We start from the raw sequence: 260,566 nt of genomic DNA on the forward strand, positions 1-260,566 counted from the left end.
TTTTACCAAGACAACTATGAACTATTTGGTTCTGTTTGTTTCGTAAAAAATAAATGATTTAGGAAATATTTTCTTAAAAAAGATTGCTTATATCCCTTAAAATAATTAGCCAATAAAAGGTTTTTTAAGTACCAATAACAATTTATGTCGAAATATTTTCATGGACGATGAACGTGCTTTTCGTTCATTCATTTTAGTAAACGATACAAGGAATCATTTTTAGGAAAATATCTTTCAAATACTTCATTTATCACAAAATAAACGGAGCCTTTATTTGAGGCACAACGTCCAACTTTCAAGTGAACAACTTCGATGAAATAATAGAAATTGATTTTTAAGTTTTTCATTGATTAAATTATACATAACGACTCTTCATAAATAGCTGAATTCTATTGTTTTGTGCCAAATAATACACATTGTTTTCCAATGCTGGTAAGACAAAATAAATTTACCAAAAATAAAAATTGCTCCATAAAGGCTAAACTTCAAGACCACCACGCCTGATATTATCTTGTTAAACTTAGTGTCAATAAATAAAAAGAGAAAAGAAAAAAAAACATAGCCCAACATAAATATGTCTATCATGCCAATGGGTATTGCATAAATTTTAATGACGGTCTTGATTCATCAATTGACGAACAATGGACTAAGGGTGGACATAAGGGTCGAGTTAAAGGCAGCAATTAGGGACGTCCATGTCATCTCGCTGGTCTAAACGATTTCTTCTTGAAGGCGGATTTATAGTTTGATAAAAATTATAAACCATGAAAACGAAGATGAAGAAGTAGACATTGTTGTGGTTATGATTAGGTTTTTTTTTTTTTGTTGTCAAATACATACTGAAGTCAACAACTCTTTGTCATAAGTTGATTTTTTTAGAAAAGAGCAGAGAAATAAATGATAAGAAGAAAGTAGCATAAAGAACAAAAGAAAAGCAAATAAAAGCGTGGGGATTAATATGTCAAAACAATGTACTAAGGAGTGTTTTAACCTAGTGAGAGGAAAAAGACCCAATAAAAATTGCTCCATAAATGGCTAAACTTCAAAACTACTCTGTTATTGAAAAAAAAAAAATAAATAACATACTCAAAAGTAGAAAAATAAAATTATGCATCACAAAGTATTAAAAGCGCATTTAACATGATATTTCTTCTAATTCCATAAGTTGATTGTCACTACCAAACAAAATTTTATTTTAGAAGTATTGTCATGCACGCCTAAGCTTTTAAATATCTTCATTAAGGAATTATTACGTTTGATTTGCCAAAGAAAAAGTCATTATGGACCTCTAACACGGAATCTGCACTTTTGACGTGCTTCGATCAGTCAAATTTAGCAGCTCGTGCTTAATTTAACTGCTCAAAAGCGAAAGCTTTTGTACCCTCCTGTGAATAATTGATAGTACGTCGAAGCTGAATTAAAGCCATGTTCAATTAATTTTTTCAAAAGCACTAATTAATTAAAACCACACGAATCGCGGGTCTTAATTCCAGTACTTTTGTTTTATATGTTACGTCCAATAATTTTTTTTTATAGGTTGCGTACAGAGAACAATGACACGTGCCATTGATTTTTCAGTGAAAAAATGATTAAATTATGCCGAATATGTGTCCAGATTTTATTCATATGTCATGGATCGGAAGATCATGTTTTGGAAAAGTTTGTGTGTGTGTGTGTCTATATATATTATATATAGTGCATTTCGGCTGCTTTAGAGAAATCATTGATCACAATAATCGGAAATAGGGCTAGGGAAAAGTTGGTCTAGCCAATGAGTAGTCAATTGCTGCATGATTTTGACCGAGGAAAAGTTTATAATGTGGCCCCGAACCGCTCGACTCAACTGGATGGTATATGCTAAATAGATCCAAATCGATTCAAATCAAAAGTTCGTTTGTTTCGCGAAAAGCGAATGATTTGAATTTTTTTTTTTGGAATAAACGACCGCTTATATAGCTTACAAAAGCAAACGAACGAATATGTTTTTTATCGTTCACGAAAATATTCTCCGTTTGTTTCGCCGAAAGTGAACGATATAGAAATTATTTTCCTGAAAATGATTGGTCGTATCGCTTGAAATAACTGGGTAAGTGAAAGATATTTTTTTTATTATCGACGACAATCATATCTCAATTTTTTCATAAGCAATAAAAATATTTTATTTTGGTTCATTTTTTGTAAGAGAAATAAATAATTATTTTTAAATATATATTTCAAATCATTTATTTTTTATGAAATAAACCTAAGTCGATGTATTTTTCGTGAATTGTGGTGCGAAGAACCACTTCAAGGCAAAACCCTTGTGCAAGCAATCCTTTCCTTGATAGCTCCTCCAACCCCTTCTCTCTCTCCCTTTTTTTCAACTTCTTTTGTTTATTTCTAGGACATTATTATCTTTTTTTATTATAATAATAGTTATGTGGATGATGATCTAATCTTCCCGTCTTTTGAGGTTAATGGCCTCATTAGCTTTTCTCCTTTCGGCACTAAAAGGGGTGTGTGTTCCCACCTGCGTGCGTATGTATAATTAAGGTGAAAAGACAGATCACGCTATATTTAATTTGTATACTTTATTATAACAATTAATTGTCACTTTTCTATAAATAAAAAAAAATCGCATGGATCGCAGCTACTGTGGAAAGCTAAATCCATGCAAATCAAAATGAAGCAAATAGAGAAGTAACTCTCTTCACCTGATCAAGGAACTCCTTTAATAGGTCTTACATATGTTTTTTTCTCGTATTTTCCATGTCATCGCCATGTCATCATGCATGACCGCTAATCATGATCGGTGTTAGAGCTCTACGTCGGAGCTTACACAAGTGAGGCTCGCCATTTGCAACCCTAGCTTTTAACTCATCAAACCGACTCCGATTATCACGTTTATATTAGCTAGGTTAGATGTTTGGCCATTTTAGTGAGAATTTTATGTATCATGATAAATATATGTTGCCATCATTGTGTCGGTGCCCAAAAATAAACAAATTTCACGACATGCAGGCTTGGCAAATAATGATAAACAGAATTGGCAAGGAAAAAAAGAGAGACTAATTCGCCTCATATGGCTCCTCCCTTATGTGCATAATGAGAATAATTCATGGAATAGGAAAAGATTGAAATATTATCATTATTGACTGAGTGGGGGGCTTGTGTTTTTACAAGAAATCTTTAGCCAACTTTCCTGCAAAAGATTTTTTTAATATCAAATGGGTTGATACTAGATTTAAAAAAAAAATGGTAACTTCAATAATTTCTTTATCCCCAACGCTCCTTAAATTCTAGGAATTCGTCACTCGAACCGTCTTCGATGGTTATATGGGTATCCAATATACAAACAAGATGGATATTTGTTGGCCCAACCATTCTTCTTAGTTCTTGTCTCGATACGGAAGGAGTATAATTTATAACACAACAAAGTTTTCGTGTTGTTGATTTCTAGGCGTAAAATGAATAATGGGGAATACCAAAAATCGCTTTGTTCTTCAAAAGCACAAAAAATAAAGTAAAGGGGAAAATGGCGGTTGACTTTCGAGGAGGCAAGCTTTGGGCGTGGACCTCGGTATTCCAAGCGAATAGAACAATGTTAGTGGTCAAATTATAATCCCCAAAAAAAAAATTAACCACAGATTCTATCGCTATCATGCATGTGGAAAGAGCATCTAAGGTTAACTTGTAGCAGCTGTTCAACTTGTGTTTGAAGAGATGGTAGGAATCAAACCTAAGTCAGCAGCTAATTAAATCTCGTAATGTGTTGAGAATCTTGTCTTATGATGTGGTGATTGGTCTTGAATCTGTCTTAAGCAAGCACATGAAGAGCTCCTTGGAGTTTGAGAGACCCTCGTTCATTGAACATGCAAGAAGAGTTGTTAATTAGGGAGCGATCTCTATCTTTCCTTGCTTCCTGGATGATCTCCTACAATGATTGTCCGGGGGGTTTGTGCCTTCTTGAACTTCCCACCTCTTTCTACACTAGTTTAAGGAACGCGAGAAGGGACCGTCTTTTAGAACTAATTGGTTAATGAAATGGGGACAGGCGACTAATTCTAGCGAACCCTTTTAATGTCGCTACGAAAGTCTCGCACTCGCTATAAAATGTTTGTATTTGAGCTGTAACTATTCCGTACCACCGGCGACCTCGAAAATTTGAGGTTGGTGATCCCGTTCTCCACAGTCTCCCCGAAGATGATACCAATCAATCGAGATGTTCGTCAACACGAGATATGATGCAATTGGAAACACGGCGTGGGTCCTCTAGAGGTTCACTCATGACATAAATCAAATTCATGATTTCATGGAAGACGCGAGATCCTTTTGCGAGTAGGCTAGCCATCGTTAGAACATATTGTCAATAGTATCATTAAATGAATCATCTTAACGAATTCCTCCATAATGTTTGTTAAATATATCTTATTAGAAACAATAGATTCAAATTTCAAGATACTGACTATGCGAAACACGAGGGTAATTGTTGCAGTTGAAATTGCAAAAATTCGTTAATTAGTTGATTAACAAGTATGTCCGGGTTACTCGTTGACATGACCCTAATTAAACCTTATGTCTCATTCATTGGTTTCCCTTTGTTGCTCTCCTCCGGTGGAAACTTAGAATTCTAAATTTTTTTCCCCACAAGTGGAGTTATAAAGACAAATGCATAAGTATATCTCATGTTTTTGGGCCCAATATTAAAAAAAAAAAACCTCCTCAAACTTTAACATTTATGATAATTATATCCAAAACTTTTTTTTGGATCATACAAAACCTTCAACTTTTAATTTTGTCCCAATTCTACATGCCTAATACCAAAAAAACCTTCAACTTCATCATATGTCCCAATTATATCCAAAACTTTTTTTTTTGGTCAACTTTTACTTTTGTCTCAATTCTTCTACCATTAGCATTTCGTTCATAATCATCAATAGTTAATTCTACGTGGCATTTTCATGTAATTAATTAATTACACCGCAGCAAAGTTGACATGAAAAAACTCTAAACTTCTCTTCTTTTGTTTGCTTCGGCTAGAAATTGTCGGGAGATACAGAGTCACTCAAGAAAGCCCATTTCGTATTCTCTTCGGCATTTAATAGCCCAAAAAATGGTTAGACATAGAGATATTTGGACAAACGATCTAAAGTCTCGCAATCCTTGAAGCTTATTGTTTCTAAATTTCAAAAATTCATTGGTAAGTTCGGTGAGAAAATTCGAGTTACGTAAGATTAACTAATGGTGATTATGGACGAAAGGGTGATGGGGATGGAATTGGGATAAAGGTAAAAGTTAAGAGTTTTTTATGAGACAAAAGAAAGTTTTTAATATAATTAAGACATATGCTAAGTTCAAGATTTTTTTTATTAGATTGGTACAATTAGGACAAAAGTAAAAGTTGGGGTTTTTTATGAAAAAAAAAAAAAAGTTTGGATATGATTGTCACAAATGCTATAAAGTTGGAGGTTTTTTTAGGCATTAGACCCATTTTTTTTTATTCTTACATAATTGTGTTCATTCCATAGGATTAGAAGAGATATGATAAGGATTCGTAGAATTTCTCATATATAATATACTATTAGGTAACTTATTAGATATAGCACTGTGCGGGATAACGATAGTAATTATTTGGTGTGATCATAATAGACTTTTCAGATTTGATAAAAGAAAAAAGAAAAAGAAAAAGAAAAAAAGGTGGCCGAAGGCGATATCGGGAGGTGGACCTTCATCGGGCCAGGCCATTTATATTGGATGCATATCCATTTTCACGACACTAGACAAAAAACAATTGTAAAGAGAAAAATCCGAATATGACAGGACATGATATGGTCCGACCTCAAGCAATATTCGACCAAAAAAAAAAAAATCTCATACAGTATAACAACAACAAAAAATACGTATCAATCGATACCGTTTCGTCGTCGTTAGAGTATTTGACTTGTGGAATCAAAGTTACCATGTTTTATGCAAACGTGAATCGAAACGAATGATAAAATATGATCCTAAGTAGAGATGGCCGGTTGCGTGGAACCGCCGGTTCCGGTTCCAGGCCGGTTCCGGTTCGGAACCACCGATTCTTAGGTCCAATGGTTATTTTTCCCCGGGCCTCCTCCCTTTAAAAAAAAAAAATCGGGTTGGAACCGGAATCGGCCCTTGAGAGCCGGTTCCTATTCCGATTCCGGGTTGGAACCGTGGGCCCGGTCAAAGGGCCAGTTCCGGGCCCACGGTTCATTTTGGCCATGTCTAATCCTAAGTGTTACCGCCCCCTTACTTTTCTCACTCCTCGGAAGCGACTCGAGTGCTGGGCCGAAGCAGCTGGGCCTACTTAGCATACCATGGCCGGCCCAAATTTTAATCGCCCGAGTCCATCTAAAGAAGCCCGACCGGCCCACTAGATTCTTTTGTTGGCCCCGTAAACTAGATTACGAGTTTTTTTCTTCTCAGAGAATTAGATTAAGGCTTAAGCAGAGGTTAAAAAAGGAGAATATTCGAAATGTCAATATATAAGTAGTGAAATAAACTCTATGTGGCTAAGGAAATGTTTCTAAGAAAAGTTCGATAGTTATAAATCCCCACATGTAATGTTACAAATTTCATATTCTTGTTAAATGCGACTTTGTATTATTGGTGTTAATTGATTCTTGAAAGATACTAATGGTGCTTTTATTTCACTGAAAAATTCACGATAAAGGAAAATGGTTAATTTTCATTTATTTGATGGCTTAGGGAAAGTGATTCCTTTCTTGCTAAAGGGGAAAGTTGTTCTCGCTCAATATGAGCTTGTTATCTTCAATCCGTGGAAAACATTTTTCGTATACCCGATTAGTTTTTTGTCATCCAAACACTGGAAAGCTGGAAAATAATTTCCCGTTTCCTCCGAACAAACGGGTTCTAAATCTAATTCAAAATTTTGTTCGATGAGTTTATCAACCGTACTATACATATATTCAGATTGGGCTGCTACTCAACCTTCCTCGTATGAATTCTTTGTTCAACCAGCTAATGGCTCCACACGTTATGCACACCAACGAACAAGAAACAGCTGTGAGCCACGAAAATAGCACACCCTATGATTGCCATAACCCGAATAAAAAACGCTACATAACAACCGAAAATGGATTGGCGCACCTAGTTTGGAATCGATTGAGCTTGATGTGGAACGACAATGATTCGGAATCCAAGTGCTTCCCCTCTAATCCTCTAACGCACAAATTATCTCACATCGAGGAATAACGCACCCATTACGCCTTTCGGCTGCAGGCCCTCTCATCACAGGCTTGGTCAAATTCAATCCACATTAGTTAGGCCCATATTTGATCGGTTAAGAATCTTTATATCTTATCTTGTTAAACCAATTTCGTTAAACGATACATATCAATCTCAATTAAGGTAAACCCACATTAGAAAAACTCTTATAAAAGCCCCTACGAAGGTGAAGGTGGGTTTTTTTTGGGACCCACGAGCCTTAGAGAATATACTTGACAAAATAATGACTACTGTCAGCAAAAAAAATCTCCTACTTTATATAGCTTTTTGTTTTTTTTTTTTTTGCGTCAAAATTTACTTTAGATAGTTGATTTTGAGTTATTTATACTTTAGTTAATGAAGCAGCCTTCCTAACTTCATCCTTTCAAATCGCCCTAGCTCGGAATTCTTACATGTGTTCTGGCTCAGATTTCTTTAAATCCAAAAGACACGTCCATTTTCGGATGTTCTCAACAGCAAACTTTCTCCAACTTAAATTCGAAAGTTCGGGGAAATTCGAAATATGAGCTTAAAGTAGAGTTTTTTCAAGAAAAGAAAAAAAAAAAAAGGGTCGACAGTAAATCTAAGTGACCAAACCACTCTCAAATATGGTCACGCGGGCATATTTTAAATTTTAATCCATGGTCGAGGGCATTTTCGTCCAAGATAATTTATTTTTTCTCTTTTTTCTTTCCTTTTGTTTTCCCCCTTTCTTCTGCTAATCATCTCCTTCGTTTTTTCTTTTTCTTTTTCTCACTTTCGACATCCGATCACACTCGACATCGCGAATTTGTCGACGAGCCTCTATATCGGCATCACTTATGATTGCTCCTCCATCCAACGGTAGCTCGACGAGCCGACAGCCGTTCTCTTTTCTCACTCTCGGATTTGACCACCGTATCTCCAAGCTCTCTCAATCATGGCCATAATCACCGTCTTCGAGCTGGTAGCTGCCATGGCCACTCTAGCTTCGAACTCGTGACGATGGCCATTCTCACTCTCTCTTCTCCTCAATTATAAAAAGTGAGCTCCATGTTTAAAGGTGAAATTAAAATGCTTTATGCAATTCATATATCCTTAAATTTCACGTGCTTCTGGATTTCAATTAGGGATAAGCAAAAGTACTAGACCGAACTAGCCGGTTCTCGCAGGAAGTAATCCGGTTCTCGATTTCTAAAAATTGATACCTATAAATATTGATTCGGATATCGATTCCAGGCATGGACCCACCCACTCGGACCGTAGGGGCCGTACCAATACCATTTAATATTACAAAACGAGAACCATAATTACTAATTGCTTATTTTTCACGGTTTACTCTCAATCTCGTTGTAAAGTGAAAACTCTAACAGCCCCTTCCTTCACTCACGCCTTTCTCTCGCCCGCGACACTCACTCTCAAACTCTTAGTCACGCTTCTCGCAGCCTCACTCACTCTCGCTCATGTCTCTCGAATCGATCCGGATAGTTCGGCCCATTTCACAAACCGGGAACCGACCCTTTTGATCCGGTTCCCAATTTCGTGGTGGGAATCCATTCACCTTGAAACGGTTCACCCTTGCTTCCAACTAGTAATACTGAACTTCAAATCATGTCAATTGATATCACAAGGATTTCAAATTAAGTTCTAGCAACCCAAAAAAAAAAGCGACTCCAAATTAACAAATTAACCGAATTAAATCGGCGTCTCCCGCGTACGTCTCATTAATCCAAGATCTCAAACGAGTCCAGTGAAAAACTTCTTGCCACAGCTTCACGAGCTCGAAGCTAGAGTGGCCATATGGTCACAAGGTCGGAAACCCGGTGGCCATGGTCATGACCTCAGAGCTCAAGCAGGCATTGCCATGGTCGAGACTTCGGAGATGTCGGGTCAAGGCTTCGAGTGAGAAGAGAGAGAGAGAGAGAGAGAGAGAGAGAGAGAGAGAGATGGCTATCAGCGTCATTGAGCCAACACCGAACGGAGGTGCAGTTGTACGACTTCATGACGCCGAGCAAGATCGAACATCGGAAGTGGGAAAAAAAAGGAAAAAGACCAAAGAAGAAGATCAACAGAAGACAGAAAATGCCTCCTGGCGATGCATCTTTCTTTCCAGAGCTTTTCACCCATCGATCCCCTTTCTTCTTCGTTTCACGGAAAGCTCCATACTGGTTTGCCAGACAAATTCGGACAGTCGAGAACTGGGTCAAAAGTAGAAGGTGACCCAGTTCTCGAACATTTTTAACGGAATATACTTTCAAGTTATTGATATCAGCAGACAGACGGTGTTAGGTTGGGTTTTCAATAGCTATTATAGACGATAATTTAACGGACTATACTTTAAAGTTATCGGTATCAGCAGACTGACGACGTTATATCGGATTTTCAATGGACATTATAGACGATACTCTTAACGGAATAAACTTTTGGGTTACCAGTGCGAGTTTAAACCCAAGCCTAATGGATTATATGGTGACGTGAAAAATGGATTAACGCAGGGGGCATGGAATTTTAGGATTTTCAGGGGATCATGCCCGGTGTAGACGGTGGGGTAAAGCACCCACCTTCAAAAGTGAATTGAAAATTCTCCTAGGGTTTTCTCTCCCCCAATTCCATGGCTTCTAACCATCTCGACGAGGTAAGTCGCTTCCGTTCCTCGCACGGGCACGTACGTAATGCAGATTCACCGGCGCAAACATTCTCATGGTTCGTTTCTCTCTGCAGGACGACGATTTCGGTGGAGATATTCCTGTAACTCATGATGCTAGGCGTTCAGGTTTTCTTACCCCCGCATTGATTATGTCTTTCTGATGTTTACGCGACTTCGGTGGCGATTTATCTTGGCGATGCTGTTTCAGGCAATAAGAGGAGTTTCGGGGACATTGAGGACGATGAAGACGATATCTTTGGATCCAAGAAGGTACCTCTCTGTGTTTGGTGTACCCGAGCGTCGAGCACACACTCCATTTCCGTCCAATTTTAGCCTGGTTGTAGAAATGCGTGCTCATAATTTGTATGGCCGAGAGTGCCAGGCATAAATTTCAGTTCTTGGAGGCCTGTGTGTCTGCTGGTGGTCGGACAGTTTCGACACTTTAAGTTGTTGGCCAAATACAAGTACTTTAGTTTACACTGGTCCAATTTGATCCTCTCAAAAAGAATGAAAGCAGGCGTGCTTGCATGAGCATGGGCATTGGGTCATGTGTTGTTTGTCAACTGTTGCTCCTTGCAAAAAATTTATCTTTGCAGTCTACTAGCTCTCTGGTTTGTTGGTTCTGTTCTGGGATACAGCCATTGAGACTTTTCCCATTGTTTCCTCACTCGAATAGTTAACTTAAAGGCCGTGTTATGGTTTTATTGCGGGTTATGTTATCTTCAAAATGTAGATTCTCAGCATCTTAAGCTATTTGACATAATTTGTGGAAGTTTACATTTCCCCTGTTTTTTACTTGCAAATGATTTTTGAGTTTCATTTGCACTCAGGCCTTCGATTTTCAAAGTGCCCCTCTGTTTAACCATCACCTTTCTGCATCAAAATTTAATTTCTTTTTCTCGTTACAGGGTAAAACAAAAGCAGAAGAAAATGCTCCTGGTGCGGCTACGGGAATGATCTTGTCACTTCGTGAGAGGTAAATAAGCACTTTAATTCTTCTGTTTTTGTTTGGTGGTTTTGTACTTTTGGCATGCTTCCAACATGTATCTCAACCTATCTAGCTTGAGAATCTCATAAATTTCATATTTTCTTTTTTCAGTCTTCAGAACTGCAAGGAAACTCTTACAACATGCCAAGTATGTAATCTGCATTAGGTCTTCATCATCTCATCCTTTGCTGCATTTTTTTTTTCTAATTGTTGGTTCAACAATTGTCGTTGCAAGAATCATGTTTATTGTGAAGCTTTAACATTGATGAGGGCCGTGCTAGAGATGCTAAAATAAATTGAGGATTGTCTTTTCAATTGTAGGTTGCTCAATGTTCAAACTTGCTACACTTCCATGTGTGACATAATTTTCGCGAATAATCCCCATCTTCACGGCATCATCTTGGTTGCTGAGAATTTAGATGCTCTCTTTTCGGTTTGACCTCTTTCATTGTTTGAAGGCACTTGTTTGTGCCGTTGTGATGGTATATTAAAAGAGTTATGGCATTTTCACTTGCCTGAGATATGACGGATTCTGCTTTTCTTGTATCTCAAGTTCCCATTATGGCTTAATGGTTGATGTCAATAGAGATCTGGTCTTACTTAGCAGAATGTGAATGTTGCATGCGATTCAATCTATGACCTATTTATTTGTCTATTTGTTCATATCTGAAACTTTTTTGGTTGTTAATACGGTTGGGTTTCCAGACAGAACTTGAAGCTGCAAAGTCTGAGATTGAGAAGTGGAATTCTTCATTCCGAAATGAGTCCTTCGTACCGTCTGGGACATCTCCTGGTTAGTTTCGTATTAATTCGGGTATTAATCTTTGGATTTGAACGTATGACACGAGCATGAGAGGGTTAGTTGACACTTATTCCTGTATATATTCTGATAGACTGACTTCTTCCTTGCAGAGCCCAAGATGATAATCAACTGTCTTCAGACGCTTAGATCTTCAGAAGAGGGATTGAGAGAGCAGGTTGGTTCTCAGTATGCTTCTCTTTCCCTTTCTTCGATTTGGCACTCAAAAAGTTGCTTGTTATTTACTGATTCAATTTTTCTTTATTAGCTGGAAAAGGCTAAGAAAAAGGAGGCTGCTTTCATAGTAACATTCGCAAAACGGGAGCAGGAGATAGCTGAGTTAAAGGTGAATCTTTTATTGTGGATGTGGAGATTGTTAGAACAGTTTGTACGTGTGGTGCTGTTTTATCCTATGTCACTTTGTTTGGTGTTTCATCGACTATATAGGCACTTAATTGATGAGGAGATGAAAACAAAATGCATATGATTCTGACTGCATTGATACTCCAGTTACCAAGATCGATTGTTTTGATTATCTTTTGCCTCCTTGGTTGTTCTGAGTGCGGATTCTGTAGTAATTATTTTAATCTATCAAGGGATATTTCTCATAATTTCTCTTAAGGTACTTTAGGGCATAGCAAAAGGTACTAGACTTTTGGCAGCAAAAAAAGAGAGTTTTTCCACAAAAGGAATAGAAAGAATAAACAGGAACAATACACTGATAGAAGAAAAAGGATAATCACTTCTGGGATAGTATATAATGGCCACCTTCACAATAGTCAGCTGGGATCTTTTGATGTTTGCTCATCACCTGCTAGCTGTTTAAAATTGCTTCCCATGTGTAATATTTATCCTGCATTTTTTCCAACTCAAAATTTCCCTTTTATTTCAGTCTGCTGTTCGAGACTTAAAAGCACAACTCAAGCCACCATCTATGCAGGTAAAGCAGGATATATCTTGCTTCTTGAAATATGTTTCTATTGTATGGTAACAACTGAATGCATATGAAACCTCAATTACCGTGTATCTTGTGTATGATTTTTCTGAGAGTGAAGTCTATCCTTTTGAAGATAATGCTTTAATTATTGCCCTTTTGAGTTTTGACATGAATGGCTTGCGGAGGTTTACTTTAAGTGTTCCATTTTTAAGTTTTGACATGAATGGCCTGTGGTCGTTTACAGTCTGCTCTTTCATAGTGACAACTGACAAACCATACATTTCTGATTGTTTATAGGACCATATACGACTTTCAGCATGTATGTGCCATGTGTGCAACTTTTTGTCCTTTTTAAATAGAACAACTGTGTGGATATATCAGAAGGTGGTTGTCCTCCTGGCTTTGATTTACTCCTGACATTTACACACGTTCTATAAAAATCTTTGAACATGAAGACAAGGAATAATAGATGTGTTCTTTTGAATGCTAGTCTGAACTATATTAGTTTCGTGTTGCTTTTAATTCAGAAGCTAATAGGCATAGGGCTATTTTTTACTGCTACTCTATTTGGTAAATCTGCTTGAATACTGATTCTTGGTTTAGAACGGGAAAGCTCAACACTGTGAGCACTGTGTTTTGATATTTAAGAGATTCAGTTGATGATCCTACTTGATTGTTAGTATCTTGGTGATGTTATAGCTTGGCCAGTTTAACTCTTGCTTTTGCACGCCAGGGTAGATTACCTAAGTGCGTGTCCTCCTAGGATTTTTCTGGGTGATGATGGGGATGAGACCTATCTTTTGGTTAAAAAGAATTAGGATTGGCTGGCTGTTGCTGTGCAAAAGATTTTCGTAATTTTCTTGATGGCTCGGAGGGAACAACTTTTGGTAACATAGACTGTTTCAGTTGGGGTAATCCTTAGGAATGGCCAATTTTGGAGCCACTAATTTGTGTGCAAGTTATCGCTATGGTGTTGGCATCTTAATTTTTGGCTTATTCGTATTTGTTTTGTTGACAGACAAGGCGGTTATTATTAGATCCGGCAATTCACGAAGAGTTCACCCGTCTAAAGGTCTGTGGCAGAACTTTTGAATTGAACATTCGTTGGATATTGAACTTAGGTTTTCCATTTTCTTTGCTATATGGACATGGTATTAGTCAGATTGTCTTGTTTGCAAGCGTCTTAGGGAAAAAGACACTCGTTGTGAAACTTGGCGATGTATGTAATTGGACAAGTACACAGCACAAGAAAAGGGAGTTTACATTTCCACGGCACATTTGCCTGAAGCCGCTTCTCATTATCTTTCTTGATAGAAGAATCCCTTTTTCTGGTGCAATGTTGACTAAAGTTAAGACTTTGTTTAGAATATATATTTTTTTTTTTTGTGGATATGTGTTTCCTGCTGAAATCTTTGCTAAAAATCTTCCGACTTTCCCAAAAATTTTACCTGAGATTTGGTTTTCGTGGTTCTAGGATCTCCTCAGAGTAGGATCTACCTTCTATAAAGCCACAAGTAAATTTAATGATTTCGTGTGCAAGTTCTTAATGGCCGCTTGTCTTTTCTTGTTAATATATGTCAAAATAAAAGAAATTACGTGACATTGCTGTTATCAAGACTCAGTTTTCATGGTCTCGAACTATCTGATTTCACGGCATCAAGGTTTTTTGCTTTCCTAGCTCTACTGTTCCTGCATTCCACCATATGTTATATGAATATACTTTTTTACCCCAAATATGCGTCTGATAATTCTGTCCTCGGTTAAGGATCTCGGGAAAGATACCTATTCATTGCTGATGCTTCTTAAATTTGAATGTTTGTTCTAATGCTAGAGCTTGCTAGAGGAGAAGGACAAGAAGGTGAAGGAGTTGCAGGATCATATTGCTGCTGTTACTTTCACTCCACAGAGCAAGATGGGTAAGATGCTCATGGCTAAATGCAGGACCCTGCAAGAGGAAAATGAGGAGATTGGGAATCAAGCAGCTGAGGGAAAGGTTCTGTATCTTTATCTTGATATCCTGCAAATTTGAATTACTGATTAATGTATTTTCCTGCTTGAGTCAAAGATCATAGTAACAGTTCTGTAGTAAACTGAGGCGCAGTGTTTTCAGAAAACTTGTTTAAGCTTCAATGCACCTTGTTTTAATCTGAATCACATAATTGAGTCTTGGCAAGGCATCAGAAGTACGGTTGCTTTGCTTGGTAATATCCCATTGTGAAACACTTATCATGAGGAACCAGAGCATTTGAGTTTAGATGTGATATGATTACTTTTGAACCATGTTGAAGATTCGAAGAGTTGTGACAAACAGAGAGAGGATTCAGGAGCGCATGTTCTTAATTCATATGCTTTTATCACACCCTTTCCATTACTATCTCTAGTCTTATGAATATAGTTAAAAACAGCACTCGTCTGTGAATGTATGGGTTCTGTCTTAACTACTTTGAGAATAAGATGTCCAGGCTTGTTTACTTGTTTGTCCACTGTTTCCGGCTTGTAGATGCATGAACTTTCGATGAAACTGGCTTTACAAAAGTCGCAGAACGCAGAGCTGCGGAGTCAATTCGAAGGTCTGAATGCGCATTTTACTCCATATGCACTTATCCTTAGTCTTTCAATTTCGTACAGCTCTTTTTGTAGCTATTAGTTCAAGAGAACTCTACATGTCTGATGTCAGTTGCAACCTTTTTGTCTTGTAAATTGTTTTTCTGTGGGATTCTTGGATTCCGAATCATCTGAGAGACAGTGCTTGCATGAACAGTTTCGCTTGTCTTTGAAGGAAATTAAGGATTTTGAGGTCGACCATGCATACAGTTTCAAATGTGTATTATCACTGCATAGAGATACAATGGTTTCTCTCTTCATGTTCCTGCAAGGCTCTTATATTCGCTACTAAATCGCCAAGTACGCCGGTGGTTGTTGCATGCAGAACTGTATGAACACATGGAAGGACTCACAAATGACGTTGAGAAGTCAAATGAAATGGTCTCTCTCTCTCTCTCTCTCTCTCTCTCTCTCTCTCTGTGTGCATAGTTCATGGGATCTGCCTTAAGTTTGAGAGCCAAGGCAGAGAGAGATTGACAGTCTTGCTCTCGTCAATGTAGGTGGTCATCCTGCAAGAGAAGGTGGAAGAGAAGAATGAGGAGCTGAGAAGATTAAAGAACGAGCAGTCGCAGCAGCAGAAAGCTACGCCTGATGCGACGAGCGTTAGAGTTTCTACTCTTGAGGACAAAAAAGAAGCAATGATGGTAGAGAGTTGATTTAAAAAATGAAACTTCTTTTTTTTTTTTTTAAGGACCGTCATAATTCCTTGGAGGGTTTATCCTCAGTCTTGTTTTTTGCTTGTACATTAGAATTTTTTTTTTATTGTCGTTTTGCCTTTTTTTGGCGCTCTAAAAACAGAAAAGAACATGGAAGTATGATTGGCTGCATGTAGGGGGTGCCAAATGGACCCGTGGCCCGGAACCGGCCCGTTGACCGGGCCCACAGTTCCAACCCGGAACCGGAACCGGCCCTCAAGGGCCGGTTCCGGTTCAGAATTGTTGGAACCGGCCCGGAACCGGCGGTTCCGGGCCGGTTCCAACCCGGTTTTTTTTAAAAAAAGAGGAGTAGGTTTGATAAAAAGAGTAATTGGGCTTTGGAACCGGCGGTTCCGAACCGAAACCGGAACCGGCGGTTCCAAACCCGGAACCGGAACCAGCTCTTCAAGGGCCGGTTCCGGTTCCACCTTTTTTTGGAACCGGAACCGCCGGGTCCTGAACCGGAACCGGCGGTTCCGTTGAACCGGCCCCCTCTAGCTGCATGTTCACGTCATTGGGTTCCATGCAAAAGCTCGACGTGGTGCGTCTCGACCAAGTCCAGGTGGCGCGATCTGCCGATAGCCGAGTGGAAAGCTCGGGTCTCCTTGCTTCCGCCACGTCACCCTCTGCCTGTCCACGACACCGGGTCCTTTGTGCCTGGGAGTAAAATTGCAGATTTGAACCGGTAGTATCGGTTGGATGGACGCAGGAGGCGACCCGTAGGGCATGTGTTGTCCAGAAGGCGCCGATCAGCTATTTTCCGGTTTCTGCAGCTTAAGATGCGTCATGATACGACCGTGTAGGATCGACTCCCTCCTTATCTCGAAACAATTGTCGGTCTTGACGGTCGGGAACTTTACATTCCCTGAGAACCGACGACTTAACGTAACCCACTAACCGGGAGTTCACAAGGAAGTCCCTACTTTGTTCATTCTCGGTCGAATCGAACATTGTCCCTTTTCTGAGTTGTTTAACTTACGACCATTCGAACTTCCATTTGCCATCATTAGGGTTGAGCGGTTTTAGTGTCGGTCCAGTTTCACCATTAACCTATCTATTAGAAGCTATCCTAGAACTTATTCCGTCCGTTATGGTTCTAGGTTTCATCTGTATTTTTAATAGAACGATCGATCAATAAGTGAATCATTATTTCTAACATCATCATTTGCTGTTACAATTCATTAACCACGACGAATGTGAGAAATTAACAAAGTAAGAGCTTTAGTCATGGATATCGCTGGGAATGGAAGTTCGGACTGGCGGTTTCAAATTACACTCTCATCATTGGATGTTGTGGAATATCGTAGAATCATGTGACGACATAGAACAATAAAAATACGAGAACTTGTTCCAAGTTCCGAGCTTGAAACCTACTCGACAGAATGGTTCTTCAATTTTGGGAATATGAACTGATCTGATTTCCGATTCTATCCTGAAATTGCCCTAGCCCATCATGCAGGAAGTGAATAAGCTCGCCAGGAACGAATCTGTTCGGTGAACGAGATGAATGCGAACCTCAATGACTTCACTGATATTCATACACTAGAATATTCTGAAGAACCCCGTTTTGCACAGCAGTTCATTAATCCAACTTTGTTCTTAAGCACATGTATATGTGTACATATACAGGACCTCGGACCTTCAGAAAATGTCGACACCATAGTAACCGTGTCTACAATCTCAAAGGAGTAAGCCACAATTCTTCCCCCTGCTCCTCCGATCTCTGCGTAACTGCAAGACCATAACCTGTCGATATATCCTGCCGGTCTTCCCTAGTAAACAGCTCCGATTTTCATGGCTCCTCCGAGCCTGACCAAGAACGCCGTGGAAGTAACGCCGCTCGTTGCTTCCGAAACGAAACCGTGGATTGCCCTCGAAGGCTCGACCTTCGTTGCGAATGGCCACCCGATACTCACCCAAGTCCCCTGCAACATAGTGGCCACCGGACCTGAGAAAGCCGCGGCGGCGGCATGCTTCGTGGGGTTCGACGCTGCCGAGCCGAGGTGCCACCACGTGGCTCCGGTGGGAAGGCTGAGGGGCGTAAGGTTCATGAGCATCTTCAGGTTCAAGGTGTGGTGGACCACCCACTGGCTCGGGACGACGGGGGGAGACGTGGAGCACGAGACGCAGATGATGGTGCTGGACAAAAACGACGTCGGTCGTCCCTACGTTCTGCTACTTCCGCTCATCGACGGAGCCTTCAGGGCCTCTCTCCAGCCTGGGGTTGACGACTACGTGGATGTTTGCGTGGAAAGTGGCTCCTCCAAGGTGACAATTCACATATGTTCATTAAACTCGACATTTTGACAGCTATAGTTAGAGATTATTCCTCAGCTGTTCAAGTTATGAAGCCTGATAATTTTCTGTGTCCTTGCAGGTGTGCAGTTCAAGCTTCAGGACGTGCTTGTACATGCATGTCGGGGATGACCCTTATGTTCTAATCAAGGAAGCAATGAGAGAAATCAGGATCCACCTAGGGACCTTCAAGCTCCTGGAAGAGAAAGACCCGCCGGGTATCGTGGACAAGTTCGGTTGGTGCACTTGGGATGGGTTCTATCTCAAGGTCCACCCGAGCGGTGTGCGCAAAGGGGTCAAGTCCCTCGTGGAGGGTGGGTGCCCGCCGGGCCTGGTCCTCATAGACGACGGCTGGCAGTCGATCTGTCATGATGATGACCCGATCACAGATCAGGAAGGCGTCAATAGGACGGCCGCCGGCGAGCAAATGCCGTGCAGGCTCATAAGGTTCGAGGAAAATTACAAGTTCAGGGACTACCGAAGCTCCAAGGCAGTGCATGAGAAGGGCATGGGCGCTTTTGTGAGGGACCTTAAGGAGGAGTTTGGGACTGTAGAGCATGTGTATGTGTGGCACGCATTGTGCGGGTATTGGGGCGGGGTCCGACCTGATACCCCGGGTATGCCTGAATCACAGGTCGTGACTCCGGAGTTGTCGCCAGGCTTGAAGATGACGATGGAGGATTTGGCTGTCGATAAGATTGTGAACAACGGGATTGGATTGGTGCCGCCCGAGATGGTGCACGAGATGTACGATGGGCTCCATTCGCACCTTCGATCGGCGGGGATAGACGGCGTCAAGATTGATGTGATTCATGTATGTTAAAGAAGTATTTCTGTGTTTACTCATATGATTGATTAGCTTATTGCATTCAAATAGGTTGTTCCCTTCATTCAGGTTACGAACATGAAATTTTTAGAACTTGGAAGGCTGTATTCCTTGCTACTTCATGTCTGTTTCAGTTCTAGGACATTTTAGAGATTCTAAAGGACAATGCCAAACGTTTATACGGAAAAGATTGAGGAGACTCAATTGAGCATCGACTTGAATTGTGAATTCGTGGGACTCGTTCTTCATGGACTTACCAAAGCACTAAACAAGAGGATCATCCTTGTGTGCAGTTACTTGAGATGTTAGCTGAGGATTTTGGTGGTCGGGTGGAGCTCGGGAAAGCTTATTACAAAGCGCTGACCGCTTCCGTAAGGAAGAATTTCAAAGGGAACAGCGTCATTGCGAGCATGGAGCATTGCAATGACTTCATGTTCTTGGGGACAGAGACGATCTCTCTCGGACGTGTTGGTACGTTGCTCACATTGAACTCAACCACGTTCTGAATATCCTCGTTCCGGAAAATTTTGGAGGGGTTTCAATTCAGAGTTTCTGATGTTCCTCTGTTCTGCTATTGGTTTCAGTAAGTTGTTTGTTTGTTGCAGGCGACGATTTCTGGTGCACCGGCCCTTCTGGCGATCCGATAGCATCCTTTTGGCTCCAAGGGTGCCATATGGTGCATTGCGCCTACAATAGCCTGTGGATAGGGAACTTCATACACCCTGACTGGGACATGTTCCAATCCACTCACCCTTGTGCCGATTTCCATGCCGCTTCTCGGGCCATCTCTGGAGGACCCGTATACGTGAGTGATCATGTGGGACAGCACAACTTCAAGTTGCTGAGAAGCCTGGTTTTGCCTGATGGGTCCATCTTGAGATGCCAGTACCATGCGCTTCCAACCCGAGACCGCCTCTTCGATGACCCGGTGCACGACGGGAAGACCATGCTCAAGGTTTGGAATGTTAACAAAGTAAGTTAGTTGGGCAGCCGATCCCTGAATCTTGTCCTGTTGTACCAGCTGATGTAACGATGAATAGCAACTGAATCAAATTCGCTTCTGCTGTGAATAGTATTCAGGTGTTGTAGGACTCTTCAACTGTCAAGGAGGGGGATGGTGCCGCCGAGCACGGACCAATAAGTCTCACTCGGAGTTCTCAAAGAAGATAACTTGCACCGCAAGTCCCAAGGATGTAGAATGGAAGAATGCAAATCCGCCAATGTCAGTCCAAGACGTGGATGTCTTCGCCATGTTCTTGTTCCAGCAAAAGAGGCTTGAGCTCCTAAAGCCCTCAGGGAAGCTGGAGTTCACTCTCCAGCCATTCGACTATGAGCTCCTAACGGTTTCTCCGGTGACCGTCCTCCCTACGAAACCCATCCAATTTGCACCCATCGGGCTGGTGGACATGTTCAACACCGGCGGGGCTGTTCAGTCAATGGAGTTCTCCAGAGGAGAGAGCTCGGTGAGAGTCGGAGTGAGAGGGTGCGGCGAGATGAGGGTGTTTGCATCAGAAAGGCCAAAGGCTTGCAAGATGGATGGTGTGGATGTGAAGTTTTGCTATGGACTGGACATGATGGTCTCCATTCAAGTCCCATGGCCAGGTTCTTCCAAATTGACTCTGATTGAGTACTCATTTTGACTCTCCTAGTGCTTTTCTAGTCCCCTGAGCTTTCTTTACCTAATCAAGTTAATGTAATCAATGAAGGTGAAGAAATTCTGGGGCCCCTTAGGTGCTGAAGAAGTAAGCCGTATGAAAAACTTGGTGAAAATGTGAAGGTCCTATATTTCATATAACCTGTCCGCTGGTCAGTCAAGAGCTTCATAGAGGCAGCTTCACCCCAAAAATAAGCTAAGATTAGCATGTTGCCTTTCATGCTGTGCGCGATTAAACGTCTATTTTTTTTTTTTTCCATCTTTCGAGAGTCGAATATAGAGAGATTTTAAGTCAGAACTCTTCATAATTCTGTTCGGGACTTTGCGTTTATCGTGAGACGTGCGCCTCGAGAGAACACGAGCATTGATGTTGGATGTTTCCAGCCATGTTCTTGTGCCGACAAACGAGGCTGGAGCTGGTGAAGCCTTCCCTTAGAGAAGCTAGAACATCACGCTCCAGCCATTTTGCCTATGAGCTCCTGCCAGTTTTTTGCTGTGACCGCGCCCGCAAGATTGACCAGTGTGCTGTTAAATGTCAAGTTTGGCTATTGGATTAGCAGACGTAATGGCCTCCATTAAGGCTCGGTTCTTCCATGATTGAGTACTCGCATGACTTCAGAGATCCTTGGTCCGCTCTCGCATCAATCTTCACATAAAATATCGTTTTGCAATTGATGGGGGTGAAGAAATTTGGGTCCTTCCTCTGTCCTTAACGTCCCCTTCCTTCTTCTGGTCAAAAAGAAACAGAAGATTCCAAGATGAGGGAGGGTGAAAAACGTGGTGAAATGAGAGTTGTTTGTGGAATTCGCAGGCCAAATTAGAAGCTCTAGTTCATCAACAGACAACCTTGTCAAAAGAAAAGAGCAAGTTGCTGATGATGTTTTCTTGGCAGCGTTGATTTCGTGGGTTGACGTAGATGTCCAAAGTGTTCTCTGACAGCAAAATGGGCTTCCTGAGCCAGCTTCCATCATGGAGATCCGCTCTTTGGAGCACTAGACTAGACTCTTGACTGCTCAACCCGAAGATCGGCTAGATCTGGCTTGCCAGCAGCTAGATTTAGCCTCGTCGGAGTTTTGCCGGAGGCTTCGCAGCCGCCCACCGGCCACCGAGTCTTGCTGGCCTCCCGCCGGCTGCTAAATCTCGCCGGATTTTTTTTTTTTTTTTCAAGTGTGATTTTAGCAAACACTATTTAAGCCAAAATTGTTTCTCAATGCACTTTAAAATTACAATTTACCAAACACTATCTGTATTTCGGAAAACCCCTTTAACCCAAAAGCATTTGTATTTTTTGAAAGACATTTTTCCAAAGTCGGAATCAAACGGGCTCGTTTATGAGCCTTCGAATGTTGGAATCCATGGACCATGATGGCCACAAATCATGTGACTTTTGGCCTAGTAGGGGACCTTCCCTTGCCATTGAATGATCCACGCTATTTCACTATTACCCACAACTTGAACTGATGATAACTGAGAAAGGACCATGTTTCATTATTGGGATGTGGATTTCAACACATACCCACCATGACCCTTTTATTCCTAGACTTTAGTTATACAAGGACCATTCTAGCTCGACGATGGCGACTGGCGGCGGCCACGACATCGACCCGCCTTAACTGCACCTGCCCCATTCGTGGATTCCCATCAAGCAGAGCTTGTACTACTCGAAGTCTCTGCGTGATATACATATACATATTTAGGTCGGATTCAAATTCGAATCGATTGAGTGTGGCAATCAAGTTCAGCTGTAAAGAAAAAGTTCGTCGTCGGATCGAGAGCTAGATCGAGCGGTACAACGGTCGAGCTCGATCCGAGCACCGAGTATTCAACTTTCGGTCGGGTCGAGTCGAGTTGGGCTTCGCCGGGTATGGATGTTAAAGGATGACTCGGAGTGAACTACGTAGTTGACTGTGATGCTGGTTTAGAATGTTTTTGTCTTTTTTTTTCGGAGATGACGACGACTGAACAGTCGATGGTGGTCCCGGAGTGCGGTGGTGGGCCTTACCTCAGCCTTTTTCAGAGTGCAGAGTGCAGATTTTGTGGACCAGTCACACCACCCTCTGATTTGAGCTAGTGTCCGGTCACCTTCCTTGTATGGGACAATTGGAATTTTCCAACATCTTTCATATTATATACAAACCCCCACCCCCACGCCCCCCCACACGTGCCTGGCACGTGGACCCCCCACCAAAGGTGGCGACCTATGGAATGGACTGGGACTAATGTCAAGGTGGGCCCCCAGCTTGAAGAACAAATTGGGGTTTTAGTCGACATTCGTCACATTATGCCCTCGTGCACTAGTAATTGTTAAATTAAGACAGCTAATCATAGTTTAGTAGTCACAAAGTAATCATTAGTACCCGGTATCTGTTCTTTTGCACTCACTAAGTCAACCCATTAATCTAATCGAATTTAGTAAGTTCGTAGCCGAGGATTCAAAGCCCCGCTTGACTTTTTCCACTTTCATCCGCCGAAACGAAAGCGAGAAGATGCTAATCATCGTGACACGTCTCGGTTAGCATTTGGAGATCGAGGGAACCCCCACTATTATGATGCTCCACTATTATGATGCTCCAATAACCGAATATTGTTGGTGGGCCCAATAGACTGTTGATTGTGTTGCCCATCGCTACTTTAGAAATATTTATTATCATTGAAGATATATGAAAATAAAGGTTTTGATTTTTCGATACAATATTAATATGTGCATATGAGAATAAATCATGAGGTGTGATTATAGAAATAATGTCGCGCCCCCATGTCCCACTACCCTATTCTTGTGAAAGTTTGAATGAACGAAATTTAAAAGTTAAATGACTTAAACGAGCTTAGTATTTCACGTTAGAAATAACGGTCGCCTCGTCATGTCCGAATACCTTAATCGTCGTGAAAATTCAAATGATCGTAATTTAAAACTTAATTAACTTAAACGGGGGATCGAAAAATTTGAAAAAAAATCATCCCCATTAATTTTTATGTGAATTTTAATGCGAAAAAAAGTAGAAAAAGAAGAAAAAATAAAAAAAAAATTTTTGGGGGGTAGTGAAAAGCGATGTAAACCCACCAGCTGAGAGTGGCACAGTGGCAGCGACTTGCAATAAATCTTTCCTTTAATTGCTTTGAAAGTGAGAGAGAGAGAGAGAGAGGAGAAGAGAAGGCGAAGATTTCACTTTGTTTTTAGCGGCAATTCCAAAAGGCGTAAACTTTCTTCTTCCCCATGACCAACTTTTGATCTCCGCGTTCCGTACAACAATGGCTGCTTCCGCTGCATTCCCCTTCCCGCCCACCTCCTCTGCTTCTCCCGCTCACGCTCCGTCTCCGTCCCTGCAGGTTCCCCGCCCCGAAGCATTTGTTGCAGTCGCCGATTCTTGAAGCGACGACGAAATCTGGTTTCTTTGTCTCGCTTTCCCTTCGCCAACAAGCTTGCCAGCCAGAACCCAGCGCGGTGGCCGCGCCGCGGGAACGGTGAAGGGGGGGCCCTTGACCGGGCTGAGCTGAGCTGAGCTGAGCTTTCCCCTTCCCTTTCTTCCTTGTCGTGAGCACTCGATGAACGAACGGCTTCGCTCGGCGTCTTGGCGTTTCTCGTCGAGCATTTCCTTCTCAGCTTGAGGGATATCCTCTGCTCTCGCGTGCGCTGCGAGGTGGGTACTTTTTGTTTGAATCGACGGCTTGTGCGTGGTTTTTCTCTGTCGGGCTGTCGAGGTCTTTACTTCGGCGAGCGTGTGCTTTTGCTTTTGCTTTGATTTTTGCGGCGGTAGAACACTACATGCAAGTATGATGGAGTGAGCGACTACTGGTGGTGTTTTTTTGTCTTTCCTTGCGTCGTTTTCATGTATGGTTGGCTGGTGGTAGAAGGAATTTGTTGCGATAGAGATCGTTTAGCTCGGGCGCTGGTAATGACATGAGTAAAGCATGACGACGACTGGGTGGATGAGTTGCCTTGCGTGTGTGGATTCTTTTAGGTGCCTTTATGGAAAAGCTTTTGCATACGCACTGTTCACGAACAATTTTCTCAAAAAGTTGAAATTTTCGTGAGACGTAGTAGCTTTTCTCCAATGTTCGACATGAGTAGAACCGAATCAATTGAACAATTGGAGAGCAGGAGCATAGTGATAGAAGAAACATGGCCATTAGAGAAAAAAGGAGAAATTTTGGGAGTTAAAACTTGCACCCGAGCTCTCAGATGATGTGAAGTGACTTAACGATCTCTGCAGAAGCATAAGTGTTAGGAAATGGATTGACTTTGGCAATCAACGATAATATTTGCACAACAGTTACCTTTTGGTACTAAATATGGATAATCTCTTCAGTCTCTCCTTCTCTCGCTCGATTGTCCTATTTGTGACAAAGAAGCTGGCTTGAGTAGCTTGATTATTGATTCTCAGTTTGGTAAATGGAAGTTTTTGTGAACTTTCAGATGAGTCCTGGTTCCTAGTTCTATGGTAGATTTTTACATAAAATGGTATGAGTGTATGCTCTAATTTTAAAGTTGCATTGTACCGGTGGTACTTCGTTTTATGGCCCTCATAACCAACAAGGATACACAAGTTCACTGAAGTGCAAGATGGCACAATTTTAGATATGTGGCCTGTTTTTTCCAAATCTGTTCTACCACTCTTCAGTCATATGACAAGTCCCGCCTCTCTCCATATAAAGTGCCATGACCTTTTGTCGACACCATTCCTGAATTTTTTGTCTTTGGTCAAGTCATTGCCAAGGGGCTATCTCATCGGAAGCTCACTTTACTGTTTCTATGTATAAGGTGGAAGTGCAGCATCCTTGGCTCAGCATTTAAGTGCTTGGGGCTCGGTCCCATACTAGAGCTTTGCTAAGTTAAGGTGCCTCACCTTGAGAACGTAATTTTTGCTAATCCCTGGCCGTTTTTATCATGTTGTTGAGTGCCAAACTAGTTTTTGGAATACGCTTTTTAAGATAATTTTAAGCAGTGCATATTTATATCCCAGTATGTTTGGAAATGTTAATGTAGAATCGCTTTATAAGCATAAAGCTGTTTGACTCCTTTGAATTTCTTAAGACAAACTGTGAATCCTATGCCCTTGCTCCTTATTTCATCAGATAAGACTGCATCCACTAACTGATTCTTTTATTCTTTGCTAGCATCCACTATATGTCAAGCAGCCTGAACTGCCAGCCTCTATGACTTTTTGAATAATTTGATGAAGATTGCATCCATAAACTTCTTCCTTTTTCCCAGCATCTATTTACTGTTTCTTTTTTGCCACATTTCCTTATTTGTATGAATAGTTGATATTGCATTTTCTGCTTATTTTAGTTAGTAATACTCTCATTTCCATATTCTTGGTTTTAGATCTCGTCTCTCGAGCGAAATGGTAAATCTTCGGTCTCTGTTTTCACCAAGACACATGTTAGTGCTTTCCGCTGCACTTAATGTGAGCTTAGTGCTCAAAATTATTCGACAAAGAAGAGAGAAAGTAAGCAGAATTTCCATGGAGAAGCCAAAAGATGCTCAGATTGCTGAAGAGTCCAAAACTGAAGCCAGTTCCATTCAAAACATGCACCCAACACCTTCACCATTGGCTGTAAATGGGGGAGATGCAGATGACGGGAGAAATGTGATCAATCTTGACCAGTAAGCCTAAACTATTCTTTTTCTAGACATACTGAGATGTGCTAGTGATGATCCGTCAATGCTTAGTACATACCTCTGCAAACCACTCTTAACATTTAATGTATTCGGTTCCTTTAACTAGTGTTCTAGGGGCACTTGTTAGAGATATTTTACAAGAAAATATTCGATTCTCAAAGCACAAATTGCAAGTATTAGGAGAAAAGTCTGTTCTTTGGCAACCGTAAAATGTCCTCGTTTAGTTGCTTGACATGTGTAACAAAATCCTAATAAAGTTTGTGGTTAGCATGTTCTTGACATGTTAAGTATAAGGTCATTCCATTTATGGCTTTTGTAAAGAATTATATTGATAAAAATTAAAATTGAATGCAGCGCTGATCCCATAAAAAATGAAAGAGGTTAGCAACAAATGGGTGCCAAAACCACAACAACGGTCTCTTTTGTTGCAAATTGACACAGAGTCATATCAACAATTCATGGCATCATATCAATGAGAGTTGGTAATATAGCTATGAGCACAAAAAATTATCACACAGATAGGACTGCCACTTCAAAAGACACAAAATAGATGAATAAGAATGTGAAAACAGCTGAAATGAAATGAGTATATACTGCAATGTTGTGAGCTGCAGACATGGCAATAATAGGATTCAAGAGAATGACTTAGGTATGGAGTATAGAGTAAATAAAGTCCCTTGAAAAGCTGCGAAGGAAAATTTAGATACAAGGTAGTGACCTTGGTAATCTAATTTCTGCCTGCTTGGAATTGACAAGGAAGATTTCCTTGTTAACTCCATGTCGTTTTGAGTAGAGAGAAATAATTCTGAAATTGCTAGTTAGGGCCTGGGATTGTGATTTTGTCACCCATTTGTTGCCATCTGACATGTCATTTAGTGTGTTGTAGGGCTGCCATGCATGCCGTCAAGTGACTGATATAAGCATAGTGTTGAGCATAGTATGAGTGTCATATCAATCATAATGATTTTTAGAAGATGAAGATAACTGGATGATTATCTCCAACATATCCTCTTCTGAAAAGAAATTAGAGGATGTGTAAAGTGTATGCTAGTAAGATGGCGAAAGATTGTGCGGGAACAAGTACTTTTGTCACGTGACAACATAGGATAAAACTGTTGTAATATAGAATTGGAATGCCGTTCATGCATCATGAGGTTTGCTACTCTGATATATGATGTAAGCCCTGAGATATATCTTACTTGAATACAGATACCACCATGGGATACAAATTTTGCATCCGTTCTTCACACTTGCTCATGTAAGGAAATCTTACTAGGATTACCATGACCTTCTTGTCTGACTGTAAATAAATATTTTTTTGAACCGGACAAGACTAATATTGTCAGGCCAATCTTTTCTTTTGTTAGTCTGATGGACGAAATGATAGGCAGAGGCAGAAATATCAACGAGGTAGAATAATTTTATGGACCAAAAATTTACTGCTTGTCACAAATTGTTAGCCTTTGCTATAGAGCTCTTGCGTCATTCCTCTTCTAGTTGTCTTTGTTCTATATCCTCATAAGTTAAAAAGGCAAGCCATTGTTTGTGGACATATTACATAAAAGCACATGCCACGGGTCTGATGCTTCTAAGTTCAACATTCCTTCATGCAGCGGCGATCCTACAATGTATGAGAGATATTGGCAAGAAATGGGTGACAAAACCACAGTGGTGATACCAGGCTGGCAGTTCACCAGTTACTTCTCAGACGCCGGGAACCTCTGCTGGTTTTTGGAGCCTGAGCTTGCCAAGGAGATTGCTCAGCTCCATAAAGTGGTTGGTAATGCAATAACAGAGGGTCGTCACATTGTAGTTGGAACGGGTTCTTCACAGCTGTTTCAAGCTGCTTTATATGCTTTCACGGCAAATGATGCATCTGAACCCTTTAGCGTGGTGTCAGCGGCTCCATACTACTCAGTAAGTGTCACATCAGTAGTTTATGATAAAGAATTATTTACCCATAGATATACAATGAAGCCATTTCTAAGTACAATATGTTCTTTGCAAAATTATTGCAATGTGAGTAAATTTTATGTGATGTGTGAGTGATTGGGATGGTAAAAGTGGTGCTCTTGACATTATTATTGGCCATAGTAGCTTGATTTCTGATCAATGCCCATAAGTTCATAAAATTTAGTTTTTAAGTGTGTCAGTTTTCATAGTATGAAATTATTTAGAAATTTACTCCATGTTGCTTATTATTCAAATGCCAATACTTGCAGTCATACCCAGCTGCAACTGACTGCCTGAAGTCAGGCCTGTATAAATGGGGTGGGGATGCACGCAACTTCACCAAGACAGGCCCCTACATTGAGCTGGTCACTTCTCCGAATAATCCAGATGGCTTTGTCAGGCAGTCAGTGGTCAATCGAAGTGGGGGAATATTAGTGCATGACCTTGCTTACTACTGGCCACAATATACTCCCATAACATCGGCTGCAGATTATGAGCTGATGTTGTTCACTGTCTCAAAATCAACAGGCCATGCTGGGATGCGCATCGGGTAAGCTAATCAGAATGTGGCAATCGCCATCTTGTCTACACTGGTAATTAGTCACAGCCCTGGGTTCCTGGGGTTGGCCTCAAGGAATTGCTTTGATGTTGAATCAAACTCAAAATCTCTTGCTTCATTAGATGTGGAAGGCACAAGCACTTTATGATGCAACAAACTACAAGGGGTTCACAATATCTTCAAGCAATATATTGTTTCTACTTCAAAATTAATTTTATATAGTCATTATTGTACACCGGTTATGATTATTCATCGTCGTTATCATCATGTCAAGTTCCTCTTTGGTCCAGTACAACTGTAGCTATACAGTACTTAATGGGCACATAACAGCATAACTGTGACAGTTACTGGAATTCCATATTCTCAAATTATCAGAAAGATTCTCTGCTAAAAGCTGCTTTTGCAATTGGGGAGTAGTTATTCACTCTACATATGACAGAAAGTAATCTAACAGACTAAAGCTAGACTGATGGTTTAACACTAAGGTACTTGGTCATACTTTAAACACACAAAGTGTGGTATTTACCTGGAGCTGCCACAGTTTGTATCTAGGTCCATTTTACCAGACTTTCAACAGCTGAGGAAGTGGAAATGTAGGCGAACACTGAACAAGATGTCTTGACCTTTTTGTGTCTCTAATTATGCCAACTTCAACATTTTGCAGTTGGGCCCTTGTGAAGGATCAATCAATTGCCAAAAAGATGGTCAAATACATAGAGCTCAGCACTATAGGTGTGTCCAAGGATTCACAGCTTCGGGCAGCAAAGGTGATGAAAGTTGTTTCTGATAGTTGTGGAGCATCAGCCAGACCCAGAGAAAACTTCTTTGGGTATTGCCACCACCTCATGGCAGAGAGATGGAAGCTACTGAGAGAGGCAGTTAAACAAAGCGGAACCTTTAGTCTGCCTGAATTTGAACCGGGATTCTGCAACTTTTTCCAGTGTCTCTTCGAGCCTCTACCAGGTACAAAAAATGTTGAAGCTGTATGGGGAGTCACTGTGCCATTTATAATGAATTCTCGGTATATTTTCTTGTGGCTTGATATCTTATGCCCCATGTGCAGCTTTTGCATGGTTGAAAGGTGAAGGCGGTGTAGAAGATTGTGAAAGCTTTCTTAAAAGCCATAACATCTGGACGAGGAGCGGGAGGCATTTTGGGGTTAGCCCTTCATATGTCCGAGTAAGCATGTTGGACCGTGATATAACTTTTGTTTGTTTCGTGAAAAGGTTATCACAGATCCATCTGGGATAATTATTAGTAGGAGCAAAATCTTTTGTACATCAAATTGCTCAACCCCAGGTCTGCAGCTAGGTTTCTTGTCCATTTATTCCAATTTTATTTAGATCCACTCGTGCCAAGTACGAGAGGGCACTGATTCTATTTGATTTATCCCTAAAACCCATCCTAGGCATGCAATACTATCGGTACCAAGATCCATCTGTGCTAGTTCTGAGTATGGGCAACCACTCATGCACACTAGATCCATCTGCATTGTGAGGAACCTTTAATCAAATCCATTGTACATGCAAGCTTGTTTCTTTCTGGAATATCTTTGGTTCAATCAAATGAAGGGATGAACTCCATGTTGTGGATAGTGGATAGTGGCAGCACTGGGCCATTCACAAATCAAGTGTTCTCTGACTGTGCATATTTAACCTTTAGCTCCTCTCATCCAGATCTGACATTCTCTAGCATGCTGGTTTTGAGAATTGTTGCTTTCCGAATATGAAGGAGTGACATTCTAATATATCTGCAAATACCACAAGAAAACCTCGCTTGCTGCTTGACGACAAAGGGTGGCAGGACAAGGAAATCATCGTGGCACATGGAATCTTGTCATGCATCTCGTCATGTGATCTTATTTGCAGTTTCATGCCTAGTTCGAAAGGGAAAAAAAGAGATGGCATAACATATTCGTTATCCGTCGGGTGTGTACGTCCGCCTCCACGGAATTCGTGAAAGCCAAACTGTGTAAAAGCTCAGTTTCGCTGAAATGGGCACCAAGCGTGACGCGACAAAGGCCTTTAGAGTCGATTCCCGGCCATTGCCTGGAGTGTTCTTGTTCATCTTCCATTTATCAACCCGCTGAAGACTCGGCCATTCCCTCCAGGTGATTCTTCCCACTCCCATTGAGGACGTTAAAATGTGGGATGGTTCCTGACCAATTTCTCTCATTTCTGGTTTGTTGATAGCATCCTCATTCAGACATGGCCTGGCTAAATCCGACATCTGTGAGACAAAATCAGAAATACCAAGAACATCAGCTTATCGTTTGTTTTTCTGGGCTTGGTGGCAGGAACACCAGATCGAATCTTCGGTTCGTCTCCTGTTACTTTATCAATTTTAAGCTTTTTGAACGGATAAAATGCGGAGAACAGTTTTGTATCGAAGGAATGTTACTGTTTGGTGTTCTAAGATACAGGCCAATCAGTACATATGGATGGACCTGTCCTGATATGGTAGACATGCTAATCACTTTAGAACTCATCACAAGGACATGGAACATAATGAATCAAGCATAATGATGCAATTCCACTGACCTTAAAAACCTCCTCAGAGGGGTAACTCCCTCTCAAGTTACAGTCTATGATTGCTTCCAAAGCATTATGTGGTTCTTGGCCTTCGAAAATTGTTGTCATCTGAAAAAGGTAAAGTAAGCGCTGAATCCGGAGATGGGATGTCGGCAACAATTTCATGCAAATGGTTTGCTCGTATGGCAACCGTTTCTGACTAACGATGTATGCGCCTTATGTTTGATTTCCCGCGGTAATAGCTTTTTGGGTCCTTACGGTTACACAGTAATGGGGAGATTTGAAGGTGGTATTGCCGTATGTCATGTGTGGAAATTCGAAAGTGCATGTAGCTTGCACTCTCCCATATGATGGCTGCACACAAAACCAGTTCAGATCACAAAATGCTGACTTACAGTTGATACTACCGTCGTAAGCTTAGTTGGGTCACTGCCATCACGAGCAAGTGCGCGCCGACCAGTGACTATTTCTGCCAAAACCACTCCAAAAGCATAAGCATCTCCTTTCGATGTCATTTGCAGCTCGTGGACGGACCTGCAGGGAAGCCAGTAAGCTGGAGAGTCACATCTGAAATGAAATGCATGATGTCCAAAAGAGTTTGCACCATCAGTGAGCGTGTTCTCTCTGTTTCCCTTGTCATAGGAAAAGAGCAAAGCACCTACTCAGGAGGAATATAACCAGGTGTGCCGACAAGACGTGTTGCGAATACTTCTTGTTCATTCGATTGTTCCACCAGTGTTGCCAGTCCAAAATCAGCTACCTGCCGATGCAGCCTTTAGCCATTAAATCAACGTCGGACTAGGAGTTATTTATCCTAGTAGGTAAAGGCGAAAGCAGAAAACTAGGAAGGCAACTACTTCCATCAAACTCACATCACTAAGAAGCGTTTGCTTAAACCAGTTATCCATTACCTTTGCTCTGAGCCCCTGATAAAGTAAAATGTTACTTGTCTTGATGTCAAGATGCACGTAGCGCGCCTTGGTATGATCATGAATGTATTCGATTCCTCTTGCCGCATCAAGTGCTATATTTGCTCTTGCCGTCCAGGAGAGAGGTTGGTGACCTGCAAGAACTATGAATTGAGTACCTTTCTACTACTATTGTAACCTTTCAGCAAAGGATAATGAAGGTGGTCGTTCAGTGAGCCATGTGGAACATACTCATATGCCAAGTATAAATGGTTGTCACTCCTTGAATATCCAAGAAGCTCCACCTACAGAGCGATAGAGATCAGTGAGACAGTAGCATGAACCTTCGCTCTTTCTCGATTGCTGTTTTGCATGAGACATCTAAATCTTACCAAACTGTTATTTTTCTTTGGCCAGCAGAAGCTTACCACATTAATGTGATGTATCTTGCACAGAACTTTAAGCTCTGCAAAGAACTCCTTCGACTGGCTGCCTTTCATCTTCTTAACAGCAACTTCCTGAAATTGAGATAACACGTGTTCGGTCTGAGGATAGAAAAGCAGATCATTGTTCTGGATTGAGCTCGAAGGAAAGAAAAAGGTGGAGAAGAAGTAAAATCCCGACATGTGTATCATACCCGGTCACCTAATATGCCAAAATACACACTCCCACACCCTCCCTCTCCGATTCTCCGTGCGTCGTCAAAGTCCTTTGTAGCCTCGTACATATCCTCCAAGCTGTACATAACTGGTTTATCTGATTCAAATTTCACATTTGGGACAAGATTCATGTAAGTATATCAGATGCTATGCATGCCTTCACTTGCCTTTCCTTGGACAAACTCATGAAAGTATCGCACTTCACTTGTCAGAGAAATAAAATTCAAAGTGGTTCTCTGAGGAAAGACAAGCCTCTCAGTTTCTTCAGCTTGTATATAAGCCTCATGCTTTCCTGTTTAAATCAAAATTCTATCTCTAGTGCCATATCATGTCCAGTAAATCTCACTTGAACTCAGGCCACCATGAGAAATTCCAGATTTTTCAGTCACCTAACTGACCTTCAAAGTCCTTTTTGTGGAAGAGTTGTTTCAGTGGGGCGGTCCTCTGGGCATCTGAGTTCTTAGTCGTCGCCTCGAAATCTAATTTTCTGCCTTTGCCCCTTCTGTTCTCCTTTGATATAACAAAATCAGTATGCTCATCGACGCAACAGTTACTACCGACAGGATCACTGCTATCTCAATCCACTTCTTCATTTTCCTTAAAACATGACAACATCTGTAAGTGGAAGTACGGCCTTTGAATGGAAAAAATGTTAATACACCACTCATGATTCCATATATGTCTAATGTACAATGTCCCAGACTTGATCCGCTTTATTTCGGCCTTAAAATACCTACAATCATTTCACTTTGCAAATGAAAATTTTAGGCCTTGCCAAATCTTAAAATGATAACCGAAGATCACTACTTAAACATAAAGAGAAAGATCAGCTTACCTTGCTCTTGTCCTTGAGTTGCTCTACTTTCCATAGGTATATACAGCACCCACCCGACATCTATATAACCCGGATCCCGAGTCAACCTCGCATTTAGTTTCTCGGCCTCACTCAAATTTGAGGACAGCATATGTGCAATCTCTGATAGAGTGTCGTGCTCTCGAACCGTGTAAGTCACAATTGCTTGAGATCCTTCTTGCACACATCCACACAAGAGATGCATAGTTACCGTATTTCCAGCGATCAATGCCTCCTCACCAGTGACATTATAAGCCTGTCCACCGTACAACTCAATGTTGACTCTGGCAAATGAATTCGTCCGGTTGGACTCTGTAAGGAACATCATAGGAGTATCCGTCGGTGCTGTTCAGGTACATACAAGTGCAAGGCACAGATACCAGATAATCTTGCTTAGCGCCGTGGTTTATCCGTTTGATTTCCGACATGTTGACAAGTAGGAGGAGGCTATCTCTTCCGCATGATGTCCTCTAGAGATACGGTACAAGTAAGAACTGCATGATTGCCGCGCTTCTGAAAATGGGAAAGGTTGCGTAAGGCTTGTCTTGCTGAACACGCCTAGGGAGAGGGCGGTTCGGGAGATAAAAACCTGCGAGGTGAGAGACAGGAAGAATTTGCTGATCAAACAAGCCACTCTTCGATGAGGGAACCGATCGGCACATAAACAAAATGCACATTCGAGCCTAGAGCTGTCTCATGACCAATCCTTTTAAACCTCTTGAAGTATAGACACAACAAATATTCAGCTGCGCGTTCAGCCGGATCCTCGTCTTTTCCACCAGGTCAGTACCTTTCTGTCTTATAAAATCTGTCTGTGACAAGTGCATCTTCTCTCTTAGCAACAGAACTGTTAGAAACGTTAATAATTGAGTTTATTACTAGCAAGGGTAGTTTGGTCTTCTTCTCTATTAGTGAGCCCTAATGCTCACTTTATATATTGATGTACTGTGCAATTATTACAATAACAATTTTCTTCTCTACTTCGTTTTACGCTTTCATGGTATCAAAGCCTTCTTAAAACCTAAACCTTAAAATAACCTCTCGCCACCGCGAATCTCGTTGGAATCCTTAGATCTGACCGGGGACCGTTGTTCGACGGCGGATGGCGTCGCCCGAAGACGTCTAGGTCGGTGACCCGTCATCCGACAGCAGCTAGGTCGGCTAGCCTAGATCCGATGTCATTCAACGTCTCCGTTCCGAAGTTTCTCTGTGAATCTCTTTCATGATAGTCTTTCTGTGATCTTGATTTATCGTTGATTTCTTAGGATGCTATATACAAGGTATTGATATTGTTGCCCTCGTTCTCACTATCATCTTTGTGTTCTTCGATTGCTAGTTTTGGAGTATTTCTGCCAATCCGATGGTGCAATGGTACGTCCAAATGGTGATTTGGAGAAAACTATGCCACTAAAACTGAGTCAGAACAATATTTAATTGGTTTTAGAGGAGAGAGCAGAACCTTTGAATCGGTGGATGCTTTTTTTTTTTGTTATTTTTACGTGCGAAGGAACAGTACATGAACTTGGAAGTGATTATGCACCACATTCTGAACCCAACAGTCAACGTGTTGAGATGATTCACCCCATTCTGGACTCAGAGAGAAAAATCGGGATTGGGAATTTTAGCCGTTAGCTTGTGGGTTTCCGACCAATCTAGTTATGGTCTTTTGATTGATGATTTGTTGCGTCGTGGGAACTTTTTTTTTTTTTTTTTTTGTGGTGATATATTTCGATCGTGTTGGATTACTAAACTGTTGAGATTAGGTTCTCTGTTTATTATTGAGTTATGGCTGGAAACTCTACTAATGAGCCTGTTGTGAGCATGGATACCGGTCTTACTAATCTGAAGTTGAGCTCTATCAAGTTAGATGGAACCAATTATCCTTCTTGGTCGGTGGCGGTAGAGACATATCTTTTGGCCACCAAATAGCTGAGTTATCTGACTTCACTTGCACCTTCGGATAAAATGAAGGTGGATGATTGGCGTTACAGCGATGCTGCCATTCGGACGTTGTTGTGGAATACCATGGACTCCAAGATTAGTCCTCGGTTTATGCGATGTACATCAGCCAAAGCAATTTGGGACAAGTGTGCTCTTATGTTTTCGGGTCGAGATAACATGACCCGTGTTTGTGATGTTTGGGAGGAGCTATTTGATCTACGCGTAGGAGACATATCTATATCCGATTACTATTCTAAGTTCACCACTCTTTGTGAGAGACTGGACACTTATTTGCTTGCCACTAATGATCTTAGAGAGTTGGTCAAGCGTCGGAAGGATATGAGAGTTATGTTATTTCTCCGAGGGCTTGGTCATGCTCATTCTTCTCTTCGACAACAAATTACTTCTCATGGTACTCTTCCATCAGTTGATGAAGTTTTCTCTCGGGTCCTTCGGTGGATGTCTGACTCATCATCTGCACTCACTTCCTTACCTGTAGCAAGTGCTATAGTTTCTCGGTCATTTAATGGTCGTGGAGGATGGGGGCGTGGTCCCCGTGGTCGTGGCGGATGTGGTTTCTCTCATGGTTGTGGTCGTGATGGCGGTAGGAGTGCTGGAAGTTCTCGTTATTGCCACCACTGTCAACGAGCTGGCCATACTGAGGCTTATTGAAATACACTACATCTCAAGCTTCATCCACAGGCTGCTTATGCTGATATTGTTGAGTCTCCAGTGCATAAGGTTCCCGACTAGTCACGGGAGCCGCCTAGCACCATCATGCTGTCTCGCGCCGAATATGAGTCCTTAGTGCGTCCTAACCAGGTGGTGAATTCCTCCGCTCCTACGGCTACTTTGGCACATATTTCTTTAGGTTATCCGTCTTGTTTACTCTCTGCTACGCCTACTTCCTAGGTTGTAAACTCGGGTGCCACCAACCATATGACCGGTAATTCTAACTTATTGTCTAATATTACCTCTATGTCTCCTAGTTACGTTACACTTGCCGACGGTTCACAGTCCCATATTATTGGTCAAGGGGATGTAACTTTGGGTCCCTCTCTTTCTCTTTCATCTGTTTACCATTTACCAGCTTTCCCATATAACTTACTTTCTGTTAGTTCTCTTACTAGAGATTTGAATTGTTACGTGACATTTACCTCTACTAGTTGTGTCTTTCAAGATCCGAGGACCGGAAAGATGATTGGTGGAGGGCATGAGTCCAATGGGCTGTACTACCTAAACAAAGATCTTATTGTTGTTGTTGTTTAGAAGAGCACCGCCTCCGACTTCTTTGGGATGCATTGTCGCATGGGTTATCCACCCCCCGACATACTTCGCCATTTCTCTCCCGTTTCGGCGTCTATAAGTCCTATCCAATGCGATGCTTGCCAATTTGGCAAACATCATCGGGTATCTTTTCCTTCTCGTGTCCAAAGTCGTGTGTCAAGTCCTTTTGAGTTGGTCCATTCTGATGTTTGGGGACCATGTTACATCAAAGATATTTCTGGTTACGAGTATTTTGTTACATTTGTGGATGATTATTCTCGCACAACATGATTATATTTAATAAAAGATCGAACCGAAATTTTTGCCTATTTACGTATGTTTTAGTTTGAAATTCTCAATCGGTATCATGTTTTTGTCAAATGCCCGTGCTACGATAATGCCAAAGAATATATGGCTATTTCCTCTGGATTTCAATCATTTCTTATGTCTCATGGGATTTTGCATCGGACCTCTTGTCCTTATACCCTCCAGTGAGAATGGGGTGATGAACGAAAAAACCGCCATCTCTTGGATGTTGTTCGCTATCTACTTTTTCATATGAATCTCCCTAAAATGTTATGGGGTCATGCTATTCTTACTGCATGTTATCTCATAAATCGCCTCCCATCCTCTGTGCTTTGTGGGGGCATACCTTTCTCTACTCTCCATCTTATGAGTCCACTTTCTTCTTTACCATTGCGTGTGTTTGGATGTGTTTGTTTTGTACATCGTCTTACTCTCGGTCATGATAAGCTCGATCCACGGGCTGACAAGCGTATGTTTCTTGGATACTCTCACACTCGGAAGGGGTACAAGTGTTATAGTCCAATTAGTCGGCGGATGTATGTCTCGGCAGATGTCACCTTTTTCGAGGACCGGTCATATTACTCTTCCCGATTAGTGACTCCTTTCGAAGATGTTCTATCTTCGGCTACGGCTCCACTACCACCTATCCCATTGACGAGTGTGCCCAAGCCGTTATCCGATTTTCAATTCTTCAACTGGACCTATTAACGACGCCATCATGTTCAACGCGAGGTAATACTGTCACCACATGCATTGGACTCGCATGATTCTCCACCAGTTAATGCCCCAACCTGTGATTCACCTATTTCTTCCGAGCCCGATCCTACTGCTGATATTCCCATTGCATTGCGCAAAGGTACGCGTTCTTGCGCCGGTCAACCCAATTCACGATTTGCTCCCTATATTGGTTTGTCTTGTCACACATGTACCCGTCACCCTCTTTCTTAGTTTTTATCTTACGATCATCTCTCTCCTACATATTTTTCATTTGTTGCTTCTTTATCTGCTGTATACGTGCCCGGTACCATTGCAGAGGCTCTTGCTCATCCAGGTTGGCGGCGGGCTACGAAGGATGAAATGCGGGCGTTACGGGATAATGGGACATGACGACTTACATTGTTACTCTTTGGTAAACAGGCTGTGGGGTGCCATTGGGTTTTTACAATGAAGTTTCAACCAGATGGTTCCGTTGAACATCTAAAGGCGCGCTTGGTTGCTAAAGGTTATACTCAAACCTATGGAGTTGATTATGATGATACATTCTTCCCTGTCGCAAAGATACCTTCCGTTCGTGTTTTCATTTCTATTGCTATCGGATATGGTTGGACTCTCCATCAGCTTGATATCAAGAATGCTTTTCTTCATGGCGACTTGGTAGAGGAGGTATATATGGAGCAACCTCCGGGGTTTGTTGCTCAGGGGGAGCCTACGGGTGTTTGTCACATACGCAAGGCATTATATGGGCTGAAATAGTCTCCTCGTGCCTGGTTTGGCTGTTTCAATGATACAATTATTCGGTTTGGTTTGCAACGTTATACCGTGGACCATTCCGTGTTTAGCTCTACTTCTCCTAGGGGATGTGTGTAACACCCCGTAAATAGTTTTAAATAAACAGAAATTGGACGAAACGGGTTGGAAAGGCGACTCATGCGATGAGAAGCGAGAAATTTGAGTATAATTATCGAAGAAACTAACGGGCCGAGTAGAGGGCGATGACTGAATGAGGAATTATGGAAAATTTGGCCCAAATGTACGTGGGCTGCAGAAATCTTTGGTGTAGAACTCCCAACCCGTGATACGCCGCCATGCACTACATCCACGCGAGAGCAACTCACCCAATTGATAGGCCCTTTCCTCCACCAGCTTTGTAGACTTTTGGCGTTAACTTAGATATTGGGCTGTTGTTTTTTTTTTCTAAAGGGCAAGGCCACCAAAGCCTTTGAAGCCCAACTCACCAACCTTCAACCTTCCTCGTGCCAACCCACAAACCCAGAAATTTCTTTGGCCCACTTGCAGCAAAGAAATTAGGATCGTGAACCCAAATTGAGTTAGCTTGCAGACTTTCTTTTTACCGGTTTCTTGCGACGCTTCTCGACTTTTTCACCAACGCGACAACACTTCACCTCCCGACTTCGACTTCTCCGTCCGCCGGGCGTTTCGCAGCTCCCCACCAACTAACGACCCCAACGCAGCCAAAAGCAAAACCTCGGGCAAGTAATTTTTTCTAACTCATCCACTAGTCTTAGCAATGCGAGATGAGAACGAGCAAAGAGTCGAGTGGATGCTCTATCAAGGTCTGGTTGTTGCTGCATGTCGGCGAGTATAGTGGAGGCGAGGTCTATGTAGTGCGGGAACGCTAAACGTATGGTTGGGCTATGGATGTCGGTAAGATAGTGGTGCGGCGGTGACGGATGGAAATCGAGAAGGGGGAGGGGGTATGTCCACGAAGGATTGAACTAATGAAGCTCATTTTTTGTACAAATTATGATAAATGAATGCTGAATGGAGGTTTTTAATTGCTTGACTTATGTGGCGGAATGAAGTGGTCGGGAATGGTGGGTAAACCCATTCAGGTGTGCAGCAACCTGGGTGTTCTGTGGGTGTTCTGTATTTTATCTACATGTGTAAACGAAAAAAAAAAAAAAAGAGAAGGAGAAGAAGGGAAATGTCGAGTGAGCTGTGCACTAATCGGCCGAGTGGGTTGGGTTCTCTTGGGAAATATTGAGGATTATAATAGTAAAAAAAAAAAAAAAATTTCTCAGTCCACAACCGAGAAAGGAGACTACGTGTGAATGAGCAAAGTGGTAGAAATTGATGACTAGATGGATAAAGTGATTAAGTGGTTGGTCCGAGTGGTTTTAAGCAATAATTCGTGAGAGAGGATGGAGTAATTCAAGACTCTGGGGGATGGGTTTTCTGAAGAAAAAAAAAAAAGAATTGCAACTTGAGGATTGAACTACTTCGTGAAAGGAAAAGCCCAGACAGGTTGGTTTCTAGTGAAAAATTAGTTAGGGTCCATACAATTACTATACCCTTCGGTGTGAAACTCGATTATCCATTAAGGATTTAGGCTATTTTGGTAATGACTTGAATCCTGAGCTGTTTCGGAAGAACAAATAGATAGTTAGAGCATGTGCCGCAATGCTATTATGCATCATGGGTCTTAACATGTGAATAATCAAAACATGTTGCATATTACATATGTTTGTGCATTATCATAAAACCTTAATAATATTGTGCACGTGTCACGTTTGAACCAGTGAGGTTCGTGTTAATGAGCTTAGTGCTCGGTTGTATACCCCATGGAGTGTATGGGAGGACCCCGTTGTGTGACTGGGTGGCCTTGCTGTGTGATCCGGGCCGGCCTTTGAGGCGGTACGATGCAACATATATTTTATTATAAAACAATTGAATAAATTTTTCCATATTGAATGTTCACATACAATGATCACGAATTTGCATATTGCATAAAAGGACATTACGGGATGACCGACATGCTTACGTTAATGACGGTAGTAGTATAGAATGTAACTGTTCCTCAAGTTTCTTTACTCATTTCATCCATTGGTTAGATTAGTCGATGGCTTAGAAAAAAATTTACTTGCTGAGTTTCTCACTCCTTTATTGTTGACATTTTTAGGTAATGGATAGCCCTCGGATGATATTCTATGGCTTGCCCACGGAGGTTTTCATTAGCGTGGAGCCTTATATAAGTCCGAGACTTCCCGGGTTTGACTTGGTTCGGGTTACGATTACCGTTCAAGTGAACGGTGGGTTGGACGTGGGGGATTACCTCCACGTCTATGTGACGGTTTATGGAGTCCCGGAGGACGGGCTAGGTTACGTGGGCCCACGTCCATTTGACTATGTGGCCCCGTAGAAGCAACGTGGAGGGTACCAATTAATAGCACAGTACACGTCGACCCGTGGATTTACGATCCAACCGTCTGTTAGATGGGGAGTTTTGGGGAAACAGGTGTTTCTATCGGTTTGTTTTTTGTGTCTTGGATAGAGGCGACGGGCAACTTTTTGAAGGCCTCCCTATGTGGTTCTCCCTAGCATGTAGTAAAAAAACTTGACCTGACGTTGTCGGCTCTTTAATAAATAAAATCTTGTGTTTTTGGGTTGCTTATATGTGCATTTGTCTTTAATTACTCAATTATATATTACCCGTTAGCTGATGTGGCGAGCCTGGGACGCTACAATGTGTGCTCCCGATTGTGTATGTGGAAAATATTATCATCCTTGGTAGTGATTACGTGGGCATACAAAAGTTGAAACAATTCTTACAAACAGAGTTCAGCACAAAATATATGGGTTGTCTACGGTATTTATTGGGCATTGAGGTAGCCTACTCAAGTAATGGTATCTCATTATCACAGCGGAAATATGTTTTAGATATTCTCGGTGAGGTTGGTTTTCTTGGAGCGAAGCCTGTCGATACCCCAATGGATCCTAATGTGAAGCTTGATGCAGAACATGACGACTTACTTCATGATCCAAGTAAGTATCGAAGGCTAGTGGGTAAGCTCAACTATTAAACCGTCACTTGATCAGATATTTCTTTTGCTGTTAGCGTGGTTAGTCGGTTTATGAGTGCTCCTCGGACTACACATTGGGAGGCAGTGCTACGTGTTGTTAAGTATTTGAAGGGAGTACCGGGTAAAGGACTTATGTTCAAGAATCATGGGTATCTTAGTGTCATTGGCTACTCTAATGTTGATTGGGCTGGGTGTCCTATTGATAGGAGATCGACTTCTCGCTCTTGTGTGTTCTTGGGAGGCAATCTTGTGAGTTGGAAAAGTAAAAAGCAACAAGTTGTGTCTCGATCGAGTGCAGAGGCTGAATATCGGGCCATGGCTCATGTGACTAGCGAGTTGCTTTGGTTGAGGATCTTATTATTCGAACTCAACATGTCATCTTCAGCTCCCTCACTTTTGTGTTGTGATAACCCGTCCGCTATGCATATTGCTTCAAATTCATTTTTTCATGAGCGCACAAAGCATATTGAAGTAGATTACAATTTTGTGCGAGAAAAGATTCAAAACAAGAAAATAACACTTCAATACACACGGACTGAAGACCAACTTGCTGATCTTTTCACTAAGTCCTTGCGGGGTAGTAGAATGATTATTTTGTGTAACAAGTTGGGACTTTTTGATATTTATGCCCCAACTTGAGAGGGAGTATTGAAACGTTAATAATTGAGTTTATTACTAGCAATGGTAGTTTGGTCTTCTTCTTTATTAGTGAGCCCTAATGCTCACTTTATATATTGATGTACTATACAATTATTACAATAACAATTTTCTTCTCTCTTTCGTTTTACGCTTTCAAGAACAAATTGCTACATGTGTTTGAAGGTAGTACGGAAGAAAGGGACATGCCCTTTGGTTGGACCTCTGTTCGGGCAATTGTGGAAGGCCAAGGATGTCAAGGGAGTGAGTGTGAGCACAAAAGTCCAGCTCCTTGATTTCAAATTAGTCGGAATTGGTGGCGATTTGATATCGCGGAACGTGATTAGGCAGTCCGAAGTCGGAGGTGGAGGTCTAATTCCGCTTGGTACTAGCGGCCATTTCTCTATATTAGCCGGAACAATTTGAGGTAGTGGCAAGCGCTCCCCTCCATGAACATCTTTTTCCGCCTATGCCACGCTTTCTGGAAGATGATTTCATGTATTGACATTAAAAGATTTGAGCATCTGTGTCTTCATTGCCATGTCTTTAAGCGGTGTGGAAGCTAGCCGCGTCTCGATGTTCATGGAAGTTTACGAGCAAAATGAGGCTTTCTCGGCCTAATTTATTGTCGCAAATTGCCAACGAGGGCGGCTGATTTTAAATATCAAAGCTGAAGTTTTACTTAGGTTTACGGGCAGAATGAGACTTCCGTCGCAGAGTCAAATTGTTTGACTTCGAGTTGATTGTTTAGTAGGCCATGTATATTTCTTATTGCCTCAAGTTTCTTAGGGTGGCTACCCAATTGCCAAGAGTCCTAACCATTTAAACTTATCAATTCAGTCCTAAACCTTTTCACTTTATACTAATTCAGTTTTATTGGCTGGAAATTGCTGACATGGCATGACCGATCTTGACATGGACAATTTTTAATAATATTTTAATATATCTTATGATTATTTTTTTTATCTTAATATTTTCCTTTTTCCTTTTGATTTTTTAGTTTAGGCGACGGCCGGGATCATGGGTAGACATGGCCACGGGCCGGTTTGGGCCTGGAACCGACCCATAGAATAACCCGAACCGGCCCATTGATCGGTATCGGCCCGGCCCCTCACGGGCCAATTAAGGTTTAAAAAAATTTGGAACGGTTCCGGGCGAGTTCCGAACTGCCCAAAAAAACAAAAAAGGGAAAGAGCCAACGACTCTTTCCCCCTTATGGCCGTTGTATATATGCCTCTCCCTTTTTTTTTCCTTCTTAAATTTTTTATAAATACCATTCCTCCCCTTTTATTTTTTCTCATAATTTCTATCAAATTCTCTCAATCCTAACTCAATTCTGTCAATTTTCTGAATTGGCTTTCCGCTCAATTTTTTGACAAAAATGGCAAGTGGAAGCGGAGTTGGCGATAGGGGAAAGAGCCCAATACCGATAGGGATGGGAGAATCCGATTATCCTCAATCTCATTATTAATATGATCTTCGCGAGCTCACATGTTGGGTAGACGATGATGATAATATCAATCATGTTCCCAATGTCGAGCACGTCCTAACGCAAGAAAGTCTTCATCCTCTTACCGGCGTCGAAGAAACGTCGACTGCAAAGGAGCCGGAAAGGCAAGCCCGGGAGTGTACATTTAACTTATGACAATACTTCGACAAGGTACATGTAAGTGGAGATAAGTACAAGATAAACAATAAATATTGTATGAAATCATACAATTTTAATAAAGGAGACGGCTATGGAACATACAGTCGGCATCTGACGTAAAAACATGCAATGCAAGCTAGGATCGACACCAGGCAACAACAAATTTTCGGGTACACCAATCTTAACACTTCTCATTTATTTCGTTACGGTGATGAACTTTATAAAAAAACATTAGCTCAATATGTTGCCATTGAACATTTACCTTTTACTACTACTGAAAAATTTGGTTCGAATTTTTTTATCAACATTGTATGTACTCTACAAGCAAAACATGTTCCGAGAACTACGGTTAAAAGGGAACTTTTTAGGATTTATAAAAAACAAAAAAAAAGCTTTGTAAAACTTTTTTACGGATTTCAATGGACGTATGCATATAGCTAGCGACATTTAAATTAATCCTTGGCAAATTCATTCTTATATGGATATCACATGTCATTGGATAGGTGATAATTGGAACATTCAAAAAAGAGTACTTGCATTTCGAGTGTTTGATGAAAGGCATACGACCAATAATATTTATAAAATAATTAGGCAAGTTTTAGAAGAATATAATTTGATTAATAAATTTTTGTTAGTTGGTTTTGATAATGCTGCGTCAAATCTTGCTTTCATTCCCGATTTAGAAAATATTTGTGAACCCTTTTTTGGCGGACAATTTTTTCACATTAGATGTGTTTGCCATGTTTTAAATTTATGTGTACTAGATGATTTATGAACTCTTGAGGCTTTTCTCACCCCAATAAAGAGAGCAATTAAATTTTTATGGAGTTGTTCTCAAGTTATGAAAGAATGGGGTAGATTTTGTAAATCACATGGACAAAAACTAAAAAGATTTCCAAAAGATGTTCCGACTCGTTGGAATTCTACCTACGAGTTGTTTCATCAATCTTTTGCTTATAAAGATATGTTATATACGTTTATTTCGAATAATGTTTCCGAAATTAGTTTACTCTCGCAAGATTGGGTTGTTTACAAAAAAAATTTAGATTTTTAATAGAGTATGTTAATATTGCTAGTATTTTTTGTGAATATGAAAAAGATACTCAATTAGCTCCGATTATTATGGCAATGAAAGCAAAATGGCCGCATTATTATGCCTGCATTCCTCTTATTTATTATCCTACTACGCATTTATTTTTAATAGAGTATGTTAATATTGCTAGTATTTTTTGTGAATATGAAAAAGATTCTCAATTAGCTCCGATTATTATGGCAATGAAAGCAAAATGGCCGCATTATTATGCCTGCATTCCTCTTATTTATTTGGTTGCTATTGTTTTCGACCCATGTACTAAATTAGATGGTTTGTATGATTATCTGCAGAATTATTATTATGATTGTTTACATTTGAATTAAACAATAGATATTAAAACTATACAAGTAGAGGTTAAAGATACTATAGTAACATTATATAATGAATTTTGTAATAGATATGGTTTAGGTAATAGTGGATCTTCTCAACCTAGAGCCTCACAAAAGAAGGAGAGTGGTAGACTTAGTAGATGGTACAATCTGCTCATTAGTAGGCAAAAAAGATAAAAAAGAGCAACATGCAATATTTCCAAATTAGAAAATTATTTAACCATTGCTTTTGAATTCCGTGATTCCGAACACAGTACTGATTTCAAAATTATTCGGTGGTGGAAAACTCATTCAACCCAATTCACGGTCCTCACTTTCATCGCAAGACGGATGTTGGCAATCCCTTCTTGCAATTGAACAAGCATTTAGTGTTGAAGGCTTAATTTTGAACGACCACCGTTCAAGATTAAATTCGGATGCTGTGGAGGCTCAAGCTTGTGTCCATGATTAGACAAAAGCTAAATTTCGATAACAAGAGTTGGATCGAGACGACGAATTCTTCAATGATGATAGTGAAGATACCACCGCCACGGGTACTACAATGGGTAGCAACGATTGACGATGAGGTAAGTTGGAGTTATCATAAGTAAAAGAACTACATGGGCTTTGATTCTTCTATCCCCAAGAAGATATGTAGGTGCTTAATGATAATTCATTAAGTTCAAGCCCATTCCATTTCCCTTTTTTTTCCTCTCAAATTTGATTACAATGTACAATTTGATTATAATTCATAATTGATTATTTTTTTTTATTTCATAATTTATTATTTTAAATTAAATTTTAAATTCGACCCTTGAACCGACTCGGAACCGGCGGTTCATGGCCTGTGGCCATGTCTAGTCGTCGGGCTCTCGCTAGCTACGGGTAAGGGCCGCGATGCCTTCGCCAGCCACTAGCAAGGGTTATGACGCCTGGCTAATCAAAACGAGGGTCATGGCCCTCGCTTGGCCTCACTCGGAGCTAGGCAAGGCTTCCTCGCTCACGTCCGAGGGCGAAACCATCTTCAACCATGGTTGCATTGGCCTCACCTACGGTCGGTGAGGGCGTCACGGCCCTCACCCACAGCCAGCAAGGCCCGGGCGACCTTCACCGGCGATGAAGTAAAAAACGAGAAGAAAAAAAGGAGAAAAAATAAAATTAAAAAATTCAAAAATAAATTAAAAATTATTCACATCGGCGTCGATCGCACTACGTCGTCAAACTTAAAATGTTTAGGATTTAATTAAAAAAATGCACAAGATTTAAGATTTTTTGGACAATTTTCTCCACTTGCGTAAAACTAGAAGTGAGCAAAAAGAACCGACCGGACTTAATATCGCCCGAACCATATCTCGATTTCGGGGGTGGAACCGCCCACTAGGACTACCTAGATGGGATTGACTATTTTCTATTTATTTAATTTTTAAAAACCTACTCTTAATTATTAGGGGTACTTTTACACATTTAAAATGTGTGAATATGTATTTCAAGTACGTGCGATTGGTTTCATTGGACCGCTTGGAAACCGAACCGGAACAGATCGGTAAAACTGATAACAAGCAGCAAGCCTAACGGGACAATTTTAAGATCAATTAGCTGCATTTATCTTTTCTTTTTGGGCTCGTGAATGTTGGCTTTTGGAAATATTCTGGCGAGCCTAGAGGTTGTACGGGCCTCTCTCTCAAAGCCGCTAGATCAATATCATTTGGTGTAAGATTGACCTACATGCCCAAGTGTTATCCATCTATTATGGGCCAACGCGTCATCATCTTCTCGAAAATCAGCTTTTACTTCGATTTCCGGAAAAAAGATATCGCAAGTACCATAACTCTCTAATGGTGCTCACTTCAATATCATAAGTCTTTTTTTTTTCTCTATTTCAATCACTTGAGCACCACATCATCGGAAAACCAATCCACCATGATGAGTAGACATGCCGCTATTGCTATCGCCACGCACTTTCTCTTGCTCACCTTCTCCACCATCATCACTAGACCTGTCAAAATGGTTTTACTTTGCATGAGGTAAAAGTAATAGTTTATGATATCTCTAAACTTAGTTTATGTGAAGAATCGGGAACCGGCCTAGAACTGATCGAATTAGTTCTACGCCAGTTTCAAGGGAACCCTGTTTAGTACGCGGTTCCAATTTTCCAAAATCAAGACTTATAGAGTTGGTTCTAGGTTTCAGCCTTAGAACCGATCACCTCTAGTAGAGCAAATTATATCATTATATCAGGAATTGTTGCTCCAATTGGGCCAAGATAAGCAAAGTGGACCCTCCGACGCGAAGAGAGTTTTGGGTTCGAAATGAAATTTGAATGTGGAAGCTGGACCTCAGTTTGCAAACCAAGATCCAGGCCCAAATTTGGGGCAATTATGTTTGATTTGGGCTTGACCCACCAACAACAATTTAACGCAATCTGATCCTGAGATAGTAAAAAGTTTGATGTTTACATCACATGGCTATTGGCTAAGACAACATGATATAATTGACCAATCACCATAGCCCACGCGTTATGAATCAAATCATAGTCGGTGTCATGCAATTTTACTTTTGGTTAACTTAGTATACTACGTGTCACTGCCTTTTGGTTTGATCGTCACATGACTTACTTCCTTCGGAGGTAGGGAGACTAACCAATGCGGTCTCTAACATGTGATTTTCTCAACAACAAAAAAAAAAGGGCGTATCTTAATGCCATGCTATATCCTTCTGGTTTGCCAGAAGGGTTCGTTGATGAAATAGCTTTCATCGAAATTAGTTCTTCGATTTTTATTAAGAGTATACGGGTTTTGTGGCGATTTTACACAGGAGTCCTAATAGATCATAAGGAACGGATATGCTTTGTCGGAACTTAATTGACGGCGAAGCATGGAACACTTTGTCAGAATTTAATCTATGACAAAGTATGATGATAGAAAGATACAACGTCGGAATTTAATCGACGACGAAGTACCCAAAACTATAACTAAAGTATGGGAATTGAAAGATGTGGGAATGTAAAGTTGCGAAAAAGATAAATTGCGGAAAGTAAAGATAAAAGTAAATAATGTTGAGTTTTGTCATTCATTGAAAAAAGACCTTTACAATGAGTACACTTGAGGTATTTATAAATGACTTCATTGGCGAGTTACCAAATTAAAAAGAACAAATACCTCCATTTTCGATGGTTGCCGGAAGTTACAGCACGAACGAATAAAATATAACCAATCGACAATTAACTTTGAATAACTACCTTTTGGTAGTTATCGAAAGTTATTTCACGAACGTATAAGACACAACTAATCAACGATTATCTTCGCTTCGGTCACTTACCGTCGATACCGATGACTTTACGAGAAACTTCAAGACTCTTGTCTATAACTTCATGCTTGTAATGTCAATGACTTCACCAACGAGTTACTGATTCCTTCCAAGTTGTTGGTAACTCTATTCATTATTGACCAACCTCTGCTCTTATCGGCTAACTCTAATACTTGCCGATAACAATCAAAAGTTGGTCATTTTTTGCTGTGAACATTCTTGAACTTACCATTTTTATTTCCTTAAGGTAGTTATAAAACTAGTCAAACACATCTCATTATTGGGTGAAACCCACTTTAAAAAGATACCATTACGTGTAGAGAAAGGAAGCTGCTAGTTTAACAATATGATAATATTGTAAGTTATTTATGACAATATAATTTCTCAATTAATGAGTGTTTTATGCAAAATACTCTGTGATAGTATATGGATCTACGGCTGAAATGTACCATTGTCGGGAAAGCATTTCTCATAGAGAAATCATCCCTTAGTTTTGGTGACATGTGGTGAGAATTCCAAACATTAAATTAAATGACTTCTCTTATGAAATTCTGAAAGTGGGCAGTCGTGAATTTGATCAGTTCCTGTTGGAGATGAATGAGCTTTGAACTTGAACTGATGTTAATATAGAGTACCGAAAAAAGAAGAGCTTTCGAGACGAGTTATGTCTTGTCTAAACTCAAACATGGATGTTGCTTAATGCCTCCACGTACTGAACTTGGTAGCTGCTAGCTTGGCACTTGACGTACAAGTCGGCGTAAAAGTACTTAGATCCACGTCATTTGAAGTAAAATTGAAGCGGTGGAACACAATATATCTCGGAGGGATCAACAAGCAAAGAAAGGGAAATTGCACGGTCGACATGGATGTCAAGTCATTAGATGAGGAGAGGAGGAGGGGCGCGAGAACCGTAGGAGGTCCGCTGATTGCGGAGCGGCGAGGGCGGAGACACGGCCGAAGTCCCCCTCAGGCTCCGCGACTCCACCGCTTCCCGCTTCTTGTTCTTCCCGAAACTGACGTAGGAATCAAGACCGGTCGCCCCCTCGAGTTTGAACCCACCACCGAGCGCTCTTCGTGGGGATCCGGTCTCACCTTCTCCGCTTCCCCCTGCATCCCACAGTTCAGATAGAGCGTAGAGTGAGTCGATCGAGCCAGGGGGAAAATCCAATCTTCTTCATCATCTGTATAAGGAAAACAAGACAGAGAGGAAGAAGAATCATGGTCAGATGGATCACCAGGGGCACCAGGAAGCTGTTGAGAAGAAAGCAAAGTGGAGCTAGCTGGGGAAGGCGATAGGGCCACCGTGACGAGCAGAAATGCCGCTGCCGCGGCTATCACCACCCGCTTTCTCTCGAACCTCTTCTTCATCGTCGTCATCTTCGCTCTCGGACCAATCACGCAGCAGCGACGAAGCCAACCATGAGCGAAGCTCGAAAGTGAAAGGACTGGACGACTTGGATAATCTTCTATAGCGAGGTTTCTCGATCCCCGCGTGAGACTTTGGGAGGCTTCCTCGTACTTGCCCTCGAGAAATTACAGTCAGTCTCTGAAGCCGACCAACCATTTCGTGGACTTTGACTTTCTCCATCCCATCGTTGACTTCATCTCCCTCGCTTGAACTGCCGACTCTTCTGAGTCTACTCCAAGAGGGATTCAGCTGAAACTCTTGAACAAACAAAGGGGCAAAGAAATTTTTTTGAGTGCTACAGCCTGGCTGTGTCCCTCGGAAGTCAAACTTCTCTCTCCAAGTTGGTGTTCAAAAAGGTTTCTTGTGAATGGATGATGACTCCCAGACAAGCGTGCAAAAAGATGGCTTTGACTTTTGACTCGTGGGCCATGGGCGACTTTTTGACGACAGACTTGGCCTACCGATAAATTATGGAGTCGCTAATCTTTTGGCCCGTTCGAAATATGTCAAGGTGGAACCGAAAAGGCACTAGACCTGTTAAACGGATGGATCGGGTAGCAGTCCACCCCAAATTGACACATTCAATCCATTTCCATGCAATGTTAGCAACAAAAAAAAAAATCATTTCTATGCAATACAAATCTAGTGACTTGCCCTTTCCAAACCCATATTGCTAAAGCACTTCCGAATGTACCTAATCTAGAAAAATTCATACCCAAACCGAAATGATAGTGTGGAATGAGGAAGTGCGAGATCCGGTTAGGATAAGAGAAAGTGAAGAAGAGAGTCATAGAAGCGGGTTAGGTTTAAGTAAGTTGTGAACTCATACAATACCCTTATTATTTTGAGTTTTACCATTCTAAAGTCATTTATGACCTATTTACTAAATAACTAACTCATATAATAACTTTCATTATCAAATATTAGTTAAGATATGAGTTTATGACATATTTTAACGGGTCTAATAGGCACTTGATTGAGTTCATGGATCCGATTCATCATAACCAAGGCTTACGGGGTAGGTTCCAAGTTCTGGCTAGAAACCGGTTACCTTTGGCAGGGGAGATTATATCATTTTATCGGGGAAATGTTACTCTAATTGGGCCGAGATGAGCAAAATGGGGCCCACTGACCCGAAAGGAGATTAGGTTTCTAAGTGGGAGATTGCATGTGGAAGCTGGACCCCAATATGTAAAGCAAGATCTAGGCCCATCATTGGGCCCATCATGTTTGATTTGGGCTTAACCCACCAACGGCAATTGAATTACTGCTCTAGCTCTGAAAAGGTCTCACCCTCTCAGGTAGGAAAAAGTATAATGTGCACACCACATGTTTGTGGCTGCATACTTTGACCGACCAATCACCGTTACCCACTTGACACCACATGTGACACGTGTCTTACTTTAATTGGCTTGTTACACCGAGCATCGCTGCCACATGACGTAATCATCGTGTGAATTACTTGCTCCGGAGGCAAGGAGATCAACGAATGCGGATCTCATTAACATGCCACTTCCTTTGCCTTTAATACCATTATTTTCTTGCAAACTTTTCACCGCCACGAATTACTCGAATTTGCCTTAATTTAAGGACACGATCGATTATAATGGACTAGATGTATAAAAATACACCATTACGTATAGAAAAATCACCCTTAGTTTTGGCGTCACGTGGTGGAAAAACCAAATATTTGGCTAGCCTATCCCGAAACAAGCGATTTCATTTCTCTATATAACATGATATTATAGTTTCTAAAATTTCATTGGTCTTCCTTAGATGTCACTTGTATAGATCCGGCTGCCGTACCATCGAAATTAGTTCTCTTTAATGAAATGAGGATGGAATTATGAAAATTTAATCAATTCTCTTGGAGATGAATGAGCTTTGAACTTCAAGCGATGTAAACGTAATGTACCAAAAAGGAAGAGCGAACGATCTTGCGCTGCTCGTCAAACAAAGTTGGCAATTAAACCAGTTTTGTTTTTTTAAATCGCAGAGGTCGAATTTTGACTTGATAATCGTAGCATCAATCTCTAGCCCTCGTGGAGGACCCTACGCAATCAAGTTTGCTGAAAATAAAGAATAAGCTTGATAAGTGCTAAAGCTAACTTCATAACTATCGGATTATGCACCGAAGTTCCCTTTGCTCGATAAATCTTATCTCGTTCGTGAGATTAGTAAAATTTTCGATGAATTTGGGACTTTCGTATCATCTATCAAAGGGGTGAGCGGCTTTAGGGTCGATCCAGATTCCACCTAATAGCTAGAATCTAATCATCAGAATCGGCTCCCTAATTTTCAGAACCTAGAATGTACCCGCATACCTTGAAACCTCCCCTAACACAAGTATCGGGATCTATCCAAGTTCCACATGAATTATTAACTAAATGATTGCAGCGAATCATTACCTCCGATGACTACTATTTGCTATTATAATTCACTAATCATAACTCATATGCAAAATATATGAAGTATACATAATATTAACAAAGTAAAAGTATCAGTCAAGGACACCGCAGGAAATGGAAGCACGTGTTAATGGTTTTGGATTATACACTCATCACTAAATGCCATGGAATACCGCGGGACCGGAAGAAGATATAGAACAAGAAAAATACAATGACTTATTTTAGGTTCAAAGTTACACATAAAGTTTGGAGCCTACTCGATAGAATCGGTATCTCAATTTTTAAAACTCGAAACTTATCATGCATATATTGAAGCTTGAAATCGGACCAATTTTTTGGTTTTCGATTTTACCTTGAATTTTTGCGCTTCCCTTATCTTTTGGTCCGTTGAATATGCTTTGCAATGGCTGAGAATTCATTAGAAACGGCAGAAATGATGGTGTCCACGAAACGCTCGCATCAAAATCACTGTCGGCAATGTACTGCGGACATCGATTCGTGCAACCACTATCGTGCTGGTCCTGTCGTCCGCTTTACTATTTACCACGTTACATTCACACATTTTTCTCGTCGCTTTTGCTTTTGAGCACACGTCAAATTGTACGGCACATGTAATCATTCACATAAATGTGAACAGAAATGGATCTAAAAGAGGGCAGATGCGCACCTTTTATATACCTAAGTCTTGAGCTATTAAAAGGGTTTTTACTCCTGTTGATGTCAAATCAAAATTCAAAATAGACATCAATTTCAAGGCCATAATGAGCCTTTAATCAAAGAGAGGGATCTCCTTTAGGGTTTGTGATTGGACATGTGAGGGGGGGTTTTGTCTTCTCAAGGGCACTCTAATTGCCTACTTTTGACTTGGAAAGGGCTTGGAGTGGTTTTGGTGCATGGATGAATTCATGGGGACCATGGGGGAATCTTGAAACTCAATTGCACCCCCATCTTAATGAAGGTGTTGAAACTGGTTAATAGCCTAGTTTACAAGTTAACCGTGTAATCATTTGATTAGATGGAACTCCATTGACTCCATTTTGCCAAGTGAGTTTATGATAAAAGTAACCCAATCTTAGCAATTTTTAGAGAGCAGGACAAACTATCGTACCCATGATTTTTTTTGTTTGGTCAATATCGTACCCATGATTTGAAGTAGTATTTTTTTCATATGTTTTTATCGATATGATAATTGATATGTGAGTCCACTAAATAATGATGATATTCTTCATAAATCAGTTACTCGATACTATCATCGCACTTCTCCTTTGTTCTATTTTGTCAGTGCTCTAATCACTAATGGCCTTTCATCATTTGTTGCCAATAGCGAGTAATTTGGATCGAAATACGATCCAAATAAGCCTAATACTCTAAAAAACATCTTCAACTTTAACTATTGTCCAAATTTTACCTTTTGTCTCATAAAAAATCCCCAACTTTAAGTCCGGTCTCAATTCTACCATAAAATTTTTGTCCCACAAAAAATCCTCAACTTTAGGTCATGTACCAATAGTATTCTAAACTTCCTTATCCTATGAAAAATTCCCAACTTTAGGTTTTACTATACAGTCTCAATTTTGCCCTAAAATTTTTACAATCTCATAAAAAATCAACAACTTTTATTTGAATCAAAAATCTATCCTCATTAACCATTCATCCAAAATTTCTTGTTGACAACTAAGAAATGAAAAACTCCCAAGCACAAGCTATTCTAGCATCTAGCATTTCGAGCGCGAGCTTTCTAATAGTGAGAAATGGAATATTCCCAAACACGAGAGATTGAAAAATCAAGCAAAAATTCACTAAGGCCTATTATGATAGAGGTTTAATGGAGACAGATTTAGGACTCAAGTAAAAATTAGTGATTTTCATGAGACTAAAAAAATTAGAGTAAAATTGAAACTGGACCTAAAGTTGGGATTCTTTTTATGAGATAAAAAAAAGTTTATAGTAGAGTTGGCAATGGACCTACAGTTGAGGATTTTTTATGAGACCAAAAAAATTTTTGACTAGAATTGTGGCTTGAACCTAAAGTTGATGGTTTTTTATGCGATAGAAAAAATTTAAGGTAGAATTGTGATTGTACCTAAAGTTGAAGTTTTTACGAGATAAAAAGTAAAATTGGAACAAAAGTTAAAGTTACAGGTTTTTTTAAGGTATTAGACCAATTCAAATAAGCTTTCCATAATCAATACTTGGGCAATTCTTCTTGTTGCTTTTTTGTTTTTATACTGAGATACATGGAGGTGGCACAGAAGAGAAATCGCGCATTCTCGAGGGCCAGTTTAGTATTTACGCCCTCGACAAGAATTATTCCTTTCCCTCTTTCTTTTTCTCCCTCCAAGACCCCCAACTAGGGCAAAGGACCTAATCATTTGGGAGGGAAGCACGAGGGAAGAAAGAATTTCCCCAATGCCTAACGTCCGCTATCATTTTGTGATCATCATCTCTTGAAAGGGACGCTTTATTTGTTGGTTGACGGAGACTTGCATCAACAAAAGGACAGCGATCGACTTCATGATGCACACACACATACACACGCACGACACAAGTTATTCTTCCCACCTGACTTTGAGGTACTATAATGTCTCCAACGAAGCAGTCCCAAGATGGGAATCGTACACTTGCATTGACATAGAGGCATCGGAGTCCACGTCATACGAGCTGGAGAAAATTAGCTGTGCTCTGTCCATGCTTATGGATTCTTAGGGTAGATAGATGCACGGGAGCAGACAATGGCGATGAATCGAAAAAGGCATTCTTCAACTCCTTGCTCGAAACGTGGAAAGTGATATTCGTAGTTGCTATTTATTCTAGTGACACGATTCGACGAGGGCGTAAAGTGAGCGCCAGAATGAGGGGACTCGAATAAGAGAGCTGTTCTCAGCCGAACTTCTAGGATAGCGAAAGAAGCAGGAATATACCGAATTATACACCGACATGTGTAAGCTGCGATTAACTCAAATATGCACATTTTGACGTAATATCAATACTTAGTTTTGAAACTCCAAAGTTAAATATATTTAGGTGAAAGCATTGACGGAATAGGCGATCCTGAGAAAGTCAAGAGAAAGCATTGGTTAATAGAGATAGCTACAAGTTCAACAACGACATATGCATAGTTACATACATACGATAATGACACAGTAACTTGTTTAAATGGTTATTTACAGTCCGCTATATCGCTTATGTACCGAGTTTGTAAATTAGTCTTAGGTCACGTAGCATTTTGTATTTATGTCAATTCGATCCTTTCGGTTTTGCTTATGCATCCCCGAACTTTTACGAGAAATCTCAATGTAGTCCTACCGGCCAATTGCCATTGAAAATCGCCGACGTCTCGTCTAGTCAATGCTGAGAAAATTTGTCCAAAGGCAACTACCAGCGAGAGTTACCCTCAGCGGCCTCAAGCGAGGTCACCCTCGCCGGCCTTCGGCATCGACCCGAGATCGCTCTCACTAGAGCTGAGAAACAACCTCGTCTTCAATGCTTATGAGTCTTCCCAGCTAGTACAATGGGACCGGAGTGTCGGTTCATGGAGTGGCGCGATGCGACGCGATGCACAAGGACAGCCTCGTCGTCGGCATTCGCACGATAGGTTTATGATTGATTTTGTAATTTTCTCCGTTGAACAATATGCATGTTTACATATAATGGTCCCCAGCAATGAGAGGTCATCTCATCAGGTTGTGAGATGAACTCTCTCTTTTGCGTTGGTCCATATGTGAAGGTGCATTTAACTTGCCAAGTTATAACTTGTCTCTCTCCATTTGGCCAGAGAAATTCATTTGCTTTGGTGGGTCGATGATGATGAATGATGCTCTTTCCGAGAGATACAGCCGTGACGTTACCCACCCGCAATTCTCGCGTGGGACTTGATATTGGCTGGTGATTTTCACATGCAATGTACGTACTATAAAATTGACTCGCGACATCAATTCGCGAACTTGCTCAGCTTCATGACAATTTCGGACTCCAATTATACGCTGAATGAGACCGTCTTCGAGCTAGAAAATTACTCAATCGGTTATAAACTAGTTGTATGGATGTCATTTTAGCTCTAAATTTTTCAAATTTGTCAATTTAGTCCCAACTATCTATGCGGAATTCCAACATTGTCCTTCCGATCAAATCGTGAATCGCCGATGCATCGGTCCAATCGTCACCGGCTGCCCTATGTAACACACCATAACGTCGGCGATTTCTAACAAAAATTGATATAAAGAACTGTGTTGGAATTTTGAATAAAAGGTTAGGACTGTATTGGCAAAATTGAAAAGTTTAGGATTGATGGGACGATTTTCCGTCTTCAATCTCACCAAAGTGTTCGTGATCTTTTGTATATGTGTATTCAAAGAGATTTGGAGATTCAAATTTTGTAAAATACCAAAAACTTGTATGAGTTTCCATCCAATGATCAAGGATATATTTATTTTACAAGATTGCCATACCATTTTGCAAAATGCCCTCTTGCTAAGCCAATACAACACAAATATAATACACAAAACCTATCACCCTTGCTCAGCCACCTCTGCCGTCGCGGCCGACAAACCCTAGCCCCCGTTGACGCCCATCTCAGCTCCGAACATATCTCGTGCAACGAATGCGCCGCCGTGCCCGAAGCGTTGATCCGAGTCACCCCTGACGTCATGACCTCAGATCGAGGCGGCGCAGACACCATGACCGACCTCATGATCTTGCCACCAGTAGCCCTGCTCTTAAACGTCAAGCAGACAGAGAAAGGCGCGCGAGGTATACTTTTATACCTTTTCAAAACTTTTCGAGATTTTGAAACACATCAGCGTACAATTTTGGAGTAACAAGCTTACGCATTCTCCAAATGACTAGGTTCGCAGCCATCGATACAACGTCGCGCGACATAATTAACAACCAAGATATCGAAACCAAAATTTACGGTACTCAAAAGGTTACGCCGAAACCAAACAAGACGCTTAGGAAGCTTTTGGTGTTACCCATGGTCACGCCATCGCGTAATTTGACGACAAAATCCCTAATCCCCGGCAAATCATTGCGGATTTCGGCTAATAATGTCTTAATGGGCAAGCCCCGGTTAGTTATAACACCGTGGTGGCCTTGGTGACTTTACTCACATTCAATTGCAAACGGAAGTCCTAATTGAGATGTTGAAAATCGCCTACTGATCTAGCTGGATGGACCTTGATATTCTCTCTAGGGTTCCTTGAGAAGAATGCAATAATCAATTAGGTGAGCTTTGCGATCGAATTAAACGACCATTTAATAAACGTTTAAGGAACCATTAATCTCTCCTTTGAAAATCCCTCTGTCGTCGGATGCCCACGTCCAATGATTGAAGGCGCGGAAGCTGTCCCTTCTTTTTCATGCTCTCTCTCTCTCTCTCTCTCTCTATCTCTCGGCTTACTTTTATTTGTCGGACCACGAGGGCAATTTTTGGGGAAAAATATAGAGATTAAAGAAATTTATTTAGGGTCGATTTCGAGGTGACAAAAGAATGTTCGTCTTTCAGTTAGTTAAGCGCAATCGTTGTACTTATTTAATGGGACAATTATAAAAAAAAATCGTAAATCTATTATAATTGTGTCAATTCAATCTTAAATTTTTTATATTTGTGCCAGTTCATTCCTAAATCTTTTGCATTTGTACTAATTCAGTTCATTCGGCCAATTTTTATCGACCGACGGTGATGTGGATAAATTTCTATAATATTCTAATATCTTTTGACTTTTTTTTATAATTGTTTTTATGTTTTCTTTTTCTTTACTTTTTTTTCTTGGATTTTAGGGCCGGCGAGGCAAGGCCCACGAGGTGCTCGCCAGATCCGGCTAATGGGTGCATCGCGGCGCTCGCTCAAACTCGGTGAGGGCGACCCAACCCTAAAGTCTAAGCAAAAAAAGAGTACGAAAAACAAAAGGCAAAAAGAAAAGCTCTATAAAAAAATCAATAAAATATTATCAAATTATGTCTACGTCGGCGCTGGCATCTATGTCAACTCCAACCGACATCTATGTCGGTGTCAACCAACCAAAGTGGGCTAAATGGACTAAATTGGCATAAATACAAAAAGTTTGCAATTGAATTGACATAATTGTAATAGGTTTAGGATTTTTTTGGTAATTTTTCACTCATTTAATTACCATGTGTTAGTCTCCATATATTTTTTTATATAGTAATGCCATTTGCTCTAAATCATCATGACTTGGTTGCTTCAAAGATCGTTATTCAAACGTGTAGGAAAAATGACATAAATGGTCTTTGAACTTTGATTTAATGTGCAATATCGTTGTCGAACTTTTAATGTGTTCAATGTAGTGCTTGAACTTTAGTACGATATTCAATGCGGTCCTTGGACTTTTAAACATTTTCATACAATATGGGCACATTGAGCCAAAATTCATACGCCACATTACACGAATTAAAAATTTAAGGATGACATTGCATTTTCACGTGAATTATTCATGTAAAGTTGCATTCGACTGCAACTTGTATTTCATATTTATCGTGTGCAAATGCTGTCACTTTAATAGAACATATATATTGAACGGGCCAAAACTTAACCGGTTTCCTGAAATTTGCAAGGCATTTTTGCAAAGCAACATGAAAATAGGAAAATTTGTGGCACTTGAAGGATAATTGATTTTCAATTGATCGGGGCATCACAAACGCGAAAACTTTAGAGAAAAATCTTTTCTAGAACGTATGTGCTTTCTGCTAGTGGGAATTATCAAGTTATTTGTAAAGCACATTCTTCAATCTTCATGTGATAATACGATTTCTTTTTAAGTCGCATTTAGGGTTTCGCGATGTAAATGAGGGATTTTTTTTTTTCTTTTTTGGTCAGAAAACGAGGGAGTTAATCCAACAGCAATTGGGCAATGATATTGAACTAGAAAAAAAAGTAATTTAAATTTTTTTATTATTACTTTTTGTCAAAAAAGAATTTATTTCATATACTAACTCGGAAGGAGGGGCCCAGCAAAGGGAGCGTCCATACACAGAAAAAAGTTATTTTAATTGCATGTACATATTCGTTGCGAAAAAAAAAAGAAGAAGAAGAGAGCCGGAAAATGAGGGAGAAAATTCGCTATTGTTGTGAAATATTAGGGCGCACATGGCAATGCTTCAGAAATCAACTTAGCTCCGAAGTAGAAGTTGATTTTCTACTCCTACTCTAAGAGTTAATTTCTAATCGGAGAAATTCGTTTGGTAACGGTTGAAAATTTGTACTTCTGGAATATTATCCGCACAAAATCTTCTATGAAAAATTATTGTCGGTGGCCGAAAATAATTCTACTTCATTTTTAATATTTTAAAATTCTTTAAAAAATAATTGTTATTATTAAAAAGTAAAGTGCTTTTCCTTGTGTGGAACCTATTTCAATGGTAACTTGACAAGTCTATCTACCTACACGTCTTGCTTTTAGTGCTATATCAAGAGTTACTCCACGTATTGCTTGAGGTGAAACGGATAGTGGATTTGTTTATGTCTTTTGTTGAATCTTTTTCTTGGCTTGATAGATAATTTGATAAGCCAATGATTTTTTTTCATGTTTCAAAATATGATTAACCAACATGTTAACTAATCAATTACGATAAATTGGATCGAATTTTGCAATTTTTTCTTCTGTAGTACCTCAACGTGACATGAGCGTGAAAGGGATTCAAGAATCAGTTTTCTTTTTATAAGAGCTAAAATCATTTATTTTGGCTTTTTGACCCCATATTGTAGGGTGGATCTCGAAATGTATGAAAGAAATATCTCCATCCAAGCCGTACATACGACTTTTTTCGCATATGGCTTTCCATAGAATTCGATAGATATATCCATGAGATCGAGTATGGAATTTTGTTTACTCACTTGAAATTGAGTATCCGTTTCCTTCCCTTTTCTACTAGGATTGGAAATCCTGTATTTTACATATCCATACGATCAAGTCTTTGGGTTTCCAAAATAGTGTAAAAATAAAAAGAAGTGCTTCGAATCATTGCTATTTAAGTGTCATTTTCGGATTAACTTAACCAAGACTGGAATCACGCTCCGTAGGATTTGAACCTACGACATCGAATTTTGGAGTTTTAATAATAAAAATTACTATTTAATTCTTACTCTACACTATCGGAGATGGCGACTTGACCGTGGTGGCGGCGTCAGGTGGCCGCGGTTGCGGCGTTGGTGGTCGTAGCAACGATGTGGCGGTGGGAGGTAGGGGGTGCTAGTTAGCGATGGGCGGTAGTCGGCGATGGGCGGGGACGGTTGGCGATGGGTTGTGACTGCCGGCGGCAGTGGGCATTGGTCGGCAAAGATTTGCGATGGTCGATGGCAAGAAGCCACGGTAGAGGCTTGGATGGGAGAGAGGTGCTAAAAATGAAAAGAGATTGAAGTGATAGAGATATTGATATTGAAATATTTCTATTTCTAAAATAGAAGTAACTTTTTTTAACTTATAGAATTGTCTCAAAAACAACTTCAGAAATAGAAATTTGTTTCAGAAGTAAAAATGCGATGTCTGTTTCAGAAGTTGCATTATCAAACGAGTTTTTGCTCGAAAAATACTTCTAGAAAAAAATTCATTGCCATAAGTGTTACCATGCGCACTCTTTGTTGCGAAAAGAATCTGTTTTTTTATTTTTTATTTTTTTGGGTTAAAGAAGATGGTTTTTATTCGGAAGCCGACAAAATGATGTGATGTTTTTCTTCCACGTCCCGACAAGTTATTTTTCACGTGCGATCCAAGATACGGGACTCCGATCGCATGCTCCGCGTTCTTTTAGTAAGAAATCATCCTAACCGTCACCCTTGCCTTGCACGCCAGATCATGGCACCCCAATTCTGAAGTCAAACCCAGTGTCTGCCTGGGCGCGTCCCACCTGATTGCGGCCTCTCAAAAAAAGTGTTGCTGGACGAAGGACGACAAGAAAAAAAGTTTGTGGCCACAAAAGAACGGGCGGTGATCTGGTGCGTCGCACGGATCGCGTGATCGCTTGGACCTGTGATGATAGCGCACGTGTCCAATCATCCGTGCAACTGCATGTGACTAGGGCTGAGCATGATGGACCGTCCAAACCAGGAATTGCTCCGACCAGATCGGGCCAGCCGGGTTAGTCCAATTCCTGAAGGCTTTGATTCAATTCTTGATTTGATAAAATTGGAACCGATTATGATTGATCCGGTTCTTGGTTTCAAGAGAGAACCAGACCGTCGGACCAATAAACGTAAACTCAATTTAGCCTTTTTCGTTTACGTTTCCACACATCACATTTTCGTGGATAAGAAAAAGGATCACTATATCTCAACTTCACAAAAAGGATAAAGAGACACAAAATAGAGAGAATGAATTGCTATAAGTAATTATCTCAACAAGTTGATAGTAAGTTATTATTTTGTTTTATTATCTCTTTATTGTCCCATATCGACGAGGAGACATAATGCAAGAAAATGACTTGCTATAAGATGGCAGCATTGGACCGATCGAGATAGAACCGTGCTCTCACGGGAAAAAGTGTCATAAAATTTTTAAATTTATTGTATTAATGTTAATTTAGTCATTAACCTTTTAATTGTTCCAATTTAAAGAGAAAATCATCATTCTCAAGCGAGGTCAATCCGTACCATACTAGAGGGGAGAGAGAGAGAGAGAATAAGCAAAAAAATAAAAAATATAACAAATTCGAAAATTATTGAAATGTTATTTAAAAAAAAATGTTCACATCAACAATATCTAGCCAAAATTAGCCTTAATGACTAAATTGGCTGTAGGTCAAAAGGTTAATGACTAAATTGATATAATTAATAGATTTATAACTAAATTGACACAAATGCAATAAGTTTAGGATTATTCTGACACTTTTCCCTAATTGAATGTGTGGTATTGAGGAACAACTTCGTCATACTATTTTTGTGAGAGCTATTTATCTTTCCTTCCCCATTAATGGCGTGTTTAATAATTTAAGCTAAACATTTATTTTTTTTGAACAAAATTTATTATGTCATTCGAATTTCGAACAATTAAATTGGTTATGTGTAAATTAATTTGCTGATATAATCATATTGTGAGGTTGCAAATGTTTCTAATTGAAAAATGTCAACATGTATATCCGATCATGCCATGAATCTTTTTTCATAAGATATTTAAATATTAAATCACACTTTTATTTAAAGAAGACCTCTAAAATTTTGCTTGATATTCAATTTAGTCCTCGAAATTATTTTAGCTCAATCTAGTCTCCGAAATTTTAAATTAAGTTCGATATCGAACATCGAGGAAAAATTCAAAGACTATCCGCGACATTATCACTTCGAGAAATGAACCGGTCAATATAAAATTGGGAAATTACAAACAAGTGCTTGAAGTGATTTCATTTTTTAAATAAGGCTCTAAAGTGGACTTTATTTCAAATAAAGGTATGAAGTGCCCTCTTCATTTCCAAGAAGAGCCCGACTAAAGGCATTTTTGTCATTTACCTTTTATTTTTTTTTTCTTTTTCTTTTTCTTTTCTTTTTCCCCTCCCCAACCGTCACCGGCCTCGGGCGAGGGTCATCCTCTCCAACCCAGGCTAGAAAAGCCTTGGCCCGACATCGGCCTCACCGGCTCGAGAAACAACGAGGGCTACCCTTGCTCGACATGGGCCTTGCTTGCCCGGGAAAGGGCGAGGGCTACCCTCGCCCGACACCGGCGAAGGTTGCCCTTGCCTTGGCCTAGGTTGGCGAGGCCGAGGTCGGGTGAGGTTTGCCCTAGCAAGATCCGGCGAGGGTCACTCTTGTCCAACGCTATGATGAACAAAAAAATTCTCACCTACTTATGGGTGAATTAGTATTTAATGAGTTCGGATTAGTGGATAAACTATAAGGATTTTTATTCGAACCTGAGGGTATTATTAAGAGATTTTTAATGAGTTTTTATGGACCCAATATTATTTTAGGAACACGATATGTTGGAATTAGGTCTCATCGGGGTTAGGTACGTATGAAATTGGTACAATCGGGGACTGAATTGGGACACGTAGCCACACGAGGACACGTGTGGGGCCGCGTGTCACCACATGGTAAGGCAGTTTCCCATATGGCAGCTGCAAGTCACAACTTTCACCTACTTAAAATAGGAGCATGTTAGTGCTTGACGGTTTATGATCATTTGGAACGAAAATTGGAATTCGGCCAATGTAAACACAACAAATCAGAAACACAACAAATCAGAAGCAGCTGAGAAGGTGTTGTTAACTCTAAGCAAGACACGTCACAAGGCGACTCTACTGCAAGTAGCCGACAAGCACAATAAATCATAAGCTAACTCTACCGTAAGTCGTAGATTGCAAGCCGACTGGACCATTATAAATAGAAATCGCCGTCAATTCATTCAGTAGTTATTGTCGGAAATTCTATCTTTACTTTGCTAGACCGCCGACGCTCTCTCTCGGCTATACCATTGCCGTCCACAACCGCCATTCGTTGCAGCTGTCCATTCGCCCGAGGCCGTCATCGTTCGCGCCGTACCCGCACTATCCATATGCCGCCTTGGTGGCCGCGCCACCATCGTGGATCGCCTTTAGCCTTCGACGTTTCATTTCGTGTTGTCCGTCAATTTGTCCGTTTGATTTCTCGTTTAGTCGATGCAAGTAGATCTCTATCCTTATTACTAAGCTTTTTATGATTAGGATGCGAGTATTGGATTCTGGTGGAAGAAATTTTGTGATAGAGGATTTGGATATTATTCTGAGATCTATTGTCTATAAGGATTGTATTTACCTTGGTAGGATTTTGATATCTACCATTGATGAGAAGTATGTTTGGATGTCTTAGACGATCCTCAATTTTGTGATGTTATAGTTGGTGTAGTCGTTTGGCCTAGGGATCCCGCTTGCGGAGGAGTTTCGGCTTACTCTTGTTGATTAACCATTTTTCGGATGAATAAGATAGCTGGAGACTGTGGATGATGATGCTGGAAATCCGGAATAAATACCCTCTATTATACTCCTCCCATGCATATGTTGTAAATGAAGTGAGTAGTTGGATAAATATATAATGAACAGTGGATGGTGAGTTATGTATAAACGTATGTTGTTTGAAATGTGTGCATCTAGTGAGTGAACCATAAAAGGACATACCCTTCGATTAGGTATGCCTGCCGTATTATTGCTTTGTTTTGCCATGCACTTGTGCCCGTATAGCCTGTTTGATTATTTTTTCACTTGGAGCTTTCGCATGTGCCAATTACTCAGATTAAGGAAAGGAAAGATTAACTAAAGAAAGAGAGCGAGGTTTTGGAAAGCCTTCCCAATTAGGTGTTGACGGTATGCACCTATCTTGCCTGGGCCGATAATGGCAGGGGGAGGTAAAAATAAAAGGGAAAAGAAAAAAGAAAAGGAAAGGAAATCTGAAAAAGAAAAAAATAATAATAAATGGTGAAAATACCCATGGGCATGCCTTTCTTTGAAACAAATATGACATTTTAAACCTTTATTTGAAATAAAGTTCACTTCGTACCTTTATTTAAGAAAATGAGAGTACTTTAAGTTCTTATTTGTAATTTATCCGTAAAATTGTACCAAATAACTTTTCAGAAACATCGATCGGACATAGAATTTCAAGTCGGTTTGTTTAAGAAAATGGGCAAACGTAGATGATCGTTCACACGAAATTGGCTGCAACAAGAGAAAGAGGGCTGTTTGCAAAGCGATGGAGTAAACAACGTCAACCTCGGTTCAATCTTAAAATGGTCCAAGACCAAGTAAAGCATAAAATCACTCAGAGACCGCATGACGTCATCCGATCCGTGGCCTGGATCAGCGACCCCAATCTTTCCGACCCACGCGTGTCGTGACGAGAAAGAACCCACCGACGCAGCACCCATCCACCTGCCGTCAGAGTCGACCCGAGTCTCCCGGGCTCCGAAGTTGGTGAATCGGCAAGAAAAGTTGTCGCGGACGGCCACCGTCTCTTCGGAGTCTCTTCTTGGCGCCCTTCGTCGGAAAATGCGCAGGTAATGATTGTAGGAATTAGGAAGCTTCCGCGTTCGGACCGGCAATTATTGACTCGGCGGTCCCTTTATTTAATCTCCCTTTATTCTTTATTTTATTTTATTTTATTTTATTTTATTTCTGATTATCTGCGACATTTCTTCGAATTTCGATCTCCAGAGTCAAATCTATGCATGGACCCCACGCTTCTTGACAAACACATAGTGTCGGCCAATAATTTAATATTCACTGCAAATAAATTAATCAGAAGAAGCAACATAATTATCAAATAGGAGAAATGACACAAATAATCCCTAATATATAATGTGATCTTTGAATTTTTAGCTTAATATACAATGCGGTTCGTGCACTTTCAATTTGTTCAATGTGATCTCCAAACTTTAATAACATATTCAACTTAGTTCATGAACTATAGAAAAGTGTCCAACATCGTCTGAACTTGAATTAACGGAAATAGATTGTACTGAACATCTTTCTATAGTTTAGAAACTAAGTTAAGCATGTTCCAAAAATTTACAAATTATATTGGTCAAATAAAAAATTCAAGGATCGCATTATACATTGAGCTAAAGGTCGGGGACCATAGTGGTCAAATTAAAAGTTCATAGATCACATTGCACATTAAGATCAAAGTCAAATGATCATTTGTGTCATTATCCGTTATTAAATACATCCCACTCTCGTGCATAATTCACTAATTTAGCATAACAATAGGAAGAAAAAAGATATCTTTTTTTACTCTCTCTTTATCCTCCTTAATTTTTCCTGGGGTTCGGCTTTGAAAGGCCATAAAAGAGGATGCTCGATACGCCGTCGTTTTTCTATGTATGTATATGTAGAAGAGTCATTCATATGACGCGAACGTGCAACGCTACGTTCTTGCTGACCATAAGTACGCCGCTTGTGGGAGCTTTAACTTGCTCTAAATTTCCCGTCGCTCCCCATTGATTTCTCGCAGGAGGCACAGAGAGATGTCTTAAAAACCAATCTAGTTGCTGCGCCAAAAGCACCACCAGATTTGCGTAAAACCCACTTGATTGCTTCACCTTCCTCTCTCCCTTTCTCTCTCTATCTCTGTGCTTAACTTGGATCCTAAGTATGATTCAGATCCCTCCTCCTGGCTCTTGAAATTGACTTAAGCCGGTTCTTGATCATTGTTCTTGCATTCGCAGCTCGCCGGGCGCCCGAGAACAGCGCATAAATCCCCATCCGAACCTCTCTCATTCACTAGCTCATATCGTTGTCCTTACAGTTATCCTTTTTCTCTGCGAAGAATGGGGAGACATTCTTGCTGCGTGAAGCAGAAGCTGAGAAAAGGGCTGTGGTCGCCCGAGGAAGATGAGAAGCTCTTCAACTACATCACCCGGTACGGCGTCGGCTGCTGGAGCTCTGTGCCGAAGCTTGCCGGTAATGACAATGTTAGCATTTGTTTCCCTTTTTTTTTGGCTGCCGACGGGCAAGACGACATGACGGCAGACGAGGAGAGAGAAGCTCATCCGGAGTTGTTTTCCGGGAGAAATTTATGTTCTTGGAGAGAATTTGATTCGATGACCATTTGAATGATTGATTTTGTGTCATCAAATGCAGGACTCCAAAGATGTGGGAAGAGTTGCAGGCTGAGGTGGATAAACTACCTGAGGCCTGACCTCAAGAGAGGGATGTTCTCTCAAGAGGAGGAGGATCTCATTGTAAGTCTCCACAAAGTTCTTGGAAACAGGTACAGATACTGCTGCATAGGATCTCAAGAAACGCTTTGAATGAATTCTCTTGTGGAATATTCATGGTGTGGCATACAGGTGGGCTCAGATTGCGGCGCAATTGCCGGGGAGAACCGACAACGAGATAAAGAACTTCTGGAACTCCTGTTTGAAGAAGAAGCTGATGAAGCAAGGCATCGACCCGGCGACCCACCAGCTGATCAGCGAGGTCCAACTGATCAAAGAAGAGAAGTGCGCCGAGAACAAGTCCTTGGAAGTGCCACAGCTCAAGGGACTCATCCCGGCCATATCGAGTTTGCGAGCGCACGAGCCGGCGTTTCTAATGAACGACCCTTACTATGAAGGCGGAACGCTAATAGAAGCATCCAGAGAGTCTGCCGATAATAATAACTATATGATCAGGCCGGTTTTCGATTCATTACCCAACTTTGAATTCCAGTCCGGGCTCGACCTGGTCAGCTTTAATTCCAATCTTCTGAGCAATTACCACGATCCTCCTAGAACCATGGATCAAAACCATCTGGAGATGAGTCCTCACTTTGAGTTTTCCTCGATGCCGAGCCTGACTAATTTTGACCACCCTGGCGGGACGATGAGCGGGTCGGAGTTCTCCAACAATTTCGCCTCGAGAATGAGCTCATTGTTCTTCCACGAGGCGAAAGACCAATGCTCAACTAATAATAGCTCGAGCGTCGGCGGCAATTACACAGGGTTCCAGATGAGCAGCTCAGTTGAAAACGCCGCCTTCTCCTGGTGTTCTGGCGAGAACAAGTTGGACTGCTTGTTCCAGTACCAGGTCAATGGGACAAGCAAGTGCGAAGAGCTGAAGCCACAAGGTCCATGGCAAGAGGACCAGCTCCACATCGGTCCTGTTAATTCATCGTCGGTAGACTTCGGTAGCTTTCAGCTGACATCGCCATCGGAGGATCTAACTCCGCCGAATTTTGACATCTTTCAGCAGATGTAAACTTGTACATCCGGTCCATCTCATTTTTCCGTTTTCCGGTTTTGCTTAAATCACAAAAGATACACACAGATGTCGATATATACACACGAAATCATTCCCTATTGAGAGTTGGAAAGGAGTTAAATTTTTCTTTTTTCGTCTATCCGATGTTTCGGTACCCGGCAATACATCGCAATGCGAATGTCTCGGAAATGCAGATCTTGAATGATCTCGATTTCATTGTGTTTTCCATTGAAAGAAATAAGGAAAAAACACTTGGGATTCTTCTTTTTCGTTTCTCTTTCCTGCAAGCTTCCATGATTGTTATCCAGCTCGGTGATCCGGATCACAACAGTGGACAGTAATGGTGCTAACTTCCATGGCTGCACTCTCAGACTGGGACAGGAGTCATGGGACTGTTGGGGACATTAGATGTGTGAATAATCTGGCGTTCGCGTACAGGTGCGCAGCCGCGATTACGTTCAAACAAAGCGTAACGTATGATCCAGCTGCGACCGCACTGCTTTGGACTTCATGCATCAGACATCAGAAAAGATTAATTTTGGCCATGGGGTTGAGTCCCACCTAAAGGCTCAAGTTGGCTGGCATGTCTATTATTGAGAGAGAGAAAGAGAGAGGAGTCAAAACAAAAGCCTTCTGTTCTGTACATGTGACATTGAATCCATGGAAACTACCGGTGCAACAATCTTCCAATCCATTGGAAAACTTTAGAAAAGGCCTGCACTAGGAAGACTAAAGAAGTCCAGAGAAGAAGAAGATTGATGCTCTATTATTTTTTTTTTTTGGGGGGGAGGGGTTTGAGATTGTTAATCCTTGTTTAAACCCGCCGCGCCGGCTATATCGAACTCAATGCTCGGTGGCATGCTAGCACAAGACATTAACGGAAAGCATGAGATTGAATACCCCAGAAAATAGAACCGGCCGAGTTCGGTTGTCGAAGTGCATACATAGTACAATATGCAACCACCTCCCGGCTCAACATGATACATCAGTGGCTACATCTCTTCTGTCGTGAATTTCAATGTGTAGGAAAGATTTGCAAATGTCCATGTTTATAATCCGACGTTAACAGTAAGGAAAAATGACACAAATGGTCCATGAACTTTGGCTTAATGTGCAATGTGGTCCATGTACTAATTTGTTCATTGTGGTCTATAAACTTTAGCTCGATGTATAATGTCGTTCGTAAACTTTTAATTTGTTCAATATGGTCTCCGGGCTTTCGAGTCCCTGGACCGTATCAAAATGGTCGGTGCTATCTTTGAACTTGAAATAATTTTTGTATAGTTATGGGATTGCATTGAACATGTGCAAAAAGTTTAGAGACCACATTAAACAAATTAAAAGTTCACGATCGACATTGCACATCGGGCTAAAGTTCACGAACCAAGTTGCACATTAAATCAAAATTCAAGAATCATTTGTGTCATTATCTAATCAATAATCTCCGATAATGGCTTCGAAACTAGTCTTCTTTGCTATGGGAGCATCATTACCTTCTTCAATTAGGGAAAGGAGGACCGCCACGCTGGTGATATTATATAGTTATGTTTACATACTCTTACACATGCCCAAAGGGTAATGATGAGGGAATGAGCAAGAATGGCGCCCATGTTAAGCATGATTTACCTTCTTTAGAAAGTTTTTACGGCAAGCATCTAATCTGGAGGGGCCACCCAAATAAAATTGGAAAGGCTGGGGTCAGCTAAAAGTGATTGATGGGGACCACTTTAGTTTAGCCCATCAATCACTATGCATTAATCTGGATTTGACTTCGTGAGCATTGCTCCTCAAATAACTGATGAGTTATAACCTAAATAACATCGACGCCCAATATGAAATACGACACGACATGTCGACACGTCATTTATCAAAAATAAAGAATTTCGACATATTGAGAACTGTCGAACACCAATACACATCCAACATCGAAGCCGGAGAATATCTGTGCTTCCTAGGTTGTAACTTAACTCGCAATACCAAGAGAAAATCACGAATAAAAAGTCATAAATTTACAGCACGAACGATAATTTAGTCCAAAATCTTTTAATTGTGTCAATTTAATCATATTTTTTTTATAATTTGCCAATTTATTTATCAACATTTTGGCGATATGTCAATTTTGGCCTTAAAATCACTGGCTTGTGATGGTCTAGATAACTCCAACCATCCTACGTGACAGCTAACATGAAGTATTTTTGCAATTTTTTATTTTTTATTTTATTTTTTTCTTTCTTTTTTTTCCAACCGTATGCCAAATTCTACCAAAAAAAAATCTGTTCGGCGACCGTTTGATGCGGACAGGGGCGTCACGGCCCTCGCCCGGATACGCTTGCTAGCCTAGAGTTGGAAAAAAGAAAGAAAGAAAGAAAAGAAAAGAAAAAAATAAAAATTACAAAAATTATCCACGTCAACGCCGATCATATCATGCATGGTGGGTTGACGAAAACGTCACATCAACGATTTTCGATCAAAATTTGTCAAAAAGATTAAATTGACAAATCGTCAAAATATTTATGATTAAATTAACAAATTATCAATCGATATAAAATTGAATTGGTCTCCGTGCAATAAGTTTGATATTTTCCAGACAATTGATGCCGACGGTCAAAGCAGAATGCGGGTTGAAAGGGAGATGAGCTATTCAAACAAGAACGGCAGCGTAAACCAAGAGGAAAAAGGGGTGCAAGTGATCCCCACTTACACACTCGGTCAAACTAAGGTACGCGACGTGTTGTAGCCTTTGCCATGTTCCTGTCGCGCTCAAAAAACAAAAGAACGACGTCGTTCTCGCCATTCCTGACCTGGTACAGACGCACCGACATGGCGGCAAAGACGAAAGAGAACACGAAAACCACTCATGATGTTCATGTCCGAGTGACCAGGCACCATGAACGATGGATCCCGTGTCACCTGTCGACATAGTCCAAGAAGGATACAAAAAAAAAAGGCTTTTTGACATGTTTCTTGGAATTGGGCAACTTAATGTTTTCAACATGAAAAGGTCTTCCATCAAACTTCAGGACGTCAACAGGCATGCGGTCTTGCTGATAAAGAGATCGAGGGTGAGAACGCTAATATTGAAATTTAACTCCCGTGCTCTGCAAAGAGTCAGAGAATCAAGAGTTACAAACAGGATAGACAATTTATATGAACTTCAAGACAAGTACTCTCCTACCAAACTTGGAGTTTCCTCTTCTGGGTCAGGACCAAAGCTTTGGAAAAACCAGAACTTGAACCAGATGGTTGCTGTCGCTTCGTCTGAAAGCTCTCTCATGGCTTCGTTGCGAAGCCAGCAAGCGCGCGTGCGTCGCATTGCTCCGGGGGGGATGTTGTTTTCATGTCTCTGTTGATTGCTCTTTTAGCAAATTAGGCCCGGCAATTAACTTCTTAATGATTGATTTTTTTCTCCTGCAATTAGAGATTGGTTTTCACTCCACTTGGGAGACCCGGTTTACATTGCTTTGACTTGAATAAGATGTTAGGTGAGCTGGAAACTTCAACCTCATCTTCTTTTTCAACTCCCAACTCCATCACATCGTCAAATGGAATCATCGAAGCGGTTACCGAAGTAAAGAGTTAGTTAACAAGATTTGAGATTTTTGTTACTTAAGGATCTGACATTATAGGACCACACTCAGCAGACATGAATACTACTTATGACAGCTTTACAAAGAAGTCAAACCAAGGCCCAATCCGCCATTACAGGGGGGATAAAAAGAGAGACAAACAACCGAAAAAGCAGACAAGTATAAAGAACAACCAACCCATCAAAGCACACAAGAAGAGAGATTGTAGGAATGCAAACAAGACCGGATCAAGCGTGAGCTGGGGGCCTAATTTTATTGCCCAAGCCCACCAGCTGGCCGAGCCGGGCATGGTCGGTTTCTGGGTACAACTGGCAGTTCCACAATTAGAACCGGTCAGTGCAGACCAGTTTGGTGCGGAGCCCGGGTTGAACTGGACCCGATGCACCCCCCGGTCGAAAATGGGTTGGCCATGATCAAATGTGCACATCCCTACCCAGATGAATATTTTCACCTGTCAAAAGGGGAACGATATAGTCCCCAAAATCGCACTCTTAGCAACCAATCCCATTACCCATTTGCAATGCTAAACCAAACGGGGCCTTAGTCTGGGACTCGGTGAAAGGGTTCTTGAGAAAAACTAGCATTGAATAAGACACAACTGAAACAGGGGAGAATTTCAACAACCATGTCTATAACAAATACAGCAGTTTCATGAACTTGAATGACAGAGCAACCCACCATAGAAATGCAAATCAATCTCCAGCCCTACATGATTTATTAAACTAGCTTGAAGACCGTCTAGGTGGCTCAGAATGCAGTGCAAAATATCTAGTCATAACTCATAAGAAAACCCCTAAGAAGTATTAACAAAGACCGCTGCATTTATCCACCAAAAACTTCATAAACTAGGAGTTTAGAAAACAAAACCAGCAAGAAGAGATCATAAGGAATAAGAAGAGAAACTATTCATCTTCCCACGTTCAAGTCACTATAGGCACAACCAGCAACCCAACTGAAAAGTATCCTTTCTATGGCACTCGAAATGGTTTCTGTAAAGGCAAAACTAGTCACTTCCCATGTTCAAAATGGTTTCTGTAAGGGTCGAGACTACCCAAAAATGGCATAAGGAGACGAGAGATCGGCTAAGTTATGATATCACCAGTGGAAAACGAGTCAAATTATGTGGAGCCAATCATGGTACACTGTCCAGGCCTCAACTGAATACGACCGTTCTATACAATGAAAAGCACTCCTCACAAGCATCACTCTCGTATCCCTGAAATCATACATGAGTAATCAGACAGACCTGCATTGCATGGATGATTCGTCATGAACTCCAAAGAAAAACTAATCATGGTGCACGTGATTGCCAGTGTGAGTGAGCTCCAGCATGATAAATAGTTAGATGGTGTACTGTTTTGGCAAACAAGTCTTTCAGCTCAGGATGCTGAGAAGCGACGGAACGAGCCATAGACTCAACGGCATTCAGCACTCGTGCTTGTTCAAGCACCTTACTGTTGCCGACATGGAGTGAAAGGTAACATAGCAGCACAAGCCCATGTAGTTGAGCCCGATCGTTAGTCTTCAACAGTTTAAGCAGAGGAGGAACGCCATTGAATTCAATAATCGCTTTGGCATGCTCCACACAATTGAAATTCTCTGGACAAGCAAACTTTCCCAGGGCAACAGCAGCTTCAATCGCCACGTCCATGTCTCCATCAGCAAGGTGGCAAACTAAAGTTTTGATAATTCGGGATTCTTTAGCTGGGAAAGTCCTAGCCAGTGATCCAATGGACTTGATGGCAGGAATCAGTATATCCACATTGCTTTCTTCTTGAAGAATTCTTAGCAATTGGTCCAAAACTGCCTTTGCAAAGGGACTGTTGGGCTTGAAAGCCACTCGTCTAAGATCAGTATTGGATTCCGCCACTGCGGCTATCTCGGTCACAGTCATCAAGCAGTTATACTGCAACTCCCCTGTCTCCACCTCGATAATCTTCACCAAACAAAGCAACCCTTTACTCTCTGTGATCTTCTTGCTATTAGCCAAACTTCCCCTAGACAACTTCCACAAAGCCCCAGCACAACTGACCTTAAGCGCAAGCTTTGTTTCGGGGGTTTCAACCTCTTTCTCCTTCCTATGATGCCCGCCCCTGCTACTACCATCCGAGTACAAGGAATTCGCCCCAATATGACTATTCAAGTGCTTCCCTGATGCTAACTCCTTGTTAATCTGAACAAGCGAATGAATGCTAGTTCTACCTGTTTGAATCGTGGGGTCATCTAAAACAGTATCCATGGACAACAAGTTCATCAATGGCTTAACCACGTTCTCTCTGGGGAACTCCTCCTGCGCCGCCGCATTGAACTCCGTCATTTTCGCAACTAAATTTGCCACCGCTGCCTGCACCCTCATGGGGGAGTCATTAAGAACCTGCACAATGGTACGAATTCCAAAGTCGTCGACGATCATTCTGACTCTTTGCGGATCGGTCGCGAGGCTAATAAGCGCATTGGCAGCCGCAATCTGAGCCTCAGGAGATCCTCCCTCCTTCAACATCTTCAAAAGAGGATGAATCCCACCTTCATCTACAATCATCTTCTTGGTGCGTTCGCTGTCCGCAAGCGAAGCCAGCTCGCTAGCAGCATCAACGCGGTCTTTAAGCTGACCCATCTGAACGGTAGCTAGATAAGACCAAACCCAAGCAAGAATGGGGTCATTGCTCGCAATAGGAGGCAGGGCAATATTAGTACCATCCGATTCAAAGACTGACAGGATCCATGTCAGGTCGCCGATAGAATTCTCAAGAAGCGTCGATACCTTGCGAAAATCCGCGGTGGTGGTGATGGCAAAGACCTGCCTGAGAACCCCAGCGCCATGCTTCTTGTACTTGCGAACGAGGGTAAGCGCCTTGTCGAGGTTCTTGGACACATCGGCGACAATTCGTCTAATGGGTCGTTCGTAGAGGGACTGCGTCGAAGAAGCCAGACGAACAGTGGATCGGAGGAGTTGGGACAAGCGGTTGGTCTGCCTGGCGAGTTCAGAGCACTCGTTCTTGGAGGACTCAGCTTCTTGAGCCGATTTGATGACTCGCTCTGCTAGTATGATGGGTAGAGAGAGTTCTTGCTGGAGGGTTCTCTCCACCTGAAAAGCAGCAGCTTCCATTGTCTTGCAGAGGAGAGAGAGCCAACAACAGTAAATCCAAGTACAGTTTGGAGTCTCTGCTTCTTGGGACTGTGCAGAGGAGAGAGAAAATAGACGGGGAAAAGATAAAAAATGGAAACTTGACAGCAGAAATCTCTGCTCTGGTTTATTTTAAGCTCGTTGTCATTTCAATTGGGGATTGTTTGTTATTTCGTTTGGCTAAGAATAGGATAACGATGCTTCGGCCGCCATTAACAACTTGAGAAAATTCAAAGTCCGTTAAAAAAAAAAAGCAGCCTGCAAGTCGTGTTTCCACCGAGGATTGTGATGTCTTGAGTGCTTTCCAAGTGGGAAGAATCATTGTCCAAAAAGCAAAAAAAAAAAAAAAAGAATTGAAGAAGGTGGAGACCCACAAGAGTCAATATACTTGAAATTTGGCCATTAGTGGGGGTACGTGAACCCCAAAACTCACGGGGGCAAAGAAGGGTCAAGGCATCGACCGATCAAATTCAAAGCTCCACCGTTTACTTGTGGCCCCCAGCTGAACGGAATGAAGCAAAAGCAAAGGATTGCTGAGTTCTCTGAAACGTTTCTCAATCCAAAGATTCGGTGAAACAAGGATTCAATGGATTCCCCCAGGCACGATCCGATGGTCGCGGTGGATCTACCCGGTATTTCATCCGCATAGGCGCTCGGGATCTGCCTCAGTAGCTTGAGGAATTGGACATGATGCTCCAGGCAAAGCCGGCGAAACTAATGACAGTACAGACCGGTGAAATTATAGAAAGCACCGTTAATAATCGGCTCATAATATAGCAGAACCTGTTAACAAATGCACCGTGAAAATTGCCAGAAGTTAGTTCGCAAAACTGCAGAGTCCCAATATTGTTCATTCATCAGAACCAATCAACCAAACGATGCCTGAAAGGGAAGAAACATCCTAACACATGAAAGTGTCATTTAGGACGTTGGACATTATTAATGATTCATATGGTCTTGTCTCATGTCATTGAAAAACAAAACTACAAGATTCAAGTTATGTGCAATGCTTTCATCTGCTTTGTCAGAACCAGGAATATGCTGGGTCAAGAGTGACAAAAACAGAAAGCACAGCATTCGCCTAAAGCATCCGAACAGAGAAGACCACTGTGCTGAATTTTCTTCAAAGCTTTGCCGGAATTCCACCGGGGACTTGTTTATTTACGCCATTGTCCTTGACCTCATTGTCCTTGGCTTCCATATCACAGGTACTGGGAGGGACATCAACTGCAGGCGAGCAATTGAAGAATCCATGTGGCTTCAAGCATGAACATCAACCAAAAAAAAAAAAAACGATCAGAAACTCGAGTAGATGGATACAAAAGTAACCCAGCTTAAGAGAATGAAGACGTGTTTTATACAAAAGAGAAAGATTGAGCAAGAATGTACCATAAGCATAAAACCAATGCGCTCCACCGGCATAACGGGCCAGTCTTCCAAACGGGGAACATGGGTGATTCCAAATACATACCTATAAATGACCCAATCAGTGGCATATAAACATTGATAGCATCACATCGTGGTCAACAAGGATGAGCAGTAAAAACTCTCAGCCCTAATCACATCCCACGTTCAGGGATGGCAATAAGCGTACATACTCAATACCGAGTACCCTTCAAAATCTATGAGATAGAAATCCATGAATGGACACAAGTGGAGAGAGAGAGAGAGAGAGAGGAGACCTACCAAAGAACCACATCAGTCTCTTCCAGAGGTCGATTCTGCTTAACCCATGTAGACAGTCCTTCACCAACACGTGGATTCTGATTAGGGAACTCTCCCCCTGGAAACATCTCATGTTGTGCATAAGGTGTAACCCAAAGGTTATGCTTCAAGAAAGCAGCTCGTCTCAAAAACTTAGCCTCAGAACCCGCTAGTGGCAGACAGTTTGAACCAGGTACTAACTTGTAGCCTGTTAGCTGTCCAGTTCTATTTACAGTCCTAGTATTCCTCACCTGAATTAAGGAATAGCATACGTGCCTTTAGACTTCAAGAATGGTGTAAAAAAATTGTTTGCATTAATGAATCATGTCGTCAATGAAATAGTTCATGGTGTTTGCAACTCCAGCCCAAGAAGGGTATCCACGAAAAACGAATTTCAAGAAAGAGGGAGTGGGCAGATCAAAGATATATAAGACAAGCTCTTCAGACTTCGTCATTTATAAGAACACAAAGGCAACAGCAGAAGATTCTTGAATATTAGCATGCGGATGCAAGACAATGCCATGGCAAAGCTAAAAATCATACCCAGATTAACCTTTGACACATTAAAGCATTAATTTATCAAACAGGTTTAACAAGTATATAGCAACAGTTTGCAAATAGAAAAATCCCTCGAGCCATAGACATTTAATGTCCAAGCAATTCCAAGAAATGAAAGAATTGCCTTACAATCCAATGGCGTGCGGTCAAAGGATTGCAATCACGCATTGCCTGCAACTCGGACCTAAGTAGTGTCTCTTCAGCATAGAATGCATTGTTATGAACATTTTTCTCTCCGGGTTTCTCAACCTTAACGTCAACCTCAACAACCTGCAAAGAACAGGTAGGACATTGAGAAACTGGAACTAAAATCAAACAATGCAAAGGCGTGTATCCCCACTTACAAGATTTTCTTTTCATCAATTGGTAAACAAACAAGAAAAAATAAAATGTTGAATCCAACTACGAAATATTGACATTATTCCCTCTATCATCTTAACACATTGAAAGACAGTCAAGAAATATCGTGACTCCAACAGGATGATAGGACTTCTCCCGTCACACGACTTAAAATATATAGTCATAAAATGTGCTCAATCTGAACAGGGTTGAAGGCAGTCCAAGGTCCACAACCAATCGTTTGGGGAACCAGCAAATGGCTTCTTTCTATTGCAACCTCAAACGATTAGTGTACCTTGAATCAGGAGAAATCTCAAGCTTTTACCAATACCTTGTCTTAGGGGTTTTAGACCACCTTTATTGACACTCTTTGCAATCTGAAAAAACCAAGCGTCAGGAAATATATTGTTCCTAATAGCCAAATATAACAGAATATGGTCACAGGACAAGGCTATTTACAACAGTATTGATGCCTGCGTTAACAACCATACTGCAAACACAGGTGTCTATCCGTTACAGTTCATCAAATATATGAAAAACGAGCCTCCAGCTTTAATACTCATTTTTCTCATAACCTATTATAATGGAAAAGAAATATAAAAACAAGTAGTCGGGTACTACAACATCAAGAAGCCATTTCCCACTATGCAAGGTTGGTGACAAGTGACATAGATCATTTCAAGTTATTATGCTCCATTTAGTGAACATGAAAAAATTCAGCAAAACCAAAGCAATTTACCTGATTGAATGCTTCTCCGGGTTTGCAGTCAACAGCCATATCCATACGTGAAACAAAGAAATGCTGATGAACCGGTGCATACAGACCAGGCGCAATCATTGTACCATATTTTCGGGACTCCCCAGGTAGCAAAGCTCCTAAGCTGAGGATTCCTGTAAGTTTAACTTCAGCTTCAATTTTTCCATCCTGTACACAGTATTCAACTTACATGTCATCCTAACTTCCGACAACATCGACATTTCACCAATGTTAGTTACAAGAATCCTGGCTTGGATTGCACAGTCCAGCAATGGATCTTAGAAGAATTCAACTATCTTTCTATTATATATCAAAGACGTAAATTCAGACATAACAGACAGGACTGGACAAGAGATATTTTTTATCCCAAGGATAATGCATCTCAAAGATCCCAGACACCCATAACGCGAATGAGAAATCAAATATTGCATCACGGAAAATGTAGACAGGCAATTTGGAATATCTCTTACAATGGATACTTAGTTTTTTTAACATCTGAAAAAAAAAAAAAAAAAAAAAGAGGAGATGCATGCAGTCAGATAAACAATCATGCCATTTAAATACGCCGCATACATGGTATAGGGTAAAGTTATTTCAGTTTTGGACTTACTTGATAAAAGTGCCAGAAGAATCCATACTCATAATTCGCCACAGTACATATGAAAGATACACTTAACCTTCTAGACCTCCTAACTTCAGCCAATCCTGTTCTCCAATCTTGATGCTTCCATAGGATCCCGTGATCCTCTTCATGTAGACATACACAATTTTCAATAGTTTCAACCCCTCCAGTGTAATTGGTGAAATGAGCATCAAAGTACTTAATGTAGCCTAAACAATCACATCCCTGCAGGATGATTATGTTCCAGGAAAAATGTAAAGTCAACTAAAGAGATAACGAAGCCAACATGAATGGACTCATAATTCATTACACTACTGAATTAGTTCCAGACCTTCTTAAGAGAATGTGCATTCTTCCCAAGGCCATCTTCACCTGCATCGAAAGCATTTTTCCTGTAATGTGGGTCATTTGGATCTCCATAAGGCACAACCATCTCCACGAAGCTCAGCCTATGAGCTACAGGTCTTCTACCACGATTACCGTCTACATAAGCAACAGAATGTATGACAAGGCCCTCCCTTGGTGTGAAGCCAATGCGGAAATTCCACTGCAAAACAACCGATACAGAGATGAGATTCAATGGAAATTCACCGTATACAACTACATGACCAAAGTGTGAAATAGTGAACTATGATTCACCTTCTGCCACGCTACATAATGCCCATTAACACGAAAACTAGGACCTTCGGGCTGAACTATTTGTAAGGGCTTCACATCACTCCGGTCAACACCACCTCTGGTTTCCCCAGCAGTATAGTTCCTTAATGGATCGGCTGGAGGTAGGGGAACAAGTTTACGATCCTCAAACTCAATCACCACCATGTTCTGCATATCAACTAGTATGTGAATGCCTTCGACTGGACGTGCATAACCATTTTCCATAGGGCAGTCACTCTCAGTTCTACAGAAAATAAGAGGCTTGGCGAGTCTTCGACTTGGAGCATCAGCATCACTATGATAACCAAGACACCTAAAGAGATAAATGCAATAGCTAGGATAAATAAAAAAGAAAAACAAATGCAGCATGCAAAAAGACACAGGTCAAGTCAACAGACCATGCATCAACCATAACGAGATCCATGTCCTCGATACCCCTTTTCTTCATAGCCTCTCTAAATAGTGGAAAATCCTTCACGGCAGCTTCACATTCAGCATACTCACTTGCATCCTAATTTTAAGACAAGATCATTTCCATGGTGATGCTATTGCAAGAGTGTAAGATGCTAAATAAAGTAAAACAGTGAGAATAAGGAGTCCAGAGGTCAAATCAGATATCTATATTGGTTGGTTGAACATCAACTACTCTCTGGAAGCTGCATATTCAAGCATCAAGAAGCCAAAGGAAGATTTTCCCAAGATTCAGAATTCAGAACCTGACTGATTTGTGCCATGGATAGACTTAGTCTTAAATGCCATAAAACAACTTTATTAATGACATACAAACCCAGCCCCCTCCTCCAAAAGAAGCTTAGTTACAATTATACATCTTGAATAACTGTCGGAGAAACTTGTCCAGATATTTCCTAACTCCAGATATATCGAGGAGAAGAGTACAAAATAGCTCAGCATTAGAAAGATAATTCCCATTTTCAAAGGAGCAACTTAGAAATAACTTGCATGATAGTATAAGCGGCTGCATATCCAGGAGTCAATAAGCAAAAGTCTCAAACTTCCTTTCATGGAATTATCACTAGAGCTTGAAAGCTGTCCATGTGAACATGAACGAAAATCAAATGAAGACTACTCACCATTGGAGGCTGAACATCAGGAATAATCTTTGATGAGATCACTTTTCCTCGGTGATGTCCACCTCTAGTTGCTGCATGCACTTCTGATAGCTCCACGATCCATACGCTCGTTTCATTTGACTTCTTATTGTAAACGACAAGCCGAGCTCGCCTCGGAGGGAGCTTGGTGGGAATTACAGGTCCACCCTTGGTTCTCGGGAGTAAGGAAGGTTGGAATGGGGGGAAAAAGTAGGCATCCGCCAAAGCAACAACATGTTTATCAGGTTCCAACAAGACCACTTCCACAAACCGTATGCCGTCCCGGATCTAAAAGTCAAGAATAGAGATGAGCAGCTCAATCAAGCAACAAGACTAGCTAGAGCTCCTAAAAATGACACCAGTTTGATTTGAGAATATGATGTACGTAGATGACTTTGCGAAAAGAAAAGAACCAGATTAAAAGTAAGACCTCAGGAGTGGATCCTGCAGCTCTAACTGTCGCCACTGCCACAGAAATTTCAGCGGCAGACAAAGGGTCCAAAGGGTGACTAGTTTGAGCCCTAGTCATGACTGTAACACCTGCAGAAAGGAACAAACGTCAACAGATATCAACCAGGCAAAACAATCGCAGTGTGGAGACCTTAAGGAATGACCGACAAGAGAAAAAAGGGTTGATCCAACCTCTATCAGATTAAATGTAGACACAGGTAGCTCCTTCTTCCTTCCCAGTATTCACTTTGTTGACTAGGAAAGTGTTCAACCGAGAATATGCGAAAAAAATCCAAAGAGCACACGATGCAATTCCAAGAAAAGACCAAAGGGCCATGCACCCATCCAAGCATTAAAGAAATGTGACCGACCATTTTTTCAACTCTGACCTCCCAGCACTTACAACGTACACAGTCATTAGAAAAGCCACCGAAATACTTGATATCTAATCAGACAAACCAATCATGCAGCACCCACCAAAACGCATCTTCACCCATCAAGAAAAACGATCACAAACACCCGAGTATGTATCAAGATCACACTGAAAACAGGCCAAAGAAGCACAAGCCAACACAAACAAATAGAATGAACAAACAAAAAGAAAAGGAGACAGAGACATGTACAAGAACCTTTCGTCGAAGCAGCTGTGGAAGACTCGGGAAGCGAATCAACTGGTCGGATCACCGCAGCCTTCTTCGGGCGCTGATCGTCGCGGAGATCGGCGCTCGACGGCGCGCCCCAATCGGAGGCGGCCGGAGGAGGAGGAGGAGCAGCCTCCCTCGGTACGGCGAGGGCCGTGGCGCCTTGGAGGCAACAAGAGAAGGGCGTCGCTTTTTGCGGAGTTGAGGCCATTGTAACGGGTTCGTAATCGCTCCAAATCCACCGCTGCACAGAGTCTCGACACAATATACTGACATACAGCAAAAACTCTCCGCCACCTCTCTCGCTCGCCCGCTGGCTCGCTCACCCACCACCCAAAGCTCGAATCTTTCTCTCGGAAACTTCAAGAACTCGAGGGAAAACGAAACGGAAGAGCACGAGGCAAAGGGGGAAAGGAGAGAGCTTTATTCAAAGAAACAAGAGATTCCCGTGACCCAATATGCGCCTAGTACCCATGAATCAGGGACACCAACAAAAATGTGAAAATACAGATCATACAACGCATGAAAAGAGCCACGGCTGTCTTCTCTCTCTCTCTCTCTCTCTCTCTCTGTGAAGGTGGAGAAGGAGAGAGAAATGGACTAGACTTATATACATGAAAGAGCAAGAACACCACGTGCATACTTCCCACTTGAAAGCTTCTTTGCCTAAACTTCACTGAATTTTTTGTTGTTTTTGGGTAGGGATAAGGCTGAGGTTGGGGAAAAGACAGAGAGATTCAGTGTTTTTTTTTTTTTTTTTTGGGGTTCTCTTTATATACATGAAGGGTCTTATCAAAGGGACCCAATAAGATAAGTAAGTGTAGGTTGGGGTGGGTATCATGATAGGGGCATCTTCTTTTGTTGCAATGGACATGCACCGATGAGCCAAAAATTGGAAACTTTCGAAAAATTTCTATGATATTTAGCATGACAAGGCCATCTAGGTGTCCTTATCTTTGTACAAGGACTTTTAAGGATTTTCAATATCCTCCTAGCTGCCCTTCATTTTGTGCCGATATCATCGGATCGAGTCGAGTCGAGTCGGCACACTGTTAAAGCTCAAGCTCAAACCGCGAACCAATATCGACTAGATTTGCGGTCAACATATAAATAAAACTTGAGCTCTAGTTCCCTAAGCTCGGGTATTATTGTATGATTTTAATCATTTGTCCACTAATTAGTTTGCAACTATGTTAATAGTTTCTTTTTTCTTAAAAACGGATTCTACTCATGACCTAGGCGTAAAAAGTTAAAACAATTGAAAAGCATGTGGTTTAATGTGAAAAAAATCATGCTATGGATCCCATTCCCTGTCCCTTTCAAGAAAACTCGAATTGCTTTGAGAAAATCACCTTCGCATATCAAATTACTTTAATGTCCAATTTGCAAAGAGCTAGCTAACAAATTTCGTGGGGATTTGCTTGCACTGTGCCAAAATTCACACTTTGAATTAATGCCATCCACGTCCAATCGATCTCGTTGAAACGTGATTTACCGAATGACGTCTTGCGTATCTATTATGTGTTGACCAAATGTCTTTGGTTGGACTTTGCTTTTGTCAAATGTGTTGTCAATGCTTGGCTTCAAAAGTAGGGGCACAGCATCTTTAACCCAAAAAGAAAAGTCACTACCTACTTTAGAAAAGTAAGGATGTCATGATTCTACGGTCATCCACAAAGAAAATGGATGCAAATGATCCGTAAAGTTTAAGTCAACGTATAATATGATCCATGAATTTCAAATTTATTCAATATGGCTTTGAATTTTATTCGAATGTGTAATGTCGGTTTATGGACATGAATAAATGGAAGAAATACAATCTTGAACGTTTTCATACAATCTAGAGAATAAATTGAACATGTACCAAAAGCTCAATGACTAAATTGAACAAATTTAAAGTTCGGAGATGACATTGTACACTGGGCTAAACTTTATAAATCATATTATATATTGAGCTAAAGTTTCGAGACTATTTATGTCATTTTCTTTACAGAAAATTAGGGTCATGAACAGCCAGGCTTTTTGCAAAGTGGAGGAGACACTACCAACTACTTAAAAGGAAGAATGCCAAGACATCAGATGTTAAAAAGAAGATATATGACTAGGAGCATTATAGTCCACAACATTATAATTGCATTTTCTAATCACTTTTTTTTTTTTTTTTGGCTTTTTCACTTCCCTATCAGTGTCAATTTTTCACGAGAGGGGTCCAAATAGACACCCACTCCAAACACTATTTTAATCAACTTTCCATATCAAAAAATGACAAAAGCTGAGTCATCATCTGCCCCACCCACCACCACCAAAATTATTCTAAATATTTCTTTGCTCTTCTCATATGAAATTTAAAGTTATTGCCTCGTTTTGCATATCGATCCGTACTTTTCTACTTGCTTATGTACGAAACTTTTGAATGCTTAACGCGAATGTGACATAGGAAGACTTGGACATATTTGTGCCGAAACCATATCACGATCGATCATTTCTTTGTGGGAAAAATTCGCGAACTGATGAAGTTTGGCACGTCAATGAGGATGAGAAAATGACCCGAGATGTCCCGTCAAACACAATGCACTCGTAGAGAAGCACGATAGAGCTGCTTTGGAGCTCAATCCGAGTCGGTAAGGCGAGCGATAGTTTTTCAATTCCGATAAGCTCATTTGAAAGGGGAAAAAAATTGGAGTCGTGCCAAACACTATGTCCCTGTATTAGAAGGGAGGGAAATAAAATAAACCCAAATTGCCTTAAGAAAAGGTAATAAAATGGAGTGGGGACCCCAGTGATTTTATGGGGCTGCTCATGTTTGGCCAATCGCAATCGTGCTTCATGGATCGAGACGTATTAGTGGGATGGAGGTGACCGCGTTATTCTTTTTGGGGTGTGATGGATTTGGATTTGAATCCACACCCTCTATCTATTTCGCAAAATATAAATGATATAAAAAATATTTTTCAAAAAATAATCGTTTATATCGCTTACAAAGATAAATGTATAAAAAATATTTTCTTCATTTACACAAATATTTAGACATAAATTGTTGTTTTCGAAAAAAAAACAAAGACATAAATCGTTGTCTGTAATGAAAATATATTGCAATGATTAATTATTTCAAGCAGTTCATGTGATCATTTTTAGAAAAATATTCTTCAAAATACTGATTTTTCGCGAAACAAGTGAATCACTAATGACAATGTTTGACACACTGATCATAGCATTAATGATGGGTCCTCCAGTGATACATACCACTATACCAATGTTAGGATCGGCATACAATCGTAGCGAAGTAAAACGAGCGAAAAAGAGAAAATTAAAACACGAGATTTTATCTTGATTCACCCTTAAACTAGGGCTACATTTAGCAGAGAATTCCACTATAATTAGCACCCCACACCTCTCGTTACATCACTCGGTTACAAGCAAAAAAGAGTGTATATATATATATCAGTAATTAATCATGAGCCCAAGCACAAACTACTAATAAAAAATTACGGGCTTAAATCATAAATGCTCTTTGGTATCCAAGGGATGCTGCCCCTTAAGACCCCTGTTTCGACAGCTCAACGTGTAGCAAAACCTACGTGCTTTCCTGCAGCAAGAAAATATGAACCATGCCCCAACATTTACCCACTTGGTGAATACTTCTCATACTTCTTTAGACTCAACTCTGTTGCACGTCATTCATACTTATCTACGATCATTGCTTTAGTAAAAAAATCTACACTATCCACATGTGTGTCAACTTTCTCTAGCACTACAACTTTCTATTCTACTTTCTCTCGGATGAAGTGATATTGTATGTCAATATGCTTTGTTCTTGCATGAAAAGCAGAATTTTAGCACTCTGGCTATTACACTCATTATTCACTCCTCTTTTTGTAAAACCAAGCTCTTTACACAATCTGCTCATCCATATTACTTTCTTAGCAGCATGAGTAAGAGCCATGTACTCCTTCAACACAATTTCAACATATTTCTTCCGATTGAGCCACAACTTCCCATTCTCACACTCCCTTTTTATCTATATTCCCAAGATGAAATTTGCTGGGCCTAGACCTTTCATCTCAAACTGTTTTGCCAACAATCTATTCACAGTGCTAATCATTCTCATATTATTCCCAACTAGTAGCATGTCATCAACATATAAGGTTAAAATAACAAAATCATCATCTAAGCTCTTTACATAGACATAATCAGCATCACAAGGAACAAAGTCAAGCTTCAAGGCATAGGAGTTTCGCTTCCGGTACCACATTCTTGGAGATTGTTTCAAGCCATACAAAGACTTGTTCAGCTTGCAAACAAAATTTTCTTTTCCTTTGACCACAAACTCATCTAGTTGCTTCATGTAAATATACTCCTTCAAGTTACCATGTAGGAAAATTGTTTTTAGATCGAGCTACTTTACCTCCGGATTTTATGCGGTTGCTATAGATAAAACAAGTCTTATAGAATTTAATTTAGCAATATGAGAAAAAATCTCACCATGATCGACTCCCTCTATCTGCGAGTACCCATTTCGCAACCAAACGAGCTTTGTATTGTTCTATATCTCCATCTCCATCTGCACACATCTTCTTCTTGAATACCCACTTATAATCAATTGCCTTCCGATCTGCGAGTAGTTTTACTAAATTCCATGTTATGTTTTTATCTGATGAGTCCATCCATGTTCCGTTTTTATCTTATGAGTTCATCTCATCTTTCATAGCTTTTTCCCACTATTTGGATTCTTTTGCGCTCCTTGCTTCCTTAACAGTATTTGGATCACCACCTGGAATAGTCAGAACACAATTTTCATTCTTGGTAAATAATGTATAACTCTCGGGTGGTCTTTTACGTCGTGTGAACCTCTTTAAGGCCGGTTTAGGTGGTGCTTCAACTTCAAACTCGATATCGGAATCTACAATATCATCTTCCATATCGGGCTCATCGCCTTCGGAATCTGAATTTTCTATTTTAGGTTATGTAGCCTCTGCTTCTCCCCGTAAACCAACATCTAACTCAACCGTATGAGGTTCTTCGGGAGCTTGTGAAACAATATGATTTATCGTTGATTCTCTGAACACCACATCCCCGTTGTAGATAATACGTTTAGTATCGGAATTCCACAACTTATATCCTTTAATACCATCATTGTACCCAATGAAGATGTACTTCTCCGATTTGCTCTCAAGCTTATTCCTCTTTTCCTTTGGCATGTGCACATGTACTTTATAGCCAAACACTCTCACATAGGAAATGTTTGGCTTCTTCTAGAATAGTGCCTCAAACGATGTCTGATCCTTCAAAACCGATGTGGGAGAACTATTCTTCAGATAACACGCAGTAGCCACTGCTTTCATCCAAAATTCAACCGCTAAACCTACACCACTCCTTCTTCTTGAATAGTGCCTCAAACGATGTCTGATCCCTCAAAACCGATATGGGAGAACTATTCTTCAAATAACACGCAGCAACCATTGCTTTCACCCAAAATTCAACCGTTAAACCCGCACCACTCTTTGGACCAAAAAAAAAAAAAAACCTGCACCACTCCTCCATTGTTAGTCCGCAAAACTTCAATCTTTCTATCAAACTGATTTTCCACCAAAGCTTTTAATTCACAAAATTTTTCAAACACGTCATCTTTTCTCTCTAAGAAATATATCCACACATGTCCGGAAAAGTCATCAGTAAAAGAAACATAATACCTTGATTTTTCAAATGATGCTATAGGTATAGGACCGAAGACGTCACTGTGGATTAAATCCAAAATCCCTTTCGCTCTCCCTCCTACGAATTTAAAAGACACCGATTCTATTTCCCATGTAGGCAATGTTCACAAATCCGAAACCCATAGAATAGCTTGAGATTCCATCCACAATCTTCTTTGAAGTAAGGGTCACCGATCCTTTCTTACCGATATGACCCAATCTTCGATGCCACAGCATCGCGGGATCTTCTTCCACCTGCTCCGTGAGATAGCTCTCACCACTAATCACTAAACTTCCCAGTAATTTTCACAGTTTTCCTTTTTGTTCCCCTCTGGCAATCACCATAAATTCACGAGTTAGCTTGTATGAATACTTGTTGCTGGTGAAAATAATGCCAACGTCTGCCATAGTTCCCACGTAAATAAGATTCTTAGTAAGACTAGGAATATGCATCACATATGGAAGATTCTTGACTATCTCATCTTTCATCTTTAGCTTCACCTTTCTGCGACCGATAATATCAAGCACCATATCATCGTCCATCCATATTGTACTTCCCCGATGTGACTCATAATAGCAAAACCAATCTTTGTAAGGCGTCATGTGGAAAGATGCTCCAGTATCAATTATCCATGCATCGCATTGAGATGAGTTGCAAACTAGATACATGTCTCCCGTATCATTGTCATCATCCTTCTTTGTACTAGAAGATGATGTCTCATCTCGCTTCTCTGGACTCATACTTTTGCTTCTGCAATCCTTCTTTAAGTGTCCAGCTTTTCCACACTTCCAACACTTTATTTCGGATCAATCTCGGCTTTTAGATCTTTTTCTAGACTTATTCTTGACACAAAATCTGGATTTAGATCGTTCGCTACTTCTTCCTCTTACGAAAAGAGCCTAATTCGTTGCATTATCGGAATCCGCTTTCCTCATCTCCTCGGACAATAAAACGGATACAATGTTCTTAAAGGACAGCGCACTAACACCAATATCGATCAAAACAATTATATGTTCCCATGAGGTCGGCAGTGAACACGGCAAAATACATGCTTTATCTTCCTCATCCATATTAACATCAATAGACGCAAGCTCCCCACAGATAGTATTAAACTCGTTTAAGTGTGCGAAAAAAAAAAATCACATTCACTTATCCCAAGATTGTACGGTCGCTTCCGCAAAATAACCCGTTCACGAGCGACTTGCTCTGGTAAAGGCTACCAAGCTTGGTCCAGAGATCCTTCACCGTCTTCTCAGAGGTTACGTTTACTAAAACGTTATCAGTGAAACATAGCCAGATTAGGCCTCCGCGCCTTTTGATCGTTGCTAATCCATGTCTTCAATCGATTTGATGCAAACGCAATCTCCTCCTCCTTCGCCTTCTCCTTGGTAATCACCTCAGGTTTATATTATTCGATCACATATCATAGATCTCCGTCCACGAGCAAACCATTCATCTTCAATTTCCATAACTCGAAACACTTTCCTCCGAACTTTTGCACTTTAATTCGCGATTGACCAGCCGATATCTTCTCAAGATTCAATTTTTTGGATCTCACTTCAACAAGAAAATCCCAACCTCAAACCTAGGCTCTGATACCAAATGTTAGGATCAGCACACAATCGCAGCGAAGAAAAATAAGCAAGAAAGAGAAAATTGAGACATGAGATTTTATCCTGGTTCACCCTTAAACTAGGGTTACGTTCAGCAGAGTATTCCATTATAATTAGTATCACGCACCTCTCATTACATTATTCAGTTACAAGTGGAAAAGAATATATATAGCAGTAGTTATTCATGAGCTCAAACCCAAACTACTAATGTAAAATTACGAGGCTTAAATCATAAAGGCTCTCTGGTGTCTAGGGGGTGCTGCCCCCTTGAAACACCCACTAGAGCGGCTCTCCCAAACCCCAACTCGCTTAGCGTGAAGTGGGATTCACGCGCTTTCCTGTTGTAGGGGAGTAAGCACCATACCCCAACAACCAGCACATAAAGACTTGTCCCTACCGCCTTCAAAAGAAATTTCCAGTATTTCATGTTAATCCCCTCAATTTGAGAGTTAGGACTCTTGTCGAATTCCCGATATCCGCTCGATTCGTAGCTTCGGAGGGATGACGGCTTTTATACTTTGTTCAGTTATCATTCTAGTTTTTGTACTATTTCTCCAGCGACAATTGAAGTTTTCATGTCTAACTTATATTCAAAATATGCCGGGAATTGCCGATCAGCTGCAACAATTGATACGCGGAACATACACTTACAAACCCGTTTAAACGAACAGCACTTTTGATCCCTGAACTTTTGACAACAGTAGGAGACTTCATACAATTGACAGAAGAGATTTTAAGTACGGTTTTCTCACATTTCCATTTCAAATATGACTAAAATGATTTATGCTGTTATACATGTCTTTGAAGTTAAACATAGGAATGATCAATTAATAATTGCGTTTGATGAGATATCTTAATAAAATTTTAGACAGAATCGTAATGAAAGTAATTATAATATTTATTGAAAGGTAAAACCTGGACATATCAACAAATATTGGTTGTTCCTAAAAGTGTGGAGACCAAAAAGTATAACTTAGTTTTAGGCTCCGTTTATTTTGCCAAAAATGAATAATTTGAAATATATTTTTCCTAAAAATAATTGTTTGTATCACTTATAATGACGAATGAACGAAAAAACATTTTCATCGTCCATAAAAATGTTTAGATGGGAATTGTTTTCCATAATGAAATTATTTTTCATCGACTAATTGTTTCGGACATGCGAGCGATCATTTTTAAGATTTTTTTTTCAAATCATTTATTTTTTACGAAATAAATAGAGTTTTAGAAGTTTATACTCGAATGCACCGTGTGTCAAGAATCGATGTTTACTCGGCAATTTTCATCGAATTTTGAATCAACGAATCTCCCACGTGTGATACTAGTGTTCTTACCCTTTTAATCCATTTATCAGTGAGATCGTATGCCTATTGACGTAGAAAATAAAAAGTTGGAAGACCAATTTTTTGTCTCGAAATGAAATGGCTAAAAGCGCCAAGGAGCGATTCTAAGAAAGTGTGGTTTCGATGTCATTAATCAAAGGCGAAAAGTGGAAACCGTGGGGCGGTTGGTAACACCCACCACCTTTCATTGACCCTTTTTTGGCCTTTGCACCATTAGCAAAAAAGCAGATGGTGGTCGCTCTCGCTGGCGTCCCGTCATAAGTTGTCGCTTGTATCATCAGCTTTTCCTTACCTTGGATATCCAACCATTTTGAGGTGACTTCTATTAATGTCTGGGTTCCAACTGTTCAGGAAGTGGTCAAATTAAAGTCCATAGCCTCGGCCCGCAGTGGAAGGACCCTGTACCCAAGCCCGTTGGACTCGGCAGAAGTGGCCGGCCTGTTGCAGCGAGAGGTACTGTTGCGCAACTACGCCGCTCACCTAAGTGTGTCCCGGACCCCTTATGGAAGAATTGGACTTCTTGCGAGAGCCGGTTTATTCATCTCATCGCCGGCGATTCTTGGGAGTCTTCCAACCGTCACGTTTCATTACGATCACGTCGCGTTTGAAGATTCCTCGATTAGTTATACACCTAGAAAACATCCACCACTTTGCCCCTTGTGGCGTATGTTTGGTAAATCAATCCAACCCTTGGTCGTGTTTGAAGATTCCTCGATTAGTTATCCACTTAGAAAACATCAACCACCACTTTGCCCCTTGTGGCATATGTTTTGTATATCGATCCAACCCTTGATCCTATCACGCGTGAACCGTAAAACCGACCCATTACGTATTGTTTGATTTGAGAAGCATTTGAGAAAATTAAACGGCAGCCAAAACATCATCTTGCATTCCCACAAGGGAAGAAGGGTAATGCACCTCAAATTTTCTAAGGTATTGAAATCACAACTAGTCTGAGGTCGATCACGAGGTGATCTGGGCCAAAAGAGAGATTCTGGTCAGGGACCATGTGATAAGCCACATCAACACATGAAAGAACTGCTGCTGCTACATTGTCATGATTCAGAAAGTATGATACACAGAAACATGAAAGAAATTCAGCAACTATAATAACCTAAAATAATAGAGTAGGATCCACACATTTGGAGCACCACTAATTCTAACACCTTAATGCAAACGAACATGGCCGTCGGGTAGCTGGAGAGACGAGAAATCACGCATATTGGCTATCAGAGATATATAAGGTTTTAATATGTGGCTGACAAACACCATCCAGGACATCACCTAGATTACCAAAGCCTCCTTCCACCACCAAGAGGAATTGTATTAGATCCAGAGGTACGGCCCCTGTTTCCAAACCCTCGATGTCCTCTTGAGCGAACACTGTTGCCTGAACCTATGACGTCAAAAAGGAACGACCAGTCAGAACCTAACAAAAACCAGAGAGAGAGACAGAGAGCGAGAGAGACAGAGACAGAGAGGTTACCAGCTCCATAAAAGCCGACTGAACGAGCCAAGTCAGATAAAGCTGGAGGGACAACCTGCCCCGCATCTTGCAAGATTTTAACAAGTTCCCTAGCAAACCTCGAATTAGAATCAGTGAAGAAGGTAATGGCAGTGCCCTTCGCTCCAGCTCGACCAGTCCGGCCAATTCTATGCACATAATCCTCAAGTGTCATTGGGAAATCATAGTTTATCACACACTTTATATCCTTGACATCTGCATTATTAAGTACAAAATAGTCAGAAATGAATCTATCTTATAGCTTCAAAAGGGGGAAATGGAAGAAAAAAGGCAAGCACCCCTTATCCCTGCACACCTAAAACTCAGAGATCAAACTTATGATGACATATATGCATCACTTAAATGTGCCCACCTTAACCTGGCAGGGATAAGGAGCATCTCCACAATCACCAATCCATTTCCAACCCCATAATAAGCATGAGCGAGTCAACCGGGCTGCCACAAAACCAGCTACCTAATTGCGAATGGGGAAACTATTATTCAAATTAATGAACTTGAAAAAGACAGGAGCCATGCAATTTCAAGCAACTCCAGCAGTTGACAAATTTGCACGACCAAACTTTGTGCCTCTATACCCCCATACATATGGTAAAGCAAAATGCTCTTTACCAGCATATTAGGAGTATAAACCATGATGATCCCTATATTCTTGGAAAATCAGCTATAAGCATCACTCAATGACTTAGTGGACATCCTGTTCGTAATACACTAGTGAATGCCAGATGACAGAACCTTGCTTCCCATCCCACTTTTACTTCAATGGAGAAAAGCATCAGGCTCTTGTAATCTAAGGAAACTGGAAAGCAGCCGGCCAACTCGCCTATCCTTGGAATTTTCAAGCCTATATGAAGAGACCTATGAACCTAACACACAGTGATCCTACCAAGACCCCTTGCAGCAACATCAGTGGCAGTCATTATCGGACTTCTGCCACTCTTAAATTCAGCCAAGACCCATTCCCTCTCAGACTGATTTTTGTCTCCGTGTATAGATAGAGCTGGCCATCCGTCCATCCTCAGCTGTTTTGTGACTTGATCACATCCCTTTTTTGTTTCTACAAATATCAGAACTCGACTCCCATCCATCACTGCTGTCAGTAGTTTGATCAGCCTGCAGCAGCAATAGATACTCAAGTAATTGACAGAAATCTAACTGTCATATAGCAGAAATAGCCACCAAAGACAAACCTGGTGTACTTTTCACTCTCTTTTATTACTTCAACGACTTGACTTATAGATTGGTTTGCTTTCAGATCAGGGGATCCAATGATAACCTAAAAAAGACAATATCCAAAAGGTACTAATATCAACGAACATCCATTTCTATCAAAATGTTACCCCACAATAGATAACACCTCAAACCTTATATGGATTGCTCAAGAACTGTCTCGCCAGAGTTTCAACCTCTCTCGGCCATGTTGCACTCCACAATAGTGTCTGTCTATCTGGTCGAATCTGCAAAAGTTCCAAAATTACTCACTCAAAGCAATGACAAAAATTTACAGGAACAACTAAGCATGTGCATGTCATAACCTAAATCTACCTTCTCAGATTCGAGCAAACACACCCCCCTAAAGAGGCAGAAAGACAGATAAAAGAACTCGTATAGAAGACTCACTTGATTTATAATCTTCCTTATCTGAGGTTCAAATCCCATGTCTAGCATTCTATCCGCTTCATCCAACACAAGATAAGTCACTCTCCGTAGGTTTGTCTTATATGCTTCCAACATGTCTAAGAGACGACCAGGTGTAGCAATGACAATCTCAACACCTAGAACACGCAGACAATTAAACCACCAGCTTCCCCAACATAAGAACTGGAGCAAATAATAATATGAATACTACAGAGGACAAGTCCTGTACCCTTATTAAGATCATTAATTTGTGGTCCCTTAGGGGCGCCACCATAAATGCATGTACTCCTGATACTGATCTTTGCTTTTGATCCAATTGAACCAAATTTCGAAGCTTCCTGTTGAATCTGCACTGCCAATTCTCTAGTAGGTGCAAGCACCAGCACAACAGGACCGTCCCCTCTACCTAAAGTAAATGCAACAGCAATATTCAGTGAGAGAGAAAACAACGCAACCAAGTAACCCAACAGGAGAAAGGCTACTGATCCTAACCTAAGGGTGGCTGTGCACCGACATGCACCAAAGCTGGTAGCAGATAAGCCAGAGTCTTGCCAGAACCTGTCTCAGCGATACCGATTAAATCTCTACCCTTTAAAGCCATAGGCCATCCTTGAGATTGGATGGACGTTGGCTCGACAAACCCCAAATTCTTAATCACATCGAGGCAGTATCCTATCATGAAAAATGAGGACGAATTGTGCAACATTAAACCTCAACCATTGGCAGAAAACAATAACCAACAATCCAAAAAAAAAAAAAACTAACAGACCAAAATAACAATACCAGGAAAACTAGCCTCTTCAAATGTCCGAATAGGCTTAGGAACATCGTCTCCCTCCACAGTAATATCCCTTCTTGCACGGTACGTGATGACTTCATGCTCAGACATTGCAGCCACAAAAGGACTCTCCACATACAAATTCTTCTCGAACGGCATGAGCTGGCCGAAATTCGGTTTACGAAGATCAAACTTCTCGTTATCCCTCTGCGACGACCAGCCACCCTGCCTTCCACCTCTCCCACCGCCACGGCCAGCACCAAAACTCCTATTTGCATCATGTCCTCCATAGCCTCCGCTGCCACCTCGGCCACCTCTTCCGCCTTGGGTTCCACCTTCTCCACGGCCCGATCGACCTCTCTGGCCACCCATATACCCATTACCCATGCCCCCTCCACGACCAATCTCGAATCCTCCAGCCGGAGACTGAAAAGGCGGGTACACGGAGCCTCCCATGCCCGGAGGTGGACCCTCATACGGGCCCTGGCCGCCGCCATAGCTCGGGGCTGCATAGACTGGCGGTGCCCTCGGTGGAACGAAATCGCTGCAATCGGAAACGAACAAAACCGTGTAATCCACGAAACAACGCGAACAAAAGCTACGATCGTCCCAAAAAAAAAAAAAAACAGAAAAGCTAGGACTTTCTTCGAGCTAGTAGCTCCAGGTAATTATCTGATGATGAGGGTTTCAGTGCGACATCGGAAGCATACCTTCTGCGGTGACGGAAAGAAATAGGGTCCGAGTATCTCGGGTCGCCCGGGTTCATTCTGGCGATCGCCGGTGGAATGTTGAGGCCGGTGATCGGCGGAGACGAATTGGGGCAAAACTCGATCGCCTTCTGCTGCCTCTCTCTCTCTCTCTCTCTCTCTGTGGCTCTGTTGATTCGATGCTCAAGGGCGAGCTAGGGTTTTCGTTTTGAGGTGGAAAAGGGGAGAAGCGGGCCATCGTTCTTAAGGAGATATTTTGATTTTTAAATGTGACGTCATCAACGCGCCGATTAACTTATGGACATACTTTAATTCTGACGTTATGTTGATGAGTTCTCCTATTCTTGGAGAGATTATTGCTTGCTCTAAGATCACCACGTTGCTAATAGGCATGCGACTCTGCTGTTAAAGGAATTGGGAGAGGGACGCTAGTATCATAGGTGCGGGGTTCTATTCCCGCTCCGTGAAAAAAAACAAAGGCTATTTATCGAATAATTTGATCTCGATCTGGACTCACATAATAATACAAGGTCTAATCCCTATTAGAGCTAGCTTTATCATATCAAATTGGGCCTAGTTACCATCGATCTCGCATGTTGGCTCCTTATACGGGATTGAAACTTGGTTGTGTTAACTTTTCATCTCAGATTGAAACTTAGTTGTGGCCGGTTGGCCGAACTATGAGTCCGAGATTAAAATCACTATAGTGCCAAGGATCCTCATAGAAATCGATCTAGCATTTTGGCTTTCATCTTGGATTGAAACTTCATTGTGGTTCATTGGCCGAATTATGAGTCTGAGATTTAAATCGCCATGGCTTCAATGGTCCAAAGAGAAATCCATTGGAACCGGTAGATTGATTCTGTGTTCCCCTAGAGCTCGGTAAATGGTTTCTTTGGTATTTGATGCCGATCGATCATTGGAAGATCTTTCTGACAACTCGTCGAAATCATCAAAATTCCACTCCTCCAATTAAAATGTCGAGCAATTTTACGATGGCGGGAGACTCGGACGACGGAGAAGATATGAGGGGACGTTTCCGCTCGAATTTCTTCATTTGGGGAAGTAGAATATGTACATTTTCACGTGAGAATGACGGTAGATAAAATGGATATCAAATTTCTTTATTTCACGAGTTTTTTCGATTGATTTATAGTAGACACACATTTGCAAGTCACTACTGTCGCGCTTCACAACATGGATTGAATCTATGCGTGGTGGATTCACAATTTCTCGCCTTGATTCACTTGGCTACATTCGCCCTTGCACCTACACAAAGTTTCGGTCTTTATCTACGATTAGGTCCTTTTTGAACTCTCCAAGGTTCATTTGCAACTCTCTCTTCTTCACTCTTAGCGTTTTTTCTCTTTTTCTTACTTACAGATTAGCCAACCATAGTCTCTCGGAAAAATTACCAAAATAGTCTTAAATTGTGCCAATTTCGTTGTAAACCTTTTGTATTTGTGTTAATTTAATCCATTTGTCGGCCGGCGTGAACATGGCAAAATTTCATAATATTTTAATTTTCTAAATTTTTTAAATATTTTAATTAGTTTTTCTTTTTTCTTTTTTTTTTCCTTCTTTCTTTTCTTTCTATTTGCGGTCGAGATCGTCGGAGGTCGCCGGCCACTTGGCGAGGGCAACCTCACTAACGCCTCACTGGCCGTGCACTTGCCCAGATATGGGCGAGGGATTCACATCCCTCACCTAGTGGCCAGTGCCCTCGCCGGCCACAAATAGAGAGAAAGAAGGAAGAAAAACATAAAAAATTAATTAAAAAAATTAATTAAAATTTGAAGCTAGGAGGAGATGACTTGGTGGGAAAACATGGCATGTTTTCTCAGCGGCCCCTCCGCCGCCTCCCTGAATTTCTCGGAACTCATCATACACGCGAGCGACGCCACTTCCTCTGGGACCATCTCGAGGACTCCTTCCGGAAGGGTGCCACCGGAGGTTGTACGTGTAATTTCTCACTTTTCCGAGGTGGTTCCTACCTCACTCTCGCACGCGCCCCCACCCTCTGTTTCGCTCGTTCATTTTTCTCTGAGTACGCATTTCAGATCGCTCCTTCGCAAGCCAAGAACCCTAGATCCTTCCCTCGATCACTTGGCGACGAAGAAGCACGAGGACCGTCGGATGCTCCAATCCGTGTACTCGATCATCGCCCTTGTGTTCGTGCTGGTCGCCTATATGGAGGCGTGCCGCGTCGCTGCCACCGTCGACATCTACCGCCTTATCCAGCACAACATTTCCAGCGTCCCCTTCGTGTCTCTCTTTGTCGGGCTCGAACACCATGCCTCGTCTCTTCATTATGTCGTGGAACTCTACGTCACTATCGTTGGTCCCTGGACCCACTCGAGAACTGAATCGATCGGTCCAATTCCGTCATTTTCAAGATCCGATAGGCCAATTCCCGATTTTAAAACTTGAGAACTGATCCACTCTGGATCCTATCACCTCCGACTTCGGCCAAAGTCACATCACAGTGATTGGGTTCGGGTTGTCGACCATGTGGAGGATCTCCAGCCTCCCCATCATCATCTCCCCCTTGCCCCTCGAGAGGTCGACGTCCTATGCCCAGATTCTCGTATCACCGGTTGTCGTGTTGTAAACGGGGCAGCGGAAATAGGAAATCTTGAAAGACGATTACGAGTTTAGCACCTTGGTTTTTTTACGTCATATTCTAGTAAATCGTGAATTTGCCAACCTAAGTAAGGTGTGGGAAAATCGTCAATTTGAATAAATAATGCATCTTTTTTTTTTTTTTTTGGGGGGGGGTTACAACCGTACAAGCAACAGCTTGCTTTTAAGTTTTCTTTTTAATTTTTTAATCTAATTTTAGATTTACCCCACCTCTTTTCCATACTTTTTGTTCGTCATTTTATCTAGAGATCATTTGTTATTCTATTTAGATTCAGATTCGGACTATGAAACGTCGCCAAGTTAATTTTTTATTATAGTTCATATTGAATTGTGAGTGTGGAAGCCGCCAAGGCTTTTTTTTTTCCCCTTTCGATTATTTAAAAAGGAAAAAGTTGTTATCTTTTTACTGTAAAATATAGCGACAATTAACGAAAGATAAAATTTTATCATTGATATATCAATTTGAAATTTTTAGTGATAAAAAAAATTAATTTAGATAAATTTATCGTGAATATATCAATTGGGAATTTCCCTGATACTATTCATATTTAAAAAATAAAAAAATATTGTTATGCTCCATTGTAATTTCTCCTCGGACAAAGTAATTTTCTCTGGGTCGTTTCCCAAGGACAATGCCCAGTGGATGACGTGAGCCCCAAAAGAAAAAAAAAAAACCAAAAACCTTTGCAACTGAAGATTCGCCAACTGAAAACGATGTAACGGCGATGTCCTCCGGACCACGCTCCGCGTGTCGTCCATCTCATTCACTGCCCTCCACGTGTCCACTTCCGCGTTCTCTCCCGCCACCAGAAGCGACCACCCTGGACAAGGCAACACCAAAAATTCTTTTCCTAAGCTTTATCATTTTCACTTTTTTCTTAGACAAAATGCAAATAGTAGTTGAATTTTTTAAGGCCCCAAGGGTAGATCCGGAAGTACGTTGAGCTTTGAACATCTTTAGAATGCAAATACAGATTTTCTTTTTCAACTTTGACCTCGCTCGCCTTTCATAATCTCGAAAATGTCCCCACTTCACTCAACCTACCCATAAAAAGTTTAGGCCACGGGCGAGACCAAACCTAACGACTGGCAAAATATTGGCTCGATGGGCGATGGCGGCTAAGTCCCACTATCATGCTTCTTAATGTATTCTTTATATATACTTTACCAAACACAATTAGGATTTCGAAAGACCTCTTTAATTGAAAGGTCTTTGAATTTTTTCAAAGGTTTTCTCCGAAATCGAATCAACCGCACCCTTTTGAGGTAATGGAACTAGACCATGAATTATGAATCTTTTTCCTTAAACTATGAATACAAATCAACAGTTAAAACCCTTTTTCTTCGGGTCCTTCCTCTCCTTTTCAAGAATCGTGACACAGGCCGAGCCGTCGTTTCGTGGGTCGGACTACTCGTCTTTCGTCGATTTGAAAGGTTTTCGAGCGGTTGTGTAATTCCAAAAGGGGAAGCAACCGTCACGGGTCTCGGGTTGCAAATTTGCAATTTTCACATTGGACCAAGAGCCGTGCCCACGTTATCTACTAGCCCCCAGCAATCCACACGTGTCGCTTCGGCCGTCCCTCTTTTGTCCTCATCCTTTATTTTCAGGTATCAAATAAAACCCAAACCCCGTGAAATTTTCTATTTTAGGAATCCCAACATGAAAGACAATTATGAGTGGCGACCACCACGAGCTAGTAATATTAGTCTCCATGTTTTGTTTTGTGCAAAATAAATGATTTGAATTTTCATCATCCATGAAAATGTTCAAATAAAAATTAATATCGATAATGAAAATATCTTCTATTGATTTGTTGTTTCAAGCGATACTAATGCTATTTTTTAGCAAATACTTTTCAAAGTTACTCATTTTTCGTAAAATAGATGAGGTTCCATTCTTTGAAGGATGTCAATTTGGTTGCAAGAGATTCCGGTCAGGAAGGGATCTTAGGAGGTTACAGGGGAAGGTGGGGCGACTTGTCATAGGAGTAGGAATGAGCTATAAAATAGTGTATGAGTTGTAACTAGCTAAATTAGAGGTTATGCCTTTTTAAGAGTCTTTCCTCTTTCTCTCTTTATATATATATATATACAAATATAAAAGAAAAAACATTTTTTCCTCTAAAACTCTATGCGTTAAGAATAGGTCCACGTGGCGTTTTTGATTAACTGAAAAGCAGGAATTAGGAGTAGAACTCAGTGACTTTTGACCAAGACAAGTTCACGGATACTCGTGACTTACAAAAGAAGGAAATCAAGATGGCGGGGACGCCACTTTAGTTCATACGGATTCTTATTTGTTTACAGAAGAGATAGAATTCTCACACGCGAGTTAGACCAAAGCATGAAAGTCGACGATGTTAGGATATCTAAGCTATTAACAATGAAAGAAATTCACCACTACAATAACTTTTGACGCATATTTAACAAATATATCTATCGTATATATGGGCAAAATCTATCATATGAAATTTTACCAAAGATCCCTTTCCACAAGCTAAAACATGGACGATCTTCGCGTCAACTAGTGAATTGAAGTGACATGTCAAAATTACATAATCAATCTTAAACTTACCGTACATATATCAATTCGGCTTGCAACTTTTTAATCCCACCAGTTTAATTCTAAATATTTGCACAAAGTTTTAATTTAATCTTTCGGGTGGATATTCTTGCCGATCGTCCTACATGACAAACCATCACGTCGCCAGTTTTCAGAAAAGATTGGGTGAAAGGATTATATTAAAATGTTGTGCGAAGGTTCACTACTAAATTGATAAAATTGAAAATTTCAAGATCGAATTGTTTGCGATCATTTGAAAAGTTTCCCCAAACCACGATCTCTAACTCGACTTGGACGGGAGTGCAATTTCAGAAAATCTTAAAAAGAGAATTCCGTGAATTGCAAGGAACTCAAGTTGATTGTCGGTATCCAAGCCTCGCCCTATGTCGCCTAAAAACGGAAATTTCCAAAATCCCCCACCAATCCTCGGGATGTGCCACCCCGTGTGGGCCCGCACCCGCTTGATCCCCTTCCCTCCATATAAATAACCGCCTCCCACTCTCGAGCGAACGCCACACACGCACTTCACAGCAGAGGACTTTTCCCCCCCCGGCGCGCCCGACAGATTCTTCCCCGCGAAGATGGTGAATCAGGAGACCGGATCGCACCGGAGCTCGACCGCTACGTTGAAGTTCCTCTGCAGCTACGGCGGCAAAATACTCCCCCGCAGGCCCGACGGTAGGCTCCGCTACGTCGGAGGCCTCACCAGAATCCTCGCCGTCGATCGCTCCGTCTCTTGCGCCGGTGCGTAGCCCCCTCGCTTCCACCTCTGTTTCTGTTCCGACGTTGCTTTTTCCCGTGGAGTCTTGGTTTTTTTGTCGGTGCTTGGTTGGTAAAGCCTTAAAATATCTGCGGTTGCAGAGCTGATGGTGAAGCTCGTCGAGTTTTGCGGCTTCTCCGTCGCGCCGAAGTGCGAGTTGCCAGGCGGCGACTTGGAGACTCTGGTCTCTATCAAGTCCGACGAGGATTTGGCCAACCTGATCGAGGAATACGACGAGGCTTCGCTGAGATCGAGATCTTCTTCATCTTCTCCGGGCGCGCCGTTCAAGATCAGAGCCGTCCTCTTCGAGCCGAGATCGGGCGAGCAAGCGTCTCCGCCTCCATCACCGTCTCCGTCCGCCGCGTCCAGCCTCAGCTCCTCTCCTCACGAGTCGCCGAGGCGCAGAATCGGCGAGCGGAGCTTCTCGCCGAGGATCGTGGCCGGCGTGGGGTGCCGCAGCGGGTCACCAATGATCGGTCACCACTGCAACTTCTACGGTCCTGGACAGCCTAGAGTTCCCTGCGCTGCTGCTGTTCACTGTCGCCGCAATTACTGCCAATAAGAAAGCAGGTCTCTCGTCTCGTAACAGCAGGAGTAGGGCCATGAAAATCGAGAAAATTACTGTTCGACACCAGTAGGAAATTAGAGATCTTACAGAATTAGGGACGGAACAGGGATGACGCCGATGGAGCCTAAGATTTGGTTTTGGAGCCCTTTGTGCTTGTAGAGACTACCTTTTTCACGTACGGATACGGATACGGATACGGATACGGATATCATAGTCGTAGATCAATTGGACCAAATCCGTCACGACCGCATTGACGACAAATTCCCCCAACCTGTACATGGAGAAAATGTTTGTGCGTGGCAGACGTTGTCCCCCAGAGTTGGGTATGTATTCCCTTATCCTTTTAGCTTTAACCGTTGCCCTCCATTGATCTTTAGAACATGACGTATCCTTTTTCTCGCAAACATCTAAATCGAGATCCGACAGGCGAAGTGACTCTTAGTTCTTACCGGCGACCAAAATGCAATAACTCTAACTTAAAGCGTTGCGGCTTCTAAGATTCGCATTTGCGCATCCGTAGCCAAATCGAATCTTCACGAAGCTATAATTTGCGACGAAGTATCTGTGACAATAGCGAGCGAATGAGAATCTATGCATAAATCCGATGCTGATTGTGAATCAAAACAAAGACAAACTCATGTGGAACTCCTAAGGCAGCGGTCAAGAGGAATCGCCGACTTTCGGCCGCCAGTTCTCCGCCGTGTCCATTGTTTAATCAAAGAAATCGAAAGCATCCCCCAATGCTATTTTTCATGGTGTCCAAATATAAAAGGAATGCAGCCAAGGTGCCACACTATGTTTCACTCAATAAAGAAAAAGGAAAAAAAGTTATTTTTATGTTACTTGTGAATGAGAGTGAAGCTATGTTTGACCCGGCAAAAACATATTCTCTTTATATTAATTGTGAAATAGTGTGACAAAAAAGGGAGGATTACAAAAAAAAAAGTCCTAAATCTATAGTAATTGTGCTAATTCATTCATAAATCTTTTTATTTGTCAATTCAGTCATAAACCTTTTGTATTTGTGCAAATTTAGTTCATCCGACCAATTGAAAAAATATTATTAAAAATTGTCACGCTAGCGATTTCGAGTTAAAATTGATCGGATGGAGTGAACTAGCACAAACACAAGATGGTTAGGATTGAATTGGCACAAATGCACAAAATTTATGACTGAAGTGGCAAAAAAAGTTTAGAACTGAAATGACATAATTGTAATAGATTGGAGAATTTTTTTTTTTTTTTATGATTTTCTCCTACGACAAATGACCTCAAGCTCCGATCAATTAGTTAGTTTAGCCAAGCAAGTGGGATTGGGATGGCTCTTGTCATGCCTAAATACCCTTGACTAAAGTTTCTTTCTTACGGGCGGAAATTGAAACATAAATTTGTTCACGGGCTTCATTTGTTTCGCGAAAAATGATTGATTTAAGAACTACGCTCTTATAAATGATCTTTTGTAGCGCTTACAAAAATGAAGCAATGAACAATGTTTTTATTGTCAGCAAAAATATTTAGACACGAATTGTTTTGCATTTCTCAATTATTTCAAGCTGCACAAGCATAATTATTTTTTGGGAAGATGTTTTTCAAATTATTTATTTTTCAAACTTTTGAAGAAACTTAAAACGGCACCTTCCCCTCCCCCTCCCCCCTCTCTTTAAAATCATAACTAGAAGGGAAAATTTCAAATAAGGGCCTGAAGTGCTTTCGTTTTTTCAAATAAGAGCCTCAAGTACACCTTGCTTTGAATAAGGGCCTAAAATGCCATTCTTGTTTCAAAAAAGGGCCTGACTCAAGGGCATTTCCGTCTTTTGTTTTTTTTTTGAATTTTTTCCATTTTTCAGTTTTCCTCTCTTACTTTTCTTTTCTTTTTTTGCTGCTAAGCCAAGCTTCGATCTGTTCTTTCCTCCAAAAGCCTCTGTTCCACTTCCTCTCCCTCCTCTTCCATCGCCTTCGCCACCCCGCGCCCTCTTCTTTTCTCCGACCGCAAGCCTTATTTTCCTCCCGGACTCACCCTCGAACCCTCCAGACTCGCCTCGCTGGAGCTGACGACAACCTCGATGCAGTCCCACCCAACCCGGAAGCAGCCTTGGCTAGCTCCCCTCCTCCGTTTGGTCATTTCAGTTTTGAGTACTTCACGTTTGCAGCGATCTCTAAAGACCCTCTCCCTCCCCGCCCATCGCCGGCCTCAGGCTTGGGCAAGGGCTGCCCTCGAGAGGAAAGCTCTCCTGATCAACGAACACGGTGTTGCCACCGTCAAACGTAGGAGGGGGGCTAGCGGAGGCTGCTTCGTGGCTGCGGGGGACTACGTTGAGGCCATCATCATAAGCATAAATTAGGGCAATCACTCGAAGATTCACGCGTAATCCGTCTAGAAGGGGGTTCCAGATGGGGCGAGTGTAAACCAGTTGGAGATGAACTGCGGTGTGCGGAGGGGTTGCGGTGTAAGCCAGCTTCATGCCGAGCGTGTGGGTTGGATTGCATGGCTCGCAACTAAAGAAGACTGCGCAAATTATTGACGTCAAGCACAGTGATTATGGGCATTGCGGATCACTTCTTGAGGATTTGGGGGATTTGGTTATGACAATCGAGTCATTATCTCTCGATCCTTTGCGAGTGATGTACGGAAAAGTAGTCTAATCTTCGGTTCCTTCCTCCTCCTCGCGGTCGTCTGTTCGGTCGCAGCAACCAAACTCATCCGGTTTGTCTCTGACGGCGTCCTTCCCCACGACTTGAGTTCTCTATACTCCCGATCGTCGATCGTACCTTCCACACCGAGCACAAGGCCAACCAGAACATCTCTCTCGACCTCTCCGCTCAGCTCGTGCTTGCTGGCACAAACATTCTCGTCTCGGCTGAAAACATAGCAGAGAAAGACCAAGAGAGTAGAACCGGGCCAAGAAACGAGCGAGAACAAAAAGCAGAGCTCTGGGCAGAGGGAGGCTCGCGATAGAAGCTCTCTCGATCTTGACAGAAAAATCGGAGAAAGGGGAGCAACGCAAAGCAGAAAAGAGAGGGGGTCTGGGTCGCAAAAGGAAAACGCCGAAACAAGAGACTCTTCATTCTCGCTCGTGCGCGCCACGCCTGACCAGTCGTCTCTATTGATACTGTCCGATGACCTTCGGCCGACATGCTTTCGCACCAGAGGAACTCGTCTTTGGGGGGCTCGGGGGTTAAACCGAGAAAGAAAGCCTAAAAAGCTCGTGAGTGAGCTAGAGCAGACCGACGAGGACTTCGTGGGGTGAGGCCGGGAGGAAAATAAAGCTTGCGGTTGGAGAAGAGAGGAGGGCGCGGGGTGGTGAAGGAGATGGAAAAGGAGGGAGAGGAAGGGGAGCAGCAGCTTTTAGAGGAAAGAACAGATCGAAGCTTGGCTTAGCAGCAAAAGGACGAAAAAAAGAAAAGAAAAGTAAGAGAGGAAAACTGAAAAAAAGGGAAAAATTCAAAAAAACCTAAACGGATGAAAATGCCCTTGAGTCAGACCCTTTTGAAACAAGGAGGGCCCTTATTTGAAACAAAATGCACTTGAGACCTTTATTTGAAAAAAGGGAGGCACTTGATGCCCTTATTTGGAATTTTCCCTAACTAGAAAGCACCGAACGAAATACATTAGTTAGGCAATCTCGTTGGTAGATGGTCTCGATAGTAGACTAGACCGTGGGTTTACTAACAACCTTGGCCAAGTGCGGGGGTTTGACCAAAAATGGAAAATGTTCGATGCTGATAATTGAGCCTAGCACCGACTCGAGAATCAATATATAACTTTGGCGAAAAGGCTTTAAATGAAATGGGCCGACGCCAATTGGTTGAGCCTTAACCTTGGCTCGACGAATTATTATATATTTTTTCAAAACGAACAAATATGAGTATAGATAGAGTTCGACTATTTGGTTTAGGCGCATAACCACAACAAAGTAAATAAAAAATGTGAGAGAGAAAAAAATCGAGACATAAAGTTTGTCTTGGCTCATCAATCAATATATAACTTTGGCGAAAGGCTTTAAATGAAATGGGCCGACCCCAATTGTCTGAGCCTTAACCTTGGCTCGACGAATTATTATATATTTTTTCAAAACGAGCAAATATGAGTATAGATAGAGTTCGACTATTTGGTTTAGACGCATAACCACAACGAAGTAAATAAAAAATGTGAGAAAGAAAAAAATCGAGACATAAAGTTTGTCTTGGCTCATCCTTAAATTTAAATTGCATCTAATAGATGATTCCATTATAATTAGCACTTCCCATCTTTATATCACAACTCTCAATTATAAGATAATGAGATTATATAAAATTAATAGCTATTCATGGCTCAACCCTAAACTATCAATAAATTACGGCCTTAAATCATAAAACCCTTTTATGTACATGAGGCACTGCTCTCTATAACCCCCGCTCACTCACGGAGAAGCGGAGCCTCATGCTTTTCTATCGATAAAAGTATAAATCACCCCCTAATTACTACTACCAGCTTGATGAGTCGAATTCCAATTAATGTACCACGGCACGAAGCATCGCTCTTTGCCTTCTCAACAACCAAAATCAACATCCGACATTGACTTCGAACGTTAAATTCCTCATCTTATCCAAACGAAGGGAAAAGCGCGACCACCTTTGTGGGAAATTCGTGTCCTTCACGAAACATGGCTTGTGATCTGACGCGAACGAGATCAGAAACACACGCCACACCACACCAGGAGAGCCCAAGGAGCCCCGCTCTACTTTACCGTAGACATTAACGGCAGTTTATGACCGCCGCATCAATCCTCGTAAATGGTCGAATCTAAAGCCACTCTAGTCTAAAAACAAGGCTGCTTACGCCACAACCAAATCTCGTTTCCTCTGACAATTCTGACATAGAATCTCCTGGAAAATGTGTAGGAAACGGAGAAATCACCGTCTCTTTCGCTGTTTTTCAAGAAGTGGAGATGGGAAAATCTTCAAGAAACTGAAGGCTTGAGCTAAGAAAAACCGTCTTCCAGAAGGAGTCGTCCCTCCTTGACATCACCGAAGCGCTCGAATCGAACCGCCTTGCTTTCTCTTTAATGCACTTTTCGATGTGTTTTCGCTCTCATCGCCTTCGTGTCTGCTTCTCTAGCGTCCACGTTTCTTCGTCCATGGCTCTATTTCTACTCTTCTTCTTCTCCTTCTTCTCATCTCTCATCCACCACCACCGCCAACGACGGCGAGGGCAGGAACGCACACCCACATTTCATATCCGAAGGCAGTAACAAACCCGCTTGAGATCTCGGAGACTCGTCCAAGCTCGGTTCTTTTTGCAATGAGGCTGTACGTGTACGTGTTGGAGGCAAAGGGACTGCCCGTGAAGGACTCGTACGTGAACGTCCAGGTCGGGAAGCTCAAGTCCAAGACTAGGATCGTGGAGCGCACCAAGAACCCGTGGTGGAACGAGGAGTTCGTGTTCCGGGTGCATGATTGCGAGGAGGAGGTGATCCTGTCCGTCTATCACCACGAGGACAGCCACGGGCTCTTCAGTTCATCAGGGGAATTGCTAGGTCGGGTCAAGATTCCGGTCTGGTCCGTCGCCAACGAGGACAACCGGATATTGCCACCGACGTGGTTCTCCGTCGGGCAGCCTAAGGCGGGGAAGTTCATACGAAAAGATTGCGGTTAGTGTGCACAGTCATTCTAATTTGCAAATTACCTAGTCATTCTGCTGTTTCTTGTCCTATCCTGTCTGATCAAAACAGTAATGTGCATGCCATGACCCTCTGTCTTGCTTGCATATATTCTCTATCAAGTATCAGCTCCTAGATGAACAAATGTTTCATGCTGTTACTCCGAATTCGTGTTTGGGCAAATTGTTAAAGCTGTTCTTTGAGCAACTTGTGTTTATGCGGATGTTGAGGAGAGCAATGGGTGATTAGAGGAAAATTACTGCATATTACTGTTGCCTGACTGACAAAGATAATTTACTGAACTGGGGAATGGCCGATCGTCCAGGACGAGAACTAGTTTATGTGATGATGGTTCTTCAAGGAGACAGAATTCTTCAGACAATTTGGAACTAGGAAGTAGATGACCTCGCTGGTCAGGTTATGTAAAGGTTGAGCAACTGGGTCTGTGTCCTCCAGACAGCATTTGAATCTTCAGCAACTTATTTCTCTCCTCTTGAAAACCATGGGGAACCTTTCTGGAGATACCTAAATTTTACTGCTAAAATGTCCCCTCATGGATTTATCCAAGTTGTGTTGTTTTCTCTGGATCCCAGTCCAAATGACCTATGTTGTTCTTGCATAATTAGTACTGTGAGGCATTTTGGATATGGATTATACATGCGATGGCATGAGTTGTTTCATTAATTTACCAAGCAGCTGAAATCATTATAGAACGCTGTGACCAGAATTTCCTTTCACACATCAATACTTTCTTTATTTGGTGCTAAATTTGGAAACTACGCTTTGTGGAATGCTGCCATTGGGCTCCTTTTGTTTTTGTCTCTCGGCTTCCATCGTAAATGTGATATTTATCTTGATCCTTCAATACATTTGTCACTTAAGATTTGGTGCCATCGTCCATTCAAACTTGTAAAGTTGTCTGGCCAGGGGGGGAAAGTAATTTTTAAAGTCTGATCCACCACACAATGCAGGGAAGATACTCGTATCAATTTCTTTGCATGGTAGTCTCCAGGACACATCTTCCGACAATCCGCTCCTTCCCAGTTCCAATGTCAACTGCAATCAGGCCGAAGAAGAAACAGATTTAGCTAAATCTCAAGCTCAGAAGATACACGATGGGAAACATTGGATGAAGGCTATCGCGAATCGTTTAGAGAGAATCTTTGCCAAACATGAGGATGTGTCAGAAACTTGTGCCTCATCGGAAGCATGTGGCACTCCATCATATTATGAGGATTGTGTGGAAAAACAACACCCTGATTACATCTTTGAAGAAGCTATTGGGATGATAAAGTCGAGGGATGGCCAAGAAGAATTGCCTGAAGATCTTCAAGGAGGCATTCTGTTCGATCAGATCTATGCCGTACGTCCACATGACTTGAACAGTTTTCTCTTTGCACCAGACTCTAAGTTCAGGAGAGACCTGGCTAACTTGGAGGGAACAACAAATTTAGAAGAGGAGCCGTGGACTTTGAAACAAGAGGAAGATCCACCACTTTTAACACGAACAGTTTCCTATAATAAGGCCGCCACAAAGTTAATCAAGGCTGTAAAAGCGAGCGAGCAACAATTTTACCTCAAAGCAGATGGAAAAAACTTCGCTGTCTTTGTAGAGGTAAGCACTCCCGAGGTTCCCTATGGGAATATGTTCAAAGTGGAGTTGCTTTACAAGATAATGCCTGGACCAGAAGAAAGATCAGGAGAGGAGTCCTCACGTCTTATAATCTCTTGGAGGGTTAATTTCCACCAGAACACCATGATGAGAGGTATGATTGAAGGAGGTGCTCGTCAGGGTCTAAAGGACAGTTTTTATCATTTTGAGAACTTACTGGCTCAAAGTTTTAGGATACTCGGTTCTGCAGAGCCGTCTAACAGAGATCAGATCATTGCATCTCTGGAAAATGAACAGCAGTCGGATTGGCAATTGGCTACCAAACACTTCTGCAATTTTACCATGCTTTCCACCTTTTGTATGGTTGTGTATGTGATTATGCACATTCTACTTTGCAAGCCTAGTGAACCGCGGGGCTTGGAATTCCTAGGTATTGATTTGCCAGATAGCCTTGGAGAGCTCATTGCATGCGCAATAATAACCATCCAGGTGGAACGTGTTTTCTACATGGCTTCACATTTTGCGCAAGCCAGGTTGCAGAGAGGTATGTGCTTCATAATATTTCAAGCACACTTTTTAACTCCGCTTTGACTCTGAATGATTAAGCTGTCCTAACTAGCACGGGCTTATGTTTTTGTTAGGTGGTGATCATGGCGTCAAGGCCCAAGGCGACGGATGGATTCTTACTGTAGCTTTGATAGAAGGGACGAACATGGCATCGCTGGCTTCAACGGGATATTCTGATCCATATGTGGTTTTTACATGCAATGGGAGAACAAAGACGAGTTCTGTTAAGCTCCAGACTTGTGATCCTCAATGGAATGGTGAGACCCTTTATTGTACAGGTCCGTTTGTGTTTCGATCATATCATGGGCTAAAAACAAGGCCTTTGGATGCATCTTCTGCAGAAATAGTGGAGTTTGATGCTATGGAAGAACCACCTTCAGTTTTGGATGTGGAGGTTTTTGATTTCGATGGTCCATTTGATCAGGCCACTTCTCTGGGGCACGCTGAGATAAATTTTTTGAAGCATACATCCACTGATCTTGCGGATATGTGGATCTTCCTCGAGGGCAAGCTGGCTCAGTCTGCTCAGTCGAAGTTGCACCTGAGAATCTTTTTGGACAACAACAATGGAGTAGAAACGGTTAAGGAGTTTCTAACAAAGATGGAGAAGGAAGTGGGAAAGAAGGTAGGAATTGTTGAGACTCTAGTTTTGATAATGGTTTCTTCAGTTCAGTGATAAAGACATGTCATTAGTTCGATTTGTGGCACTTGCAGTTGAGTCTGAGGTCACCTCACAGAAATTGTACATTCCAGAAACTGTTCAAGTTGCCACAGGACGAGTTTCTCATCAGTGATTTTGCCTGTTCACTCAAGAGAAAACTGCCTTTACAGGTTTAATCACATCTGTTGTTAGTGCTTGTACCCTTTACTACAATTGGTTCTTCTGTGCATAAGAGCCACTCTTGATGTGGTTTCTAACCTTTTTTATGTTTGGATTCTTGGAAGTTACAATTGAATGACAATATGCCAAAAAAGCAGAAAAGATTTGTAAACCAACATAGATAATTAGAATCTCATAGTGAGTTTTTGGCTCGACCAACTAACTAGACATAAATGCTAGTGAAAAAAAGAGAGCTATATTTACCAGACATAAGGAAGTTTTTGAGCATTGCTTTGTGACTACTGTTAGGCCTCAATGCCGTGGGCTCATATGCATGATGTTGTTATGTGTTAGTTTATCTGATTTGCTGGCCAGTATGTTCTCTTTTTATTTGGGTGCCAATATGTTCAATTAGCTTATCATTGTCTTCTTGCATGACGTTTATCCCATAAGCAAGTACGCCTAGCTTAGATTTTGTATAAATGATTTATGTAGGGCCGCCTTTTCCTATCTTCAAGGATTGTCGGGTTTTATGCCAATTTGTTTGGTCATAAAACCAGGTTTTTCTTTCTCTGGGAAGACATTGAAGATATTCAAGTGCTTCCACCGTCATTCGGTTCTATGGGTAGTCCATCCCTTGTCTTCCTTTTGCGTAAGGGTCGAGGTATGGATGCGAGGCACGGCGCAAAGTCTCAAGACGAAGAAGGCGGGCTTAGGTTCCATTTTCAATCATTTGTATCGTTTAATTCAGCCAGCAGGTATTGGTGCTACATAGTACTTCTGTAAAAGAATTCAATTACCGGAAGTGGGAGGTGATCAATCGTGATTTTCGGTGGATAGGACAATTGTGGCCCTGTGGCGGACTCGAGTTATGACGCCTGAGCAAACAGAGCAGATTGCCAAAGAGCAGCATGATCAAGAAAGCTCGTCTGTGTTGGATGATGCAGCGGCGATTCTGGATACAGAAGATGCAGACATGTCCAAAATCTACTCCGCTGAACTCCCTATTGCGGTAAGCAGACAAATCTTTCCCAATTTCGCTTTGTAGTATTGGCTTTCAACATCTCCCTTCGATGAACCAAGAGGTGTCGATTTGTTCAAACCTTGGATCTTGGGCCGACAAAAAGTGAATTCCTATGAAATTCATGAGGCCCTATCTCATGTAGATTCACTCCCCAACTAATGGAGATCAATGACATTTTCTTTTCCTGATGTGTTGCTGGCCGCTGCTTGGATGACTACATTGGATGACATTTCGAGCGACGTGCAGATGAGCTCCTTGATGGAGCTATTTGGTGGAGGGAAGGAGGAGTATCGAATCATGGAAAAATCCGGCTGCCTCAATTATTCGGCTACTGAATGGGAATCTGTGCAGCCCGGTACCTTCGAGCGCTCGGTGTCGTACAAATTCAATCGCTACATCTCGATATTTGGAGGGGAAGTCACCAGCACGCAGCGAAAAGTTTCTACCGATGATGGTTGGACAGTCAATGAGGTCATGGCCCTCCACAATATCCCATTTGAAGAGAATTATCGAGTACGTCTTAGGTCCTTATTTTTCCCCGTTCTCTTTTGGGATCGATCGCCTTCTTTTGGACACTCGAAGCCTTTCATTCAATTCCTCTGTCAAAGTCTCCTGTCATTGCTTTTCTTCCAGCTGCTTGGCTACCGAACATCTTGTCTGATAAGCCTGAAAATTTCATTTTGCTGTACTTGCAGGTGCGGGTAACGTACCAGATCGAGGAATCAGGCCAAAATCACAGCTCCTGCAAGTGTGATGTCTTTGTTCACATCATCTGGTTCAGGAGCACCAAGTTCCAGCACAGGATTACGCGCAACATAACCAGTAAATTGTCCCAGAGATCAAAGGACATTTTCGAGCTAGTAGAGAGAGAAACTCTCTTAGCGACGCGTCTTCTCAAGTCCGCTTGACAGGTACCCCGACCCTTACAAAAATGACTGTATCATCAAGTCAATGAGAGATGTCGTTTGCGTTGTCATAGTCCTTTTTCTTCTTTCTTGATTGAATAGGAAGAGCTGGTAAGTGTGACGGAATGAGCCGAAACAGCTAACTCAGTCATGCTCTAACTCGGTAGGTCGCAACTACTGAGTTCTGCTCTTCACCATCTTCCAGGCAGCGGTTATGGGGATTGTCGTTTTGCTCGGCAGCTTGATTCTGTACTCACGGTAGAATGCTGTCGAATGCCGCCTGGTCTGGTTCAGTTTTCTGTCTAGATCAATAGGATTGTTTTCCTAGACTGCAATTCCTGTTGTACCCGGAACTCTGTAGTGTCTTGTCTTGTTTGTTTGACACGTTTAGCTTGATGAATCGAATACCGCCAATTCGATCCGAACCAGGAGGAGAGGAGAGAGCCGAACCGTTTCGGACCTTGTTCCGAAAGTCCTGTGGTACACGCTGGTCTTGAGCGTGCAGAAAAAACAAAAAACAAAAAACATAGGACAACGGTGGCTAGGTACACAAACTTTCAAAGAATTATGAACGTTGCGGGACGAAATGTCCTGGTCTGACCGAGAGAAGGGTCAATGATAACTTGATAAGCATGTCGTGCTCCTCTTATCCCCCGGGCCCTATCACTCATCCTATCTGCAGCATACTTGGCGGCCATTTTCTAAACCCAAATGAGGGGAGAAGCGAGATATCTCCATTTCCAAGCGGGGTCCATCTTCTCCAAGAGTCAAGAAACATCATCGGCTAAAAGATTGGCTTGAGGGAAAGGGAGGTGAGCTTGCGGTCTTCTTCTCAGGTGGGGACCACAAGCCGGCCGGCGAGAACCCAAGTTTTCGATATTTATGACTTGGCCCATCTTTTTGTTCGGTTGCGAACTTCGAAAAAAAAATCGCTTTTTAATTTGTGGACGAGTTTCTAAACAGATAAATGCGTTTGATAATGACACAAAATCTCTATTTTTTTTGCGGACGGCGGCCGATGGACTATGATTGGTGGAGGGCGGACCGGCGAATTGAGGGATGGCGAATCGGCGATCGGGGGACGGCGGACCGACGAATTGAGGGACGGAAGACTGGTGGTCCGGTGGCCGGCGGATTGAAGAAACAGCGCCGACGTATTGGAGAACCGATGGACGGCAGCGAGGAGATGTAGATGACATTGTGAGAGAGAGGGAGTGAAAGACAAAGAAATTTTTTTTTATTTCTCATTTTTATTAACTGGAGTTGGAAATCACATTTGATCCTAAACAGTTGACAAAAGGCAAGGGATTGTAAAACTTTCCAAAAGCAGGGGCAAAGGGCTCAAAAGGAAAGGATAGCCCCCGCCAACCAATAAAGCTGACGTGGCGCTGACAAAGCATTCCCCCCAAGGGTGAAGGTCAGTCATCGGTTAGAAATCTGGTGCGCCCTTTTCGGCTCACCGCCACGCCCGCCTTCTTCCTCTAACAAACGCAACACTATCCCCTTCTTCTTCTTCTTCTTCTTCCTGCTCAAAACCCTCTCTCTCTCTCTCTCTCTCTCTCTCTCTATATCTCTCTCCATCTCTTCATCTTCCTCCATAACCAGCCACTCTCGCACCTTCGAATTCTCGCGAAGCCACCACCCAAGACCTTCTTCCCTCAGCTCTCCCGCCTCCGACGATGGACCCGAACCCGAAGACCCACCCGGTTCTCTCCTACGTCATGGCCCGCCTCCCCTCCATGGGCCCTCGCTTCACCCCTCCTGGCCCCTCCGATCCCTTCTCCGCCGTCGACATCGAGCAGCCTCCTCCGCCGCCGCCGCCGCCTCCGCCAGACCCCTCCTCGGCGTCGTCGTCGTCGTCGTCGTCGTCCTGTCCGCCCCAGATCACCGACCAGATGCCCCACCTCGCCCACCCCAAGCTCTTCGCCTCCATGGCCAACGCCGTCGCCGACGTCGCCCAGACCCGATCCGTGCTCAAGACCCTCGGCGACCGCCCCGACCACGAGGCCGTCGACATTGCCCGGTCGAAGCTCGTCCAGGTCGAGTCCGCCCTGTCGAAGAAGCTCGAGGAGATCGTGCTCTCCCCGCGGCCTCACGACGTCGACCGGCTCGAGTGGCGAGCCCACCTGGCGGAGAAGGAGAGGGAGTGCCGCGAGGCGGCGGAGAGGGAGAAGAGCGCGCACAGGGCGGTGATCTCGCTCGACGAGTTGCACGAGTCGTACGCGAGGTTGTTGAGGGAGGCGGAGGAGAGGTTGGTGAAGATGTACGAGTCTGTCGTCGTGGATAAAAATGATGGGAAGTGCGATGTGAATGTGGGAGAGGAGGTGAACGAAGAGGTCGTGGGGATATTGCAGGAGGGGAGGGGAATGGAGGCTTGGACAGGGTTGATTTGTCTGGGAGGAGGTTGCGGTTCTTGCCGGAGGCGTTCGGTCAGATTCTTGGATTGGTCGTGCTTAATTTGTCAAATAATCAGCTTGAGGTTCGTTTCGTGAATTGGGTGATTCATTGGCTTTGTTTTGTTGATGATGTTTGTACTTTTTATGACTCTGTGCTAAATGAAAGATGTGGCCTGTACTCATTCTTACACCCTCTGTTGATTCTGCTCAAAAGAACATTGGCACATGTTTCTTGAGTGCAATCTGTGGATTGAGTCTATTCTATTTCATTCTTTGCTTTCAGGTTGTGAAGCTACTATTCTTGTTTAGGCACCATTGTATGCACATTTTATATTGAATTCTGGCATACGAATAGTAGTGTCGTTTCTTTTGTGAGAAAAGTTCCTGGAGAGATTGTTTGGGACTTGGGAGTTTAGAGGGAAGTAATGTTAGCCAGAATGAATTTGTTAGATGTTAACTTGTAAATTGTGTGGTTAAAGCCAATATTGGTTTTCATTTTTATGAATTGCGCATAGATTGTGTTTACTGGGGCTACGATCCATGCAGATTAGCTTAACTGGTACTTTCTTCCCTGAATCAGATATCATGTGTACTGTGTGCTAGAACTGCCTTGTTGAATGGATGGTTGACAATAAAGACACCCTCTTTTGTTATGGCTCTTCAGTCTCTATCCTATAATATTTGGTGCATGTTGTTTTTATTCACTTGCCAACATAACGCCTAGTTATGTACCAAGAACTTGTCAAATTGCACCCTCATTATTCTCATGCATTGAGTCATTGACCCCTTAATTGCTTGAGGCAAGAGTGGGCTGCAGAAGATCGATCCAAATTATTGGGGCTCCACCAAGAATGTTTAATAGAAATCGACGACTTCATCATGTATTCTATTATACAATAAAATCCACCTTAATGCTTGTAAGTTGCACTATGTACATCTTTCTCCCTTCCTCCTTTGTACGCATGGGTTAGCGATAATAAGTAGGGGAACCATCTTTTTTTGCCATAAGATAATATTCCCAATTCTTTTGCAACATAGAAAGGAATTTCCCCAGTCTCCACACACAGGGAATATCAATTTTTGATTGCATAATGCATCCATGAGAACATATTGTGTGTAACATGTCTTTTATGACCAAGCAATACTAAGAATTAACTACAGCTCTGGAATCCCTGCTTGGAAGGATGAAAATTCTAGAATGATGAGCTTTCGAACAATGTGCATTTGATGTGTTAGTTTTTTTTTTTTTTTTTTTTCTGACTTCTCAATTGCTGGCAGATCATTCCTGACTCCATAGCTGGGTTAGCAAATCTGGAGGAGCTTAACGTTTCCTCAAATCTCTTGGGGTCTCTGCCAGACTCAATTGGGCTGCTGCAGAAGCTTAAAATTCTCAACGTATCAAGCAACAAACTTACTTCCTTACCGGACAGTATCTGTCACTGCAGGTAATGCCAACTTTCAGCATGAAATTTGACATTGTTTATGATTGTATTTGCCGTAATATCTGATCTTGTCTTGCCTGCCTTAGATCATTGGTGGAGCTGGATGTGAGTTTCAACAATCTCACTTACTTGCCAACCAACATTGGTTATGAGTTGCCCAATCTACAGAGGCTTTGTATCCAGTATAACAAGATCCGTTCGTTACCAACTTCTGTCTGTGAAATGTACTCTTTGCGGCATCTGGATGCTCACTTCAATGAGCTTCGTGGACTACCAGCTGCTATTGGGAAATTGACAAACCTTGAGCTTCTTAATCTGAGCAGTAATTTTAGCGACCTGACAGAACTTCCCGACACATTTGGGGACTTGACAAACCTCAAGGAGCTTGATCTAAGCAACAACCAGATTCATGCTCTTCCGGACACATTCGGTCGGCTTGACAACTTGGCCAAGCTTAATCTGGACGAGAATCCCCTAGTAATACCCCCGGTGGAAATTGTCAAAGAGGGGGTTGAAGCTGTGAAGGTATTCATGGCTAAGAGATGGTTTGACATTCTCGTGGAGGAAGAGAGGAGGAGCATGCTTGAAGTGAAAGAACCGGCACAAACTGGTTGGTTGACACGCAGCACCTCTTGGTTGAATGATGTTGTTTCGGGTGTTTCGGGGAGTGTGTCTGGATATTTGGGCTCCCCCAGGACTCCAAGGGACCCCTATCTTGATCAGCAACTATGATTAGGGGATTGAAGGATTCTCTTAAGTTACTCGCCATCCTGTGATGGCATGAGATCTGATGAAAGAGCGAAAAGATCAGATGTAAGCTGCAGATTATTCTAATATTTCTACCTTGAGAAAAGGAGAAAGCTCGGAAGTTTTGCTCTCCTTGAGGTACATTTTAATGAGGAGTTATGCAGGAAACAACTGGTCGCAAAAAGCCGCTGCATGATTCGTTTTGGAAGGTATCATCTCATGGATGTAAAATCGAAGTCGGCAGGAAGTTTCAGGCTGCTTTTAGTGCAGATACTTTTCCTAGCGTTTTTTTCGCATAAGAGTAAAGCTCTTGTAATGAAATTTTCTCTAATGGCTGGTGACATCTACTGGTGCTTTGCAAGCAATGTCTTTCTTTACCATTGCTGTTTTTTGGGTTTCTCGATTTGGTATTTCAGTTGTTTCTGATTTTGTCAAGAACAAGTGACGGTGGTCAGTAAAAACGGGTTCTGATCATTTTTTTTTTTATCAGGGACAAAGTTATTCATACAGAATGTTGTAACTTCATGTACAAGCTGATCCCTAGCAGGAAATGCTGTGAAGTAAGTTATAAAGGTCCTCGTCATGAAATACAGAATAGCAAGGTTTGGCCCCACCGGTCGTTGGAAGTATAAGAAATACATACCGTGTCTCGATACGCTGGCGGGGTTTCTATTCTAAAACCCTCTTCTTAGTATAATAATCTGGGTTACCTATTTTGCACTTCATACGATGATCTTGAGTCATGAGCGGGATAAATGAATTTATTTGGATAGGACTATTTATGATTTGATTCAAACCCGTTCCGACCCACTTATTTGATGGGTCTACGTTACAGACTAGGTTTCAATGTACAAGTTGAAATCAACCTCTCGGGTCCAATCTGATGCTGTACTGTGGGGCATGGAGAGGAATGATTTCTTTTAAGGACTTGTTATTCTTGAGGCGAAGTAAGCACGAGATCTAAGTCGCTCTACCGACGCGATGATTTCTTTTAAGGCCTTGCTATTCTTGAGGCGAAGTAAGCACGAGATCTAAGTCGCTCTGCCGACGAGAGCGAACGAAGACCGCACGGCATGGGAGGGAAGGAAACGTTGAATATGGGCAAGAAGAACTCTTTACAGTGAAGGAGTTACGCATTTCCCATGAAGGCGAGAGGCATTTTGTGAAAAAGAAGAAGAAGAAGCTGGTCGCCAACCTCCCCATGTGGGCACATGTCTCCCCCATTCCTTCCCACTTACCTCAATCATGTCTCATACTTAATCAAACTCAATCAACAATCCTTAATCTCTTTCATTACAAATCATAAGCACCACACGGAGCTGCTCCTCCTCCTCCTCCACCTCCGCTACCGCTGCCGCGCCGTCATCACATCCATTTCGACATGAACTCGACGAACATTGACTTCCACGAAACAAAGATGACGAGGACGACGTGTCTCCTCATTCTTGATATTCTTCCACGCTCTCTTGTACTCCATCTCCATCAACACTGGCTGGTTGGCCCTGAGCGCTTCCGTCCTCCCGGTCGTAGGGGTCTTATTAACCGTCGTGTTGCTGGTCATCGCAGCTCGGGCCACGCTGATGACATGGATCACCGTCCTGGTGCTACTCGCCTTCTCAGGGAAGTGCCGCCGGTTCCTTGCTCTCCAAGGAAGGAAGATCACCGCCGATGTCACCGTGGACGTGGTCAAGGTTGTTTTCCGAGGGAAGGGACTGGTTGCTTTGGTTTGTGCAACCTTCCTCAGCTTCCTGCTCATCATATCTCGGTGATCTGATTTTAGATGGATTCTACATTTTTGTGTATGGGCAGATTTCATCTTTTCTATAGTAATTTCCTCCAAGACTTCCAAGCCAGCCGTATTCATTCCCATTGCAACAGATTTCATGATAATACAATGTTCTGCACTGTCCAAAGCCACAAATTTGCCAAAAGCTGAGACTAATACACAAAAGCAATGGTTCTCAAGGTGCATTCCGGTGGAAGAGTTATGGTTAGCATCCCGTTTTCGGCATTGTACCCGACATCTTCTTCCTTCCCATCGATGCTACAAGACCTCGGTTTTGAATTGGAGTAGGCACCGAACCGTCCGCACCCTCTTGCCCGAATCTCAATCTTATGCCCAGATGAGCAGAGGGAGCTGTTCATTGCTTCAACTGCTCCACCAGAGTTGTACATGTCCAGTAAACCGAGCGGAGCGAATTGATGTTTCTCGTCAAATACCTGTTTGGAAGAAAATGGATATCACATAATTCAGGCTGATCCATCCCTACTCCAATGATTTAGATCTCATGTGAATATACAAAAGATTATGCATTTAAGGGAAGCCCTGCAAGAATCACTGACCCTTATAGGAGACACAGTATATACTTCAAATCCTAGAAATCTTAAGGTCACTTCAAGGCTCCCTTCCTTTGGCATTCTTGACAGTACCCCTACAGTACAACATAGTACATAGCTAGAAGACTAATTCGTGAAAAGGAAACTTATCTAACAGTATCTGAAGCTCAACTTGTAAGTGGAACCTGTAGTATATGAGTAGAGTGCACAGTCTCCAAGCCAGCCTTCCCTGGCAACCTCGCCAAGGAATTCGACATCTCGAGGACTGACAGCGCCCAATATGATGAAGGGTTCGGATTCTGAAGGCGGATTGTATGGAGCGCCTCTTATAGGTGGCCAAATTCCGCCTCTCTGGCAATTAAAAACGCCCAAGACGCCCGTTGTTTTGTTCAAGTTCCATATCTTCATCAAACTTCAATGGCCCAATTCAGGGTAGTTAATAGATGGCGAATAATCGGGAAATAAGAATAATAATTTGTGTATTTTTGTGGATGATTTTCACCTCCTCCCATCTGTTACAGGGTCACTGAATAAGCAATCTCGTGTCGGTCGACCGGCATATCTCGCTCTTAAGATTGATCCATCAGGCAGTACTAATCTCTTGATTACATGAAAGTCATGTTCACCTGGCTTGTCACTGTATTACCAGTTTTAAGAAAGAAGGTTATAAGCTTCTTTTTAGGCAAAAAATTCTCCATGGAGAATATTGCTGACATGAATGTTCAATAGCCACCTGACATATACTGCACATCCGCCTATTGCTCTCGCCGCAGCATGGAATTTGGCCGTATAGTGATTGCTCTGAGACGATCGCAGAAAGTTAGTTTGGATCCTCACTGGTATAAACATAAACTTGCTTTCGAATGTCACCAATGCAAATAAGGTGAATTTCAATGAACGAGCAGAAGCCATCTTACATGAAACATGTCCCAATCTGGCACAATTATTTCTCCTGCTAGAAGACACGTGCAGGCAACGCCAGCAATGTGTGTTGTCTGAAATGTCGGCTCCGTCGGCATGAAATCCTCGGATACTCTAGCGACAGCAACCTTCTTTGCACTGTACAAGATAGGAGTCATTTTAACTCATGTTGTCTGCAACATGTTGCTTCTTTATGAAGAGATGACGCACCTGTATAAGTAATCTGTGCTCATGCACATAGAGCTGATCAAGCTGATATCCATGAAATTATTGATCACCGATTCCTCAAGAGCTCCTAAGAATTCTCTGGTCAAGGCAACACGGCCTCCATAACCAGAACCAAGTGTTTCTAATAGATTCTGATCATCTACCTTCACCCCATCAACGCCACAACTCGTGAGGTAGCGGTGGAAATCGTTATAAAAGTCGCGAATTCTTGAGGGCTCAATGAATGCGACCCCTTCGTCCTCTACACAGAGGATGGTGCCACAGACGACATGGCTCAAGTTACCGGGTGACTGAACTGGATAAATGATCTTGGCCATGTATTTCTTCATTACCTCCGATGTTGGACTTACCCCGCCCCAGTAACCTAGTGCCGTATGCCAGGCATAGACATATCTGCAAGTTGTTCCCTAGTCATATTACTAATCTTGAAAACAAGAAGGGGGTCATAATTTTATCAACAAGGATCACAATTAAACGAAATAATCTCACTTCACCCCATATTTTTTCTTGATGCTTTTGCAAAACTCCCGGAGTTCGATAGGCTTTCCCTGTCCAGAACCCTTGAACTTTTGATTGGCATCGAAATTCATTTGTCTTGACACATATCTGTGAAGCAACATGTGAGAGACCTACTAGCTGATAAGACAAATTGAAGCTACAAGATCTCTGCTATATCTGCAGATGTGACTAAATCCAATGAAGAGAGGACTCACTTTAATCCTTCCACATCGGCTAGTTTAACGCTGTCCCTAGTGTCGTGTAATATGTTTTGCCAACCATCATCTATGACCAACCATTTAGGCGGGAATCCTCCTTCCGACAGACTGCTCCAGAAGGAAAAATTAGGCCAAAGAAGCACCAGCTTTATAACCGATAAAATAACATTCGTAAATTACCTTTTGAGGCCATCTTCAATTCCGATTCGGTCGACTGCGTCGTAGAAGGCATCCCAAGTGCTCCATCCAAGCAGGTCTACTTGCGCAGGGAGCTATCAATGACAATCCAACGAGATTCTTCACTAAAAGTTTATAAAGTTGTACGCATAACTACGAAATTTAACAAAAAAATTGGCGATCTTGCAGACCAAAGATTTGTACCTTCTTGTGCTCTATGCAGCTGAAGGTACCTTTATGCTTCTCCAATATCCTATACGAATTAGCACATCACAGAGTCCCCTTCAGAAATAGATCATTTTCACAGGTTCCCAAATCAAGATCGAACGCCAAAATCCGGGGACAAACCTGACAGATTTCTTGATGAGATCAAATGGGTTGGTATTGGTGTTGATCATAACAGCTTCTGAGAATTCGGAAGTCTGGACATTGGGATCCCCTAACACAGACATAATCATAATAGTGCTCCAGAACAGAATGACATTGGCAACAGTAGAACAAGATGCTGGTTCATTTGAATTCAAACTAACCACTCTCGGCGCAAAACTGGAGTGTATCGGCATCGGTTCCCTGCAGACTAGTCCTGAATGGTCCATCCAACACGGGCAAAAACAAAACGTAGAAGAGTTCGTCAGCGTCCTCGTCCTCATCCCCTGTGAGCATTGTCCCTTTAAATCCGCTGGCTGGGGCAGAGGCTTCTCTCGCCTCCAAGAGAAGCATTTGAGTGTCCTCAGGCACTTTGCTGGCAGCATCTCCGAAGTATGGGATCATCCACCAGACCTTGAAACCTGAAGAGACTCACGAACCTGTATACCCTGCCATTAAAAGCTTAAAACTGTTTCAGAGGTCAAAGAATCACCATTGATGGTTTGGAGATTTCATCACTTATGGAAACATGCAACAGGATCATCGCTATGCAAAGTGAAGCAGTGAACTAACGAGAAGTAATTGACTTGCTTCTTCGCATCATCTCAAGATAATCTTAACAGTCTGTCTTCATCATACAAAGACCATAAAGAACAGTGGAAAAAGAAGATACCCATCTGAGAATTCCAATGTTGAAGACATGGCGGCTGCTCGAGCTTCTCGAAGTTGCTCCAACAAAAACAGCCCCATCTTTCAAAGGCGTGAGGGTGATGTTGCGTGCGACTCTGCTCAAGACGACCTGGTCTCGCACCATGAGACACCCATCTCTGATCTCCCATGGACAAGCAGCAACAGAGAAAGTAGCCATTGTTCTCCTGCAATACCTTGGAACGATCGTTTTCAGTCAAGAAACAGCACGAGAATTGGCCAGCGAGAACATGAAGTGGGGGAGGCTTTTTATGGGAAAGAAAAAGATGAAAAGAATTGAACTTTACTTGGACAAGAAGTGCGCCCACGCTCCCTGGTTCCAGCAGCTCTGCTTCTCTTCATCACAAAGATACAAAAGATCACCGATCGGGGTTCACAGTTAATGCTTTCTTGATTTCTCTCTTCTCTTTCGGGGAGGTTGGCAGCAGGAACAGGCGAGGAAAGAACTCGGGATTTGGTCCATGGCAACGTGTCGTAGAAACCTCAAAACCAGACAAAACGCTTATGATCAGGTGGCGATGAGTACAGTGCAGACAGACTCGCTAGAACCTCGGTTCGAACCAAGCTGGTTCTCATGCAGTTTGACCCACATTGACACCTCTGGACGCGAGTCTGTTAGATCATAGTGAAGTTACCATTGGAGGGTCCGACCCCATTTGTCATTCAGCTACACCAGCACAGAGAAAATTCAAACACTCAAAACTTGAAAATTTCATAGAATGTGAAATTATATTTCACTTTGCCATTAAAACCGATGAGATTCATCTCCCATAAACCTATGAAATTAATCGTTCACGTGATATTTCGTTAAATATCTAACTTTAAATATACATGTCACTCGTCCAACGGTGAGAGTGGAATCTTTCTATACAGACAATGGACCTAACAATAGTTTTATACAATTGCAATTATGTACCGTCAACATTAAATTTGTAAATTCCATTACCTACCACAGAGCTTCGATTGCATATTTATTGCACAATACAAATGTATTATTTCATTACGTCGACTGGAGGTTTACTATGGAAATATGCATGAGAAATAGAGATTTGCTAGGATTAAAGATTTTGAAAAGTGATCGTGAAAATTAAATTACCAGATAAAGCTCGCGGGTGAGTATACCATATAACTCAAATCTTGAGCGAGTTTTTACCCATTATGAAGATTTTTGTTTCGGAAAATTTTGACGTTATCGAAATAAGAGAGATGCATTATCTTGTTCATGGTGTCCCATGAAAGCAGAGGCAATCACGTGGACCACTTTCTATACCAATCAAAGCAGTGTGTCCCTACAAAAAAAAGTAATTATATGTGGGGGCACCTCCGTTTGTTAATTATTGCATGAGAAGGGGAAAAAATAGTACAAGAGAGCCATTTCCAATTATCTTCTGGAGTCTCTGTGTGTACTTGGATGGTACTTGAGCCCATCCCATGAACCAAATGCTCACAAATTACGGATACAGTGGGACTGTTATCTTAATTCATATGTCTTTTTGTACAGGACTCAAGATACATGAGTATTGTGGGTGGGGATGTAAATGATTCAACCCAGACATGTGTGACATAAACCTGGGAAATTGTTTTTTTGCGACTACCACCTTGTAATCTTAGATTGTTACACTACCAAACTTCCTGAAATTGTAACATAAACAGAGAAAATGGTGGGATTTGTTGATGTAGGGATTGGTACTGTCTCAATTTTCTGGGTTTTATGTTTATGAACTGTCAATTCTTTGGATAAAAATGATGAATTTGTCTAGATCAGGGAGCGAAAGTGGAGAAATATACGAAAAAGAGGCAGTGGCAGTGGCAGTGGCAGTGGCTCACGAGACAAAAACCTGCTTACCTCGTCTTTGTAGTCTGGCCTCTCTCGCCACATCCAAAACTCTTTTACTGATGAAGTTTTCCACTGAACTGTGAAGGAGCTATCCATTAGTACCGCAGATCTTTAGGTCCCTACCATCTTCTCCTGTTCATGCTTGACGATCAGTCCCCATGTGGCCTTTGATTAGTTTATGGCTTCCAATCCATGTTACGTTATTCATACACTGTCTCTCTCTCTCTCTCTCTTCTTTGTTTATTGAACACGCACTCTTATCTTTTTCAGTGATTCTGTCTGCAGATCAAGAGTCGAGTCCTGCACACCCACAAAGATTTATAATCAAATCAGAACTCCCAAAAGCCTATCGACCCTTTTAATAACCTTCCATCTCCATTCTGGTTCACTGATAAAGATTGGATCTTTCCGCAAGAAATTATGTCGATTGCTTCTCTTCCCCTGTTCCGCTTTTTGGGGATTCTTCCCTTCTCCCGATGAATTCGGAAGCATCTTTTTTTGGTCTCCGAGCTCTCTCGTTTTCTCTGTGTTCTGTCCTTATCAAGAACTGCACTCTCTCATCACCTTCTTCTTCATTGCTCTCTCTCTCTCTCTCTCTCTCTGAAACATGTGGGGTTCCCATTTCTCTTTGCCACGCCTTGAAGTTTTGAAGGTGGTTTGGTCTATTCGAAAATGAAAGAAAGGTTATTGATTTAGGGGACAGTCCATTTATGAGCATGCTGTAAATTGCAGGACACGTCTTATCCGTTGGTACTGCTCAAGGAACCTTTTCCTACTGTTTTTGGAGTGCGTTTTGGCAGTTTTAGTACGAAATGGCAAAGAGTTACTAGAATGACGTGCTTCAGATAGTTAGCATGTTCCTTTTTGCTTGAGAGAGGGGGAGACAGATGGAATCTGCAAGTGGAATCTACTCGGGTGATGATTTCATAGTGGATGCTAAATGGCTTATTGATGCGAAGAATCTGTTCGTTGGGCCAAGAATTGGAGAAGGAGCGCACGCCAAAGTCTACGAGGGAAAGTGAGTTTTTGGCACCTCCTGTTGATTCGAGTTTCTTTTATTGGATTCTCAAGTCATTGAACTTGTGTTCTGCTTTCGCATTTTGTTTGTTTGCATGCAAAGTTGCTTGAGATCTTGGTTCAGGCTGTGCAGTTTTGTTGATATGGGTCTGCTCTCTCTTTTGGACAATTCTGTTTGATTTGATTTTGTGCAGATGCGCGGCAACTTTGCTGGTTTGATGGTTATGGGATCCGACATCTCTTGATTTAAGTGTCCAGGAAAAAGTTCATTTTGGAATTCAGTTAGAATGTACTTCGTTTCAGTGGCTATGTGCAGCGATCTTCTGAAATGTCAAGGATGTTCTACTGGTCGCTTTTTATTCCGGCTGAAAATTGTCATCTGAAGATTCATGTTCTTGTTGAAATCACTTGATTTTCTTTTGATTGTGTTTTTTCCGGCATTCCGATAAAGGGTGTCTAGTTAACGAGAAATTTGCCTTGTTGGTGTTTTTCAGATATAAGAACCAGACGGTTGCCATAAAAATTATCCATAGAGGGGAGACCCCAGAGGAAATTGCCAAGAGAGAAGCACGATTTGCAAGGGAGGTGGCCATGTTGTCTAGAGTTCAGCACAAAAATTTGGTCAAGGTAGGATCAAGAAGTTACTCTTGTTGCTTTCGTTTGTATCTTCATCATTACATGCTAGTGGAGGAGATTGAATTAGCTTGTTAGTGAAAGACCCTTTTTCCGACACTTTGCTAAACCTTGTGTATGGCCAGTTTATTGGAGCCTGCAAGGACCCAATAATGGTGATAGTCACTGAGCTTTTATCAGGAGGGACTTTACGTAAATATTTTCTAAATATCCGCCCAAGATGCTTAGAGACACGGGTTGCAATTGGTTTTGCCCTCGATATTGCGCGTGGAATGGAATGCTTGCACTCCCATGGGATTATTCATAGAGATCTCAAACCCGGTAATCTTTACATTTCCAAGTCTTCTCGAGCTTCTCTAGAGTTGAGCATTGAGTCTCGATAAATAGAAGTCTTGGATGCTTGAGATTATGCTCGACTACATGCTCAATTACCCTTTATTGGATTTCTCTGCAGAAAACTTGCTATTGACTGCTGACCAGAAAACAGTTAAATTAGCAGATTTTGGTTTAGCCAGGAGAGGAGTCATTAACGGAGATGATGACTGCCGAAACGGGGACTTATCGTTGGATGGCGCCAGAGGTACTCGATACATAGATTTGCCCTAGCATGAGCACAAGCATGATTTTGACTACTTATATAAGCTCTGGCTGTTTGTGGTTGTTACTTTTGGGGCAGTTATACAGCACTGTTACATTAAGGCAGGGAGAGAAGAAGCATTACAACCATAAAGTGGATGCTTATAGCTTCGCGATTGTGTTGTGGGAACTTCTACACAACAAATTGCCTTTCGAAGGCATGTCAAATCTTCAGGCAGCTTATGCAGCTGCATTCAAGGTAATAGACATTCTCAGGATCCCATAAAAGGGTAATGTTAACTAGTGGACAGGGCACTTGTTAGACAACCACACAAATTGGTGGTATTTCCGGTTTGGCTTAGCTATGTCTAATAATGTGCAGCGTTGTCCTGAAATTTCAGAATGTGAGGCCTAGTGCTGATAATCTTCCAGAGGAATTGGCTATTATTCTCACTTCGTGCTGGAAAGAGGATCCTAACGATCGCCCCAACTTCAGCCAAATAATCCAGATGCTCCTTAATTATCTGTACACTGTATCTCCTCCTGAACCAGTCATTCCTTCGCGCATCTTCACTTCCGAGAACAGAGTCTTGCCACCGGAATCACCTGGTACGAGCTCCTTGATGGCAAGACGCGATGCCTCAGGAGAAACGCCTAAAGCGAGGGAAAACAAGCCAAAGGGCTGCTTCTCCTGCTTTGACCAATGTTACTAACTCTGCTAGACAAAGATTAGAATGGTTGGAAGTCTGGTCCTTCATCGAGTCCGACACCTGTAAACGAAATGTAAGTTTGGTCTTGCCCCATCTGTTCACTTTGTACCAAGAAAGGCTCATCTAAATGCCTTTATTGCACATTCCAAATGAAAAGGAAAAAATGAACACTTGTTCAACACTTCCCACAATATGCTACCAACCTCAAATGCTATATTTCCTGAGTGCTCCAGAATGTATTTGAATGAAGCTTGACAAGTTTCCTGATGCTAATGAAATACAATTTCAAGTCATCCTCCTAGCATCAAAATTTGTGTAGCTCACTCATTCTACTCCGTCTGATGCATTTTCTCAATTTATAGGATCCTAGTTGATTATCTAGCTATGTCATGGAAGAAGCTCAAGTATTTAGTTTTTGGTATTGTATGATGCTTGAAGCTGAACAGGCCGGAGAAGTTCTGCGAGATGGACAATGAAAACATTGACACCTCTGCCTTGAAATCTTTGCATGTGAACAAGTCTATTAGTTCCCATCTGCTTATTCTCATCCTAGCTTGTTACTACAAAGAAGCATTTTCCGGTTTTCATGTTTGGGAGAAAACCGTTGTCCATGTTGATCTGTATGTCCCATGTTTTCAATTTTCATTGGTTTCAATTTAGCAAATAAAGTTTAATATTTCCTTTTTTCTGAAAATCTACTGATTGTCTAGACCATTTGCCTAGACATAATTTTGTTGGCGAGTTCATCATCTAAGCGGTCCTTTTGTGCTTCTGAATAGGGGTATATAAAGTTTCATTCCATCCATCATACACTAGAGATGCAACTGAAGAATGCAGATGTATTTTACTTAAGTTTCTGTACAGCTCGTAACTAATGGTAGAAAGAGAGAATAATCAGTAGCATCTGCAAACTTCTGATGCTGAGATAAGCCTGTATCCATAAAACTATGGATTGAATGGCGGGTGGTGTTATCCTGAATACTTTGCGAGTTCTTCAGATAAAATAAACAATGGACTGAATCGCTCTTTCGGAGCGATGTGTGCATGAATTCGAAAATATCTGACTAATTCCAGTTTGTATATCTTCTTATTTCCCGACATGAAAGCGGTCTTACATCTCCGATGCCACGATAATTTGCACTCGTGAATCCAGATTCGTATGAACTACGAATCGAGTTCTTAATTCTTTGAGAATTGAGTACTTCAGGGTAGATGGCCTAATTAGTCAAAGATATACTAAGTGGCTTTTCCCTGCAAAAAAATGAAGTTCAAAATCAGATATTTAACGAGATGCTGGACCAATTCGTACAAGGACTTCTCATGATGACAGCGTGTATGACGGAAATGGTAATCATACACAGAGGTTCTCAAATCTTTTCAGGAGACTTTGGAGAGAATCATTCTCTGACCAGGTATGGAGTCTGTACTGGACCTGCACACTTTTTGCAAAGGAGGCTGGCCAGAGAAAGCTGTGTTACTGCCCCTCCATTGCCAAGGAAATGAGTAAATTTTTGTACCGGCAAATAGGACACGGTTAGAGAATTTTATAATTGACCTTGAAACCAAACATCATGCAGTTCGAACACCTAAACCTACCCAAGTGTTCACCAGTAGTCATTGCAGGAACATTGTCCATCTCTGAAATGGTGGAACCTGTTCCTGTCTCTAACAATGATCTCTCTATTGAATACCTTTGTAATCATCTTTGTGGCATTATGGCAGTCCAAGCATACTCTAAGGTTCTTCGTGATTCTGATTGTCGTCCCTGGAGGGGTTCTGATAAGAGCGAAAGCGATTGCCAGCTTCTCGCTGTGATGAGAAACCGAGACGTCCTTATCTTCTTCCTCTGCATCAAATCTAGCCTCCGTCGTGTTGGGCACGTAGCCGGTAGATTTGATCTCCCCTAGCATGTCCTCAGTTGCCCTGTATATCTCCTTCGAGTGAGCATGACCATCATCTTCAGAAAGAAATTCGTGAACGACTCCATCAACTTCAATCAGGCTGCAGCCAGGTGTCTTCCTAATTCCTCTCCTCTTCATCCGACTCCTCACGGTCATTGCATCTTCCAACCTCCCAACAGATGCATATAAATTCGAGAGAAGTATGTAATCCCCACTATGCATTGGTTCCAATTTGACTAGATGTTTCAATGATTCTTCCCCGAGTTCCACATTCTTATGAACCCTGCATGAAGCTAACAATGTTCTCCAAATAACAGCATTCGGTTGGATAGGCATGTTTTGTATTAACTGGTATGCCTCCTTGACCAACCCAGCTCGTCCAAGAATGTCAACCATGCAGCCGAAGTGTTCCATCCTGGGTTCGATGTCAAAGTCTCTACTCATACTAGTAAAGAGACACCGAGCCTCATCAACCAGACCCACATGACTACAAGCAGAGAGCACAGCAATAAAAGTCACATCATTCGGCGGAACGTTTTTGTCTTGCATCATGTTGAAGAACTCAAGAGCCCTCTTACCTTGTCCGTTGCTAGCGAGACCTTGAATTAGCGCCGTCCAAGAATACACATTCTTCACTGGCATCTTCCTAAACACGTCGATGGCACTAACAATTGATCCACATTTGGCATAAAAATCAACTAATGCAGTTCCAAGAGAAACAGTGAGTTTCAATCCTCTCTTCCTTATGAAGAAGTGAACCCACTTGCCAGTTTCTAGGGCTCCAAGGACTGCACATGAAGAAAGAACACTAACTAATGTGATCTCGTTGGGTTCTACATTTGCAGCCTGCATCTCATGGAAAAGATCAAGCGCCTCCTTGCATTCCCTTGCTTGGGTGTAACCAGATATCATGGCGCTCCAAGCCACAACATCTTTTGGTCCCGTCCGCTCAAACAATCTCCTTGCAACATCCAAACAACCGCATTTTGCATACATATCGACAAGACAAGTGATCAGAGTACCGTTTTTCTGCATCCCATTTACCTCTATATAGTCTGCAATCCACTTTCCTAGCTCCAAATCAGCTAGCCTCCCACAAGCAGTCAATACACTGATCAGCGTAACTTCATCGAAACCAACACCCAATTCTTGCATCCTCATAAACAACTTCACGATCTGCTCCCAATGCCCACCCTTACTGTAACCCGCAAACATTGAATTCCAAGCCATAACGTTCCTCTCAGTCAATCCATCGAACACTTTACGGGCAATCTTGACTTTGCCACAGTTCGCATACATGTGAATCAGAGTGTTCCCAACGAACCCAGTTAATCTAATCCCCATCTTCGAAATCTGCGCATGGATCTGTTCACCTTCATCTACAGCTCCTAACCTAGAGCAAGCCTTCAAAACACAAGGAAAAGTGAATTCATCGGGCGGCACCGAGTGCTCGAGCATTTCCCGGTACAAGAGCACGGCTTCAAGTGGGGACTGATTCGAAGTGAAACCTCTGATCATTACATTATAAGCCGACGTATCAGGTCTGTCGATTTCATCGAAAACGGAGGCTGCATACTCCATAGCGCCGGGGACAATGAGTGCTGCTGATTCGAGGAGGTTCTCAGCTATGGAGGGGTTGAGGAGAAGGCGGGTCTTGATGAGGTGGGCGTGAATTTGGTTCAGGTCTCTGACGGTCTTGCATTGTTCAAGGATGAGGGTTTTAGGGTTCTCTGGAAATTGAGGTATGGAGGTCAAAAAGTTGACGCTTTTGGCGGGTGCTACTGGAGTTGCAAAAGCCATATTCTCTTGCAACGGCTAACATGAAAGTCAACCTCCTTGTATATATGAACGAGGGTGTCATATGCTGTCATCAACTGGCATAACTATTTCTGTTAAAATGAAAGCTCATGCTCAGTCAAGCTTTATCATTTATGTAAGTAATCTCGTCCAGGACCCGGTTTTCCGGGACTTCCTTTGCAATAAAGCTCCTGATTGAATTGCCCCTAATGGACACCGGCCGCGTCAAGGAAAAAGAAGATAAATTTCGTTGCTGATGTAACAATATAGTAGAGTGGCAAAAACAGCTGCATGCCCAAAAAATTCACCAGGAGCGAGTTCTCCGTTTCCATTTTCACCTTTGATCTCGTGTAACTATTTCGATCAACATGGATCACGAGAGGCTACTCTAGATTTCCAGTCAGATTTGATACGCTGACGTATGCGGTGTAACTGATATCAAGGCAAAGATTGTCCTCGTGTCGTCACCGGATAGCTTGGAAAGATTCTATGTGCATTTTATGTTAACTTCAGGAATTTATTCAGGTTTTCCGCCTTTGCAGGATACCCCCACTGATTATCGTTGCCACTTGCCAGGAATCAGATGTGGTAACTTTTCTTGAAGATGAACTGAGGACCAGGAATTAGATGCACACTTATCACTTGGAATACCCAGAAAAAGCAGCAATTCGCCTATATATTCAATTCAGTACTGAACTTCAAGGTGTCTAGTAGAAGAAAACAAACGCCTGAAGAGATGTATAGGTCGGGTGAACGCCATTCTTTGCAGCAGAATGGCTGGGACACCACGTCCCAAGATTACCATGAACACCTGTCGAGAGTAGCGAAGATGCCCAGTATTCATCCGAACGTCCCTCAATACCCGAACGTGCACTCCGCGTTCCACAACAAAGTCGCTTCGGAAGAGGAGAACGAATCGCACCACAATCATCATCAGCACAATCACAACCGCCGCTCCCCTCAGTTCCAGGAGAAGGTGGAATGGGAAGAGGAAAGTGAATCGCACCGCAATAATCATCAGCGCAATCACAACCGCCGCTCCCCTCAGTTCCAGGAGAAGGTGGAAGTGATGGAGTTCAAGGAGGAGAGGTTCGAGCATAACAGGGGCAAAGATACTGATGTGTTTGAAGAAGTCGTCGATGTGAAGGCCGACGACTTCATTCAACAGAAGCACCGAAGATTCGAACTGTGCAAGTGGAACACCTTCGCGGCGCATTAGACCTGTCGAGCTGAGACTGTCCATGCTTAATTTGGCAGGCAAAATAACCTCCCAAGTCATAAGGGTGTTACTAGCAACCTTGACTTAAATAAAGTGCCTGTCTTTGCTGTCATCTCAGTTTCTTTTAAATCATGCTTTGCTTGGATGCCTGTCACAAAACTCAGAAACTGAATGTAACTTACCTTCTCACAATGCCCAGAGGAGTAGAATTTCATAATTCGACTCCTTTTACTTGCCTTTCTTACACTATGCTCGCCCGACAAAAGAGGGAACTTCTTCCCTTGCAACCGAAATAACATTTCTAAATCAGACCAAACCGGCAGATTCGAAATGCTACAAAGACACGCATTCACAGAAATCGACATTGATGGAAGGAATGTTAGATGTCAGCAATGGAAATTTACAGAAGTCTATCCAAGAAATGAAATTATATTGACAACAGTCAAAAGCTGGGGCTAATGTCAGGTGAATTTGATCAAAATTGATTATCTCGTGAACTCGGACTAGGAGCATCAGGGTCGTTAAATCTTCTCGAGGACATCAGATTGAACAGATTCCTCAAGCTATTCCTACTTTCCCTCTTCCTCCTAATGGCTCTACCGGCCCCGGGCAACTCGCCAAACGGGTCATCCAAATTCAACCTCGCCTCGAGCTTCTTGGCGACCGTCACGATCTCGTACGAATCCCACAGGGATTGCCTGAAGTCCCAGGGGCCGCCACCGAGACCGTCCTTGCCCTTGGAAGGCACAACTGGCTTACCGTTCATCGCCTCGACCCTGAACCGGGAAGGCCTGCTCTTGAAGTTAAGACGGCGGGCGTCGAACTCGCTGCTGGTGGCCGCTCTGGAGCCGCTGGAGTGGCTGTGCCAGGCTTGTGCCACTGCCTTGAGGATCTCAAGCTGCTGCTCAGGTCCATGGTTCTCTGGTTGCTTCTTCTTCATTAGCTTTCAAGGACAGCATGAAGGTGGCTGCTTGTGGTATGAGCCATGGTGGGAGAATAGTGGAATTCCATAGTAGGATAAATGAAGGAGATGAAGAATTTGTCTGATCTATCCCCATCCAATCTTAAGGAGCTGGAAGTTTTGGTTGTGTGGATGTGAGATGCTGCTCCACAGGTACTCTGAGTAGGACCACCTTTTGTCTTTGTCTGGTTACTATCTGGTACATGAGATGGTGAGCTCCCAGGTTAATGCCTAGGAACTTTGGTGGCAAGGTCAACTGAAGTTTGTGGAATTTAAGGATTGAACTTAAATAAAGAAAAAGAATAATGCTAGGTATACTAAAATTAATTGTAGGATTTTTTGGTGGATATGTCCTATTTATTTAAAGACCCATTCGCAACTTATGACGGGAATTGTCAATTTAGTAAGCTGATTGAAGTGTTTTCAACATTAATCATAATAAGAGAATACAATTTCAAATGTTGTAGGACAGTCCTATATAACAATGTTCTTCGTTTTTTTTTTTTTAACTACCCTAATGCAATTACAATAATAACCATCGCCCTCATTTTAACATCGGATTATTAGTGAATAAGGAGTGCATTTTAACCTTATTTGGGTCTTTTCCTTCTCAACTCTTATAAGCATTAAAATAAAAGTATCGATCCATGAAATTGAATTGAGCAACGACGATGAATTATGAAAGTTTTGATTTTGAGTAGGGGTGTGATCAAATCGAGTGAGTTAATGCCAAGCTCGAGCTCGACTCGACTCTTATACTCAGGGGATCAAAACTTGACTTGAGCTAGATTATGTATTAGAACGTAGACTCGAGCTCGACTCGATGATGATAGAGTTATACATGAACTCTATCTCCAGTTTAATAAGCTCAAACATTTTCCTTGTTTGTACGTATTTGAGGGTTAATTATGTGATTTAACAATTCACGCGTCTGTTTTAGTAATTATAAAAAGATACAAATTAAAAAATAATGGAAACTCGATCACGCTCGCGAGCTTGTCGGCTTGAGTATCAATGAGTTCGAATTCGGCATGACCGGACACTCGAGTAGCTCGAGCTCGGCTCGAAATTACGTGAGTCGATCTCGAGTGATTATCGAGCCGGGCCGAGCTACTCAGGACTAGCTCGGCTCAGGGTCGCCCCTAATTTTGAGTGGCCCATTAAGAAAGAGGTATTGTTTTGTTCTTTGCCGGCCCAAACTATAAATACCATAAAGCCATTACTTCTACGGCGACATATTTGCATCAGAGCTTCGATTCATTTTCCCTCCCAAATTTCAAAATTGACTGAAAACGAAGACCTCTAGGGTTGCGAAGAAGACGATGAGCGTTCCGATGGAGATCTCGGTGCAAAACCTCACCGATCTGGCCATCTGCGAGCAGAACGGCGCTGCTCCTCCACCTCCACCTCCACCTCCGTCTGCGACTACAGTCCCCGAAGACAAGATTCTCGTCCCCGGTGAGCTCTCATTCTACGGTCTTTTCCTCTTCAAGTTCCATCCCGTAGCTTCGATTTTCCAGTTCACAGTTCGAGAACATGGCGCTTTGTATTTTTTCTCAAGTGAACTTTGCATGTGTTGAATGATTCAGTTGAGGTCTGCCTAAAACCCTCGAGCACGGCTCGCGCAGATGAGGTCGGATCTGCTGTCGAGAGGTAACTCCGAGAAACTCTCCGAATAAATATGATTTTCGTGGATGGGTTGTTTGACTATTAGATCGTTAATGTACGAAGCATGACGTGCTCTGTTGAAAAGAAAAAAAGTGGACAGCCTTAGTCGTTATTAAGCATCTGTTCTAATAAAAGGTTAGACAGATTAACGAGGAAGCTGAGGTGAAATTTTTTGGTTATCTTCGTCATGTGTATTTATACCGTTTCCAGCCCTGTGATTTGAGAAAGTAGGTTGCTTCGCAGGTGAGAGCTTAGAAATAAGTAAAACCTGTTTAATGTTCAGGATGCTTGAAAAGCGCAGTTTGAGCTACAGCGATGGCCCCGTTCCTGTGCCAATTGACGACATGTTTCTCGTGGATAATGTTCAGAGAATTCGTATTTGTGAGACAGGTATGTTCTCTCTCTTGAGAGAAAAAATGTCCAGGTTTCTCATAGAGATGATATGGCAGATTGAGAAACAAAACCTGATGACATCCCCGATATATGCTTTGTGGTTTTGTGGTTTATGCTGGGTTGTTTGTAGATGGAAAATGTACATAGAAATCTTTCTTTTCCTTTCCATTAACTTTCTTTGTCAAATGGGAGAAAAGAAGTTAACATACGGCATGTGGATTTTCCATGGTACATGAGCTCTGTTTATTCGATAGTTTTTCCTTGTAGATGATGGTGTCAAAGACCATGGTGTTCTTTTGTTCTGGCAAGTCAAGCCTGTTGTACATGTTTTCCAGGTAACTTTCACCTAAACTTATAGGATACTCTTGTTCTCCCTCTCCCCTTCCCATTACTGATGTGCATTTCTCCCATATATACTCAGTTACTTGATTTTGCATCAGTATAAATGTCTGCTTCTTAGTGCTGTTGGTGTTTCTTAATTTTGATGCTCCAAAATACTGCATGTCAGCAAGGCTATTAAACTCACTGCTTGAATGGTTCTTGTCAGCTTAGCGAGGAAGGACCATGTGAAGAATCAAGTACTGATGGCCAACTCTCTAGTTTCCATGAGTGGATCCTCCCTGCAAAGGAATTTGATGGCATGTGGGAAAGGTGTGTTTGCAACTTTTTTCCTGGAAACCCCAAGAAGTTTGTCGGTCACAACGGTTGTATATCCAAATGCAGCTTAATTTATGAACCTGGTCTGAAGCAAAGGCTGTTGCGATATGCTCAAAGTGCACTACTTTTCACTGAAAAGGGCGTGGATCCCTTTTTAGTGTCTTGGAACCGGTCAGTGGCCTTTGCATGTTTGTTCTAGTTCTTTTTCTTCATTTTCAGTATTTATAGCATGGGTTCCCAGTGTATCGAATGGAAATATGTAGCGTCGGATAATCATAATCTTGTCAGCATTTGCTTAGGATCTATGATAGCTATGTAAATGTGCAGTTAACTAATGTACTTCATGGAAGTAAGAAAGCAGTTACAACATCTACTGTCTATAATGTCTAGTGCATTGTTTCACAATGATATTGGCACAAGCTAGTAATCATCATATCTATATCATTAATCACTTGCTTCCCCCAATGGAAGTGTTGTTAGCTTTTTGTGTATGATTTGTCCTATTTTTGCAGCATCATTCTTTTACATGGACCTCCAGGGACAGGGAAGACATCGTTATGCAAAGCTCTAGCCCAGAAGTTGTCTATACGTTTTAATTCTAGGTTGGCATGTGACTTTAAGATTTCCATGTCTTGTATGTATTTGGTGGAATCTATGTAAAATATGGTATTGGTTTTCTGAAATTTTCCACTCGTTATATTATTCTTCCCTCAGATATCCACAGTGCCAACTAGTTGAAGTTAATGCACACTCCTTGTTCAGTAAATGGTTCTCTGAAAGTGGCAAGTTGGTATGTGCCTAATTCATCTCAGGGATAGTCATTTAAATCATCTAGGCATCATTTCTTCTTTAGTGGAAATATTTTGTTCCATAGTCTCCACATAGGCAAGGTGCAACTAATTAGTGATAACATGAATACATATGATTAAAGTTTCCTCCAATAAGAGTTTCTTCCAGAAGTTGGGAGGTATTGAGTGTGTTCCTCATGATTTTCCATATTAGGTTGCAAGGCTTTTTGAAAAAATTCAAGAGATGGTGGAGGAAGAAAACAATCTGGTATTTGTTTTGATTGGTGAGATTATCATTGCGGAGTTTTCACAGGTTAGCATTCTTTCCTCTTCCTTTAGACTAATTATTTACATGTTGATAATGCAGATGAAGTGGAAAGTCTTGCAGCGGCCCGGAAAGCTGCTTTGTCTGGTTCTGAACCTTCAGATTCGATTCGGGTACTGATACATTTCTCTGACTTCCCAAACAGCAGCAAATTTACATGTCTACTCCGCTCTTTGGTCAAGCACTTGCCAGAGAGAATGGACTATTGAGGAATGAGAGACTAATTTAATATTCTCTGAATGCATTCTACAAGTATGAGCACATTCACCATCGAAATGTTTCCTCAGGTTGTGAATGCACTGCTGACTCAGATGGACAAATTGAAGTCATCACCAAATGTAATTATTATGACAACATCAAACATTACAGCTGCTATTGGTAAGACTGATTTATGTCATCTTTATATCATTTAATTCCCATCTGTACAGGATGCTGCATGCTACGTAGGACCTCTTTGGTAATCTTTTCTATTATTACGTTCACATCTCTGTTGCACTTTTGTATGTGCATAATATTATGTTTCCTATTTAGCGTTATCCAGATTCAGACTTTGCAGTTGCTTTTTTTCTGCGAATTATTTTCTAGATTTCAACAGATTTACTGAGAAGTTAATCACCAAGTTTTACTGCAGTTCATCATTTATGTTAGTTTTAGTTCATTGTTATTTGCAGGGCTGATTCTTGTTATAGCCTATGTGATCTCATAGAGTTCTTATGTAAGACTAGAATTGAAAAGTATTAACTTAAAGACTATGCCTTGCTGTGTTGCAGATGTTGCATTTGTTGATAGAGCTGACATCAAAGCTTATATTGGTCCCCCAACTCTTCAAGCTCGATACGAGATCTTACGTTCTAGCATGCAGGAACTTATGAGAGCAGGAATACTGTCTGATACACAGGTATAGATACAGCCACGACTACTCTTTTCTGGAGGGTTGTTTTGCCATGTGGGAAGCCTGTTCGTTTTTTGTACTAGTACTTCTCTGCTATGCCTTATGCCACCACCTGTCTAGGTTGAGACTTGGACTTATCTTTGGCTATGGTACTTAGAGTGTGTCAACTAATACCAACACTAAGTGCCAAGTGGAACCATTTCAGGAGCTGGGTAAGGTTACACTTCCAAATTATGCAACTGCTCAAGAAAGGCAGGTTGCCCAGGAACCGGAGATTGCAGAACTTTGCAAAATATTGCTTGAAGCTGCAGAGACATGTGAGGTCAGATAGTTCCATTATTCATCACTATGTTAGCTTTCCAAGTTTCCAGCTGGAGGAGATCACACAACGTGTAAGATTTTCTATATTGACTATGCTCATTTGTCCTCTAGGGATTTAGCGGAAGGTCATTAAGGAGGCTCCCGTTCTTGACACATGCATCTCTTGCAGATGCTTATTCTTGTGATCTAGCCAAATTCTTGTGTACGATGATAGACACAGCAAAAAAGGAGTGGTCTGAGCTACCTGATTGAAGTAGCCTTGGTGTAAACAAGATGCCATGCTTAAGTTTACAGGGTAAAGTGACACAGCTCTTGCAATTCTTTATACCATCTGCTGTCTGTGTTATGGAAAGGATTCTTGTACTGGACAAACATTATGAACGAGAAGGTGCACCATCCAGTAGAGCGATCAGTTAATCCATGCTGATCAGCATTTTTTGATCAAAAAGTCAATTTAAACTTTTCCGAAATCAGAGCAGTTACCTCTTTCTGCAGGGTAGATTTCAATCAGATTTATAAGAAATCTTTTTTATAATCGAATATTTACTAAGAAATCAATCAAAAAGTGTTATGCCAGGTGCTATAGCTTTGGGATGAAGGAATCATTTAGCATGAGAAGGTGCTCCTATCCAATTATTCAATCCGGGATGCTCCACCTTTTGTGGAGCTTGGTTCTCATGCATTGTATTGTTTTCCTTGAACTTGTTCATGCTTGAATGTGAATCTTGATCTAGATGTTTGTGTTATACCTTTGAGGAGACCCTAGGATGATTTAAGCACTGTGGTATGGTATTGGAAATCTAGTGATATAGATTATCCGAGAGAGTTATTAATGATTGACGTCGGGGCTTGAACACAAGGGGATGACCCCTTGCTTATGGCCAAAACTTATGAAACGATTTATCTCAACCCCAGTTTAAATAGAAGTGTTAATGAAAGTGCAGAAAAAATGGCCATTGTCAAAGCTTGAAAGTATGTCCCGGTACACGACACTCGTGACGCCTACGGCAGGTTCAAGCACATGGGGCTCGGGTTGGGCCTGTGTCTCACCCAATTGACCTTGATTGGGTCCGGAGCGTAGACCTAAATAGTGGGCCTTGGCCCTGGAAACCCAGTTTATGGTCTTATTCGGCCCATCAAACCCAGAATTGGCGCCTTCTGTGGCCCAGTTTGGTCCAAACAAAAAATGGACGTCGCTTTATAAAATCAAATTTCGTATATGGACGGCCCATACAGCAAATGTGCTCGGTCCAAGAAACCCTTTGGGACCTTGTTCGGCCATGTCATAAGATTGGACCCAACAATAGGGACGAGTCCTAGCAAGCCAAATTGTGGGCCTTGCGCTGCACATCTCTCCAGATTGGGCCTACCGCATGGGCCAGAACGAATACAATAGGCCTCAGCCATGTTGAACTTTATACGGCCCATGGCTCGGCCCAGAAAATGTGGTTTTGTTCTTTGCTGGGCCATGGGCTGAGAGCCCAAAAGCGTGCTGCGAGCCAATAGTTTTGGGCCTTCGGCCATGAACATGACCCAAAGTTACTGGGCTTCAAAGACTTCATACGGCCCAAGAAAATCAGGTTTTGTTCCTTAATGGGCCATGGGCCGAGAGACCAAAAGTGTGCTGCGACGCAATAGACCCAGCTTTGGGCCTCGGGCCAGAACATGATCCAACGTTACTGGGCTTTAGCGGCCCACGGGCCCAGAACTTCCTACTCTGACCAAGGCCCTTCGGCGCTGGAAAATAAGGTTATGGGCTTTCCCGAGGCCCATTGGTCTAGCTGCCCCGAGAAGTCATTTTGGGGCCAAGAGGCCCTCAGTGGTCCATGGGCCCAATTCTGCATAGTACAGGGCCAAACTCTACTGGGTTATATGGGCCCCATTTCCCAAATTATGATTTCAGCCCATCCAATATTTGGCCCAACTCATGCGTCTAAATAATAGGAGTGGGCCTTTTTAAGCTAAGTTTTGTGCCTTACGTGCCCATTGGGCCAGTAGCTAGGCCTACTTGAGCTATTGGCCTTCCCTGACCCAGGTAAGTCCGGACATAGAAGCCCTTTTAAGGTCGTACGTTATTAGTAACACCCGAAAGCCCTAAGAGAAGGTCATGGAAGGGCCGGAACAGTTGACACTGAAGGCTCCGGTTGGGCCTAATTTCCTAACCAGGCCAATGGGCCTGGGCCGAAAAAGTTGGTCCTCTTACCGTACGTCAAGCACCGTCATGACGCTTGTAGAGGATCCGAAGCTATCAAAATGCCTAAACATTCACTTCACTTGCCATCCATCCATCGAGCGCCAACTATGCTAACGCCTAAGAGGATAAAAAACCTGAAGATGCTCCAAAATATAACTAAACAAACACCACCATTACTCCTAAGTACGCACAAACTACAGACATCTTGTCCATCGGGCATACGAAACACAAACGAAACATAAATTGCATCTCGTACAAATCCTCTATTTGACATCAAAATCATCCTGTCCTTCCACAGAGCTCAAAATCTTCATGAAGTTGTAGCCATCTCGATACTGGACAGGCGCTGCATACAAGTAAAAACCAAACTTCAGCATTGCATTACCCGGTCATGTTATAGTTACCATTCGCAGCTAATTAGTACTTTCCACATTTCACATGGTGTAAGCACGTTCAATCGGATTTCTTTTGGCCCAAACAATTTTAACTGGTTTGCTACTCTCAACATTCTATGATCTATTCTAAATGGCAAAGACATACCTGAAGCAAACAATACACAAACTAACAGAGTGCGTGACTGTCCTATCTAGTTAATCTACATCAGGCATTCCATCTAAAATAAGGCTTTTCCTGTCATCTCAACCCCAAAGCAGAAGATTCCTTCTGTGTTCAGCCAAACCTCTTGTGTACCATGATTTTACAACAATGAGACAACACCACCTGACAGTTACGGAGATAACACTATGTAAAAGATACAAATAACCATATGGCTCTAACAATAAGCTTAACACAAATGGGCATGGTTTTGCTGTTGTTCATTGGAGAATGCTGATTTTACAATGAATGAGTTGATTACAAGCTTTCCACCAAGTTAACCAGCATTAACTCGCATTTTCTTACGGTCAGCACTCTTCTACAAATTTTTAGGCATCTAGTATTATCCCGATTACCCAAGTCCCGTTATTACACACTAATGATCCAACTGATCCATGCAATGGGAGCGTAACATATTATGGTTAGCAATGGTATACAGAAACTGGCTTGATCTTAAAGTTTATCTACCACTGATGTACAATTTCAACTTCATGACTTTAGTTGAGAAGATGTTTCTAGGGATCTATCGGATCTCTAAGTATTTTGGCCAAAGAAGTGAAAAGAATGAACATGGTTGGAGCAAATTTGGTTACCTTGAAGAACTTGGAACAGAACCCGCTGCTTGCAGCCAGCAGTTAGAGGGCAGCTGACAGAAAATGGCTTTTAAATTCTAGAACCAGAGTCTCCAAAAGTATCAGTATCTGTTCAAAAGCAAGTTCACGTGTCATTGTAACTTCAGTTTGTTGAGTTCTCAAACTGCCATTCAGCCATCTTCAACCAGTCATCAGCACAACAAATAACCAGGTCTAGTGGACATGTCGGTTGCATTGTCTTCTGAGGAAATTTATCAGATACACCATCGCAGTTTTAGTTAGACCAACAGAGCATATTCCACAAGCAGATTCTAAGCAACGCCATCAATCTTAATATAGAACTAACAAGCATGTGCACTAGTATGTTGACATAGGCAAAAGGTTTCTTGAGTCAATACGAAGACATGGCCTTCAAATTGAAGCTCGAGGAATAACTGCGCTATTGCCCAACTACATAATGACAAGCGCAGATCAAATGTAGAAGTCCTATCTAAGAGAAATGCAAATCCCTTCAAAACCTTATTGCACTACAACAGTTTCACCGTATGTGATTAGTATGAATAATGCATAAAGAACCAGAAAAGAAAGAATGGGAAGCGCTAAAAATTTTCATAGTGACAATAAATTACTTCAGCTCCATTGAAAAGAGAGTGGCGAGTACAAGGCCATACAAAAAAAGAGTAGAAATGGTATAAAGAAGAACTCCAGAAATTCCAAACCAATGCCTGACTTCACAACAGATATTAAGAGAGATAGTAAACAAGTCCATCTGAATTATGAGAGGAGTATAGTCCAAAGAGGCAATAGATCAATAGAATAATGCATACAGAACCAGGAAAACAAAACTGAGATGCATTGAAAAATCTCCTAGTGATGATCAATCAATGACTACTTCAGCTCCATCGACGAGGAGAATGGCGAATGCAATGCTACACTATCAAATAAGGGTCGTGTTAGGAACACATAAATGTTCTTTCCATCCAAAAAGAAAAGCTAGACAGTCATATTAAACCCAAGCGCCCCCAGAAATTCCAAAGCAATGCCAAAAATTGCTCGAAAAGCAGATCAAGAGAGAGATGATGAACAAGTCTATCGGAATTATGAGAAGACCATAGTCCAACTAGACTATAGTTCAAATCACCGCAAAGCAAAATACAGAGAGAGAGAGAGAGAGAGAGGAGAGAGGAGAAGGAGGAGGGGAAGGAGAAGGAGAAGGAGAAGCAAAAGAAGGAGGAGGAGGAGGAGTATATGAAGACGAAGAAGATACATCAGATAACACCATAGCTGTGAAAAGGAGGAAACGCCGTGGATGGAGTTGACAAGTAAGAGAGCATTTTCATCGCATCTCAAAAAATCAAGAGAAGTTTCAATTACTGTTCCCAATGTCTCCGTTACTCACTAATGGACTGAATAACACCGGCTGCAACAGTCTTCCCACCTTAGGCACCTTCTTTCTTCTTCAACACATACATAGTAGCAAACAATTTAGTGGCGGGTGTAATTGTTCTGGGCTTTCAAAAACCATCCCTCTAAGAATGTCAACCTAATGAATACCTCTAAGCAAAAGACCCAAAATATCCCCAGCATTGCCTTATCAAGATTTTTTTGGTACATTTCAACACCGGCAACAACAGTGATTCTGTTTCCTTCGAGCCAACAACATCCATGATCTCTTTGATCCTAATTGACCCCCTCTTTTGACAACCTGTGGCAAAGGTGCCACGACCAGTAATTGAGAATACGTCTTCAATGGCAAGTAAAATAAAAGATTCTCCCATTGGTTCTCATGTCGTTTGAGATTAGCCATCAGAGCCTCTAAAGCCAACTAGACCAAATCCGAAACTAAGGGAACATCATCTGCGAAGAATTTATGTGGTTAATAAATTATCCATGTGATTAGAATATGAATTATACCTGCAATTTGTAATATTTACATGTGATTACTGGGGGTATCAAAACTGAATTGAAAAACTGAACTAAACCGCGAACCAAACCGGACTGAACCGAAAATTTGTGCATTTCAGTTCGGTTTAGGCAATTCAAAAACAACCATTCTTTTCTTTCAGTTCAGTTCGGTTCAATTAACCCAAACGCATAAAAAATCTTCAAAATAACCATTTCTTTTTCTTTTTATTTTTATTTTTCTTTTCTTTTTTTGGGGAAAGGTCCGGTGGCCACTGGCTGAGGGCCAACGAGGGCACGCGGCCCTCACCTAGGGGCCTGGGGGGTCACCGGTCCTCAGCCAATGACGAGGCTCTGCCAAATTTGAACCAAAAAACAAAAAAGAAAAGAAAGAAAAAGGAAAAATAAAAATAAGAAAAACTGGAAACTGAACCGAACCTAACCGAATTTTTGGTTCAATTCATATTTGGTTCTGTTCAAGTTTACACCCTAATGATTCGGTTCGGTTTTCTTGAAAAACCAATCTGAACTAAACCATTGACACACCTAGAATTAGCAACTTTTATAGTAAGGGCCAATCATCCATTTTTGACCCCATGATACCATGAATTTAACCCTACTCCATGCAAAGAATTTTCAGAAAATAACCATCAACCATGGGTGAAAGAGTAGAGAAAAGAATATTCTAAGAACCAGAAACATAGGATAATAATGAAAACAATGCCACAGGAAAGATACAAATAGCTATATCCTATATAGCCCTGACAATAAGCTTAACAGTAATGGTACAATGGATCTGCATGGTCTGCCTTTGTTCTTAGGAGAATGATGATTGTACTATGAACCACTTGATTGTATGCAGTTAATCAGTATTGACGGGCTTGTTGTTATGGTCAGACCCTTGTACAAGTTATAGGCATCTATCCAAAATCCAAATATTAAGATAACATTGATCACAACTACTCCTGGCAGCTAAAACAAATAATTTGATCAGCATGATAAGGTTAGCCATTCCTTTACGGAAATAGGCCTTTTGTTATCTGTCATTATGCACAGTTAAAACTTCATCTCCTTAGTTAGCCACAAGGATTGTAGCCTTAGTGGTCGCACACGGCCAATGGCATGCGGGAGGTGGGGATTTGAAACCCACCTTTTCAAAGTAGTGAAAAGAATGGACAAAGCAACTGAAGTAAATTTTGTTACCTCATAGATCTTCAATTGTTGAAACAGCGCTGCAACCCACCATTATCAGAGAGCTGATGTGGTCACGTTTCACACACATTAACTTCTTGATCAAAAGTCTGCAAAAGTATCAGCATCTGTTTCTGTTCATAAAGCAAGTTCATGTGTCAATCTTTCAGTTTAATAAGTTCTCAAACAGCCAATCACCACCTTCAACATACGTTAAACCCACATTCCAATAATAAATGGCTGACTTTGTCCAAGTGATAAATAAATTAAGAGAAAGATGATGAAAAGTTACATATAGAGAAGAGTATAGTCCAACTACACTATATATCATTACAGATCAGATCAATGACAAAAAAGAAATATGGGAGAAAGCAGTTACATCAAGGGTCACCATAGCTGTGAAAGAGAGCAAACTGATTGGGTGGTTTTCATCACAACTCACAAATCTAAGAGCACTTCGAGTCCAAACCAGAAGCTTCCAGTGTCACTGTTGCTCCATAATGGACTGAATAACACTGGCTCCAACAGTCTTCCCACCTTCTATGATAGCAAACCCCATTCCCCGCTCACAAGCCACAGGCATAATGAGCTCAACCATCTTAACGCGGTCATCTGGCATAACCACCTTAGACTCCTCATGTTTATCATTCATGATTGAAGCCACACCTCCTGTGACATCAGTTATTCTCATGTGGGCCTACACCAGCAAAAAATGGGGAATGCCTGCCACCTTCTTCCTTCGTCAACACATACACAATGGCAACGAACTTAGTATGGGGTGTAATTGTTCCAGGCTTTGCCAAAACCATCCCTCTCTGAATCGACCTTCTGAATACCTCTAAGCAAAAGACCTACATTATCCCCTGCCATTACCTCATCAAGAGCTTTCTGGAACTTGCTCAGCCAATAGTAGATGCTCCATTGTCTGAGGCATAGGTCCATCAGCTCCTGAAACAACAAGAATAGCACCATCCATTTGCACCGCACCAGTTATCAAGTTCTTCACATAATTGGCATGTCCTAGACAGTCAACCTGTGCATAGTGGCTATTCTCAGTCTTGTACTCCACTGTAGCAGTATTAACGGTGATACCTGGTAAACAAAAAGTAATGTCAGCACTCTCGAAAAGTCATCATACAGATCCTATTGGCTAGTGAAATCAGCCACTAACAGAGCACAAAATTCAGTATCCAATAAAGTCTAGGTTAAGCCTAGTTTTCATAATACTGTAATTAGCTCAATCATTCTGCTAATGTCAATGATGATAACTAAATATTCTCCTTGTCACACGACACTTTTGGAAGGGTATCCACATGAAAGACTTGGCCATTGGTAGAACAATTTATCAACACTCTCTGTGTACCATCTTATTTAGGAATCTTGAGTAACATTCTTTCTTACATGAACAAATTTCAACCCTAGTCAATAAGTCAGAAAACTGCAGGCCTCGTTTTTTCCAGAATGAAATAGTGTGTGTGGACCATCAATTTTTAGCTTAAAGTTGATCCTAAGAAAATTCATTTCATTTATCTGCTCCTTACAACAATTCTGTCACTGCCCTAAACAAGTTTTGAACATACCTAAACAAGTAAGAATATACAGAATCGGAGCAAATGTTCGGAAACACCTCGGCCGCACTCTTCAGGAGCAGCATCCATCTCATCGTACTTCTTCTGAGGGGCTGTTTCCCATGGAGGCCAACGCCATGGTGAGGGTGGCGGTCGTGGTGGTCTTCCCGTGGTCGACATGACCAATCGTCCGGACATTCACATGCGGCTTCTTCCGCTCGTACTTCCCCCCGCGCAGCACGCATTGTGAAGGAGCCGCGGCCAGCCGGAGGTGTTGACGAAGGAGGAGGCGAGGCGAGGGGGGTCGGCATTGGGAATCTGGCACGGAAAGCGGCGGTTCCGGCGACGGAGGGGCGAGAGAGAGCAGCGGAGGTAGAAGTAGTTTCGAGGAAGAAGTGGGCGCTGCCATTGCCGTTGCGATTTGGACTTGGGCTATGGAAGAGAACAGAAACCAGAGAGAGAGAGAGAGGGAGAGGGAGAGAGAGAGAGAGAGACGAGCAGTTCATTTGAATAGGTCTCCGAATTTTGGCTTAACATACGTGATATTTGAATTTTTTTTATTTATTCAATATGATGCCCGAATTTTAGCTTTAACGCATAATATCATCTCTAAACATTAAATTTATTTAATATAATCTTTAAATTTATTATACATATGCAATTTATTCCATACAACTACATGAGAATGTTCAATGTTAAACAATATTAAACATTTTTATACGGTTCAGATATTAAATTGAACGTAAGCCAAAAATTCACGGATCATATCAAATAAATTAAAAGTTCAAAGACAACATTACACGGTTCAAGAACTATGTTGAACAAATTAAATCATTAACTACAAAATTAGATGACAAATCGATGGACGATCACACTGTTGCTAAAATATGCTATTCTTTACCGACGTAAGGAAGATAATGTAGATGGGCTGGTATTTAATCCTACATTGTAGATGAAATTTGTCTTTTTTTTTTAAGTTAAAAAGAGCAATTGACCTTCACACCACATGACTTTGGAACCGAAGAACGATTATATTGGAGTTCAAAAGAGCAAGAAGCGGTTCTGCACTGGACTGAGACATCCTAGAGAATCATCTCAATCTTGGTCAGAACCCCAGTTTTTTTCAAAAAGAACCACCACAGGAAACCAAATCTGGAGCAACACAGAAGAACATGACATTGAGATTGACCTTTTTTTCGCATATGTACATGTATACAAGCCAACAAATTATACGGACAGATCAGATCAAGAATAAACAAACAATGAATGAAACCAACATGTCTTCATCTCCAAGCATACGCAAGAATTCATATTCAATTGCCTTGCAAACTGAAATTATGACTGTCATCCCAAGCATCTCCCGCATCGAACCAGGTCGTCGTAGCAGCTAACGAAATCACGGTGTCGAAGATTGAATCGGCACCCATAACTGGCTATCTTGATTAGCGAGTTTCTGGAGCGGAGTATTTTTTAATCGGCATCTCTCGTACCGTGATCGGACGATATACAAGTGGCGAGAGACAGCAAAGTTTCCCATCCAAAAGTAGTATGTATCATTGAGCTGGCAGGGTGTGCCTCACTCTTTAATCCACGGAATTTCCTTTTTACAGATATTTAGAACCATTTCACGGTTTTCAGGAGAAAGTCCATCCAACAGATCCGAAATGGCAGCTTCATGCTTCCTCCTTAGCTCCTGTAGCTCCTCCTCCTGCTTTATCAGCAGATGCTCGAGCTTATCAGCAATAATATTTAACTCTTTAGATCCAACACCATCCGCATTTAGCGAGTTAGCACACTCGCTACCGCCAAGCATATCTTTGGTTGCACTACCTGTGCCATCACACTGTTCTATAGATGCAGTATCTGCTTCATCTACATTCCTACCACCATCAGAAGCAGATTCATGCTCAGGCTTTTCCAGTTTAGGAACGCCATTTGGCCTCTCTCCATAAGAGTGGCTGACAGAAGATTGCATGTCTTCTTCAAGCAAACAACTTTCAAATGAGGCTGAGTCCACAGGAGACAAGTTTGAAGGCCCATGTCGGACAGGAGAGATTCCATCTGGTTTATATGAGTCAGTCCAGTACTTCCGCCCAGAATGTGTTCTTTCCAACAAAAGATTACCAGAAGCAGATGGCTCTGTCATCGAAGCAGAGGTATCATCTCTATTTGCTGAGGCACAGGCATCAGAGTTCTGAACTTCTTCACTAAAGTCATCCCCAGAAGGCTCTGGCAGTGCCCAATCTGGTACATGAGAACGAATTTCATCATCGATCATTGCAGCAATCGCTGAAACATCCTGATCAGTCAAGTCTAGCTCCTCGACCATTTCGCTGGCAACTGCAATTGCTGTATCTACCTCAATATCAAATGGAAAGTGGATATTCCGAAAGTGACCTGTGCAAGTTTGAGGAAACGTATCAACACATCTCAAAGAGGGACGAAAATACTCACTTGTAGTAAAGCGGAACCATTGAACTGCTAAAACGCAAGGAAATGCTCGCACCTGAAGAATCTGCAATCCTTAATTTAAGAAATATCGTGTTGACATCTTTTCTTTGACCCTGCACTGTAAAGTCCCTACTAGTCTCTGCAGTAGAATCATTTGCCCCTTTTCCAGCATCGACATTATGAGGACTACCTGCATTTTATAAAAATGCACATCAAGTCGCAGGACAATGAGAACAGAAGCCAAGAAGCTCGGCAAAGCTCCAGAACTTACTCATCTCTTGAGGTCTCAATGCCAGTAATGATCTGCCAACACTTTCACTTTCTTCCTCTGACTGCAGAAAAGGATCCATCAAAAGTTCCTTGGCACTCATTCGCTCAGAAACGTTTGCAATGCATTTTTCTATGAATTCTCGGACTCGATCATCTTTAACCTTTTCCAGTGATGCAGGTTTTATTCCCTACCAAGAACCAGAATACATATTTACAGGGATGATCAAGAAGCTGACGAGTGAAACAGTGCGTAATACTAGCCACCGATATAACCAGAGAAACATAACCTAGTTTCCTGTTCCTAACGACATCGAAGATGAAGATACCCTCCCAAACTACAGCTAGTGGAAGAACAGATGTAAATGTTGCGGACCAAATAGTCAATAAATAAAAACTTTCTGAAACTGGACTAGAGGCCCCTTAGACATCAAATCTTTTATCTTTTCTCATCATATTTAAGCACAATCCTCAGTTTCAAAATGGAACTAACAATCAACCAGGAGGCAAACTTTTGAAGCTCTAATTATTTCCACTGCTTAGATTTCAGCGACGGGAAGGACTAGAACATACAGTCTGAACAAGAAGACTGAATGTGAAATAAGCAATTTCATTGAATGTATACTGCATAATTTGCGACAAAAGCAAAGGATATGCAAATGATCGTATCGAGGAATTGCAAATTAAACTTTGTATTAGAGACTACACTATCATTGTGCCTGAAATTTCCGCCAAAGGCACTATGTTGAGACTTAGACATCAGGCTATAAACATTTTAAGTTGTGCCCAAGTATGATCCCTAATTCAGCTAGCTATTTAATAAGAGACAATGGTATCTGCCACAGCCTCAACTCCTATAAACAAGAGGAACCTAATCAAAGTCGAGTGTACACTGACATTTGACCATGACTTGAATCGCTCCCACAGAAGAAGTTGTGAATCGATAGAATGGAGATTTGTCAGTTTTACCAGGGGCTAAGAGCTCGGACTACTCAACTTAGAGATATTGCAGGAAAAAAGCACGGCAACTAAGTAAGAAAGGAGATATTTAGTGCCTTACAGATATCACTTTTTTGTATATTTGAGCTGCATTTGAGCATTCAACATATGGGTACTCAAAGGTCACCAGCTCCAGCAAGCACATTCCAAATGCATAAATGTCCACAAGCTCATTGTATTCCTCCTCATAAAGCTCAGGTGCCATAAACTCAGGGGTTCCTGCAAGCGCAAAAATGTCGAAATTCTTTCTTGGGACATGGAGACACTGGTCAAGTGTCAAACTCTCTGGAAGAGTATTGAGCACAAAAATATAACAGGGTCCTCACCGATGACACTATGAGCTGAATGAGCATGATGCAGAGTGGCAGCAAATCCCAAGTCACCGATTTTCACTTCACCTTGGTTACCATTAACGAAAATGTTGTCACACTTCAGATCCCGATGAATAATAGGAGCATCGTGACTATGCAGATACAAAAGCCCCTCAAGAATCTGTCTAGACCATTTCTTCAACGCCCTCAAATCCACATGCTTGTGCTTCTTCCGGTACCTAGAGAAGATGGTCATTTAATGCTCCCAAGAAGCCGATGGAGGATTAAATTGACAGAAACTTACTGCCGCAATGTTCCTGAGGTGAAAATCTCAGTGATGAAGTTCATATTCTCTTTTTTCGCATCGACCCACGAACTGTAGAATTTGATTATGTTCTTGTGCTTCAAAGTTTTAAGCAGGTGAACCTCTGAATAGAGACGCTCCAAATCCTCCGAATTTCTCAAGAGATCTGTCACCTTAATCTGATTCCAGGCCACTTCAATTCCTTCCAATTCATCAAATGCCCTATATCTACATTTCCACGTGCCGTCAAGGAAAAACTCGAATCCGCCAACAAGAATTTATACAATGCACTTCAACTAGATTAAAATCAAGCAACTTTTATCTGAAGAATAAACAAAATAGGGATTGCAGTAGCAAATTGAGAAAGGATACACTTTCTTGAAAGCCCCTTTTCCCAGAACTTCCTTGTACTGCCATAAGAAACCATTTTCAAGAGAATGTCAAACACTAAAATAAGAAGGACGAATGCATCCCATCTCCGAATTCAATCAAAACAACCATCAAAGAACCATAATCGAAATGTGACACAGAGCAGGGACTTGAATCTAAGCCAATGCAAGCAATCAGCCAGAAAAAACAAAAAAAATCACGCATTCTGAATCAGAGCATAAAATAAAATCCCCAATAATGGGTGTCGCAACCGAAAATTAGAGACGATAAAACAATTACGGTGAAATACAGACCCGAACATATCGACCAGTGGGATCAATTTCGACGTACTCGGCATCGGGGTCATCGGGGTCTTGATCAGAAGGCACATCCTGCGGCATTCTCGAGCAAGCACCAACGATTTCAAGTACCTTCCGACTGAAGCCCTCGAGGTCAAACGGAAGAAGGCACGAAATTGTCCGAATCCCACGCAATATGGAAGCTCCAAGAAGCCGCTAAGATGATTGTATCAACGTGGGCAGGCTCCGAGCCACCGCCAGACACGAACGGAGCTTCAAGAGGGCGGAGGGGAACTCTGACCCGAGAGAGAAGAGGAGCGTGCGAAAACAGGGTGTCCGTTGTTCGTCAAAAGAGAAGAAGAGCCCCTGAGCTTTGATTCTGATCAGACAGAACCCAGACAGATTGACTAGCGATACAACGTTGTTTTCTACCTATTGTCTTTTGAGTTTCTGAACTGTATATAGCGTTGTTTATCTCTAATCTATCCATTTGTTATTTGCTTAATTGAAAAAATAGTTTTATTATTGATAATAATTTGTATTAAAATATTTTCAGTGATGGTGATAATATTTTTTATTGATTCATTTTTATAAGAGATACAATAAATTATTTTTAAATATATATATTTTTTAAATTATACATTTTTCGCGAAGAAAAGAATTTGTTAGCATAATAATTTTTGAGTGACTGTGAGAATAATAACATATTATGAGTCATAAATTCTTAAAAAAGTGGATCCCATAATAATTTTCTTATTTTTTTTTACTCACAATAATAAATAAAAAAATTATCATAAAAGAATATTCGCGAAAAAAATGCACGCTACACTTAGAAGTCACATGGTGATTGTGAAATTTAAGATGGCCCATCCATTACCCACCACGGAATTGAAGAGCGCGTGTGGTAGTCGAGCAACCATGTACATCTAATCAAGACCAATCTTATCCCACCATATTTTATTTATGCCATCACACATGTAGGAATTGTTCAATTTACAAGATATTTCAAAAGTGCGAAACCGTCTATAGCTCTCTTAATAATATACCGGAAGGTAATTAAACAGTACGAGATATGAATAGATGTATGTCGTCATTTTTCTTAAAAGCGCTCGAAGAAATTTGACATTATTACAATATACTTAAAACTATTGTTATCACGAGCTTACGTTAATTGTGTTGTAAATGGATAAAATCCGCAACATGAAGATATATATAGCTACTCTAATTGCATACTTCTATAAAATTATCACTTATGAAATTGGAACTTTGTTATTATTTCGTGACGTTTAATGACATTTCAAAAAGATAAAACATTTGCCAATGTAATATAACTACATCTTCACTATATGCATGTTTGCAAAAAGATAAAAGATAAAAATTTCATAATACGATATATTTACACACAAATTTACATACTCTAGTTCCACGATCGTAAGATTCGGAAAATATATTAAGCTTTTGGCGACAGAGTTAATTGGAAGTCACAACGAATGAAATTTTAAACGGTCCTACGAGGTAGACTCGTTTCTAAAAATTTTAGATAAGAGACAAACTTTACATTTTTCTTTTTTTTTTGGTTATAAAAGTACGAGCTTCGAATTTACCTTTCTTAAAAATAAAATGAAATGGGTGATTGGGACGCAAGTTAACTTTTATAATAGATCTCTCACCTTTCTAGAGGAAAGAAATGTACAAATCGTTGACTAGAGGGTCAATGAAGGTTATGGATTCGTGGGGCAACATGATACGGTGACGAGAATGATTATTAGTGGGCATATCCTTTCCGTGGCTATTCATCACAAGAAATTTGTTCCTTGTTGACCAACCGGAATCGAAGAGCCGTGCCACTAAATGAGGCTAAACTTTCGATGGGGACCTAAAATTCCGAACGCATGCGGAGTTTTCATGTTACCTTTTTTCCTTTTTCACGATCTAGGCGGTTCCGGGGGCGGACGCTGAACCATTTGGAAGTACGTGGACCATACTATGAACTAGGGGTGTGCATGGTCCGGGCCGGTCCGGTCCTGGCATGGAACCGAAGACCGGACCGTAGTCCCGGTCCCCATATTTTCGGGACCAAGGACCAGGCCGGGACCGGCGGTCTTGGTCCGGGCCGGCCCCGGTCCGGTCTTGGTCCCGGCCCAGAGGGACCGCTAACTATTGAAAATCTAGTCAACTTAATAAACTATGCCATGGTAAAAACATAGCGACTCGCTATGATTTTTATGATCGACGAACTTGACCAAAATGTTCGAATTCAATACCAAATTCAGCCATTACATGATAAAAACATCACCAACCGCACTAAAAAAAGCCTGCAGAGAGAAAAGATGATAAAAAACAAGATGGAAAATAAGACTAAAAAGAGAGTCTTGAGGAGGAAGAGTGCGACCGTGCAAGGTTGGGAAAAAAATGGGCAGTGGACTTTTATTATTCTGTTTTGTTTTCATTTTTTTTTTTGCAATTGTATATATTTATATATAAATAATTATATATTATTGGCGGTCCGGTCCGGGCCGGGCCGGTCCGGTCCCAATACAAGAAACCCGAGGACCGGACCGCCCGGCCATCGGTCCCATTTATTGGGACCGGGGACCGGACCATCCACCTCAAGGACCGGACCAACCCGGCCGGTCCGGGTTGGTCCGGGCCGATCCGGTCCAGTTTGCACACCCCTACTATGAACCCCGTGAGCCAATTTCAATTCGGGCTTTTGGACCATGCAAGTGATCCGACAATCTCAAGAACAACCGACCTATGAAAGCATGGAAAATTATTCAATTAGTCCTGAATATATTGAACAGATGCCATTCGGCTTTAAACTTTCTAGTTTCGCCAAATTGGTCTTAAACCTTCGCTAGAAATTGCGATGTAGTCCTTTCGGTTTAATTTTTACCGAAAATCGCCTAATCACCGCTAGCCGTCCCACGTGAAATAAAATTGGATCGGAAATGCTATATTGAAATTTCTGGCAAAGGCTTAGAAGTAAATTAATAAAATTTGAAAGTTTAAGATCGAATGACATCCGCTCGGAAATGCCTTCCAGTTTAACCGTATTTTTCGACCACCATAACGAAAGCTATCAGCACGATTTTATCATGGGCAAAAAAGAGCAGCGGGACCACATTCAGGCAGCCCCTTTCCAAAGTTTCGCACCAGCAAACTTTATGAAGATCTTGCACGCAAAAGATCTTGCACCTTAAATCTCCTTTTCACGAAACATGCAAAAATCCAAAACGGCTGCCGACGCCTGATTGACCGTCTTATAGCCTCCAAAAATTCTTACAGCTTGTCTGGCTTTGCGGTGTCGGTCCCCCACAGGACGAAGGCGACGCGAAATGCTAACGAAGCGTCACGTCACGTCACATCGCAACGGCGGACCACCCACCACTCGCGTAGCAGGCAAGTTTTCACAAGAACCAGCCAACCAAAAACCACTTTGAGCACAACATCCTGGTTAGAACTAGAATTACTATTCTTTTTTTTTTTTTTTGCAATAAAATACGGAGCGATGTTTCGCTCTCAGCGAAAAAAATTGTCCATAAAATCCTAAACTTGCCAGATGAAAAAAAATAACCTAAATTTATTATATTTTTATCAATTCAATCATAAATATTTTAAACATGACAATTAAATTTTAAACCTTTTTACTTTTGGCCAACCGAGTACATCCGATCAATTTTGAGCGAAAATCGCCGACGTGGACGTAACTGTCATACATGGTATGGCCAGGATTGCAAGCGCTGAAGCTAGGACCATTTTCAATAATATTTTTTTTATATATTTTTCTTTTTTTCATTTGCTTTTTCTTTTTGTGGTTTTCTTTTTCTCGGCGGCCGACAAGGGTCATCGGGCTCTCATCCACCACCTGGCGATACCCGACCCTTGCCGACAAATTTTTTTTTTTAAATAACTTTCCCACACTTACCTGGAGGAAAGTAGTAAAATAAGATTTAATGAAGTGAGAAATAGATTGGTGTACGATTTGTCTTAAGACGGAGTGGAAGAAAGCTATTAACAACAAATCAACCTAAATTAACGACAGATTTGCATAGAATGGGTTCACGTTGACAGAGGGTTGCTTACTAGGCCTTCCAGCTCATCCCCAGAAAGGGCTGCTTCTCTTTTCTAAGGTCCAGCACAACTAACTGAGGACCTATTCACGGCCAATTAATAGAGGGGAGCACCACATGGTTCAAAATTGATTTTTTTTTTTCATTTGTATTTCGATATGCACTTGATGTTGACTCCAATTAAATTCTCGCCGGAACTTTAGTATGTGTATATACTCATATGATAAATTTGCCCTTTGTGATAAGTCACATGGTCAAGGATCCTAGTAAAATTTGGTTATAGTCGATGCCCGAGAACACATTGAATTGATTTCTAAAATTGAAGGGACAAATTACAAAATTTACAACCATCTTAAAAAAAAATTAAAGTGGTCAATTTTCCGTCATCTCCCGAGAATCGCCGTTTGAGGCAATATGTAATTGGCCCATAATATTACTATTCCGAAGTTCCATTTTTCCATGCTAAGGCTCCGTTTATTTCACGAAAAATGTGGCATTTCTAAAAAATATATTTCGGAAAGTTGTTTTCCGGGAAAATGACGATATTTTCCTGTGTTTGGCTGAAATCTGAAAACGAGCTGGAAAATATTTTCCTCCGTTTGGTAAGGAAAATCAATTTCCACCGTATATGTTTTTTAATAATTTTTTTATTTTTTACATCAATTTTTTAATTATTTTCTTTTACCTTTTTTCTCTTTTATTTTTCTTTCTTTTTCCTTTCTTCTTTGGGTGGCGAGTAGTCATAGCAATCGGTCGACGAACTTCGCCAGCCTCGAGCGAGGCTACGAGGTTTGACCAAGCTCGAGATGGCAAGGCGAGCCGCGAGCTCGAGGCGATCCACGTCTCCATGTTGTTGAAAAACACATCTCCCTGCCGCTACTTTCACATCCATTCTCGTGCAATCTTATTACTACTCATACCGATAGTGTTCAAGAATATCCACGAAGTCGCTTCCAACTCCTCATTCTCGCATGCGCCACTGAAGCCTCCACCGCACGTGGCGGAGCGGCCGATCTTACTGGGCACAGCGAGGAAGTTGAAGGCGGAGGCGACCTTGGAGATGGACCCGGCGGCATTGAGGAACGGCTCCATCGGCATGCGCTCGTGGCAATGGGCGAGGGGATTGGTTTTGGGGGGGATGTTGGCTTCGTAGGTGACGCACAGCGCGGCCTGGTTGGCCTTGCAGGTGACAGCAGCCAGGGCTTGCTCACAGACCTCGCACATCCAGAAGCGCTCGTGGCGCTCGGACAGCTTACTAGACCCAGGGATCCTGGAGTCGCAGCCGAGGCAGAGGAATGCCGCGTCAACGCGGTAGAACACGCCAGCCACGGTGGACTTGCAGGAGTTGCCCAAGTTGGTCGGCATGCTCCAACTTCTCGTGAAACCCATCATCGAACAATACCAACCCATCAGTACGGATCTTCACCTCGATGGCAAGCTCGAGGCGGCGAGGCGAGCCACGAGCTCGCCAGCCAAGGCTCATCTAGCCAGCCTCGAGCTCTCCATCGACGAGGCCATGAGGGTCGGCTGAGGAATTGGAATGGCAAGCATGGTGGAAGAGAGAGACCGTGAGGAGAGAGAACCTAGAAAGCATCGACACTTTTCGAGGGTTTTCGTGTTATGTCCGACTCTCTCTGACATGCGACCGACACATCATCAGTGCTCCAGACACACCGGTTACATGCGAGTCCAGCATTTCGACATGTTATTTCGATACGCACTAGATCAATTTTAAGCATTTTCATTAAATTAAGAGTTAAAATCTAAATTGATCAAATATATATACACACACATGCAAGTCATATACCCAGCCACCAAAACATTAATATATCCAGCCAGTCCAAAAAAACCTAATCTAAATTCCTAATAGAAGAATAATAAGAAAAAAATCACAGATAATATTTTTGTAAGTACATAATAAATACATACTCCAACGTATCGAAATTCTCTATTTTTAAGAAATGATGTGTCGTGTGGTGTGTCGGTGCTACTTAGGAAAAAACAGGAATGGAGGAGAGAGAGACTGTGCAGAGAGAGAACGCGGATGGAGGAAGAGGAAGAGAGAGAGGAAAATTTTCTCTATCTTAGAAAGTTACACAAAAGAGAAGTCTGACATTGAGGGGAAAATGATTTTCCTTGACCGGAAAATATTTTTCTTGACTACATATTTTCTGCCTCCAAACACTAAAAATTGGGAAAATGATTTTTAAGAAAACATTTTCTGTGAAGCAAATGGAGCCTAAGAAGACATGTTCCCTCCATGCAGACAGCAAACGGATCCAGGCGCATCATGGAGCCTAAGAAGATATGTTCCCTCCATGCAGACAGCAAACGGATCCAGGCGCATCATGGAGCACACGCAGATCTTTTCGGTTAAGTAACAGCTCTTCTTTTGGGCCAGAGACAGGCAGGTTTACCCGCTTCTAAGGCTAGCATCGGTAAAAATCAGATGAAATTGATCTGCCCAACATTTTTCCACAACCAACTTTCAAGATATTGGGTGAGCTATACAACAAGGACAAGCACAATCATATGGCACAAAAGATGTTCCATCCAATTACTATCGTTTGTATATGAACCAAAACTATGCAGCTGTTATTGAAAACTCAAGAGCCCAGTTGAAGAACTATCTCCTGTGTGCGCTACAGATCAATTAGCTAAGTTTCTTGAGACTATAACATCACGGCTACAGCAAAAACATGAACATTTTTAGAAGCACAGCAGGCAATCTTGTATAGACCTGAAGTAGAATTCCAGAAGCATCCACATATTAGTCCCAGGATGACAATAATCATGACAAATTGCGCCATTTCTCATCAACAAAACAAACCCTACTCTGTTTCTGGACTAAAGTGCAATTCGACATGCACTAACTACAGCGGTTGCTATTTCCTCTTAAGTGGATTCAGCCTCTCTCTTAGATAATACAGCTTGGCCCTCCTTACTTTCCTCTTGTCCAGCACCTTTATCTCCTTTATGTTTGGTGAGTACCTATCACAAGGGACCATTATAGGTGTCAACCCTGCCATTACTAAAGAGAACAAGAGAATCCTAGCAGAAGAGCTTAATAAACAAGACAAATTATAGTAAAACCGCAGTACGATCAAAGTAAAGCTCATGCAATATCTTGAAAGCAAATTATTCATATTATAACTGATAGTAGTAAAAGAAAGAATGGAACTATCAAACTCATATTGCCAACACATCAAAGAAAAAACTACCGCAACTACTGAATTGCCTTCAATTGCATATTAATAATTTGTGAGTTATATGATCAAGCCCAAATGCCATCTTGTACTAGTAAAATAAGAAGCATGTGGCAAATGACAGCTCCGAAATCCAACTAACCAGACACTTTCAAGCTCTCCCATGAATCTAACCCACCAGTCTAAGCATAAACATGGCACTTTACATTATGCCAGCACAGTGTACTATCTACAAATTCATTAAATAGGCTGCTTTCCAAAACAATATACGACTAATTAAAAGGAATGTCAATAAATAGCAAGCAAATTGGGGAAGAAAGTAAGTTAAAGCTTGCTTACAGCGGGAAAAGAGATTCGATTCCAACTCCAGCAACTAGCCTCCTTATTCTGAATGTACTGTTTAAACCAGCATTACGTCTTGCTATGACGATCCCCTCCAAGGTCGATAAACGTCTTTTGTTCTCAGGGACTTCCTGCCCATCGTGCAGACAGATCTTGTTAATTGACTTCACAAGAGAGAAGTCAGCAAATCCATGAATACAAACGCAAGAAACCCTGATCAGAACTTAATATACCACTTTCATTCGAACGATGTAACCAGGTTTTATATCAGGTATGTCCCTCTGAGCCTTCACTTCCTCCACTGCTTCCTTGTCTAGAATCTGCACATGAGAACTGATAATACTCAATATGTAGCAATTCTTTACAGTGAAATCATCATGCTTAGATACACACCTTCATTATGTTCCTAGCAGTTTTATCCAGCCTCTTAAATTTAATGCGAGGAGGCATATCAGTTAAATGCACTGAAGAATCTTGCAAAGGGGCTTTGACCGAATCTCCGGCTGTGGTTATGCATCTGGTGATAGCAGGCAATGCTGCGGCCAATGATGGTGTCAGAATTGCAACATCACGAGCCAAAGGTGGTGCCACGATTTGGGACCCAGTTGCCGACTGTTAAATTGGTAAGCATCAATCACACATTGTGGTATGTATCAAATTCTACCAAGTGAATAGAACCAAAATCTTATCAACATCATAACAAAATCAAAAATTGACAGAAATTATACTAGTCGAGAGAAAGCTCGAAGAAGGAACTGCATGTATCGAGTAAAACCAAAGAGATCGATGAAAGAAAATTCCTGGCATGCAAAGAAATGTTAATCAGAGCAGTTTCAGACAGCCACAGCAATTCAAAATTGCAAACTTCCAGCGACAACTACTAATAAAAGCGTGGCCAAGAGACAGTCGCAAATACTCTACTAAGACGAAACATGAACATAGAGACAGCTCGATGGATCCGAACCACGGCAAGAGCATCGAAGTACAAAAACTATAGACAGCAAGAAAAATCTTCAAATAAACAGCTCGAAGAGACGAGACAACCCACCGAGGAGCCAAACGACACGGCATTTCTCGCCGGAAAGCCGGCGCCGCCACCGATGGTTCGCCATTGGGGAGCTGCAATCCCACGACGAAGGAATTGCATCGTCGGGATCCAACCAGAGGCCGCGAAGAAGAAATCCGTGGGGGAAGGAAGCGATTTGGGGGTCGCGAGCTTGCGCAATGGCTTTTACCAGAGAGGAATCGCAAAGGGAAGAACCCTGGCGGTGGGGTTTACGGCAGTGAAGGAGGAGAAAGAGACGAGCAAAGCAAAGCTCCCCGAGCGACACGACTGCGAGCGATTTCTCTCTGGGCTTCTGCAATTTTGGGCCTTGAAATCTCCAAGCCCAGTACACAAAGACCTCAATGTTGGGCCCAGCCCAAGATCTCCTCAGACCTGGGTCGTTGGGATCGAGGCCTCGCCCGATGAGAGAACTGTTGCTTTCTTCACGCGCGAAAGGGCGGGCGGATACACTCCATCACCCATACCCAAATCAAAAGTCAACGATTTCCCACGCCACTACTTTAGCCTCCCTAAAGTCCACGCCCTTTATTTAAAATGGAGAAAAGAAAAGTGAAAATTAGAGACAATTTACAAAAATCATAACCACTATGTTTACTGCGTAATTTTCCGTCATTAGTATATCGAATTTCATTTCGGTACCATGCATATGTGAAAAAGAAGTCCATTTGTATAATAGAGAAAGAGAGTGATTCGTCTACTTTGTTAATAAGGTAACGGAACGAATTTCAAATACTTCGTAGGACGCCTCCGTTTGCTAAGATGTGCTTCCACATCGTGAGCTTTAGTGCGTTTGTCGTCGAATCTCCCTTTCAAAAAAGTGGGAATAAGTATTTCAAAATATCTTTCCAGGACTTTGAATGGCTAATCTGATTGAGCATATGGTTAGCCCTAAGCTAGAGAGATTGTTTAGGCCAATGTATAGGAAAGCCTAGCCCAAGAATATTGATAGGGAACGAGACGGTTTTCTATAGGAGCTTACCTTGCTCTCGGGAGAAGGCAATACGTTAGTCTTAGAACACATGGGTCGGTTCACTTGCCGGTGGTAGGGGGATTCGAATGATGATTATCTAAAGCTTAGGTAATTCCCAAGTTCACTAACAGGTTATGCATTTGGTATGTTCATCTTCCACCGAACAATTGTAATATCATCGTTTGGTTGGTTGGATGGTGATGCTCGGAAGGACCTTCCACATCCCATCTCCAAATAAACTCTTGGTCTCAAAAGGGAATGGAATCAACTTTTTTCGATATGTCGTTCCGTGAGCAAGGAGCGAGAGAAGCAAGCGAGCCATGATGATGCCACAATTTATATATATATTCGGAATGAAATGAAAGCTATTTTTTGGTAATAGGATGAACCATTTTCACAAGAAACAACCAGAAAACGGACAACAATTAATAAACAAAATGTCCTAAGTCGACGACAGCGCCAAGTTGTAGGAATGACAAACGTTTCTCTTTAGACAACGCAATTGGCTTTATCCTCAACCGTACGGCTGAAGCCATGTTTGATTGCTCTTTCCAAGACACGAGGGGTCAAAGACATCAAGCTTTGAATAAAGAGGGGGGTTTTTATTTTTGTGGACAGATTGAATAAAGACTTTTTTTTTTTTTTTTGGTCAAGAATAAAGAGTTTTTTTTTTTTACAGACAAGAATAAAGAGTCGATGAGCCTAGAAAAGAGTAAAGTTATGGATATTGATGACGTGGGCATAAAAATATTAAGACTGTTAAAAAATTTCGCAGCTCACTTAGGGCTTAACTTTGAGAAAAAAACGATTATTTAAGTTGCTTTTGACAACAAAATTCCTAAAAAATTGTTGCGTGGCTTTTAGAATAAAAACTGTAACATGAGTTTGACATTTTCTTTTAATAAAATCAATCCAAATGGATATCTTAAACGACGTCACTTGAGTTGACATGACTGGCTTGCCTAAAATGATGTCGTGTGACCCCCAGGAGGAAAAATTGCGTGGCATGAGGGTAAGCGGCTCTAGGATCGGTTTAGGTTCCCACTGAAAACTGGAACTTACGTTTCAAATCGGTTCTTCAATTTTCGGAACCTAAATCCTACAATGCATAATTTGGATTTTAGAACCCACCCCGTCACAAGTTCCAAGATCTACCCAAGTTTCACTCGTATTCTCAATTGAACAATTGCAGTGAATCACTAATGCTAATGACTACTATTTATTCTTACAATCCGCTAACCACAATTCATATTTAGCCACTCGAAGAATATGAAATGTTAACAAAATAAAAGTCTCAATCATGAATATCGACGGAAGTTCATATCGGTGGTTCCGAATTAAACACTCATCATCATATGTCATGAAACATCCTAGCATCAAGCGAAAACATAGCACAAAAAAAAAAAAAAAATACAAAGACTTGTTTCGCGTTCTAAAATATGTACGTTAAATTCGGTTCCTTAATTCCTGCATACTGTATAACCTGGAATTGGATCGGTTCACTCCGATTTGATTCTTTGGTTTTTGATTCTACTCTACCCTAGAACCACGCTCACCTCTAAGGGATATGCCACACACCTTGAGGAAATCTTGATGGTTCGTGGAAGGAGGAAAAACGACGTTGAAATATGGAGAGCTTTGCAGAAGGAGGAAGAACGAACGGACGTGAGGCGGCAAAGATGGAAAAAGACTCCAATCAACAGTGATTCACCTTCGGCGAGCCTCGAATCGATGGGAAATGTGCGTATATGTATGTGCCGGTGGCTTGGGTTTCTAAATATGAGAGGAAGCGTGCGTATATGTATGTGCCGGACAGAGATGGTCGCCGGCGAGGGAAAGGGCTTAGAGCTGCTGGCATCAAACGCTCCTGGTGCGGGCTGGAGGTTCAATTAAATTGCTTCCAATTTGGGAATTTCGTTGAAGTGGCGATTTAGGGTTTGGAATTTGGGGATATTATTGAATTACCGGTAATTTTTATATGGGGCAAAACTTGCAAATGATGTTGTTTAGGGGATAATATGCTGACTGGGCTATGTTAGATTTCAAGGGACCCAATCGGAGTTGATACTTAAGGTATCATTTTTTTTTACAGTGGCATTTATATGATTCGAGAAAAAAATTGATGCTAAAGTAAGCGCCGTACAATTTATTTTTTGACAATCTAGCGTGCATGCTCATACCTTGCATAATTTCGTCGTGGAACCCCTTGAATGATAACCATTATGTTTCCTGGAGCTATTTTTGATCAGAAATGGATTTTTCTATTTCCGTACCCTGGACAAGTTTCGAGCGAGAGAAATGCGTTTGATAAGAACTCAAAATTTATGTTCCTTGATCAGAAACTCGTGAGATAACAGTATAAAATTTCTAAGATTGCTGGTCGGCCATTGATGACGGGTGACGGGGACGAGAGAGAAAAAGGGGGAGTGACTGACCGGAAGAATTCCTAATTTCGATTCTGTTTCATAAATAGAAAAGTAGAAGATTTTTACTTCTCATTTTCATTTCAAATCTATTTATGGGCTGAAAATTTATTTCGAAAATAGAAAAATAAAATTATTTTGTTGAACGTGTTTATATTCCAAACATGTTCTCGAAAATAAGAAAATAAAATAAATAAATAAAATAGAATGGTTATTATCACCCAAACGCATCCATCCCAAATTATAACAGCGCCTCTTCACCATGAGATTGGGCCACTTTCTGCCGCTTCTCATCTTCCAAAGTCTTCTTTGGGGCCGTTGACTCGTTCTATTTACAGTACAACACCCCCACCCTTTGGCCGTTTGATTAAGGAGCATCTCCTTATTTTAATGGCGGGGTCGTGAAATTCCTCGCCAGTTTTCGCCAGGTTTATATAAAGGGGGAAGACGGGTTCCCGTTCAAATCATCAAACGGTACCCAAGGGAATCACTCTCTCGCCTTGAATCTATCCTCTTGACCTCTGCTCGCGTGGCGATTGCTCGAGAGTTGGAAGCAGAGAATCAATGGCGGCACGCGGAACTGTTCTGGCATCGCTTGTTCTGGCTTGCTTAGCTCAAGCTTGCTGTGGCAACGTCCTCTTTTCTTCTCTCCAGAGGACTCTCATCGTCTCTGCTTCCCCTCACCCTGGCCAAGGTCTCTCTCTCTCTCTCTCTCTCTCTCTCTCTCTCTCTCTATAGAAAGAAATCTTGACATCGATTCTTGGGGATGTTTTGACTGTCCTTTTGTTGAAATCTATGAGCTAATTTTGTGGGTCGAACTGAAAACTGTCAGTGTTGAAAGCCGGCGAGGACAAGATCACGGTGACCTGGTCGTACAACCAAAGCTTCGCGGCGGGGACGGACGCGGCCTACAAGACCGTGAAGGTGAAGCTGTGCTACGCCCCCGTCAGCCAGGTGGACCGCGCGTGGCGCAAGACCGTAGACAACCTGGCCAAGGACAAGACCTGCCAGCACGCAATCGCGGCAGAGCCCTACTCGCTGTCCGGCAACCGGAGCCTCGAGTGGGTGGTCCAGAAGGACGTGCCGGAGGCCACCTACTTCGTGCGCGCCTACGCCCTCGACGCCGCGGGCATCCAGGTCGGGTTCGGCCAGACCACGGACAGGAACAAGACCGCCAACCTGTTCGTGGTCCAGGCCATCACGGGACGCCACGCTTCGCTCGACATCGCCGCCGTGTGCTTCAGCGCTTTCTCGGTGGTGTCGCTGTTCGGCTTCTTCTTGGCCGAGAAGAGGAAGGCCAAGCCCTGTTCAACCCCCAATTAACAACGTCATCAAACTTAGACCGGAAGTTTGCACGGTCTAAAGGATACGGATCACTTCTATCATGTCCTTTACATTTGCTAGTTCGTCGTTTGTTATATCGCTCTCGTTATACTTCGAGTCATTGTAGAGGGCTCGACTTGGATAATCAAGATAAGAAATATTAGTGTGTAATTTGATGAGATTGTTATTAACTGTTCTAAAATCTTAAATTATTATATGAACACGTTATTTAATATGTACTTATACTATCATTTCCTTTTCACATATAAGCTGATTTTTTTGCTTGGTATAATTATTAAATAAAAACATAATTTAATATTTAATTATCCTATCATGTCGTAACGTGAAATGACCTCCATAAAAAGTCAAACGTAGCTTTGTTTCCTGACGTGGGGCTCAAGAGACCAACGGACAAGTTCCTTGGAAAATCAGAAAGCGCAATGAATCCGCGGGTTTATGTCATGGTTATGTCATGGTTTCTGTCATATTGGACTTTCTTGGTCTGAACACATTTCGTCGGGCACCCAACATCTATGGGAGTTGGTCATGTGATTAAAACACGATTAGTGGTATGTCCTATAAGGAACGAAAGCCAATGATATCGAAGCACCGAGAACGTGTCAATGGGCGATGATCATGCGTGGTTCATGTGATTCAACTCAGGGCATTGACTAGATTAGTACAAGGTAAATGCAATGAACTAGCCGCTGAAGGTGGGTCAAATCAAATTGCTGCCGGCCCACTACCATCAAATTTATAGAATCAGATGACAGGAAAGGCGACATTGCCCAAATTTGCACATGTTTTACATGGACTACTACTACAAGGATCGATTACGAGGATTGCTACCTTCTGGGTGCTTCAAACTGGTACTTTAGTGGCTACATGGTTTGCTTTCATGTTTGCTGAAACTCTAGCGAGCGACGCTTAGCGGCGATTAAGATCCCACTTCGAGTTCCATGCTGGAAGCCGCCGGCTGAGATGCGGCGGAGAGACATGGATCACGATACCCTTTTAAATATATCTCTCTGTAAGGTAGATGTACAGGTTGATCCATCATATGCATGTAAAGAAGCTGTACAGATACGGGGAATCAATAGAAAGTCCGCATTTTCGCGAGCTGTGAGAAACGAAACTCAAAAGCATGCTATCCTTTGAAGACAAACAATGCTCTGTATCCGAACGTCGGAAGAAAAGGAACGACCTTACAAAAGATGGAATGACCAAACTGAATGGATCGTCAAGCTGCATTGCGCCAGTGCTCCACATTTAGCCAATACTTCCCCAGGCTATGATAAAGGAAGCCGGGTAATCAAGAGGATCCCAACACAAAGACATTCTCTATAATGATGGCGAAAATAATCCAAATTCTATACACCCTGATGTACATCGCAGCTCAATGGTTAAAATGCATATCGCAGCTCTCTATTCTACCGGTACCACAAAGCGATAACCTGTCATCATATACATCGATGTACCCGAAAGCATCTGTCCCGGGAGGGCACTCCAATGCAGCTTCAAACACTTTGTGATGTACTCCGTGCGAATCGATCGAGTGGCCATCTTTATGATCGTGCCCAGCAAGGCAGACCTTCACGCAGTTGTACTTATGGATCACACCCATTACTTCATCGAAATTCCACAAGAGCGATTCTTCAGTTGATGCACCTGGATCTAAAGGCAAGTGACAGCACACCACTACCTTCTGTTTCAAATTTGTAGCATCACAAAGAACACTATCCAACCAGCGAAGCTGTTCTTCCCCAACGGCTCCATTAAACATGAGGAACCGTCGTTCAGTACCCACTAGCCCATCCGGACTATTCTTGTCCGAATTTGGATTCTTATCCTGAAGAAATTTCAAGGCCTGTTGTGTCTTGGGATGATCTTCAGGCCAACCAATGGCACTTATATCATATCCATCCAGCACAACAAATCTGTATCCTGATGTCGGAGAAAAATCGTAATAGGCGCAGCCATCAATGCTTGGAATCTTCAACAATGGAAGCAATTTGCTGCGGGGCATATTGTAAAGGCAATGGTTGCCAATCATGTGACGGACGAGACCATTAAATTTCTCAAATTCATTCACAACTCTCGAGACAGAATCAAGAGAATGTTCCTTGGGGCAGAACCCATCAACAATATCCCCAAGATTAACTGCGAATTTGAGATTCCTGTGATGGTTCCATTGCTTAACTGCCCTCTGCAATACGGCAATGCTATGCCGATAGTATCGTGGAACACCAAGGAATGACAGACCGTCAGGAATATCAGCATATTGGATATCGGAAATGATCCCAAAAGAGAAGAGGGGTTTCTTTCCTCTCAAACTTGTTAATCCATTGACTGAGTCCATAATGCTGTAGACGGAGCTCCAATCCTGGATTAAAGACTATGAAACAAAACAAGTCAAATAAACAAGTACACCTCAATCATTGAATTGTCACTCACCTCAAAATAAATGTAGACCAACCAATCATGCGGAAATGAGTTTAAAAATAACTAGAGTGTAAGATTTACCCAACCGTTGAGAAAACAAAACATGTGGAAAAACGAAATTTCCTTTCAAGGTCATAATAAGAGAAAACAGGTCACCAGCATTACGGCATGATCAAGTTCAAGAACAATTACGGGTTTCACAAAGATCTATGATCACTCCATCCCTCGGGTACCCTTTGCTTTTCTTTCTCTTCCTGTTCCTTCTCTCGTTCGAGATAGATAAGAGAGCATTGTTAAAGAGCACTAACCGCAGGGACACGAAACCATCTACAGAACAGTTACAACAAGAGAAACGATAAAAAAAAATGCACGAAGAGATGTCTATTCGATGAGATCCCACCGTAGGACCGAAACTAACAGAGAACTGATGCAGTGTACTATATTTCACCACCACCTTAACGAGCTAACAAGCACCGATCATTATCAGCAAGGATCCATGATCCACCTTAAGATCACCATGCTTTTCCACCATGTGCAGAAGTGCATCCATGTTCTGCCCACTTCATTACTGGATTTTTCCTAGTATCTTCGGTATTAGTCATAATGTGCCATGTTTTAATACTAATTGTTTGCCGTTAGCCTCCTCAACAGAACAAGCAGTCTTAGTACATCAAGTTGATCTCAGAGGTAACCATCCCGAATCCAGAAAATGTAAGTCCAATCACTCCCTTTAGAAAGCCGTTCAACCCATACAAACTTGGCTGATCACAACCATTCAATAAAGTCCAAGGCCCAATTTACTTGGCAATCACATAACATTAGAAACGGTTAAACCCTTAAAAGAAAAGAAAGGAAAAGAAAAGAAGTCCATCGTGTTTAATCTGTTCTCACCTCATTTCGATCAAGCTCCCACACAGCATATATGGCCAAATTACGATACTTCATGGAAAGTTTACTTGTTTGAAAAACCAAAGGCCAGGGAGGGACTAGCATAGTCCTGGAGTTTATGTCCACCACAGACCTCGTATGCAATCTCAGTCCAAAACCAAATTTTGAAAGACAATCAATTTTCCCACATAGACCAAATGCTGTAAGAAGCGCTTATCTACAGCACTCGTTGTCATGATCCTAAAACAGTTGGCACAGATATGCTCTTGTGACCCTTGATCCACTAACCAAAACTTGAAATATAAATTCCTAGGACTCTACCCCTATTTTGGACAAAGCTCACACATTCCTCTCGCTTCCCATCAACCGATAACATAATCACATACCCCCCCTTCCTGACCCCCTATTCGGAAATCGACCCGACACTCCACGGGAAAAACACACACACACACAAAGAAGAACCCAGGAGCCAAATTTCTGCAGAGCAGATTAGGGGACCCTGGAGCGGATAATAAGCCCATCAAAATCACAAACACAACCACACAAGCGAAACAGGAGGATATCAGATGAAGTACGAAACTAACAATTGGAATCACAGGGATCGACATACGTTGACAACGACAGACAACGGGAGTTTCCGTAGGACGCAAGGATTAAAAATAGAGGCGAGAAGGGTGAGGAGCAACGAGGAACATACGTATGCGGGTACGGAAGCGCTCAAGGTCTCGTCGGAGATGGCACCCCGCGTGCGTTTCTTCGACGGCCGGTCGGGCGTTGGCCGTTGGCGGAGGACAAGGACAATCGCGAGCGAAAGACGACGACGACGCAGAACAGAATTTTTTCCCCAAGTGAAAAAAATTAAGACGAGTGCCGGTGGGATTTTGAGATCGGCGTTTGGCAGGTTGGTGTGGGCGTACACGTGTAATTTCAAGGCCCGTCGAAATTTGTCCCGACCGATGGATGGTTTTTATCTTAATTTATAGGAAAAATTAATGTTATTTGGAGGCTTGTTTTCTTTAATAGCTCCGACAACAAGAATTTCAAGTAGAACTTGTTCCGTAGACTTAGACCACCTAAATTGCTCGACTGTTGTGAACATTAAAAGATTGGAAGCCACACGTTCAAAATGAAACACTCAAAAGAAACATAAGGAAAAACTTCTATTCTTTTGAGAACTAATCCATATTGTATATACCATCTTATCCATTTTTTATGCCCATATTCTATTTTCCTCCTTTTCCTCTCTTTGAGTAAGTTGGACTCTTGAATTTTTTTTTCTTTACGACTCCGTTTATATATTCATCTCTTTCATGATAGGGTCATTGAGATCAAATTCCATGATAAAATACTGGATGACACAAGAAGTTAGGATAATATCAATTTGTGTTCCAAAAGCCCAAAAAGTTCAAAATTCAATTCTCAAAAACGCTTCTTTTACACTCCAAATGCTCTTTCGAATATAGTTTTTAGAGATGAATTGCGCATATTGAATAATTCATTCTCATCTTCATGTGTGCGATCACTAAATTCCTTCAGATTGTATCTAACACCACGATGAGATCATGACTTGCATCGGCAAGATAAAAATTTCTTGCAAGTTGTAAATAAGTTTTATCGCTAACATACTAAACTCGACTCAAACAATGCATGGATGTCACTTTTCTTACCTCTAGAATTATTCGATTTGTCTGGCTTTGAAAGTGCAACGGATAAAGTTGTCCAATGTCATCCCAACCAGTTAATACATAAGATAATCTCAAGTCAAATGTAATAGCAGCAAATACACTTTATATTATTCTTTCCTTCCGATCACGAAATATTCCTTGAATTTCAAGAGAAATCGATGAACATACATGACTTTCATCTATTGCTCCGCAGTAATTCTAAAATAATTAATGTAGTTATCAACTAAATACTAATAAAACTTTCAAGCACAGTCATCAATTATAATTCCAAGTTTGATACCTTTAAAATATGGATAAAACATTAGATTTTCACTTATCTCTGGAGGAATAGAGTTGCTCGGTTCTTTCATCGAATGTTTATATAATTTCAAAATCGTTTGCTGTGCAATCTCTATTGACCTATGGAATCCCCCCCTATTGCCACTAAATCTCACAGTACGTCCAATAATATGGCAAACCAGGAGAAGTTGCTCTTCATAGAAACGTTTACTGTAGAATGCAACATGTTAACGTATTTGGCTTGGTCCATGCAACGAGTATGTGCACCATGTAAGATCCGATACATGTATCTTCTCTCTCTCTCTCTCTCTCTCTCTCTCTCTCTCTCTCTCCATTCACAAGAGGTTCTCTTGGTAAAAGCGGTCGCAACTGCAACTGCCACTGCCACCTGGATTTATCATTATCCATCCACGTTAAGAGAGACGGATCCTAACAGGATCCTGAGTCGAGCACCGAACTTGCTCAATTGCCGTGCCTTTAATTATTTTGTCCGAAATATTTGAAGCAACCAAAAGCTGGAAACTCACGAGCAAAAACACTGTAATTGACCTGAGTAAATTGACTACAACTTGAATTTAATACAAGGATTTGCATTCATAAATAATTCAGGTTATCCGTCGCTGTTAACTTAACATCATCAGAATCGTAGGAATAACGGCCCTAAAGTTAAGAAAGCATCGCCGGGGTACTGTGGCGAAGGGGCCGGCCAAAAACAAAAAAAAAACCAAAAAAAGAATTTTATTCAGGTGGTGCCGCATTGAAAGGCCACCTGCGCCAGCTATATATATACAAGTCTCGGCCACACCGCTGTGCCATCAGCCAACGAAGATTGGGGACATTACCGCCGGAGGTGATCCCTGGTGAAAAAAGGATGCCTGAGAGCTTCCCGAGCTGTCAGTCTGTCCAAGGGATCATACCTAAGTAACCCTTGTAATAAATGGATCAGGTCTCCTGCTGAATGGTCTACATGCTGCATTATCAAGTTCTGCAATTGCAAAGTCAGTCAGCAATGCGGTTCGAACGCTGCCCGAAAACCGAAAAAAGGCTATCACACCGGGGGAGTCACCTGAAGACGCGGAAGCTTAAGAACTGCTCTGATGCTTTCTCTAGAGGCAGCACCTTCTGGCCAGTCTAACCTACCCCTTCTAACGTACTTCTCGGCATGTCGGCTGAAAAACCCCCATGCATCCAAGGACCATTAGTATGGGCTAAATTACAGTAGAATAACATCAGAACCACCGAAAAAGATAAACACTGACTCTGCTCTCTTCAACATGTGCGGAGGCAGAGGACCTAGCACTCTTTCCATCATTGCTAGGTGCTCCAAGTTCTCATGGGTTTGGAATAATGCCTCACCCTGTCATTAAGCAAAGTCAGTAACACCATGAGTTTAAAATGGTTTGTCATTATGGTGAGGGACGAAGATAGCCTTGAAGGTTGGCCCATACCGTGCACAACTCCACAAGAATGCAACCAACACTCCACACGTCACAGGGATAGCTCCATCCAAGTCCTGCACAGCATCAACTATTAAAACCATTCTCGCATAATTGAAAGAATATAAAGCACAGTATCCTTACCAATAATGACCTCAGGAGCCCGGTAATGCCGTGTTGATACAATGTATGTCTGGTCCTGACGTTCATATGTCGTACTACCAAAATCAATCACTTTAATGGCACTCGATTTAGGGATCCGTTTAAAGTAGGAACTATCCCTTGGTGACCGAGATGAGCCCTGCAAACATTATAATGATGAATAAAGTCATTCTATATTTTGCAACATGAAAGAAGACCATGCTTATTAAACACGTGAACATCAAAATATAGATGATAGTACCTTGTAATCTGGGACTTTCAAATACTCTGGCGAAACGAGAAGGATATTCTCAGGTTTCAGATCGGTGTGTATGAGGCGCAAATCATGCATAACTGCACATAAATTCCAAAAATAAGGTGAGAAGTGTATATTCAACATAAAAACTATTTCCTGTTTGGTTTTTGGAAGACTGATTATTTTAAAAGGCAAAAACTGTTTCCACTCTCAGAAGAAAAAGAAAGAAAGCAAAAACAAAATATGCCTCTCCTTCTCTCAGCAAATATGTTATAATGAAATTCAACTGCATTCCAAACTATAAAGCAGATGCATGGGTAGAAGGGACTAGCTTAGTGATTACTACACACATGCTACACATTCCAACAGTTGTCTTCCAATCTCACGGACAAGATCAACGGGAAATGAGCGATAATTGTTTTTCCGTAGAAAATCGTATAAGCTTGGTCCAAGCTTCTCAAACACCTGTTCAGCACCATTTAAATTCATCCAAAACTTCAACCCCCAAACTGTTGGTAAATTGGGGAAATCAATTTATCACAAACCAATCATATACTTACAATACAGATATGGTTACGATAGTCAAACCAGTTCCGTATTTGTACACAACTGCAAGGAATAAACCCATTCAACCATTGACAGAGTTTTAGATGTTAAAACAAAAAGAAAATGTCATGTTACATTTAAAAGTAAGAGAAATCTAACCAAGAGGGGGGGCAAGCTTACCGATTGCCACCCTTATCATGCCTTCCCAGCTGCTGTAGAACATCGATTTCGATCATTGCTGCCTCACGATACTTCTTAATCCCCCTGACAATCTTAATAGCAACCATTTCCTTCTTTTCCCTGTCCCAGCATTCTAGTACTTGGCCAAATGTTCCTATGAAAAAAAAAAAAAAATACAGTATCCATCAGATGCTGTTCAGCATTGAAACAAGTACTCATGAGAGGAGCACAAAAATATTAGCACCTTCACCCATTTTGCCGTGAATTTTGTCTGCAAAATGATAAGGAAACTCAGAAATGTACATTTAACAATCGATCAAAAAGTAGCAATTCAGCCAAACCAGAAGTAGTACTAAAAAAATATACATTTGACAATCAAGTCATGAACAAAAAATTTCCAAATAGGCAAACTTACAAGATTGAAACAACATTGTTGGTGCAAAAGAAAAGGCCATTGTTGTTTAAAAACGAAACAGTGAATTTTGCAATGATAAAGTAAACAGCAAAACACAGATTACTGAAAATATATTTTATACGAATAGGATCCAACAACACTTCACTAGAAAGTAGTAAGTGTAATTACAGCGTGATGTTAAATTATCTCCAAGCTCAAACATGTAATGCCCATCTTTGTCATCTTCTCTCCATGGAGGAGAACCATTTCGAGCACCTCCCTTTAAAAATAGAGAGCTAGTAATATAGTCTGAGGGTGCTGTTGATGGTGCAAAGCTTGTCATAATGCCAACCTCTTGTCCACAAAACATTCCTACCTGAGCCTACACACACACAGCCATCCATCCATGTACCACTCAATAATATAAATCAAAATTTCCATCATCATACCTCACACCACCATGTCAGATTCAATTAAGACATTAAAAAATCGGAAACATCACTGAGAAATAACGTACACAACTCCACCGATTTTGACGACATACAGTTACCAATAAACCATGCGAGTGACTTAGCACCTCACATCCTCGTACCAATAAGAGTTTTACCATTTAGCCTGAGGATATAAAAAATAACCAGGCAAAACCCAGATTTCAATAACATCCCGACACCAAGAACAAACACTATTCAGTCAAACCAAGTTCTAGAAAGTTCTTGAGCTCCACCTTCCTTGATGCTTAACATCAACAGAGGAGAAGGATAACCGGAAAAAGCTTGGTCGACGGGAACAACGAAAAATGATAACTTCCACACGTGCTATAAATTTACTTCTATTTTCACAGATATACCACTCAAAATATATTGACTATAGACACGAAATTCCTACAAAAACTCATTTCCCTGACAATTACGAAACATTACGACCAATACAGACTAAGACATGATTCCGACCCGCTTCTGAGAACACAAAACACAATCTACACATCAGTTTCGGATTAGAGATGTCGTAAAAAGAATTAGTCAAGCAGATCGATGCAAATCAGACCAATACGACACCCGAGGTAAACAAATCCGTCAGATCCGGTCAAACACAGGTCAAGAAAGCGCAAAACAGCGATAGATCTCCGATCTGAGAAACGGATCAATACCTCCGGAGCCTCAGGCACGTCCCAGCCCAAGCGAGCCCTCTTCCGGGGCCGCCGATCCATATGCATCTGCGTGTGCGGAAAGTCGGTCACGCGTTCCATCTCCATGATCTGAAACCCCTGAATCGGAGGAAGAAATCGACGGAGAAAGCAAAGCAAAGCAAATACGAAAGCGCAAAGAGATAAGACAATCGCTGGTGGTACACGAAGAGAGGGACACCAGTAAAGAATGACCCCAACCACGACCAAACCCTAATTTTAGCCTGACAATGAAGTGCGAGGCGGTTGTGAAGAGATCCGGACGTACACGTGGCGATCCATCGACCGTGAGTCGTGAGGATCCTTCTGTTCGCGCATGAGATGCTTTTTCGCTGGTCATAATATTCCCGTTAACCGCGGTCAGGACGTTTAGCTGGATCCTAACCATGGTTGAGTCATGACTTTACCGTGGGTTGTTGTCTACGGAAATGGTCCCTACGCGCACGCTTGTTTGCACGCGCCAAGAATGGATCGGAGATTGAGCCGGCCTCTTTATGTAATGGGCCGAATACATGATGAGTAGCCCTAGAAGCCCAAATGGAGAGCTCATTGGAGGGCTGAGGTTTCGGCCCAATAACTATTAAGGGAGACGCCTAATACTTCTCTTAGGCTCTGCTTATTTCACGTGAAATGAATCATTTGGAATAGATTTTCCTAAAAATGACCGCTTATTATCACTTCAAGAGATACAAGTGGTGATGAATTTTAGAAAAGTTATTTTTTTTTTTGGTTTTGTGATGATGCGATGTCCGATATTAAATTGGTGACTCTCTAGTTCCTCTTGGATGTGACATTCTCGCTACTGTCTACCGGCCCAAGTAATTTTGAAGCCACGAGCATAAGCATCATTCCTTGGAAAGACTCGTAAAGCTATGTATTTCTACAATTATTGCTTGGTGTTGTTCGAACCCCTCACGATGGGGGTACTAGACATTGATACCTAAATTTTGGCGATTCATTTAGCCATTTGCTACGTAGAAAATAAGGATTCAATCCCGATCCCTAAAAACAAATATCATTAACTTGCATTAAGCCCACATAAACTGCATTATAATTGGACCGATTTGAGCTGGGAGGCTCTAAGCTTAATTAGATTAACTGGACTAAGTCCAAGAGAATACAAAATTCGGTCATGCCCATAGTAGTCAAAAGTTCACATATGGGATGCCCTTGAGAAAAGTGAAACTAGGAAAGATTGCCTCCTTTAATTTTTTGTTTAGGTAGTTCTTTAAATAAGTTGAAGAACAATAAAGCATATCGAGCTGAAAATTTCAGTTGTTAGATAGGGAATGAAGAATATATCTTATTTTTCTATCTCGAATGTATCATACAATTTTTTTTTTTTTTTGGCTTCAATTTAGAAAATGAATATCCCAAGAGAAGCTCTAATATTCGCGTGTATATGCGCATTGTTCTCTTGGGCTGCATTTGGTAGACCGGATATAACTCCGGATATGATAAATTTTATCTTATTCGATGTTGGTGGAACACGAAATCCAAATTTGTCCGCATATAGCTCGGATTAAAAAAAAAAATCCCACCTAAGGATGGGATACATCCGGATAGGATAAAAATTTGAGAAAATATATAAAAAACATAAAAGAAAATTGTGAGAAAAAATAGGAGGATAACGCATTTGGAGGAAAGACTGCTTGACCTCCATTGAAGCACCACCGTAGAAGACCAATGCACGAGCTCCACGTCACTCGACGTCGCAGCACCGGCCAGCCATCATCCCTTTGTCTCACGCTCTTTCTCTATCTATCTAGACTTGTCGAGCCCATCGATTTGATGTCCGACACTCTAAACCTTGGATTTGAGGCTCGCAATGTCAGACCCGAGCTTGTCGGCCTGAGGGGACCCAAGATGTGAGGTCGCTTGAGGCTGGGCCTCGTCCTTAGTGACGACCGCGAGCTCAAGTTTCCTTGCATTGACCAGTGGCCTTATCAGTAGTCGCCTTATCGGTAATCGCCTTGCCTTCTTCGATTGGACTGAACGGCTACAATGCGAAGGTCAGGGTCTCGTTGTGGTGTCCTAACCGAGTCTGTGGACGAAGATTTTTGCTTTGAACAAGGTCTGCTTTGGCTGATTTATTGTGCTCGAAGAGCATAGAACAGTTGTTCGTGGAGACTTTAGAGTTAGGGGATATTTTTTTTTTACCCGAGTTAGGGGATATTTTTTTTTTACCCTTTCCATCCGGTGTCAATTCTTCCAAAATTTTGAAGAATCTAAATCCCTGTTTGATTCTCTTTTGAGTCTTATTTTGCCTTTGATATGGTGAGGTTGAGCGAGGACTAGGGTCTGAATATTGGGATGGCGAAATAGTGAAGAAGACAAATAAGAGGGACGGTGAGATCTGGGTATCGCGGGAGATTGTGTTGAGCAAGTGAGATTTTCAAAAAATTTAATCCTATCATGAATTACACCAAACATGTTATTGGATTTTCTACAGTGCGGAGGATATTTAGAGGATTTCTAATCCCACCTTATCCTATCCCATTCCAATCCAAATTCGCACAATCAAACGCAGCCTTGAAGTTAAGGAGGGGGTTCACAAGAGGGAAGTTGGCAATACACGATAGAAAAGAAAAGGAAATTGCTTAACTGACTGTTCCCCAAAGTCAAATGGTGGGATGATTAGTTTATGGCCACAAACTTCCTTTGTGGAATCCGTTCGGTTTCAGCATTCTGACTCCCCATTTCTTTTTTTTTTTTTTTTACTTTCATGTATTTTTATTGTAAGCTAAAACTAGAAGAAAAAGTATACAAGATAATTACGTTCCTATTTTTTTTTTTTTTTGAGTTATTAAGAATTGAGAAAAGCTAAAATGACAGTCCGTGAGAATGACGGACCCACGTGCACAGGCATCACATACCCATGTGATACGCTTGTTAGCTAAAAGTTCATGTCTGATATGTACAGTTCAAGTTGACCGTTGAGTGACAGTACTATCACTCAAGCTAAGTCCTCAAGAGTTTTTTAGTAATTTTGAGAACAATATTCACGTAATCTTTTTATTTGGCCGAAAAATAATATCTACTATTTTAAAAGTTGCAACTTATTGTTTGAATATTATCAATTTGATGTATTTCATTAGAACTTTGATGGTGTGGGCCCTCTTTTAATTTTGTTTTCCAATTTTAGCTTACAATAAAAACACATAAAGTAAACAAAAAAAAGGAGAAAAAGGAAATGTGGAGTCGAAATGCTGAAACCGAATCAACAAGTGACCGATTTCCACAAATCAAGTTTGTGGCCATAAATTGACCGTCCCACCGTCATTTTTGCGAGGACGGTCGGCTTAGCGAAGTCCAAAATAAAAAGGCCACAAGAGAGGCAAAAAAAAAAGAGCTCTCTCTCCTACGGCGCCCAAGAAATATTACATTAAGCAATTTCACAAAGTCGACAAGTATGCATTCCTTAACGATTGGATCGGAGCTCAACTTTTGTGGAGAGTACGGTAACGCATTACTCTTAAGTTTGTCCGATTGAGATGGCGAAATAACATTTATAAGTATGTATTGAATGAGAAAATCAGATTGGTCGGATTGCTAAGGAGCCCTACGCGTGGTAACGGGAAAAAGGTTAAGTATGTGTTTGTTCTTAGTTGGAATGCAATGAAGTGGCTAACAATATCACCTAGAGGAGGTGAGTAAGTGATTTAAAAAAAAACACTTAACTAACTTTTACGAAATTAAAAACGAGAGTTTAATATAAAGGAAATCAAAGAAACTAATATATCGATATAACCAGAAACATGTGGTAATATCGAGTGCAACGTGCTTCTATCGGACAATAAATAGATCTTCCGAGCAGTTCAAATAGTAATTGCTGCTTATACTAAGCACTTCTTTTGAAGCCGATGCTACTTATACCCACTTTAATAGATTTCTCTATTACACACCTATGCAAAAACTATGACACTGATACACTTTTTAAAATATTACACTTTTCAGTAAACTTAGAATAACAATACAAAATGTAAAGCTTTGTTTGATGGTTGGATTTTTCGTGCTTCTTGACGCCTCTTGATTTTTTTAGCGTCTGTTGATCTCCTTTTATACTCCTTAGCTTCTAATCTGCACGTTGGTTAATCTTCACGGGAATCAATCTCCAATTCTAATAGACCCATAATAAATCAGTTGCCATTCCTAATTGTATTAACTCCATATTTAATTTACTAAGTTAAAATACCAAAGTTGTGATTAGTATGGGCTTGAGAGAACCGGCGCTAAGTCTTTAGATTATAAATCCACTAGCTTTCCCCATAGTAGTTCACCTCTAAAAAGGTCGTGGCCATAACTAAAGTGGTCATTCTCCATGACACCATGCAAATTTTTTCTGGCGATTTTCGTTTCTTTTGTTCGTTTTGAATCAACCCTTGCTTGAGGATTTTAACTACCGAATTTCTCCCTAACCATCAAACCAAAAATAGATAAGGCGGCTTTTGGACAAATTTTTTTAAGCTGGTGGTGTATGCTATAATTACTCAATTTCTCTATTCCACGCCTGTGGACAAAGAAGGCAAACACAAGAGGCTGGATTTGGACTTGACCTTGTCTCCTCCACTCTAAATCTCTAGTCAGACATGTAGTCCAAACTGCCTCGAAAAGCAACGAGCACTATTGAATAATTCAAGCTAGGGTTTACCGTCTCTCTTTGGTTTCGTGGATCTTGAGGACTGAATACTAGATGTGGCAAAATGGATCTAGAACCCATATTTCATGATGGTAGGTCATAAATGGGTTCTTTAAGTTTTAAAAGTGGGTCATAAATGGGTTACTTAACAACTTAATAGATCCTAAATGGATTTTAAATACGTCGTGAATAGATTAGTTAAGAAAACTATAAAAATAATTTAGCTATATATATTTAAAAATTCATAAGAAATCATTTTCTTTGAACTGGATTTTAATATCAAATTGTTTTAACAATACAGATTGGGTCGGATATGGGTCACTAGATTTGTATATATGAAAGTGGGTTAAAACGGGTTAAATGAGTTAATATGGGTCGGATCATATTCAACTCGACCCAAACCCAATCTGACTCTCTCGTTTGACGCCTCTAATGATTACACTGCCATCGTCCCAAATGAATCAGTCAAACATGTAGTCTAGGTGCTATTCATAGTAACTATCCATTTGTTTATCTATCTTATAATCTGAAAGCTCTCTTTCCCCTCTGTACTTGCTACATGCTCTTTCTATTTGTTAATTGACCTTGCAAAGGATGAGAAAACAAAATCGAATCGTGATTCCGACTTTGTCGGACGGATTGAGAAGGCTTGCAAAGTATAACTCGCCAATTAGATCAAGCTAAATAATGCAATTCTTATCTGTGGACGTAGGATATGAAGAAGATTAAGCTTTATCCAACAAGTAATGCAACAGATAATCTATCAGTAGTGGACTGCTTATCTGGCCGACAGGAAACTCCATGGGCTGCTCGATCAATTTGAGCCCAGAGAGTCCAACCAAGCCGCGGATTGGGAGACGAAGGCCAACAGAGCGAACTCACTTCGGCCTTCTTGGATTTCCAAACCTCCCCATCCCCTATGACTGATTTTATGTTTTGATTTCGGAAACTCTTGTTATACGTCTTTGAGTTAGTAATGAATGAAGTTTATTTCGTAAAACTAAAAAAAAAAAAACACAAGTAATGCAACAATGTTGCTGGATTTTAGAGGTCATTTATATGTAACATTTGAGAGACATTTTGTGCTTCAATGTGGCCGCAAAATACATGTGTCGAATTGCGAAATGGATCAGGTTTCGAAGGCTTGAGAGTCTCATTCTTGTTTTCCCATGTTCTTGTTGGGTCCAATCCAACGTAGTTGTTTCTAGAGTGAAGAGTCAATTCTCATTCATGTTTTGTGGACGGACTGTCAACCTTGTCTTGGGAAATAAAAGGTGAGAAGTTTTGGAATTTGTCTATGCTTGGCGGGTTGTTTCAAGCTGAGCCTATATATAACCCCTAAGAGTCGGTGTGCACTTTAATGAATTTTCAGAATTGAGCCCTTGCACCTATGTAGTCTTCTAAATCTCGTCCCTTTTGAGATCAACATCGTATTGAAGAAATCAAAGCACTTAAGAAAAAAAAAAAATAGAAAACATAGAAGAAAAAATGTATTGAAAGCGCATAATAGAAGTCCGATACCTTAACCTGAAAAGATAGCTAATAGGGAGCCCAAGTCCAGCCCGCCAATATATCTAGTTGGACCTATATTTATTCAAAATTTTAAGCCATATAAGTTATGAGTCAATTAGTATATATTAACCGCTCTACACCACATTAATTCTTCGACGTTGGATTTTTTTAACATAACTTCCACGTGCATCCTAATAGAGTGAAATTAGAAATATCTTGGGATGGTAGAGAAAGCATTTGTGAAGATCCCAAGGAAGCGACATTAAAGGGTACATGTGATTAAGTGTTGTCAACTTTGAAGTTCATAACATGGTAATGAGATGTGTCGTTTGCTATGCGTACGATAATTTAGAGTTGGGTCCCAAGAATATCTCTTTGTGGCTCTTTTCATCTGGACATAGATTGCCTTTGATTGGATCAAACGAGTCGAATTAATTTGATGGTTAGAAGCTGGCATATGACGCATGTACGTATTTCACATCAAAAGGGCAAGAAATAAAGTTGAAAATGAGAGTTAGTTAGGCACGAAGCATGCGAAAGAGGGGGCGGGGCGGGAATACCAAAAAAAGTCCTAAACCTATTACATTTATGCCAACTCAATCTTAAACTTTGTACCAATTGAATCCTAAACCTTTAAAAGATTTGTCAATTGAATCCATTCGACTAAAACCGCCGATGTGATCAATCAAGATATCGATGAATTATATTCATATGTAATTTTCTCAAGAGCCGCTTGTATTTATGTGAATGATATGTCTCCGACGTGATCAATGAAATAGACGTTGTCGATGTGCGAAAGTTAAGCTCAAGTACGGCCTGAAAACCACAAAACAAGATGAGATCTCTTACTTTGGTAGACTAGAAATTGTGGGTCCTCGGCCTTGAGATGACTTTGCAATTCAAAGACTTCACACCTAGCAACAGTAGAGGGTTTGTCCAGAATGCAAAATGGCAAAAATTGAACTTAAACAAAAAGGCCTAACGGCCTGTTTGGTTCAACATTTTCAAGGGAATTTGGGGCTCTAAAGTCTCTTAACCAAATGCAAATAGCGTTTGATTTGTTTTTAGCTCAACTTTGAGAAGATACAATTACATTTCTAAAGTAGCTTTGGAGGTACTTTGGAAGTTACATTTTCGAAATGCAACTAATTTTTTTTCCTTTTAACCTTGTCACCTCTACCCGCCGCCACTTGCCGCCGCCCACTGTCGCCCGTTGATCGCCTCCCGCCATCGCTCGTCAAGCGCCACTCGTTGCCCACAGCCGCCGCCGCCACCGCTCACCATCGCCGCTCGTCGATCGCCTCTTGCCACCCCTTTGCTCACCACCGCTGTTCGTTGACGGCCGCTCACCACCGCAGCCACCCGCCGTTCACCATCGTCGACCGTTGACCGCTACCGGCCAATCGCCGCCCGCCACTCACCACCATCGTCCGCCACCAGCCGCTCACCACCGCCGTCCACCACCAGCCGCTCACCGCAGCTTACCGCTACCCACAGCCGCCCTCCATCTCCTATTGACCACTGCTACCCGTTGTCGCCGGTTTACCGCCACCCGTAGATCACAAGCGCCACTCGTCGACCATCGACCGTCGTTGCCTGTCGACCGCCCCCGCCGCTCACTATTGCCGCCCACCGCCACCAATCGACCGTCGCTCGTCAACCGCCACTCATCGTTGCCCATCGTAGCTCGTCGACCGTCAACCGCCGGTTACCATCGCCACCCATTGATTGTCGGTAATTGGCCGACCCAAGTATTTTAAAAGTTTTTTTTTTAAATAGTCAAAATTCTTTTTTTTTCAAAATGTAAAAATACTTTACAAAATGTATTTTTCACCGAACAGCATTTATGTCAAAGTTTCTTTCCAATGTGTTTTTAAAATACAATTTGCCAAAAACTACTTGCATTTTGGAAATCCCTTTTAGCTCAAAGATATTTGCATTTTCTCAAAGACATTTCTCCAAAGCTGAACAAAATAGGCCATAAGTTGGAAAACTTTTGCTCCATTGACCAATTCATTCTAACCACCTATTTCCTCCTTTTCCAAGTAAACCAAAGATATAAATCGTTTGTATCTATCTTAGGACAGTCCAAAGACGAGAAAATTGTCTAAAAAATCATCTACGATGGCTAGTTTAGTCCTAAAACCTTTCAATTATGCCAATGTAATTATAAAATTTTGATGGTTTGCCAATTTAGTCCTTATGGTCAATTTTCACCAAAAATCACTCATGTATGGTCTAGTCAGCATTGGTCACTTTATGTGTCATGGTTGTCGCTGACGTGGATAATTTTTTTTCTTTTTCTTTTTTATCTCCCCTTTTCTCCTCCACTAGGCTTCATGATGGGTGGCGGTGGGAAAAAGGAAAAAATAATAAAATAAAATAAAAGGAATAAAGGAAAAATTCACAAAATTTAAAAGAAATTGTCCACGTTAACCCCGGCCATGACATGTAAGATGGTCGACACCGACTAGATTGTCACGTTGGCCATTTCCCTTCAAAATTTTCTAAAATGACTAAATTGACAAATTGTGAAAAGGTTTATGATTAAATTGATAAATTACAAAAAAATATAGGACTAAATTGACACTATTGAAAGGTTTATGACTAAATTGGCAAGTTGTTGAAAGGTTTAGACTAAACTGACATAATTAGAAGGTTTAGGACTGAATTAGCCGCCATACAATAAAGTTATGATTTTTTGGACAATTTTTTCATATGCGGTCTAAAAGCATATAAGAAGGCGAGTATCTCTTACTTGGACATGGTGATTGAGGTATTGATGGATTAGATATTATAGGTCTTCGGCCTCGAGATGACTTCGCAATTCAAAAACCTCACACCTGCTTCGGCAATAGGAGAGCATTTGTCCGGAATGCAAAATGTCAAAAATTGAAATTAAATAAAGAGGCCTGAGCTGAATTCTTTTTTTGCACGATTGACCAATTAATTTTTTTCTTAAAAGGTTCAATTATATTATTTAGAGTATTTAGTTAATGAAAAATATTTGTATTATCAACAGTAATTTATCTTTAAATAATTTCGTGAGCGATGAAATATTTGTGATTCATTTGTTTTTGTAATCGATATAAGTGATCATTTTTAAGAAAATATTATCGAAACTATTTATTTTTCGTAAAACAAACGAAGTCTAAATATTACGAAGTTTCTAATATGAGAAGGTTGGATTTTGGGATTTGGGGGTAAAAAGAGTGTGAGTGAAGGAAAATTCGAGGATGCAATTTGTGTGTGTCATAAAAATAGGACAACCTCAATCCATTTGAGAATCATCATCATTTCAGAGTCCTATAACTTTTTCAAAAAACGTAATCAACCCTCCACTGAACAGTATCTGAAAATTGCCTATGTGTCATTCAAAAGAAATTGCGCATGTAACCTCCTTAACTTGCACATTTCAATGTAAGTTTTGGGGCATATTGTACAATGTACATCTATAAATCTGGAGACTATTGTACTCATGTCGATCCTATGTTTATCCTTGACTAATTTGGGATAAATTATTGTCGATAACTTTCTCAATTAACTTCTCTTAAATCGCGGTGGAGGCTTTTGTTGATAACTTTCGCATTGTGCGTTGTCGAATTTCTCTTACTGTCGACCAACTCGTAGCTCGTCCATTGTTTAGTTCACTTATGACTTTTGTTTTGATCAAACTTTATTCTTGCCGACAACGCCCGCTACTCGTCGATAACGAAGAATTGGTTATTTTTTGGTGTGTAACATTATGGTTTCGTAGAAATTCTCAAGAATAGTTAATCTTAATAATGTCCATCAATAAAAGAAAAATTATGATGGACCCCTCGTTCAAAGGCACTTGTGGACACTAAGAATTTATACATTTATATTAGTGAAAAATAAAGCCATCTTTGCGGAATCAACGGGGTGAGTAACCAACTATAATGGCGAAGTCAAGAATGGACTTAGGATATATTTATCCATTTGTCAAATTAACTACTAATCGTCATGTCACGATTAAGTTTATCGCATAACTTTTCACGTGATGAATTAACAAATACCATGTTAAATATCGTGGGGCTACTATTTGGTGTTCTAAAAGTTCAAACATTTGGATGGAGGATGACCCTCTGAATATAAAGAGTGCGTAAGACTAGTAGTCAAACGATATGAGACAATACTTCAAAATTAAAGAAGCTCATGAGCATCTCTTCTTGTAGGATCTCCCTTTGTTGCCGACTTTGGTTTTGAGGCTCGTCCCGATGAGCTTCAGATTGAGCTCGGCCACCACAATGCCACCTTCTTGCCCTCCTTCGAACAGGAAATTGTTACCCACTGCCAACCGACTTGAAGACGGGGGAGCCGTACTTGTCAATCCGGTCCCGAATGAAGTTGCCTTGGATCCCGCCCCGATCGGCCCAGAAGAACTTGAGGCTCTCATGGCCGAACTTGGTCCGAAGGCTCCTCGGGACGAGGCTCACTAAAGCCGGAAACGGAGGGAGGGCCTGCAAGAAGATGATCACGAGCACGGTCAATACTGCGTTGGTATATGTCAATTCATCACAAGAAAAATCAAGTGATAAACATAATCGCGGTATGACGATTTAGAAAACGATGTACGGTTCATGAATAATATACCTTTGTCGGGGCTGCTACACATGTTTAGTTAGTTATTAGTAGTCAACTAATAATAGATTTGTGGCAAATGCAAATCTATGCATATGCATGACCACATATAGATATACTTTGTTGTTAAAAAAATCTTTTAACTTTAGGCACGGTTAATTGATTATTTAATATATAAGACCATAGCACTAATAATTATTTCTTTCTCTTTTGGCCTTTTTGGTGTCATTCCGAGTTATCTTGAATTTCTTATTACCGGCTTATCTTTATCATTAACCTCTCAGCAATAGTTGTTAAGAAAGTTCATTACAAAAACTTAAAATGATAAGTGGAGGGAGATCGCATGAATATGAATAGCATTCGGGACCTACTGTCAAGCGATATGAGACAATATATGAAAATTGGCTATTGGGGGTGGACGTACGTTCCTCGAAAGAGATAGCACTGGCTCCAACTTAAAAGCTTAAACTGTTAAGTAGAGAGAGATAACATAAATATAAATAGCATTTAAGATTTATTATCAAGCGATATGAGACGTTACTTTAACACTAATAATTGCCGTATCAATAAAGCAAATGATAAATCTCATGACCATTTTATAAAGTTGAAGTTGACGTGGGGCCGTACCCTTTGAAATCGCTTTCTTACATAATTTATCTAAGGGAGTTGCTATCCTAATAGTCCGATAGCACCGTTATTATTTCTGAACCCATGATTTTTCAATTAATAAGTGTTTTATGCAAAACATGTAGTGATACTATGTGGATCTACTATAAGAAATAACTGATAGTACTATCGGACTATTATGGAAGCGTTTTCCTTATGTGCAAGCAACGTGAAAATGCATGTTTGTGTTGCCCACGTCATTTTGGATCCCGACAAATGCTTATCGAACCATCCCAAACAAAATTTCAAATTTTTTTCTTTTTGTTCTCTCTCTCTCTCATCCTTGTCTCTCACCGTCGACCAATGGTTGTCGGTTGCCACCGATCACCGCCGGTAACCCATCGATTGCGGCTAGTTGCCGATCTTGGTTGACGACCGGTTGTAGAAGAGAAAAACAAAAGAAAAGAAAACTATGAAAATATAAAAAATCAATTTTTCTTAAAAGAATATCGACTAGATTTGTATTGCACGGAAAGATTTAGCAATATAATTTTTCTAAAAAATCAATGGAAACACGTTTTCCTACATTGTGTTAAATATGGAAGCGTTTTTGCAATATGGGTCGGGCCGGGCATGGATCGAAAAATTTACATTATGCATCAATGGGTCATAAATGGGTTAATGGGTCAATTTGGGTCTGATTATTTATGACCCAACCTGCCCGTTTGATAGGTTAAATTGTTATCAAACGAATTTATGTTCTGAGGACATAAATTTCGTGTAAGATTATCAACGCGTTTCTTTGCTCAGAAATTCAACTAGGAAATATAAATAGAAAAATTTATTTCTGGCAAGAAATCATTCACATGAATAGAATTGTTATCATTCATATCCTTAAAGGGAGGAGGACAACAAACTTTTTTGGCAAGAATAATCAGAGTTGAACGATAATAATAATAAAAAAAAAACTTTTTGGCAAGAATAATTAGAAATAGTTACAGTGAATATCGTGTCGCGGAAACTTCACGAGTAATTACAACATACATGACCAGAATGAATATATCTTTTTCACAAGCGATGTAATCCATCCTTGATTTGGTAACTTGAACTATCTCACCTCTCACGGATTATCAAATCAATGGTGGATAAAATCGCTTACTTAAAGTTTTCTGAGCATTAAATTAACGGTGTATGCTTTAATTTTCGAACTTGACATCATTACTCAAAATGGAGAAAAGGAACCAAAATCCCCTGGATAATTATGGATGATGTCATGAAGAATTTGCCTCTTTTGTTATGGAGGTTATTGACCAGTTACATGCATTTAATGTGGAGAGTTATATATTACTGATCTGTTTATAACACGAATTTTTGTAGATTATGTTAAAAGTTAGTAAATAGGTAAATACATATGTGATTTAATATTTAATTACTATAACATTTTTCCTCTCGCATAGGTTGGACTTTGCGCAAAAACTAAAGTGTGCATACACACCACGCAGACACAAACATTCTAAACGCTTGGGTTTGCAATACAAATTGATTCCTGCAACCTCCGGTTTCTTTTAGGCCAGTCATTTTGATTCTCGCCCGGCCCGCCCCTTGAAGATCTTGTTTCCAGCTTTCCATTTGTGGTTCATCTATTTCGATATGTGTGATTATCGATAACTGAGGGCAAAATTGTCAAAAAAATCCTAAATTTTTTACACTTTGCCAATTCAATCCTAAACTTTTTAAGTTTATAAATTCAGTCCTAAACCTTTTCATCCTTTTGCCAATTGAGTCCTATTAATCGGAAATCGCTGACGTGGATGTTAACCTTCCTACATGGCATTATTAGAGCTGACGTGGATATGTCTAAAAGAAAAATAGAAAAAATATTTGAAAATATTAAATATAATTAAAAATTATGTATGTCAACGCTGATCGTGCCACGTAGGACAACCGGCGTTCATGTTAGTGATTTTCGGACGATAGGGTTGTATCGATAAAAGGTGAAAAAGTTTAGGACTAATCGATAAACTTAAAAGGTTTAGAACTGAATTAGCAAAAATGCAAAATGTTTCGGATTCTTTTTTTGACAATTTTCTCGATACTTGAGATACAATTCATTTTTTCTTGAAGCTGCAATTTAGGAGCTCAATAATTCATTAATATACACACTTACCCTCAAAACCTGGAAAACGACCCTCCAAACATAGACAAATCCCGTGACTTCTAACATTTTTATTTCCCAAAACAATCCCTAGACCAATACGTAAATAAGAACATTTGACTCTTGGACACTTGAGGTAAAATACATTGCATTGGACTCAACAACAACATAAAAAAAGAAAAAGAAAAATGAAGAAACTCGCTCTCGGATTTGCCGACCACCTTTAGTATTTTGAACACAACTTTCTCTAGAAGACTCCAAATTGCTTGAAACTTGATTCATTTGATATTTTACACGTAAGTTATTCCAATCATATATTATTTGAATTTGACAACATCGAAGCACGAATTTCTCTTAACTATCTGAAGCAAGGGATCTCTAAAAGTCGGCAATAAGCGTTGCACTTACCCTTCATGTCGTTTAATAGATAGGAGATTGCATCATTTAATTTGAGCTAGGTCTGACCCACATATATCCATTAACCCGTTTTAACCAATTTCCATGCAATGTAAATCTAACGATTCATACCCAAACCCACACATGACATTTAACCAAATCTAAAAAAACTCATATTCAAACCGAGGTAAGAGTGCATAGTGAGCGAGCGTGAGATTAAGTAGAGACAAAAGAGAATAAAGTGAGAGTTATAGAGGTGGGTTGGTTCTAAGTAAGTTGTGAACTCATTTATAATCCATTAACAATTATATTATGTTTCAAACACATTTATTATCTATTTATTGAATATAACTAATCCATATAATAGCTCATTATATATGAATTAAGAAATATGTTTATTATCTATGTAGGCCTTCTCAACCTTTCTGATGAAATTGGAACTACAGTTTACTCTTTTTGTTTTTCTTGGCATTGGTAATTTAAGTAGCACCGAGACCGACACGTGACATAACACGACACGATATGACTTGCAGACACATCATTTCTTAAAAAATAGAGAATTTCGATACGTTGTGACACGTTATATATTAAATGTATATTTTTATAGTCACGTATATATAAAAATACAATGATGATTTTCTTTTTCTTCTTCTTTTGCTGTTAGGGATTCATGATTAGGTTTTTTATTATTGGCCAGGTTTATTAATTTTGGGGTTGCTGAGTATATGACTTAAGTATATGTATTTTTTTTTATAAATTTACATTTTGACCCTTAATTTATTGAAAATACTTAAATTGACCTCGTGTGTGTTGGAATGATAGACTCGCATATTGATGGTATGTCTAGAGTGCCGATTACGTGTCGGTCACACGTTGGAGAGAGTGTCGGAGTGTTGGACACAAGTGTCAGAGTGTTCAATATGATATAGACGCTCCCGAAAAGTGTCGGTGCTTCCTTGTTAGTAATTGACAAATAAAAAGAGTACATGACGATTACTATTAGTATTGACTCCGGACTAATGATTCGATTACCTTGTAATGGCAACCGTGATAAGAAGAAAAAGATTGGGATGCTTTGAACAAATACACCTTGAGCCAAAATTTTTAGGGAAATGATGCATTTCCTAAAACTAAACCAAGATAGGCCTGTTAAATGGGTGAATTGGGTCGTATTATAAATGATCCAACCCAAATTGACCTATACAATCCGTTTATGACCGATTTATTGTGATACAAATTTCTCGACCTATACCCAGTCCATATTACTAAAACACTTTCATATTCAATATAATATAGGAAAACTTGTCTCATATAAATTACTTAAAAAATTGTATTGCTAAAAAACTTTTAGAGATTTTTTGTAATTTATAAAAATAAAAATAAAAAATGAATTATTAATTCCTTATTTTCTTTTGCTTCTACGAAATCCAGCGAGGGTCATCGGGCGTTCCCGATCACAAGCAAGCGCCGCTCAACCCTCGACTACGACAAGCGAGGCCCGACGACTCTAGTTAGCCGTTAGGTGAGGTCCACAACCCTCGACGGGTCTTCGCCGAGGGTTGTGGCTTTTGCCCTCGCCGGTCACTGGGAGGTGTGCGAAGCCCTCGTCACATTTCTTTAAAACAAACATAAAGAAAAAATAAAAAAATTATAAAAAATTTAAAAATGACTCGGAAGGTAAATCATTTATGTCCCATTTAAAATCTATTTAAAATTTATTAAGTTGTTGGGTAATCCATTTACCACATATTTAAGCTATTTTAAAACTTAAAGCAACAAATTTATGATAAGTTATAGATTCATTTTGCTACCTCTGACAGGTTAATCCGTCCTCAAGATCAACGAAACAGGGAGACTGAACCTTGATTTTGTCCTTTGCTATTTGAATTATTCAATAACGCGCGTTAATTTTCAAGAATCTCTGGAGATCTCCATGTTTGGCCGATTAAGCAGAGCAGGTGAGACAGGCTGGGGTCCAAGTCAAGCCTTTTGTTCTTGCTTCCTTGTCCATAGGCGGGGAGTGGACGGTGAAAGCAGGTTAATTGTACGTGAAAGCAGACCTGCGATTGCCATAATCCTGAAATTTGCGGATGGATCGTACGCCAAACGACAAGCATTTGGTGACAAAATATCAGATCAACGCGGCGATGACCATAAGAAAGGAGAAATTAGTATCTGATCAAAGCGGTCTAATCCACCTTGGATTGAATCTGATCCCCCATGAATCTTAACAATATCTTCTCGCGTGTAAACTCAATTTAAGTATCATTCTGAGTAAAGATATCTCAATTTGAATCACTCTACACCACAAAGCCCAACGCTAGAAAGTTACCAAATATTGGAGCATATTAAGGGTCCACTAATCTACTATCTAGGGGTGAGTAGTTTCGAATTCCTTACGGGTTCCATATGAAATCCGAAACCTACCCATCAGACATACTTTGAAACTATAACTTATCATGTTATAGGTTATAGGTTCCAGGATTTACCCCGATTCCACATGTGTTTTTAATTGAACTATTGCGGTGAATCATCATGTTTAATGATAACCAGATTCTTCTGCAATCCACCGACCACAACTCTTATTCAGACACACATACGAATATAGAACAGTGACAAAGTAAAAATCTCTATCATAAATATCGCGAAAATGGAAACTTAGAATCGAGGTTCCAGATTACACACTCATCACCTAATGCTATGAAAAATTGCAGGATAGCCCGAAAACATGTACAAAAAAAAAAAAATACAAAAACTTTTTACTGGTTCTAGGATTTATCGGAACAAGTTCTTCCAAATTTTTTGGATTGTGGAACATACCATACAAATCCTAGGACTTGGAACCAGACGGTTTTCCTACCGGTCTAATTTCAAGTTTCGGGTTCTATCCCGAAACCATGCTCACCCTTACTACCATCGGCTGAATACCTTTGCCCGGAGGATTGCCTAACTTCACTTATAAGCTTTATGGACCAACTTAGATATATTAACTACTTTGCACCACATCATTTTTTCGATGTGAGATTTTTTTAACACAACTCATATGTGCATGCTTATATGATTAAGTAATTTAAATCCTCAAATCAAGGGTGGATTAAACTGTTTGTACACTATGACCACAAAAAAAAAAAAGAGTTTGTACACTAGTGGTGCATGCTTTAATTTTCCGAACTTCACATCGTTCGTTACAAAGCGAGAAAAGAAACTGAAATTCCCGAATTAATTTTGCCTGGTGTCATGAAGAACTGCCATTTTTTTTTAAATTTTTTTATCTTTCAAAAGAACTGCCACTTTTGTTGTGGAGCTTACTGATCAACTACATGGATCTAATGGTAGAGTTATAAATTGCTGATCAATTTTTTACGTCGGCTTTCATAGTGTTTCGTAAAATTTTAAAGCTAGTAAATGAATTTGTGATTTGATAATTAAATTATATAGAACTTTGACAAAAACTGAAGTGTGTAAATATATAACGGGAGTGGAAATAACGTGCGATCTAAAAAGATTGGAAATCAAAATCTCTCCTACTGTGTTATTACTTGTTGCAAAGTGCAATAAAAACCCAATATCTGTACATGAGGAAATCATCAAGAGACAACGACTTACGAACCAATTGGCGTATTTTAACTGCTTTTTTTTTTGGTCGAATATTTTGACTGCTTGAAACCATATAATTCTATGATGTAGGAAGTTCATTCTGACACCCTTCGCTCATGCACATAGATAATCTCCAACTCAAGCTTAATGCTCCTCCTATATTAGCTTTATCTAGGGAGTCAATTTTTCATGCCAATATATCTCAATTTGAATCTCTTCCTCGTCGCTATGTGCTGCTGCTTTGCAGTGCAACAACCATTCATCACCAAGTTGGAATAGCTTCTATAGCAAAACACTTGCCGTGGCCTATGGTCTCTGTCCTACCAAACCAACTGTAATGGCAATTTTTGGCTAATGACTGTGTAGATTGAGAAACCTTCTCTGAGAAATTCAATCAAATACGGAACCTAATTTAGCTCAGAATGAATTGTATTTACTAAATTTGAAGTGCACAGATGAATTTCCAACAAGATTAGAACATAAAGGAAATTTGATAAGTGAGAGAAACTCGAATATGCTATGACGAGAACACGATATCAACTTAAAGGTTTACACGATTTGACACATCTCGATCCGTTTTTCAAACTATAATGACACGACCCATGAACCTCTCACCATCTTTTCAGACGAAAGAAGCCTGTTTGTATTTGGTTTCTGTCCATTTCGTTCTTGGCCAAATGAATTCCGACCGCTCCTTGTTGTGGTTACTTTCCAATTTCTTTGGACGAGACTGCCACGGTCATCAGCTAGCAATGATTCCATTTCCAGGCGGGCCCGCCGTCGATGGTGTTGAGATCTTTGTAAGTTAGATGAAAATGGATTCAATCACAATGATAATTATAAATTGATGAATTTTTCACACCGGTCAAAAAGATAAAAAGATAAAATGTTCTTTTGTCAAAAAGGGGGATTATTGGAAAGTAAATCTTATAGACGGCCCAATAAAATAGAGATTTAGAAGATTATTACAAAATCGATATATCAAATAAATAATAGTAACAATGATGTGTTTGTTGGAAGTAAATATAATTTAAAAATAAAAAATAATTTAAAATATTATTAAAAATTTGTCACGTTAGTACCGGTTGGCGTCACGTCGGTATCGACCAACCAAATGAATTGAATTGGCATAATTGCAAAAAAATTTAGGATGAATCGACACAATTGCCATAGGTTTAGAAGTGTTTTGGTAATTTTCCTCAAGAAAGTTGTTGTTGATCATGTACAGTGATAGAAGAAAATCCTTAGTAGGGCTGTTCATTAAAAATTTACGGGAGGGGAACGAGTGAACAACGTAGGAGATTTCATGATATTATTCTGGATAGGAAAATTCATGTGGGGCTCCACGACAGCTCGAGCAATATAAATCATCCACATCTTCGCTTCCCTGTTCCTCCACCGCTCGTCTTCACAACCCTAAGTGAAAAACAGAGGGCCAGTAAGATCTTTGCACTCGAGACGCAGAGGCAGCGAACCACCACCCCGCCACCGCCGATGTTGAGCTTCGACGCCTCACCGCTACTACTCTCCTTCACTCCCTCGCTGACCTCGATCACACTCGTCCTCCTGATCTCCTTCCTCACCCTCAAATGCCTCCGCCTCCTCTTGTCCAGTCCCGACCTCCACCTCCCGCCTTCACCGTGGGGGCTCCCGATCATCGGGAACCTCCACCAGCTCGGCAATTACCCTCACCGCGCGCTCCAAGCCCTGTCGAGATGCTATGGCCCCTTGATGATGCTCCACTTCGGGAGCGTGCCCGTCCTCGTCGTATCATCCGCCAACTGCGCACGTGACATCATGAAGACACACGACATCATTTTCTCCGACCGACCTAGGTATGGTCTAAGCCTGTGAACCCATGTTCATGCATCTTACTTCTCAGCTGGAGTTTTATTTTTTCAGCTTTTATGATTGGAGAAGGTCCCGGTGGACTTCAGATATTGTGGATGTCTCAAGTCAGTGCTATTTCAAAACATTATATTTTTTAATGAAAAATGCTTTTTTGACAGTATTATCGGGAACGTTACAATCTTAACGGTAGATTCACATATTATCACCACGTGTTTTATATAAATACTCATTAATTAAGAGATCGTGTGATCAGAAATAATTGATAGTATTATTAGGTTAGTAGGTTCTTTTTTTTTTATTATTTAAAATGAAAATTTCATGTGTGCTAACTCTTCGACTCAGGTCAACCCTATCCGAGAGGCTTCTGTACCATCGCAAGGATGTGTCGCTGGCGCCGTACGGCGAGTACTGGAGGCAAATGAGGAGTATCTGCGTGCTCCAATTGCTGAGCAACAAGAGGGTCCACTCATTTCGGACGGTCCGAGAAGAGGAGATCTCTCTGTTGATGGACAAGATCGAGCAGCGCCGCTTGGTGGACCTGAGCAGCGTGTTTGCTTCGCTGACGAACGACATCATATGCCGGGTGGCTCTGGGGAGGAAGTACAGTGACGGCATGCAGGGCGAGAAGTTCACGGGACTGTTGGCGGACATGATGGGGTTGCTGGGGGTTTTTAACGTTGGGGACTTCATCCCGAGCCTTGGGTGGATCAACAAGCTGACTGGCCTAGAAGCAAAAGTGAAGCTGGTCGCGAGGGGGTTCGACCAGTTCCTCGATGAGGTGGTGGAGGAGCACCGTAGGAAGATGGAAGAGAAGAGCATCGGCAGCGGCAGAGGTGAAGATCGGAGAGACTTTGTGGACGTTTTGCTGGATATTGAGAAGGATAAGACCGCTGGTTTTGCTCTTGCTGCCGATAGCATCAAAGCACTCATCTTGGTAAAGCTCTCTTTTTAAGTATTCTTAAAGCGCACGAGTCACAATTGTTGTTCTAGCTAGAACTATCACCTAAATGGGGTGAATAGGTGAGTGTAATCAAACTTGATAAGATAATTTAAAACTTCAAGGTTGATAGAAGCGGATTAAGTTAACAGAACCATGCAGTACTTCTACTAGACAGTAAATAGAGGCGAGTAGAGAGTAGTAGACAATGCACAAGAGATTGTAGTGGTTCAATTTTTGGTAAGCTTACGTCCACTTCCCCATTCTAACAGGTTCTTCGTTGGATTTCACTAAGTAATCAAATGAGATATTACAGAAAGATGTGATTGCTTGACTGCAAGCACTTCCAACGGAAACGAGCTCTGCCTCTACCAAGGCTATCCCACTCTACACACTTGACAACTTTGCCTCTACCAAGGCTATCTCACTCTACACACTGCTATCCCACTCTACACCCTTGACTCTGTATTATACCTCTCATAAGATCTCACTTTAAGCATGAGTAGATAATAGAAACAGATGAAGCTCTCTTGAGATATGGATATTGTTCTATTGATCTCTCTTACTTCTCTTCGAACCTGGTGCTCTTTATATACTCCTCGTCTTCCAAGCTTCCCTCGGGACAGAATCACTTCGAGGATCAATCTCCAAAATTAGTCGTTGGTTGATTATTGAATAAAGATCACGAGTGGTTGAGGTGAGAGGAATCGGAAATTTGAGAGGATTTGCTCGCCCATACAATCAAATCCTTAACACCAAAATCAAGTTTCTAACAAAGGAAATTATCTGAGGGTGATTGCTAATCAATCAAGATTCCTCATAATGAGAATATCTTTGTGATTGATGGCCAATCAATTTAACTTAGAAACCCAATTCTTATCGACTGGGCAAATTTAATATGCTAAAATAATCAAGAGTAAAATTGATTAAACAATGAAGATAAATCAAAGATCATGATTCTCGTATCAGTCTATCTCGCCACGAATCCCTGCTTCCACCGGAATATAGACGTTAAGAATAGTAAGTATAAAAGGGATAGATATATATATTTATAGTAAATCCTCAAAGTATAAATCAAAGTCTTTTCTACAAAGCATGGTAGTTTTGTTTCCTTCAAAATCAAATATAATTTCCTGACAACAATTGATTGATCATGAAGTATTCTTGTGCTTGTGCAGGACATATTTGCAGCTGGAACCGATACAACGTACACAGTCCTAGAGTGGGCAATGACTGAGCTCTTGAGACACCCTAGAGCCATGAACAACCTTCAGACCGAGGTCCGCGAAATCACGGGTGGCAAGCCAATAGTAACTGATGAGGACTTGGAGAGAATGCATTACCTACGAGCATTCATCAAAGAGACTCTCCGCCTGCACCCTCCGATCCCGCTCCTCGTCCCGCGACTATCAACCCAGGACGTCAAAATCCAAGGCTACCACATTGCGGCAGGGACCATGGTGATCACGAACGCGTGGACCATCGGGAGGGACCCTGGCACGTGGGACCAGCCGGACGAGTTCAAGCCAGAGAGATTCTTGAACAGCTTGGTGGACTTCAAGGGACAGGATTTCGAGTTGATCCCGTTCGGCGCCGGGAGGAGGGGTTGCCCTGGGATGTCGTTCGCCATGGCGACCAACGAACTTGTCTTGGCAAATCTGGTGCACAAGTTCGATTGGGCACTGCCCGAGGGTCAGAAACCGGAGGATTTGGACATGACCGAATGCACTGGTCTTACCATCCACAGGAAAGTCCATCTCCGTGCTGTTGCCACTCAATTGCCTAGTTAAGACCCATTATCATTACCTTAAATGTATTGTTGTAAAATTGATCCGAGTGCTACAGAATTCACCCCATATGTATTGTCGTAAAATTAATGCAAATGACATGGATCTTGTAATTAAGGCTGCATTTGTTTTACGAAAAAGAAATTTCTGAAAAATATTTCCCTCAATTTTTAGTGTTTGAGGAGTGAAAAATAGATGATCAAAGAAAATATTTTCACACCCCTTTCAAAACTGTGAAAAATGATTTTCACATTTTCCAATTTTTCCCTTTTGGAGCTCATGCCCTCTCCCCTCACGTTGCCCACTTGCCCTGGCGTCCTCTCCTTCATTTCCAGATTTGCTACTGTTCCTCCATCTTCGTCACGCGACCTCTCCTCCTCTCTCTCCAGATCTGCTTCTGTTTCCCATCTTTCTCACGCAACCAAGCCGCTCCTCCTCCCACCGATGCCTCGTGCTTCCCTCCGCGTTGTCACCCTCCCCGAGATTGCCGCTATCATCTCCCTCCTCGGCTTCTTCGGCAAGCTCGACGCCTCGTCAGAGGTCGGCAAGTCACGGAGAACTCCAAGAACTCAAGGCCTCACTTGCGGCAAACTCACCAGATCTGAGCTCAAGCCTCCCATCGTTGCGCCTGTTACTGATGGTGGGTTCCACGAGCTTTTTGCTCCTCTGCAACTCTCTCTCTCTCTCGGTAGTCGGCGCCCAGCGACTCGACCGATCCACGAGCTGGCCTGTGGCTGGTCGCCAGTCGTTGCCGTGGTCGGCGACTGACCAAAGAAGAGGGAAAAAGTAAAAAAAAAAAAGGAAAAAAGTGAAGGAAAACTCCTTACCAAAAAAAAAAAAAATGAAGGAAAACTAAAAATAAAATAATAAAAACCCATTTTTTAGAAAAATAAAATAAAGTAATAAAGGAAAATAAAAAAAATTATGAAAAGGAGTGCATAAAAGGAAAATCCATTCCATATTAAATGGTGGAAAATATTTTCCTATTAATTTTCAATTTTCAGCCAAACATAAAAAAATATCGTCATCTTTTTAGAAAACGACTATTTAGAAAATATTTTTCAGAATCACTACATTTTCTACCAAACAAACAAAGCCCATCAAAACAGGAACGAATAAAATCATTGGAGATATCAATGGGGAACAATATAGGACATGAGATATTTATTGGTAAATATGATGAATGGAACAAATGAAATTAGACTTTGAGGCATGATAACATTCTCTTTAATGATTTATTTGTCTCACAACGTTTGCTAATGGTTTTCGATAAATATCTTTTAGAATACAACAAAGTCTCAAGTGAGAAAAGCATATAATAATTTTGATATTTTCCTAGAATCTCTCAAGGAAAAAAATTGGAGAAAAATGCTGTATTTTTTTTTTTGAGAAAAAATGAAAATAGAAGTCGATGTTCTAAAATGAACGAGAAAAATTCATGAATTTATAAAGAAAATTTTTGAACAGACACAACCTTTCAAGGTTGAGAAGTTATGCTGCGAAAGACAAGACCTTTCAAAAGTTGCATCTCTCCGAGACAATAACTAATAAGTAACCACCAAGTGAGGGAAGACACATCTTCATTTGTTTTAAAAACAAATTACCAATAATCCCCTACTTTATTTGTAAAACAAAATCAAAAAATAAATTTTTTAAAGATGAGATACATCCAAAATTTCCATGAGATTAATAGACATACATGAAGGTCTCTTTCGAGTTAAACTTTCATTTAGTGCAAGTATGTCAAAATTCTATAAAAGCGACAAATAACTGTTGACTTTAAATTTGCCACTTTATGTAATAGAATCGGACATACCGCACATATACTATTCTCTTATTTCAACGAGAAGTTTATATTTACTTAGTACTATTAATGCCTCGTATTTGTACCTGCGTCAAAAGCTTTCTAGAAAGTAACTCTAACTTTCGTAAGAAGCGACACGACTTCTAAGCCTATATAGGTGAAGTATTATCATATGTTTCTGTTACTAATAAACACATTACTAAATCGTATTATACTTCATTAAGAGTAAAACTTTGCCTCCGTTAATGTAACGGACAATACTCACTTCTTATGTCCTAACTAATGTCATATCAAACAATCATTTTCAGTAACTTATTTTTTCCCATTAAACCTTATAAATAATGATATGCTATTATTAGGTCAGATGGTTATTTTAAGCAAAGCGTTCAGCTCCATTTCTTTTGAAGCCACCTTTACCATCTCTCTTCGTAGAGCCTTTATAAAGGGATTGGGTAGATTCTTGCTTGATCTTACGTAGACAATTGTTATAATACCATCTTGAATCAATTATCTCACATGCTCATGCCTTAGGCTAATATGAAAAGAGCATAAGAAATGCCAAAAGTTGTATACGACGCTTACTTTAATGCTTTTAATTTTCAAACGATCACTTAAGTATCAAAATTGGAGAAAAACGATCACTTAAGTGCCAAATTCGAGAAATTGAGGGTAAAGTGATTACATGGCATTTATAATTAAATTTATAATCCGACGTGGCAATTTTTTTAAAAAATTCAGTCCATATGGGCTTCTGGGTGGATTTCCAAAATTAAAAATAGGCTAAAAGATCAAATTAAATTTAAAAATAAGTTAAAAAAAAAAAGAGAGGGGCCTGCACAGTTGATGAGAGCTTACATAGCCCTTGTCGCCCCCCCACTATTATCGGCAATGGTCGGCAAGTAGGAGAATGGTCGGGCTTACATAGCCCTTGTCGCCCCCCCACTATTATCGGCAATGATCGGCAAGTAGGAGAATGGTCGGCGAGCCCCGCCGACCACAAGCGAGGTCCACCACCGGCCGGTGACCCCCGCTCCGGACGATTAAAAATGATTAAGATTGATTTAAATCCTCTCTAGAGGCTTCTGGATTAAAATTTTGCATTCGCATTTCATATAAAATCGTCTTCTTGAGATGCCCATCATTTGTTCGATGAAATGCGTAACTAAGATCCATGACCATTAGCTTGCGTTATTGATCATTTGAGAAGCAAACCTGTCATATTTCAAATGACTTTTGTCCAAAATGCTGATCACTTGATGTACTTGCCTTTACTTAACTGACTCCTCGTTTCTGCCATTCTATGCACTCTAGGTGACTCAGTGGTGATCGGCGGTGGCTTCTGGTGATAAATATGGTTTCAAATTGCTAATAATACAAATGATGGTTTTTTGGGTGAGTTTCTTGTCGGCTCTGTTCCATCTTTTACGGTCTCATCTTGTGCGCATTAGTCCTGCTTGGTGTGGGTTCGCTGAACGTTCAGTGGCCGTCGGAGGCAGTGGGCCGGTGACGTGCTGCTGGTAGACAGCTGTGAAGTTTCGCTTAATGCTTGAGATTGGGGTCCATAAATGACGCTTTCTTTTGATGATTTCAAGTTTTAGTTTTAAAGATTGAAAAGTTCATGTTCTGGGGAGGATAAAGAGAACATAGGTAAGGGAGGTCGGCGATGGTTAGGGAAAATTTCAGCTCATTTTTAAATTTTAAATTTTTATTTTTTAATTTATTGACAAGTTCATGTTCTAGGGAGGATGAAGAGAACAAAGGAAGTGGGGTTGGCCATTGTTTGGGAAAATTTCGACTCACTTTCAATTTTCTTTTCAACTTTTATCTTTCTTTTTTTTTTTAAATTGCTGATTGGACCTCTGGCGAGTTACATATATTAATTAAAAAAAATGCCACATTGAATTTATGGCCAAGCGGATCGAAGTTAGCACTTAAATGATCGTTTTAAAAAAAAATGTTTTTTAAATGATCATTTTGAATTGTTGGTACTAAAATGAGCGTCGTACATCACTTTTGACATTTTCAATGTATTTATACGGGCTGAGATGTTTAGATTTTTCATTATAAGTGCTACTATAAGCTTTTGTCAAGTAGCCTGATCGTCACAATGAACAAAATAAGAGACATAGGACTAGGCAATAATTTGATGTCTAATGGCAAAGTTCTAATTCACTCACCCTTCTTTCCAATTGTCGCTAAAGCAATGAATTCTGATTCCATTGTTGAGTGAGTTATATATATATATTTCTTGCTCGCCCAGGATACAAATGTGAAGATCCATCTAAAAGAGGAATATTTTTCTCTCACACTAGAAATCCAAATGGGAAGAAGGAACTTCATCCGTCAGATTTCCTCGTATTCTCATAATAATTGGTCTCGTTAGGCAATGGTGTTAGACAAATCTAGCGAATGAAGTTCTTATATTATCAATTAGGCTTATATTGAAATTGAAAATTCAGTCACCGTGAAAAAAATCACGGACAAAGACGTGCGTTGCGCGCATGTGGAATACGGTCATTATAAGAAGCAGACGGCCCTTCAATAATTAGGGTGGCTCCAATGATTAGTCATAATGTTAAATCATGTGTGGAGTTTGAACCTGTGTGCATATTCCTATTTGGATTTAGATTAACTTTTTTTTTGGGTCGAAGAATTAGGTTTAACTTGATGAAGAGGTCTTTCCAAATCCCGTACATCTATAATTGCACAATAAAGGTCTCTGCCGCTAGAGGACAAAATAAGGGACTCGCTTATTTTATGCATATTATTTTTTTTTTTATGTGGAAGAAAGGTAAATCTTGGTAGATAGGAAAGAATGAAGTGGACGTCACTTCTTTCTTGGATATGTTGGCCTCGGTCAAAAGGTTAGGTTTGTGGACCACGTTAAAACGCCACTTTCTGACCTTGTTCTTTAACCGCACAGTAGAAGCCGCGCCGCGAAAAGAACATAGAAAAGAAAAAAAACGTACGTGATGTTTCTTCTAGAAGCTGTACAGAGAGCGAATGCACGAAGAGCTGGAACGCGGTGAGTGATTTGTACAGTGAGCTTATTATATCCAATTATGAGTTATTTTATTTGTAAAACTTTGAATTTGTATATAATTTAAGTACAGAAAATACGAGCGTATTGAGCGATTGTAACTCCGATTCTCCAATTATAGTGAATTGTTCTTTCTAACTCTCCCCGTGAATGTACGTATCGATATTCGAATCGAATCACATAATTTCTAGCGTCTTTTATTGTTTTTCATAATTGTTATGTACTTTTCGCATTGACTTATTTGCAAGATTCTGATTAGTTTCCACGTTATATTATGTTGGCGTGAGCTGTATTTCCTATAAATTAGGGATTTTTTCTTTTTCTTTTCTTTATTATAGTTTTTTCCTAATTTATTGAGATGCTAGGGTTAGCACCTGTATTGTATATAAGAACGATTGTAATGCTGTAAAGTTTTATTCAATGGAGGAAAATATTCTTCTACACTTTGACATGGTATCAGAGCCTAGGGTTTGCTCCTTGTGAGTACTGTACGTTAATTCCCGATTATAAGAAGCACCACCCAAAAAATTTTTTTTTTTTTCTTTTTTTTTTTCGTTTTTTTTTCGGTCGGCCGACTTCGTTTCACCCGATCGCACTCGACATCGGATCCATGGCGGATGAAAACCCTAGAAGAGAAGTGATTCCCCACCAAAATCAAGGGGGAATTCGACCACAGAACGTTTGGAGAATGGAGAATGGACGGATTCGACTCGTAACCAAACTACTCCTCCTCCTCCTCCAAGACCAACACCGCATAATGATTCGGCTTCATCTCGATTGAGATTGGATGGAACCAACTATGGCTTATGGTCTCGGGTTGTCGAGATGTACATCACAGGCAAAGACAAGTTGGGGTATATCAATGGGATCCTTTGCCTACGGATCCTGTTTTTCGGAAGTGGAACCGAGGACTCGACGTGAAAGGATGGCTCATCAACTCCATGGATCCGGCGTTGATTGGCAATTTTATCGATTTCCACCGCTAAAGCGTGTGGGATTCCGTAGCTACCACCTTTTTGATGGCACCGATACTTCCCGGTGTATGATTTAAAGCGCTGGTATCACGACTCAAGCAAGCTGGAGGACCAATCGAAAAATACTACAACGATCTTCAAGGACTTTGGCGTGAAATTGATTTCCGTAGGCCTAATCCTATGGTGTGTCCTGATATTGAGCGCTATAATAATGTTGTTCAAGAGGACGGGGTTTACCTTTTTCGGATGGACTTGATGATCGTCTCGACAAGGTTCGTGCGAGATGTCTTGCAGATGCAGCCTTTCCCCACCGTTGAGCAAGCCTATGCACGCGTCCGTAGGAAGATGTGCGCCAAACCGTGATGCTGACTAATGCCAACGGTTTGCTTACAGCAATGGTCTCACGGGCGTCGAGGAGCGTTGATGGCGGGCGGTTGATGGGTAGAGGTGGGCGCTCGATCGTTGTTAAGGCCAAGTCTCAAGTGTTTGGTGGGTTTCGTGGCAATCCCAAACACACTAGGGACACTTGTTTTAAGCTACATGGATTCCCGGATTGGTGGGATGATTTTCAAGCGAAGAAGAAGAAAAAGTGGAACCAGGCGAGGCATCCTTAATGACTGGGAGTTCGTCTCTTTCCTTAGTTCCGATGGTACCTTCAACTAATTCTTCCACCCTTCCTCCTGAAGGTAATTGTGGTTCTATTTTTCACTACTGTCATGGTGGAAACAATGGGTCGGATTATCGACTCGCGCCATCGATCACATGACACCCGATCCCAATGATCTAGTCAACCATACCTCACCGCGGCGAGACAGGTGTATAATGCTAATGGACATCGCCATCCTGTCACGGGTGGAGTATGGCTCTCATGACATCTCTTTTCTATCTCATACATTACTTGTGCCCTCTTTGTCCAACCGTTTATTGTCTTGGACAAATTCTGATGAATTGAATTGCCGTATTCTTATGTACTCGGATTTTGTTTGTTTGGGACATTCTCACGAAGGAGATTATTGGGCGTGGTACTAAGAAGGAGGGGCTATACATTGTGGATGATCTCAGCTCTATTGTGCTTGTCTGTTAGTAAGGAGAAGGATGTTTGGTTGTGGCACCGTCGGTTAGGGCATCCATCATTTAGATATTTGAAGTATTTGTTTCGAGTTGTTTCATGGTTTATCGAATTCGCTTTTATGTGAAACATGCATTATGGCAAAGAGTCACCGTGTTTCTTTTCCTTTGAGCTCTAATAAAAGTAGCAAGCCTTTTGTTTGGTTCATTCGATGTGTGGGGTGCATCTCCAATTACTACAATATCTCGGAATGAGATGGTTTATAACCTTTGTTGATGATCGCACACGTATGACATGGGCGTATTCGATGAAGCATAAAGATGAGGCTCCTAACATATTCCGCATGTTTCATAAAATGGTTGCCACTCAATTTGGAGCTCGTATTCGATTTTTCGCACGGATAATGGTGGAGAATATATCAATCAACACCTTACCTCTTATTTTAAGGAACATGGTCTCATTCATGAGACCTCTTGCACTCAAACTCTCTCAGAACGGTGTGGCTGAACGAAAAAATCGCCACATTTTAGAGACGGCGAGAGCTCTTAGTCGGCGGTAATGTTCAAAGAATGAGTGGTCACGGCCGTTCACTTGATGAATTGTATGCCCTCTCGTGTGTTGCAATTTCAAACTCCATTACAAGCTCTATCCCGTTGTGTCTCTCCTTCCTTGACAATACCTCCTAAAGTGTTTGGGTGTGTGGCTTTTGTGCATCTTCACAAGAACCAACGCATCAAACTTGACCCGTGTGCGGTGCGGTGTGTATTTATTGGTTACGGAGCTCACCAAAAGGGGTATTGTTGTTATGATCCGACGACCAAGAAGACACATGTTACCATGGACGTGACTTTTGGAGTGAGTCCTATTTTTCTCCACCTCATTGTTCCTTTCGGGGAAAATTATAGTGAAAGGAAAAATTGGTGGGACATTGGTGGAAGGTGTGGAGTCGGGAGGACATGTGGGAGTCGGGTGAGGTGGACAATTAACTAACTCACGAAAGTTCCATCGATGCGGTTTAATGAGCACCTAGGCCATGGTTCGATGGCGGGCAATGAGGGGGAGGGGGGGGCGATGGTAGATGATGAGGGGAGGGTAATCGTTGTTTAGTTGAAAGTGGAGATAGCAGCTTATATCTACACCTAATGAGCAAGATCAACCAGCTTCTTCACAAATTTCCCTTCTTGCACCCGACCACCCTCTTGAGAATGATCCTAGGTAAGCTCTCTTTTCGATCTTGAGGTTTCATGATCCTGATTTGGTTGTTAGATATAAACTTCCCGCGGGCATAAGGGCAAGCCTCCTAGTCGGTACTCACCGGATGTGGAGGAAGAAGGTCTAAATATCCCATTGCCGATTTTGTGTCAACAAGAAGGCGTCGAATTTTGTAAGGCTTTTGTGTCAAATGTATCGCTGTTCAATTCGAATGGGGTGGTAGAGGCCTTGAAGGATCCAAAATGGGTCCAAGCTATGAAGGGGGAGATGGAAGCACTAGAAAAATCAAACTTGGAGGCTTGTAGAGTTGCGGAAGGAAAGAAAGTCGTGGGGTGTAAGTGGGTGTTCACCATTAAACACAAGGCGGATGGTACCATTGAGAGGTACAAGGCTCGATTGGTCGCAAAAGGATACACAGGACTTATGGTGTGGATTATCGGAGACTTTTCTCCGTTGCAAAATTGAATCTTTTTGTCTTGCTGCAACTGATTGGCCATTGTCTTTGATGTGAGAATGCATTTTTCATGGAGATTTGGAGGAGATTTAATGGAGTTCCACTGGATATAGGTGTGTTGATGCCGATGTTGTTTTGTAGAGATCTTTATGGTTTGGGTCACCTCGTGCTGGTTTGGTCGGTTTCCATGAGAAAGTACTTTAGCATTGATCACATTTTTTTTGAAGCAAGCCAAGGTAGGTGTCGATAATATATGTTGATGATATGATCATCACGGAGATTAAGAAATTTCGAGGCTTCAGAGAATTGGAAGAATTTGAGATGAAGGACTTGGGGGTAGTATTTCTTAGGTATTGGGTGTGGTCTGAGGATTTTTTGTCACGGAAAATATTTGATTTGTTGGTAAGTGGGAATGTTGGATTGTAAGCCCGCGATACTCCTATGGTGGATCATAAACTTGGAGAGTATCCGATCAGTGCCGACTAATAAGGAGAGGTATCAAGGTTGTAGGAGATTATTTATTTATCTCCACTCGCCCGGACATTGCTTTGAGTGTTTGAGTCATTTATGCATGTCTAGTGAAGAACATATGAATGCGAATCGTATCCTTCATATTTAAAGTCGGCTCGGAGAGGGATAATGTTTGCAAAGAATGGTCCCTTGGAAGGATATACGGATGTGGATTGGGCGGGAACGACGGATAGAGGTCCACATGGTTATCTCACATTTGTGAGGTAACTTAGTAACGTGGAGGAGCAAAAACAAAAGTTGTAGCCTTATCCGGGATTGGGGAGAAGCAAATGGATTGTGTGGTTATTATGGCTTAAAAGCTGTTGTCCGCTTGGGCGGGATGGTTGTTTTGTGATAATAAGCCGCTTAGCTTCTCTTAACCCGGTTATGATCGACCAAACATGTTGAAGTTGATAGACACTTTGTCAGGAGAACTTGGATGCTAAAATAATTAGTTGCCCTTTGTCAATCAGATCAATTGGCCATGTTTTGACAAGCGTTAGAGCGTTTGGAGCTCACTCATCAGATGGGTTCGACATCTTCTCCCCACTTGAGGGGGTGTTGGCGTGAGCTGTTTTCCTATAAATTGTTTTTTTTTCTTTTTTATTATATTTTTCCTAATTTATTGAATGCTGGTTAGACCTGTATTGTATATAAGAACATTGTAATCTGTAAAGTTTTATTCAATGGAGGAAAATATTCTTCTACACTTTGACATATTACAACATAGAATAGCATGGATTTTACGTCGCAATTAGCATCACTAATCCTAGCCGCATTTACGAAACAAAAAAAAAAAAAAACCAAGCCGCATTCTTTTGTCCTAGGACGGCTTTCAATGCATAAAGAATTTGACCCAGGGACGCCACCCTGCATGTGAATATCTTTGTCCAAGAGAAATGCATCATGAAATCACCAGAGAAGGATATTTTTTTCAAGACTGACACGACTAAAACGAAAAACGTATGGCCAGCAAATCAGTAGATAGTTTCAATGACTTCCATATGCAACACTGTATGGGAATCAAAAAGGAAGTAGAGAATAGCAACATTACATACCTTGCAATGCCTCTCCTCAGGGATATGTTTCTCCCAACATACCTGGTCCTAGCAGCTTTGCTGATAGCTTTCAGGAAGAGTGAGTCTAGGAAAAGAAAGAGTAGCCTCCCACCAGGCCTTCCCAAGTTGCTGATCATTGGCAATCTCCACCAGCTTGGCAAATTGCCGGACATATCTCTGCAGCACTTCGCGAGGAAGTGCGGGCTGCGATAGCCAAAGAGGATTTGAAAACACTTGACCTAGCACTCGCGAACCGCCCTCAAATCTCCGCCAAGCAGTTGTTTTACGACTGCACGGGCATGGCCTTCTCTCCCTATGGCGCTTATTGGAGGCATATAACGATAATCTACGTACTCGAATTGCTCAGTCATTTAGCTCTGTGAGGGAGGAAGAAGTTGCCGTTCAGTTCACCGGGTGGTAGATTCTTGTCAAGGAACCATAAATCTATTTAAACTACTCGTTACATACGAATAACGTTCTTTGCCGGAGTGCTTTTGGGAGGGACTTTTCAGCAGGAGGGGACTATGATGAGCTTGGGTTTCAGAAGATGCTGGAGTAATTTCAGGAGCTGCTTGGGGAATTCAGTATAGGAGATTTCTTTCCTTCTTTGGAATTCATTCACAGCCTGATCGGGATGAAGCCTAGACTTCAACACACTTTTAAGCGCTTTGATAGTCTTTTTGACGAGATACCGAGCGAACATCCGAATGAAAGCAAAGGCCACGAAGGCGCAGAAGGATATCGTGGGTGTTTCTGATTGATATGGAGAAGAACGGTTACAGTAGGCCAAAAATCAAAGCCCTCCTCCTAGTGGTTGAATCAATTGCTAATGACAACTGTTAAAAAGTCCAATCCAAAAGCTTAAACTAATAGGTAAAGAGAAATCACATGAATATAAATAGCATTTTTTTCACGAAATCCAACCTAAAAGCTTAAGCTAATAGGTGGAAGGAGACCATATAAATATAAAGAGCATTTAGAACCCGTTGTCAAGCAATGTGGGACATACTTCAACACAATCATTCTCTTTTTAGGCTCTATTTCTATTCCCCTGATGATTTTTTGAGTAGAGACACACATTTGTCAACAAAACCAAAATTTATATTCCCATAAAAGAAATTCGTTTGATAATAATATAAAATTTCTATGGTTAGGCACCGACGGATGATGGCAAGCGATTGGTGGATGACAATGAGCGGATGGAGACCGACGGATAGCAGTGGGCAAACGGCTACTAGGGACCAGAGACTAACGAATGGCGTTAGGGACATGAGAGAGGTGGATGGAGATCGGTCGCCTGGGACCGAGGACCCGCTGGCAACCAATGGAGAGCGACCAAAGACTCACGTACAGCAACTAGTAGATGGAGATAGGCGAACGACGAATGACGGGTGGCGATTGGTGGATGGAGATCGACTAATGGCCGACGACGGTGGGCAGCCACAGACCGGGGAACGATGACCAACGACGAGCGGACGGTGACTAGCCACCGTCGGTGGGTCACAAGCGATCGGTGCAGGGCAACCGACGACAGGAACGCAAGAGAGAGGGAGACCGCACTTGAGAGATAGAGAGTAAGCAACTAGAAAAATTCTCGGAAATAGAAAAGTAAAAAATTTCTACTTTTTATTTATGTTCCAAAACTATTTTTGGGCTAAAAATTTGTCCCAAAAATAGAAAAATAAAATTTTGTTACCAAACATATTTCTATTCCAAACTTTTTTCCTGAAATAGAAAAATAAAAAAACAGTGAAACAGAACTTTTATCATACGCCGCCCTTATCCTCCCCTGTGGCTTGACATTCCATTTAAGTTCTTCAATAATATATATGATCGAGGATTTGGGCAACACTTTACGGTTATAAGCCCTACTAAACCCAAGGCAAGTCCTGTCTGGCCTAAGGAATTGAATACGGATGTCAAGACAAGCGAGTATTTTTCATGAAACAAAACGGACCTTAATTTATTATGTTTTTCTTAACTATCCATGGATGCTCCGTTGCTCCATGCCCCAAATGCAGATTTTTTTTTTCGTGTAAGTGGCTATAATTGTCTGAAAGAATTAGGTTAAAAAAATTGACTTAATGCCTTTTTGTCTAGGTAAACTTGTTGAGAATCTACCAATTTATTCTTTTATAAAATAACCAACCTTTTTTAAATTTTGCAAATCATCAATTTTGTACCAACTTACCAATTTTTAGTTATATAAACCACAAATTATTTATTTTTTTTATCACTTGCGTCCCGTATTGGTTTGAGTTTCTTTTTGCCAAAGGTGGTTTTCTTTATTACTTTATTATAAATCGACTGATGTGACACGTAAAAAAAAATCCTATTAGGAAACCCCATAATACCGATCTCATTGGCCCTTGGTTGCCCAAATTGATAAATGAGGGCTAAATTAGGGCCCAAAAGCAAATCTTAATGCGTTTGCAAATGTTTTGAATTTATTAACTTCGTATATGAGATTTCTAAGCTAAATTAAAGCAACTTACCAGCTTTTGCCGGATTATATTATCAATTAATTTTGAATTGGCAACTTAGAGTTACTTACCAACGTTTAATTATTTATTTTTTGACTTTGTTCATTGAGTTATGAGTTACTTACGGAACTATATTAGCGTGATTCACCTACTTTTCTTTCATAAATTGCCCCCGAGTATTGGGTGACCAACTCCTAGTTGAGTTTCTTACTGCGTTTATGAATTGGCTTAGTTTTTCAACTTTTCTTACAAACTTTTATTTGCATTTGTTAGTAAGGCCTTGCATTTGCCAACTCTTTGCAGAACTTACTAAACTTAATTTATAATGACTTGCGAACTTTTTTCCAATTAAGTTATCAACTACTTTTGAGCTACCAGTTTTTTTTTTGAGTATTACTTACCAGGTTTATTTCTTCTAATTATCAGCCTTTATTTACCTTTCTTAACTATTCCTTAAACTTACCAACTCTCATATGAAATCACTAACTTTAAGTAAATTGATTTATCGATGTTTCTTCAATTAAGTTATCTACTATTTTTTTGTTACGAAATCTCATTTGAAATAGTCAATGTTTATATGATTTTTTAAAATTTACCAACTTTGCTATTAAATTACTTAGTCAGGAAAAAGAGTTTTGTAAGTCATTAACATAAAGGCTGGCAAGGCATTGGTGAGAAAGGTAAATAGAGGATGATAAACTATAGTAGTCTTTTTTTGTGAGGGATAATAGAAGTTAATAATTCTAAAAATAGGTAAATAAACGTTGGTGATTTACTCAAATCAGGGTTAGTAAAGCACAATCAGTTGATAATCTAATCGTAAAAAAAGTTGGTAAGTAGGACAAATAAAAGTGCTAGTTAGAAATTAATAAAGTCCATCAAGGTCACCATCTTTTCTCACCAAATAAATCCAAGATATTTATAGAAATCGTCAAATCATGTTTAATCAAAGGACTCGCAGATTCCTCAAAAGGCACACAAATAACAATTCTGATCAACCCCCGTTGAAAGGTTGTCATTACCTACTTTTCCCCAGGTGGGCCATAAATTTAGAGGTATTGTCATCAGACTAGGCGTCGACTCTCTCGAGTCCATATCTTGAGTGACGTTGGATTTCATTTTCATGATTAACAATCTAAACAATTAACTAGGAATAGTCACTAGCCTATTCGGATTGGCTAGAAACCAATCGAGACACGGTAGTATTATCTCGATTCCTACGCAATAAGAGATTCTAGGATTTGGAACTTGTTTAAGCTAATTATCTAATTAGTGCCATTTCGATACTTAACCAGTTGATTGTTTTCCAAGGTGATCATGTATTTTGATTATCATTTAAAGCCTACGTGTATCAAGCCATTGCTAAAGGATCGTGCATTCTATTTATTTATCTTTTTTCATTTTCATGCAAATTCTAGTCTAATCCTAACCTAGCTCTAGGAAAGTGATTAATACACAATGCATCGAAATACAGTGCGGTAAATAAATGTACAAGTATTGAAATAGCTAAGTACAAACTGGGAATAAAAACAACCAAATACAACATGTATTTAATTACAATCCTAAATATCAACCCCCGAGACATGATCGGGTGTATAAAATCAAACCAAATTGGACATTGGTCGATCGCCATCGCCAGACAAACGCCTAAAAAACAACAATTAGGCTAAAAAGACAATAAAAAGCATTTTCCAAACATTTTCCAATTTTTGTTATTTTTTGTTTGATTTTCTGGATTTTTAATACTTTTAACTCTTTTTTTTAATTTCGGGGCTCAGGTCGGGTTCCCGAGCCCAAACTGGGTCAAGCCTATGGGCTTGGCCCAGGTCAGGCGAGGGAGCCCTTTGCCGGTAGTCCGCGGCCCAGACAGCGGCAACCAAGGGAACCCAGCCGGGCCATCTCTTCCTCTGTTGGCCCAGTTCCCACGAGAGGCCCATAAGGCGCTCGGCCCAAGGAAGCCTCCGCAGCACCTCCAACCCATTGTTCTAGCTGGCCCAGACGATCTCAAGGCCCACTCATGCGCTCAGCCTGGCCTCCTCACTCCTTGAAACTAAGTCGGACCGTATGATGGCGTGCTCAGGCCCGGTCCGACCAGTTCATTCAAACGCGAGTCTACTCCCGTGCGCATTATCGGACCTATTCTCGGCGTAGGACGCTCGGCGGACTTCAACCGCCTTGCTTATGAGCTCCAGCCAGTCTCGACGCCTCACCACAACAACTGAGGGACCACCCATCGCCGACCGAAGGCTCGGCCGAGGCACCAAAACCATCCGCTTCTCTGCCATGATGCGCCGAGACCACCGTTTCGTCCGACATGCATAAATAGCACAAGGGAAATAATACAGGAAGCTCATACAAACATATCGAACCCAAAGCAAGTCACGAGGAGGACCAAAAGGCCACGACGCAATGTTGACACATGATTTTTAATTTTTCTTTTATTTTGAAAAATTATTTAAAAATAGTGAAAATTTTGTAAAATTTGCAAAATCAACTTTGGAAACCAATTTTGAACAAAAAATATTTTTCGTAATTTTAAATATTTTTTCGAATTTATTTAATTATAAAATACCCAAAAAAATCATAAAAATACCATTCATGGTCTGAAAAATACGAAAAAATAATCAATATTTTCGTTTTAATTTACTCTTCACGCTGGTCACTTTAAATTTCAAAAATTCTACTTGGGTCACAATGTTCCTTCACAAATGTTAACGCGAATCAACCATAAAAATTCCTCTTCGAGTCTTTTAATTTTCAATTTTCACTTTTCATAAGCTATGACATTGGTATCTAGAGCCTTGAAGTGAAATAGTGTCAATTTTCCCTCCAATTGATCAATTTTGACTCAAAGGGCTTAATTGCATATTTTTCTTGCAATTTAGTCCCCGATTTCACAAATCTTGAAATTAAATTTTATACGGGCACACCCATGAAAATCAAACACCTTTGCCCTATATTTTTCATCATCATGGATCTAACGCTGACCTTATTTTGAATTGATTCGATCGTTTAGGCCTTGAAAAGTGCCAAAATCATTGTCGGATCCTAAATCGATTTTCGGGTTTTCATTAAATTTCAAGCCAAAAATTCATGAAAATGCCCATTTCACAAGGAAATCATGATGGGAAACTCAATTTTAACCTCAATTTTACAAAAAAATGCCCGATTTAGGCTCGGATTTGATTAAAAATTCGAAATCGGATCTTCCGGATCGGAGCCGACCCGACGCGGCAGATCCGGGTCTGCAACACCGAATGCCAGATAGCTTCACGCGCGCGTACAGGGCAGAAAAAAAAAGTGGTTAGATTCTTGAGGGGTTCTTGGGATTTGTGAATCGGTTACGGTCACTAAAAAACAAAAAAGGAAAAGAACAAAGAAGGAAAAGGGGGTTTTAGAAGACAGAGGAAGGTCTTCATTGGCAGAGAGGAGGGAAGGGTTTTTCTCTGTAACTTTGTTCGTCCGCCATTGTCAAGCAAGGCCACGAACTTCGAGCTCGATTCGCGATTGACCCAGGCGACACCAGACCACGACATTGAACCCATTAGCTCCATCTCGTCTTTGGGAACATCCTGAACCCAGCGACGTCCGTTTCCAGTGTCCCAAAAAAAAGGAGGAGGTATACTCCATCGTCGAAGCTCTCGGAGGTCAGTGAATGGTGGACCTCCATTTCTCAACGTTTCTTCGTCATTTTTAGTTCAATCTTGTTCTGAGCATCTACTGAGCACATATATACCTTGCTTTTTTGTTTTCGATGCATGGAAACCTCGAGTTGGCCCCAGACCCTTCCAAAACTACCAGGAGCTCGTAAGCTCATTTTCAATGTCATTCGAAGCGATAGGATCACAAGGTAAGTATCCCTGGACTCCAAGGATGCTCGTCGTAGCTTTGGTATCGTGTAAATCGCGTGCTCGTTCGTCGCCGCAACTAGACTTGTTCTTGCCTTTTCATATAGTTTTCACCGTTGGATCGTGCTCATTTTTGGATAGCTGACGTAGGGACGATTTCAACGATACCTAAATTGCCCAAATTGGACGAGATCTCATTGTTGATTGTCGCCTGAAAACCCTTAGCCGTCCATTGGTCTTCTTCAACCTTGAGAAGTTTGACACGCCTTTTGACCAGTCAATGGTTAACGTGGCATTGACGTGGTGCCTCTTGACGGCCACGTTCAGCTGTGCTATTTTAAACAATTTTTTTAATAAAAAAAACAAAAATAAAACCCTAGATCTGGCTGCAGCGATCATGCCACGTGTCAAGATTGGGATTTTTTTTCAAAAAATAAAAAAAATGATTATTTCGAATAATAAAAAATTGATCTGATGGCTATCGTTGTCCCATGTGGCGCCATGAGAGCCGTCAAATCGGTTGTTTTTAAATCAGATTATTAAATCAAGTTCGGACGCATCAGGGGAGGCCACGTGGCACATCTTGGAGCATCCAATGGGGGAATTTTTGATAATTAGAAAAATAAATAAAAAATTGAAAATTTTTGCAAAAACTCCAAAACTACATTGTTTAGTACCGGTTTGACCCATACAGTCTGGGCCGGGCACCCGTGAGGCGCGGGCCGGGTTGACCCAGTCCGGAAAATTATTTAAATAAACAAAATTCGGATAATAATAAAAAATCAGAAAATTAGAAAATTTATTAAAAATGGAAAAAACCGTTAAAAAAATCCAAAAAAAAAAATAATTCATAAAATTCCTAAAAAAATTTAAAAAATAGGAAATTAAGACAATCAACTAGCATGACTTATTTTGGGTGTTTTGATCCCCGAACTTTCGAAAAAATGATGATTTAGCCCTTCTTACGAATCGTCTTTGAAAAAATTTAGAAAAATTCCTAAAAATAGAAAATGGCCACGATCAACTGGCCATGGACTATTTTGGGTAATTTGACTCCCAAACCTTCAAAAAATGACAATTTTTCCCTTATGACAAATCATCTCCAAATTTTCCAAAATTGCCCCCGGCCCTTAATTGCATATTCTCTAAGCCTTTAGGGCTATACTAGGAGGCCCTTGATTGGAATTGATATGCTTTATTCATGCACTTGATTGTGAATTTACCTTTTTGACTGTGATCGATAGGATTAGTCTTCCAATTTGTATGAAAATCCCCGATCCAACTCACCTCACCCGAAAATTGCATCCGCATGAAATCTTAATTAGGAAAATCACTCGCGTTAGGTACCGAAAGGGCGTTGGTAATGACATCGACGTAACCAAGTCTCCAAACCCAAATCTCCGGGTTCCGTGAACCGAACGATATCTCCCAATCGTTTAGTGAGGTTTTCGGTCCACCTTCTAAGAAGGACCGGTGGCGACTCCAAATGCACGCACATGTTGTACATGCCACTCGACCACACTAAGGTCGAACACGATCGACTCTTATTGCCGAATCTCCTTAAAAAACATCTAACTCCCGCCACGATTTGGTATGGGCTTGGGGGCCCGCGCCGAGAAAAGCCCGAAGCCTCCTCATCCCGAGGTCAAAAGCCCGATCGATAATCCATTAGCCCTCGAAGAGTATTCTCCCTACAACGGGAACCTAAAAAAAAAAAGGGGTCGCGACACGCAACAATGGACATTTCGTCGAGCAAGTAAGATACTGAGGCTTAGAGGAATACCAAGACTCAACCGAGGCCAACCATTCATACCGAGACTACAAGGACACCACCCGGGGACCTCAAAGCAAGCATGTTATTGTACAAACCGGTTGGAGACTCGCTGGACCCGAGGAATTAGAGGTCTTGGCCTAATGAACCCCTGTTGCCAAAACAGGGTACTCAAAAAGCCTAAGGAAAAACCTACACGGTCGGGGCTCGGTCGGTGGCAAATGACGGCAAATCAACACCGCAAGCGGTAGCAACAAGTCACCTACACTTGCATGATCGATATCCCTCTCCCTTCTCACAATTTCTCTCAATTCTCTATATGCTCTCTCTCAGCTCTTCCTTCCCTATTGAGCAATGCCCCCCCTTTCTCTTTCCCTCTTCTTAGCCTTTAATAACCCCCCCCCCTTAAAATATCTAGCAAGCAAATAGATATTTTAAGGAGTGAGCGATTCCAAGTTCCAGGTAGGTTTCACCTAGAACCTATAACCTACCCGCTAGTATAAGTTCCTCATTTTTCGTAACCTAGAACCTACCATTTATATCTTGAAACCTATCCCGTCACAGGTTCCAGGGTTTAGTTCCAAGGTACTTGGGAACCCGCCAATTTTACTAAGAACACTTAAGAAAAGTAGTTCCAACATCCATATAATCATTTTTAATCGGAGAGAGAGATTAGCAGTTGATAAAAAAGAGCCAATGCATTATCGAAGTGCAAGATTGTGAATTAAGACCATCAACTTTCAAAGCTAAGAATCCTTACACAATATAGAAAACACATAACTTTGTGTCATTTTACCATGTGCCATCACATGATTCGACAACACGAAAACAAGTAAAGTGGGACACGCAGCCTCGGAATATTCATCCTTGACCATAGCATAATTTAGAGTAATCCACTCCAGCTTTTTGTGGAGCACGTAAGGTTCATTGCTCTATAATCATTAGCTGTAAACTAAATGCATTCCAAGTTGTTTCTTCTTATTTAAAAAGAAGCTCACACTCAACAAAATATCAACCGACATATACAGGCAAGAGAAGTAACAAAAGGCTGATTCTTTTAATCATTTATTGGTTCACTATTAGCTTTTGCTGAATCCGAAGCCCTCCAAACTTTCATGAATATTAGGATGAGATTGTGTTGTGTGGTCTATTGGAACCAAATTAGACCTCGAGGCTCTTCTTTTGGATATTGTCATCTTCGATTTAAGTACAGAGTGATGGAGTTACGGTCTAATAATCTTATCAACAGGATTTGTTCGAAATTTCCATTCATGAACCTAATTGCTAAGAGCAACAAAATCATTCCATCAAGGTTTGGGTTGCCTAAGAGTCATTAAACATAAACCAATATGCTCAAGCAATCTATCAAATGGAGACCAAAATGAACCCCAAGTCAATTGCTCTCGATCAAGAAGCCCACGCATCTCAAGCAACAAAATGCACAACCTCTCAACGAATCTTGTTAAGTTTTCAACAGACAAAGCAAAAGGAGGTGTCGAAAAGCGAGCAAAATCGAGGAGAATTGAACTAGTTGTACGAGTACCCGAGCTTGAGCAACTCAAATCTAGACAACTTGGTCGTCGTCGAGCAAGAGGAAGTTGGGTATGCCGTTGGAGATGTGGGTACTAAGGACGAGGCGATGGAACGCGAGGGAAGGGTCGTCATCGAAGGGCAGGGGAGGGAGTGGAGCCCAAAGGACGATGAGGGATGGCCACTCAAGGGCGTGGGAGATCGCCGCTCTCACTTGTGCCTTCCCAAAGCCGTCGAGCGTGCTTCTGCTGCGTTGAGGTTTCAGAGGGAGAGGTGAGAAGAATAGAAGAAATTTAGAAAGTAGAAACAGAAAGTTAGGGTTTAAAAATGCCGGTTTTGGTTCGATTTTGGTTAGATTTTGTAGAGAACAGAGAACCGGAGCCAAAACCGAAACCGAAACCGAAACCGAAACCGAAACCCAAACCGAAACCGAAATCCAAACCGAAACCGGCGGTTCCTCAAAATGCGGAATCGAGAATCGGACCCTATTTCACTAGAACCTAAAATTGAACCGGAACCACGGGTTCGGTTCTCCGATTCCCGATTCTATTTTGGAACCATGCTCACCCTTATTTTGCATAGTCCGGTTTCGTGGATTAAATGAAAGTTCATAAAAGGTAAGAGAAGTTTTGGTGACATACAAGGAAAAAAGATGGTAACTTCAAAAATAAATGTTATCTGACTCAAATAAGAGTGGGGAATATAGAACTAATTGATAACTTAATTGAAAAAAATGTAGTAATCATTGCAATTAAGGTATTAATTTCAAAAAAGCAGTTGGTAAATATAAGGTATAGCTAAGATATGCAAATAAAAGCAGTAACTCAATAGAAAAGTTGGATAGAATTAAGAAAACATAATTGGTAACTTAATTGGAAAAAAATTGGTAATTCACACAACTAAAGGTTGCAATTTTTATGTAATAATTGGTTAGAAAAGTACATAAAATCTGGTGAACACTAGAAAAGGTTTTATGTCCAAATGTAAGTGAAGTTGTTAGTATGAAAAAGCCAAATAAACATTGCTAACTAACTCGAAAAGAGTTGGTAAAGGCAAATTAATTGGTAACTCAATGAAGAAAAAATGGTGTTCGGCGTAATCAACGTTGATAGTTTATAATCGGAATTGGTGAATTTAACGGGTAAAGGCAAATTAATTGGTAACTCAATGAAGAAAAATTGGTATTTGACGTAATCAATGTTGATAGTTTATAATCGGAATTGGTGAATTTAACGGGTTAGTAAGATAAATAAAAGTAGAAAATACTGATGAGCAATTCAAATAAGAGTTTGTAAGCCAAAACTAATTGATAACCTAATGCGAGGAAAGTTGAGAAGTCACATAAATAAAGGTTATTAAGTTTACATAAGAGTTTGATAAATTCATGATTTTTTTTAAAGAAACACAAATAAAAATTGGCAAATGACAACAAAAGACGAAAAAGAAAATCAAATAATCATTGGTAAGTAACTTGAATAGAGTCGGTAATCCAAAACTAGTCGATACCATAATCAGAAAAAAAAAGTTGGTAAATCATTCATATAAAAAGATAGATAAGTTTATATAAGAATTGATAACTTAAAGGCGTGGACAAAAAAAAAAAAGCCAAAATAAAATGTATTAAAAGACAAGAAAAGTTGATAATTTGCTAACTATAAAAAAGAGTTGGTAATTTATAAAAGTATCTGTAAATGATCCATAAACTGCCGAAAAGTACAAAAACCAATAAGGTTTTTTTTATCAACATATGTAATAAAAAAAAATTTCCATGTCCATATCCAGAACAGATTCAGTTCATACTAACCATTCAACCTAAAAGAAGACATCATGTGGCTGGAGGAGTCCCGTGAAAAAATCTCTTGTCTACTATATGGCATATAGGGGCCATAGGGCCTCTATGGCTGCGGCTGGTGGGCGATTGAACCCGACAAACTCCATCAACTTTTTCACACTAGTGCTGGCGGCTACTCCCCTCGCAGCAGATAAGGCGCAAATAGCCTTGGACTTCGCCTTATATTCCGACTAATGTAAATTTCCTCAATCTTTTCTACGACTCCTTTTCACGCCGCGCACGAAGATCTTTCCATTGATAGAGGCAAGTGGCTTCCTCATTGAACGAAGTCTTAAATGTAAAAGCTACTACCGTTGACTTCCTGCACGTATTAGGCATCATGTCGATCCGAGTCATGGCGATAGCAGCCGGAAAAGAGGACTTTAACCACAGAAAAGGAAAATTGAAATCTCGCAAGTAATTGATGAGCGATCGCCCGCATGTCCACGTCCAGCACCGACTATCGTCTGCTGTGAAGGCTTAGTGGGTTCCCGAACTTTGTCGCACGTACACCTTCTGATTCAGATCAACTTTAGTTCCCATGTCCAAATCAGAAACTCCTACAAAAAGAACCAAACACAGAGGGAACTAACTAAATAGGGGAATCATGTCAAGTGAACTGATCACACAGTATCTTTATCCCTTTCTGATATCGTTCACCATCTTCATCTTACTCCTCTTCAAATGGTGGCTCCCACCTTCCGCCGCCAAAAAGCACTACCGCCCACCACCTTCACCGCCGAAGCTTCCCATCCTCGGAAACCTCCACCAACTCGGCTGGCACCCTCACTCCTCCCTTGCGAACTTGTCGCGAAAACATGGCCCTCTCATGGTCCTCCGCCTCGGCCGCGTCCCGGCGCTTGTCGTCTCGTCGGTGGACGCCGCCCGCGCGATCCTGAAGACCCACGATGTCGTCTTCTCCGACCGGCCGAAGTCCAGCATCTTCAGAAAGCTTCTCTATGACCAGAAGGACGTGGCGATGGCGCCGTATGGCGAGTACTGGAGGCAGACGAAGAGCGTGTTCGTATTGCACCTCCTGAGCAACAAGAGGGTCCAGTCGTTTCGCACAGTCCGGGAGGAAGAGGTGGCCAACCTGATTGGCGACATCAAGGGCTCGCTCTCTTCCGTGTCGCCGGCTAACGTGAACTTGAGCGAGACGTTCGCGGCGCTCACCAACAATGTGGTGTGTAGAGTGGCTTTGGGGAGGAAGTACGGTGGGAAGAGGTTCAAGGAGATGCTGATGGAGTTTGTGGAGTTGTTGGGGGTTTTCAACTTTGGGGATTATATTCCGTGGCTTGCATGGGTGGATCGACTGAGTGGTTTGGACGTGAAGATGGACAAGGTGGCTAAAGAATTTGATGATTTCTTGGATGAAGTTGTTGAAGAGCATGTGGAGAAGAGAAAGAGATGTGATGGAGGAGCCGAAATAGTAGAAGACAAAGCTGATTTTGTGGACATCTTGCTTTCTATCCAAAAGGAGAGCACCATCGGTATTTCCATTGATCGAGTTTGCATGAAGGCTCTTATCTTGGTACGCAAAATTTTTGCCTGGCCCTTTTGTTCCGATAGAAATTTGGAGTCAGAAAATTAGATTGTCTGCGGAAGCATGATTTGGATATGGGTAATAATTTGTGTTTTGATGTGGGTAAGTGTATTTGTGTATGGTTTAGTTGATGTAGATGAATGGACTGAGGAGTATATTTTAAGGAATATAGCGAGGTTTCATGGAACAAGAATAGTTTGATTAGTTGATAGAATTGGTATTACAATAGTTGGAGGAGTTGGTGAAGGAGCTACATGATATGGAGTTTGTTTTCATGCTCCTCACTCTCAACATGAATGAACTTTAAGCCTATTTATAGTGAACTCCACCGTCACAGTTAATTACACTATATAGATTAGACTTATCTAAAAATATCTATTCAATAAATATCTTGTCCATGCTATATCTTTCTGGACTTCACTAGCAAATGCCTATCCTAGAAGTCTCTAGAGATTGAATCACAAATCACTCTCCCTTGATCCAATTAAACGATATTTCTGCTTGCTTTGAATCGTCTCAAATTTGGCTAGAATTTCTTGTTAGAGTTTGTGTTCCATGCCTTTTTTGCGATCTTAACTCCAAGAATCCTTCCATCCTTTTGTAGTTGATTTGCCAAAACACTTGCATCTTTCTTCGACTCTGCATTCCTTTTTCCTGACGATGTCTCATATGTTTTGGGCAATCAAAATGCTCCTAGTTGCGGTTGGTCCCATTGAAAGCAGAGATGGATAGTTTTTTATGAGGAGATGTTGGCCCTTTTTATTTTTATTTTAAATTCTGGCTTGGGCTCGGGCTCTGGCTGCCATAGGCTCTGGCTCCGACTCCAGCTCTCGCTCTCGCTTTTGCTCTGGCTTTGTGGGCTCTCATTCTGGCTTTAGCTTTGATTTTAGTTGAGGACGGTGAGGACAAACGCCCATAATTCGAATGAAACTGATACCAATTATAGGAATTTGGAGCTTTGATACGATGTTGAAAATTAGATTGTTGGCATAAGCATCGTTTAGATATCGGATGTAGTTTGTGCTTTGATATTTGTAAGTGTGTGTATGGTCTAGTTCATGAAGAGAAATGGACAAAAATAGTATACTTTAAGGAATATAGCAAGACAAATATAGCTTGATTAATTGGAGAATTAATATTACCATAGTTGGAGGAGGTGTTGGTGAAGGAGCTACATAATATGGTGTTTATTTTCATGCTCCTCACTCTCAACATGAATGAGCATTAAGCCTATCTATAGAAGACTCCATTGCCATAGTCAATTACAGTAGATACATCTAGTTCTAGACCTATATATAAATATCTATTCAGAAAATATCTTGTCTAGTGTAAATATTTCTAGACTTCACTAGCAAATCACAAATTCCAACAGTTCCATTACAGACATTTTGTCTAGGCAAGTTTTTCAATTTGTTAGTTTAGTACATGTCTCGTGCAAACAGACGATGTAATGCCTCTTTTAGTCGATCAGCATGCAACGTCCATGGATCTTGTTTGTGGGGAATGAGACATGCAAAATCCTTAGAAAGAACATAAGCTCAAAAGACAATTTGCACTTAAATTAACTTATAAAAATGGTTTTCGAATAACCCTAGACTACTACATGTTGGTACTGATCATGTAGAGTCAGGTTGAAGTGAACGGAGCCTTGTATAGTCTAGATCCAATCACTCACATTCTCTGATCGAGCGACTCCTTTCGGTCAAGGAACACTATTTTGGGACACTTCGGATTGATGGGCCAATTATAATTGCAGGATGCATTTGCAGCGGGAACAGACACTACATACACTGTCCTGGAGTGGGGGATGACCGAGCTTTTGAGGCATCCGAATGCAATGCGACGAGCACAAGACGAACTCAGAAGGGTTGCCGGTGACAAGTCCAGCATAACCGAGGACGACCTGGACCAGATGTGCTACTTGAAGGCCGTGATCAAGGAAACACTCCGACTGCATCCTCCAATCCCTCTACTAATTCCCCGAGAGTCGACCCAAGACACTAAAGTGAATGGCTATGACGTTGCGGCAGGGACGCGAGTAATTGTTAATGCTTGGGCCATCGCGAGAGACCCTTCCTTGTGGGACTCGCCGGAGGAGTTCCATCCCAAGAGGTTCTTGAACTTGTCCATCGATTTCAAGGGACATGATTTTGAGCTCATTCCATTTGGAGCGGGCCGGAGGGGCTGCCCGGGAATCGCATTTGCCATTGCTGTGGATGAACTTGTTTTGGCCAATCTCCTGCACAAGTTCGATTGGGGATTGCCTGATGGTGTGGAGGAGCTGGACATGACCGAGTCCACTGGGCTAACCATTCACAAGAAGTTCCCTCTCATTGCTTCTGCTGCAATAGCCACTCCATAATGCTCCCGAAGGATTTTACTTCTTGTTGCATCTAAATAAGGTTATTTCCTCACAGAAACATTCACAATTCGCCTAGTTAGGCAATGTTGTTAGGCAGATCTGGCGGATGAAGTCCCTTCTTCCCGTTTTCCAAATATTTCTGGCAATGCATAGTTATTATACGGTCTGATGGTTGGGATACACTCTTTTTATGAAGTATCAATTAAGCCTATATTCATAGTTCAGTTACGGCGAAAAAGGCGATGCGTGCTCATGAGGAAAACGGTCATTTTCCAAAGCAGACCATCCAAATCAGGGATGAATTCAAAGACATCAGAGATGAACATCATGAACCGATGTGCGAGCTTCGGTACTGGAGGAAGGTGGTGCGCTCTTTGCGAACGGGAAACAGGACAGGCCAACACATGTCTGAGCAAAAAAGCACCAGATTTCATTTCGGCCTTGGAGATCAACCCGAGAGTCAATTCAGTCAATCCGAATTTTTGGGTGGAATTTGAATTACAAAATCAAACAGTCTCTTAACTTTTTTATTCTTGATGTCTAAATTCTTGAAGTAACCAAGGAAAATTAGTGTATAATGACTTTTCGTAATGGATGGGGTAATCAAGAAGGAAGGGCAAAGCAGCTTAATTTCCTAAACCTCTAAGCCGACAAGAAGGTGCCAATTTGGAAAGTCCTAGAACAGTTTAGTCTACACGCTTAGGAATGAAGTGTACTTAATGAAAAAGGAAAGAGCTGGCAACTACCTATCCACGTCGGCAACAAAGATATGCAATAGGCAAGAGCAAGGGAAATAAGTCAAAGGAAGGTGAAGGAAAGACAAAAAAGGAAAACTCCAAGTTAAGAAAATGAGCTGGAAGTTGTAGGCAACATTATCTAGCCTGCTTGTAGTGAAAGGTGGTTATATTTTTTTTCTTTAAATCTAGGCGGTGGACCAGGCCTATAAATAGGCTGTTTTTTTTTTTTTTGTTATCTCTGTAATAGGAGTGAAAAACTAGAAACTTAGTCAGAGCTCCTCCATTTGTACGTGTACTACACAACTACACTATAAAATAATCTATTCCTTGTGCCTTTGTTGTTCCCTTGCCGCTCTTTCATCATAAATCCTAGACACACTTGCACGCATGCTTCCGCAAAATCCAACAGTGGTATCAGAGCCTAGTTCACGATAGTTGATTTTGGAAGATTGAAAGAGCTAGTAAATCAGACGAGAGCTTATGGAGATGAAATCACTTATCGGAGGTTGTTGAAAAAATATTGGTGACTCACTAGAAAATACAATTCTATTGTCACCACTATAGAATCATCTAAGGATTTGAAAACCCTATCAATAAGTGAGTTAATCGGCTAATAGGCTCTCTAGAAGCACATGAAAAAAGATTACAAGGGCAGGATGAAGACACAGTTGAAAGTACCTTTTAGTAAAAAAATAAACATACGGTCTCATACTTCTAAAAATAGTGGAAGGAGCTCATGGAAAAATAGAAGAGGAGGAGAAACATCTACAACGGGAAATTGTCCACCTTGTAGCTTTTGCAAGAAAACTAATCATCTTGAGAAAGATTGTTGGTTTCAAGATAAACCACAGTGCCGCTCTTGTAAAAGATATGGCCACATAGAAAATTTTTGTCGCCCTAAAACAAATTATCAAGCAAATTATGTTGAAGAAAATGGAAAAGAAAAGGTAGAAGAAAAGACAGATCATTTATTCTATGTAGGCCAAGTGGCAAATGATGAGAGGAATGATCCATGGTATATTGAAAGTGGGTGTCGCAATCATATGACGGGAGATGAATCAATATTCACCGATATTGACACATTGACACATCGATGAAAACACAAGTGAGATTGGGCAACCGTGTTGGTTGATGTGAAAGGAAAAGGAACTATAGCCGTTGAACTAAGAAAGGCCCAAAGTATATTCATGAAGTATATCCGGTTCCTACTCTTGCCCAAAATCTACTCAGTGTAGGCCAAATGATTCAGAGTGGGTATTATCTATACTTTAAAGGAGATAGCTTCACTATCTATGATAAACATAAGAATCATATTATTGCTTCCATGAAAATGGAGAATAAGAATTTTACTATTTGATGGAAATATGTCAAAGATATAGCTATGAAAGTTCAACCTTATAATTCATGGCTATGGCATTGGAGATTTGGCCACTTCAACTTTTACGGGTTAAAAATTCTCCATCAGAAAAATATGATGAGAGAATTTCCACCCATTACAAAAATTCCAGACGTTTGTGAAAGTTGTTTTCTTGGAAAACAGCAAAGGTAGTCCCTCCCGTTTAGAAGTGCATTGAGAGCAAAAAAACCCTTGGAGCTAGTTCATACTGATGTATGTGGTCCAATGAGGACAATGACACCTAGCCAAAACAAACGTTTCATTTTCTTCATTGATGACTATACTAGAATGATGTGGCAATTTTCAATTTTTTAAAAAATTTATTTCCTTCTTATTTTTTATGTCTTTTTTTTTCCTTTTTTATTTTTTTTATTTTCTTCTTCTTCCTCTAGTAGATCGTTGAGGCGAAGGCTGGTAAGGGCAACCTCTCTCCTCACCTAGTGACAGCAAGGCCAGCCATGCTCATCGGGCGATTGGTTGGGGGAAGATGGAGAAGAAAAGAAAATGAAAAGAAAGAAAACAAAAAAAGATAAATATTATTAAAAATTGCCATATCAAAAAGAAAGTTAGTTGGACAAACTTAATTGAAACAAATGCAAAAAGGTTAGAATAGAATTGACACAATTACAATAAGTAAGAGAGAGAATCCTCTACAGAGATGGAGACACCATAGGATTATAGTGAGAGAGGAGACAGATGAAAATTCTGGATGTGTCCAAAAGATATGAACGGGTGGTATCTAAGGAAGGTGCCAATACACTTTGTAAACTAGTTGCAGAGGAAAACAATGCCCTCAGCTACTTTTCTTATCCCACAACATTTATAAAAGCATGAGCATGGGATTTCAAATCAACATTTCGAATGGCTGACCAAAGTTACGTGGACGGCTATCGTTTTAATTTTTTTTTGCTAAAGTCGGAAGGAGACCTATGGTTTGGAATGTTAGGTTTTGTTGGAATTTGGGATCCAATTTTTAGAATAGTGCAGCATGCAAAAATATCTGTTGAATACTGGAAAAATTGTCCAAAAAATTCTGAATACATTACACTTTTGCCAATTCAATCCTGAATCTTTTTACTTTTTACCAATTGAGTCCATCCGACCAATTATGGGATGGTGGCCTCGACCTCTACCAGCCACTAGTAGAGGGCTGCGAGCCCTCGTCCGCCGCTAATGAGGTCGCTGCCCTCACACTTGATTGGCACTTCGCTCCCCGCGGTGAAGGCTTGCGAGCCTAGTGTAAGGGTCGCAAGCCCGTGCTAGGCTTCACTAGGTAGCCGGCGTCCTCCACTGGCCCTTCACAATAAAAAAAAAAGATAGAAAATAAATTTAAAGAAAATAAGAAAAGTTCCCATCAACACCGACAATGCCATATAGGAAGGCCGGCATCCGTGCCAACAATTTGCTGTTAGAATTGAGTGATTGGACTAATAGGGATGAAAAAATTTAATATTTTTTTTGACTTTTTTTAATTTTTTTAACTTTTTTCTTTACTTTAAGCCTCGCCAGTGGCCGGCGAGGGCCTGACGACCCTTGTCGGCAACAATAAAGGAAAGTAAAGAAGAAAAGAAAGTAAATAAATATAAATTCAAAAAAAATTTAAAAATTATTTACATCAACACCGATTGTGCTATGTATGACGACCGAAGTTCACATCAGCATTTTCGGCCAAAATTGACCGAATGGACTCAATTGATAAAATGTGAAAATATTTAGGACTGAATAGGCAAGATTAAAATGTATATGACTAAATTGGCAATTGTGTAATGGGTTTAAGATCTTTTGGACAAATTTTCCTCATTATAAGTCTATAGGAGGGTAAAAAGGATATCAAAACATTAAACAAAAAAAAAAAAAAAAAAAAACCTTATCAGCCAGTTGTCCTTTTGATTTCCTCAATCCCTTTGGCTGCGTTGGGTTATATAGATTTCTAGTCAAGATAGTACCGATTTTGTCATATCACATCTAATGTATGGTGAATTACAAATTTAAATTCAAATAAGCAGAGGCAAAACGCGATCGAGATCAATTTTGTTTTACTGAAATATCATAATATTTTACAAATTATTCAGTGATAAGTTCATATGAGTGAGTTATTGTTGAGCAAAGGTTTGTGTCATCTGAATTTGGGCACGACAATGATCGGGTAGACCCCGTAGAACTAGGGGTCTTCATTTGGAGTCTAATCCTTTGAGAATGACCTGCTGGCCTTACTTGTTGAGTAGTTAAATGAGTAAACAAGTGCTGAATAATTGAATTTTTTAGTCTCTTTTCACAAGTTGAAGATGCACTCATACAAATCATCCAAGAGAGTTACCTTACAAGTCGATGATCAACTTTGAGTTCTGTATAATATGTCGAGATCTCTTTCGAATATTAAAAAGGTTTGAGTGTTAACAAAAGGGGGAGTGATCTCATATCACGCTAAGTAATTGATTGAGAAATGAGGTCATGGAGGTACATGACTTTGTGGTCCAAGAACCCAGCATGGCGCCACCAAAGTGAAAAAGAAAAAATTGTACAAACATGGCTGATATTGACTCCAATGAGAAAAAAAAATTTCCAGTAACTCAGTGACATATATAACCACTATGTAGGAATCAAATAGGAAGAAGAGAAAAGCAATATCGCATACTTAGCAATGCCTCTCCTTCAGGATCTGTTTCTCCCAACATGCTTGGTCCTAGCAGCTTTGCTGGTAGTTTTCGGAAGGAGCAAGTCAGGCAAAAGAAAGTGTAACCTCCCACCGAGCCCTCCCAAGTTACCGATCATTGGCAATCTCCACCAGCTGGGCAAGTCACCGCACATATCTCTCCATCGCCTTGCGAGGAAGTACGGGCCCATCATGTCCTTGCAACTTGGCGAAGTCCCAACCATAGTCGTTTCCTCGGCTGCGATGGCCAAGGAGGTGATGAAGACCCATGACCTAGCGCTTGCGAACCGGCCCCAGACCTTCTCCGCCAAGCACTTGTTATACGACTGCACGGACATGGCCTTCTCTCCCTATGGCGCTTATTGGAGGTACATAAGAAAAATTGGCATACTCGAATTGTTTAGCGTGAGAAGGGTTCAGTCATTTATTCATGTCAGGGAGGAAGAAGTTGCTCGTTTAGCTCACCGGGTGGCAAAGTCTTGTCCGGGCACCATAAATCTATCTAAACTACTCATGTTATACACGAATAACGTTCTTTGCCAGAGTGCTTTTGGGAGGGACTTTTCAGCAGGAGGGGACTATGATAAGCATGGGTTTCAAAAGATGCTGGAGGAGTTTCAGGAGCTGCTTGGGGGATTCAACATAGGAGATTTCTTTCCTTCCTTGGAATTCATCAATAGCCTGACCGGGATGAAATCTAGACTTCAACACACTTTTAAGTGCTTCGATCGTTTTTTTGATGAGATATTGAGCGAACATTCGAACGAAAGCAAAGCCACGGAGGCACATCATGATATTGTGGATGTTTTGATCGATATCGAGAAGAATGGTTACGGTGATATGCCCCTTACAAGGCCCAACATCAAAGCTCTCCTCCTGGTGGGTGAATCATTCTCCCCTCTAGCTTGATATTCCATTTAAATTCTTCAATAGTAGACCTGATCGTGGGTTTGAGCAAGACTTTACAGTGAGTATAGAAAAAGAGTTTGCATAACAAAGCATATTTGACTTGCTTGAAATGATCTCTAATAGGTGGCCCATGCATCTTGCAGGATTTTTTTGCAGGAGGAACGGATACAACATTCATAACTCTTGACTGGGCAATGACAGAGCTTGTCATGAAGCCAAAAGCTATGGAAAGAGCGCAAGCAGAACTGCGAAGCGTGGTTGGAGGGAGAAATTCCGTGCAAGAGGCAGACCTACCTCAGTTGCCATACTTGAAGGCTATCATCAAGGAGGTGTTTCGACTGCATCCCCCTGCTCCAATGTTAGTCCCAAGAGAATCTATGGAGGACATAACCATCGACGGATACTGCATTCCGGCAAAAACTCGTTTCTTCATTAATGCTTGGTCGATAGGGCGTGATCCGCAGTCCTGGGTCGATCCTGAAAAATTTCTACCAGAGAGGTTTCTGGATAGCACCATCGACTTCAAGGGACAAGACTTCGAGCTGATACCATTTGGCACGGGCCGAAGAAGCTGCCCAGCTATTGCATTTGGAAATGCCAGTATTGAGATTGCTTTAGCTCAGCTTCTTCACAGTTTTGACTGGCAACTTCCTCCTGGTGTCCAACCAAAAGATTTGGATATGGATGAAGCTTTTGGCATCACAATGCATAGGATCGAAAACCTCGTCGTCGTCGCCAAACCCCGCTTCTCCTAGACAACGGTGAACAACAGACAAGCCAACTGAAAATCTCCTCTTCAACTTGGAAACATTATCCCTAGGCTTTTGCTTGTTATAGAAGCCTAGAAAGAAGAAGCTAGAGATGTTTTTAAGTGTCGTCTATGTTTTATAAATAGAGTCTCCATGTAATTTTTCATCTAAGTTGAGTAAGTAAACATATATGGTTGCTTCTACGTGTCTTTCTATGTTCTATAAAATAGAGTCTCCATGTAACTTTTCATCTAAGTTAAGTGAATAAACATGTATGGTCGCACAACCCCCCCTTCTCTCCCCCTCTCTCTCTCTCTCTCTCTCTCTCTCTCTCTCTCTCTCTCCTTTTTTTTTGTGGGTCATACTCTCTCTCCTTCAAATGGTTACTTCTTTATATTACTCCATCTACGCAAGCATTATGTGGTTCTGCATTGGTGGTACAATTTGTTTATGCCCAACAATGAAGGGAACGGATCCCCGATTACGTACGCAGTGGAATTACTCTGAATTAACAATCCCTAGAATCATCTTCGAATCACTGATCGGAGAAGCATATCACAAAACGGACATTCCTTGGGTTTTCACAGATTAAATATCCACAATGCAGCGAGAGAATCCGTCGTCTACCGATTTCGCATTCATAACACAAACGAGAAAGCGTTGTGTTTTTTTGTCTTCTCTATTCTCTGTTGTTGGAACTGATAGAGAGAAACAATATAAAAACACGTAAAGACACCGTTTCAAAGATGCATTATCAACAATTGGCGTGGGGTGTGGTTGTCTACATGGGTGGACCACTGTATACCCCATGGACCCCAACAAACAACAACAACAAAAATCAGTCGGGGTGGACATTGAGTCATGCATGTTGCAAAAATCAACACAAGGGCACACATGAGCAATGAGAAAATTACAAAAAAAAATCCTAAATCTATTGCAATTATGTCAATTAAGTCTTAAAACTTTTTTATTTTGCTAATTTAGCCTTAAACTTTTTACATTTGTGCCAATTTTATCCATCTGACCAACTTTAGCCCATCGATACTAACGTGGACTCCGGCCGACCATGATGTGGCAATTTTCAATATATTTTTTTTCAAAAAATTATTTCCTTCTTATTTGTTTTATTTTCTTTTATTCTCTTCTCCTTCTTCTTCTAGTAGATTGCCGAGACAAGGGCCGATGAGGGCGACATCTGCCCTCACCTAGCGATGGCGAGGCCAGCCTCGCCCATCGGCAATTGGTTGGGAGAAGAAGGATAAAAAAAAAAGTAAAATGAAAGAAAACAAGAAAAGAAAAATAAAAAATAAATATTATTAGAAATTGCCACGTCAGCGGAGGCCTTCGAAAGTTGGCCGGATGGACTGAACTGAAATAAATTCAAAAGACTTATAACTAAATTGGTATAATTACAATAAGTTTAGGATTTTTTTATAATCCTCCCACGAACAACGTCAATAGCAAGAGAGAGAATCTTTGATAGAGACGGAGGCACCACAGGATTCTAGTGAGTGAGAAGGAGACAGAAGAAAAATCCTCGACGTGTCCAAAAGATATGAACGGGTGGTATCTGAGGAAGGTACTGGTACACTTTGAATGCTAGTTGCAGAGGAAAACAAGTCCCTCAGCTACTGTCTTAAAGTTCTCTTGTTTTTTTCTAGCTAATGTCAAAAGGGAGACCTATGGTGTGGAACGTTAAGTTTTGTTGGAATTTGGGAGCCAATTTCTAGAATAGTGCAGCATGCAGAAATATCTGTTGAATATTGGAAAAATTATCCAAAAAATTCTTAACACATTGCAATTTCCCAATTCAATCCTAAATCTTTTTACTTTTTGTTCATTGAATCAATTAGGTCAATCATGACCGAAAATTATTGATGCGAACGCCAACGTTTTATGTAACACAGCCGACATCGACGTGAATAATTTTTAATAATATTTAATATTTTATAGAATTTTTTTCCTTTTTTTTTTCTTTTCTTGGTTTTTTTTTTCTCAGTGGGGGTGAGGCCATGACGCTCTTGTTGGCCACTGGCAAGGGCCATGATTGCCTCACTCGACACTTCGCCGACCGCAGGCGAGGCCATCGCACCCGCAGACAAGGTTGGCGTCACCTAGATCATCGCGATCGACCGCTAGCTAGGCAACTTGGCCTAGATCCAGGCAAGGCATCGCAGCCCTCGCCAATCGCCAAGGAAAAAAAACCAAGAAAATAAAAACAAAGGAAAAATAAAATAATAAAATAATAAAATTTTGAAAAAATATTAAATAATATCAAAAGTTGTCAACATCAGGCCCCACTGTCCACGTCATTAATTTCCAACCAAAAGTGGCTACATGAATTTAATTGGCAAAAAGTGAAAAGGTTTAAAACTCAATTGGCAAACTTAAAAAGTTTAAGACTGAATTAGCAAAAATGCAATAAATTTAAGACTTTTTGGATAATTTTTCGGTTGAACACTAGAGAGCTCTAGTTGTATCCTGCAAAAAATCTAGCCTTGGGAGGTAGGTAAGGTTTGTGGTTCTAGCTTAGTTTGTTATAGTTAGGAATTGCGGTAAAAATCCTCTAAGGGGGGTGATGCGCTCCATAAATAGATATTAGATTGAATTGATAGTGGAGGGGAGTGGGGAGCTGAGAATAGAATACATCTCTTGTAATGCTCCTCCACCACTCCTCCATCACTTGTACAACTATTTTGTCAAACTAAACAAACTATCCTTGTCCCATGAAACCTTGAACTTAGATACCTTGTCCCCTTGTCATTCCTCTGCCAAATGTATCCCACACACACACACACACTTGCACATCAAACCACAAACTAACCGTGGTATCAAAATCGTGCCTCCGCATTCCAGCATTGGTATCAGAGATCCAAAAATCAACAGGTCTCCAGGCACCCTTTTCGCATTTTGCATAAATGGGTTAAGTGGAAATTCAACCTACTTTCATCAGTAGCTGCTGCCAAATTCTCCAGAAAAACTAAAGAGCTTCACAAACTTCCTTTCAAAGTACTGCAGAATACCATGTAAAAAGGGGACTGTATCACAAGATTGAGTTCATACCACTCCAGAGAAGCAACATAAGAATAATCTTGCAGAAATAGGTTATCTGTTTGGTTTCCATCACACGACGCATCAAGAAAAGTCTTTTAAGGGACCTAATTATTTGGCAGATCTCTATCAAAACGGAACTTACTAAGCCATGACAGTTCCATGAACCATGAGATTTTTCAAAGGCATGGGGCTTCCGACAATTGTCCTGACCGTGGGGTTACGTATTGATCTAGAAAAAGAGGACCACAAACCAGTTTTCGATGCAACAGGCCAACGATTCTGGGACCACAAAAGGAGTGATTGCTAGGCAGTTTGGCAGCTTGGGTCGCAACAGCATTTGTATTTCTCGCTATTTTCATCCCTATACTGGTAGTATTCTATCATAACCCTTCCCAAGATAATTATCCCGAGGCAATGCTAAGAGGGTAAGATGAATGAACACACGTCAAGTTGCAACTAGGGTTGATGTCTTGAACCAGGACAAATGCATCACATAAGTACAAAAAGGGTGACATCTGCTAACTTGACTTATATTTGAATAAAACGAAATAATTCTCAGCAGACTCAGAAGGTTTCTACAAGTCTCATGTATAAGAAGACAGAATGTATGCAGATCAAACACAACGACAGTTCCAACATCACTTACAGTGCAAATTTCTGGTGAAATGGCAATGGCTCTCCTTCAGCATCTGTTTCTCTCAACCTTGGTGATAGCGGCTGTGATTGCATTTCTATTGAAGAACAAGCTTAGGAAAAGAAAGTACAACCTCCCACCAAGCCCTCCCAAGTTACCGATCCTCGGCAATCTCCATCAGCTAGGGAAATTGCCACACATATCCCTCCACCACCTTGCGAGAACATACGGCCCGATCCTCTTCTTACAGCTCGGTGAAATCCCAACTGTAGTTGTTTCCTCAGCTAGAATGGCGAAGGAGGTAATGAAAACCCACGACCTTGCACTTTCGAGCCGTCCTCAGATCTTCTCCGCCAAACACTTGTTCTATGGCTGCACTGACATGGTCTTCTCCGCCTACGGTGCTTATTGGAGGCATATAAGAAAAATTTGCATACTTGAACTGCTTAGTGCAAAACAGGTTCAGTCATACAGTCATGTCAGGGAAGAAGAAGTTGTTCGTTTAGTTGACCGGATTACAGAGTCTAATCCAGGCACCACAAACCTAACTAAACTGCTCGGGTTATATGCAAATGATGTTCTATGTAGGGTAGCTTTTGGGAGAGATTTTTCGGGAGGAGGGGACTACGACAGGCTTGGGTTTCAAAAGATGCTGGAGGAGTACCAGGAGTTGCTCGGAGGATTCAGCATAGGAGATTTCTTTCCTTCCATGGAATTCATCCACAGCCTTACCGGGGTGAAGTCCAGACTTCAGCACACTTTTCAGCGCTTTGATAATCTGTTCGACGAGATGCTGAGAGAGCATCAAAAAGAAAATAAAGCTACGAAGTTGCACAAGTATCTTGTGGATGTTCTACTTGATATACAGAAGGACGGTTATGGTGAAATGCCTCTCACCAGAGACAATGTTAAAGCCATCATCCTGGTTTGTGAATCATTCTTCCCTTTGGTTTCGGTATTTTATCATATCAATAGACTTGTACAGCCAAGCAGATCCCTCAGCACGAAGAATCCTCTCATATGTAGCACATGGGTTTTGCAGGATATGTTTGCAGCAGGAACTGATACAACATTCATAACCCTTGATTGGGGAATGACAGAGCTCGTCATCAATCGAAAAGCCATGGAAAGAGCACAAGCCGAAGTACGAAGCGTCGTTGGAGAGAGAAAATACGTGCAAGAAACTGACCTACCTCAACTGCAATACTTGAAGGCTGTCATTAAGGAGATATTCCGGTTGCACCCTCCTGCTCCAGTGTTAGTCCCCAGAGAATCCATGGAGGACATAACTATTGATGGGTACTCCATCCCAGCAAAAACCCGTTTCTTCGTCAATGCTTGGTCAATTGGGCGGGACCCACAATCCTGGGTCGACCCAGAATCATTTCTACCAGAGAGATTCCTTAATGAAAATAGCAACATCGACTTCAAAGGGCAGGATTTTGAGCTGATACCCTTCGGTGCAGGTAGAAGGAGCTGCCCGGCTATTGCATTTGGAACTGCCAGTGTCGAGCTTGCTTTAGCTCAACTTCTTCACAGTTTCGATTGGGAGCTTCCTCATGGGACCCAGCCTAAGGATTTGGACATGACTGAAGTTTTTGGCATCACAATGCACAGAATTGCCAACCTCATGGTTGTAGCCAAACCCCGCTTCTCCTAGACGACAGCAGAAATGAGCAAACAAGCTGGCTTAAAATCTTCTCTCTGACTTTGTAATCAATTACTTTTTGCTTGTTATAGAAGCCTGAGAAGAGAGAAACAGCTGGATGCTATCTGTGATCTATATAGTTAAGAATAAGGCATGTACTTGGTCTGCAATTATATAATCTCGAGAATTTTAAGTCAAGGACAAGCTAGCTTCTGAAATCAGCACATACATACTCACACATATGCCTCCATATGCACATACATACACCCACATTCAAATATGAAGCTATAACCGGGCTCTATTATGATATCCAGTCTGAAGATTTATGTTACGGCATCAAAGTGCAACCAGGCATGCTTTGGCATCAAAATGCAGAGTATTACAAAACTTATTCTTGACCCTTTCTCCAGAACACGTAAACCAATGAGCAGGCTAGACATCAAACCCATATAGCAGGTCTAGCCTGTCAAGTGGGTTGTAAAGAATGGGTTCTATGAGCATATGCCTCACTTAGAACAAATGTTGTCCCAAGTAAAAGACTGCTTATGCGATTATATGCCAAATAAAAGCTCTCTTAGCTATTTGAGATACTGTTATGTGAAAAACCGTGGCAATGGAGAAAGAAAAGGGTAGATAAAGCAGTAAAATATATGAGAAAACAAAACATAGAGGCATTGCCGCATGAGTCATCGCAGGCACAAATGTCCCACACCTACTACATTCAAATTATGGGAACAATGTCCGACTCAGCAAGAGCACAACAAAATTTCTTTGTTGAGATACTGCTTCTCTCAACAAAAGTTCTCAGATAGTTTACACTCCAGCTAGTCTCATAGCCACTCACAAAGCCTAAATTGACAGCTACAAGCTACCGTACCTTGCATAGACGCAAAGGGTTACAAAAGAAAAAGAAATGGCTTTACTATCATTGCATGAACTAATTCCACCATTATGCTGGTAAAACTCAAAAGTTTTTATCTCATGGTGCAAAACTGAGGTCTTAAGGTACTTCAACAGTAACTTGGCAATTATCATCAGTGGGTTCTTAGCTCCTGAATATAACGACCTAGTTGTTGTCCACCGAGGAATAAGGCGTCGGCAACGAGAAAGAGCCCAACCTATACCAGAATGTAGAAACCAGAATTTAGTCCTTTTGGCCAACAACCAGAAATTAATCTATCAAGCCAATGTGAGACTCATAATAGACCGTGAGGAGATTTTTCACAAATCTATCAAATAGAAGAATCACCAGACGAGCGGAAAATACTAATTGATAGGTCCAACCCTCTTTGGCAGCTGTTGCTCTTTGTTGGTCAGTCCAACTGAGAACAGGGAAAAGCAGAAAAATATAAGAATGTACAGTATAGTAAAACAAAAGTCTGCTGCCAAATTCTTTTGCAGTTTACCTAATGATAATTATACTTGCCAAGAATAATTTTACAAGAAAAAGAAAAAAGTTAATTTAATTTATCTTGAAGCTTGTCGTATTAAAAAACATCTTGATAATCAAATATATTCAAAATCCATGAAAACCCATCCGACGAAATCTATTTGCCAAGTTACAAGTGTGGAAGAAGTTAAGGATGCTTTGAAAATGGGAGTTGGGACCGTATTGGTCCTGGGCACAATGTGCACACACCACATGGTCACTACCAAGCAGTATCGCCATATAGGTTATATTTAAGCAAGCTATATAAAAATCCTCACATCTCCTCCATTTCTTAATTTTATCCTGCCTTTTTAGGTTATCAAAATAATTCCTCACCTTCGAACTCATAACAAATCATCCCAAGATTAGGTTCCCTAAAACAAAACTATAGTTCAATTACCTCTTTTCCCTTTTGAGCATTATGAATTTGCAAGATTCCCATTAAGGCCAATATTTCTTTTAGGAAAAACATAATATTTAATTTATATGTACAGAAATAATTGAGAAAGTTATAGTAAATTAAAAAGTGTTGATATAATTTGCATAAACATTTTCCAATTTAAAAGGTAAAAACAAACACACGAAGGAGAGGGGGGGATCACACACAAAAAACATGGAATAAGGGAAGGAATCTAACGGAACATTCTTTCTCAGAGATGTTGGTATAAGATTGAAAACCTTTCAACAAGTTTGGATTGTCATTTGGTCTTAAATTTATCACCTAAAACTGAACAGGCGGTCACAACCACCACCCAGTCAACTGATTTGTGCTCATACAGATCAGGTCAACTCGACCTGCATGAATGCACAACCCCATGATGTTTTCCACCATCCAGCCACATGATGTATAATTCTCTGTATCTGCAATTTCAAACTCAGGCAGAATGTCCTCGACCAATCTCTATCACAGCATGGCATATTGTAAGTTCTAGAAAGCATAACGGAATGCACAAAGTGAGTTTCCGAATGCATATATTTTCATACTCCGGTTGTATCATGGTCAAGAGAATTAGAAAATAAGGTAGAAACTACAAAACAGCTACGCACATCTGAAGAAAAAGTGGGCTCAAATGATGAGATATTTACCCCAGAAATTCCGAAACACCGCCAATTCCAGCAAATTTAAGAGGCTGGGGGCCCTCTCTGGGGAGATCCTGCTCAAAAATGGTCGCACCCGCCATCATAACGAGCTCATCAACTTAAAGCGTGGACGATGAATCATAGAAGATGTTTACCTCTTCTTCAGAAGCCTCTAGGCCACCTTGAACCCAGAAAAGACTTCTATAACCAGCATTATAGAGAAGCTCGCAAGCAGCTAATGATCTGGGAAAAACAAGAGAAAAGGAAAAGAAACGATGATAAACCATAGTGCGATCAATTGTCAATAGACATAAAACCAAGCCTACAATCGCGAACAAATGCGTGCAAGCAAAGATCCTAGCCCGAATATCCTTACACTTGCATTAACAATGCAAGCACATTATTTTCTACTCCCCCTTCATTGTTACAATTCCAGCAATGGGAAACCATGGTGCACTTAGATGCTTGCTATGACCATGCATATGATGCTAAAGCAACTGGACGGGGTTTCAACTGGGAAGCTTCTTATTTAATTGTCCAGGGTTTTCGCTGCTCTGCCAGAAAGCAAAATGGTTCCCACTTTGCCATGTCACTCAAAAGGTCAGCTTCTCATGAGAAAAGTTAGAAGCACATGATGGACGGTAGATCATTCTAAAGCGAAGCGGCTTTTATCATGAATAGTGAAGAATGAAATCACGTAAAATTGGTTTCCCCGACAAAGGCATGTGAGCAAAATAATAGAAACCAAAGCCACCCAATTGGTCAGCATAAGATTGGACAATTCTTAGCAAAAATTCTTACCTCAAACCTTTCTGGCATGCAACAATAAGATCAGAATCTTTTGGAAATTTTTCCTCAATACTTGGTAAGAACTGCCTGTTGAAGAGTAAATAATCTATATACTGTCGAATGTAATAAGGGAAAAAGAATGACAGCATGTATTTTCAGAACAGACTTGTTATAGGACAGTGTAGGTGCACCACTCCACCAACCACCTACAAATACATGGAGAAATTGGTCATAACTGCCAATGGCCCTTCTGTACTAAGTTACACGAAATCACAACCTGTAAACACCAATCATGCCTAAAGCATCACAGTCCAGCAACACCAGTATCTGTCATTTTAGCAGATCATATGGTCGAAAGAAGACTAATTTTAGCACATTCTAATATCCCAAATAGGATTTCTGCGAACATCCAAGTGCTAGATCGTAACTGAAAAGCATGGCTTAAGTAAAGCAAAAGACAGTACCCATCACAAAGCTTGTCATCTTCCTAGAAAGAGTCCCAGGATCAAATCCACTATTGTCATCAAATATTGGAATCCAAGTTGATCCTTTGACCCAAGCCTTAAGCAGCAGAGAAACAAAAAAACAAGGTGAGGAGGAACAATTAAGAAGACAACCACCACATACAAAATAAAAACATAAAAAAAAAAAAAAAAAAAAAAACCTCCGTTCACAGTAAACAATACCCCCCAAGTCAGGTGGCACACGACATGCCAAATCCCTCAGCAGGAGATAATCGTCAAAAACAGTAAAATACAATATAATGTGGCACAATCCACTAGATGCCAAGGTGGAAGCATTTTATTTGGCCAAACAACATAATGCGATTTTGACATTTAGCAAGATCTGACTAAGGAATAATGCCAATTTACGAGCTTGCATAAAATTCTCCTAAGGCGGAGTTCATTTAAGGCCTCGACAGAGAAATTGGAAGCAAAAAAATCGAACAAATGAGCACTTGCCTTGTTGCGTTCCACGGAAGGGCGAACATCTAATAGGGTCTTATCTGAGAGTTGTATTGCATATCCAGCTTCCCTTGGAGTCAGACATTTAACCTTTTGTTCCCTAATCTATAAAGATTCCAGAAAAAGCAGAGCCTGAGGCACATATTCTGAAAGTTACCTATATTAGCTGAGGAAGTGACGGCTGCGTACCGTGTGATATACGGTTTCTCAGTCAGCATAAGACAAATGTGATATAATAAGAATGCTGATTTGGCCCTAAAGTCCTGATTATGATCAAAGGGTTTGATTTTTGAACCAAAAACACATGTTAAGGAAAGTCTAATTCATAATGCTTACACAGACATGAATAGCCCAAAAATCAGTTTTTCATTCAAAACCTAGGGGCTTGAGATTATCACATTCCATGTTTAGAAAATGAAACAGGAAACAGCATTCATATGGCATCAAGTAAAACAATTACAACATGAGATCCCTGAAAGCAACTAGATTTTGAAAACAGCCAGTTTGATTCTCATCCTCCCCGTGAATTTATCTCCAGATGTAACTGGACCGGACTGAAAGCAAGCTATTTGACTTTCAGAATACGAAACACGCTATGAACTCCAAAGACCGAAATTGCAGCATCTAGCAATTTTCCAGTGGATAAATGTGTGAAGTACCAGAGAGTCCCATCTCTTTCGGGCAGCAGCCATATCCTTCATTTGCTTTAAGTCATAGTCATCCATGTCAGCTATCATTCTGATAACACTCCGCTTCTGAGAGCGCACACACAGAACGAGAAGAAGGAAATAAGAGAGTCGAAACAAGCGAGAAGATAGGCCCAAACTCAAGTTATGCATCCATATTAAAGTAACGAAAGCAAGAACAAGACAATGCTATCTGAAAAGCTCAACACTTTGACCCACCAAAAAAAATGACAAGAACTAAGAAAAGCAAATCGATCCCATTTTCGCGCAAACGAGAAGGATAAGCAAATTACTGAACTTTAAGGCGAATTTCGAAAGTTGAACTCAATCCGAGAGAAGGAAGCTCCATAAAACCCTGAGGAGAATGCGTCTTCGTCCACGAGCTCTTCGCAGTTTGCACTCTGCGGGAAGTGGTGGACTGCGAAATCGTAAGAGGGCGGAGAGAGGGAAGCCCCAGAGCTTCCATGGCGGACACACCTTCGACAACGATGCGAAGTATATTATGTAATTTGACGTTGGGATGCTCTCTTTCGTTTTTCAGCTTACGAAGATAGCTTTCTTCGACTTTCTTCCTACTTGTTTGAGAGAAGCAAACGGTGACATTTTCTTATCCGCATCATTCACGGACAATGCTGCGTGGGGTCGCTAGCACGTTCTGTCGGGTTTGTTCTTGCGCTGTCGTCGGCCCGAATTCGGCTCATTTCTGGAAGCCCGCCAATTATTTGGGCCACTTTCAACATGCTCAATCCATCTTCCACCGCTCAACCATTAGAAATTGGAAAATGTTAGATATGGACAATCACTTCACGTAAAATCTCCAAGAAGTCGGCATTTCTCGTGAGATACAGTGTTGCATTCACATATCTGATTGAATTGATCTATCTAGAATGAAAGTTGGGTGAGGGTAATGAGAAATCCGATATGACGGATTTTGCCTGGTGGGGGTGAGTACAATGATTGGTCAAAAATAACGGATTTCGTTTAGGCAAATTACATTTGTTGCATGGTGAAGTGAGTGCACTAAGCAATAAGCACGTACATGACAAGTCATATGTGAAGCCCACATATTTGATGGTTGAGATTGCACGAGTCAACATGGTATGGACTAGGGGTAAGCATGAGTCTAGAGTAGAATTGAAATTGAACCGAACCACCCATAGAAATCGGTCCAATTTTAGGTTCCCACGATCATAGGTTTGGTTCCCGATTTTCAAGAAAGTGGAACCAGCACGAGAATCGGACTAGGGGTGAACATTGGTTTAGAGTAGAACCGGAACCGAACCGAACAAGCCATAGAAACCGATTCAGTTTTAGGTTCCCATGGTTATAGGTCTAGTTCTCGATTCTCAAGAAAGTGGAACCGATATTGTGTGGAAATCGAGAACAAGGAACATTTCAATGTTACGTGTTTGAACTTTTTAATGTTAATTTATTTTACATGTTTATTTTATATGGAATGTTGCTATTCACAAATGAGGATTTTTATTGGTGCATTCACTTTCATTTTGCTTAACTAAAAATAAAACAAAAACAAAAAAAAAAAAGAAAGAAAGAAATTAACCAAAAAAAAAAAAATTGGCTGGTTCTTGGTTTGACCGTAGAATCGATTGACGGGGTAGTTTACAAATTTCAAGATAAGTAGAGTAGGTTTTCGGTTCCAAAAATTGGTGAATTGATTTTGATAGGGTATGTTCTAGGTTTCAGGTGAAACATGAATTGACCTTGCAACCACCCATCCCTAGCACGGACGGACTCTAAGCATGAACGAGAACAAGCGCTCTATTATCACAAACGTGAAGTTCCCTCTGGCACCTTGTTCTTGCTTTCCCCCCATTTTGGAGGGAGACAAGTTTGTGCCCTGGGTCTTTCGAGATTTTCTAGTGGTTCAATTCCAAAGCTTCTGTATCTCCATTTCACCTTACAATGACTGAGTGCTCTTGTCAAGAACCTGTTCCTATATGATTATCTACTCATCTCTCTTCTTTCCGGCAAGACAGCACAAGCTCCCCCCAGCAGCTCGGCTCCTTGCCCCACCGCTGGCTCATGCTCTACTCGAAACAATATGGACTGACCATGTTCCTCCAACTTGGCTCAATTCCCACATTGGTGATATCTTCAGATGATTCACCAAGATAAATAACTAAGAACCATGATTTTCAGAAACTATGGCTGTTTCTACGGTCTCAACCTCTGTTACTTTGGAAGTCTCCAGAAGCTCTACTTGAAGCTATTTCTTACTACTAACACCATGATCTGTTTGTTCTACTAATTGAGTATTGAGATTCTTTTTTCACGCATAGGAGTCTCGTTGAAGATCACGTCAAGATTTCTCTTTGTTGTCTATCTCAAAAGAAATAAATTGAGAAGATCGCGATATATGTTAGCCTATAGTCAGCAAAATCTGCAAGTGCACCTTTAACCAAACAATTCAAGCATTCTAATAGCTTTTCATTGCAAACTGAGGAGGAGGAGGAGGAGGAGCATATCTCCCATGTTCCTTATTCTAGTGTAACAAGTAGCATAATTTACGCCATGGTATGCACTAGACCCCGCATTTTACAAGCTGTGAGAGTTGTTAGTGTTACATGAAGTGCCCAGGTAATATTTTTTGGCAAGTTATAAAATGGATCCTTACACACGCGCGCGCGCGCACATATATATATATATATAGCAAAACAAGTGTTAGTATAGTGTATTGAAAGGAGGGTAGTGACAATGAGACCATAGGTTATATGGATTCAGTTTATGTCGATGACATGATGACCGCAAATCTTTAGTGGAGTATATGTTGAGGCTTGTAGGGAGTGCAATGAGTTTTGGAAAGCGTCCTTACAAAATGATGTTACCCTGTCTTCACAAAGGAGGCGATATGCTAAGGGGTTTGCTCTCGGACCTTGGATTGGAGCTTTCACTGAACCAAGGTGAGATTTATCTCACTTATCATCTGATTTATCACGAGAAAATGAAACTTATTGACATCAGGTACCATTTCGTCTGAGATACCATAGCAAAGGGAAAGTTTGTTGTGAAGAAAATTGCGACAACAAATAACCCGACACACATGTTGACGGAGCCCGTTCCTTTGGCGAAGCCCGAACTTTGCTAGAGCTTAATTGGCATTAGTAGAGCCAGCATGGATATGGACATTGTGACTTCACTACAAACGTCAAGTCAAGATGGAGATATTGTTAAATCAAGCGTCGAATTTGAGCCCGTCGAACGAACACGGTTAAAAGTGTGTGAATAAATAAAGTCCAAGCTGGACTTCTGCAAGGTCTTGGATTTTGTTTTTCTTCCAACATTAATTCTATCGATGGCACTCACGACCTGCGCATGGGATTCATTTAAGTTTGGCCGCAGGGGAGAGATTTGTTCTTCAGCTGCAAATCATGTGAGAGATTTGTTGTTTGCCGTCGAAGACAAATGAGATGGTGGTGAGTATTTGAGTAGGGGCAATGAAGACTTCTATTGCCCACAAGCATTGATGGAGACACCTTGTTTTTGGCATTATCAAAGGAGAAGCAACTCTCACAAGAGAACGCCCGAAGAGAAAAGCCAAAACCAGTAAAAGGAGGAGCAAAACCATTGTGTTTTTTGAGCGGTCCCTCCCTCTTGGGCGTATTGGTGAGATTTGTACGGAATAAGTACAGTGCAAGTGTCATAACTTGCGTACGACATTCACTTGAGTGCCATAACTTTTTTTTTCATCCATTTGAGTGCCATAACTTTCAAAAATCGACCACTTAAGTGTCATCGCTTATGTGAACGCCGGAGAAGCTAACGTGGCATGCTGAAAAAGCCGACGTGAACGCCGGAAAAACCGACGTAGCATTCAAGTAAATGATTTTGCTCCGAAATGGCATTCAAGTGAAGGAAAAAAAACTGATGGTGCTCAAGTAAACGTCATACACAAGTTATGGCACTCACGATGTACTTATCTCGATTTGTACTTAAAACATTTGGGTATCAAGAGTAACTTTTAGGATCAAAAAATACTTGAGCGTATAAGAGATTGTACTCGTGTAATTCTCCGAACGACTAGTGAAATATTTGCAACTTGCTCTTTCCATGGACGTAGATACAAACACAACCACACGAATCTTTATTGTTTCTCGTTTTATTTCTCCGTTAATTTCTCTCGCTCTCGATTCAATTATAAAGACAAGGTCGGTTTCCTAGTCAATATATTACAACAGATACATAGGCATATCGATCATGAATGCGATAAAGAACGAAAGTCTGTTTTAGAACTTCACTTGTGGTTCCAATTGAACAATGCATTTGGTACTTATCTGCCCGCAACCGCCATGGCTTGAAGAAACGGCCCATTATTATACTAATTCTTCACGTGTGAAAATCATCCAAAACGTCAAAAACCGATTACATTTTTGCCAATTCAATTTTAAACTTTTTATTTTTTTCAATTGACTCCTAAACCTTTTCACGTTTTGTCAATTGAGCTCCTTCAGCCAATTTTGATTGGAAATTGCTGACGTGGAGCCGACCGTCTTATGTGGCATAGTCAAGACCGACGTGAAATATTTTTATTATATTATATTATTTTTTGAATTTTTATTAAAATTTTTTATTTATTTCCTTTTTCTTTTCTTTTCTTTTCTTTTTTTTTTCTTTTCTTTTCAGGTGTTTTTCCGCAAGGTCTACCCCAAAATTGGGCGAGCGGGCGTCTTGGACCTCGCCTGCTAATAGAAGAGCATTAGGCTCTATCAATCAGCTCTCAAATTCAACTCATGTTTTGTCGATTAAACCAATCCATTCCCTATTTATGCCAGCAAAAACCAACTTTTGCTGCAATTCAATTATGTGGATTCAAGGGTGAGGTTGTCGGTTATGCGATATACTTGTCGATTTGCCAAGACTTGTTGCCGATTTCGAGACTTCCTATTGACAACCTGTCGCGACCTAAAAAAAACGAGTTTCCAATTTTAGGTTAATGGATTACCGGATTAATTAATTAGATTAATTAACCTAGTTCGAGCTCTCCCAAGCTCTACCAAATCGCAACTTATGGTTCATGTGATTATCTTGCAAAAGATTTTTCATTTTTGGAGCCGCCACTAATCATTTTTGGTAGGTTGATTAGAAACCTAAATAAAATAGCGGAAGAACTATTTTATTTCCGCGGCCCCGAGATTAAGAATCGGGGACTTGGTTACGCTAGATTACTCTAACGCCCTTTCGGTACCATTTTCACGAAGAAATGTCTGATTTGGCAATTTTGATAGATTCTGCTTGAAGTTCAAAGGTGTGGTTTTTTTTTTTTTTTTTTGGGTTTTTCTTCTTATGAATTTTTTTTAGTTTTTTTTTATTTTCAAAATAAAGAAATTACATGAAATTGAGATGAAATAGGTTTAAGATTACTCCCCAATTTGAACTATCGCACCAAACTTTTTCTCTGGGCTTGTTTTGACCATTGAACCGGTTCGATGACTTGTTAGATCAAGAAGTCTCGTGGTCCTATCTCTCCTTTATGCTTCTTTCTCATCTTACTATAATTCCATGAGGCTCTACAAATTAAGAAAAGACTAAACTGAGTGCGATTAATTTGAACCAAGCTAGAGAAAGTAAGAGGACTTAGCTTTAGTGGAGGAAATTGCTTTGGCAAATTAATCATCGGGACGGATGCAATCTAGACGTTGATCTTTTCTCCATTTTTGCTTTCCTTCTATTCTTGTACCATTGATGTCTCATCGTTGATATGCAGCTGTTATTTAACATAAAACGTGTAGAAATCGGTGTAGAAAATCTGGACTAATTTGTATCCGAACTTAGAGAAAATTAGGAAATCACTTAGCTTTATTTTGTTATGGCGATCTTGAATGATGGGGATAAACTTGTGACTTGTGTTGGTTGGTGCAAAAATTGGCGATGGTAACACCGGGCTTCAAAACTCTTATACTCTCAAACTCTCTTCAAATTTTTTCTCTAAAACCCATCTCAAGAGATCTCTAAATTCTCTATCACCAAAATTCTCCTCCTCAATTCTCAAGAACTCTCCCTCTTTTATAGCCAAATTTCTCCATCCTCTTTTCATCATCTTCCCTTCCATCTTCTCTTCATCATCTTCTTTTCAGCCTCTTCCTTTCTCTATCCTCTCTTCTATATCTCCTCTTCATCATCTTCCCTTCTATATCTCCTCTTCATCATCTTCCCATCCATTTCTTCCCTTCTTCATCTTCCCTTCATCATCTTCTCTTCATCACCTTCCCTTCATTATCTTCCCTTCTTCATCTTCTCTTCATCACCTTCCCTTCATCACCTTCCCTTCTTCATCTTCCCTTCTCCATAGCCCTTTCTCTTGGTATTTGCAATAGGCAAGAGGTTCTACGTTTACCCTTGCCCAGAAAATATTTCTTTTAAGTCCAAATATTCTTGTTACATTTTTCACCCCATGTCAAGTCCGGATGCCCGTTAAATTAAGCTCAAATATTCTGCCCGTTTAATTATATGCCAATGCAATGTATGCTAACAAATAAATATGTGAGATAATTTTTGTTTAGAACTAAAATTAGTTCTAATTTTTATGCAAAGATTAGTCAAAATTTAGATGTCAACACAACCTAATGACCGAAGGATATTATGGTCAATTTTAATAGTTGTTTGGTGACCTGTGACTATTCAGCTTCCAAGACTAGTGGACGAATTTAGATGGTCTTATTAAGTTTCAATACATCTAGTTAAATGCATTTAGTTATTGAGTCTTTTAATTCGTAATTTTTATGAGTCTTTATTGTGGTGTTGCTTTCAAGAGTCATAATTTGGTGGATTCCTTAAGAGTATGTTCGATTTTGGAATTCAAAGAGCCTTTTCTTTTGTTTAGCATATGAATTGAGATGTAATCTCATTGTAATTGAAGGAAAACGATTTGAGTATTTCAATAAATGGGATTTTCTCTGCATGAGTGATTATCTTTTCCTGGTTTCTTATCCTTGGAAGGTGGATACTTCCTTGGTAGTGAGTCAAGAAGCTCTTTATCCTTCACTAGTGGTGTTTCCTTTAAGCCTTAGAGATGAGCTTTTCCTATCCCAATTTCTTCATCCACAGAAAGTGGCTCACTCTTTGGTGATGAGGCAAGAAGTCCTTTATTATTGGGTGGTGATTGTTTCAATAAGAACTGGTGCTGAGCTTCTCTTTTTCCAAAGTCCTTTATCCTTGGCGGGTGATTTGTCCTTTAAGCCTTGATGGTGAACTTCGTCAATCCCGATCAAGATCCTCGCCCGATAGCATGTTCTTTAGGCCTCGGTTTCATTAGAATCTATCATATATTGGCATTCCTCTATCGACTATGACAAATACACACACACACACACACACACACACACACACACACACATATATATATATATATATAAACCAGGAATTCAACAAATAAAAAATAATAAAGCGCATTTTAGAATTTCACTTGAGAAAATTGGTTTCGATTGTTACGATCGGGCTCACAAATAAAAAGAAACCGATAGTAAATGTGAGAAAGAAAAAATCGAGACATAAGATTATCTCGATTCACCCTTAAATTAGAGTTACATTTAGCAGAGGGTTTTACTATAATTAGCAACTCACACATTTGCCTCCTGTAACCCCCACTTAGGCGGCCTCATATCTTCCTGTCAATGGGAAGTATGAACCACATCCCAAAATCAATTAAACAGTGTGTTTCGTACTTATCTGCCCGTGATTGCCATGGCCCGAAGAAAGGGCCCAATATTACACTAAATCTTCTTGTGTGTCTACCTTTAATGGCGGCCAATACTATCAAGTCAACATGCTTCCCTGTTAATCGGGGCACCATCTCCAAATCCCCATGTCACCATCTCATATGTTGTAGGCAAGCTAGTTTAATATATCCTGATACGTGCGTACTTAAACTTTTGAGTAAAAATGGGTTCGATCGAATGTATCGGACTTTGGCCATGTGGAACTAACCGAAAGTCTTATGTCTTTATTATATTGATTAGAATGGTGGACAGATCCGAATCTACCTAGTCTCTCCCATAAATTTCTCACTTCCATCTCCTTTAAACTTGTTAATCACAAGACCTCTGATGAAACCCCTTCCTACGTTGTTTCCAAGGAAATCACGCCATGAGTGTTCAGCTTGTTGTGGCCCTCATATGCGCTCTTACGATACCTCTGTTACTAGTCTTTTTGATTGACCCAAAGAAGAAGACACAAGCATCTAGGAATCTCCCTCCCGGTCCTAGGAAGTTGCCGATAATTGGAAATTTGCACCAACTCGGCTCCTTGCCTCATCGATCACTCACGCGCCTCTCGAAGCAGTATGGCCAGATCATGTTTCTCCAGCTCGGCTCTATTCCCACTTTAGTCATCTCATCTGAAGATGTCGCGAGAGAAGTATTCAAGGCCCACGACCGTGCTTTCTCTGGCAGACCTGTCTTTTACGCGGTCAAGAAGTTATCATATAATTGTTCTGATGTAAGTTTTGGCGCCTATGGCGATTCATGGAGAGAGCTCAGGAAAATAGTGATCGTAGAACTCTTGAGCAGTAAGAGAGTCCAGTTGTTTGAATCTGTGAGGAAGGAAGAGGTTAAGCTCATGCTTGACGCGATCACTTCTTCTCCAGGACCCGTCAATATTGCTGAATTGGCACTTTTATTGGCTAACAACGTCGTGTGCCGAGTGACTTTTGGTAAGAAATGGCAGGCTGAAGGTGGTGGTGTAAAGTGCAAATTTCACAAGACGGTCTGCGAAGTACAGAGCATTGCAGGAGGCTTTTGTGTTGCGGATCTGTTTCCCCAGATAGCTTGGTTTAACAGGCTCAATGGCTTCAAGGCGAAGGTTGAAAAGAACTTCAGGGAGCTAGACAAGTTGTACGATGAAGTGATCGGGGAGCACCGAGACCCTAAAAGGCCTAAACCCGATCATGAAGATCTTGTTGACGTGTTGCTTCGGTTACAAAGGGATCCAAATCAAGCGATTGCCCTCACAGGGGAACAAATAAAAGGCGTATTAACTGTATGTTCCTCTTTGCCTTATTTGTCCAGCACGTCTCCTTCTGTTCACATCCTTATCACTCTGTTACAGACTAGATCATAGAAAAAGTTTGGGACTAATTGCCTAGGATTTTGTTTCAGGACATGTTCAATGCAGGTACAGATACCTCTTCTGCCACTATAGTCTGGACAATGACAGAACTCACCCGCAATCCATCTGTGATGAGAACAGCGCAAGAAGAGGTTCGAGAAGCAGCAAAAGGAAAGTCACAGGTTGAAGAGAGTGACCTTCTAGGACTCACCTACCTCAGATCAGTCATCAAAGAGGCATTAAGACTCCATCCACCGCTCCCTCTTCTAGTTCCAAGAGTAACAATCGAGGATTGCAAGATAAGGGGATACGAAATTCCTAGAGGAACGACTGTCTTCATCAATGTGACAGCGATATCCACAGACCCGAAATGTTGGGAAAATCCTGAAGAGTTTAGGCCAGAGAGGTTCTTGAATAGCTCCATTGATTTTAAGGGACAGAACTATGAGCTTCTGCCATTTGGTTCTGGTAGGCGGGGATGCCCCGGAATACATTTTGGTGTCGTAATAGTTGAGCTTGCATTGGCAAATCTCCTGCATCGGTTCAATTGGAAACTGCCTGAAGGAATGAGTGTCAAAGATATTGACATGGATGAAGATTATGGCCTCTCTACTCACAAGAGAACTCCTCTTTGCCTGATAGCAACCCCCGTGAACGGTTGATATTATGTTTCGGTACTAGCAATAAGAAAGTTCGCTTGATTCACTCCGTAAAAACACAGACTTTTTGCTGTCTTGGCTTGTTTAGTGTGTTGTATGCCTACTGCAAGTTTTCCAGTTTGACTATGTTGCAGTTGCTGTTCCTAGATCCTGTAACATGACTAATTCAAAAAACTTTTGGAAAAACAAAGATCTTAGCAACAAATTGATGCTTTATTTTTTTGGGTGATATTTTCATTTTTCTTAGTGAACTTCATATTGTATCATTTCGGTTTCATGGACTTCTTCCAAGGCAAAGAGGCAATTAAAAGTTGCAGCACCAGGGTTTGTATAGCTTGATAACCCATGTCTTTACCAAACATTTATTGTACAGACAAGTAAAGACATCATCTGATGAAGATTTTCATGTTCTGAAGCAATCCTAGGGAATTAATCGATCTAGATCCACAAAAACATTAAAGAACCACAATGAATTTCCAGATGCTCCTTTTAAATAGTCAAACGCAGCTGTGCTAAGCAACTTCTCTACTCAAGCCAGGGAAGGGACAATGAAGAACTATTAGAAGTAAAGACCAATTACTTGGTCTTTACTTCATAGAGGTCAGCAAAGATTGGTAGCGGTGACCTGGTTCAGTTATATATTTGTTTGAACCAATAGATCTTCCGCAGCTCAGCACCGTCGTTGATTAAACTAACCCAAAATAAAGCTCATTTCAAAGTGCGAGTCTTTACTTGCCACCTTTGAAGAAAGAGATGCTTCCAAATTTGGCTAGTATCAGCTACTCTTGGACATATCATATGGACAAAGATTGAAGAAATATTTGACTTTGTTAGTATTTAGCGTGCAAAAGATATGCTTGGAAATTTCCAAGAACCTGCGTCAGACCGAATAGACGTTTAAAAACAAAGCAAGAAATCTTGTTCTCGAGTTTGGCGAGATCCTCATGAGGAAAAGCAACACCCACGTTCCGTCATTAAGGGGTCATGCCTCGAATCGGTGTGGCCTGCCAATTCACGGTAGTACTTGTAGAACAACTCAATGGTAAAGCACCCATCAAATACCATCATCATGGTGAGCTCATCACTATTCAAAGCAAAGGGGATAAGTTCACTTGGAGTGCCTCTTCAAGGAGATAAGTTCACCTAGAGTGTAACAACTTTAGTAGAACGAGTCGATGATAAAGCACCCATCCAATACCATCATCATGATGAGCTCATCACTATTCAAAGCAAAGAGGATAAGTTCATCTGGGGTGCTTCTTCAAGGGGATAAGTTCACTTAGAGTGTCACAACTTTCGTGTGGCATTCATTTAACTGTCATAACTTTTTTTTCGGTTACTTAAGTGCCACATCGGAGTGAAATCATTTCTAGCAAATCATCCTATGTGGTATTTTTTTTTTTTTCAAGTCACACATGGATTTTTTTTTAATATTTTTTATTTATTTTGAATCTTTTTTTTATTTCTTTTGGATTTTTTCTTTGCATTTTTCCCCTTGGCTGGCGAGGGTCATCGGCGACCCTCACCGGCCATGAAACCCTCGCCCTTGGCCGCCGGGGCTGCAAGGGCAGTCGCGGCCTCGCCGACCGCGGGCGAGGGAGCGAAGGTACAATGATAAGGGACATGTTCAATGCAGGTACATGTTCAATCGGTGGCTTAATGGACACTTTTTGGAGAATTTGCGTCCGTGGTGATTTAATCATCTTGATAGAACAGTGTCCCACATTTTCATATCAGTGCGAGCTGATCCCCTTCTTGTTTAGTAACCAATACATTCGCAACCTTAGGAAGTTAAAATGATACGGGACCATCAGTTAAAATGATAAGGGACCATCTGTCCTTTCCGTTCCCAGAAGCTGAAGATAATGAAGCAAGAGGTCGTCGGAGGCGGGTCTGATAGTTATATCCCACCAGTACCACTGGCCCATCATCAATCGTACATCCAATTCTTTAAGTTAAGCACTTGGAGACCGTACAGAACGTAAAGGCCGCTCACCTACTTTCCCATAAACCCGATCCTTCCCCACGATGAGCACATGCCCATGATCTCCTCTTCCACTCAGTTTCAAATTCTATTCGAGAAGCAAGTGTCGTGTCATGAGTGTTCAGCTTGGAATGGTGGACGCATCCGAATGACAAAAGGTCTTCGTCATTAGTATAAAGATTGGAATGGTGGACAAATCCGAATCTACCTAGTCTCTCCCATAAATTTCCCACTTCCATCTCCTTTAGACTTGTCAATCACAAGACCTCTGATGAAACCCCTTCCTACGTTGTTTCCAAGGATATCACGCCATGAGTGTTCAGCTTGTTGTGGCCCTCGTATGCGCTCTTACAATACCTCTGTTACTAGTCTTTTTGATTGACCCAAAGAAGAAGACACAAGCATCTAGGAATCTCCCTCCCGGTCCCAGGAAGTTGCCGATAATTGGAAATTTGCACCAACTCGGCTCCTTGCCTCACCGATCACTCACGCGCCTCTCGAAACAGTATGGCCAGATCATGTTTCTCCAGCTTGGCTCTATTCCCACTTTAGTCATCTCGTCCAAAGATGTTGCGAGAGAAGTATTCAAGGCCCACGACCGTGCTTTCTCTGGCAGACCTGTCTTTTACGCGGTCAAGAAGTTATCATATAATTGTTCTGATGTAAGTTTTGGCGCCTATGGCAATTCCTGGAGAGAGCTCAGGAAAATAGTGATCCTAGAACTCCTGGGCAGTAAGAGAGTCCAGTTGTTTGAATCTGTGAGGAAGGAAGAGGTTAAGCTCATGCTTGACGCAATCACTTCTTCTCCAGGTCCCGTCAATATTGGTGAATTGGCACTTTTATTGGCTAACAATGTTGTGTGCCGAGTGACTTTTGGTAAGAAATGGCAGGCTGAAGGTGGCAGTGTAAAAAGCAAATTTCACGAGACGGTCCGCGAAATACAGAGCATTTTAGGTGGATTTTGTGTTGCGGATCTGTTTCCGCAGATAGCCTGGTTTAACAGTCTCAATGGCTTCAAGGCGAAGGTTGAAAAGAACTTCAGGGAATTAGACAAGTTGTACGATGAAGTGATCGGGGAGCACCGAGACCCTAAAAGGCCTAAACCCAATCATGAATATCTTGTTGACGTGTTGCTTCGGTTACAAAGGGATCCAAATCAAGTGATTGCCCTCACTGGTGAACAAATAAAAGGCGTATTAACTGTATGTTCCTCTTTGCTTTATTTGTCCAGCGTATGTCTCCTTCTGTTCACTCCCTTATCATTCTGTTACAGACTAGATCAAAAAAGAGCAAGCTTGGGACTAATTGCCTAGGATTTTGTTTCAGGACATGTTCAATGCAGGTACAGATACCTCTTCTGCCACTATAGTCTGGACAATGACAGAACTCGCCCGCCATCCGTCTGTGATGAGAAAAGCACAAGAAGAGGTTCGAGAAGCAGCAAAAGGAAAGTTACATGTTGAAGAGAGTGACCTTCTAGGACTCGCGTACCTAAGATCAGTCATCAAAGAGGCGTTAAGACTCCATCCACCGCTCCCTCTTCTAGTTCCAAGAGCGACAATCGAGGATTGCAAGATAAGGGGATACGAAATTCCTAGAGGAACGACTGTATTCGTCAATGTGACAGCGATATCCACAGACCCGAATTGTTGGGAAAACCCGGAAGAGTTTAGGCCTGAGAGGTTCCTGAACTGCTCCATCGATTTCAAGGGACAGAACTATGAGCTTCTGCCATTTGGTTCTGGCAGGCGGGGATGCCCCGGCATACATTTTGGTGTCGTAATAGTTGAGCTTGCATTGGCAAATCTCCTGCATCAGTTCGATTGGAAACTGCCTGAAGGAATGAGGGTCGAAGATATTGACATGGAAGAAGCTTATGGCCTCACGACTAACAAGAGAACTCCTCTTTGCCTAATAGCAACCCCTGTGAACGGTTGATATTATGTTCCGATACTACCTACCAATAAGAAAGTTCACTTGATTCACTCCGTAAAAACGCAGACTTTCTGTCTTGGCATGTTTAGTGTGTCGTATGCCTACTACAAGTTTTCCGGTTTGACTTTGAAGCAGTTGCCGTTCCTTGATGTTGTGACCTGGATTATTCAAAAACTTTTGAAAAACAAAGATCCTAGTAACGAAATGCTTTATTTTTCTGGCTGATATATTCATTTTTCTTAGTGAACTTCACATTGTATCATTTCGGCTTCATGGACTCCCACCAAGGCGAAGAGGCAATAAAAGGTTGCAGCACCAGTTTTCTGTCCTGTGGTAATTATGAGCTCCAGTTTCTGTTATGAATCAAAACTAGAAAGATTGTGTTTGTATAGCTTCATAACCCATGTCTGTACTATAGTTTTATTGTACAAACAAGTAAAAGACATCATTTGATGAAGATTTTCATCTTTTGAAGCAATCCTAGGGAATTAATCCATCTAGGTCCACAAGAACATTAAAGAACCACAATGAATTTCCAGATGCTCCAAAACACCTTTCAAACAGTCAAAGGCAGCTATGCCGGGCAACTTGTCTACTCAAGCCTGGGAAGGGACAATAAAGAACTATTTTCACTACCAATTATTTGGTCTTTACTTCAAAGAGACTATGATCTTCTGCAGCACAGCACCGTTGATGATTAAACTAACCCAAAATAATGCTCATTGCAAAGCGCGAATGTTTACTTCTTTGCTTACCATCTTTGAAAAAAGATATGCTTCCAAATTTTCCTAGTATCAGCTACTCTTGGACATATCATATCGATTGTTGACACCTAAATTTTGATTTTTCTTTAAATCAATTATCATGCATTAAAAAAAGGGTAGTTTTAGCTCTCACAAAAAAAATAAGTTTTCATGCCTAGCATATTTAATTTAGTTTAACATATATTGCATTTGTGTTATTGTGGACCAAAGGCGACGGTGGAATATTTGAAGCTCAATTGAAATATTTGGATTGGTACACGTGAGTTTTTAGTAAGTTCGTTTAGGCTCATGTCTGAAAATTCCATGCATTTCACATGTGGAGTATTCACGTCGCAATTAGGCAGAATCTGCACGGAGAAAGCCAATCGTTCATGTGAGATTTCATAAAAAAATTCAAAGAGGAAGAATTCAAGCAAATTGGGTAAGATTTGATTCTTCAAGCCCAATCTTCTTCTGCATCAGACTGGGAAAAAAAAAAGAATTGTGTAAGGCTCAAGGAAAATCACGTGAAGGAATAAAGAGAGATATTGATGAGATCTTTCCATATTCACAATAAGAAAGAAAATATACTCTTTTTCCTTGAGATTCTGGACTACTTCACCTATAAAAGGACGTCGTTGTTCACTCAAGGGGGTTCAATTACATACGCATTCAGAATTTTTTTTTTTTTTCAGAAAAGAAGAGAACGTGAGAACGAGAGGAGTCTTCGGTAGTTTCTTCCTGACTTTCGCCCTCTGTGTAGCCTCTTCGTTGATGAGCCATCACTGTGATGATTTGCCGCTTCATTGTCCAACACTACAAGTTGATTGTTGCTGACGTGGCCTGGGTGAAGCTGCACTTGCTCGCTGCAAATCCCCATCAAAGCGCCACACAACAAAATAAAGAAGGAGCTTGAGTGGGCTGATCTGCCTTGTTTGTGCGAAACTCCTTCCTGTTTGTGGCATCCCAGCGGCCGCGATGACGCGAGCCCTTATCCGCGGTTGGCGACTTGGAGTTCGATTGGCAACACGAGGGGCTGTTTGCTGCTCTTTATGTCAAAACAGGCTGTTTGGGGTGATTTTGGTAAATTCACAGCTTTGAAGTACACATTTTTGGCTCAATTGTGCAGTATTTTCTGGGATCACTAGGCGCGTTTGGCTCAGTGTGTTGGCGACCAGTTTCTCCTCAAAATTTGAATTAGGTATTCCTTATCTCTGGTATATTTTGAATATTGTTGATTGATTGAATGTTCCGGATGATATAAATTCTGAATATACATGGTTGCCTATTTGGAGGATTTTGAACCTAGCATATATTTCTGAATTTTGTGGACCCTTGATATGCTTTGGTGTGATTTTTTCTTTAGATGTTTATTTTTGTTTACATTTACTTTTATTATCTTTGTTATAAAGTTTGAACTTTAGTAAAAATATTGCCCTAACACATGTCCTAATTGTGCCTTGTCCCTCGGAAACGTACATTAAAGGCAACATATGACTTCGATTCAGTACGATCGTGCCTACATGTGAATTAGATATCAATCCTCGATCTCGAGGAGCGGATCGCTAATTCCTACATAGAATTTCAGGTTTGCCCTACGTAAATAGGGACGACGGTAATTCTATAATATATTCACTTGCTAACCCTAATCTCGGGATGTTGTGAATAAAATCGAATTTTGGATTTAAAGGTGTTTTATGGGCAATATTGTTTATTTTTGTTCAAATTTCATTATTTTCTAGTTTAAATAAATTCCAAAAAATCCCAAAAAGATGTCACGTTTTCTTAGCTAATCACACTTTTGTGAAAATAACTCTAATAAAATTAGGACTTTGAGAAATCAATTTCTTAAGTTAAATTAGATGTTACTTCACATTGGTGTTTTACCTTTATTTTTCATGAATCCAAAATACACAAAATATACAAAAATACCATCACGTTGATAGCATTATGTTTAGTTTGTTATTATATTTTCCTTGTTGATATTTGCGTTTATGCCCGTCGTTTTTGTATGTCATTACATCTCATGTTATAGGTGATTGCATTAGCATTGCATTTAATAAAAAAACCAAAAAATTATTCAAATCATCAAACTAGGATTTTTCTGAAAATGGTACAAGGGCATTAATTGAAAAGTTAATGTACCGTCCCGAATCCATTTAATCTCTGGTTCGTATGAAATAAGTATTTTCTCCGAATACTTTATTTAGGTTTCTAATCTACCTCCTAAAGATTAGTGGCGCTCCATTTAAAATCTCGGCATGTAATTGCCTAAGTTGCGGTTCGGTGACTTGGGTCCGATTGGTTAGTTAATCTAATTAACCTAATAATCCTTAACCTGAAAAACTTTTAGACATCGATAAAAGCAAGAAATATTTGACTTTGGTAGTATTTGTCATGGGCAAAAGATATGCTTGGATGGATATCTACTTTCTGCTTTCACTGCTTTTATCTAATTATATCTGAGATTATGGATGTAGCTTCCCACGTCAATTGAGCACCTTTGTCTTTTTTCTAATAGGTAGGAATATGTTGAAAATGTGCATTTATTTATGTTGATCATTTGTTCGACAAATAGTTCGCTTCTCGCTTGACAAGAGAGGAATAGACCATTGTATCCACTTTACAGCAAATAGTTCACTTTGTCTTTTTGTCTGCCTGTGGGGTTAAATAAAACTCTTTATTCGTATTCATTCGATGTGGAGACAGTAGACTACTAATCAATCTGATTACGATCCATTGCAGGGTCTTATAATGACCAAATGTTAGAATAAATGTAGAAAGGAAAGATTACCCAAATCCAAAATGAAACAGAATAGTCCAAACAAATCTCCACACAATCCAATAAGGAGCAACAGAGAGCAATTTCTGTTGTAGTCGAGTTCGGTTAACATGGACCATGTTCAACTCATGGGTGTGTATCAGGAATAGGAATCTCAGAAGCTCTAGAAAGAATAGAGTTTAAATTCACAAACTCCATGTTGCCTTTACCCTGAGCACAAGTCAGTGATGAAGCCACTGACGAGTTTTCTCTTGTTCTCTTGTTACCCTGGTTATGAAAACTATCCCTGGGTGTTGGCAAAAGTTAATTTGTCTTCAGGAAAAGTGAAGAAGACACGGATCAGGAGCAATTAGAAAAGCCAGGCCCAGTACGGGTGCAAGTCCAAATCCTGTCCAGAATACAAATCCGGGACCATATTTTTCTTACATAGGGCTAACGAGGCAGATCCCTTTTTCTTTGCCTTTACGAGCATAACTAAATTTGAGGAGCTGTATGTGTTCCAAAGGGGGAACTAGAATATTCTTGTAGTCGGGAGAAACGTTTGCACCAGAACTTCGCTTGAATTGTTCTTGGAGCTTATGGAAAGGTGGAACTAGCCTTGCTGCAAATGATTTGCCTTTTTGATTTGTCGACCCAGCTAGCTCTCATATTCGTTAGATGCTGACTTCTATACATCGGCCAATGGACTATTAATCAATCTGATTACCTCCATCTCAGGTCATCTACAATCAATTGTCACCATCTCCTGTCTTGTGTAGGAAACTTAGTGTAGCAAATTGATATGCTACCTGCTTATAAATCCAAGCAAACGGTTTTATCTTCACTTATTACGTTAAGGAAGCTCAATATAACCATGCATAATGCCAAGACGAACTCGCCTATTGTCTCATACAATCTTCGACCATAAAAAGACACAGGATTTGTCATCTTTTCATGTATTTGATATCCTATCTTTTTTGTTCAAGGACATTATTACGCCATGAATTTCATCTCATTATCATCTTGCAATCCCTCTCGTTGTACCAGTCTTCTGAAATATGACCTTTCTTGAGGTAGAGCAATGTCTGTTCAGGAAGGGGAAAAAAGGAAAGGAAAGGACTGGACCAGAAATATTCAGTGTATCTGAAGAACTTCCATTTCGTTAGAGATAATTCTAGATGGAATAGTAAACAAGAAAACAAATACAAAACTTGTTAAGTAATGATGCCGAATCCAAAATGCTCTTGTTGGAAAAGAGGAAACTCTAGATATGGCACATTTTTTATGGATTCTCTCTCAGTTACTGAAGCTCCTCTGGAGAGTTTTGGCGGGAAAAGCTGCTGCATTCAGCTGAACAATGCTTTCCATGGACATCTATCTCTTGTGCATGATTTTCTTGCTAAATCTCTTCAAGATAATGGGGATTTGGCATTCTTCTGTCTCGAAGCATTGTTCGTGCTTTGTGAATGAAAAGCAAAATCCACCATCGATTGATTTGCGGGTGCCTCCAAGGTACTTCTGATTCCCGTTCTTGGAGGAAGATCCTTATTCAGCATGGTAACCCTAATCAATTGATCATATTCTATGCATCAGAATTGATTATTGAAGTAGAAGTGTTTGGGTACCTTGAGCTGTAGTTCATAAGGGCTTAAAGAAATGTGATGCTGCATTGACTGGACAAATCATAGGAAAAAAACTTCCTTTTGGTTTATCTTAGCAACCTTGAATCCTTTATAGGGGAGAGAACGACCCACCGTGGTTTTGGACTATGATAGTGGCATGTTCATTAGAAAAATGTCCTAATTCGAGGGTTCAAGACTGGGCTTGCGAACTTCCCTATTCTTCGTCCTTGGCAACGATATTCAGAGTTAGGGAGTAATGCTGCAAATAAGCCTATTGGGATCACGACCTCATCATGATCATCCCATGGTCTAGATATGCTGTTGAATATCCTAGAACCTCCTAGATATTCTGCTTGCTGTAAACTTGGTCATGTTGCTACTTCTTGTCGTCCGAGGAAACCTGTGGTGGAACAATGGATTCCCAAAGAAAAAGAGTAACTCTATGGATAAGCAACAGTTTACAAAGAGCCTGTGATTTCTGATTCAGCTCGAGAAAACACTGATAACAACAATTCTCTGTTGAAGCAACCTCTGGTGAATTTGGATATGGGTGATGCATTTGCTGCTCCGGCGACTGACAATGCTTTAATGTGGATGTGGCCGATATGCCTGAATTGATTGATGACCCTGTTATGGATGTCTCGGAGAATACAACTCCGGTTTGATCCTTTGGGAAAGAAGCCAAGTCTATGCCTTCTATTTTACCAAGGAGGACTCGGCCTACAAATAAGCAAATTTCTGCCATCATGATGAACATTTAGCAGCAAAAAGGGGGTCGGAAGGGTTCTCAAAATCTTTATTCAGAGTTCCAGCTCTTGTTGAACACCATGAATGTCTTTGTCCGGAAGATTTGAGGCCTTAATAACCCTTGACAGCACAGTGAGTTTTAAGTCCTTTACTATGACGAATGACAAACGTCTCTTTGGCTTATTGGAAACCGAAGTACGCGAAGTGTAAATAAAGCATATAATGAGACGTGCTTGGCATATATTCATTGTTCTGTTGTTGTTGGGAATGTAATAAAAATAGCTACTTTTGGGAAAAATGACACAAAAATCGTCAATTTTTGTACCGTGCTTAGTTCAGTGCCAAAAATTTTCAAGTGGATCTCATCTCCGCAGCCTAATAGGCAATCCATGTCCTTCCATTCTGGGGGAGGAATTTCTTTTGAGATCTAAACTCTGGAAGCTTCAATCCATTTGAAGTGTCTTTCTACGGGCAGAAATCGAGTGCAATGAGTTAGACTGGAGATCAAAACACTGCTTATTTTCATAGGGCAGTTAAATAAAAAACATCCGTGACGACCCTCAGGTATCTCAGTAATGATCAAGGGGATGGGAAATAGAAGGCCATATAAGTATTGGTTCTGCTGCTATTGACTTCTTTAAATTCCTCTTGGGTACTTCAGAAGAGAAATGTACACTTATCTCTGTATCTGATCTGAATGCTGTAATGAGCTTTAAGCTAGTAGTCTATCTGCAGCAAAGGTCACTGGTACTTCTCATTTCTTTACTTCTACTTGGTCCACCGTAGGTGAGGATTTCTGTGTCGCCTTGAAGAGTTGCAGGTAGAGAGGGCCATTTGGGCCCGTGGGCCCGAACCGGCGAAACCGGTCCGTTGACCGCGGACCGGCCCGTGCGGCCCGGAACCGGCGGTTCGGCCGGTTCGAACCGTCAAAATAAAAAATAAAAAAATAAAAAAGGGGCGGGGCAGAGCCGTTGGCTCCGCCCCCGCCCGCCGCTCCCGCCCCTCCCCTTTGGGCCGTTGCTTTATAATAAAAAAGAATTAAAATAATTCTTGCTTAAATATATGCCCCTTTCTTTTTACAATTCTCTAACAATCTCGAATTCTCTCTAATGCTAATTCTCCATTCTCTCATCCCAACTCTCATTCATCATCTCTCAAAATGGCAAGTGGAAGAAAAAAATAAGAAAAGGGAAAAAAATAAAAAAGATTAGTATATCTTGAATATGATCCTCGTGAGTATGCAAGTTGGGAAAACGATAATATCACTATGTCTCGATTCAACGGCACATCCCACACAGAAAGTCTTCATCCTCGATGTCGAGAACGTCAACGGCAAATGGCCGGCGGAAGGGCCGAGATAATACATCGGACTTGTGGCTCACTTCGACAAGGACGTGATGAAGTCGAAGGTAAGTATAATATAAAATGTAAATATTGTTCGCAAACATATAAATTTACGAAGGAGCGGGAACATTCCGTCGGCATTTGAAAAAACATCAAACGCAAGCGGGGATCTACGCATAACAAATTTGACGCCACTTCTAATCCTCATCCTTTATTTCGTTTCTTGAAGCACTTTATAAACAAACATTAGGTGAATATGTTGCCCTTGATCATGCTCCGTTATATCGGTGAAATTTTAATATGAAATATTTGATAAATCTGCGTTGGTTCAGCGCCAACTATTCCAAAAAATCTTAAACGCGAGTTTTCATCTTTATAAAAAAGAAAAAAATCTTTAGCAAAATTTTTGGAATTCAATGGCGTGTGCATATAGGTGCTTGGCAATTCTTCTTATATGGGTGTCGCGTGTCTTGATAGATGACAATTGGATGATTCAAAAAGACTTATTGCATTCAGTTTTTAATGAAAGCCATTCGGCTCATAATATTTATAGAATAATTAGGCAAATTTTAGAAGAATATAATTTAATAAATAAAGTATTTTCATTGGTTTTGATAATGCCGCCCGGATACGCTTCTATTCCCGAATTAGAAAATATTTGCAAACCCACTTTTGGCGGACAATTTTTCACATTAGATGTGCTTGTCATGTTTTAAATTTATGTGTACAAAATGGTTTACGAACTCTTGACACTTCTCTCCCCCAGTAAAAATTTAATTAAAATTTTTTAAAAAAATAAAAAATGGGGATTTAAAATTTCTGATTTTTTTTGATATAAGATTTATTATGTATGTTTATTTCCAAATATTCCAATTACTTTACTTCCTCACATTGACGTTTGGAAAATTTTAGATATTTTGAAAATTTTTAATGATGCTACTAAGACTTTATCTGGTATTTATTATCCTAACGATTTATTTTTAATAGAGTGTGTTATATTGGTGTTTTTAGTGAATATGAAAATGCAATTAATCATATTTTAGTAATGCGGAAAATGGTTGATTATTATTTGCAAATTCCTCTTGTCTATTTAGTTGGTTTGTTTTGATCAACGTATTAAATTGCGTTTAGATTATTTGAATGTGTATTATATGATTGTTTACATTTGAGATTCAATAGATATTTCAATATATTAGGACATGTTAAAGAATCTATAGTACATTATATGGAGAATTTTGTAGTGATATGGTTTAGTGATTCTAGATCTTTACAATCTCTCACGTAGCAGTGGTAGTTCACTTAGTAGGGGTTATATGTTAAGAGTGGAAAAAAAAAAATAGTTGAAATATTTAACACTCATTTAGTTTCGTGATGCGACATAGCGATTTAACTAGTGGTGGAAGAGTCACCATATCTTCTCATCTCGTCAATATTAGACCTTCTTCACGTTGCTTGAGCATTTTGAGAATTAATTTTACTCTGCCTTCAGATTAGCCCGACTTGGCTAGCTTGGTCGGCTTGGACGGCAAATATCGACAGAGTTAGATCATGAATACGATTTTAGCGATGAAGTTGGAGTATACCGGTGTACTTCGTGGTGTTGG

General features: G+C 41.0%; 28 protein-coding genes, 1 long non-coding RNA gene and 2 pseudogenes across 50 annotated transcripts; 18 read left to right on the forward strand and 13 right to left on the reverse strand.

Moving 5' to 3' along the window:
• The first annotated feature begins 9,755 nt into the window (after positions 1-9,755).
• Positions 9,756-15,880, forward strand: LOC115741408 (FKBP12-interacting protein of 37 kDa-like). Its single transcript, XM_030675276.2, has 14 exons — positions 9,756-9,841; positions 9,928-9,979; positions 10,062-10,123; positions 10,762-10,829; positions 10,953-10,989; positions 11,547-11,634; positions 11,754-11,818; positions 11,909-11,986; positions 12,533-12,580; positions 13,596-13,649; positions 14,409-14,570; positions 15,078-15,147; positions 15,507-15,562; positions 15,682-15,880. The coding sequence occupies exons 1-14, from the start codon at positions 9,818-9,820 to the stop codon at positions 15,835-15,837; spliced, it is 1,020 nt and encodes a 339-aa protein (XP_030531136.1). The 5' UTR covers positions 9,756-9,817; the 3' UTR covers positions 15,838-15,880.
• Positions 15,881-17,604: 1,724 nt separating this feature from the next.
• On the forward strand, positions 17,605-20,637 carry LOC115741406 (galactinol--sucrose galactosyltransferase-like). The gene is made up of 5 exons (XM_030675271.2): positions 17,605-18,144; positions 18,254-18,985; positions 19,291-19,468; positions 19,603-19,970; positions 20,071-20,637. Exons 1-5 carry the CDS (start codon positions 17,671-17,673, stop codon positions 20,635-20,637), a joined length of 2,319 nt encoding a protein of 772 aa, XP_030531131.2. The 5' UTR covers positions 17,605-17,670.
• Positions 20,638-23,778: 3,141 nt separating this feature from the next.
• Positions 23,779-30,169, forward strand: LOC115741407 (tryptophan aminotransferase-related protein 2). Of its 4 annotated transcripts, none has more exons than XM_030675272.2 (6): positions 23,779-24,289; positions 25,767-26,259; positions 27,888-28,191; positions 28,497-28,777; positions 29,451-29,749; positions 29,850-30,169. In XM_030675272.2, exons 2-6 carry the CDS (start codon positions 25,997-25,999, stop codon positions 30,035-30,037), a joined length of 1,335 nt encoding a protein of 444 aa, XP_030531132.1. In that variant the 5' UTR covers positions 23,779-24,289; positions 25,767-25,996; the 3' UTR covers positions 30,038-30,169. The 4 variants fall into 4 exon arrangements, with proteins under 4 accessions (XP_030531132.1, XP_030531135.1, XP_048137293.1 ...); XM_030675275.2 differs by having other exon boundaries at positions 25,978-26,259; XM_048281336.1 differs by lacking the exon at positions 23,779-24,289 and adding an exon at positions 24,297-24,841 and having other exon boundaries at positions 25,978-26,259.
• Positions 30,170-66,451: 36,282 nt separating this feature from the next.
• Positions 66,452-68,521, forward strand: LOC115741422 (transcription factor MYB20-like). 4 transcript variants are annotated; one of them, XM_030675308.2, is made up of 4 exons: positions 66,452-66,974; positions 67,155-67,284; positions 67,364-67,904; positions 67,959-68,521. In XM_030675308.2, exons 1-4 carry the CDS (start codon positions 66,842-66,844, stop codon positions 68,250-68,252), a joined length of 1,098 nt encoding a protein of 365 aa, XP_030531168.1. In that variant the 5' UTR covers positions 66,452-66,841; the 3' UTR covers positions 68,253-68,521. The 4 variants fall into 4 exon arrangements, with proteins under 4 accessions (XP_030531168.1, XP_048137032.1, XP_030531167.1 ...); XM_048281075.1 differs by having other exon boundaries at positions 66,452-66,647; positions 66,837-66,974; positions 67,364-68,521; XM_030675307.2 differs by having other exon boundaries at positions 66,452-66,644; positions 66,834-66,974; positions 67,364-68,521.
• Positions 68,522-72,995: 4,474 nt separating this feature from the next.
• Positions 72,996-74,948, reverse strand: LOC115741594. Its single transcript, XM_030675582.2, has 2 exons — positions 73,197-74,948; positions 72,996-73,058 (listed from the first exon to the last, which is right to left on the reverse strand). Exons 1-2 carry the CDS (start codon positions 74,946-74,948, stop codon positions 72,996-72,998), a joined length of 1,815 nt encoding a protein of 604 aa, XP_030531442.1.
• Positions 74,949-75,791: 843 nt separating this feature from the next.
• LOC115741415 (copper methylamine oxidase-like) lies at positions 75,792-82,369 on the reverse strand. The gene is made up of 12 exons (XM_030675291.2): positions 81,792-82,369; positions 81,143-81,252; positions 80,695-81,000; positions 80,002-80,114; positions 79,586-79,916; positions 79,278-79,493; positions 78,935-79,171; positions 78,307-78,492; positions 77,358-77,498; positions 76,653-76,921; positions 76,356-76,437; positions 75,792-76,224 (listed from the first exon to the last, which is right to left on the reverse strand). The coding sequence occupies exons 1-12, from the start codon at positions 82,012-82,014 to the stop codon at positions 76,090-76,092; spliced, it is 2,349 nt and encodes a 782-aa protein (XP_030531151.2). The 5' UTR covers positions 82,015-82,369; the 3' UTR covers positions 75,792-76,089.
• LOC115741428 lies at positions 80,189-104,693 on the forward strand. The gene is made up of 3 exons (XR_004015470.1): positions 80,189-80,199; positions 83,912-83,918; positions 104,560-104,693. It is a non-coding gene; the product is annotated as an uncharacterized LOC115741428 (long non-coding RNA).
• Positions 91,484-95,392, reverse strand: LOC115741419 (DEAD-box ATP-dependent RNA helicase 20). Of its 2 annotated transcripts, XM_030675297.2 has the most exons (10): positions 95,102-95,389; positions 94,397-94,935; positions 94,106-94,285; positions 93,843-94,019; positions 93,596-93,750; positions 93,340-93,432; positions 93,166-93,251; positions 92,862-93,088; positions 91,940-92,173; positions 91,484-91,849 (listed from the first exon to the last, which is right to left on the reverse strand). In XM_030675297.2, exons 1-10 carry the CDS (start codon positions 95,155-95,157, stop codon positions 91,743-91,745), a joined length of 1,854 nt encoding a protein of 617 aa, XP_030531157.2. In that variant the 5' UTR covers positions 95,158-95,389; the 3' UTR covers positions 91,484-91,742. The 2 variants fall into 2 exon arrangements, 1 of the variants encoding a protein (XP_030531157.2); XR_007198614.1 differs by lacking the exon at positions 91,484-91,849 and having other exon boundaries at positions 92,003-92,173; positions 92,331-93,088; positions 95,102-95,392.
• Positions 100,860-101,733, forward strand: LOC115741425. Its single transcript, XM_030675313.2, has 2 exons — positions 100,860-101,048; positions 101,166-101,733. Exons 1-2 carry the CDS (start codon positions 100,886-100,888, stop codon positions 101,624-101,626), a joined length of 624 nt encoding a protein of 207 aa, XP_030531173.1. The 5' UTR covers positions 100,860-100,885; the 3' UTR covers positions 101,627-101,733.
• A 1,849-nt stretch (positions 104,694-106,542) lies between the features above and the next one.
• LOC115741414 (C2 and GRAM domain-containing protein At5g50170) lies at positions 106,543-112,518 on the forward strand. Of its 4 annotated transcripts, none has more exons than XM_048281333.1 (10): positions 106,543-107,262; positions 108,243-109,427; positions 109,525-109,707; positions 109,792-110,075; positions 110,165-110,281; positions 110,766-111,028; positions 111,111-111,282; positions 111,541-111,807; positions 111,990-112,205; positions 112,302-112,518. In XM_048281333.1, exons 1-9 carry the CDS (start codon positions 106,914-106,916, stop codon positions 112,200-112,202), a joined length of 3,033 nt encoding a protein of 1,010 aa, XP_048137290.1. In that variant the 5' UTR covers positions 106,543-106,913; the 3' UTR covers positions 112,203-112,205; positions 112,302-112,518. The 4 variants fall into 4 exon arrangements, with proteins under 4 accessions (XP_048137290.1, XP_030531149.2, XP_030531150.2 ...); XM_030675289.2 differs by having other exon boundaries at positions 112,405-112,514; XM_030675290.2 differs by having other exon boundaries at positions 112,440-112,512.
• A 1,188-nt stretch (positions 112,519-113,706) lies between these two features.
• Positions 113,707-117,352, forward strand: LOC115741420 (plant intracellular Ras-group-related LRR protein 9-like). Its single transcript, XM_030675305.2, is given in 4 exon segments — positions 113,707-114,565; positions 114,568-114,678; positions 115,874-116,040; positions 116,124-117,352. Coding segments are annotated over 4 exon segments (1,611 nt in total). The 5' UTR covers positions 113,707-113,878; the 3' UTR covers positions 116,770-117,352.
• A 1,357-nt stretch (positions 117,353-118,709) lies between these two features.
• Positions 118,710-122,972, reverse strand: LOC115741593 (probable galactinol--sucrose galactosyltransferase 2). Its single transcript, XM_048280640.1, has 14 exons — positions 122,148-122,972; positions 121,694-121,951; positions 121,512-121,602; positions 121,368-121,416; positions 121,167-121,258; positions 120,984-121,094; positions 120,760-120,876; positions 120,253-120,663; positions 120,039-120,180; positions 119,855-119,922; positions 119,624-119,758; positions 119,307-119,533; positions 119,128-119,216; positions 118,710-119,004 (listed from the first exon to the last, which is right to left on the reverse strand). Exons 1-14 carry the CDS (start codon positions 122,395-122,397, stop codon positions 118,723-118,725), a joined length of 2,322 nt encoding a protein of 773 aa, XP_048136597.1. The 5' UTR covers positions 122,398-122,972; the 3' UTR covers positions 118,710-118,722.
• Positions 122,973-124,222: 1,250 nt separating this feature from the next.
• On the forward strand, positions 124,223-127,274 carry LOC115741424 (annotated as a pseudogene).
• Positions 125,390-138,413, forward strand: LOC115741421 (pachytene checkpoint protein 2 homolog). Of its 2 annotated transcripts, none has more exons than XR_004015468.1 (15): positions 125,390-125,393; positions 134,195-134,346; positions 134,478-134,541; positions 134,840-134,946; positions 135,217-135,284; positions 135,497-135,600; positions 135,673-135,777; positions 136,119-136,208; positions 136,321-136,396; positions 136,609-136,678; positions 136,762-136,832; positions 137,007-137,097; positions 137,490-137,617; positions 137,817-138,003; positions 138,102-138,413. XR_004015468.1 is itself a non-coding variant. In XM_030675306.1 (15 exons), exons 2-15 carry the CDS (start codon positions 134,211-134,213, stop codon positions 138,182-138,184), a joined length of 1,368 nt encoding a protein of 455 aa, XP_030531166.1. In that variant the 5' UTR covers positions 125,390-125,393; positions 134,195-134,210; the 3' UTR covers positions 138,185-138,413. The 2 variants fall into 2 exon arrangements, 1 of the variants encoding a protein (XP_030531166.1); XM_030675306.1 differs by having other exon boundaries at positions 137,817-137,933; positions 138,044-138,413.
• On the reverse strand, positions 128,217-131,156 carry LOC115741416 (pentatricopeptide repeat-containing protein At1g08070, chloroplastic-like). Its single transcript, XM_030675294.2, has 2 exons — positions 128,368-131,156; positions 128,217-128,261 (listed from the first exon to the last, which is right to left on the reverse strand). Exon 1 carries the CDS (start codon positions 130,709-130,711, stop codon positions 128,615-128,617), a length of 2,097 nt encoding a protein of 698 aa, XP_030531154.1. The 5' UTR covers positions 130,712-131,156; the 3' UTR covers positions 128,217-128,261; positions 128,368-128,614.
• LOC125315454 lies at positions 131,303-132,039 on the forward strand. 2 transcript variants are annotated; one of them, XM_048280474.1, is made up of 2 exons: positions 131,303-131,618; positions 131,703-132,039. In XM_048280474.1, the coding sequence occupies exons 1-2, from the start codon at positions 131,445-131,447 to the stop codon at positions 131,925-131,927; spliced, it is 399 nt and encodes a 132-aa protein (XP_048136431.1). In that variant the 5' UTR covers positions 131,303-131,444; the 3' UTR covers positions 131,928-132,039. The 2 variants fall into 2 exon arrangements, with proteins under 2 accessions (XP_048136431.1, XP_048136430.1); XM_048280473.1 differs by having other exon boundaries at positions 131,386-131,684; positions 131,769-132,039.
• On the reverse strand, positions 132,378-133,138 carry LOC115741426. The gene has a single exon (XM_030675314.2). The coding sequence runs from the start codon at positions 132,865-132,867 to the stop codon at positions 132,403-132,405; it is 465 nt and encodes a 154-aa protein (XP_030531174.2). The 5' UTR covers positions 132,868-133,138; the 3' UTR covers positions 132,378-132,402.
• Positions 138,414-140,478: 2,065 nt separating the features above from the next.
• Positions 140,479-146,441, reverse strand: LOC115741427 (annotated as a pseudogene).
• A 695-nt stretch (positions 146,442-147,136) lies between these two features.
• Positions 147,137-151,421, reverse strand: LOC115741418 (probable serine/threonine-protein kinase WNK3). 2 transcript variants are annotated; one of them, XM_030675296.2, is made up of 8 exons: positions 151,027-151,421; positions 150,679-150,716; positions 150,307-150,534; positions 150,018-150,241; positions 149,753-149,910; positions 148,697-148,883; positions 148,481-148,615; positions 147,137-148,371 (listed from the first exon to the last, which is right to left on the reverse strand). In XM_030675296.2, exons 3-8 carry the CDS (start codon positions 150,348-150,350, stop codon positions 147,551-147,553), a joined length of 1,569 nt encoding a protein of 522 aa, XP_030531156.1. In that variant the 5' UTR covers positions 150,351-150,534; positions 150,679-150,716; positions 151,027-151,421; the 3' UTR covers positions 147,137-147,550. The 2 variants fall into 2 exon arrangements, with proteins under 2 accessions (XP_030531156.1, XP_030531155.1); XM_030675295.2 differs by having other exon boundaries at positions 150,990-151,421.
• A 1,401-nt stretch (positions 151,422-152,822) lies between these two features.
• LOC115741578 (manganese-dependent ADP-ribose/CDP-alcohol diphosphatase) lies at positions 152,823-168,620 on the reverse strand. 5 transcript variants are annotated; one of them, XM_048280472.1, is made up of 4 exons: positions 167,325-167,522; positions 165,763-166,772; positions 165,061-165,065; positions 152,823-152,836 (listed from the first exon to the last, which is right to left on the reverse strand). In XM_048280472.1, the coding sequence occupies exons 1-2, from the start codon at positions 167,367-167,369 to the stop codon at positions 165,774-165,776; spliced, it is 1,044 nt and encodes a 347-aa protein (XP_048136429.1). In that variant the 5' UTR covers positions 167,370-167,522; the 3' UTR covers positions 152,823-152,836; positions 165,061-165,065; positions 165,763-165,773. The 5 variants fall into 5 exon arrangements, with proteins under 5 accessions (XP_048136429.1, XP_030531424.1, XP_030531427.1 ...); XM_030675564.2 differs by lacking the exons at positions 152,823-152,836; positions 165,061-165,065; positions 167,325-167,522 and adding an exon at positions 168,405-168,620 and having other exon boundaries at positions 165,628-166,772; XM_030675567.2 differs by lacking the exons at positions 152,823-152,836; positions 165,061-165,065; positions 167,325-167,522 and adding an exon at positions 168,318-168,620 and having other exon boundaries at positions 165,628-166,772.
• Positions 155,930-156,457, reverse strand: LOC115741591 (zinc finger protein CONSTANS-LIKE 4-like). Its single transcript, XM_030675580.2, has one exon. The coding sequence runs from the start codon at positions 156,455-156,457 to the stop codon at positions 155,930-155,932; it is 528 nt and encodes a 175-aa protein (XP_030531440.2).
• Positions 157,622-159,946, reverse strand: LOC115741610 (50S ribosomal protein L19, chloroplastic-like). The gene is made up of 5 exons (XM_030675597.2): positions 159,644-159,946; positions 158,989-159,207; positions 158,829-158,915; positions 158,593-158,726; positions 157,622-158,038 (listed from the first exon to the last, which is right to left on the reverse strand). Exons 1-5 carry the CDS (start codon positions 159,740-159,742, stop codon positions 157,933-157,935), a joined length of 645 nt encoding a protein of 214 aa, XP_030531457.1. The 5' UTR covers positions 159,743-159,946; the 3' UTR covers positions 157,622-157,932.
• Positions 163,452-164,498, forward strand: LOC115741616 (high-affinity nitrate transporter 3.1). Its single transcript, XM_030675605.2, has 2 exons — positions 163,452-163,748; positions 163,887-164,498. The coding sequence occupies exons 1-2, from the start codon at positions 163,619-163,621 to the stop codon at positions 164,375-164,377; spliced, it is 621 nt and encodes a 206-aa protein (XP_030531465.1). The 5' UTR covers positions 163,452-163,618; the 3' UTR covers positions 164,378-164,498.
• Positions 168,621-170,237: 1,617 nt separating the features above from the next.
• On the reverse strand, positions 170,238-174,088 carry LOC115741481 (serine/threonine-protein kinase AFC2). 3 transcript variants are annotated; one of them, XM_030675409.2, is made up of 12 exons: positions 173,772-174,087; positions 172,814-173,006; positions 172,475-172,501; positions 172,231-172,384; positions 172,065-172,113; positions 171,855-171,969; positions 171,511-171,602; positions 171,252-171,408; positions 171,120-171,184; positions 170,931-171,028; positions 170,738-170,840; positions 170,238-170,656 (listed from the first exon to the last, which is right to left on the reverse strand). In XM_030675409.2, the coding sequence occupies exons 1-12, from the start codon at positions 173,874-173,876 to the stop codon at positions 170,510-170,512; spliced, it is 1,305 nt and encodes a 434-aa protein (XP_030531269.1). In that variant the 5' UTR covers positions 173,877-174,087; the 3' UTR covers positions 170,238-170,509. The 3 variants fall into 3 exon arrangements, with proteins under 3 accessions (XP_030531269.1, XP_030531270.1, XP_030531271.1); XM_030675410.2 differs by lacking the exon at positions 172,814-173,006 and having other exon boundaries at positions 173,772-174,088; XM_030675411.2 differs by lacking the exons at positions 171,855-171,969; positions 172,065-172,113; positions 172,814-173,006 and having other exon boundaries at positions 173,772-174,080.
• Positions 174,089-192,760: 18,672 nt separating this feature from the next.
• Positions 192,761-195,958, forward strand: LOC115741618 (cytochrome P450 736A117-like). Its single transcript, XM_030675608.2, has 3 exons — positions 192,761-193,149; positions 193,508-194,099; positions 195,281-195,958. The coding sequence occupies exons 1-3, from the start codon at positions 192,809-192,811 to the stop codon at positions 195,890-195,892; spliced, it is 1,545 nt and encodes a 514-aa protein (XP_030531468.1). The 5' UTR covers positions 192,761-192,808; the 3' UTR covers positions 195,893-195,958.
• A 22,082-nt stretch (positions 195,959-218,040) lies between these two features.
• Positions 218,041-221,544, forward strand: LOC115741411 (cytochrome P450 736A117-like). The gene is made up of 2 exons (XM_030675284.2): positions 218,041-219,004; positions 220,773-221,544. The coding sequence occupies exons 1-2, from the start codon at positions 218,081-218,083 to the stop codon at positions 221,376-221,378; spliced, it is 1,530 nt and encodes a 509-aa protein (XP_030531144.2). The 5' UTR covers positions 218,041-218,080; the 3' UTR covers positions 221,379-221,544.
• Positions 221,545-226,064: 4,520 nt separating this feature from the next.
• On the forward strand, positions 226,065-227,965 carry LOC115741412 (cytochrome P450 71AP13-like). Its single transcript, XM_030675286.2, has 2 exons — positions 226,065-227,043; positions 227,217-227,965. The coding sequence occupies exons 1-2, from the start codon at positions 226,153-226,155 to the stop codon at positions 227,826-227,828; spliced, it is 1,503 nt and encodes a 500-aa protein (XP_030531146.2). The 5' UTR covers positions 226,065-226,152; the 3' UTR covers positions 227,829-227,965.
• Positions 227,966-231,292: 3,327 nt separating this feature from the next.
• On the forward strand, positions 231,293-233,328 carry LOC115741410 (cytochrome P450 71AP13-like). The gene is made up of 2 exons (XM_030675279.2): positions 231,293-232,435; positions 232,553-233,328. The coding sequence occupies exons 1-2, from the start codon at positions 231,542-231,544 to the stop codon at positions 233,168-233,170; spliced, it is 1,512 nt and encodes a 503-aa protein (XP_030531139.2). The 5' UTR covers positions 231,293-231,541; the 3' UTR covers positions 233,171-233,328.
• A 514-nt stretch (positions 233,329-233,842) lies between these two features.
• Positions 233,843-238,687, reverse strand: LOC115741413 (rhodanese-like domain-containing protein 11, chloroplastic). Of its 2 annotated transcripts, XM_030675287.2 has the most exons (10): positions 238,406-238,687; positions 238,081-238,176; positions 237,419-237,526; positions 236,921-237,017; positions 236,623-236,662; positions 236,469-236,543; positions 235,823-235,910; positions 235,674-235,741; positions 234,408-234,480; positions 233,843-234,276 (listed from the first exon to the last, which is right to left on the reverse strand). In XM_030675287.2, the coding sequence occupies exons 1-10, from the start codon at positions 238,571-238,573 to the stop codon at positions 234,193-234,195; spliced, it is 897 nt and encodes a 298-aa protein (XP_030531147.2). In that variant the 5' UTR covers positions 238,574-238,687; the 3' UTR covers positions 233,843-234,192. The 2 variants fall into 2 exon arrangements, with proteins under 2 accessions (XP_030531147.2, XP_048136288.1); XM_048280331.1 differs by lacking the exon at positions 237,419-237,526.
• A 7,412-nt stretch (positions 238,688-246,099) lies between these two features.
• LOC115732970 (cytochrome P450 71A9-like) lies at positions 246,100-248,057 on the forward strand. The gene is made up of 2 exons (XM_030663651.2): positions 246,100-247,098; positions 247,218-248,057. The coding sequence occupies exons 1-2, from the start codon at positions 246,208-246,210 to the stop codon at positions 247,827-247,829; spliced, it is 1,503 nt and encodes a 500-aa protein (XP_030519511.2). The 5' UTR covers positions 246,100-246,207; the 3' UTR covers positions 247,830-248,057.
• A 1,803-nt stretch (positions 248,058-249,860) lies between these two features.
• LOC115732967 (cytochrome P450 71A9-like) lies at positions 249,861-252,073 on the forward strand. 2 transcript variants are annotated; one of them, XM_048280330.1, is made up of 3 exons: positions 249,861-250,686; positions 250,783-251,012; positions 251,137-252,073. In XM_048280330.1, the coding sequence occupies exons 1-3, from the start codon at positions 250,122-250,124 to the stop codon at positions 251,746-251,748; spliced, it is 1,407 nt and encodes a 468-aa protein (XP_048136287.1). In that variant the 5' UTR covers positions 249,861-250,121; the 3' UTR covers positions 251,749-252,073. The 2 variants fall into 2 exon arrangements, with proteins under 2 accessions (XP_048136287.1, XP_048136286.1); XM_048280329.1 differs by having other exon boundaries at positions 249,862-251,012.
• The last annotated feature ends 8,493 nt before the right edge of the window (positions 252,074-260,566 follow it).

Source organism: Rhodamnia argentea, chromosome 6 (genome assembly GCF_020921035.1).
Source record: "Rhodamnia argentea isolate NSW1041297 chromosome 6, ASM2092103v1, whole genome shotgun sequence".
Classification (NCBI taxonomy): Eukaryota; Viridiplantae; Streptophyta; class Magnoliopsida; order Myrtales; family Myrtaceae; genus Rhodamnia; species Rhodamnia argentea.

What these genes read in the sequence shown, in the direction of transcription:
- LOC115741413 (XM_030675287.2), bottom strand. Translation starts at nt 238,573, where the DNA reads ATGGAAGCTCTGGGGCTTCCCTCTCTCCGCCCTCTTACGATTTCGCAG. An exon ending in CTTTCGAAATTCGCCTTAAA is followed by an intron (nt 238,177 to 238,405) that starts GTTCAGTAATTT and finishes GTGCGCTCTCAG; the next exon opens with AAGCGGAGTGTTATCAGAAT. An exon ending in GATGACAAGCTTTGTGATGG is followed by an intron (nt 236,663 to 236,920) that starts GTACTGTCTTTT and finishes ATGTATTTGTAG; the next exon opens with GTGGTTGGTGGAGTGGTGCA.
- LOC115741415 (XM_030675291.2), bottom strand. Translation starts at nt 82,014, where the DNA reads ATGGCCTCAACTCCGCAAAAAGCGACGCCCTTCTCTTGTTGCCTCCAA. An exon ending in ATTATGTAGCGTGGCAGAAG is followed by an intron (nt 79,494 to 79,585) that starts GTGAATCATAGT and finishes GTTGTTTTGCAG; the next exon opens with TGGAATTTCCGCATTGGCTT. An exon ending in TGACCGCACGCCATTGGATT is followed by an intron (nt 76,922 to 77,357) that starts GTAAGGCAATTC and finishes TCCTTAATTCAG; the next exon opens with GTGAGGAATACTAGGACTGT.
- LOC115741594 (XM_030675582.2), bottom strand. Translation starts at nt 74,948, where the DNA reads ATGGAAGCTGCTGCTTTTCAGGTGGAGAGAACCCTCCAGCAAGAACTC. An exon ending in AAGACTTGTTTGCCAAAACA is followed by an intron (nt 73,059 to 73,196) that starts GTACACCATCTA and finishes GTATGATTTCAG; the next exon opens with GGATACGAGAGTGATGCTTG.
- LOC115741578 (XM_048280472.1), bottom strand. Translation starts at nt 167,369, where the DNA reads ATGGATGCACTTCTGCACATGGTGGAAAAGCATGGTGATCTTAAG. An exon ending in AAAAGCATGGTGATCTTAAG is followed by an intron (nt 166,773 to 167,324) that starts GTGGATCATGGA and finishes TTTGTTTCATAG; the next exon opens with TCTTTAATCCAGGATTGGAG.
- LOC115741421 (XM_030675306.1), top strand. Translation starts at nt 134,211, where the DNA reads ATGAGCGTTCCGATGGAGATCTCGGTGCAAAACCTCACCGATCTGGCC. An exon ending in TCTGGTATTTGTTTTGATTG is followed by an intron (nt 136,679 to 136,761) that starts GTGAGATTATCA and finishes TTGATAATGCAG; the next exon opens with ATGAAGTGGAAAGTCTTGCA. An exon ending in AACCTTCAGATTCGATTCGG is followed by an intron (nt 136,833 to 137,006) that starts GTACTGATACAT and finishes ATGTTTCCTCAG; the next exon opens with GTTGTGAATGCACTGCTGAC.
- LOC115732967 (XM_048280329.1), top strand. Translation starts at nt 250,122, where the DNA reads ATGAGTGTTCAGCTTGTTGTGGCCCTCGTATGCGCTCTTACAATACCT. An exon ending in AAATAAAAGGCGTATTAACT is followed by an intron (nt 251,013 to 251,136) that starts GTATGTTCCTCT and finishes ATTTTGTTTCAG; the next exon opens with GACATGTTCAATGCAGGTAC.
- LOC115741408 (XM_030675276.2), top strand. Translation starts at nt 9,818, where the DNA reads ATGGCTTCTAACCATCTCGACGAG. An exon ending in CTTCTAACCATCTCGACGAG is followed by an intron (nt 9,842 to 9,927) that starts GTAAGTCGCTTC and finishes TTCTCTCTGCAG; the next exon opens with GACGACGATTTCGGTGGAGA. An exon ending in AGGAGATAGCTGAGTTAAAG is followed by an intron (nt 11,987 to 12,532) that starts GTGAATCTTTTA and finishes CTTTTATTTCAG; the next exon opens with TCTGCTGTTCGAGACTTAAA.
- LOC115741419 (XM_030675297.2), bottom strand. Translation starts at nt 95,157, where the DNA reads ATGAACCCGGGCGACCCGAGATACTCGGACCCTATTTCTTTCCGTCAC. An exon ending in TCTTTCCGTCACCGCAGAAG is followed by an intron (nt 94,936 to 95,101) that starts GTATGCTTCCGA and finishes TTCCGATTGCAG; the next exon opens with CGATTTCGTTCCACCGAGGG. An exon ending in TGAAGAGGCTAGTTTTCCTG is followed by an intron (nt 94,286 to 94,396) that starts GTATTGTTATTT and finishes TTTTCATGATAG; the next exon opens with GATACTGCCTCGATGTGATT.
- LOC115741407 (XM_030675272.2), top strand. Translation starts at nt 25,997, where the DNA reads ATGGTAAATCTTCGGTCTCTGTTTTCACCAAGACACATGTTAGTGCTT. An exon ending in CAGCGGCTCCATACTACTCA is followed by an intron (nt 28,192 to 28,496) that starts GTAAGTGTCACA and finishes CAATACTTGCAG; the next exon opens with TCATACCCAGCTGCAACTGA. An exon ending in CATGCTGGGATGCGCATCGG is followed by an intron (nt 28,778 to 29,450) that starts GTAAGCTAATCA and finishes AACATTTTGCAG; the next exon opens with TTGGGCCCTTGTGAAGGATC.
- LOC115741422 (XM_048281075.1), top strand. Translation starts at nt 66,842, where the DNA reads ATGGGGAGACATTCTTGCTGCGTGAAGCAGAAGCTGAGAAAAGGGCTG. An exon ending in CTCTGTGCCGAAGCTTGCCG is followed by an intron (nt 66,975 to 67,154) that starts GTAATGACAATG and finishes CATCAAATGCAG; the next exon opens with GACTCCAAAGATGTGGGAAG. An exon ending in CACAAAGTTCTTGGAAACAG is followed by an intron (nt 67,285 to 67,363) that starts GTACAGATACTG and finishes TGTGGCATACAG; the next exon opens with GTGGGCTCAGATTGCGGCGC.
- LOC115741418 (XM_030675295.2), bottom strand. Translation starts at nt 151,076, where the DNA reads ATGCCGCAGGATGTGCCTTCTGATCAAGACCCCGATGACCCCGATGCC. An exon ending in TATACAAAAAAGTGATATCT is followed by an intron (nt 148,884 to 149,752) that starts GTAAGGCACTAA and finishes GGTTCTTGGTAG; the next exon opens with GGAATAAAACCTGCATCACT. An exon ending in AAGGATTGCAGATTCTTCAG is followed by an intron (nt 148,372 to 148,480) that starts GTGCGAGCATTT and finishes AAACTTGCACAG; the next exon opens with GTCACTTTCGGAATATCCAC.
- LOC115741416 (XM_030675294.2), bottom strand. Translation starts at nt 130,711, where the DNA reads ATGGCTTTTGCAACTCCAGTAGCACCCGCCAAAAGCGTCAACTTTTTG.
- LOC115741591 (XM_030675580.2), bottom strand. Translation starts at nt 156,457, where the DNA reads ATGGGTTGGTATTGTTCGATGATGGGTTTCACGAGAAGTTGGAGCATG.
- LOC115741593 (XM_048280640.1), bottom strand. Translation starts at nt 122,397, where the DNA reads ATGGCTACTTTCTCTGTTGCTGCTTGTCCATGGGAGATCAGAGATGGG. An exon ending in ATTGAAGATGGCCTCAAAAG is followed by an intron (nt 121,095 to 121,166) that starts GTAATTTACGAA and finishes CTTCTGGAGCAG; the next exon opens with TCTGTCGGAAGGAGGATTCC. An exon ending in ACTCTACTCATATACTACAG is followed by an intron (nt 119,217 to 119,306) that starts GTTCCACTTACA and finishes GTTGTACTGTAG; the next exon opens with GGGTACTGTCAAGAATGCCA.
- LOC115741425 (XM_030675313.2), top strand. Translation starts at nt 100,886, where the DNA reads ATGGTGAATCAGGAGACCGGATCGCACCGGAGCTCGACCGCTACGTTG. An exon ending in TCGCTCCGTCTCTTGCGCCG is followed by an intron (nt 101,049 to 101,165) that starts GTGCGTAGCCCC and finishes CTGCGGTTGCAG; the next exon opens with AGCTGATGGTGAAGCTCGTC.
- LOC115741411 (XM_030675284.2), top strand. Translation starts at nt 218,081, where the DNA reads ATGTCAAGTGAACTGATCACACAGTATCTTTATCCCTTTCTGATATCG. An exon ending in GCATGAAGGCTCTTATCTTG is followed by an intron (nt 219,005 to 220,772) that starts GTACGCAAAATT and finishes TTATAATTGCAG; the next exon opens with GATGCATTTGCAGCGGGAAC.
- LOC115732970 (XM_030663651.2), top strand. Translation starts at nt 246,208, where the DNA reads ATGAGTGTTCAGCTTGTTGTGGCCCTCATATGCGCTCTTACGATACCT. An exon ending in AAATAAAAGGCGTATTAACT is followed by an intron (nt 247,099 to 247,217) that starts GTATGTTCCTCT and finishes ATTTTGTTTCAG; the next exon opens with GACATGTTCAATGCAGGTAC.
- LOC125315454 (XM_048280474.1), top strand. Translation starts at nt 131,445, where the DNA reads ATGTATAGGTCGGGTGAACGCCATTCTTTGCAGCAGAATGGCTGGGAC. An exon ending in AAGTCGCTTCGGAAGAGGAG is followed by an intron (nt 131,619 to 131,702) that starts AACGAATCGCAC and finishes TGGGAAGAGGAA; the next exon opens with AGTGAATCGCACCGCAATAA.
- LOC115741618 (XM_030675608.2), top strand. Translation starts at nt 192,809, where the DNA reads ATGTTGAGCTTCGACGCCTCACCGCTACTACTCTCCTTCACTCCCTCG. An exon ending in ATTTTCTCCGACCGACCTAG is followed by an intron (nt 193,150 to 193,507) that starts GTATGGTCTAAG and finishes TCTTCGACTCAG; the next exon opens with GTCAACCCTATCCGAGAGGC. An exon ending in GCATCAAAGCACTCATCTTG is followed by an intron (nt 194,100 to 195,280) that starts GTAAAGCTCTCT and finishes GTGCTTGTGCAG; the next exon opens with GACATATTTGCAGCTGGAAC.
- LOC115741610 (XM_030675597.2), bottom strand. Translation starts at nt 159,742, where the DNA reads ATGCAATTCCTTCGTCGTGGGATTGCAGCTCCCCAATGGCGAACCATC. An exon ending in CTGCTAGGAACATAATGAAG is followed by an intron (nt 158,916 to 158,988) that starts GTGTGTATCTAA and finishes TCTCATGTGCAG; the next exon opens with ATTCTAGACAAGGAAGCAGT. An exon ending in ACATCGTTCGAATGAAAGTG is followed by an intron (nt 158,727 to 158,828) that starts GTATATTAAGTT and finishes CACGATGGGCAG; the next exon opens with GAAGTCCCTGAGAACAAAAG.
- LOC115741616 (XM_030675605.2), top strand. Translation starts at nt 163,619, where the DNA reads ATGGCGGCACGCGGAACTGTTCTGGCATCGCTTGTTCTGGCTTGCTTA. An exon ending in TTCCCCTCACCCTGGCCAAG is followed by an intron (nt 163,749 to 163,886) that starts GTCTCTCTCTCT and finishes GAAAACTGTCAG; the next exon opens with TGTTGAAAGCCGGCGAGGAC.
- LOC115741481 (XM_030675409.2), bottom strand. Translation starts at nt 173,876, where the DNA reads ATGGAGATGGAACGCGTGACCGACTTTCCGCACACGCAGATGCATATG. An exon ending in GGCTCCTGAGGTCATTATTG is followed by an intron (nt 171,185 to 171,251) that starts GTAAGGATACTG and finishes GATGCTGTGCAG; the next exon opens with GACTTGGATGGAGCTATCCC. An exon ending in TTAAGCTTCCGCGTCTTCAG is followed by an intron (nt 170,657 to 170,737) that starts GTGACTCCCCCG and finishes TTGCAATTGCAG; the next exon opens with AACTTGATAATGCAGCATGT.
- LOC115741426 (XM_030675314.2), bottom strand. Translation starts at nt 132,867, where the DNA reads ATGAAGAAGAAGCAACCAGAGAACCATGGACCTGAGCAGCAGCTTGAG.
- LOC115741410 (XM_030675279.2), top strand. Translation starts at nt 231,542, where the DNA reads ATGGCAATGGCTCTCCTTCAGCATCTGTTTCTCTCAACCTTGGTGATA. An exon ending in ATGTTAAAGCCATCATCCTG is followed by an intron (nt 232,436 to 232,552) that starts GTTTGTGAATCA and finishes TGGGTTTTGCAG; the next exon opens with GATATGTTTGCAGCAGGAAC.
- LOC115741414 (XM_048281333.1), top strand. Translation starts at nt 106,914, where the DNA reads ATGAGGCTGTACGTGTACGTGTTGGAGGCAAAGGGACTGCCCGTGAAG. An exon ending in TTGTGATCCTCAATGGAATG is followed by an intron (nt 109,708 to 109,791) that starts GTGAGACCCTTT and finishes CATCTTCTGCAG; the next exon opens with AAATAGTGGAGTTTGATGCT. An exon ending in AGAAGGAAGTGGGAAAGAAG is followed by an intron (nt 110,076 to 110,164) that starts GTAGGAATTGTT and finishes TGGCACTTGCAG; the next exon opens with TTGAGTCTGAGGTCACCTCA.
- LOC115741406 (XM_030675271.2), top strand. Translation starts at nt 17,671, where the DNA reads ATGGCTCCTCCGAGCCTGACCAAGAACGCCGTGGAAGTAACGCCGCTC. An exon ending in GATCTCTCTCGGACGTGTTG is followed by an intron (nt 19,469 to 19,602) that starts GTACGTTGCTCA and finishes TGTTTGTTGCAG; the next exon opens with GCGACGATTTCTGGTGCACC. An exon ending in AGGTTTGGAATGTTAACAAA is followed by an intron (nt 19,971 to 20,070) that starts GTAAGTTAGTTG and finishes TGCTGTGAATAG; the next exon opens with TATTCAGGTGTTGTAGGACT.
- LOC115741412 (XM_030675286.2), top strand. Translation starts at nt 226,153, where the DNA reads ATGCCTCTCCTTCAGGATCTGTTTCTCCCAACATGCTTGGTCCTAGCA. An exon ending in ACATCAAAGCTCTCCTCCTG is followed by an intron (nt 227,044 to 227,216) that starts GTGGGTGAATCA and finishes TGCATCTTGCAG; the next exon opens with GATTTTTTTGCAGGAGGAAC.